The 269372-nt window shown below is 32.1% G+C and overlaps 4 protein-coding genes and 6 long non-coding RNA genes across 28 annotated transcripts in view; 8 read left to right on the top strand and 2 right to left on the bottom strand.

The window, feature by feature from the left end:
* Positions 1-16031: 16031 nt before the first annotated feature.
* LOC126265741 (uncharacterized) lies at positions 16032-18782 on the top strand. Its single transcript, XR_007548198.1, has 5 exons — positions 16032-16117; positions 16299-16638; positions 16840-16937; positions 17965-18039; positions 18264-18782. It is a non-coding gene; the product is annotated as an uncharacterized LOC126265741 (long non-coding RNA).
* A 22858-nt stretch (positions 18783-41640) lies between these two features.
* LOC126265736 (cytochrome c oxidase subunit 6A, mitochondrial-like) lies at positions 41641-42513 on the bottom strand. Of its 2 annotated transcripts, XM_049968197.1 has the most exons (3): positions 41960-42513; positions 41791-41900; positions 41641-41754 (listed from the first exon to the last, which is right to left on the bottom strand). In XM_049968197.1, exons 1-3 carry the CDS (start codon positions 42069-42071, stop codon positions 41671-41673), a joined length of 306 nt encoding a protein of 101 aa, XP_049824154.1. In that variant the 5' UTR covers positions 42072-42513; the 3' UTR covers positions 41641-41670. The 2 variants fall into 2 exon arrangements, with proteins under 2 accessions (XP_049824154.1, XP_049824153.1); XM_049968196.1 differs by having other exon boundaries at positions 41641-41900; positions 41960-42502.
* A 5488-nt stretch (positions 42514-48001) lies between these two features.
* LOC126265729 (uncharacterized) lies at positions 48002-225562 on the bottom strand. Of its 9 annotated transcripts, none has more exons than XM_049968185.1 (3): positions 225365-225562; positions 78539-78670; positions 48002-49762 (listed from the first exon to the last, which is right to left on the bottom strand). In XM_049968185.1, the coding sequence occupies exon 3, from the start codon at positions 49466-49468 to the stop codon at positions 48443-48445; it is 1026 nt and encodes a 341-aa protein (XP_049824142.1). In that variant the 5' UTR covers positions 49469-49762; positions 78539-78670; positions 225365-225562; the 3' UTR covers positions 48002-48442. The 9 variants fall into 9 exon arrangements, 4 of the variants coding, with proteins under 4 accessions (XP_049824142.1, XP_049824141.1, XP_049824144.1 ...); XM_049968184.1 differs by lacking the exon at positions 225365-225562 and adding an exon at positions 79092-79285; XM_049968187.1 differs by lacking the exon at positions 225365-225562 and adding an exon at positions 79184-79250.
* Positions 79474-84646, top strand: LOC126265739 (uncharacterized). 3 transcript variants are annotated; one of them, XR_007548195.1, is made up of 8 exons: positions 79474-79541; positions 79596-79776; positions 79846-79959; positions 80168-80294; positions 80505-80631; positions 81089-81184; positions 81633-81758; positions 84493-84646. It is a non-coding gene; the product is annotated as an uncharacterized LOC126265739 (long non-coding RNA). The 3 variants fall into 3 exon arrangements; XR_007548194.1 differs by having other exon boundaries at positions 79596-79959; XR_007548196.1 differs by lacking the exon at positions 80505-80631 and having other exon boundaries at positions 79596-79959.
* On the top strand, positions 87320-90113 carry LOC126265735 (intermembrane lipid transfer protein Vps13-like). Its single transcript, XM_049968195.1, has 2 exons — positions 87320-89376; positions 89440-90113. The coding sequence occupies exons 1-2, from the start codon at positions 89155-89157 to the stop codon at positions 89803-89805; spliced, it is 588 nt and encodes a 195-aa protein (XP_049824152.1). The 5' UTR covers positions 87320-89154; the 3' UTR covers positions 89806-90113.
* LOC126265737 (cytochrome c oxidase subunit 6A, mitochondrial-like) lies at positions 140235-140722 on the top strand. The gene is made up of 2 exons (XM_049968198.1): positions 140235-140389; positions 140448-140722. The coding sequence occupies exons 1-2, from the start codon at positions 140278-140280 to the stop codon at positions 140675-140677; spliced, it is 342 nt and encodes a 113-aa protein (XP_049824155.1). The 5' UTR covers positions 140235-140277; the 3' UTR covers positions 140678-140722.
* LOC126265746 (uncharacterized) lies at positions 145446-150142 on the top strand. Of its 7 annotated transcripts, none has more exons than XR_007548211.1 (6): positions 145446-145693; positions 145900-145987; positions 146238-146364; positions 146657-146739; positions 147203-147329; positions 149896-150142. It is a non-coding gene; the product is annotated as an uncharacterized LOC126265746 (long non-coding RNA). The 7 variants fall into 7 exon arrangements; XR_007548210.1 differs by having other exon boundaries at positions 146657-146752; XR_007548213.1 differs by lacking the exon at positions 146238-146364.
* LOC126265755 (uncharacterized) lies at positions 218436-219955 on the top strand. Its single transcript, XR_007548230.1, has 2 exons — positions 218436-218734; positions 218800-219955. It is a non-coding gene; the product is annotated as an uncharacterized LOC126265755 (long non-coding RNA).
* A 2015-nt stretch (positions 225563-227577) lies between the features above and the next one.
* LOC126265749 (uncharacterized) lies at positions 227578-230199 on the top strand. The gene is made up of 2 exons (XR_007548223.1): positions 227578-227886; positions 229887-230199. It is a non-coding gene; the product is annotated as an uncharacterized LOC126265749 (long non-coding RNA).
* A 32542-nt stretch (positions 230200-262741) lies between these two features.
* The window catches only part of LOC126265750 (uncharacterized), a 17625-nt gene continuing 10994 nt past the window's right edge, over positions 262742-269372 (top strand). Inside the window, exons 1-3 of one of the 2 annotated variants that reach the window (XR_007548224.1) lie at positions 262742-262905; positions 263358-263453; positions 263892-264467. This is a non-coding gene — a long non-coding RNA (uncharacterized LOC126265750). Of the gene's footprint in view, positions 262906-263357; positions 263454-263891; positions 264468-269372 lie in introns of those variants that run through there. The other variant, XR_007548225.1, reaches the window with a different exon arrangement.

Below are 269372 nucleotides of genomic sequence, written 5' to 3'. Positions count from 1 at the left end.
ATGTAGGTTTTCTATGTAGGTTTTCTATGTAGGTTTTCTATGACCAACACTTTGTTGTTGGCTCATTACCTCAGGGCCCAGGTCGGGCGCGGCTGCGCCTACGTAGTTTCGCTTGACCTGAAAAAGGCTTTCGACTCTGTCTCCCACATCTCCATAAAATGAGCAGTCAGACGCATCGGCATAGATCAACGGACATCTGATTACGTTATGTCTAGCCTATGCGGTGCCACCACTTCCATCAAGGTGGGCCGTGCTATGACCAGGCAAATACGGATATGCCGCGGTGTAAAGCAGGGAGATCCTCTTTCACCTTTCCTCTTTAACTTAGTGGTGGATGAGTTGTTATGTCACATAAACGCGAAGTATCGGGCAGGTACAATAAATACTCTTAACAATACACGGTTTGCCATCATGGGGTTTGCTGACGATCTCGTTGTCTTATCTGACAGGCAACTCGATGTTCCGTTAATGTTGGTCGTGAACCCCGCAAAGTGTGTGGCCCTATCAGCGACCACTTTCGCGGGTGATAAGCGGCCCCTCCCGGTGGAGAAGTCAATTTTTTCCATTTGAGGTCGAAAATTCCTGCCGTGAACGTGATCTCTACGTTCAAATATCTTGGGCATCAGTTTGGTGCCACTGGCATTCAGAAGCCGTCCGTACCTAACCTGAAAGTTTGATTGAGTCGTGTTGAACTTGCGCCTCTAAAACCGGACCAGAAGATGTGCATTATGCACATCTATCTAGTTCCGAAACTGTTATATGGGCTCCAAAACACTCGAACCACAGGTGCAACCCTTAAAGATGTGGACCGTCTTGTGCGCCCATTTATCCTTATTTAGTTTATTAACTTAGCAATTATTAATTATTAATTTTAGTTTATTTTACTTTATTTTATTTTACTGGCCAAGACCGACACGCCCCGATCCTCAGAGCCAGTCCTTAGTAACGACATACTAATACTATTGTTGCAACTAAAACGTCAGATTAATATTTCCTTTAATTGTCTACAAACTCCTTAAGAATCACTTCATACACAATACACAACCTGTATACATTTACAGTGTTTGTTTATATGAAATTAAAACTAAAACTTTATAAACATTTTCATTAGTGAACTAAATTTTAAGTCTACGCAGACAGAGGTGTTTTGTTAAACCAAAAATATATTTATTTAATATTATTTCATTTCATTTTCAAGTCCTCTAATATAAATTAATACAACATTAATTAAAAAGCAATTATTAATTGACGAGGGCATATAAATAATTTTTCTTTTAAAAAAATATAATAAAACCTGCCCTAACTTTGAATTTGATATGTAGTTCCATAACATTATAAAGTGCATAAAATCACTGCTTCTGGGGAATCCTTCATTCAATCTTCCTTGTGATTAAAATTTCATTAGTTGAGTCATCTAAAAATTAAAAAATACATTATATGACTGCAAAAAATTCAGATTGTTTCTAAAATAAGTTGTCAAAATTTGGGACCATGTAGAAGTCGCTCGATAATAAAGTAATTTTTTTTAAAGTAAATAGAGTCTCTCAAATTTACATTTTAAAAATTCTGACTTTTCTCAGTGACTGCCTTCGCCACACTTATTATTATAGTACAACTAAATGATAAATTTAAACCGGTTTAGATGAGGTAAATATGGAGGACGTCGTAGAAATAGTTCAAGAAACTGCAGTAAGTCTAATGATGAACTCAAGGAATTAACTGAGCAAGAAGAAAACAAAAATATCGATAGTAGTGATTTCGAAGAAGAGCAAGAAAGTAAAAACCATAAAACATTCGTTAATTTATATATAAATTATCTATTATACGTTATTAAAGATTAATTTATTTCGATGATAAAATGGTATATAAAGATTGTAATTATATTTTTATATCTTGAGTAAAATTTAAGTACTTATAATAATTATTTAATAAAACGCAGAAATTATACAAAGTTGTTTATTACTAACAATATTAATTAAAAGTAAAGTAAAACACAATAATATTACTATGTATCTTAATATTAGGATTAAAACTAAGTCTTACATGATATTTAATTTAATAATAAAACTATCTTAAGCCTAACTAGCACAACAAATGTAAAATTAAAAATTTATTATAAGTTTGTACACAAATGCAATATTCGGAATATTTATATTACAAATACAGCATTTAATATAAACAAAGTACAAATACTATTAAAGTATTGGACAAATATGATAGCTAAGACTGCCAGAAGATACATTTGGATGTTCGATCAGTTTCGAGATATACGTATATGAACAAATTTTAATTGTTTCTTGTTCTTCAAAATATTCTCCATGAAGATTGGCACAATTTTTTATGTGAACCAATTTTCAAAGCACTTTGCCATCTTACCCCAACATGGTACTTTCAAAACAAGCGTTTAAAAGCTTGCTAAATCAAGGGCTATACGGAGAATATTCCATCAGTAAAATAAAATATTATAATTTTACCTTTATGTATTCCATTTCCACTATAATAAAAGTAAATTATTTCAAGTTATAAAATGATTCTTTATTAAAACAGTCAAATAATTATATTTAATTATATTGTTTGGTTCAAATTAATTTAAAGTTTTCGTTTAATATTTAAATTAAATACAACATTTATTTTTAATCAACATATATTTTTAATAATAACATTTGAAATCAGTTGAATTAAACAAACTTAATAATTCAGTAAATAATTTGAAGTTCTTCAAATATAAAAGAAAATTTCTCTTTTGGTTTTCATTAATCTGAACTAAATTGTTATTATGATTATTATTGAACGAGTCATGCTGTGGAATTAAATCTATACCAAATTTATTTTAAAAAGTACCAATGTTTAAGATTTATCAGTAATTTTATAATTGAATATTATTTTCCACATTTTAGATATAAAATAAATGTTTGTCCTTTTTTATAGTCCTAAAAACGCAACATTAACTTATTCTGTAACTATATAAATATTTTTAATGGTGCACTACATTTCTATTAAATAATTTAGAATTCATCACAGTCTGAATGGTACGGTGAATAATATTAATATTAACAAAACGGGTAGGTAATTAATTAACACATTTGTGTTTGAAATCAAAATCATAGTATTTCTGTCAGAATTATTTTATTGTATAAGATTATTTTAATAATTATATAATATATTTTTACAATTAATTTAACAATAAATAAATATTGATTGTTTATTACATTATTATCATTGTTTATTTTATAATTGTAGTTGTATTATTAATTTCATAATTATATTGAAACAAAAATGTACTATATTCACACCGACTAAAAACAGCATGCATATCCACGGCAGTCACGTTTCGATTCGGAAACCGAACGTGGTGAACGAAAACGAGCACTCCAAAATCGTCTTAGACCCTTTTTTTTGTTTGGGGGACAAAGAGGGGAAAGTTTAAAAACCCCTCTCCGGGCACCGATCCGAAGATCATGGCCAAAGTGTTTACCATGTATGATAAACATGGGGGGAAAGGAACGTATATTTGCATATAGGTGGTATGCTGAACCAGAAGACGTGGAACTGACAAAGATGCCAGGCCCCTGTCAACTGGGTTCGGAAGAACAAGTCCAATCTGAGGAAGATCCGAAGATCTTCCTGGGGATGGATTGGACTTGCAGGTGTTGGATCCGTTAGCTCCCCACTACCACTGGCTTGTGGAACGGTACTGAGCCTCAGGACCACGACAAGGTGGATCCATCCTGGGGTTGAACCGTGACAATTCCCATGTTTGATATGACTGCAGAAACTATACCTGAAAAATTCTATACCGGCTGGATCAGCAGATTTGGTTGCTTTTCAAAGATCATAACAAGCCCATATCACCCACAGATAAATGGTAAAATAGAACGATGGCGTACATAGCAGCATTTAGAAAGTTTGACAACTGAGTCATATCTAGCGTGTTTTCAAAGATTTATATCACGAAGAGGAAAGCCTTCTGAAGTATTCTCTGATAACGTCACAAATTTTGTAGGGGCAAATTCGCAACTTTTAGAGTTAGGCAAACTTATAAAATCTAATGGAAGTCAGGTTGAGGCACTCTCAGTAAATCAAGGCATAAAGTGGCATTTCATCCGGTCAAACTCTCCTCATTTTGGGATACTCTGGGAGGCAGGGGTAAAATCTACGAAATTTCACCTAAAAATAATAGTAGGTAACACACTCTGAACACAACAACATTTTTAGTTAAAATCGAAGCAGTGCTAAACTCCCGACCTCTATTTCCCAATTCCTCAGATCCAAATGACCTTTCTTCCATCACTCCATCCCATTTTTTCATAAGAAGAGAACTAACCACAGTCACCAGTCCAAATTTACTAAAGATCGAAGTAAATCGTTTAACGCGATATCACCACATTGAGCAAATGAGACAACACTTTTGGAAACGCTGGAACAGGGAATATATCTCAGAGTTGCAACAGCGAGCGAAGCGGAAACGGAGTAGTAAATCCATCTTCATTGGACAGCTAGTCTTAGTAAAGGACGATAATCTACCACCATTAACATGGAAGGTAGGACGAGTAATACAACTTCATCAAGGAAACGACGGAGTCGTCACACTCAAAACGGCGTCAGAAGATACTAAAATGGCAGTGGGCTGTGATCAACGCGGAAACGTGAATGTGCAATAGTGAAAATTGAAGTGAAATTTGTAAAGTGTGGTTTGGATATAAACCCGACAAACTGACTTTAATTAAAATTTTTTTACTTTTATGTATTTTTGAATGTTGTAAACTATTTACTTGTTGAAAGACAAGCCTTTCAAAATGAGGGCTTGAACAGAAAGTAATTTATGGTTAATTAGAAAAATTGTGAACAATGGCAACATTGTGTATGGTAGGCGCATGCACGCGAGGAGACAGTAGTTGTGAATTTGTATATAAGCATGGCATAAAAAGCAAAATAAAAATCCTTAAAAATCAAAAGTTGAAATCCATAAGAAAAAATCAAATCCAACGTAAATTCTACACCATTACACTCTGTTTAAAAGATCAGATTTGTCTACACCATAAGTAGCTGGTGCCGTTATTTAAAAAATGTTTAAAAAACTTTCATGTGTTAATTGCAGAAAGTTAATGGTAACTGAAAAAAATCTTCCGCAAAATAGGTTCATTAGGCGAAAATGTTATCTTCGTGGATTGCTTTCTGAACCAAGTGAGTTTACGAATATTTTTCACAATATTTCTTCTATAGTTTTTAACATCCTTCCAAACATCATTCATAAAATTAATTTAAAGAAAATTATATTAAAATGTGTTCAAACCAGAAATTCCGAAGTTGAAACCTTATTTTGTAAAAAGCATAAAAATTTAATTTTTTTTATAGAATTGATAGTTGTCTATTTTATTATATAAATATAATAAATAATTTGTTAAAAGGAAAAGACAGTAGGCATAAAAATTTAGACAATTTACCAATTAAAGCGTTTATTAAATTTTTAAAAATGAAAAAATAAAAAATGTATATTAATAGTCTGTGTTTTTTTATTAAAAATATTGTTTTAATTTTATGTAATATTGCTAGATTTCGATTTGAAATAATATATCATTATCTACTACATTAGATGCCTTCTTGATAAAAAGGCAGAAAATTGGAAACACAGAATAGACTGAATGATCTGACTGACTTAGAATTTTATTTGTATATTCGTTTATATTGTTTTTAAAATAAACAGACACACCTTTTACCAAAACTGGACTACTCAAAGAACGTTTTCAGGAAATCAATATCGATATCATTGAACCTCTACCATCATCAAATGGTTACAGTTATTGTCTCACATGTTGGATATACTTGTTGCACCATGACAATCCCCATATTTAATATGGCTGCCGAAACTATTGCTGAAAAATTCTATGCTGACTGGATCAGCAGATTCAAGGTAGGCAATTTGAAATTCAGTTATTTCAAGCCCTAGCTTGTCTAATTGGATGAAAGATTCAGAACAAGCCCATATCACCCACAGACAAATGGTAAAATAGAAGGATGGCATAGAACGCTAAAAAATAATACACAAAAATGGACAGAAGTTTTGCCCACTATTTTACTAGGTTTGAGAGTTCTTATGCGAAAGGATCATCAGATATCACCGGCAGAACTAGTTTACGTATCAACAATGACACTACCAGGAGAATTTTTGAATCTAACACCTACTACAGTAGACCCTAAAACTTTTGTTACAAAGCGTAAAGAAAAAATGAGTATGTTAAGTCCAATGCAAACAGAACACGCACAAACCAAAATTATTGTTCCACAAGATTTGGAAAATTGCATATATATCCTTGTTACGAAAGATACTGTTCGAAAGCCACTAAAACCTTTCGATGGATCATTCCAGGTGTTAGAAAGACAAGAAAAATATTACACAGTGGATATCAAGTCGAAGCAGAGCAATATGTCAAAGGATCGTCTAAAACCCGCATATTTACTTCAAAATGACATCATATCCATGGAACACAGCTATACATAACACACATAAACCTACCAGAAAAGTGGAATTTAGACTATGAAAGATGTATTTAATATATTATATCATGGCTCCGCCATTAGAGGGGGGGGTAATATAGTGTATTAAGTTAAGTTAATTTTCTAAAGTTGGTAAGACAAAAAATAAGGTAATGTGTTTGTTACTGACTTTTGAGATTTTTCCTTGAAATTTTTATGAACAATTTTTTTTATATTGTCTGCCTATTTTTTTTCAATAAGTTCAACAAAAATAGAATATTTTCAAAAAAAAAAAATGAAATGGAAACCTAATCTAACCACCTAACCTGACCTATTTTTTTTAATTTCATTAAAAATAGAATATTTTCAAAAATTCAACAAAAATTGACAAATTACATTATTGACATTTTTTTCATATTCTATTTTTGATCTGTAACTTTCTGAAAAAAAATAGTTAAGTTTCTATTTCTTTTTTTTTAAATACTTTATTTTTAATGAGTTTTTTTGAAAAAAATAGGCTTATAGCATTTTTTCAAATTTAAAATTAATATTTCCTTAAGAAATATTTTTTTTTTACTCTATCAAAATATACTCCTCTTTAATATGTGCCGAAAAGTAGAATATTTTGATTATAAACAATTACCAAACTTTTAAATTATCCTTGGACTAATTTTACTCAAGTTTACAATAAATAATATTTTGAAATATAAAAATGATATTTTTTTGTTTTAGTATTGTTTTCTACTATGCCAGGACCAGCCCCCACTGTTATTATAGACCCTGCAGAAATTATAAATGAAGTCAACATGACAAATATTTATAATTTAGGCACCTTCGGATTCCAAAGCAATCTAAAAACCATACAGTGGATGGTTAGACATGGTTTGCTAAGGAATTCTAATCACTGTATTATCTGCAATATTTCCATGTCATTTACCAAAAGAAATGAAAGACAAGATGGGTATCAGTGGACCTGCAAGGGCTGCAGGAAAGCTCTATCTGTCAGGAAAGATTCTTTTTTTTGCCTTAAGCCATTTAACACTTTTGCAAATGCTTCGAATTTTATATTGCTGGGCAACTGATACGGCCCAAAGCAGGGTCTTGGGTGGCTAGGACGATGATGCCCAAGAACCCAAAATAGTCGAAATAGATGAGTCTAAGTTTTTCAACAGCAGTCAACACTGCTGTTTATTTATAAAAAAAAAAAACATCTGGACTTGACAAAACACCATATGAAATATGGTATAATAAGAAACCTGATGTTAGTCACCTAAGAGTTTTTGGCAGTGAAGCCATGGTTCATTTACCTAAAGAAAAGAGAGTCAAATGGGATAAGAAGGCTCTGAAAGCTTTTCTAGTTGGGTACGGTGGGCACATCAAAGGTTATCGTTTTTATGATGCAATTGAAAATAAAATATTTACCAGTCGAGATGCAGTAATAAATGAAAATATCCCAAAATCAGATCAAGTCATCGTAAGTGAATTTAAGTCAGAATCTAATTTAGACATAAAAGATTCAGTGGGGGATGACCCTGTTACCGATGAATCTTCATCAAGTTATAGTTTAGAGCAGGGGTAGACAACTTATGACCCGTGGGTCACAGAGTGTTAAACTTAAAGCCCCACCTCCGCCTGACTGGATATGGAATCGGCCGCATTTTACGGTCATCCTCCAGTACATCGAACTGAGATTATGTACACTTTCAGTTTATCATCTTTCATCCTGTTTATATATTGATTCGTATTACGTTTGCATTTTTACTTCTGTATTGTGTGAACTGTCAATTCAGCTTTTTGTAAATCTGTATTTGTTCATTTTATATAATATTGTACTCAGTGTTGATTTGGTCTTCAAACCAACAACTTGTATTTTGTCTTTATCAAATAAATTGATTTGGTGTCAAAAAAAATACTTGTTTTAATCCAACAACTTTAACTCGTGCGTCGTTATCTCAGTTGTAGTGAAATAAATATTATTATTTAAAAAAATTACAAGGAACAAACAAAAAGCGGAAAAGAGATTATTTCGAGATGTGTGGACAGAAAAGTATGGGTGTATCGAAAATGGTGACAAATTGATATGTACTGTATGTACAAATATAATTACCACCAGAATTTATAATATTGAGCTACACTTTTCCGATAAATCTGAATACATTGCTAAACGTGTATTACATTTTAGAAAACAAAATAAATTCTTAAAGAGTTTTATTACCAGCAACTATCACGCTACGTCTGCCGGCTTTGTTGCAGCTCTTAGCATTGGTACCAACGGAAAACCATTTACAGACGACGACTTTTTGAAAAACGCATTCATAAATTGTTCCGAACACTTATTTAATGACTTCGCAAATAAAAAACAAATAATTGAGAGAATCAAAGAAATGCCATTGTCAGCTAGAACAGTCCAGCGTTGCGTTGAAGATATGGCCAAGAATATTGATGAACAAGTCAAAATTGATTTGTTATCTTGTGACATAATTAGCATTGCAGTTGACAAAAGTACGAGGAAAGAAATAGTATTGGTAGGCTTGCAATAATTATTAGATTTGCATCAATAAATAGCTCGAATAACAATAAAGAACTATGCGTTCTTGCTTCAATGAATGACACCACCAAAGGCACTGATATTTTTCGTCAAGTACAAGAGTTTACAAATTTCAAAAATGAGCAAGTATTGGATTTAAAAAGTAAATTGTTTTCCATAACAACTGACGGTGCTCCAAGTATGAGATGAAAAACTGTTGGATTTGTAAAACTAATGGAAAATGAATTTGGCTGTTCACTTTTATCGTTTCATTGTATCATACATGAAGAAAATTTATTTGCAAAGGCATCTACACAACAACTTAAGGATGTAATGGTAAAAGTTGTTAAGATCTTAAACATGACAATAGCGTGAACAGCATTAATACACAGACGCTTTAAAGCTTTTTTGGAGGAAATTGAATCGAAATATGGAAACTTGTTATTACATTCTGAAATACGATGGTTAAGTCGGGGCAAAGTTCTTAATAGATTTGTAGTGTTTTGATGATACACAAATATTTCTTAACGAAAACGTAAACAATAGTTTCAATGTACGACTCCAAGGAAATAACCACACAATTTTGAAAATGTATGAGGAATGGAAGAGTTTTACTTCAAAATTGCTATTATTTGAAACTAACATAAAAACTAAAAAAAATCATTTCTATCCCTTGTTAAAAGGGGAACATGAAAGTTGGATTTCGGTCATTAAAAGTGAATATGAAAGTCGGTTTCAAAGTCTTAAGAAACATGGAGAAATGTTTACATATAAATGTAAACATTTCTTCATGTTATAAAATAAAGCCCGATAAAATAGAAGAAAATATTATAAATTTGCAGTATTTTGAATATCTAAGAATTGACAATTTTAGTTTAGAAATGATTGATTTTAAAAGTTCAACATTATGTACGGATAAATTCAAGAAATTGCGGAACGATTTGGAAAATACAGAAGATAATCATTTTCTCATGATATTAACATGTTGGGTATCACTTCCTACAAGGTTTTCAACATTAAAAAAAATTGGCTTTGCCATTTTGTCCACATTCGATTCCATTTATAAATGTGAGCAAATATTTTCACAAATGAAATTTATTTTAAGCAAAAACAGGAACAGGTTAACTATTGAAAATTCAGATGCTTGTGTTCGACTTAAAACGACTTAAACTATAAACCAGACTTGACTAAACTGACGTCACAAGTTCAACATTAGGGGAACCATTGATATCGTAGAGACAGTTTATAAATAAAGTTTATTCAACTATGTTTGTAATTATTTTCTTAATAAAATATATCTTATTATTTACTAAAATGCTGTTTTAATACGAAAATATCTCTGACAAAAACGTCTCTTTAATACTCGCATTTTGTTTGATTTTGACCCACGGCCAAAAAAAGTTGCAGACCCCTGATCTACACCATATGTAGCTAGTGTCGTTATTAAAAAAATGTTTAAAAAACTCATCATGTGTTGCATAATGTTAATGGTAACTGAAAAAAATCTTCCGCAATATATATTCATTAAGAGAAAACGTTATCTTCGTGGATTGATTTCCGAACCAACAAGTGAGTTTACGAATATTTTTCACAATATTTCTTCTATAGTTTTTAACATCCTTCCAAACATCATTCATAAAATTAATTTAATGAAAATTATATTAAAATGTGTTCAAACCAGAAGTTCCGAAGTTGAAACCTCATTTTGTGAAAAGCATAAAAATTTACAATTTTTTTTTTTATAGAATTGTAATAAATATTTGCCTATTTTATTATATAAAAATAATAAATAATTTATTACAAGGTAAAAATAGTAGGCATAAAAATTTAGACCCAATTAAAGCCTTTATTAAATTTTTAAAAATGAAAAAATAAAAAATGTATATTAATAGTCTGAGTTTTTTATTAAAAATATTGTTTTAATTTTATGTAATATTGCAAGATTTCGATTTGTGACGACCTAATCAAAGCAATAATCGATTCGGATCGTCACAGTACAACACGTGAGATTGCAGAGAAGCTTCAGGTATCACATACATGCATTGAAAATCACTTAAAACAACTTGGCTATGTTCAAAAACTCGATACATGGGTTCCTCACGAACTGAAAGAAACGCATTTAACGCAACGCATTAACAGCTGCGATTTGCTAAAGAAACGTAATGAAAATGATCCATTTTTAAAACGACTGATATCTGGCGATGAAAAATGGGTTGTTTACAACAATATCAAGCGGAAAAGATCGTGGAGCAAGCTGGTATTCACCAAAATAAAGTTTTGTTATCAGTTTGGTGGGATTATAAAGGAATTGTCTACTTTGAACTCTTACCACCCAAACGAAAGATCAATTCTGTTGTCTACATTGAACAACTAACGAAATTAAACAATGCAGTTGAAGAAAAGGGGCCCGAATTGTCAAATCGAAAAGGTGTTGTATTCCATCATGACAATACAAGGCCACACACATCTTTGGTCACTCGGCAAAAATTATTAGAGCTTGGTTGAGATGTTTTGCCACATCCACCATATAGTCCTGACCTTGCACCATCTGATTACTTTTTGTTTCGATCTTTACAAAACTCCTTGAATGCTAAAAATGTCAATAATGATGATGTCAAATCGTACCTAATTCAGTTTTTTGCTAATAAAAACCAGACGTTTTATGAACGTGGGATGCTGCCTGAAAGATGGCAAATAGTCAATACATTACAGAATAGTTATTCAGTTCCATGAAAAAATTGTCTTTGATTTTCTAAAAAAAAAATCCGCAATTACTTAGTTGCCAATCTAACTAGGTTTGAGAGCTCTTATACGAAAGGATTATGAGATATCCCCGGCAGAACTAGTTTACGGATCAACAATAACACTATCAGAATTTTTGAATCCGACACCTACTACAGTAGACCCTGAAACTTTTGTTACAAAGCTCAAAGAAAAAATAAGCATGTTAAGCCCAATGTAAACAGAACATGCTCAAATCAAAATTTTTGTTCCACAAGATTTGGAAAATTGCATACATGTCCTTGTTAGAAAGCCACTAGAACCTTTCGATGGACCATTTCAGTGTTAGAAAGACAAGAAAACTATTACACAGTGGATATCAAGTCGAAGCAGAACAATATTTCAAAGGATCGTCTAAAACCCGCATATTTACTTCAAGGTGGCATCATATCCATGGAACACAGCTATGCAGTAAGCCAAATAAACACCAAAGGTTGGCAATAATACCATTCAGATGTTTTAAAAAGCTCTACAATGGCCCACAGTGGCTCAATGAAGATATTAATCAGAATGGCTAGAATTCAGGGTGTCTGAGCTCAATATAATTCCAGAACAAAAAACTACTTGTTTGCAATAAATCAATATAGACAAATCCATTTTTATGCGATATTTGTCAATAACAACATTAAAACGCGTTATTGCATGTTGAGATTTATTTCAAATTGTAAAGGAGAAAATTATCTGGCCCTATGCGGTCTTCTGAATTAAACAATTCTATGGTCGTTTTGCTGCACGTCATGCAACAAACTACATTTGTGATCGAATACAATGAGCAGACTGTTGACTCTAAATCCATTTCTTGATAACGACAACTTATTACGTGTGAGTGGTCGAATAGTACACGGTAACAAGAGGTGTTAAAGTCAAAAAGGCCTATGTTTGTGTCTTTGTATTGTATGGCTTCAAAGGCTGTCAATTTGGAATTATTGACAAATTTGACCACAGAGACAGTTTTATAAATGTTAAAAGGATTCATCGCTAGACAAGGTTTGCCCTCAAACATATATTCATTACAATGCCACTACCTTTGTTGGTGCAGATTCCGCATTAACGTATAACTGGTGAAATTTAAAAACGTATCAAAAACTAGAAAAGCAGCAGCAAACTTGAATAGACGCTCCCAGAAGAAAACTCTAGGCTTTCACATAGACGCATAGATTTGTTTTCTGCTCTAAACACACCAACAAAAATGAATTTTAACTAGTAATGACTTTCTTAATCAGCCTAGATAAGAGAAATTATTTTCTATTTATTGAGTATTGGATCACTGATAACATTCTTTAGTCGAATTAGGTGACTAATAAAAAGACACTTTCATTGACATAAGTTATGAGAGCACAAAAAATTGTCAAATTAACAACCCCAATGTTCAAGGAGCAGCAGGTTATAAACCTTATCTTTGACAATGGCAACATAATTCATCTGAAGTATAATAAAATTAACACAACAGAATGATAAATCTAAGCATATACACAATATGTATACAGTTGTCTAATATCTGAAGTGATATTGGCATTACTGTGAAAATTAAAACATGTTGAATGTGTATGTTAATCCTCTCGTGACTGAAGAAAGTCGGTCTTGATGAGCCCTTTCCAGCAGATAGTCAAATACCTAAAACAATGAAATAAAGATATTAAAAATAAATTTGTGCCAAAAATGTATTAATTAAATCTTCTTTCTTATTAATACACTTTCTTTAATATATTTTTGTTTTAATTGTGGTGATTTAGGTAGTCTCAAATTGGTTGACTTTGTTGAGCTTTCCCAGCCCAAAGAATTCATAGCTTAATTATTTTAAATGATATTAATAGGAAGTGACGACATATTTAGAATATTGTTGCAACTAAAACTTCCAATTGATATTTCCTTTAATTATCTACAAACTTCTTATGAATCACTTCATACACAACTTACAACCTGTATACATTTACAGTGTTTCTTTATATGAAATTAAAATTAAACATTGTACTGTATAAACATTTTCATTAGTGAAATAAATTTTTAGTCTACGCAGGCAGACGTGTTTTGTTAAATACAATAATATATTTATTTGATATTATTTCATTTCATTTTCAAGTCTTTTAATATAATTATTTAACTTTCTCCCCATTAAATTAATATAACATTAATTAAAAAGCAATTGTTAATTGATGGGGGCATATAAATTATTTTCCTTTTAAAAAAATATAATAAAACCTGCCCTACCTTTCAATTTGATATGTAGTTCCATAAATTTCAAAAGTGCATGAAATCACTGCTTCTGGAAAATCCTTCACTCAATCTTCCTTGTGATTCAAATTTCATTAGTTGAAGTCATCTAAAAATTAAAAAATATATTATATGACTGGAAAAAAATTCAGATTGTTTCTAAAATAGGTTTCAAAATTTGGGATCAAGTGGAAGTGGCTCCATAATAAAGTAATTTTTCTTAAATTAAATAGAGTCTCTCAAATTTAAATTTTAAAAATTCTGTCTTTCCTCAGTGACTGCCTTCACCGCACTTATTTTTTATCTTTATTATTATAGTACAACTAAATGATAAATTTAAACTAAAGCAATGGTAACTTTATAAAAATATAATCTATTATCAATTGACGCATGTAATGATTTATATTAGTCAGGCAAACGTACACAACCCAAACTTTATAAAGACATTATAAAATCAAGAAAAACTATAAAATATTAAAAAAAATAATAATCAAATGCAAAGCAAGGCAAGAAGAGGAAAAAAATGCTTGACATTAAAATTAAACAAATATTATAACAAAACAGGTAACTAAATCTAAATGGTTATGGAAAATTGGTTAATATTTTAGACACTTTACTTCAATATCTTGGTTTCTGGTTCACTTAATAGACAGGACTGTATGAATTGCTTCTAAGAAGTATTGAATGTGGCTCTGTTTTGTCGATTTTTGCTTCCTACAAATAATGAAAAGAATTTTTAAAAATCTATTTTAAAAATGCAATAATATTTTGTTGTAGTGAAACATTGTAGCAAATGTTTAATTTTACAAGATGAAGTACACCATTTTCTTGCAAAATTTATTAGAAACAAAGCTTTTAAAATATTTATTAAAAAATATCAGTGAAGATATAACACATTGCAAATTATTATTAATTATTTTTTTGGGTTCCCTTATTTTCTTCCTTAATATGAATATTAAAATGCATTAAAATATGCTATAAAATTAAAAATTAAGTAAGAAAACTTTAAATTGTTTTTCAACATGGTACAAGAATAAAAGTGAAAATGAAACAAAATCAATTAATTATATAAATATAAATCAAATTTCATTGAATAATGTATAAAGCATAACAATTATAAGTAAATTCACTGAAAGAACCTTAAAAAAATTAAATTACTTGAAAAATATCTTTAATTTCATTTCAAACCTTAAAATTTGAATTTCAGTAAAAAAAATGATAAAATTGTTCAACTTACTAAGAAATAAGTGAAAGTAAAACAAAATTAATTAATTAATCATCATCATTATCAATAATCATCAAATTTCATCAAATAGAGTTTGAAACTTTGCTAATTTGAAATTTAATTGTAGAATTTTACAATTTTAAACAAAAATCACTCAGTTGGTAGGTGTTAAATTTAATAATATATAATTATTAAATTTAATATAATTTATAAAAATATAAATCTCTAATAGGATTATACATACATATTCCACAAGCTGGTCGATAACTGCCACAGCTGGAGCACCAAACTTTTTCACCTATCTTGAACTAATGTTGTCACATTCTTTACCAGAATACATAAGTGATTTAGAATAATCTAATCATGAAAATGCTTGTGCATATCAGTGTTTTCTTCATATGCACTGTATCACACATTGTCATTGTAGTGTTTCAATCGAACAACCAAGTCCTTGAAAACATTTTATTAATATTATTGTTAATGATGTTAATTTGGTTATTTGCATAATTATTTTTATAATAAAACTTTTTTACTCAAAGGAATGTCTGTTTTTTGACTTTAATAGCTTGGGCAGTAGAATTGCCTCCACTTTAAAACTTGTAACGGTCACATCTTGTCTCTTGGGCAGAAATTTCGTTTTGGTATTCGTCTTCAGTTTCACCTTCGACCCTTCCTCTCTCAATTTATTGTTGTGTTTACCCATTTTCTGTTTAGGTCAGTTTTAAATATAACCTATATAACCAATCCAAAGTTACGCACGTTTTACCTACTACCGGATCTTTCAAACTGGACCATAGACAAAGACGTATAAGATTACGGACCACCGACACAAAAGTACAAACAAATCACAGAGCAACAAACAGGTTAAAGAAATAAACATGTCGCATTTACTGTTTGTGGTGTGTATTGTTATTATTTATATTGTTATTAAATAATTGAATGCACAGTTGACACGATTTCAGTCTCATAAAATTATCGCAACGTTTCCATCGATAAGGTTGATAAAAGCAAATCCAAATTTTATGACTGAGATCGTGTTAACTTATTATTTTTTTAACATCCACTATTTATGATTTTTAGGTAATAGTGATTTAATAACAGTTCGTGAATTCTCGTACACCTTTAAATATTTACTAAATATGGCAACGTTGTACTGATTTACTAACCGCCCAATTCTCTTCGAGTGTCATGGTGCAAAAACTTTTTGCCAAAAATTTTTCGCTGAACATGAGGGGAATATATTTGAAGAAATCCGACTGGTGTGGTCAATGTAATATGATCTACTCAGACAATAAAGACCAGGAGAATTCACTTAACGATAAAAAGTGTAGTATACATTCAAACAAATCTATTGATAAGTGGTAAACTACCAAAGTTTCAATTAAAATTTTAATTGATGAAAATTTCCTGTATTATTCAGGTTGGTATATTTAATTTTAACAAGTTAATTAATGTATAATGTTTTATTGTTTAATTAACTATATTATGCACTGTTTAATAAATGCTATGTAAAATATTACAAATATTACAAACATAAAAAGTAAAGTGGTTTTAATCATACTACTATTTTTATTGTTTACTAATAGATTTGTTTGATTATGATTTTAACTTTATGTTTTAGATGGTGACAACTGAAATACTAAACTGATGGTTTACATTTGGTTGTCTGTAAACCAAGCCGTTTAATCATGTTTACCAATCATCAAATAAATGTGAGAGGTATGTGTATTTATCTTGTAACACTAGTGACATATTGATATTTTGCTTCAAAATATTAATGATAATATTTTAATATTCTAACAACAATTAATCTCCACTTTTGCTATCTTATATTAATATGGTCTCGAAAGGAAACTGGTAACTGTGACTACTTGATTTTTTCTTTTTATTTTATTTCTAAGATTCATATGTTTTTAATTAGCAGACAATAGTTAGAAGTATTCCAATTTAACACTGAATGTAAAATTATCATGAGTAGTTCTTTAGTAGTAGTGATTTCATTGTTTATGTTTAATTTACTTAATTTACACTGTTCTGTTTAATACAAGCTATGTGAAATATAACAAATAATGTTAAAAATGTTATGCATTAAATATTCTTTTGTTCTTGCAGTCTTCAAATATATTTGTGTCTATTTTGATCTTTCCTTTTTATATTTTAGATATTGACAACTAAAAAGCTAAATTGATGTACACCTTTACATCTATGCAGATGAGTTTATTAATATTCAAGTCCAAGTCAGGGTATATTTATTTAGCTTGTTATTCATGTGTTTTAATCGAATATATCCATATATAGAATATTCAACAAAAACAAAATGATAGTGAAATGTAATTCTCAATCAATATACTCATTAATATATTTATATTAATATCACTTTGTGTTATAAGGTCTGCTTATTTTTGTGTCAATATTGGAAAATATTAGCCAGAAATCAAATGAATTGATTTTGACCACTTCTGAGGGCAGTTGTTCTTTATAAGTTTCATTGTGTGTTTAATTATTATCAACAATATTTTATAAGAATACGGGGCTGGGCACAGACTAGTAAAATTATTGTGTATTTGCAATTCATTATATTGTTATTCACTATTTCGTTTAATTCAAAAACTTTTTGTTGTAATGTTTTCAATATTATCCAAATATTTTTTTTGTTTTAAAGTGGGGAAATCTAATAAATATTATAAATATTTTTATATGATATGTAAGTATTAAAAAGAAAATAAAACATCTTTTAATTTTTTAGAAATGACCAGTAAATGGAGTGAAGATTACATTGAGTACTGTTTGAAACAACATCTACATTTCTATTCAAACCAAGGTTAGTTTAACTGAGTTAATATGCAATTAAAAATGAATAAAATATACTGTTTTTATGGTTTAAGTCCTCAAAAGTGACATCGTGCAAGAGCAAATATTACTGTTATTTTATGAAGTAAATGATTATTTTGTGCTTTTCCATTTTCCATAATTAGTAACAGTTCAATCAAAATAAATTTTAAATTAAAGCATTCAATATAAATCAAATAAAAGGTAAACTTTTAGTTACAGATTCTACTACCATGTTTGAAGTCTAAAATATTGAAATTATAGTCAGTCTCCGTATAGTGAACTAATTGAGCAACGATTTTGTCACCCCACCGAGGTCGTTCACTATTTAGAAACCAGGAAAAAATACACAACACTGGTATTTAAAGTGTGCTTAATACATTAATAACTAATAATAAAATAAATATAATACAATTAGTTACTAGAATTAAAAAAAAATTGTTAATTTAGTTTGCTTTCTTTGTTTATTGTACATTTTTTTAACCAACTTAGTCCTCAAGTTATGAAGAAGTATCCCAGAATATTTTACTTTATTCGAGTTTTCTTTGACCCATTGAATAACATTGTTTAAAGATTTGAATGCTTCATCAGTGAATATTAAGTTGCCTGTCATAATTGAATCTTCAACATCATACTATTATAGAATGATACATTTGCCATTTTCTTTGCTATATTTGTTTTAATTTTATTATTTATGTTTAAAATGTTAATATTTAAATTTGCTATTTATAAAAATTGTCTGGCGTTCTCGTGGATTAAACACCTAGTTATAATATCTGCTGGAGTAAATGATAGGTGTACGAATACGTATGATACACAACAGAAATGCACTTGAGATTTGATAGGTTTATTAATCACTGTGGATTGAAAGGGAAGCCGATTCAGATGGAGGAGTACGGACGAGAGTTGACTGGGCAGTGATTGAGGCGAAATGACAAACTGAGAGAGCGAGTCAGGACGCTCAGGCTATTAACACACATCTGGTGGGCCTTCCTGAAACACGCACTTCCTAACGTCCTAACAAAGTTCAAAATATCATAAAATCTAATATACTCTAAAGAACTCAGTAGAATATAATGCGAGGAATTTCCGTGGGGCATGGGCCCTACAACAATTAATTGGAGCAAATAGGACGCACCAATCATGTAGTTAATAGCAAATTTACGTTTTCCAATTTCTTATGAGTATCAAGAATTAATTTGTATACAATAATATAAAAGATATACACGTAAATGAAAGAATTTGTTAAATTGGAATCCTACTCAGTAACTTATTTTCCCGTGCGTCAAAAACAAATAAAATTTAATAGTAATATGTGCATGTAAATCATGACAATGGGATTAAAGTAATCTGAACTATTTTATGATTATTTTGAGACTTTTATATGATGACTATTATAATAGGTTTTTCAATATTTGTTAATGTATTATTAAATTTTGTTCTAGGTATTAACATAATGATATGTGGTGGGACATCCAAGTATTCTTTCAATTGCCTCCATCTATGGTTAAATTTTAGTTAACTGAAGAATCTTTCTATAACAATGCACCATAAAATACGTCTGAAGAATGTTCAGTGGGAAAAAAGTTAAAATTGAATAGTAATGAATTTATTGTTGTCTATATGTAATTTACTGTTGTAATTGCTGGAGAGAATAAGTTGACAAAAGAACACTATATATCATAATTTAGGATGAAATACTTTTGAAGATATATAAAATTATAATTTACAATTGTATCAATTGAAGGTTTATAACCTGCTGCTCCACAAACATTGGAGTATGTTAAGTTGAATATTATTAGTATTGTTACACTGTTAATTGTTTTTGGTTTAATTTTTTTCAAAAGGTTGCAGCGACGGTTGTTAATTTCTTATAGCGTTCTCATCAGATTTTAAGTGGGTCGTTCAAATTGACAACATCTTAAGTCTGCTCTTGGGTCTAACACGGTCTTTAATGTGACAACTAGAGTTAATCCATCCTTGCCTGGGTGTACCTCTACAATCCCCATCAACGACCGTCTACTGGTGTTGACGTTATCTTCCTTTAGAAGTTTAGAAGTAACAATGTGTCGACCATCATATTTTCATTCTTTTGTGACCACTTAAACCTCTGCTGAAGATTGTGTAATTATTCCACACATCAACACATTTCAAAAGTTTCTTCATTTTCTGGATCATTTTCCAACGTCTCATATGATCCGTTTCAATTGTTTTCGACACAACACTCGGGTATGATTTCCTTCCCAATCAAAAAATGTCCTGATGTAAGTGTGTGGAAATCATTCACAAGTAAGAGTAGTTTTACCAATTACTCGACTAATATATTGCTTAGTCGATATGACGCCAGCTTCCCACATTCCATAAAAATGAGAAGTGGGTATGGATAAAGTGCCATTAAGTGCCCATGGCTACCATTTGGTCTTCAAATTTCTTATTTTGAAAAGTATTTGAAAGCAATATTGGGATCGAGAAAAGAATTCAAACTGTCAGTGTCTTTTAGTAGTTTTAAGTGTAATATGCTGATTTTTATAAATAGTAGTTTGTTATGATTAACAATGTGCAATTAAATTACGTCCATTCGATTATCGCTGTGACTTGTGAAAAATTTTCATTTTCGTTCTGAGAATCTGTAGTATTTTCTGGAATTAATTTTAACTCTTGAGTTTCTGTTTGGTCATTTTGGTAATCTTGTTCATTAGAGTCTAATTCAGTAGGGTCGTAATTATTGAATAATTCTGTATTATGCAATTCTTCAAAAACGAAGTTTTGATTCTCTTGATTCGGGGTTGGTTGATAATAATTTAATAGTCTATTTCGGTAGAAATAGACATAGGTGTTGGTTTAACAGAAGATATGTAAGTTCTTTTTGGTTGGAAAACATTTTTGGTTGTGGTGGATGTTTGAAAATTTGTTAATTTGTTAAAAATTTTTGTTGTACTGGTCTTGTCTGTAAATTAATTGGTTACGAGGGAAAAGTCTGTGTGAAATTTTACGTTGATTATTCCAATTTGTTTGATTTAATGGTTTTTGTTGGAAAATGGGTTTTTTCTTGTAAGGAATTCTGCGAAAAATTTTGTGTTTTTGGTTTCGATAAGGGTATATTATAATTCTTGAAATAATTTAAATTTTCTTTCACGTATCATTTTGCCTAATGGTTCACGAAAGCCTGCCAAAAAGGTTCTAATATTAATGTTTTATAGAAGTATCTCTTAACACATTTTGTTTCTGGTGTATTATAATTACGATTTAAATAAGCTTCATCTCTTTGGTCCGAGAAGTTAGTCCTAAGAATATCTTTCAATTCTTGGCAGGAATATTTTGAATGTTTGTTACTATTCTAGCTGTGTCGGTTAATTTATTTAAAATCGAGTTTAAGATAAACACATTTCTAATATTATTGACATCGTATTCAGGGATGCATTTTAAATAATCAGTTTTAAATTCAGTCATTTCTTCAGTTTTATTATTATTGTCAATATTACTTGTTTCGCTTTGTTTGCTTAAATTATTGAATTTATTAGAATTTAAGTTCAATTCTTCCAATTTCGAATTTAATTCTTCAATAGTTTTATTAATATTTATCACAAAAATTATTTTTTTTTTTAATAAAATTGTACTCACAATAAGCCAAACACAATATGAACTAACATATTATGGATTTCTCTGGCCGAATTTGGATTATTGAGTCTTCCTTCTGGTTCTCGGAGTCCACGAAGAACAATTATTGAGTTATCATTCCTTGGTTTCCCCATAGATATCGATCCAGGACAGGTCCACCGAAGTGTAGTCGGCTCCCAAAGATTATCGAATCTTTGCTGCTGGTACAGACGGACGTTATATTGATAAAGTCCATGGAACACCAACTTTACCGCCCTTTTCTTGTTTTTGCCGATTAATCGAGAGTTTCGAAAAGAAATAATATTGGTTATTTCTTCAGCAAATCGTACCGACTACGCCAATTACAGGGTTCTAGGCGGAACAACACTTTTTAAAAATACACAAAGGTTGAGTTTATTATGAGTACGACTACTCTACAATTACAAACTATGAACTATTCTAAAAACAACTGTCCTTAGGCAGCGTTACAAGTCTACGCTTTACTGGAAGGTTCGTGCTAATTCAACAAAACAGAAGAGCAACACATGCATAGAAGACAAGGAGGTTATTGTTTCGGTAATTAGCTATTCCATTATCATAATTATCATTAAAGAACCAGGAATATTATGTCATAAAATACACGTCTGTACTTTCTTTTTTATGGATGCAGCTCTGGACTGGCGTTCACAATTAATTGTACATTTTTAGTATATAAAAATTCTTTGCTAAGGACCAGCAGAGTATTGGGGATGATTATTTGGATAATTGAAACATGAGTGCAATCAATACTTCTAACAGCACCAGGAAAGCCAACTTTTCAAAATTCGCTTCTTGGTAACAAATTAATAAACAAATGTATAAAAAATAACTTTCATTTTAGTATAAAAATTTTTGAAATTGAAATGCTGATCAGTGAGTTTAGGACACATTCGAAAATTAATCTTGAATAAAAGCTTGAATAACGTATTCGAATTTTGCAAGTCTATTGTGTTTAAATAAGATATTTCCTCGTAAAAGAGCATTAACTAGTAAACATGTTTCAGAAGGGGAAGTTTGAGAAGATAGAGAACTTAAAGCAGATCTATTTGTGCTACCTTGGTCGCCAACTGTAGCCCTTATGTTTAAGCCTATACTTTCATTATCATTTCAATAATAATCAACTTTAAATTTATTGTGGGAACTGTATCTTTAGATAAATAGTATGAGACAACTTCTTTCCAGTTAGATGACAACTCACGAATCATAAAAACTAAAGCATGATCTGCTTTTTTGGAAGTTTTACCCTTCGAAACCACAAATAATAAACAACAATAATTCCTGAAAATAAAAAATTTATTTATTAAAATACACAATATAATTATAAAAATTTGATACAATCAGATGAAACTCCTAATTATCCATGAAGAACATCAACAAATAAACCGGCAGGCTTTACAATTTTTGTGTATTATTCTTCAAATTTTTTTATTGCTACCGATTCATTGATTTTCCCGTACTTCGTAGCTTCAGTAGAAAAATTATTTCTTAAATTTCTTTTAACCATACTCTCCAAAATTAAAAGCAGTAAACCGGTGCATTCTTTCCGTTAAATAATTTGGATTGTTAAATTGTCCAATTGTTTTTTTATTTATTTTAAATTGTTCTTTAGTAATTTTTTAGAAAGCTTTCACACATATTTTGTATTGTTGAGTTGATATCACTATTTGAAACATATGTTTCCGCTATGTTAGAACCACAGTTAGAATTTCCTGAAAATCTGATCCTTTTTTACAGATTCCCTATTATAAGGATTTTTGCGCTTCCGCTCTTTTTCATTACCCTGAGCACTTATAATTATTTTTTAGATTTTTACCTGGACTTTCATTAAAATATGGTTTCCAAGGTTTTGTATGCCAATCTGAACCACAATTGTAAGAGAGGACGCTTAAATGAGCTTGTATTTGAAATGAATTTCTTTGAATCAAGTTCAATCTTTTTCCCATATTGAAACGAGCCATTATATTCATAAAAATTTCTGCTCTATTGTTTGTTTCGTTATCAAGAAGTAAATCAGACTTCATTAATAATTGCTCAATAGCACCAAAAAGATGGCGACGCAGACCAGAAGATACAAGTTGAGTTGTTCGATCATTAGAAACGTCTCCAGTATTGGTGCACAAATATTGATTGAAAGCACTGTCATTACTGTAAATGTGATATATTGAATTTCTAATATCGGCTCTTAGATTTTCTGGATCCTGCGTATTTGCGTAAATTGCAGATTGAACTGATTTGTTTAGTTCATTAATAGTATCGCTTTTTAACATCTTTCTGGCATCAACAGGGACCCCTTGAGTATCTTTTTTAATTTTGTAAAGGTTTTTACTGACATTTTTTAATACATGGTTCATGCATTCAATTTAAACAACCTAAAAAGTATTGTGTAAATATTTGTAAATCTTTATTATTTTATATTACAAGTTCACCTCGTGTCCATACCGGTACCTTTTCTTTAATATTTTTATAAACTGAGAAATCAGTATGTGCAATAAATTTTAAGTTTTTCACCCCATGCATTTCTATGCTGTTATTAAATCCCTCTACTATTATATCCCGTTCCATTGAAGATGATGAACCGGACCAATTTTTAAAACAAATATGTGTTTTAGCAGCTTCATTATTGTTTTCAGCTCTGGCGCAAATACAACAGTATTTATTCCTTACATCCACGAATAATACTTTTCCTGTTGTTTTCCCTATTATAACACAAAACGTTATTTTTTACATATCCAATTATATTATGAACTTACAGCTCCAGAATTTGCATAATACGTATGTCCATAGATTCGTTTAGACCATCCTCCATCTAAATAAACATTATATATGGAATACCATGTGAATCTACATGTCTTTCCTTAATTGCAGCTTCACGTTCTAATTTACCAGCTTCTTCCAAAGCAAGTCACAATGATTCTTTCCATACCTATAATCATATTTTCATTAATAAAAACAATAAAAATTTCATTAATGGTACTATAATATACCTGATCCAATACATTTTGAATTTTATAATACAAGTTTTTAGATAAACATCCATTACATTCAGTAATTCCATTAAATGTGCGTAGGTACTTCCTACTAAAAATGTTCCCCATACAGCTGCTGTATTAATTTTGTTCCTCGTTTTCGGATTCTCTGTTGAAACTGATATTTCTTTGTCACAAATGTTGCATTTTAAAATAAATGTGCTTCTTAACCCACATCGCACTTATTTTAGATAAACTAATTGTCCACCAGTACACCACTTGTTGTGTTGTACTTGAATTTTAGTTGTTACATTTAGGAAGTATCAATTCGATACCCATTCAATGAATTGATTTCAGGAACAACTTCCATATCCAAAGGAACTTTTTCAATTCTAAAATAATACTAATTAAGTCGTAGCCGTCAGATATGGTTTCCAAAAAAGATGAATTTTGCCAATTTGAATAAAAACGTACCGTTCATATTCTTCATTTATTTCTGAAAAGGATTTTCTTTCACTTTTGCATGGGGTTAAATTAGACTTAGTTTTGTATTTTGTATGCTCACATTTACCAAAACGACATGGTCATTGTGAATTCAATATACATTTCCCTTATTTGAAATTGTAAATATTAGTTGAATGCACATTACCCAAACGAGGAGGCAAATGTGCACATTTACCGGAAAATGTGTACATTTGCCGCAATATTTACTTTTACGTAACAGGTGAGTCGGTGGGATAAATTAATTTATTAAAACTTGGATCGTATTCCTTAAAAGATATAAAAATATGTTTTTCAATTACATTTTCTGAGAAAAGGGTCCCATAGTATGAGTCGCAATTTGGGAATTGAATTTTATTTAATAAATACCCAGCAACATAAGAAGTAAGTTGAAGTGAACTAGATTCATTGAAGTACTTAATTTATTGACAACGATAGTTTTTAATGCTGCGATGAATTGGTGACATGTTGGATTGGTATTGAAAAAACCATGATGGCATATTTGACAAAATAAATTTTCTCAAAGACTATATACACTTATAGATTGCTAATTCTGTAGTAAATTTTGGTGACGAAATAAACGTGGACCATCTATTGGGACGGAACAGTACTAAAATAACCCGCCAAGTATTAGGGGAATCCCATAGGTCCAGGTTTATATCCATTTTATAATTTTTATTTATTAAAATAATATTTTTAATGAAAAACTCAGACTATTCATATACATTTTTTAATTTTTCATTTTTAAACATTTAGTAAAAGCTTTAATTGCTAAATTGTCTGAATTCTTATGCTTACTGCCTTTTCCTTTTAATAAATTATAGTGAAGTAACAGTTTATTAAACATTTTTTTAATAACAGAACCAGCTACATATGGTGTAGACAAATCTGATCTTTTATACAGAGTGTGATGGTATTCTGAAACAAAATCAATTTCGCTGTTTGACTCACTAGTGTCTTCTTCTGCAATGTGGTCTTTTAAACTATCCAATGCCTCGGTCGATAAATCCTCCTCACAGTTAAAACTTGGGGAATGTGATGACATAAAATTGTACACTATTAAAGTTTTGGTTGAGGAGATAGAGGTGAACGTTGGATTGACAATTCTCACTCCATGACTTCTTATTTGACCGAAGAAGTTTTCAAGAGGGTCTTGGTTAAAAGACCTGGGACTAACGAATTTAAATCTTATGTCTAATAACTTTTTCGATAAATATAAGAAGACACGAAGTGTAAAATGCCAGTTTTTTTAGTGATGGTGTGACAATTTGATGGGAAGAAGGTGGAATTAAAATACATTGATTTTAGAATTGGAAGGGATTGTTGCCAAAACATGAAATGTCTAGATTTGTATGTCGCCACACTTCTTAAATCTTTTCCTACAGGAGAATTTATCATACTGCCATTGACACTATCAAAGAGTTGGTTAAAAAATACTAAAAGATCTGCTGTTTCTTAGGGTCCACAAAATATGGAGAAGTTGGTGTTAGTTCCTTACTGATTTCAGTCCTAATTTTCAGAGCTGTAATAAGTGCTACTAAACACTTGTGTACAGTTTTTTACCCTCATTTTTCTTATTTTTTGAGGTAAGACATGTTCGTCTGTCAACTGAAAACTGACTAAAATTCCCCATTTTCTCTCATAACCTTCATTTATCAACTCGTGCCATAGTGAAGTAACAGACGTTACTCTTTCTGTGGTTGGATCATAAATTTTCCAATATCGAATTTTCGATAAAATTTCTCGCCAAAATTCTAAATGTCTGATGATTCAGTCACAGCGAATTTTAAATTGACATTATTATCTGGAATTTATATAGAAGTTGTCGTGCTTCTCTGGAATAGGCCCTAAGTCATCATCATCTTTAGTTTATATTACCAAATGTTCGAGAATTTTATTTTCAAACTGTATAAATTTAACAGTATAAGATGCATCGTTAGGTAATTGGTTTGTAGAGACAAAAGGAAGATTATATGCGGACATTGAAAAAGAAAGTTGATGAGCAGTGTACAGAACTTTCATTTTAGTATAAAAATTTTTGAAATTGAAGTGCTGATCAGTGAGTTTAGGAAAATTAATTCATCTTGAATAAAAGCTTGAATAATGTATTTGAATTTTGCAACTCTATTGTGTTCAAATAAGATATTGCCTCGTAAAAGAGCATTTCTTGAATTTTTGTATAGATGAGGTACATCGAAAATAATATGGGATGATTATTAACTAGAAAATATGTTTCAGAAGGGGAAGTTTGAGAAGATAGAGAATTTAAAACAGATCTATTTGTGCTACCTTAGTCGCAAAGTATAGCCCTTATGTTTAAGCCTATACCTTGAAAATTAAATATGATTTCGATAATAATTAACTTTAAATTTATTGTGGGAATTGTACCTTTGGATAAATAGTATGCGACAACTTCTTTCCATTTAGATGACAACCCACGAATCATAAAAACTAAAGCATGATCTGCTTTTTTAGAAGTTTTACCGAGATAACCATAATCCTCGAAACCACAAAATTCTTGTTTTTTTACATGGAAATGTATGCCAGAACTCAAAAATACTTCGTCAAATAATAAACAACAATTTTTATCATTTAATTGACTAGAAACAGATTTTAAATGTTCAAAATATAATTTATTTGTACCAGACTTAAATTCAATTTTACTAAGAAGACTTTTCAGACTTTTCTGAAGGGCAAAAATTAGAACTAGGAATTTCAGATACAAGAACATTATTAGCACTACTAGAAGTAGAAAGAACTGTAGAAATGTACAGAACATTTAATTTTGCAAATAAAACACCAACTTAAGTCTGAATTTGATGGTTTAAAAAAGACTTATTCTTAAAATTGGAATTTTTAACATTAATAAGATATTTACTAGAACATTCAGGATAACTACAATGTTTAGTATTATGAAAAAAGCTTGAGATTGCTAAGAAAAATCTATTGCAATATATAATTGAACAACAAAAACAAATAATAAATATTGAGACTCCGCAAATTTATTTATTGCTTCCACGATGTGTTCCAGTGCCTCGGCTTTTTTTTTTTTTTTGAGGTGGGGGAATGCTTCTCCAGCACACCCGATACCGTGTATCGGGTAGTGTGGGGCTGTTCTGAAGGAACACCCACTAAACCTAAAACCACCTACGCGATATCTTTGAGATATATTCTCTGAAGGGTCGGTTTTTCGGATTTTAGTAATCTTTTTAAAACCTTGATTCCTTCTTACTGTTTTTGTGTTCAGCTCTTGTACCGCCGCCGGTGGGTACAATTTGCATCTCACAACTCCTGTATCTTCGCATACAGATACAGGGCTTTATTGTCTTAAGAGAATTATTTGATTTTCTAATATAGCTTATGGTTAGATTATATTATGTTACCCTTACCTGTATACTTACTTGTTAGTTGAGGATGTCCTTTGGTCTCCTGTGGCGTGTCTGTCGGTTAATCCTTCCTTCCGCCTCCGGGTCCGGGTTTGCAGCTGTCCTGATTAGGATGTTGCCGTGTGTTTCTCCCAGTGTATAGAATTTCGTGGCCTTCTCTCTGATGTGGTCCTGGTATTTTGTCCATTTGATGTCCCTGAAAAGTTGGTCGTTTCTAACGAACCAGGGCACGTTTAGTGCCATTCTTATCAGAGAGTTCTCTACTCCTGACAGTCTGCTAATGTGGCTGTCTGCTGCATGCCCAAACCGATGAGCAGTAGGTCAGCTGCGATCTGGCTATCGCTCTGATGATTTTTATTTTTACAGCATGGCTGGTTTTGCTGTTTCTGCAGAGTAGAGGGTATAATTTTCCTGTGGCCACTTTTGTCTTCTTTCTCAGTTCTTCGGAGTTTTTCTTCCAGGTCAGTTTGGAATCCATATGGATTCCTAGATATTTGGCCTCTTTGGTCCACTCCACCTCGTTTCCGTCGATGTCTAGGTTATCGGGTGTTGGTAATCTTCTTTTTTGGAAGAGAACTGCCTGGCATTTTTCTGGATTTATCCTTATTTTCCATTTCTGGCACCATTTGCTTGTGTCTTCTATGGCTGCTTGCAGCCTTCTTTGAATGACACCGGTGTTTCGATGGCTTGTGAGGAGGGCAGTGTCGTCGGCGTATTGCGCGACAGTGACGTTGTTGGATGTTGGCATATCTGAGGCATATATACCGTACAGGGTTGGCGATAGTGCCGCTCCTTGCGAGACTCCTGCTTCAATGGTGCGGGTTGTGGATAGAGCTTTTCCTATTCTTACCGATACTTTGCGTTCCAGGAGGAAGCTTTGTATCAGTTTGATTAGGTTGTTGCTGTATCCCAACTCCGTCATTTTGTGGATTAGGCCTTGGTGCCAGACTCTGTCAAAAGCTCTTGTGATGTCGATGAATAATGCACCGGTGGCGTCTCTGTTGTTGAAGCCAGTTGTTATTTGGTCTACAACTCTCAGGACTTGGTGCTCCGTTGAATGTTTGGCTCGGAAACCAAATTGGTGGTCCGGTAAGACATTCAGGGCTGCAGTCTCATCATTCTGTTTAGGATCACTCTTTCCACTACTTTGCTCAAGCCTGGCAAGAGGCTGATTGGTCTGTAGTGTTGCGGAAAGGTGTGATTCTTCCCCGGTTTTGGGATCATTATAACCGTGGCTATCTTCCAGGGGTCCGGGAAAAGGGTGAATCTCATTATGCTGTTTGCGATTTTCAGCAGATGACATAACCCTTTTTTCGGGAGACTTCTGATCGCTTGGTTGGTGATGTTGTCGTAACCGGGGCTCTTTTTGACTTTGAGCTTTCTGACGATGTTTGTGATTTCTCTGAGCGAGGCTGGCCTCATACCGCCTGGGGCTGGCTCCGCGTTCTGGATCCGCTCGTACGTGCGTTCGGCCTCATTTGTATGATCTTCATCGTCTTCGCTGTCACTGTCCCTCACCCGAGTCGCTACCTTGGCGTGGTGTGGGGGCTTAAGTACCCATCGTGGGCTTGAAGTGGTCGTCTTGCCCTCCCGGACGGCTGCTGAAGCCTCGCGGTGGGGAAAACTAAAGGTGGCTCAAAACCGTCACTCGCGAGAGTGAAATGAAGGGATATAGAAAGACGAGGAGGGCTTGAAGTGGCCGTGGCGTGTGCAGAAAGCTGCGCGCGGTCGCTGAAGCCCAAATCGGAAAATGGAACACAGAAGATCATGTGGAATAATAATGAACCCGGCGAGGGCTTGAAGTGGTCGTGTCGCGTGGTGCGAGCGGCTGCTGAAGCCCGAGTCGGAAAATGGAACTACAAATAAGATCATGTGGACAATAAAGACTGCCGATCGTGATAAGCGACGGCGGGGACTTGTGGAGCAAAAATGAACCCGGCAAGGGCTTGAAGTGGTCGTGTCGCATACAGGAAGCAGCGAGCGGCTGCTGAAGCCCGAGTCGGGGATATGGAGAATAAATTAGAAAAGTGGGATAGACAGAGGAGAAGCCGGAGTATAGTTCGGGCATATGAGAAATCATATGGCTTTGGGAATATACTGGGTATGATAAATACCTGGTAAACGGTAGTGGGGAATGTCTGGTGCAGACCAGTGATAGATGGTGTGTCAGGGGGCTCCCGAACTGTGTAACGAGTGTCCCTGGCAGTAGCAAACGCTACAAATGTAGCTCTTTGGGAATTCTGTGGAATAATGGAGATAGAAAATGTGGGCATTGATAAGATGTCTGGCATATGGAAACAACAGTGGAAGTGGAACAGAGCATTTCGGGCGGGAAAAGGCGCCGTCTCGTCCGTTTTGGCAGAACGGAAAACAGAAGGAATTGACGGAAATGAAAAGGAACAGTGGGTTGATCCCCCGCTAGTTTTTGGGCGAGGTTTGGAGAAGTGGATTCTTTTGCCAGGAGGCTTTGTGTGGTGGTTGGTGCGTATGTGGACGTTTCTGACTTATGGCCGAAAGGCTAGGTGGTCTTGAGTACTTTGTGCTCGTAATCATGTCACTGTCGGCAAGTGTTTCGTTTATCCTGCACTCACTCTCCATAGTGTCTGCAAAGGCTTCCGCTTTCTCTTCGTCCTCATAAGCTATACCATTTAAGCCGTGGATCGGCGGGATCGTGGTTTTTTCTTTTCTGAGGGCTTTCTGCATTTGCCATGCGGTTTGGTCCAGCGTTTGCAGTTCCGCAAGTCTCTTTTCCCAGACGAGGTGTCTGCTGTGCTCATTGAGGTTCGCTCTGTCTTCTTCCCGGTGGCTTCGTGCATATCTTCTTCTCAGTCTCCGATTCTCGGTGATGAGGTTTCTGATGTGTTGCGGGGTGTCATAGAAGTTCCTTTGGATCTTTCTGTAAGGGACGGTGTTGTTTTCTGCGGCCTCAATGATTTGGTCCTGAAATTTTTCTACCGCCTGCTCTATTTCGTGCGGTTCGTCAATTTTTGGGACTCTAGTCAGAATCCTGTTTAGGTCTTGCTGGAAGCCAGTCCAGTTGGTTTTCTTTTTGTATGTGGTATTGTCCAGTCCTTCTCCGGTGCCTAATTTTACCAAGACCGGATTATGGTCGGAGGTGCCTTGGTTTAAGGTTTCCGTTTGAATCTCTTCTGCGAGGTTTTGCACGATAGCTATGTCCAGGACATCAGGTCGGCCTGTGGCATACGGAATGTGTGTTGGTTCCGCTGGTCCTATCACTCTTGCGCCCATAGCTTCAGTCCATTCAGCCAGTCTGAGTCCGTTTGCGTTGTTAGTGCGGCTATTCCAGTCGACGTTTTTGCAGTTTAGGTCGCCTACAATCAGTTGGGGGGTATCATGCTCCAGCAGCATCTGTAATTCCTCTCTGACGAGGGGGAGCTGTGGAGATTTGTACACACTGGTGACATTGATTGCCCCGTTTCTTGTATGGACTTTAACTGCAACGTTGTCAATGGAAATATTTTGGATGGATCCCTGGAAACTGTGAGGCATTTCTGGTTTGACTAGGATGGCAACTCCTCCTGAGGGCTGGTCCCGGTCGAACCTGTATGTGAGGTAACCTGGAACAGCTATTTTGTTGTTCGAGGTGCATTTGGTCTCTTGTAGGCAAAGGATGTCTGGAGAGTTTTCTTTGACTAGGTCCTCTAGGTCGGTCTTCCTTATCCTGAAACTGTTAATGTTCCAGTATATGATTTTTATACTTACCGGCCTATTTTCCATTTCGGAGTCTTATGGCCAGGGCTTGCCGGATTGCGTTCTGGATAACCGGTAGAATCTCTTCTGTTATTTCAGCTACGTTGGCTTCCATATCTAGCTGTTCGTTTACTTTAGGCTGGCTGGGCTGCCTGGTTTGTTTAGTCTTGAGAGGTTCTTGTCCTCTCTTTTGTGTGACTTTGGGGGATGAAGTTGAAGCTTTCCTGTTCCCCTTTTCTTTTGGGGTGGCTTTCCTCATATTGAGGGGGTATTTCGGGCAACCCCTGTAGCTTGCCGGGTGTCCGGTCTGGCCACAGTTAATGCATTTTGCATTTCTGCCCTCGGATTCTTTCTCCATCTTGCAGTTGCTAGATGGGTGGTCGCCTGCGCATTTCACGCATTTTTGCGGAAATGTGCATTTGGACTGGGTGTGTCCGAATTTTTGGCACCGGTAGCATTGGCTGGGTGCCGTGGTTTTGTTTTTAGCCTCGACCTTAACCACAAGGTCGAGGAGCCTGTTTACATTGAAGATTTGCGTGTTACTCGCTTTAACGAGGAACAGCGGCATTGGGGCTTGGGTTTTCTTATTTGTCATCCTTGTGACAGAGGTGGTTTCGACGTCTTGCTTGGCGAGGTCGTCTGTAATTTCTTCAGTGTTTGCGTTGGTCGGCAGTCCTCTGACGACTGCATAAATTTGTTTCTCCTCCGGGAGCCTGTAGGAGTAGAATGATTTGCCTTTGCTTTAGAGGACTTTTGTCAGTTTCCTGTAGTCCTCCGCGCTCTTGACATATATTTTTGTGGTTTGGCCAATGTTTTTGGCCTTCTCCACTGCGATTTGATTATCTTTAATTAGTGATCTGGTTTTATTCCAGTCTTCACTATTTTCTATGACAATTGGGGGAATTTTTGCCTGGTATGCAGGCGTGGCTGCCACTTTGGCGTACGAAGAGGTTGTCGCCTTTGGGGTGTCCTCATTTTGGGTTTCCACGTTTTCCCTGGTTGGTTTGGCTGGAGCTTTTTGCGCCTCCTGTTGCGCTGTTTGAAGCTCCTTGACCTTTTTAAGGAGTTCGTCGATTTGCTTCTGTTTATCGACGAGAGCCTCCTCATAATCTTTTCTCAGCTTGGCTATTTGTCGCTCAAGCTGTCTTTCCGCTTTTGTCTTTTCTGCTTGCGCAGAGAGTTTTTTGAGGCTGCTCATGTTTTAGAATGAGGTTAGCCTCGGTTTGACGTTTGAGGTTACCACGTGGTTGAACCACGTGGCGGACTTTTTTTGGGGTTATGAGCACTGTTTTTTCACTTTCACTGGGGTGTGGCTTGTGCCACACTGTTTCTTTCTGTGGCGACGTGTTGTCCTTGTGTCGTTTGTTGAGCTGTGAGGGAGAAAAGGGGGCACGAAGTACCGTTACCACAGATACGAGTTTTTTTGGGGTCGCGTGTGCAGGCCACGTGTTACGCGGAATGCGCTGACGCGTCCTTTTTGCTCTATCTGTGTGTCTATTCTGTGTAATTAGTTTGTGATGTTGCTTGTTAGTGGTTTTAGTTTAGGAATTATCTACTGGGTTAGTGTGTTTGTTAAGTAATTGCACAGTATGCGTTTTTTGTGCGCACGTGTGCTGATTACGTTTTTACTCACGGTTTTTCCCTTTGGTTTGCTATTTGGTATACCTGGGTAATCTGGGTGTTCTCTCTGGTGATACTCATGGCTTGGCCTCTCGGGATCGTGCCTCGACTGTCTGTGACAACGCCTCGGCCGTTTGGGTTAAGACCTGCTCAGGATGCATTTAGGAGCATCTTTCCCTGTGTTAAATTCCCTATACAAACGCCGTCGACGACTTGGAGCAAATCTCAAAAACCACGCAATCAATCTATTTCAAATTTTGGGTGTCGATTAATAAATGTCTGATCTATGTTTGTAACAAAGTTGTTAATGGTCAAACTTAGGTCTTTTTCTACCATATTTGTATGGATCACAGTTAGAATCTCCTGAAAATTTGATCCTTTTTTTACAGATTCCCTATTATAAGGATTTTTAAGCTTCCGCTCTTTTTCATTACCCTGAGCACCTAATTTTTTTAGATTTTTATCTGGACTTATCATTAAAATATGATTTCCAAGGTTTTATATGCCAATCTGAACCATAATTATAAGAGAGGACGCTTAAATGAGCTCGTATTTGAAATGAATTTCTTTGAATCAAGTTCAATCTTTTTCCCATATTGAAACGAGCCATTATATTCATAAAAATTTCTGCTCTATTGTTTGTAAATCAACCTTCATTAATAATTGCTCAATAGCACCAAAAAGATGGTGACGCAGACCAGAAGATATAAGTTGAGTTGTTCGATCATTAGAAACGTCTCCAGAATTGGTGCACAAATACTGTTTGCAACCACTGTGATTACCGTAAACGTGATATATTGAATTTCTAATATCGGCTCTTAGATTTTGTGGATCCTGCGTATTTGTGTAAATTGCAGATTGAACTGATTTGTTTAGTTCATTAATAATATCGCTTTTTAACATGTTTCTGGCATCAACAGGGACCCCTTAAGTACCTTTTTTAATTTTGTAAAGGTTTTTACTGAAATTTTTTAATACAAGGTTCATGCATTCAATTTTAACAACCTAAAAAGTATTGTGTAAATATTTCTAAAACTTTATTATTTTATATTACAAGTTTACCTCGTGTCCATATGTTATCTTTTCGTTAATATTTTTATAAATTGAGCAATCACTATCTGCAATAAATTTTAAGTATTTCACCCCATGCTGACATTAAATCCCTCTACTATTATATCCTGTTCCATTAAAGATGATGAACCGGACCAATTTTTAAAACAAATATGTGTTTTGGCAGCTTCATTATTGTTTTCAGCTCGGACGCAAATACAACAGTATTTATTTCTTACACCTACGAATAATACTTTTCCTGTTGTTTTCCCTATTATAACAGCTTACATATTGTAACATAAAATGTTATTTTTTACATATCCAATTATATTACGAACTTACAGCTCCAGAATTTGCATTATACATATGTCCATAGCTTCGTTTAAAAAATCTTCCATCTAAATAAACAGTTATATATGGAATGCCATGTGAATCTACATGACCTTCCTTAATTGCACCTTCACGTTCTAATTTACCAGCTTCTTCCAAAGGAAGTCATAATGATTCTTTCCATACCTATAATCATATTTTCATTAATAAAAACAATAAAAATTTCAGTAATGGTACTATAACACACCTGATCCAATTCATTTTGAAGTTTTTAGATAAACATGGAATATCCATTACTTTCAGTAATTCCATTAAATGTGCGTAGGTACTTCCTACTGAAAATATTGCCTATACAGCTGCTCAATTAATTTTGGACCTCGTTTCCGGATTTTCTGATGAAACTGATACTTCTCTGTCACAAATGTTGCATTTTAAAATAAATGTGCTTCTTAACCCACATCGCACTTCTTTTAGATAAACTAATTGTCCACCAGTGCACCTCTTGTTGTGTTGTACTTGACTTTTAGTTGTTACATTTAGGAAGTATCAATTCGATAACCATGCAATGAATTGATTTCAGGAGCAACTTCTATATCCAAAGGAAAATTTTCAATTCTAAAATAATACTAATTAAGTCGTCGCCGTCAGATATGGTTTCCAAAAAAGATGAATTTTGCCAATTTGAATAGAAGCGTACTGTTCATATTCTTCATTTATTACTGAAAACGATTTTCTTTCCTTTTTGCATAGGGTTAAATTAGACTTAGTTCTAACTGAACGTAACGGGGTTGTTGTACCACATGGACTAAGAGCTTCTTCGTTTGCACGTGAACATTGGGTAGATTCTTTATAATTCTCAATTCGTTCTAAAAGATTATCTACAATATATGTTACTATTTTCTCTAATTCCCTTTTTCTTTCTACATTCTTTTGATTTTTTTTCCACGTCTCTTAGTCCAAGAAGCAAATCTACTCGTTTTTGACATTTTCTAGAATTAATATTGCTTTTATTTTATTTTTGTATACTATAATATATAAATACACTATAATATATAATGTTGCATGCTTCTTTGATTTTAAATTTCATAATTATGTGTCACTTGATTTTCCAATTTTATACAGTTCATTTAATTACATAATACAAAATGGCTTAATCACTTAAATTTAACGCTTCAACAAAAGAAAAAAAAATTATACAAATAATTCAAGAATATTATTAATAATAATAATATGAACAAAAAAAAACTATATATGTATATGTAATAAAAAATCAAACTATGATATTTATATTAAATTCACTAAATTCGATTTGAAATGAATTTTTTTTCTGTGATTTTATTTTATAATTTTGTTTTCAGCCATGAGTTCTCGCCTCAATCTCTGTCTTGTTACTCTGTGAAAATGAGTTTCAATATATATTATATTATGTTTCAATACTTATAGTGATGTTCATAATCCTAATTTTAAAAATAAATTGTTTTTTAAGCCACCTTCCGGTTCTAAATTAAATTTATGGCGTTCAATTTGTCAATTTGTAATATTAATCCTTCTATCAAAACATGTCATGTCAGTGAAGACCATTTCTCTTCATCAGATTTCTCTATAACAAGAAAAATTCGTCGCCTTAAACCTAAAACAGTTCCTTTGCCACCATTACTTTTTCATTCTCATATTCCTTCCACTTCCACAGAGCTTAATTTTAATGTTTTTGAAAATTCAATGTTTAATTTGAATTCTAGTCAATCTATTCCTTCCACTTTTAATTTTTCTGAAAGTTTATTGTCTAATTTGAATTCTAATTCGAATTATTTATTTTTACGTTGTTTGTTATTATTGTTGAAGAAATTTATTGTGTTGTATTTGTATTTATATATTTATTTTTGTTATATCTAATATGTAGTATACAGAATACTGATGTATTTTTTATAATGTACAATAAATAATTTGTAATAAAAATGTTTTAATTCCATAGCTTGTTTTATTTCTCACAATTCACCCTATAATATACCAATTAATTTGAATTTGAAACTATTCCCACCAATTTTGTCAAATGTCAAATACAAAAAACTATAAAGGCGACTTCTATTGAATAATTTAAACACTACAAATCGTCCAGTGTTGTTTCTCATTTTTAGTAAGTAAGAGGTTGGTACTTCTTGGGTGTTCTGTGGTTATATCACTCGGGTTCGTGGTAAACCCCCTGATCTCTGAAGAAACATACATCACTGTCTTGATTATTCTTCTTACAATATTTGCAATTCTCTTTACCTGGAATGGATTTGTACCAACAACCACTTTCTTCATGACCTTGTCTTTCACAAAATTCACATTTCTTATTTTTATTTCCTTTCTTGTTATATTTCTTCTTATGGCCATGTTTGTTATCTTTGTTTTTTTTTCCGAATAGTGTGAAGCTGTATTCTCTTCACATTTCTTGACTATGGCATATTTATTCTCTTCCTTCGAAAGTCTTGCTAACAAGTTGTTCATGGATCTTTCGGAATCATTTGTTGAGTCCCATACAGGTTCGAAGTATTTGTATTCCTCAGGAAGGATAATCGTGATCTTACTGATAACTATCAAGTCACTGATTTGGTTTTCTTTTTTTTTCCTGTGTTTTATTTATTTCAATCGCAATGTTTTGGATATTACTTATGTTACTCAGAATATATTTTCCTTTTTCAAACTCGAAACTATACAACTCTTGCAAAAGATTCTGTACTTTGTCTCCTTTTGAAAATGCTTTGTAATTTTGCATACATTTCTTTTGAGGTGTCACTGCATATAACATGGCCTTAAACTTTCTTGTCCAAGATCCTCACCAAGTAGTATTTGTTGATTAATAAACATCATCCTCTATCTTGCAACTTCTTAAGATATCCCAAATTTTATATACTGAATTGTTTGATTGGAATAACTCATCATATCGTTTTAATAAGTCATTGCTAATGGAAACTAATATGGAGAAAAATTATTTTAATACATATGCAATGAAGAGCTAAATATTTTGTATCGAAGTATCCCTGATACAAAATGCCAGAGGGCATTCACAAAATGCTAATTCATGGTTCAGTCACCGTACACCATCGGCACCAACATCGGCACCTTTGCCGATAGGTCAGTTTTCAGAAGAGACCCAAGTGTCACGAAACAGAAATATAAAAGATAAAAAGAGATCCTTAATAACATGCTCGTTTCATCTGAACCCAAAATTAGCAGTTTGAGGGAAAATCTTTCAATTCAAGAAAGGAAATTTTGCTCGTTCAATAAATGATTGTTTTGACACCGATAATTAATCACAGTGATGAGTATATTCACAGATTTTTACTTTTTGTATTTAATAAAAAATCAATTTGGTCTGGAAAAAAGTATGGAACATATTATTAATATTTATAAAAAATTAACAATAACTCAAATATTTCAACATTTTGTGGTGTATCCTATGGCCTCCATCACTGATTGGCATCTTTTACGCATAGAATTTACCACTCTTTGTCGTTTGAAGAAGTTCTGTTGTTTGCTTTTGATATTTTTTATTCGGATGTGACGGAGGTGTTCAGTAAATTTGTGATCGGTGACTGGGACAACCATTCAAGCACAGTTAAGTTTTTCATTAGTAAATTTTAGACGTGCGTTTGGGATTCTTGTCTTGTTCAAGTATCAAACGAACTGGCATCTCTTCTTCGGCAAACTTAAACATGGTGTTTTTCAACAAAAGATCCTTTCCTGAGTTTCACCAAATAAAAGGTCTACTTAAGAGGCAACTTGACACTAGAGTTTAAATGATTGGAAGCGAGCGATCTAGAGTGATGAAATCAAGTTTAATCTGGTTAACAGTGATGGAATTTTACATATAATTTAATAATTTATATGTTCATGAAAAGTTTAACCCAAAGATCATCATACTCACTGTTAAACACGGCGACAGGTCGGTAATGGTATGGGACTGGTGATGTCAAATTAATTATTTTTCTTAATATCTTTTTCTTGAAAATTCGTTGTACGGCTTTAAGATATCACAATAAAACTGATTTTTAGAAAGTGGACAATATTTTGTCAGGTTAGGTCAGATAATGTTATATTATGTATCCAGAAGTTATTAAACAAAACCTAAATTAAAACTTAAACAAGAAGAGCGCATACCATGTTTAAAGGTTTTATTAATAGAATGGGAAAATATTTTAGCAATCTGGGTTATAATTTGAATATGACCGTTACGCCATGGACAGAAGGTAAAATTCAAACTTAAACATAAACTATTTTACTCATAGTTAATTATATATAATATAACTGTAACTGTAAACTGTAACTGTAACTGTAACTGTAAACTGTAACTGTAAACTGTAACTGTAAACTGTAACTGTAAACTGTAACTGTAAACTGTAACTGTAAACTGTAACTGTAAACTGTAACTGTAAACTGTAACTGTAAACTGTAACTGTAAACTGTAACTGTAAACTGTAACTGCAAACTGTAACTGTAAACTGTAACTGTAAACTGTAACTGTAAACTGTAACTGTAAACTGTAACTGTAAACTATAACTGTAAACTGTAACTGTAAACTGTAACTGTAAACTGTTAACTGTAAATTGTAAACTGTAACCGTAAACTGTAACTGTAAACTTTAACTGTCAACAGTAAACTGTAACTAACGGTAAACTGTAACTGTAAACTGTTACTGTAAACTGTAACTGTAAACTGTAACTGTAACCGTAAACTGTAACTATAAACTGTAACTGTCAACAGTAAACTGTAACTGTAACTGTAAACTGTAACTGTAAACTGTAACTGTAAACTGTTACTGTAAACTGTAACTGTAACTATAAACTGTAACTGTAAACTGTAACTGTAAACTGTAACTGTAACTGTAATCTGTAACTGTAAACTGTAACTGTAAATTGTAACTGTAAACTGTAAATTGTAACTGTAAACTGTAACTGTAAACTGTTACTGTAAACTGTAACTGTAACTATAAACTGTAACTGTAAACTGTAACTGTAAACTGTAACTGTAAACTATAACTATACACTTTAACTAAACTATAACTGTAAACTGAAACTTTAACTGCAAACTGTAAGTAAACTATAACTGTAAACTTTAACTATAAACTGTAACTCTAAACAGCATAATTTATTATAAATTAGATATTTCTGAATATAAATATAATATGCAAAATTACAAACTACGTATTACATAACACATTCTCTATTTATCTATTAATTTTATGTGTTCACATACTTATTATATTATATGCAATTTTATTTTGAATTAATATTAACAAACAGATATAAATAGTTGACTTACTTTAGAATTAGAGAAATATATGTATTCAGAACTTAACAATTAAATTATTCAAAGAAGAAAACAACTGTTCACTTTAAGACGTTGTTTCCATATTTATATTTGTTCGGGTTTATAGGACGACATTTATTGACTCTGAGAATCTTTATTCACCTGTTGACAAGGACACTATTATAAATTGAGGGAAAAAAATTACTAAAATATTTGATACACATGTAATAGTTGTAAGGAAGAAATTAGGAAGAGATGACATTTTTCTGTGATATAAATTCAGTAAGAAAGAGCTGGTTCTGATTGAAAGTAAAACTGTGTTTCTATAAGTTAGTCAAATTGTTGCAAATTCTATCTTAATGGGCATAAAAACAGAGTTTTATTATTTTACCTAATACAGAAGCTTGAACTACGTTTCTAATTTATTTTTAATAAAATTTCATTTCTGGTTTCACCGGAAAAGTCATGAACTTTGTTATTTTCAAACGAAAATTCTGTGTTATACCAAAATCCAATGGTTTTTGAGTTACTAATTTTGTCCAATGTCAAATATAACAATAATATACATTTTGTAATGCCTTACTGCCCATATGTGACAATATAGTTGCTATAAAACAAACAGACAAAAGGTATTTACACACATCAGATTTATATTAATTGTAATAGATAAAAGAGAAGATTGTTGGAACTTATTGGAAGGAGAAGAAGACTATATATTGTGATGATGCAATTTATAATATTCTGTGCAATATTAGATATCTTAGATTTTTTAAACGATATAATGTGTTCATGTATGCTTAGAGGCCTAAATAAATAATATATAAATTCAACAAGATGGAAAAGTCAAATTGACGTTGCCATTTAGCATATAATTTAATGACAGAGTCTAATTACTTAATTCAACGTATTGGAAGAAGAAAGTAAATCGTAACATCAGTGATGCAGTAATGATAAATTGAAAATTTTGATTATTTGATATAGACGTAACAGAGCTATTTTTGAATATATTGTCTAAGTATGAAGAAATCTTATATATATTGTACATGTGTATTGATTCTATTAAATAACAAGAATAAAAATTAAACTAATTTCAAATCAATTTTTTTATTTTGGTAATGTAAATATAATTTTTTAATGTTCATAACCGTCGGGCAAAGCGTTGGTATGAGGATTATGGAAGAGGGACTTATTACCGTCACCCCATGGGAATCGTTTGGTGCGAGTTCTCAGATGATCGTACTTGATGAAAGGCACCTGTTCACGACCCTGACTTTGGTGACCAAGCCAGATGTTAGCACCGCACAAAGCGATGGACGGGAATGCCACCAAGAATGTCAGCTTCTTCCAGATTTTAAACCCACCTTAAATGCGAATTATATTGTATAAGTAACCTAAAAATGACAGGTGAAGTGATGATTACCTTCGTGACTGCCGGAAATGGCGGATGGGCCAGCGACCCTAAATTTGTTCACAGTTTTGTAGACGGTGGTTTGAATGTATCTGCGAAATAAGTGGTTTATTATGGTAGTCATTTCAGCTAATCTTCAAGTAAAAAATGAATCAAGTTAATCAAAGAGATTGATGTGTTTAATTTTAGAATACGGTAATGAAGTATGCGAATAGTAACTATGACATTGGATATAACATATAGTCTCCATGGAAACGTACTGTAGAATTACGTAGAGGATACTATCGTGATATGGAAATGTGGACAAGAAAAACTATATCAGCTTCTAAAACACCTAAACTCTCAAAATAATAATGGAATTGGGTGAGTATACCATAGAGTATACAGGATACAAGGGCACCTAGTGAGCCCATAACATTTCTCCCATACATATCTAAAGTTACCGGTATAATTTTAATTTGTTGTTCGAACAAGACAGAAAACGAAGTGTTAAAAGTATTGCATAATAGCTAAATGTAAAATAAGTATATAATATGTATAACAAACAAAATTCATGAAAAACGTTATGAAAAGGATAATAAATAAATTTTTTATTTAAATTTGTTGTACTTATTTAACTCTATTCTATTTAACTAACAAACTAACTACTTTGTTAGTATTATATTGTGATATTCAATTTAAAAGTTAAGTAAAAGATAATTATAAATTGTTGCTATGTTCACTAAAAAGATACTTGTCAGAGACACAATGATCACTGATGACGTTAGCAGATACCATTCTGAAACTGTAACAATAGCAAAATCTGTGATTTTTAAACGTATGGATGTCAAATCAAGTTTGTTGATTTCAAAGGGTGTTTAAAATTGGGTTTCTAATAACACTAGAAAATAAAAAAAATTAAAACATTTGTAACTAAAAAAGAAATAAACCAGTTCCTTGAACGGTCATAATTGTAAGAAATATTTATAGTTTCAGTTTTACTATGAAATTGTTCATATAAGCAATAGTTTTGTGTTTTAGGATTCTGACAGTTGAGTTTTGTTAATTTAATCAACAATAAAGATTTTATTGAATTGCTTTTTTCTTAGCATCATGTAGTATATTAATTGAAATGTGAATAATATATAAATAAATATATATATTTATATATTTATATAAATATATAAAAAAAATTGACAAATTTTGTTTTTCTTATTTATATCGAAAATCTTGTTGGAAATGGTAAAAAAATACTGTGAAAGTTACAGTTCTTAATATTAATATTAAGAGGTGCATCGTAAATTTTAATTTCCATTTAAATAAGACGGGAACGGTGTTCTCTTGGATTTTGAAATTGTTTAACTCTTGTTAGAGATAATATTTCAAAATGATCAAAACAGATTTTTATAGAAAATTTAACCCTCTACAAAAAATGTCTCTTACAGTTTTTTGATATATTCATTTTTTCAAAACTTATTTAAGATTAAAGTTGGATTGATTCAAAATTTTGACATTTTTCTCATTTTCTGACGCAACCATCAACTTTATGGAAAAATGACACATTTTGTAGAGAATTCAATTTACTATAATCTCCGAAAAAGTTTTGAATATTTTTTACAGATCATAAGTTATCTGCAGAAAACTAATAATTTTATTAAATAAATGTTATTTTACTGCTTAAAAAGCAGCATTTTATTTAAATAAATAGAATTTTACTAAAAAAATTAATTGTTTATTATGATCAAAGTAGTGTATATCGTTACACTAACAGACTTTTACTACAATTTGGCAATTTTTTTTCTGTATTCACTTATAACTAGCAATAAGTGAATACAGAAAAAAATTGTATAATGTATGTAATGTATAATGTCTGAGTCTGAGCTAAGTGTCGATTCTGATGAAAATGAATGAAATTATCAAAAATTAAATATTATTTTATATATATTTTAACATACTATTTTTTCCTCTTCCAGTCTAAATTTTGTCTCCTCTACTCTTAATCTTTCCTCCTCCACTTTTAATTTTGCCTCCTCTACTTTTAATCTTGCCTCCTCCACTTTTAATCTTGCCTCCTCCACTTTTAATCTTGCCTCCTCCACTTTTAATTTTGTTTCCTCTACTTTTAATTTTGCCTCCGCTACTTTTAATCTTGTGGTTGATGCTGTTTCAGAATTATCTGTTGAAACCATCCTAGCAGCGCTAGAATTTGTTCCATCTTCTACCATGACAACTAAAATTATCACGATATAATTTGATGAAGATCATCAATTTCTGATTATCCCACAACCTCTTTAATTGAATTGTTGTTCTCTATGAATATTTTAATAATAACCAACGTTATATAATAATAAATTTCATATATATATATATATATATATATATATATATATTACCTTTTCATCAGCCGCTGCATTAAACTCTTGCACAATTTTTGCCCACGCTTTTTTTTTCCTTTCATTATTGTAAGAATCATTTGTTTTATTCTCAATAATGGGATGACTTGCCAAAATCTGAAGAAAGAGATCTTTGTCGTGAATTGAATAATTTGGTGACATTTTAGCTCGCTGTTCGTTCGTCCAAATCAAAATCAAACTGAGATAGCTCTGAAAGATGATCAGTCTTATACTGAAGTCATGGACATTTTTCCTTACATATGATACCTGAAATTCATATAATTATCTTTATGGTTTTATCTTATTCTATCGTAAATCCTAAATTAAAATACATTTTTAGTTATTAGTTATTTTACCTATGTATGCGTAATGCTGTAATAGTCGTTCCTGAAACGCCGACAAGCCTTGATAATAAAGAAAAGGTTCGAGGTGTTAATTTAACATAGACAATGTATTATTTTCTTTACGCAATGATTTGTAATAAAAATAAGTTCATTGATATTTGTAACAAATAAAATTTGATCAGTGTAGATTAATTAAACTTTTCAGGCGAATCACCTAAAAGTGTTACCTTGAATTTATAGTTAAGCATCATTTATTTAGAGTTTGCTTTAATCTTATGATTTGTAATAAAAATTATTTAGTTGATTTTTGTGATTTAAAAAAAAAAAATGAGTGGAGTTGAAGTTACAATTTTTAACGTTTTTATACGAATCATCTTAATTTATTGCCTTGAATCTAAAGTGAGGCATTATTTTTATAATAACAAGTTGATATTTGAATTTCACTATAATAATTTAAAAATATGTATATAATCATAAATATTGTATTAATCAAAGACAAGGTACCACAAATAGAAAATTAATAAGACCTACTGAAAATTTATTTAATTATCATTTTATTAGGATTATTAGTTGAAACTAAGTATTGTGACTAAAAATAGTATAATAAGTATAATATTACATAGAAAAAATGCTAATTAAACCAATGTTTCAATATGTTTTGAAAGGAGTATTTATTTTAAGTATTCTTATGTTTCCAGTGTACAAATACAAATTACTTTAAGAAAAAAAAATCATTGATTTATAAAGTTCTTTAAATTTTCTTGTGAAAAAAAAATATAGGGACAATTTCAGAATTGCCAAAAATGTATATGTTGCTAAGCCTCTGTTTTTAATAACGAGGCATTGGGTCTATCAACTTTCAGGCACGTTTCCTGAGAAATTGAATTTCACGCTTCCTCCACCAGGAACCAGAGGGCTTCTTTATTAGTGACGCTTTTACCCCTCAGAGCTACGTTCACAACGTGCCACAAGTTCTCGATAGGATTTAGATCAGGTGATTGGACAGACCAGCTTAAAAGCTGAACATTTTTGCCAGAAAACCATTTCTTTGCCACCTTCGATGTATGTTTCGGATCATTGTCTTGTTAAAACACCCATCGCAGTCGTATGTTGCCGTCAAAATGTGGCAACATAGTCCTACTTAACACATTACAGTAAGATACTTCTGTCATTATTTATTAATACGATATGTTGGACCGACACCTTGATAGGAGAAGCATCTCCATACCATAATAGACACGATCGTGTTTTGGAGTATCTACCTCTAAGCGAAATTGTACGCACTGTGACTTAAATATAAGTTGGATAACGGCAACATAATGTGAATAGAACGAGAAACTATTTCAATGTGTAAACAACACAACATCCACATCAGTAGCAATCACATGGAATCCAGCAAGTCGACCGTCACCCTACCAGAGAACAATAACAACAGCACCGACAAGAACAAAGAATGTGAAAATATTACAGCAATGGATTGTTGGCGGGATGTTAATGTTAATATCTAAATAAATAACTGCTTAGTGAGAAATCTAGCGTGTATGAAAAAGCTATTTGGAGAAATCAAAACAAGTTTTAACAAGTTGAAATGAATTGTAATGAATTCCTATAAATTAACTAAACATCTATGTTTAGTGTTTAATATCAAAATGTTATCGCTACCGATCTATTCGTCGTCGTCGTTGTCGTCGTCGTCGTCACCGTCACCATCGTCCATCAAGTACACCATAGAAAAAATTGAAGAATTTATTCAAACGTGTGTGGATAGAGAAAAAATCAATAGACTTGAACAGCTTAAAAATAAAATTGAGAAGGTTGTTAATGTGCGTGAGATTTACGGTGAATCTTCTGGTACACATTTTGAATCATGTGTTTCGGCTAATCCAGTGACAGTTGAGGGACCCGATACTTGTGAATGTTTTTACATATTCCATGCAGTGCACAAAAGCAATAAATTTATGAGTTTAGACACGGAGATTTTCTCACACGTGACCATATCTTCACCGTACTTATCATCGATGTCCGATTCTTCGACGGCCACAAATCCAGCGCCATGTCTACAATTTTTAAGTAAACCCAAGAGACTCGATAAACTTTTGACATGTACAATTGAAATATTGGGCTTTATAAGGGAAATTTTGCTCAAGAAATAGCAGTTCACAAGGTCAACAGCGCATTTCTGGCTACTCCATTCCGCTTGCCACATTTGAAATTGCTCCGAAATAATAATAAAAAAAATTATACATAACATGCATGAAAAGGAACTGTAATTTGTTGTGATATGAATAAAAACAAATAATTGTAATGTACATAGATTTTTTATTTATATGTGCAATCATCATACAGACAAAGGTCATAAACCAGTCCGAATATACCGTGTAGACAAAAGGTCATAAACCTGCCCAAACAGAGGGGCGGCGCCAATGTCGTGACGTCACAACTGTATGCCTATTCAGATGTGTATCTACTTACATACGTTCTATGATTATACATAAAACCAGTATATTTAGTAGAATCGGGATATAATGGAATCTGCCAATAAGATGCCACTAGATCTGTGGTATTCATGAACTTTAAATTTGAATTCGCTTTCCATGATTTCGGCCGCCTCCCGCATCAGCAGCCTTTAGCGGTATCGTTCCAGCCATGGCCGCCTCTCCGGATATCGTCCGGTACCTTCTACAAATTCTGAGGGCCCATCTCCTCTGTGCTCCATCCAACAACGCGCGATTTCTCCCTCATGATAGGCTGCCAGCCCACACAGGGGCTGCATACATCACCTGTCAAACAGCTACAGAGAAGAGGACCCTCCTCTGTTGTTCACAGGCCCTCCCATCCTTGGAATTATCTTGGCCAGTGCGCCGCCAGTCTCCACCGCCTTGTCCACCACACTCCGGATGTGTCCCGTGAAGGACATACATTTGCCAAAAACCACGCCCAAGTATCTCACCTGGCGGCGCGGCACTATTTCGGTCTCCTCTACACGGAACCTTATATCCCCTGTCCATTTTCTTCCGGAGAGCAGAACTGCTTCTGTTTTCTCAGGCGCAATCTGGAGGTCCACGCTCCGAAGCCACTCGCACACCATCCGGATGGTCTCGTTCACAGCTTCCACGACTCTGGCTCCATCTCGATTTATTCCTACCACCGCCAGCATACGCAATCATATAGATTCCATTCGGCACCCCCATCATGAACTCCCTGATTTCTCCACCTTCGTCCACTGTCCTCCTGTTCGAGAGGTAGTTCGCCACAACACGCACCAGGCTCTCAGAGATTTTTCTTCTCCTCAGTTCTCTGACTATTGCCCTGAAGGCATTTCTTATGTGTGACCAGCGCACAAAGCCCTCGGGTCTTCCCCATCTCTCCTAAGGTCAGCTCCTTCACCCTATTAATGGCCATCAATGTGGCTCCCCTAGGCTGTCAGCCTGCTCCTGCGCTATAAACTTCACAATCTCTGCAGGCACTCCATCGGGTCCAGGAGCTTTCCCCGTTTCCATCTTTGCTGAGGTTCTTCTTATTTCCTCCGCCGTCACGTCTATCCCCAACTCCATGTCTTCAGAATTCCGGATCCAGTTTATGGATGAGTTTCCTCAACATTTTTTTCGAATTTCGGTATTCATGCCGCTTTAGTAGTTGGTTTGGTCTTCCAGCCGCTCTGCTTGCATCCCTCCTTTTCCTTACGCAATCCCTTCTTGCCTCCGCTATTTCCTATTCCAATATTTAGGCTTGTATCTTCCCTGTATGCCCTTTCTTGGCATTACCTTATCGCAAGTTTCTCATACAAGCTGGATAAGCTGGCCATGCGTCAGGGTTTTATCTCCGAGGTCTTTTTCCACACATTCCCTCAACAGTACTTGGTTCAATTGTCGCACGTTCCACCCCTTTGTTGACCTTGGGGTTTCCTGTCTCCCGTTCATCACGTCAAATATTACGTATCGATGAAAGCTAAGTGATTTTTCCCCCTTCACCCGCCATTGTCTATTTGTATCTGCCAGATCACCTGAACTGGCCGTAACGTCAATCACCAAGTTCCTATCTACATGAACATAGGTAGGGACGCACCCCCTATTCTGCACCATCAGATCGTGCATGGCCAGCCACTCCGCCAACATGGGTCCCCTGCGGTCCTCTACCCTCGATCCCCACTCCTGGATTTGGCGTTCAGGTCTCCCGCCAGTACGACATTGATGTGATTGGTTACCTCCCCTTCGAGCCTTTCTGTCGTTCTTTTCCATTGTGATGAGGAGCCTGCCATGTCTTGTGCTCCTCATCGTTTGCACCGCCTTTCTCCCCTCGGTCGTACTTAGACTACTCTTTACCGCTTTTAAAGTTTCCTCATAGTCCGCATCTTTCTTCTGAACCACAAGGGCATACGTTTTATGTATTTTAGTAGTTTTCCCCAGATTCCTTAACGGTTCCCCCTCCTCTGCATTTGTGGTTACCATCTCAATTGATCTTTTTTGGCTAACATAAATTGTCGCCCTTATGTTTTTCTCGCCACATATATATTCTGTCGCTTTCCTAAGAATACCCCATTTATTACCTTTTGTGGGTATTTTTACTATACTTTGTCTCTCGCTGCAGACCACTGCAGGCGCAAGGTCCCTTAATGCTTCGAACCAACCTTTCCTGACTTCTACTTGTGGCATTGCAGATATGTATTGCTCACCCCTCTTAACTTCCATTATTGTAGTTGCTCTGGTGAGATAGGCTATTTTTTCTGTCTCTCCTGCCAATCCTGCAATATTCTTCAGGTCAGGACCGGTCAGTTCTGCTATTCTGCTAGACTCGCAGTCCTCCATCCCGGGATATAAACCTATATGGTTATACTCTTAGGCCATGATCTTCGGATCGGTGCCCGGAGAGGGGTTTTTAGTCGGTTAGTCCGATACTGCCTTCCACCAGAAGGCGTCTTGTAGATTTTCCCCACTTTGACCCAATAATAAAAAAAAATCCCGGGATATATAGCAATATAAAAATGAGACATTTCTGATTACAGGTCCATCATCATCCAATGGACAACCATATTCTCAATAAATTTAGGAACATCCAAATTGCAAAACTTTTCTCATACTTTTCTATATTATTACGTACTTCTATAATCATAGAAAATTACAAAAAATTATTGAATTATTACGAGTAAACAGAAATGTTGATCAATAATAGTACTAAATACAAAAATATACTCGAAAAATATACTAAAGTTTTAAGTTACCTTAGACGAAAAGATAATTCTATTTAGAAACTCAGACAGAACTAAAAGAGGTTTAATAAATGGACTAGGATCTATACTAAAACAAATTACTGGAAATATGAATGCAGAAGATAACCGAAGAATAACAAATATTGTCGATCACATAAAACAAAATCAAGAAAATATAGTACATCAAATTAATAACCAATTTTCAGTTAACATTGAAATCATTCGTAAGTTCAACCGGACTCTTGAAGATATTCAACATAATGAAAAATCTATTGTAAAAAATATATATTTAATACAAAAATTATTAAATGGTTCTCAGGAACATATAGATGTTTTATAGGCGGGAAATACACTAAATCAGCTTATTCACTTATTTAACATTGTTTTGAATATGTTTCAGGATATTGAGAATTCTTTATCTTTTTGTAATCTTAATTCTATTCACCCGAATATAATTTACAAAGTTGAACTAATTAAAGAACTCAACAATTTTCTCACGTTACCTCTTTTTAGTAGTACCCCAACTTTATTACTTTTTGCCTATTCCAAATTTAAAATTTCAAACAACCATTCGTCCTTCAAAATATATCTTAATTCCGACTTAATACCCCTTTCTAGCATCTGTGATCATATGGATAACCAGTATTTGTGCCATAAGCATTTTACGAGTGACATAAATACCACTTGTCAATCCGACAATTTAAAAAATAATTTTGGTAATTGCCCATATTCCCAGTTAAAGAAGCAAGAAACTCTGGAGTGTATTCCTGGGAATTTACATTGCTTAGAAAAATTGTCTCGAAGTAAAATACAAAAGACATTCCTTTTTAATCATCAGAACAATTGCGACCTCTTTGTTAATGAACAACCGTTGATATTCAATGACACCTATCTAGGAAAACCTTTATTATTGGAACACACTAACTTACAACCACTCATCACAGAGATGAAATAACCTCCCCAAATTAACTTAAAACAATCGGAATTAAACGACTTTATACAAAAACATAGACATAACAAAGAATTTATATGCATATTTAAAAGTAATATCCAAAGCTAATAAGAACCGTGAAGAAATAGAAAATATTCAAAATCAGCCGTTCAATGAAAACAACTTTCAAAGAAACAAAGGGTCTAATAAATTCAAACCATCTGACCAAGTTAAAGATTATGACCCTAATAATAAAATAGTAATTAACAAAGATAACAAACAAATATATATCTCCAAGATTAAATGTCTACCCAAAATAGTTAAAGTTAAACTTTAATTTCAGGTTTATTAACTGGTCACTAAGTTGGACGAAACCACCGGATTGTTTCTGAACAAATTCGGTCCGGCGAAACTGCAACAATATAACAAAAAAATACAAAGACCTTAATCCGTTATTATCCGAAACAAGAAAATTAAATTCACAAGTGCAAAACCTGTACAACAATATCTCTAAACAAAAAATTTATCCAATTTATATCAAAATCCTCAATATAATAAAACTAAATGTAGAAGACAAAATTTATGAAATTCTACCAATAGAAAATATTTACAATAATAGATCAAAACGAGGATTAGTCAATGCTATAGGTTCTCAATTAGAGAAAGTTATCAATGTAGAATCCTACATTTACAATAATCGTGTTACTTTTATTCTCTTCATACCAGTCACTCACGTGATAGAATTTATATTTTACCAAACAATACCCGTTCCTAAAATTAATTCCAGTTCACTAATGTTCTCTACAATTCTGCCAACTTCCAAAACGATTCTGTTTTCAAATTTGTACTTCGCATACGATCCTCAATGTGAAAATTTAAAAGAAACGTACTTCTGCAACAACGCAGCCATAAAACAGTTCCCTAAACTAGAAAACAATTGCGAAATCTCAATACTAACCATGAGATCCACAAACCAATATTGCAAATTAATTAATCAAGAAACTTCAATAAAACTTCAATATAACCTACAAAAATCTACCCAACTGGTCCAAGGAGCTTACTTAATGACGTTGCCAAAGAACTATTATATTTTCACGCCAAATGAAGTTGTCTCAACCGAAAAGAGGATATTTGGTGGAAACCACGAATTGTTGCAATTTCAAATAAATAGGCCGAAAGTCCTCCCCATGAAGGTCTATATTCATGCCGATTATTTTAAAACAAAAACCAAAGAACTACCTGCATTATCTGAAAAATTCGATTACATAGACACATTAGATTTTCAACGACCCATCAAGATTTGGACGATTGTTACATGGTTGCTGTGTGCCATCATAGGCTCTGATTGTTGTGTAAACTTTGTAAAGTGTTATGTACCCGAGTTTTCATGTGTCAACGATATACCACACAGAGGGAAGAAGCAATCTCGATGTCCACGGTTTTCATCCCTTGAGCATCGTTTTAAGGAGTGAGGAATTACCGAATATATAAACAATAACCTCCTTGTTTTTTATGCATGTGTTGCACTTCTGTGTTTTGTTCAATTAGCACGAACCTTCCAGTAAAGCGTAGGCTTGTAACGCTGCCTAATGCAGTACTAGAGTAGAGTACACATAATAACCTCAATCTTTGTGCATTTTTAAAAAGTGTTTTACCGCCTAGTACCTCATAATTCGCTTAAATTTTTGTCTTCTTAGATAATGCACCACAGACGAACTTTTGGAAATAAACTGAGAACTTAAAAAGGACAACTTACCTTTAGATAATACTAAAGACAATATTCCATAATAATATTACAACAATATTGTAATATTAATTATATTACAACAAAATAATCAAACTAGATGCATACTAATCAAATTCTAAAATAATATTTGTATTAAACATTCCGACAGTCCAAATTGATTCGTTTAAGCTATATCATTTATTTTCCCTTCCTTTAAAAGATTCCCGAACCAAACTCTTTCACACCATTCGGAATTCCCATAAATATTTAATCACCTCCGATTTTAATCGACAAATACGCAGTGGTAAACGACATAGACAAATGTCAAAATTTGGACAAAAAGACAAAAATATGCAAAGATATCGTTTTATATCCTGTGGATAACAATGCCATTTGTGAGGCTAAAATCCTAATGAACCCAACAAAAATCCCGGAAATGTGTGGAGTCTCAACATTCGATTGTCAAGATTACAACATTCAGCTAGAATTTCATCTAACTATGAAAGAGCATAATCTAATTACTCAGATATTATAACAACACCACAGATACCTTTTGAAGAACAACTTCCAAAACTAAAACCTTTAAAATTCAATAAATTCAACTTGGATGAACTTAAACTGGCAAAGACAAAATTAAATCAATACCAAGGTCCATGGTTTACTTACTTATCAGTAACTATTGTCATTACCATCATAGTTATTTATAGATGCTGCAAAATAAGAAGAAGGATCATCATCAACCGAATAACCTCTTCAAGTCAACCTCCACCACCGTCTGGACCAGCAGCGAGGATTCAACCCCTTCTTTTGAGATCACAACGAAGACGTCTCTCTATTTCGCAAGTGTGCGATCCTAATATCGAAGAAAATGAACTGTCAGAAGTGATATTTAATGACTGTTAAATTTGTGCCAGTTTAGACTATGAACTATTATAAACTTTATATTTTTTTTTATGATTTTTATTCTTTGTTAGAATAAGGCTCTTCTAAAACGGGGTTAAGCTAAGCAGTTATATTGTTTATTTACGCAGTAAAATATACTATACTCCTTTGTATATTGTTAAATATTTCTTAATTGCAATTTAGATGATTATTACAAGATCATACTCTAGAATTAGAACATCTTAGTCTGTAAAATATATTTTCCTTTGTTAAATTAAGTTATAAATAAGAGTAGCTTACTGTATTCATTTTAATTCATTCCAATATTAGACTTTATCAAAATTATAAATAAAAAAAATCTACGTTTTTTTGACCTCAATTCAAAGAAAAACCCTCGCATTAAATGGTTAATTAGCACCCCGAAATAAATCGACTTCCATGACCTCCACGATCCCCAGACCTCAATCCTATTGAAATTCTTTGGGGTTTGATGGTTCAAATGTGGGAGAACAGTGTGCAAATACGATTTTTTTTTCATATTAAAAAATAATTGTAAACTTCATATAATAATAAAAATATTTCTAAACTTTTGTATCTAATAATAACATAAAAAATATTTGTAAATTTTATTATATAATAACATGAAAAATATTTCTATTTCTTCGATAAGTTCTGTTGCCCTTGTTTATATAACTTATATCTTAAATGTATGTCGTTAAAGTTTAATTGGTCTGGTATCATGCTATGTAAAAAAATTAGATCAGATCTCCGCAGACGAGTCGGTGTATTGACAACAGAGGTAGGTTTTCTTTAAATAAGCTCATTTTCAATAATAAAAATGTATACGCTGCAAGAAAAAATTCAGTTTGTTACGTGGCACCTGAACTGGAAGTTCCAGTTATCGCATTCGCCATCAATTTTCGGAGATTTTTCAAAACATACCGATTCCTAACAGAAACTCTATTCAACGAGTTGTAAATAATTTTCTCACGCACGGTTGTATAAATCTCAGCAATCACAGGATCGAACGTCCGCCCAGACCTGAAATTTTGAACGTGAGGCACGGGGCACTTTGATTTGTGCAAGTATTGAAAACAAGCTAAATCAGCCGATTAGCCAGGTTGCACTGGACTTTAATCTTTCAAGTGCTCAAATACGAAATATACTGAAATCTAATGAATACCCTCCTACAAATTGAAATGTGGGAATGAAAATTTACCTGCCGATAAATACCGCCGCTTGGCATTTTGTGAGTCCATAACGGAAAAGGCAAATGGCGACAACAATTTTATCAGTAAAATACTTTTTACTGATGATTTGTAATTTCCTTTACACGGGCGGCACAATCCCATGGTTACGCGGTATTGGTCAAGGGTAAAATTACGAAAATTTTGTGCTGCCCGTTCCCAGTACCCCCAAAAACTAAATGTTTGGGCTGGTATTTTTGGAGATAACATAGTGGGTCCTTTTTTATAGAAGGTAATCTCACTGGGCAAAAATACCTCGATCTTCTGCAAAACCAAATTGTCCTGGTAGTCTGCCGTTTAGAATTAAACCTGGAAATGTATGGTTTCAACAGGATGGTTGCCCTGCTCACAATACGGTTCGTCTTAGAGAATATTTACGTACCATTTTTGACGAACGCGTCATTAGTGGTTACGGAAGTATTTTTTGGCCAGCTAGATCATCAGAACTTGCACCTTGCGATTTTTTTCTGTGGGGTTACCTGAAGTCCAAATTATACACTTTCCAGGGGAACAGGGCTAATATTATCAATGAATTAAGAGGCCGCATAATTAATTTATTGGAAAATATTACTTCTGACACTCTGGCAAACGTCCGTGAAAATTTTTATGACAGGTTGGGGTATTGTACCACTGCGTATGGAGACGTTTTTGAACACCTTATTTAATTGTTTTTAGTTTATTTTATTTTCCAATATCTCCTCACTGTCTTCCGATAGTGCGTCGGTGATGATTGGAAGCAAAAATTCATTTTTTTCACGACTTAGTAAGGCTTGTCCTAACGCGATTAAACTTCCTTGCCCATCTCATACATGCAATTTAATTGTAAAAACTGCTTGTAAACAAATGCCATCGTGGATTCATGAAGTAGTAACGTTCCTAATTAAATTTGTGCGTAATAGTCCGTGTTAAGGCCAAAATGCCTTATATACACAAAAATTGTATTTAGTTTAATGTAATGTAACCCATTTGTGTTTATGCGCACGGAAAAGGCGCAAGAGGTACCTCTGCCGGCGTGCAACAGCGAGTCTGCCTGTAGACATGCGTGCGAGGTGCACGAATGTTACATATAATTCCTTGTTTATGCAAATAAATCCATTAAATATCAACAAATCTGTGTGTGTCAGCAGCATCGACCTAAACAAAAAGAAATACAGTCCACTTAGATGCCAGAACACAACAGTCCGAAACGGGAGGCAGAATTTGAGTTTTTTTTGATAAGTTTGCAAAGGCTCGAGAGCAAATTAATAAAGATGGTTAACTCAACATCAAGCTATTGAACGTTTGTTGTTGTGCTGGCCAACCATAGTAGCTTATTTATCTGATATGACAAGCAAAAAAGGAGAAACAAAAATACAAATTACAAATAACATTGACCCTAGAGTAAAACAAAATTCTCAGAGAACATTGCAAGACTGGTTTACAATTATTATTTCTCACGACACTAAAGCCTATGTGTACTTTTTGAAATTTATTTTAAATTATTTTAATATGCACAATGCCTTTTTTCAGTCAACGTAACCAAGGATTCATTTACTGTACAGTTTCACAGAAATGTTGCTGATCTCAATCCTGCGACGTTTCCTCAAATCTGGTTTATTAAGGCATTTCGACTGTATAACACAAATAAAACTCGATGTTTTCACCAATCATTAAGAAAATATCGATTGTGGTGAAGAAAGTAACAACATCGTCAATAATTTGCTTATTAGTTCTGAAGAACAACGAAAATTAGGAAAAGAGATTCAGTCGAATTGTTTGAAATTTTACATTTCAGCTGCTATAGCGATTTTGTCACATTTAGACACACTAAGCGACAGTGATGACTTTTTGGCAAAATTAAAAATTTTTGATTCTGAGAAAATTATCGATGACGTTTCTATCGATAATTTTAATACGGTGTTAGCTGTATCTAAAATATTGAATGTAGACATCGACAGAGAAGAGATCTTAAAAAATTATGAGAGATTACTCATCTTCAAATATTCTAGATATTCTGCTGATGAATATGTACCATCAGATACCTCAAACGACTCACAAATCAAATATAAAAATGAAGAAACCTTGAAAAATATCTTATATATTATATGGAAGTTGGGCATTTTTCAAGACATTTATTTGAATTGAATAAAGAAGAAGAAATTCTGAAAATGAATATTATCCTTGTGTAACCTGTCTTTGCTATTTTAAAAAATCATATTTATGGGGCACAGAAAAAAATGTCGGGTGCTGAAGTGTGCAGACCCACATCCCACGCACACCTGCACCAAATCAAGGATCAAGGAGGATGTCCCAGGTGGAGAGGCGGACACAACAACAGCGCCCGACCGGAGTCCAACCACAGCCACAGGAGAACTACTGGCAGAAGAGGATGGCCTCCAAGACAACAGTACAAAACCAGGAGCACCAGGAGCAGCGACTCACACCCGAAAACTTCCCACCCTTGCCGACGAGGAGAGAGGAGAACGGAATCATCGAACCGGCTAAGCCAATCGCCCAACCTGGTGTGGTTCAAAATGATCTAATAAATATCTTTTCAGAGTTCCGCCAGCTGAGCGGAAAGGTCAAACTCGGGGGGTCTTCGACGTCTCCGCAAGGACCAGTCATCCGCAGAGAAGTTTATGGTCTTCATGGCAAATATAACATCCAAGATTACGCTCAAACACTCAGCGGCAAGTCTATTTTTTCAACCATTGATCTTGTGCGAGCGTTCAACCAGATACCAGTCGTGGAAGAAGATATTCCGAAGACCGCCATCACCACATCGTTTGGACTGTTTGAATTCAGATTTATGACGTTTGGACTACGTAATGGAGCTCAGACGTTTCAGCGTTTCATCGACGAAGTACTCCAAGGTCTCGAGTTTTGTTTCGCCTATATTGATGACATTCTTGTGGCGTCATCATCTCATGAGGAGAACCTACGACACCTGGTGATTTTATTCAAATGCCTAAAGAGTAGTGATAAATCCAGGAAAGTGTGTATTCGGTAAATCCGAGGTGAAATTCCTCGGCTACCTAGTATCAAACACGGGCACTCGTCCATTACCCGAAAAGGTTAGCGCAATTCGTAGCTTCCCGCAGCCACACACCGTGAAGCAACTTCGGCAGTTCAACGGCATGACAAACTTTTACAGAAGTGGCACATATTCAAGCACCGCTAAATCAACTTCTACAAAGGTATCGAAAGAGGAAAGACGCCTGTTAAGTGGACACCAGAGGCTGTCCAGGCTTTTGAAGCTACAAAGGGGTGCCTAGCGCAAGCTACACTCCTTGCTCATCCTACATTGGGTGCACTGTTGACAATATTCACTGATGCATCGGACTTTGCGATTGGTGCGTCCTTGCAACAAAAAATCGATGGTGACTGGCAACCGCTAGAATTCTTCTCGAAGAAGTTGAGCCCTGCTGAAATGAAATACGAAGCCTACAATCGAGAATTGCTACCAAGCCGTAAGCTATTTTCGCCACATGGTCGAAGGAAGAGAATTCTCAATCCATACTGACCACAAACCAATCACTTTCGCATTCAGAAAAAAGGATCACCAGTGCTCGCCACGTCAATTTCGTCACCTGGAGACTGGAGAATACAATGTTGTCGCGGATACGTTCTCGCGAGTAGAGGAAGTTCATAGTATCTTCGATTATGAACATTCCTAATTCAACGGCCACAGTATGTTGCGATGTGTCGACACGGACAGCAAGTTCCTTCATCACGAACAGTTCACCGATTGTCGCATCCCGGAATCAAGGCCACGGTTAAGCTGGTAACTCAACGATTCGCGGTCTTAAAGGTACTGCAGTCGCTTTAGTCTATGTACAGTCGTTACGTCTACCACGAGAGTTCCTAGGAAACTTCCAGAAGGGAAACACTGAAAACGCCGCCGTCTATATAAAGGAATTGTGCCAACATATGCGTAACCTTAGACCAACGAGTGGAAGCCGTCATGGTAATACGAAGATTTTCGTCTTTAAGGATCTCCACACGGCAGACCAAGTGTTCCTGCGCAATGATGATCCTAAAGCACCATTACAACCGCCATATGAGGGACCGTACAAGGTGATTGATCGGAACAAACAGACATTCACCTTGGACATCCGCGGACGTCATGTCACGGTGAATGTAGATCGTCTTAAACCAGCACATACTCTCTCAGAGAATATCCCAGAGGAATATTTGCATACCGATGTGGGAAATACGTATATTTTTGTACCAGATAGACCAGCAACATTGGACACTACGGTCCAACCAGGCCCGTCCAGTGACAATTCCAAGAGGAACAAGGATACAGTGATACAGCCCGATTCCAGTCAAGACACACGACAGGAACCAAATCAACAACATGCGTTACCAGTACCAACAGGAACAAGTTTACGCAGATCGAACAGAAGAGTTCGATTCGTAGATAGGTGCCAAGCCGGGCTTAAGAAATTATGGGAAAATTTCAGTAACCTAGAAGAAAAATTACTGGAGAGTATGAAAGAGAGACTAATGGAAGACACTAGTAATATAAAGACTGATCTAATGGGGAGAAATATACGAGAACGTTCTCAGCAAGTAAACGAGGATGTTCGATATTTGCAACAAAGGTTGGAGGAAATCACTCAACAGTTAGAACAACAACAAGGATAATAAAATTGAGGCACGACCATTACATGACAAACAACGTTGTCATCAGGAAACAACCTGAACACTTAAGAGAATTGATGTTGAGAAGAAACCTGTTGAACCACCAACATTTAAAGGTAAATTTCCATGGGCAACATTTCTTTTACAGTTTGAAGCGGCAGCCCTGGCAAATGGTTGGAATGACGTTGAAAAGACAACGCAGCTAATTCTGGCACTGCGGGGAGATGCTGCCGATGTGCTATTGCAAATGTCTGCCTTGGAAAGAACAAATTACGTACACTTGGTGAACCGGTTAGAAATGAGATTTGGGCAAACACATTTGGAGTATAGTATAGCATTCATCGATGGATTAAGAGACCGAGAAACTAGCAGGGCTAAACCGTCCTCGTCGGAGTGCTCAAGCATTAGCTTCAAATCCGATTCATCACAGGAGGTCGAACACAACACTATATAGGATAACGAATTTCAATTTTTTGTTTTCAGCATTTAATCAAGAAAAAACTTTCCACCAAATTTTAAACTGTCATGTTATTTTATGAGGAAAAGAAAATAAATATAAAAGGTCAGTTTCACATTTACTATAAACTAATTTTGCATGGTATCATACCGACTGTGTGTTTTTGGTACAATTACAACTGTTCAATTTTGTATTATAAAAATATAAATTGTCATTAATATGTGGGTAAGCAAATATTGAGCAAATGTTAAATTTTATTTTATCGTACTAAAATATATCTCACAAATCTTACTGGACAATTATTTTTGGGTATATTTTTACTTCCAAGGTACCTTTTCTGTTTAAATGTTGTCATAAATTGTATCAATCTACAATATTTGCCACTCACAATAAGTTAGAACATAATTTATATTATACTATATTTTTAACTTAACTATTATACAAAATTATTTTAATAAATTGAAAAACTAATATGTTTTCAGTACTTAACCAAGAAACTGAAGAACTGAAGAAAGAAAATGAATTGAATCAGAAATGTAAATATAAAAGGTCAGTCCCACATTTACTATAAACAAATTTTGCATAGTATGATACCGATTGTGTGTTTTTAAAGGCACAATTAAAACCATTTTGTTTTGTATTGTAAAAATATAAATTTTCATTAATATATGGTTAATATATTGATAACTAAATGGACATATAGACAGGAACTAATTCCAACAAACGTCGACCAATAAACCCGAACAACTATATATATGAAAACTATAATCACGACAGCTTCAACCTTTACAATCTACAATATTTTTCTCTAACAATAATTGTGTATGAATGTGACTGTGACGGATACAAGATTTGGCAAAAGTGCTTTCAAAATTGAGTCTCAATTTAAAGAAAAAAGAACAGTCAGAAAAAAACGAATGGTTCGATTATGAACATATTGATGAACCTATTCAGTCTTTTGAAATGCAGAGTTGACTTTTATAACACAATGATTGATGCTATTATTTTCGACACCGAATATCGATTTAAAGTGCTCAATGAATATTTTGAACAATTTGGTTTTATTTATGATATCAGTTATTTAAATTCTATATCAAAAGACCTTCTCAAGTATTGTAATGATTAGGTACAATAGACAACAGCCTTTCGAACTATATGAAGAACTCCAACTTTTAAAAACGAATTCACTAGACTCTATCAACGACGCGAAACAACTCATTCAGTACATTTTAGAAAATAATTTGAAAGAAATATATTCAAATGTTTATGTAACAATTAGAATCATACTCACAGATCCCGTCAGTACAGCTTCCGCTGAGAGAAGCTTCTCAATGTTAAAATTGATTAAGACATACTTGAGAAACACGATGAGTCAAGAGGGACTATCTGCGTTATCAGTTCTATCAATTGAAGCTGAAATAGCGGCTAGTGTTAGCTATGACATAATGGTGAAAAAGTTCAGTGAGGCCAAAAGTCGAAAAGTTCGTCTATTTTAATTTCTATTTGTGTAATTTTTGTCATCATTTGATTAGCAATAAATCTCGTTATTTCATACATTAGTTTAACTATAATTCGACTTATGTAAATTAACGTTTTCTTGACTGGGAAAAAAGGAGGCTTTCAAAGAACTGAAGAAGTCCACCCAGATCGAGGAACGAGAACGTAGCATGCGTTATAAATAACGTCAGTGTTTGTTTTCATGAAACAAATTGCCTAAATTATATGTCCAATCAGTAAACATCAATAGTTTAAGAAGATCAATTCATTTGGCAATTTTGAAATATGAAGGAAATGCTATAACAAATTAACAACCATCACTGCAACTGTTTGAATAAACTGAAACCAAAAACCATTGCACGTATATTAATGCACCCAGTAATAACATACTCCAATGTTTGAGGAGCAGCAGGTTATAAACCTTAAATTATCACTGTTGCAAATTATGCGATTTATGATTTAAAAAACAAAACTGACAACTTCTTATCTGCTTAGCAGATTTTTATGTTTTTAAGAAATGGTGTCCAAACTTTATAAAGTTTTATGGTTACTTATTTTCTATTCTGATGATATTATTTCTGTATTTGTAGATCTCAATTGCTGCAACGATATTCACTTGTTGAGGTTCATGGAATTTCATGTTTCCACAGGTCCAGAATGTTCAGTTTTAAATATTCATCTCATTGAACATTTTTCAGATGGATGCGAACTTTTTATCGTATATTATTGTACAAAAATTCTTCAGTTAACTAAAATTAGAACTATAGATGAAGAGAATTGAAAGAATCCTTGGATGTCAGACCACATGCCACACCACACCTGAGACAAAATTAAATAATCTTCAGTCAATATTTTGTGTGGGAGATATTTTGGTCCTCATTGAATATTTTGTTTAGTAATTCAGAAATCACAAAATAATAATAAAATAGTTTAGACTATTTTAATTTGATTTTCGTGATTTGCACGTGACCACTATTAGATTTTATTTTCTACTAGTGCAGGTTCACACAATAGGATTCAAATTTAACAAGTTCTACAGGGTTTCCCAGAATATGTGGGCAATCTTCTGGATTCAGATAGAACACACAAAAATAATAGGACAAGTTCCCACAATTTTTTCCTACGACCTTCCTTCCGTTTGTTTTTAAATAACTTGAAGTGTGATAATAGGTGGAATAGAATAATTTTTAATATGATTGTAACTAAGTAAGTCTCCTTAACATGGGCAGCCTAAATTACATTCGGCCTATTTAGTTTGACAGGGACGAATTAGACATAACACATTAATTCTATTTTTTACATCCTGTATGATAAAGGCACAATATTTTTAAACAGCATAATCCTTAAGTTAAAAATAGGTACGTTTACAAAAATATTATTGATATTGTGAAGCTAATTTAGAAATTAAGTTATTAATTTTGAAAAATATATGAATAAATTAAAAAATATTAGATTAATTGAAATTTATATATTTTTTAAATATGGTTAAATAAGTATTAAAATTTGAGACTTTCAAAATTCCATTAATTTGGAATCTTTGTTTAAAATTTTGAACATGTTGTTCAAAAATTATTGAAAAATATCTAAACTACCTGGTATTTTATAAATTAATTTTTAATTATAATTTGGTCGTGTTCTGATTTTCTGTAAAGCATTTGGATTATAATAAATTATTTAATAATTATTACCATAAACAATGAAATTAAAATAAAATAAAATAATATTTCATTAATTATGCTTTTTACTTTGACCTTTGTTTTGAAGAGACCTGTATGAGTTGCTTGTGATAAATATTCCTAAATAATATTCGTTTTAGTTAACCGTGAAGAAATCAGTATCAAAAATTTACTTTTAAACATGCTTAAAGTAACATAAAAGACCTATAAATAATTAAAAATTAATAATATTAAAGAAAGGAGGAAAATCAAATCACTAAATTGTCTTGAAAAGTATGGTACCACTTTTTAAATATGATTTTCATAATTTTACATAAGAAATTAGTGAACAAAAATCATGCATCACAAATAATATTAGGCAATTTAATTATTAATTAAACAAAATGTACTGAAGAGAAAAAGAAAAAGATTTGTTTATTGAAGTCACCAATACTATACACAATAAATTATCACATTAATATATTTAAGTCATAGTTTAATATGATGCATCGTATTTTATAAATATGAAATAATATATCACCCAGTTTAACACCAATAAATTCTTATAAATTGTTATTTATAGTGGTTACACATGGCATAAAACTAAATGATAACCTCTTGCAGTACTCACAAAAATTATTGTGGATCTAGTGTAAAGTTGGGACTAAACACAAGTTTAATACATTGTACCTTAAGAGCAGATTAATGAGAATTATTGATTGTATATTATATTTCACTTTTATATCATATATCCTATTTTGATGGTTGTTGTAAGTTACATCTTAATCAATAACTCCACATATTGTAAGATGAATTTATACTGACCTAATATTTTGATTTCAGACTCGTTGGAATATGGATAAACACAAATAGAGGTTCTAAGGAATCCTAAATTTAAGCACCAGCTTATTTTGTCAATTATTGCCACCAGTGTTTTAAATCTTACATATATATATATAATATATATGTTATATCTGATAGATAAGCATATTTTATTGTTTATCTACGCATTAGAAATATGATACTTCTTTATGCATTGTTGAATATTTCTGAGTTGCAGAATACACTCTAAAATTAGAATACCTTAGTTTGTAAGATATTGTTCTTTGTTAGTATAAGTTATATATAGGAGTACAATACTGTATCGCAATGATTATTATTCTTACTCTCATTCTGATTGTTATTCCAATTCCATCTTTAATAAGTAAAATGTATTTTAACTTTCTGTTCAACTAAATATAATAACAAATTGTATAATTAAAATAAAAGTTTTTAAAAAATTAAATAAGTGTCGTGATTCGCAACAAATTTGGCGACGAGGATGGGATATCTTCAACAATAACCAGAAGAAGATCATACGTAATCTACTCAAGCAGCTTTTGGTGGAAGAATCCTTTGAAGATAACGAATCTCGCACAAGATGTCCAGAATACTGTAAGTCGATTCCTTTTCTTACCATTCCTTATTTTTACTCATAATTGATATAGTTTATTCGTATTTAATTCGTTCTATTATAATTCTATAACAATGCCTGATTCAACTAGTGAAGAAATGCCTACATATAAATTGACTGAATTGTTTTCTCTTATACCTGAATATGATGGTGATCAAATTTTATTAAGTGCTTTCATAAATTCTTGTAATACTGCTTTGGAATTATGTGAAGGTAAACAAGATATTTTATTAACTGTCCATATCAAAAATAAATTACGTGGTCGTGCCTCTCAACTGATAAACTCTAGAAATATTAATATTGGCGAGAAATCAAAATTTTATTAAATACTCATTTTGGTGACAGTCGTGATTCAAACTCTTTAATTCATGATTTAAATAGGATTAGACAGGGACCAAATGAAAATCCATTAGGTTTTATTCACAGAATCAATGCACATAACGCAAAACTTCATAGTTGTATAAACACTCAAAATCTTTCGCGTGAGCAAAAGGAAAGTCAATGCACCATGATTGATAATATGTGCCTTGATACTCTCCTTACCGGTCTAGATAGTAAATTAGGGTCAATAATACGTGCAAGTAATCCGCAAGACCTTGTTGAAGCAGCAATTCGTAAAAAAGGCGAATGTCAACTAAACTACCTGGAAGCCTCTAAGTCACCTAACAAGAATCAAAATTATTTACAAAATAAAAATGCAAAATCTAAATTTTGTAATTATTGCAAAAAATCTGGTCATTCAATTAACGAATGTAGAAACAAAAATAATAATTCACAAACAAGCCAAATTAATAGAACGCATTCTAATTATAATTATAATAATAATAATAACAATTATCAAAAGAATCCCTATAACTCAAATAATCTGAATAATCAAGCTCGTTACAAACCAAACTATAATTCAAATCATTTTAATCCTAGTTATAAAAAAACTCAATTTAATCAATCTAATTCCAATAATCAGAGCAATAACTACTCAAGAAGTACAAATGCTTTAAACAGACAACAGGAGTGCACGATGGGCGATGTAACTCCTTCAACATCAAAAGCCCAACCAAATCAAATCAGAACAGAAAGAACAACGTTTTAAATACACTTTTCCAATATAATAATTCAAATAAACATAATAATTATAATATTAAAAATAATTCCCATGAACGTAATAATAAATATTGTCATAAAAAAACTCAACAAATAAAAAATTATCATCATCATGAACAAATAAATAAATCTTATGACCAAAAGTGTCAAATAAATAATAATGAATATGATAATGAATATAATAATAAAAATGTCGTAGTAGAAAATGAATACTTTGGTGAAAGATATTACAACGTTGAACCTGACTATTTTTATGAAAATTTTGAAGGTATCAATGAAAGCTGTAATAATGAGCCAAATAGCGACAACTTTTTAAATAACAATGATGATGCAACTTATGTTAATGCTTTGAATGAGAATGAAATACCCAATATTACGGTTTCCTTAAAGAAGGATTCGTATAATAAAATCATTAATAAACCTTACATTTACTATATAACATTTAAATATGGGAATAATATTAAATTAATTACGGGAATAGATTATAAAATAACAATTATGAAACCCAATTTTTATAAAAATGTTGAAATATATTCAACTAATGAAACTAAATACAATGAAGAAGAATTAATCGAACTATTAAAGAAAAGTGAAGATAAATATATTTCAGAATTAAAAATCGAATATAATGATAAAATCATAAATGATAATATAAATAAAATATACGCTGTTTTAAATATAAAAGAAAATAAAATAATTTTACCAAAACTCATAAAAAAGGCTACTATGATGAATCATAATAATGATCAAAATAATTTGAAATTTGTAATAGGAAAATTTTTAAATGGAAATTTTAAATTTTTAATTGACACCGGTTCAACAATTACAATTGTGAAACCTTATGTCATAAGCAAAGATACAACAATTCAAAAAACGCACACAATAGTTACAAGTGTGAATGGTGCTTTTACAGTTGATAAAAAATGTGAATTTGATATATTTAATGACACCTACGATGTTTACATTCATGATTTAAATTTAGAATTTGATGGAATTTTTGGAATAGATATCTTAAACTATTTTGGAGCAACAATTGATCTTAATGAAAATGAAATCTTCTTTAAGAAAGTTGATTATTCAATACCTTTATACAATAATGAATCGTACGAAAATTGTCAAAAATCAGTAAACGTAGTAATGTCTCCAAGAACGGAACAAATTATAAAATTAAAAACAAATTCAAAAGTTAAAGAAGGTCTATGTTTAAAACAAACCATAAATAAAAACCTATTATTAGCTGAAGCAATTGTTAAAGTAGAAAACGGACATTTTTTAACAACAATTTGTAATACAAGTGAAGATGAAATAGAAACAAAAATCAATCCGATAGAAATTATAGAATTACCAAATATTAATTACATTAATAACCTTATCAAAAAAATAAACAGTAACAATATTACAACATCTAAATCTAGAAACGATAAAATTCTTGATCAATTAAGACTAAAACATTTAAACGAAGAGGAACAAAATTTAATAGAAGACTTATGTTTAAAATATAACGACATATTCTATATAGATGGTGATAAATTATCATTTACTAATGAGATTAAACATTGCATTGACACAGGAAATGCAAAACCAATATACACAAAATCGTATCGATATCCACATATCCATAAAACCGAAGTAAAAACTCAAATTGACAAAATGTTAGACCAAAATATCATTCAACCCTCTATATCTCCCTGGTCCTCTCCAGTGTGGGTAGTTCCGAAAAAACCTGATGCTAGTGGAAAAATTAAATGGCGTGTAGTCATTGATTATAGAAAATTAAACGAAATTACCGTCTCAGATCGTTACCCTTTACCAAACATTTCTGATATTTTAGATCAACTAGGTAAATGTTCTTATTTTACAACTCTAGATCTTGCTAGTGGTTTTCATCAAATAGAATTAAATAAAGAAGATATTCCTAAAACAGAATTTACAGTTGAAAATGGTCACTATGAATATGTTCGTATGCCATTTGGATTAAAGAACGCTCCTTCTACTTTTCAAAGAGTGATGGATCATATAATGTCTGGTATTCAAAATGAAAAATGTTTAATTTATATGGATGATATTATTATTTACTCTCCTACTTTAGAAGAACATATACAAAGATTGAACGAAGTTTTTAAACGATTACAAAAGTATAATTTAAAATTGCAACCAGATAAATGTGAATTTCTTCGTAACGAAGTTTGTTATTTAGGTCACATTATTACTTCAGATGTTCAAAACTTCCCTCAACCTACTAATGTTAAAGAAATTCGAACATTCCTTGGTTTAACTGGTTATTACCGCAGATTTATTCCTAATTATGCTAAAATTATAAAACCTTTAACAAATCTCTTAAAAAAGGATATTAATTTTGATTTCGACAGAGAATGTATTGATTCATTTAATCAATGTAAGCAACTGCTTATCTCTTCTCCAATATTACGCTATCCAAACATTGAAGAAGAATTTATACTCACAACTGATGCTTCTGCATATGCTATAGGCTCAGTACTTTCTCAAGGTCCTATATCAAAAGATTTACCAATCGCTTACGCATCAAGAACGTTAAGTCCCGCAGAAATTAAATATTCTGTAATTGAAAGAGAACTCCTTGCAATAATTTGGTCAGTAAAACATTTCCGTCCATATCTCTATGGAAGAAAATTCAAACTTATCACAGATCACAGACCTTTAACATGGCTTTTCTCAATAAAAGATCCGGGTTCAAGACTAGCTCGTTGGCGTTTAAAATTAGAAGAATATGACTATGAAATTATTTATAAACCAGGAAAAATAAACCGAAACGCAGATGCTTTATCTCGTATTAAAATTGAAAATATTAACGCTATGGACAATAATGATGAAAATGATAATCTCAGTGAAACAACTGAAATAGCTCCTGAATCAACAAAAGAAGAATATAAACGATTTATTGAAATAACAAAAACTGAATCTATAATAGACTTTTCAAAAATTTCATATACCAACAATCAGATATTAGACAAACAACATAAAAATGTTGTAGTATTTTTTCAAAAAGGAAATATAAATAAACTTCAAGAACAAATAATGGATGATTTCTTAAATTATAATGAAGATTTCTCAACAACGAAACTAAATACCGTCTGTAGTTCGTCAGTACCTAATAGACGATATTTCATAATTGCAATTACAAATGAAAAAGAAGACATACAAAGACAAATTTTTAAAATTCTTTACGAAAACAAAGATATATTTTCTGAAGATAAAACGTACTATTTTGAAAACCTCAATGAAATTAATATGGCAGAAATACTCTCTTTTATATTTGCCGATGACGAAAGAAACTTTATAATCTGTAAAAATATAATTATAGAACCAAACGTCGATGAACGTAATACTATTTTAGACAACTTTCACAATGGAAAAAATAATCTTCATAGGGGAATTAATGAAACCTTGCGAAGAATCAAAGAAAAATATTATTGGAAAAACATCCAAAAAGACGTCGAGAATTACGTGAAATCTTGGGAAGTATGTAACAGAACTAAAAGTAACCGACAGAATACAGATCAACCTCTTGTGATAACTGAAACTCCTAAAACAGCTTTTGAAAGATTAAACATAGATATTTTGGAAATCCCAAAATCTAATTACATCTTAACTATCCGCGACGAATTAACAAAATTCACACAAGCATATCCTTTAATGAACAAGTCTGCAAAACAAGTTGCATTAACACTGTTACTATATTTTCAACACTATGGTATTCCTCTCCGAATTCATTGTGATGCTGGAAAAGAATTTAACAATAACACCATAAAAGATTTAGCCAAACTATACAATTTCAAATTAACTTTTAGCTCAGTGGCACATCCGCAAAGCAACGGATCACTAGAACGATTCCATTCAACTTTGATCGAAATGATAAGAATCTTTAAAATAGAAAATCCCGATGAACATATCTTAAATGCTCTACCTTATGCTGTAATCTCCTATAATAATACGAAAGTGAAAACAACTGGCTTTACACCATATGAATTAATTCTAGGACATACCAGTAGTCGAAACCCAGAAAATTATTACAATGAGTCACAACTAATAAGTAAATATGCGAATGAATTGAAAAATAAAGCTAGTTACCTTAATAAACAAGCCAGATTAAATATTGAGAGATCAAAGGAAAAAGCAAAAATTAGATTCGATAAACATGTAAACTATCCTAATACTTTCGAAGTAAATCAGAAAGTATGGTTAAAAGAGAGCCAGATAGGAAATAAACTAAAAGATAAATATCTAGGTCCATTTACAATAAAAAGAATTGTACTCCCAAACTCTGCTGTCATATCAAATGATCAATATGAAACCCAAGTCAATTTTGATAGATTAAAATTATATACTAAAAGAATTAAAGAAAATTAACAATGACCTTTGTTACAGGATTGCCCTAATACTCTTATCAAAATACCAAAATATAATAACGGAAAACTTCAAAATAATCCCATTAAATCATACTCTAGGAATATATTATCACTACGAACAAAATATTAAGATCTCGAATGATCAATGGAAATTAATTGTGTACAGAAATATTGACTTTATAAAAGATGCTTTTGATAGAAACGAAATAATTTTACAAACTTTAAAAGACTCCTTAGATACTCAGTATGCACGAATGTTATACTTTGTTGCTGAAATTAGACCTCACACTCTTGTATTGGATAGAATTATTAAACAAATTAAAGACAAATTTAACGAAATTAAATTAGACATAGAACATTATTCGAAAAGAAATAAAAGAGGATTAATTAATGGTATTGGTGCCGTTTGGAAAACCATCTCAGGAAACTTAGACGCATCAGATGGTGAATATTATGATAAATGCATTAACCAAATCGAAAAAGATGAAAAACATATCGAAAACTTAATGAAAAATCAAATACTAATTACTACTTCAACAATTAAAAATTTCAATTATACTATTCAAAAACTCCAAATTGACGAAGAAACGTTTAACAATGATATAAAAATTATTGATATTATGATCTCTAACATAACCGACAATATGAATCTACTTGAAGCGAAAATTAAAGTTTTCTATCTCTGCGAACAATTATTAGAATCTTTTATTTTTATCAATGGAGAACTTGACGATATTATAAATAGTATAACTTTCGCGAAAATAAATGTTGTGCATCCTTCTGTAATACAGCCTCTAAACCTTTTAGATGAACTCTCAAAGATAAATTCAGAATTAAGAAAAGATAGCTTACCTTTAGATAACACCAAAGAAAACATTCCAAAATTTTTAAACATTATTAAATTAGATACATATCAATCGAACTCTAAAGTAATTTTTGTACTAAATATCCCAACAGTCCAAATAGATTCGTTTAAGCTGTATCACTTATTTTCCCTTCCATTAAAAGATGATCGAACTAAACTTTTCCATACTATCCTAAATTCCCATAAATACCTAATCACATCCGATTTTAATCGACAGTATGCAGTAACAAATGACATAGATAAATGTCAAAATATAGACACAAAGACGAAAATATGTAAAAACATTGTCCTATATCCTGTAGATAATAATGCCATTTGTGAAGCTCAAATTTTGATGAATCCAAGAAAAATTCCAGAAACATGTGTAGTTTCAACCTTTGACTACCAAGACTACAATGTTCAACCTCTAAATACTAATAAATGGTTAATAGTGACTAGTAATCCTATATCTATCACTATTACATGTGCCAATACACCAACTGAAATTGAATACACCAAAACTAATGTCATTATCCAATTAAAACCAATGTGTACCGGATACATAGGCGAAGTCAAAATTTCGTCCAACTATGAAAAAGCAGAATCCAATTATACAGATGTCATAATAACTCCACAAATACCTTTTGAATGTTGCCTACATCTGCCGAAACAAGAAAAACTTCCGAAATTAAAACCTTTGAAAATTAACAAATTCAACCTAGATGAACTTAAAGTAACAGAAACAAAATTGAACCAATATCAAGACCAGCTTGATGACCTTATTAACGAAACCATCATCACCAAACATTGGCCATGGTTCACTTACCTGTCAGTAACCATTATTGTTACTATCATAATTATCTACATATTCTGTAAAATAAGAAGAAGAAGGACCATCATAAATCGAATCACCTCTTCAAATCAACCTCCACCACCACCGTCTGGACCAACAACAAGGATTCAACCCCTTCTTTCAAGATCGCAACGAAGACGTCCCTCCATTTCACGAGTGCGCGATCCTAACATTGAACAAAACGAACTTTCCGAAGTGATATTTAACGACAATAATAGTGTTAAATTTGTGCCAGTTTAAATTATGAACTTTTGAACTATTATAAAAAAACTCCTTTATAACTTTATAATTTTATTTTGATTTTTATTCTTCGATAGAATAAAACTCTTTTAAAACGGGGAGTTGTTATATCTGATAGATAAGCATATTCTATTATTTATCTACGCATTAGAAATATGATACTTCCTTGTGCATTGTTGAATATTTCTTAGTTGCAGAATACACTCTAGAATTAGAACACCTTAGTTTGTAAGATATTGTTCTTTGTTAGTATAAGTTATATATAGGAGTACAATACTGTATCGCAATGATTATTATTCTTACTTTCATTCTGATTGTTATTCCAATTCCATCTTTAATAAGTATTTTGTATTTTAACTTTCTGTTCAACTAAATATAATAACAAATTGTATAATTAAAATAAAAGTTTTTAAAAAAATAAATAAGTGTAGTGATTCGCAACATATATATATATATATATATATATATATATATATATATATATATATATATATGTATATATATATATATATACACATAAATAGTACTTTATTAAGCCCACTATACTTTTGGGGCGTTATTCCACCCATTATCTAAAGTGTGTATAAAGAAAAACATTTGCTTTTAAGTTGATTCTAAAAATTATTTTATTTCGAGCACCTTAAAAGGGGTAAGATAATTGATTCTATAAATGATTTATACATTTATCAGACGTTGTTTGGCCCGCAATATACATTCGCTACTTTATGCAGCCCTAGCGTATATTAAAATATATATTTCGTATCTTCTTCAGCCCGCTGTGTTGCCAATTTGTAAAGACAATTGTTTATGTTAAAGTCACGTTCAAGTTAAGCAGCTCGCCACAAACGTTTGGCGATTTTCTTTATATTTTATATTAGTGTTGGTTTATGTTTTACGATCGTTGTGTGTCCCTTTAGATGTGCCAAAAACTGGTAAGTAAAGTTTATTATATAATTGAATCGATAAATTATAAATAAAAATAATGCAGTGACTTAATATTAAATTAAAAATTATTAATATTTGAATGATACAAAATAAAGTTTTAAATTTTAATTGACAAGATAATGAAAGAATAAGAGTGGTAGGAGTTGAGAGGGAAAACTTCAGCTCTTTTATTATTTGTACATGAGTAACGGTAATTTAATTTAATTTTAGTGTAAATTATGAAACGATCACAATGAATATTATCTTTGGTATGTAGCAAAGACAAAAATTTACTGGACCTTCCGAAATACGAAACTACCAAAGGTACAACAGTAGAAGATAGAGATAAAATTTTAAACAATAATAAAATTTTAATTCATGATGTATGCATTATACAAAGTGAAAAAATAGATCCATGTGTTGAAGAAGATGTACAAATATTTGAAAAGAAATTGTTTCAGAAAGAAGCACACAATAATATTTCAAATCGTGTTTTTGAAGAACCATTATCTTCAACTTCGTTACAATTTGATGATGATAATCAAAATAATAATAAAGATAAAAAAAATATGATGTAAGTGATTTAGAAGAACCATGTTCTTCTGGAAGCGAGTATATTCCAGATACAACTGATTGCGAATCTGAGGAATATGAAAAACAAGAGGATTTTTATGAAACAGAAGAATTAGAACAGAGTATTAATTATGCAAAGTCTGGGCCATCAAATGTTCCTTCAACTTCGACTGGTATATTATATTTTTAAAGTTAGAAAAATAAATCGTTATTCCATTTATATTATAGCAAATAACAATTTACAACCCGAAAGTAATGTCGATGGAGTTGTGATATCTTTTGGAAAGTTTGTCCAAAAATCTTCTGAGAAAATAGAACAGTTTTCCAATTCTAGACCATGGACAAAACTAACTGCATGTCCATATTGTTTCCAAGAGGTAACTCACTTTCCACGCCACCTAAAGAGAAACCACAATCAAGCAGGCGCGGTTAAAGAATTGTTTGCTTTATCTTTAAAAAATCCAAAACGAAAAGGACTCTTAAATGCCATTCGTCGTCAAGGAAACTTCGTTTTAAATTCTAAATCGAATTGTATTCGGCCCGTACGAAGACCAAAAACAGGTGATGAAAATGATGAAAACATGCAAAATTTAAAAGAAAAGTATGTCGTATGCAAAGATTGTTTAGGCTACTTTAAACGAAATTATTTAAGACGCCATCGAAAGAGATGCTCATTGAGATCAGTTCAGAATCCTGAGTCGGATCGAGAACAGCACTTGTCAAGTGCTCAATTATTTTCTGTGTGCTCTGGGGCATATAATGATTTTTATTCCTCTTTAAGATTAAAAAATGAGGTATTTCCAATAATGAGAAACAACGAAATTGCTAAACTGGCAATGAACGACATACTTATTTGCTGTTATGCCGATAATTTGTTAAGAAGACATAAACGCCCTCAAATTAGAAATTCAATATCTAACAAAATGCGAGAATGTGGCCGATTATTATTGTGTTTAAAAAATATGACTGGTCTTCAAAAATTATTTGACTTTTTAAAACCTCAATTTTTTGACAATTTCATAGCTGCTACCAAAGTAATAAGTGGCTATGATCCAGAAACCTTCACTTTTAAAACAAGTAGTTTGCCTTTGCACATGGGAACTACCCTTAAACAAATTTGCGATTTAGCCACAAAAATGGTGATAAAAAAAAGTTCTCTATTTAGTTGTTCTAAACAAGAAGATACTTTAAAAGAAATCAAACAATTAAAAAAACTTATTGAAACTAATTGGAACTGGGAAATTTCTAGTTTGGCTTTGAAAAATCTAAATGAAAACAGACATATTAAAGCCAAATTATTACCTTTGACGCAAGATGTTATGAAATTTCAAAAATTTTTACGTGAAGAAGCACAAAAATCATGCAAAGCATTACAGGCAAACCTTCAAATAAAAGTCTCTTACAGAAGATTATCAGAATGCGTTTTGTCATTAACACTACTTTTAAATCGAAAACGTATTGGAGAAATTGAATATTTAAAACTTAACCGATATAATGAGACCGTTTTTCAAAACCAACATGATGAATTTTTAGATTCACTTTCAAACACAGAAAAAATTTTATTAAAGAAGTTTAGAAGAGTAATTACTGAAGGCAAAGGCAGTAAACCCGTCCCTATTTTATTTCCTATAGACTTACAAAAATTTATCGAGGTTTTAATTAATCAAAGGCAGTTTTGTGTAAAAGAGTCAAATGAATATTTATTTGCCAATCCCAATACAACAAATAAATCGCTAAGTGGTTATCATACTTTGAAAAAGTTAGCCCAAGAATCAAATGTTGAAAACGCAAGCCTATTTACATCCACAAGATTAAGAAAACAGATTGCCACAATTGTCCAAGTTTTAAATTTGAAGGAAGAATAAATGGAACAGTTGGCAGGGTTTATGGGTCATACACGTAAAACACATGAATCATTTTACAGGTGACCAAATTTATTTAAAAGAAGTACTAAAACATTTTAAATAAAGCATGCATGAATAATTATACAACATTTTTCTAGGTTACAAAATATTTACTTTAATTATACTTGCCTAATATATATTTTTAAGGCCCCCACAAGACATATATCAAACTGCCAAGGTTTCAAAATTATTGCTTGCAATTAATAGTGGCAAGGGTTCCTTATACAAGGGCAAACATTTGGACGAAATTAATTTGTCAGATATAGACATGGATTCAGATCCGGAAGAAGAAACTTTAGATAAAGAAGAGAATTCTACACAAGAGGATGTTACACAAGGATCAATTTCACTAACAGATTGTAACGTGATTAATAATAAAAGTAAGTTTTTAATATAATTAAAAGTTTTTTCTTAAATATTTTAATTTTAGGAAAAAATCATATTAACCAGTTGAGAAAGAAGAAGAGCATAATGAGGATAAGATGGACAGAAGACCAGAAAATTCTAATTAAAGATAATTTTAAAAATCATATTAAAAATAAAATTGCACCTAAAAAAGAAGAAACGGAGAATTTCTTAAAGAAACATAAAGGACTTTTTAATGAAAGAAATTGGGTAAAAATAAAAGCTTTTGTTTATAACTGTTATAAATGAGTAATACAGAAATTTATACTTTTATTAATTTTATCTGTTGCCTTTTTATCCTGTCAAAAAGTCTATTAAAAGCTATTATTATATAACTATAAGGTAAGTAAATAAATAATATTTATTTTAATAATATTCATTTTAATAATATTTATTTAATATTTATACGAATGATAATTTGATATTCCCGAACATGTGGATCTTTCTCTTACATATTGAATTGTTGATCTAGTACTTCTTCGGATAATCTTTCTGCAAGGGCAGTTCACTAGATACTGTACTAATATGGCTCTTTTCTGGGGGTCACGGCAAACTCCAATTTGGCTAATTTCAGATCCTAGGGGACACAATTGTCTGAATGCCGATCGCGCTGCACTCAGGTAATGACAATCAATATTGTAAACGTCATCTAGACGTTCAAAATGCCCTATCCATCGATGAGGGTTCCTGCCTGCATTAAATTAAAACAAGAACGAACTAAGATTTTATTAATTATTATAAGGCTAGAAATAGTTATATTTTTATAAATATTGTGAAAATCCAAATTTTCATAAAATTTCATTTTTATCAACCACTAGAATTAACTTAATAACTTAGAATAAATTAAAGTACATTTATGAAAAAAATATACATTAAAAAATATGTGTAAATATTATTAATACAATATAAGTACATGTTTGACTAATAGGTTCTACTTTGATTAATCTATATCCAGGTGGTGTAGATTGTTCTAGCAATCGCCGTGCCAACGCCATCTCGGCTGGGTTGACTTCATCCGTACATAGTAATAAATCAATTGTTAATACCGATTGGACTAACAAAATTAAAACTGTTAATATGTACCACATTTTTCGTTCAATTTTGATTCGCTTAACTGGGAGTTCACACTGACAACCGATTCTTTATATATGTAAATGCAGACAGGCAGTTCCCTTCAGTAGCGTAGTTAATAATGCATCAATCTGCAAACGTGTTAAATAGGCTCATAATTTTCATTCAATTAAAAATTTAAACTTTCACAATAAAGCAAAAGTGTATAATAATAAAACTTCAAGTAAATCTAGATCTTAAACATAAAGAATTTTAACAATTAAAATTGTAGTTAGTGTCCATTTTTTATTAAGCACATCAAACTTGATCAAATGTAGTACTTGAGTAGTACTATAATATGTATTACTTTTATTAAATTGTAAAATTTATACATTTAACTGAATGTTTTTTATTTATTTAAAGTTAATTATGTTGTTTCGTTAATAAAAAAATTCGTTCTTCTTTTAATTTATTGCAAGCAAAAACCTTCATCACTGAATTGGTAGTTTTAAACGAGAAGGTAACGTCTACAAGACTGATTACAGAAGTACGAAAGTATTTAGAAAATTATATCCTGCAGAGTCCGGAGTAAGCCAATTAGAAGTTCTCGACACTTCCAGTAGAATTTTAGAACAGTACCTGGTTAACTGCGCTTGCAAAAATGTTCGCCGAAGTAAATTTAAAAATTTGTTTGTATAGCTTAGATAAAAAAATAAATTCTATAAAAGCATTAAATGATATTTTAATAAATACAAATATCGTATTATGGTACTTTAAGCGAAACGAGCTATTTTTTCCATTATCTCAAAATCTGCCACTTTCTTTGACTTCTGTTATTGAATACTCTGGATCCATTTTATTTACGCCCCTGAGAAGAAAGTAGCAAGTTAAAAGACAGTAAATATGTAGCAAGTTCCTTACTCTTTGTTATTACTATGGTTGAGCTGTTGCCAAATATCGGGCTTCACAAGAACAGTAAAATACATAGAGTATCCGATCTATATACACTTACTACAGCGCGCCACCAACTGGTGACTTTAAAAAACTAATTTGTATAAAAACAGTACTATATATGTCCATATTAAGCCCACGAAAAATTTTGAGGGGGGGCATCTTGTATCGTTATTCATCGATTAGCGACAAAATACACGTAAAACGTTGTTTAGCCCGGTTCTGGGCTGAACAACGTCATTTTGGGCTACACAAAGTGCTATTTGTATATAGAACGGGCTACACAATGACCGCCTATACGTCTATATATATATATATATATATATATATATATATATATTATAAATCAATAACGTTTTCGCAAGTCTGATTGTACAAGATCTAATCGTTTGAAACATTGCCATTTCTCAACTAGAAACGAAAAAGGAAGTGTACAGTTAATATTTTGTATAAACAAAAAAAATTATTCATTTGTAATATCATGTTTCAGCTGATTGTAAGAACTAAATCAAAATATTTGTAAAAACTTTCTTATTTAAAATTTATTACAAAACAGTATAATTACTGATAATATAGTTCTTTTTCATGTATAAAAGTAAATAAATATTTAAAAACTATAAACAATTTGGAACAAGTGAGAACATTGGCGAATAGAATATTTAATTAAGATTTTATTTTAATTAGTTCAATTATAATAAATAGGAAATAAATTTTACCACTCAATTCACAGCAATAAATTATTATATATTGTTGAGACATATATAGGTTATTGTAGAACACCAAATTAACCACACATTATAGTGTAAGAGTAGTTTAGTGTGAATTATTATTATTATACTTTGATATAGTTGAGACATATATATGTTATTGTAGAACACCAATGTAACCACATATTGTTGTGTAAGAGTAGATTAGTGTGAATTATTAAGTATTATTATACTTTGATATAGTTTCCTATAACTTACCTCAAATATCCTGTTAAGTCACATATGTAGTAAAATCGATGTAGTTACTCATCTAATATTTTGACTCCTGACTCATTTGAATATCGAATAACAATTGCATTGATTGGTCCTAGGTTTCTCAAATATTGACATCTAAAACATAAAAATTAGGAATATAATCGAAATAAATCTATTTGACAACCCCAAAATTTAAAAAGTAAATCAATTTGATTTTTTATATGTTATATTTGTGATGTTTTACACAGTATACATTAAATAAAACACAATATGGAAGAGCAAACAATAATTAACGAACCTATAAATCATTCTACAAAAATTATCTTGTTACAAATTCGCAAATCATACAGCAGATGAATCATAAATTTTATCAACCTGGATAACGGAGTACATGTTCAGCAATTATAAAATGACGAATGGCCAGCACTTTCATTTACTGGCCATGGGTCAAAAAATTTGTCTGTACATATATTACACATTTCACGAATCTTCCAAAGGCTACACAGATTTTTATCTGGTGTCACAATTAAACTATTTTTACCAAGTAGTTACTTACTGATTTTTGTTACACTGAACAGGTCTCTCGTCTACCCTTTATTGAATATTCAGAAGAATATTTAGTAAACATTTTCTTGTTTGACTACATACAGATTTTAGTTTGAAATTTAGTGTTAACCAAGCATAATTATACCAATAACCATCTAGAATCCGCGATTTTAAGGAACATTTTCTGGCGCATGCGGTAATGGTTTCGCGCTTCTTGAATAGTTTACAGTGCAGTGTTGTCGCTTTGTAACGCTGAAAATATTCGATTTGTTCTTTGTAAAAGTTTTGTGTTCTTTGTGATTGAATAATTGTTAGAATAGTGTATTAATTTTTTTTGTTTTTTTTTTTTAGTAAGTATATTCCTTCTCCTAATTTAATGATTCATTAATTAAAATATTTTACATTACAGATTATATTCCCGTGGTGTTTCTAAAAACAATATATTATTCTTATTCTTCTGGTAATTATATTCTTAATTTATTGGTATGGTCATTTAATGTATTTTACTTTCCAGATTATTTTCATTTTTAAAAGATTAATTGTTAACAATATTATTGTCCATTCAGTTTGCAAGCGAAACACTTCGATGTCATACGGGTGGCGTGCTCATCAGGGAAGATATAAAATGGCGTTTTTGGTCGTCCGCTTGTGCTTTGTTCAGTTATACATAATAAACCATGTGTATAAAGTATAAGGTACTTTTAATGACACCAATATTATTATATTAAATAACCAGTACTGAATTTTTAATTATAACATAACAGAAAGGAAGAAGCTCTCGACTAATTGTAAGTTTCTTGGGACAAAGGAGAAATTAAACTGGCATGAATTTTTACGAAGAAAGGAAATGAAAATAATCAGAAACGTAAATATAAAAGGTCAGTCTCATATTTACTATAAACTAATTTTGCTTTGTATGATACTGATTGTGTGTTTTTATAAGTATAATTCCAACTGTTCAATTTTGTATTGTGAAAATATAAATTTTCATTAATATGTAGATAAGTAACTGATGAACATATAATCTAATGCATAATTAACTAATATTTAAAATTAAATTGAATAATATCAATTTTTGGTTTTTAGCATTTAACCGAGAAACTAAAAAGCTTCCTACCATGTTGAAAGTTCCTTAGTACAAATGAAAAACTAAACTGCCATATCATTTTATGAGGAAATTACATGGAATGTATCAGAAATGTAAATATATAAGGTGAGTCTCACATTTACTATAAACAAATTTTGCACAGTATCATACTGATTGTGTTTTTAAAAGCGCAATTACAATTGTTCAGTTTTGTATTGCAAAAACATAAATTTCCATTAATATGTAGATAAGTAAATGATGAACATATAATCTAATGTATAACTAACTAATATATAAAATTAAATTGAATAACTTATATCAATTTTTGGTTTTCAGCATTTAACCAAGAAACTAAAAAGCTTCCTACCAAGTTGGAAGTTCCTTAGTACAAATGAAAAACTAAACTAGCATACTATTTTATTAGGAAATGATATAAAATGAGTCAGAAATGTAAATATATAAGGTAGGCCTTACATTTGGTATAAACAAATTTTCCATAGTATCATACCAATTGTGTGTTTTTAAAAGCTCAATTACAATTGTTCAGTTTTGTATTATAAAAATATAAATTTTCATTAATATATGGTTAAGTAAGTGTTGGATATATAGTGTAAAAAAATTTTATCTTATTGTACTTAAGGTTATCTTACAAATTTTAATTGTTCAAAATTGTTGTGCATGTGTTTAATACAAATATGTATGCAGAGCAATTATTTTTGATTATTTAAATTTGATCAGTTATCACAAGTTACCTCCAAAGTGTTTTTTCTGTTTTAAATGTTGTCATAATTGGTATCTACAATATTTTTCACTCACAATAAGTTAGTATATAAATTATAATACACTATATCTTTTAACTTAACTATTATCTAATATTATTTTAATAAATTGGATAACTAATTTCAATATTTTGTTTTCAGCATTTAACCAAGAAAAAACTGTCCACCAAGTTTTAAACTGTCATGTTATTTTATGAGAAAAGGAAATGAAATGAATCAGAAAAGTAAATATAAAAGGTCAGTTTCATATTTTCTATAAACTAATTGCATATTATGATACTGATTATGTGTTTTTATAAGTACAATTACAACTGTTCAATTTTGTATTGTGGAAATATAAATTTTCATTAATATGTGGATAAGCAAATATTGAGCATATGCTCATATGCATGTTACACTATATAGTGTAATATAAATTTAAAAAATTAAATTTTATTGTATCGTACTAAAAGATACCTTACAAATTTTAATTGTTTGAAATTGTTGTGTACGTGTTTGGTATAAATATGTATGCAGGACAATTATTTTTGGCTATTTAAATAAGTTACTTCCAAGGTATCTTTTCTGTGTATATTGTTCAACAATATTTGTCACTCACAATAATTTAGAATATAAATTATATTATACTATATTTTTAACTTATACAAAATTATTTTAATAAATTGAATAACTAATATGTTTTCAGCATTTAACCAAGAAACTAAAAAGCTTCCCACCAAGTTGTAACTTCCTTAGGACAAATAAAAAATTGAACTGGCATGTTATTTTATGAAGATAGGAAATGAAATGAATCACAAATATAAGTTATAAGGTCAGTCCCACATTTACTATAAACTAATTTTACATAGTATCATACTGGTTGTGTGTTTTTAAAAGTACAATTATAACCATTCAGTTGTAAAAATATAAATTTTCATTAATATATGGATAAGATATAGATAAGTAAATGTTGGACATATAAACTAATAAATTTTAAATTTTACCTTATTGTACTTAAAGTTATCTTACAAATTTTATCTGTTCACAATTGTTGTGCAAGTGTTTAATTTAAATATGTATGGTGGGCAATTATTTTTGACTATTTAAATACGATCATTTATCACCAAGGTGTCTTGTCACAATTTGTATCAATCTACAGGAACTAATTTCAACAAACTTTGACCAATAAACCTGAACAACTATTATATATATGAAAACTATGGTCACAAAAGCCTCAACCTTTACAATTTAGAATATTAATATTCTGTATTTTTTAACTTAAATGTAACTTGAAATTTTAGCAAGAGAGAAAATTAAATGAATTAGAAACACAAATATAAAAGGTCAGTTTCACATTTACTATTAACTTCTTTTGTGTAATATTATATTCATCGTGTGTTTTAAGAAGCGCAATTACAATCGTCCAGATTCGTATTGTAGAAATAAATTTTGATTAATATATGAATAATATATGGATATAAAGATATTGGACATATAGCGCAACAATTTTAAAATTTTATCTTGTCATATTTAAGCCAATATTACAAATTTTTACCCTATATATAAATTATAATATATTTTTTCAATGTATCTATTATATAAATGATAGATTAGCGACTGTTAATCTGTCGTTTTGGTTTGATTAAAACAAATTCACAATAATACACTTTATTACAACAAACGTACATTAACTCTCGACATCTAAAGCTTAACTACCCTGTTTTTTCTTAAAAACTGCCCCGATTTTGCTCGTTATTATGCTGATTGTGTGTTTTTAAAATTACAATTTAACTGACCATTTTTAATTTTTTAAGCTTAATATTTTAAATTTTATAATTTTGTTTTAATTTTATTTTTTTAATATTTCAAATAACAATTTTAATTCTTTTAGAAAATTGATTATCTATAAGTTTAATGAAAAAAATTGTAATGACAATATGTAGAGCAACTGTTTTAGTAAATTTTTTAAGTATTTTAACTGTCACAATTATTTCCAGATTAAGTAGAGAAGAATTTACTCCGGGGTCAAGTTATTTAATAGTTTAATTGCCATATTTTGATATCCTTTTCTACAGACTTATTTCAAACGGAATAATTGAATTTCTTCATTTCAGCTTAAAATTCTCAAATTACGCTATATAATTTTCAAATTTGTCTAGTTTGATGATTTTTGTTTATATAATCAATTAAATTTCTTACATTTTCACTTTTATTATCGGATTATGTTGAAAAATTACACCAATTTAAAATTTTCATATTGAATATCTAATTTTAAAACATTTTAACAAACTTAAAGATATTTTCCAAGTAATTTAAATTTTTTCAATGTTCTTCTAGTTATTTTTGGCTTAAAATTGTAAATTTTCAAATTTGTTTAGTTTCAAACATTATTTGCTGAAATTTGATAATTTTTGTTTATATAATTAATTGATGTTGTTTCATTTTTATCTTTATTTTCGTAGTTGAAGTTGAAAATTTTACTAATTTAAAATTTTCTTATTGTATATCAAATTTTGTGTAATGTAGTTATGTTTTTAACAAATTTTAATATATTTTTCAAGTAATATGAATATTTTCAAAGATTTTTCAATGATTTTTGACTTTAAATTGTAAAATTACAAAGTAAAATTTGTCTTATTTTACTTTGTAATTTTACAAAATTTTACATTAATTTCTATTAATTGTTTAATTACTTCTAACATAAAAATATTAATTAACATTAAAATTTAATAAATTTATATTTTTAAATTTACCTTTAAAAATTATCTTTAAACATTTTGTATACTTTCTCAAATACATTTATTTAAAAAGATATATTAATTAATTTCTATGAATTGTTAAGTTGAGTTAATTTCAAAAATACTAAATAAGACTGAAAATGTCTAAATTAATATTTAGTTTATATCATAAAAAAATTATTTATACTTCTTTTAATACTACTGTTAACTATAATAATATATAATAAAAATTTTAGATTATGAAAATACATCCTGCGAAGAAAATATTTCATTGCGACTACCTTCGAGTAGTTCCCCATGACTTTTAAATAAGTCTTTTTATTTTCCCTTTTAAAAATTAGTATTGAAAATATAATTAAAATTAATCATCTTAAAATATTATAACAAATTATACTCAGTGACTAAGAACTAACTGGTTCTAAAGTTTTCAGTGTGTTATGATTTTATTTTTTATGTTTTTTAGTAAATTTGAAAACAATAATTCAGGTTTATTATTTTATTTTTAATATTAATTTTTGATACACCAATTTTGATTAAGATTAAGAATTAAGACATTCTCTCTACAGTGACTTCCTCTTTAAACATTTAGGAGTCATAATTGTAACTTGAAGAGAGTTTGTTATAGACTTGATATTTCAGGTTGTCTTTGACTCATGTTATCATTTCTCTCCAGAATCACAAAGAAATTTAAAATTGGTTTAAAAATGGTTATTTGTGTATCTATCCCAAAACGTTTTGTTAACTACTTAAAATTTTGAATTTTGACAATATATCAATAAGTATATAGTTAAAATATGTTCTAACGTTTGTGATCTTTTTGTGTTTTAGGTATTAGGATCATTTACTCGGAAACTACTCATCGATTTTACTTTCTTCAGCCACTCGAACCAATTGATTATGTCAATGTACTTGCACAGCAAAATAATTGGGAGATCTCGGGTTCGAACTCTTAGAACATTAATAAAGTCTATTTTAATTTGGATATTGACATAACGACAAGGTGCTGCCCCAGTTGTGTACTTTCATAAGTAATTTTATGTATTTAGTTTGCAAATTTGTAACAATGTAATTTATTCCTTCAATAGTACATATCCACTTACTTGTATACTTGTTCATTTGTCTCAACTAAGGTTTATAACCTGCTGCTCTTTGAACATTGGAGTTGATGAATTGACAATTATAACAAGTATCTAAAGGCTGATTTTAGTTTAAAATATAAAGGTTATCCATTACAGTTGTTATGGTTTATACATCTCTTATGTGTCTGTTGGATTTAAGATATTTTCTATTTACCTTAATAAGGATTCAAGAATTCCTCTTTAAAATGTTTTTGGTTTAACATATGAGACACTCATTATTCCCTTGTATTTTACTTCTTTTTTATCTTATTTACTATGTTTATTTCTAACTTCGAAATTTCCTCTTTTCGATTTCGCTTTGGAAACGTTGGTGCTGAGGTGGTTGTCCGATACCAAAACCAGGTGGTAGTCACCTGTGGCAAGGTCTGGTGAGTACGGAAGGTGATATAGAACTTCCCATTGTAGTCGCACAATAGTTTTCTGGGTGATTCTTGTTGTGTGTGGTTCTGCATTGTCCTGCTGACTACTTTCCTTAGTTATGTAAGTAACAATACATGACTCAGACATGCATCTGACCTCATTCACAAAATACCGCTATTAGTAATATTTTAAAAAATGTACACAAAAATAATATTTACTTGCTATAATTGTAATTGTTTTTTAAATTTATGTCCTATTTTTAATCTTTTGTTTTGTTTCTTTGGGTTGGAACATTCGTCATTACTTTGTTAATCACATTCTCTAATTTGTTTATTAATGAAACAGTTGCAGTATTAATAGCGGAGAGAGATGTAACTGGTGTATCTTCATCTTCAAGATCAAAATCTTCACTGTCTGGTTCATTACTTTTAACTCCTAGGCGTTTTTTAAGAGGAATCAATATTTTTGTAATAGAACCTTTTTTAAGCTTAGTTTGACAGTTCACGCATCTAGCCGGTAGGTCCCTCGACTTGGTACAGGTGTGCGTATTGTCTGTTGCAGTTGGAAGTGGCGTGGCCCCATGCCTGGCATCGATGGCATTGGATGACGCTTCGTTCCGATTTCCTTCTTTCCCAGAATATTCTGGTATTCAGGATGTGTCTAACGTTTTGGTTCGTCCATTTTAGTGTGATCTCGAGGTCGGAACTGGGTTTTCATTTTGTATATGTTGTGTATTTTAATACTGTGCTCTTCGGCGAATCCTTCCCCCATTTCTCTTGGTTCAAGTTCGGCGTCGAACCGTCGCATCAAGAACGCGTGGGTTTTGTTTGATGGTGTTGTGTATGTGTGGAAGGCCGTGTCGCTCTCCCTAAGTGCATCCACATATTTAGTGTATTCCGTTATGTCTCTGGCAAGGACATGGATGTTATTCTTTGTGTACTTTATGGTAAAACCCTTTGTGAAGTGCCTCTTCAGTTCTATCATTCCCTGGTCGTGGTTGCCTGGAGAATGATGGAAGAAATTCTCGTGGTTTTCTTTGTTGTGCTAGTTCCCCCAATTTTGTCATTGCCCTGTTGTTGTCATTGTCGTTGCCGATGCTTTCAGATACCGTGTCCACCTCAATAATGCCCGCCTTCAGCGAATCATACCTGTTTCGGGTTTTTACTGAATCGCATTGTGGAATTTGAATTTTTTTAAATAAATACCCAGCTACATAAGCAACACCTTGAAAGGAGCAACTACAATTAAATAATTTTCAACATTTATTAAATCTGACTCGAAAATACAAACATTCGGGTTCGAAACAGACTTTACGGAATCTGAAATAAATTTGGAAAATGCCCCTAAAGAATCACCACCATCATCTTTTGAATTATTATTAACTATTATAGGAAGACTTAATTTATTTAGAACTACTGTTTTTAGAGCTGCAATAAATTAGTGGCATGTTGGTTTAGTAATAAAGAAACCGTGTTGAGGAACTTGGCCAGAAGACTCAGTGACAGCAAATTTTAAATTACTATATTTATCATTATACGATTGAGAAGAATTTAGATCTGAATTTAAATAAAAATCATGGTGTTATGTTTATCAGGAATCGGACCCAAATCGTCTTCATCTGATTCTACTATCAAACGCTCTTGAAGTTTACTATTTTTATTACATTTGACACCCATGCCATTTAAAGAATCGAATAGAGAGTTCATCGTACATACAAATTCAGCAGTATAAGTAGTATATACCGGCAATTTATTATTAGGACCCATGGAAAAAATACAAGAAGAAACAGAATGACTAAGTTGATGGAGTGCAAAAGAGACTAAGTTTTTCCCAGCTCATATCTTCGTCTATGATTAATCTATAGTTGTTGTAAAATTCTTTGGCCATTCCGGTTTCGAAGAACTTCCTGAATTCTTCTACCCTGAACTGCTGGTCATATTCGGCAAATAGCTCTTCTAGTTCGAAGCAGTACGACTTGATGGACTGAGTTGGTTCTTGTTGTTTCTCGTATAATTTTCTCTCCTGGGATCGTTTCGTATCATGATTTCCATATTCTTAAAATCTTTTCAATATCAATGGAATGATCCATTGACAGCCCCAGCATTCTTCCAAATATAAGAAAGCTGTCATTAAAAAAATGAATAATATCTTTATGTTGCAAATTAATAATTATACCTGTTAGTATGCGAGAATTAAAGCATGTATTTAACATTTGCCAACAAACACGATTATCTTTTTTTTATCGCATCTCGTGGCATCATGTTGTTTAAATATCAATTGTTTTTTATGTTTTCATTAAGTTTATATTGGAATATAATTTTCGTTTTGTACCACTTAAATCTTCTTGTCTTATCGTTTGCAATATTAGTTTAATGTTGCCATCAATTATTTTTTTCCATTTTTCAATTTGTGATTTACTCATTATATTTACTGCATGATTAATTGTTTTAACTATTTCATCGCAAACATTACTAATTTCACAGATATTATTATTATTATTACAATTATTGGATATTATATTTTTACAATAAAATAAATTAATTTTCAATTATTTCAATGTCAACCGTATTGTGAGACAAGTCTGCTTTATATATAAGCGAATATTTGTCAGGTTTAAATTTGGAAATTTCAGCCTCTACAATGGGAACTAACCTTTTGGGCAGATATATTATTTCCTCATCCAATTCGACCTGTACTGTTTTTCCATATATACTGTCCACTATATGCATATCGCTTATGATATATTTTTATTGTTTTTCCAAACTTCTTATTGGTGAATATTTCTTCAACTGAACCTTCGAATTAATTGCGTTTATATTCATTGTTCACAAATATTTATTGAAACTAAAGAGACATATCAAACACAAAAAAAAATACATTTTTATGTTGATAACACAGACAGATATAAACTCAAACACAGACAATTGCAAAATTGTTGTCTATGGATATTTCTTTCTCTTCGAACTGATTAATTTCTAAAATATGGTCAATTTATATCTGCATCCCCCCAGATGATACCTACCATTAATTTTTTTTTTTTTTTTTGTATGTAAATTTAATTTTCTGTGAGTGGGAAAGTAGCATTCAAAGGTGGTGTCTGTGAAAAGACATATTTAAATAAAATAAATTATGGGCATCTGAGTGTAGTTAGTAGAATGGGTAGTTCAAAATGCTGCTTGAATGAGAAGAAAAAGCACAATAAAACACACAATTATAATTATTTAAATACATTTATTTCAATTATTATTAATTACACACAACCTTCAATGCTTCCTTTGACATAAAAAATCTGCATATTTATCCCAAATCCTATCACTTATGTCTATTAATTCTTTAAAATTAACTAATCCAACATTACTAATTGTAAGGTACATAATCATAATTATTGTTATTATTATTATATTTCTGGCAAGTATCTAATAATTGGCCACAACCATAAGAACAGTACAGTGCCAAATTTAAAAGATAATCTGTTGTTGTTGTCGCTGTGAATATTTGACTGCGAATGCAATTATTACTTTAGAACATACCGGTTTGCGTGTTTGTAATTTTTATCTTCTTATGCAAACCTGTTTATTAAGAGCAATGATCGAGAAAAGACACCAAGAACAAATTGACTTCAATATTATAAGTATACTTTTATTTCTTGTCCTTTTTTTTACTACTACTTCATTACATTTATAAGTTCATTGGCTTTTTGAATACATATCCTTATGTGAAAACAATTGCACGTGTCGGGACCGTCGGTGGCGTCTGGAGTGGACCAGCAACATCCAGTAAAGTGAATTGATTTAATTCCTTTATCTATCGAAACCCTGTCAAGGGAACCCATCCCATCTCCGCACTCCAAAAGTTAGCGTGTGCTGTGTTGACTCTAGTCATTGTTATCTGTATATTCATCTTCTATAACTTCTTCTGCCCACTCAATTGCTTTACTTATATCTTCCATGTTTGTTGTGTTATTGTTATTCCTTAGTTTAATATTGATGGGATGCAAAGGGTGCTGCTGTTCACCGGTGATAAGACTATAGCAGAGCAGGCCCAGTCGTCGAGCATGATGGAGCTCATCCAACAAGACATCAACGTACAGATCCAAGGCATTGGTGTGTCCCTGGTGAACAACACCATCAGACAGGAAATATTGTACGTGGCCATCGCCAGCTCGGGCATCATCTGGGAGAACGGCAAGCTCAAATCCAAACGATTCAAGTCGGTACTAATTAATTAAACCATCAAATCATTAATCAAACCTCTGACGTTAATTCTCTCTGTGCAGTTGCCCAGCAAGGACACCGAACACATCGAGGAGGCCTCCCAGTTGTACCAAAACCGTGTGATGGCTGGCGACAAGCCACCGCATCGAGTCTCGGTCGACGGCAGGACGGAAATCGACTTCGAAACCATGGAGTACTACAAGCCGGGCAGGAGGAGCATCAGACGTTGCTACCAAACCGGATTGTGGCTTAACCTGAAGACCAGTCCCAATCAGATGCAGCTGCACGTCAAAGTTAACAGGATTCAGATCGACAATCAGATGTTCGATTGTCTGTTTCCGGTTATCCTGGCCCCGGTACCGCTACCCAAGAGTGTTGCTGCTATTAACGACTGTTGCTGTTGCTCCGATGACTCCCCATCATCATAACAATGTTCCAGTTGTTTTTTAATATAAAGCAGTTTATTTTTAATACAGTAACACAATGATTTTTCTTTCTCCGTTAATAGTTGTTCTATTTTACGAATCGTTTCACTCACTGTTTCCATGATGTTGCTTCATCATTCAAATGTATTATTTTAAGTTTCTTAATTTCATCAACTACTTACGTTTCAGAGCATATAAATTAATGTCTTGTTGAAGTTTTCTTAATATTCCCTAATGTAGTAGTAGTAGTAGTAGGATACATCAAAAACACAATGAGAAAAAAATCAATAAAACATCATGTATTTATTGAATTCGTTGAACTTTTGTTTCCTCCCCACCACACACTGTAAATATAAAAATATTAAAAAAAATGTTTGCAATGAAATAGTTAAAACAATTAATCATGCAGTAAATATAATGAGTAAATCACTAATTGAAAAATGAAAAAAAATTAATTGATGGCAACATTAAACTAATATTGCAAACTATAAGACAAGAAGATTTAAGTATTGGCACAAAACGAAAATTATAATCCAATATAAACTTAACGAAAACATATAAAAAACAATTGATATTTAAACAACATGATACCACGAGATGCGATAAAAAAGAAAAAGAAAATCGTGTTTGTTGGCAAATGTTAAATACATGCTTTAATTCTCGCATACTAACAGGTATAATTATTAATGTGCAACATAAAGATATTATTCATTTTTTCAATGACAGCTTTCTTTTATTTAGACGTAATATTAAAAAATTGTTTAAAACACATAAAGTAATGAAATTAAATTCCTGTTTTAGCGGCGCATTTGTTAAATCTAATGGGGAAAGTGAAATTAAATTTTTCAATACTAAATATGAGATTTTGGATTTAGGGTCTGACTTAAAAAAATGGTTTGTTGAACATATTATAGATAAAATTTTGAATAAATTAGAAGAGTATCAAGAACGTGATAGTGGATGGGCTTTACAAAGGATTTTAAACCTTGAAATAAATGTGAATAAATATGAAATGGGAAATGGTGGTTCATCCTTTTTGCAACTACCTAAATTCATAAAAAATAGAAAAGCTTGTATTAATGTTCAAAATTCATATGAATTTTGTTTCGCATGGTCAACAGTTTCAGCTCTGTTTCAACCTCGAGGTAAACCATATAGAACATCCTCATATCCACATTTTAATGAAGTTTTAAATTTAACATTAAGTTTCCAATTTCAATGAGAGCCATTGGAAAATTTGAAAAAATGAATAAAATATCTATTAATGTATATACTTTAGAAGAAGATGGGGGTGGTAAAAACAAAAATAGTTCCATGATGGTGGTTCCGTGTCGTCTGACTGAAGAAAAATTATATAGACATGATAGATTAGCGACTGTTAATCTGTCTTTTTAGTTTGATTAAAACACTAAATTCACAATAATACGCTTTATTACAACAAACGTAGTTTAACCCTCGACATCTAAAGCTTGACTGCCCGGTTCTTTCTTAAAAACTGCCCCGATTATTAAATGTAAACAAATACTTCAGATTTGCTTATAAAACAAAACTAGTCTAAATAGATGTGAGCACGTCGCATCGGTCCATCGGTGAAGGTGATGACGTAAGCTAACAGACATGTTAATCTATTAATATTTCACAAAAAATACAATCAATCTGAAATTGATAATGATGATGATGATGATAATTTACGATAGCATTATCCAATAGTCACAATCAAGTGCACATTTGCGATTGATGTCTAAATTATTTTAGTAATACAAATAAATTAAAAGACCACATTGAATATTGTAATAAAAAAAACAAATATAAAATAAGTTTTCCAGATTATAAATATATAAGTTTTAGAAATTATATTAATAAGGAAAAAGTTCCATTCATTATTTATGCTGATTTCGAAACAATTCTGTCACCATTTAATGATGACGATGAAAATTTGATTAATACTAGACGTAATCAAAAGCATGAGTTGTTTAATGTAGGATTTTATGTTAAGTACTCATATGATGATAGTTTATCATTTTATAAAAGTTATCGTAGCAAGAGTGATTATTGTATGCTCTGGTTTAATAACCAACTGAAAACAATTTCTCAATTTGTAAAGGAAAAAATGATTCATATTGAACCCATGATCGATAATTATAATTTATCATCATCATCATCATCATCTTCTATTTGTCACATTTGTCAAGTTCCCTTTATGCAACATTCAATTGTTGTTCGAGGTCATTGTCATTTTACAGGAAAATTTCGCGGTGTGGCTCATCAACATTGTAATTTAAATTATAAAACCAAATTTATGATTCCAGTTGTCTTTCACAACTTATCCGGTTACAATGGGCATTTTATAATAAAAGAAATGACAAATTTTGATAAAATAACTGTGTTGATGAGAATACAAATATTAGATTTATATTTATCGATTCATTTAGATTTATGTTAACAAATTTGGTAAAGTTGGCATCAAATTTAAAAACGAAGCCCATTCGTGATACGAAATTTGCGAATGTATCTGGTGAAAATTTATATTTGTTATACAAAAAGGGTCATTTTCCATATGACTATTTGGATTCATATAATAAATTGTCGATGGAACATTTACCATCCATCGAACATTTTACAAACCACTTAAACGATTGTAGTAGACTTAGCAATGAGGATTTCTACATTGCCAAAACGTTTCGGGTGCATTTAACATTAAAAATTTAGGCAGATGTTTTTGAAGAGTTTCGCAATAATTGTCATAAAAATTATAAATTGGATCCTGCACACTATTATACATTACCAGGATATTCCTGGGATGCTATGTTATATTATACTAGATGTTCGTTGGAATTAATTCAAAATGTCGATACTGTGTTGTTTGTGGAGAGGGGGTTGAGAGGTGGAATCAGTCGATGTTCTCATAGGTATGCGACTGCTAATAATAAATTTTTTCATTTTCACCGATTTCGTGAAGAAATATATTATCATGTTACGCTCTCAACAACTTTTTCCATTACATCTTTAAGTTGTTGTGTAAATGTCTTGGCACTCTGAGGATTCTTGTTTTTCTCGTTATTTATCCTTTTCTTACAATCAATCTATTTGTGGCCTGGTTTTTTGAAGTAATTACAATTGTAAGGAAATCTTTGTGTTGTTTTTCCTTGACCTTTCTAAGAAGTAAATGCTGTTGAGGAGATAATTCACTATTACTTTACTTTTTATCGTCTATTTTTGATTCTTCGTCCAAGAGTCTGTTTTTCACAAAGGCAAGTGTTAAATTGTCACAAGTTAGTGTGTCAATTGCAGTTACAACATTATTGTATTTTGAAGACATGTTAAGTAACAGATGACAAACAATGTCCAATTCCCCTAATTTTTCACCACTTGAACACAAATTCCATTTCATAGATGTTAAACATATAGAAAAATAAATTAACCATAAAACATCAACCATAGATAGATTATGTTTTGTTTTGTTTGTTGCCTTATCTTAACGCAAAGTCTGATGTCTCCGTCCTTCTTGAGTACTATTATAATGGGACTGGCATAGTCTGATTCACTCTCCCGAATGATTCTATTCTCAGCTCATTGATCTTCTCCTTAACCTTTTCTCGTTTGGAGTGTGCCAGGCGGTACAGTCTTCTTACGACCGGCTTGTTTGTGGTAAGTGTTATCTCCATAGTCGCTAACGAAGTGGCTCCGACGTCGCTTGTACCTTCTGTGAAACAGTCTGCAAGTTCTACGAGAATGTCGCCCAGCTTTTTGCGGTCGACATCATCTAAACTACCATCACCCCTTCATCTACGCCCTCTACAACTACTCGATCTCTCACCTCAACTTCGTTGTTCTCGGGCACCTCTCTCCGGTGTACCTTGGTCAGAGTGGTTCCTTCGGTGATGGTCACCTCACTCTGCGATAAGTTAGTCAAGCGCACCGTAGCCTGGTCGCTGTCTGGGTGGAACTTGACATTGGACATAGCCAGTGGTTGATGTTGATCATCTAGGATCCTGACAGGAATTGTGGTTTCTCCTTGACTGCGTCCAAGCAAGCGAACTAACGCCATCTGTGTGGCACCTGGTCCGAGGTGAAGCCCCCTCTCTAGTTGGATGTCCATTTCTGCCTTCGTCTCCTGGTCTGTGGAACAAGACAAGGTCACTTCCTGGCCTTTCACCTCCATAAAGGTATGCCCAGCGATTAACAAATCCACATCTGGGAGGTGTATGGACACAATAACTGTAACCACCGTCAGTTGGCATCGGTTGACAGTCAGTCACCTGTCTGTCTGTTTGCGTCTGTCCTTCTGCCCCAAATCCTGACAATGTCGCTTGTATAGGTTTCGTTTGAAGGCCTATTCTCTTCACGCATTCCGACGACGTTACACTCGCTACCAGTGTCTAGGTACACGGATAGCCTTTCTTCTGGTGTAACGCCCCATTTGCGGTAGCCAGGCACAGACATTTGGAGAACGTTGATTCCTTGTACATCGAATCGCGGTTAAATGTCTCTCCTCTTGGGTCACCTCACACCATAATATCTCCGTTTCTTGCAAAGACGACAGACAGTGTTGGTCCTGGATCGTGGGCAGTTGCGTCCGATGTGACCTACCTCCTGGCAGTTAAAACACTGTTTCTTTATTATCAGCCCCTATCGACTGGCACAAGCTGACCACGTCACGGAAGTATTCCATATACGTCTCATCCGGTTTCTTCTTGCGTGCAGAGACAACAAGCAACTGTGAGTGGAACACCAAACTATATTATAAAAAAAAATAAATTAATGTTATCAACAGGTTTTTAAGAATTAAAATTATAGTTTATTTTTTATTATTAAACAAACTATAAGTAAAGTCAAGAAATTAAAAATAGTTTCTGTAAATTAAGTAGTGAATATAAAATCTAAAAAGGTTAAATGCCTATTAATTTCAGTATTTATTAATCGTATTAGTTATAAATAAAAGATTTAACATTTAAATACTAAATAATTTAGATTTGACAAGTACACTTGTGGAAATTTCTCTTCGCAGTAAAAAAGTTTATATTATCATTTAAGTTAAGGTGATTAATTTTTTTCTTTTAATGATAAACGTAAGTTACAGTAATTTGGAATTCTTTCTAGCTTTTTTTGATTTAACTTTTCTCGCCGTCGCACTTTTATTAAAACATTTTACAAGAAAGTGGCCCCGCATTATTAAGAAATTGTTAATTATTTTTTTCGTTAATTCTTTTTTATGCTCATCACAGCCAACAAAAATTGAGATATTTCTTTTAGATACGTCATCTAATATCTCAAACATTGTATCAATATACACTGTCTTTGTACCAAGTACCATTAGTACAGTTTCTTCTAAACTCGTGATTAATCAGGATCCACAAAATTTCTCTCTTGAATGATTATATCTTGAGTGTAGATCCCATCCCTAATTGAATCTACCCCATTGTATGCCCTCCATTTATCTGATATTATATGGGATCCGGGTAAAATATACCTATTAAATCATGACACTTTTAATTTTAAAAAGGAAGCTATAAATAAAAATAACTCAAAAGGTATTCTGTAAGATAATAATAAAATAAACTCAAAAGGTATTTTGTAAAATAATAATAAAACATAATTGTTAAAATCTTAATACTATTAACGTTTACCTGTCATCCTCCTGGCTTGGCATATATTTGTAAAACATCACTTATCATAAATTGTTTTGTTTTGTCTAAAAATAGTAACTACAGTGCAATTTTCCTTATAAATCGAGAAAGTTCCATGGAAAATCTGCGATTTATTTGGAAATGAGCATGCATTCATCAATTTTAAGCTATTTCCAAAGCCCTAATCAGAAATATATTCAAACCTCTGAATCATTTCGTGGAGGGTTGCAGTTGTCCTATCAGGAATTTCAACAAGGAAGCATTTCCCTGTCCCTCTTTCAATTCCTCCAAATACCCCCTCTCTTTCCGTCAATCCACCGACCTCTATTATATTTGCGGTGGAAAAACTTAGATTCATCAATCTCCACCGTTTTGGGCTCGAATGTTTCCTCATCAGAACCCCCAATAACATCCGGATTATTTATGAGGTCTACATCACAAATTTCCCGGCAAAACGAACACCAGTCCACTATCGTGTGGGTGGAATTTGATCCAAGGTGTGCCTCCCTCTTAATGTCTTCGTGTGGCATTTCTATGCTCCAACAATAAATGATAATCATTGATTGCAGCAAACTAAGTTTGCTGTTAGCAAAAAATGAGCCGTGTCTAAATAAAAATTATTAATAATTTACAATAAGATTCAGTAAAAAAAATCCAGTTTTACCTTATCGATTTTCGGGTTGTACATAATCGGCATTTCCACCGAAAACCGTCTATTCCACCTGAATATTTGTTAAGAGACAGGAATGTCACACACATCGCAAGTGAACTGTTTTTTTATTAAACCTCTTCTGGCCAACCACTCATTTCTTTTTTTGATTCGGGGTAATCTCTTAATTTATGATTTTCAATTTTAATTTCCTCAATAGTGAGGACTTCGTCAACAATTTCTGTTGGCGCCATTATATTCAAATCCTTAAAAAAACTAAACAATTTCATTTCAAAATTATTATTCATAGTTAATATTATAATTAACATAAAAATATGAATACTTAAAAATACTAAACTAAAGCTATAGCACAATCGGAAATAGTTGAAATAAAATTAATAATATAATATATAATTAAATTAATTTTTTACTTACCAACAAATTTAATATAATACCAAACACGAACACAGGTTAGAAATGAAATATTGAATGAAAATATAAAAATTCACAGCGGCAACGTTAAGTCCAATTTCGAGGTTCCAGAATTGCCAACTTAATCTTAGGCCGCTGTAATACATTTTTACCATATATTCTGTAACTAATAATTGTTATAATTAATACACACGAACAATTTAAATAAATTGTTACAACATGTGCTCACAACAACAGAGAAAAATATTATACGTTGTATACGAAGTACTGCCGGTACAGCTGTACAAGAGCACGTGACCAGCAGCCAATGAGAGCATAGACAATGACCCCGAAAAATGTGTCGGCCTTTTTGCAATTAAGACAGTTAAAATGGCTGCGTGAATCAAACACTTCAAATCATCAATAAAGAAAATCAACTTTGGGGTGGATTTATTAAATATAAACCCCCTTGAATCAGTCGGCCAAAATTAATTATATTCTGTCTCTCAATTTTTGAGAAATTAACATCTAAGCAGTGTAAATTAAGATTAAGACAAAGATCTGTTTCTCCAGATTTTGGCGAGTCATCCCATTATTGAGGATAAAAAAACGGATCAATTTAATATTGAAAGAAAAAAAAGGCATGGGCAAAAATTGAACAAGAGTTTATTGCGGCGGCCGATGAATAGTGTCACATAGGGACGATAGGACACATAAACAATCCTTAATCATCAACATACGAACATTGCCCCTAGTGCGATTATTGCTTTCGCATAATGTCTTGATTGGCATTGTCAGCACCAACACATTCCGCTGACTTGCCAAAACTCAGCGGTATATCTGGGTCACGCTGTACTGGTGTCAATAAACTATTGTAATGTTTTGTAATATCAGACTATAAATAAAAGCGCGACGAAGATCAAGGAACAGAACAGAAGTGTGTGAACTACAACAGAGGTCACGAGTCGCCCGGTGGATACCAGTGAACCCCAAGGGCAGCCCTGAAGATGGTCCCTTACTTATTACTGTAAGTTAGACAATTTGTAATGTGTTTTTTCTATATAAGCTATGAATAAAATTGTATTTATTCTGTACTGGTGTTTATCTGAGCTACTCCCCAACCCCCAATAAGTCACGGGTGTGACATGTGGTGGAGGCGCCTAAGGTTTCGGTTGGGGCTAATTCCTCATAATTAGCTCCCGGCCGGCACACTCGTAGGAAAATTGTGGTTGTGTTGTTTTTCTTACAGGAAAAATAGTAATTTAGGTTCCAGCAGGAGCAGCAGCGCTTCACAAACAATGCCAACTCGCACAATCTAACCTCCCTTTCCTGGTCTGTACTTAACATTTTTTTTTATGGCAAATAAAGTAGTAACCCGAGCCACCTCAGCAGCTTTGAAAATAACAGTGCAAACGGAAACGTACAAAGGAAAGTTCTCACCGAAATATCGCAGCACGGAAATTGGCGTACCCCAAAACCCCTTTGAAAGAAGTTCAAGGCTGTCCCGATCACCTAGTAGGGAAACCGTAAATACTCCAACAACGCGGGAGCGAATTCTCGAAACATGTGACGAATCAGCGGAGGAAGTAGTCCAGAAGGAGTTATCAAAAGCAGGAGAAGAAAGTAGACGAAGCAATATGGACGAAACAATCGCCGAGAATCTGAAAGTGGACAAAATCCCGGCGCTACCAAAATTCCTCTGCCCACCAATATTTAACCCATGTACTATCGCGTTCATAAGTGGTCTGCCACTTTCCGAAGCGCTTGACCTGGACCGTCAAATTCTGTTAGTCTATTATTTCGGTCCGCGTAAAAATTAAAAACTGAATCTGTATAAGTTTTGACACGGTAAAAGGGGTATCGATTTTACAAAACAACATGCTACACTATAAACAGGGTTGTAAGGATTGGATCACGGCAAATTATGAACTAATTTTGTAAACATTAGTTATTCAGAAAATATTTGATGTGTTTTGTTGAAATTGTAATGATAACTGCAATATTTAAAACGATTATTTAAATAACAAATATTAAATTAATCTTAATTAATATTATTTTGATTTTTTACTAAGTAAATATTTTTAAAAATGATTTAAATTAGTATTTGAGCTAATGTGATATATTTTAAAAATATTTAAAAGATTACATACAAGAAATAAAAATTAACTATTTTCATAACAAAACCAAGTATTTGCGATATGTAAAATAGTGCATATTAAAACATTTCAAATGTTATGAAATAATACACACAGTTATTTTTTAAAAACTTTATTTTATGGACAATTTTGTTTTTATGTAGATGTAGATTAAAATTAAAAGAATAAAATAACAATAGTTATTAACAATATAACATACATTAACAGAATTCGGATACATGAATTCAAGAATGACACTTTGGTTTGTTCAAAAAGATCCTCACTCTTGTTTTTCGTTTATTTGAACATTATTTGTTATTGTATCTTATAACTCATCCATGATTTGTAATCTGTTTCTATAAATGGTATTCTTTAAATGTCCAAACAAAATGTAGTCCAAAGGAGTTGAGGGGATCTCGGTGGCCAAATTTATCTACCAGTGGCTCATCAGAGTGTTCTTCAAGAAAACGTTTATTTAAATTGTTTGAGATTCTGTACGTAATATTATACAAATATATAGATATTTGAAAAAAAATAAATAAATGTAATTACTAAATTATATACTACTTAATTTTTATTATAATTATAATATTTATGTCTATATGTGCATTTTGTATTCGGAACGTTATTGCTGTATATATTAGACGCGAAGTAAACAAGTGTTTCTTTTTGTCTTTTTGAAATCACATTATTAAAATTTAATATAAGAAACTAACTACGAATCTACAACATTGTTGTTGATACATAATTTGAAATTAATATATGATATATAATTCACAAAATTCATGTCGCGTTTCGATTCGAAAACCAATACGTAGTTAAACTAAAACGAGCACTCGTTCCTAAATCTAAACTATCTCAGACCCCAGAAAGTCGGTTTGCAGAACGGCCATAATGTTTCCCAGTTCACAATTCATTTTATAATCACAAAATTGTATTTATTTTATTGTATGGAACATTCATTTGCAATATAAATTTTTATAATTAAAATACTTGATAACAAATGTTATATTATAATGAAAAACCTAAAACATTAAATTATATATAGAGATTCTCTTCCTTCGCTACATATAAAATTCACTAAACTCGAGATCTTTTTTAAAAATATCATGCAGTTTATCCCTGAACTATATGTAGAGGCTCTCTTTATCCGCTACATATACAGTTCCTTAAAAAATAAATAATAAAAATAAAATTGTTGTACCAAACCGAAAAACAAAAAAAAAACGCCCCCAAACTTTGATATCAACAAAGATATACAACACTGGGGACAGCAAAAAAATTACAAAATTACTTATAAACATATTCTCCCAATTTTAGTTCTTACCGAAATATTTAGCTCTCTAGCTATTTCAGAAATATTTTTTCCCTGTTCATTTAAAAAAACTATTCTAAGTCGTTTTTCCTCGTTTAAATTCATTGATGTGATCGTGATGTTTGTAGTACAAAGGTTCGCATTGAATTGACAACACATTTAGGAATCGCATCTTACGATGTGGTGGGGAGTCGGCACTCCCGAGACGGTAGTGCACGGTAATACAGAATGTGACCGTTTACGGCCCGACGTCGTTGAAGTGGCCACTTATGAACGCGATAGTACAGGGAACGCAACAGTATACATAAGAAGCTATGAAAGAATGGCGACGGCAAATGGGTGGTCGAACAGTCTAAAAATGACTTATTTTGGAACATTTCTAGAAGGAGCGGCTGACCACTGGTACCAACGGTACAAGATAGACGAGGACAACCAGAATAAAACATGGGAAGATGTAAAGATGGACTTCTTGAAAGAATATGGCAACCACGAGTCGAAACGTTCCCAGGAAAGACAACTATATGAGAAAAAACAGGGACCAACTCAGTCTATTAAATCCTACTACTTTGAACTACAAGAACTATTCGCCGAATACGACCAACAGTTCAGAGTAGAGGAATTCAGGAAATTCTTTGAAACAGGAATGGCCAGGGAATTCTACAACAGCTATAGGCTAATCATGGATGACGATATGAGCTGGGAAAGACTTAAAGTAATAGTCAACAAGTTAGACGATGTGGTACAACGCGAACCAACAAGAGAAGCCCGTCCGACTGGAAACACTGAACCGCAACAGTTTGGATGTAACCATTGCCAACATCACAGTGAACCACATTACGCACCACCTCGTTATAACCAAAGGGGCTCATATGGACCACCGCGGCAAGGGTACCACGCAAGCAGAAGTTATAATCAAGAACAGACAAGACTACAAGACAGACACTATGTACCAACGCCAAGAACACGGAACATCGATGGAAGACCACGCTGTTTCAGATGCAACAGGGTAGGGCACTATGCCGTCTCGTGTCCAGAAAACTATAACACGCACCAAAGAAATCAACACCCAAATGGAAGCGGACGACAAAACTAGAACCCTCCGTCGTCCTCGCAAATAGAGGGTGTGGCGACAGAAATCAATACAACATCTTAACAATACCTTGCATAATAAACAATAAAAAAATATCAGCAATCGTGGATACAGGAGCAGAAAGGAACGTGGTATCGGCAGAGGTAGTCAAAAGTTTCGACAGTAGCGGAAAAGGAGCATTGTTGGTAGCAGGCGGTAAGAGAATCCCAGTTTTAGAAAAAGCAGAAATCAAGATACAAATTGGAGGAAGAGATATGACCTGTGTAGCCAACGTAATTAAACAGCTGCCATACCCGCTTCTTTTAGGAATGGAGTTCCTGGTAGAAAACAATGTCGCCATCAATCTGAAGCAAGGTACTATAAACATAGGAACACTAGGCTTAACTATGAGTATAGGAGCACAGAAAAAAGAGACCGTCGAAGAAGATATTACGAGAATGGAAAAACTGGATACAAAAACAAAGGAAGAATCAAGTAAACAATATACAGACCGTTATAGTATTAGAGTAACGGTTAAGGAGGATATGTACTTGGAGGCTGGCAAGACGAAACGCATTAAACTAAACCTGGAGGGCAGAAGAAGGGTAAATATGAAAAAGTACAACTTCCAGGAAAACGATAAATTCTTCATAAAGAGACGACTTCGAAGAAAATATAAGATCCACCACCGTCGAGGCGACTACTGGATGCGCGTGGAGTGCATAAGACATCAGCGAGAAAAAATCCTGAAAGGAATGACAGTGGGCTTTTTACATACAAGAGGAAAAGTAGAATCTGAGGATGGCATAGTACTGCTCAGCAGGGACACGGACGACAGGGTGACGTCAGAAGATCACAACTTGGATCATTTGCAGGAAGAAGAATTCAAACATAAATTGGAGGACTTACTGGCTGCATACAATGATGTGTTTTCCAAAGCCACAAAACACATGGGAATGACAAATTTAACAAAGCATCGAATAGAAGTAGAAAACTCGGAGCCCATAAAAAGTCGCCCATATAGAGTATCCCCAAAGGAAAGACAGATCATAGACGAACAAATTAAGGAGATGTTGGATCACAATATAATCCGTCCGTGCCATTCCCCGTGGGCCAGCCCAGTAGTATTAGTAAAGAAGAAAGACGGTTCCACAAGATTTTGCGTGGATTACAGGAAATTGAACAACGTCACCAAAAAATCATCATACCCAATCCCAGTCATCGATGATATACTCACATACCTCGGAGACGCGCAGTATTTTACTACCTTGGACATGTTTAGTGGTTACTGGCAGGTGAAGCTGGAAGAAGAGTCAAAGCAATATACAGCATTCGTAGCGCAAGGACATGGTTCGTACGAGTTCAATGTCCTAAGCTTTGGACTGTGCAACGCACCGGCAACATTCCAACAACTAGCCGACAAAGTATTCGAGGGCATGAAGTGGAAGGACGTATTAATATACCTGGACGACATCGAAGTGTTTAGTAGAACATTGGAGGAACACCTACAGAAATTGGAAAAAGTTTTTCAGCGTTTAAGAAAAGCAGGACTCACCCTTAAGCCCAGTAAATGTTCTTATGCTAAAGAAGAGGTGGAACTATTAGGATACATAGTGAGCAGAGAAGGAATACTGCCAGACCCCGCAAAGCTCCAAGCAATACGAGAGTTTCCTAGGCCGAATAATGTCAAGAGGATCCAGAGCTTCCTTGGACTTTGCAACTTTTATCGGAAATTCATCCATAACTTCGCCACGACCGCAAGACCGCTACACGAGTTAACGAAAAAGGATGGCAAATTCAACTGGTTGGAGGAGCATGAACACGCTTTTCAAACCTTAAAAAAGAAACTCTTGTCTGCACCAGTCCTACAACACTTCAACCCAAACGAAGGTACGGAACTACATGTGGATGCTAGCAAGCTAGGAATAGGTGCTGTTCTACTACAAAAAGGAGAAGATCAGAACCAACATCCAATAGCATACATCAGCAGAAGTCTGTCCAAGGCGGAAAAGAATTACACAATCACGGAACTGGAAGGGCTAGCAGCGATATGGGCACTAGGATACCTGCGACATCTGATATACGGAAGACCAGTAAAGATAGTTAGTGATCACCACGCGCTATGTTGGATAAGGTCATTGAAGGATCCCACAGGAAGATTAGCGAGATGGTCACTGAAACTTTCCGAGTACGATTACACCATCGTACACAAAAGTGGCGCTAAACATCAAGATGCGGATTGCCTATCTAGAAACCCGGTCCTAACACCAGAAGAAGCAGAGGAAAACATCGACGACATCCCAACGTTTTTACTAATGCCTACGGACCTGGCACAAGAACAACGGAAGGATGTTGGACTGAAAGAGATCATATCAGCAATAGAGGACCCGTCAAACAGCCCTATAGGAACAGCAAAAAGAGCAAAAAACTTTCGGTTAGTGGATAACGTACTATACAAAATCAACCCCATGTCAACAGGCCAGGAAAATGTGCTGGTTATCCCGGAACACCTAGTGGGAGAAATATTGCATTCCCACCATTCGGAACCACTGTCAGGACATCTAGGAGTAGCAGAAACGCTACATAAAATAAGAAGTAGATACTACTGGGAAACCCTAAGCAAAGATGTAGAAAAGTTCGTCAAGGGATGTCCAGACTGTCAAGCGAGGAAGGGCCTAGAAGGAAAGAAACCCGCAGGACTTTTACAGCCCATACCGGTGGAAACACCATTCGTAAGAGTAGGGATCGACATATTGGGACCATTTCGAAAGAGCAAAAAAGGAAACACCGTAATAATCGTAGCAACGGATTACGCCACAAGATGGGCGGAGACACAGGCACTACCGGATGGTAAAGCAAGGAACGTAGCCAAATTTATAATGGAAAAAATTATAACCAGACACGGAGCGCCAAGATATCTTTTAAGCGACAGAGGGACCAATTTTAGGTCAGAACTGGTGAGGGAGGTAGTCAGCAGATTAGGAACGTACAATCAGTACACGACTGCTTACCACCCAAACTGTAATGGACTGACGGAAAGATTGAATAAAACCCTAGCGAATATGTTGTCGATGTATACAAACACACAGCAAACAGACTGGGACGAATACTTACCCCACGTGACATTTGCGTATAACACAGCGATACAGGATACAACAAGGTATTCACCGTTTATGTTAGTTTATGGCAGAGAAGCAATCCTACCGACCGAAGCGAACCTGATGGAACCCTGCAACTCAACTGATGCGGAACAAATTAGGGAGAAGGCTCTTGCGGTGAGGAGTGAAGCGGTGGAAAATATTAGGAAGAGACAGAACTTTGACAAAGGCAGGTACGACAAGGACCACCGACATGTGGAGTTCTCAATAGGAGATAAAGTTAAAGTTTTCACACCGGTTAGAAAAGTCGGACGGAGCGAAAAACTACTGCTGAGATGGTTTGGACCTTATTATATTACTAAGAAAGTGTCAGAAGTAGATTACGAGGTTAGGAAAGGTGAGGCTAGTAATGCCAAAAAAGAGGTGATACATGTAAGTAGAATTTTAAACTACCACGACCCATGGACGGCGAAACCGAAAGAAGGGGAAGAGGATAATGGAAAAGAGTAGTAGAAAAGAGTAAGTAGAAAACAACAACCTCGGTCGCTTTCATTTGTCAGGTTGTTGTTTTAACATACTTAATTCTATTTTATTGTTTATATTAACAAGACGTACCTATGCCCGTACCAAACGATGGTTTAGGTAATTTATTTAGACAAAATGTTGTAAATAATTACTTTAACTAGAACTTTTAATTCTAGTGAATTAAAATAATTTGTTCAATCAATTACTTAGAAAATAAAATACATATTAATTTTAAATTTTATTTTGTTAATTTACTAATTACTAATTTTTATCTAGCCTACGTTTTGCCTCCTCCAAAGTTAACCTCGTCTCCTCCATTCTAAACGTTGCCTCCTCTAGTAACATTTTTTTTTATATTTTTTGCTTCCTGAAAACTGTATGAGGCCTCCTCTGCTTTTGTCTTTGTCTCCTCCAACCTGTACTTGGCCTCGCTCAACCGTACTTTATTTAATTCTTGAAGTTCTTCATTCTCCAGTGCAATGATCTTCATTCATTCATTTGTTAAAAGTTGATAACATTTTGGGTTCTCCGCGTTTCAGGAACTGAAAAAACAATTTATTTAAAATTTACCCAAAAACAATGAATTTATTAATAAATTACCTCTATGTTTCCTACTGGATGCCACTGCCCGTTGATGTTTCACAGTCCTTGGAAACTTCTCTGCTGGTACTACAAGTTGTCCCATCTTCTAAAATTATTTTGATATAATTTAATGATTAAATATAAATAATTTACATACCGTACGAAATTTGACTTAAAACTAAGCCATCGGAATCATATGGATTTGAAATTTCGAAATCCATATGAGAGAGAAGATTGTCAATTTCTGGCTGAGGTTTCGGAGACAATGATGCTCCTCCACCGCTTGTAGCCATTAATTCCCTCCTTTCCTCCGCCAATTCACTCTTTCTTTTCCTGTTAACTTTATCCCACAACCTCTTCAATTGAATGATTGTTCTCTGTAAATATTTTAATTTAATAAGTTACCATCGATTTATAATAATAATATATATATTACTTACCTATTGTCACACCCGTCACTTATTGGGGGTTGGGGAGTAGCTCAGATAAACACCAGTACAGAATAAATACAATTTTATTCATAGCTTATATAGAAAAAACACATTACAAATTGTCTAACTTACAGTAATAAGTAAGGGACCATCTTCAGGGCTGCCCTTGGGGTTCACTGGTATCCACCGGGCGACTCGTGACCTCTGTTGTAGTTCACACACTTCTGTTCTGTTCCTTGATCTTCGTCGCGCTTTTATTTATAGTCTGATATTACAAAACATTACAATAGTTTATTGACACCAGTACAGCGTAACCCAGATATACCGCTGAGTCTTGGCAAGTCAGCGGAATGTGTTGGTGCTGACAATGCCAATCAAGACATTATGCGAAAGCAATAATCGTACTAGGGGCAATGTTCGTATGTTGATGATTAAGGATTATTTATGTGTCCTATCGTCCCTATGTGACATGTCCCCCCGGCATCCTAAAGTTGGCCCCCAACTTTAAATTTCTATTCTACGTTCACAAGGTCCATATCACGTGATCACAAGATTATAAGTCCTTCCACACTAATTCTTCCTGTGGGTTACCACCTGGCTTCCCGGATTGCGCGGGCAAACAATTGTTCTTCTACACTTTCACACCAAGTCACTCTATCCTGGCCTGTCTCGGTCTGTCCACCTTGATTTGTCCTTTCAACTGGCTGTGGTACTGTAGTGAGTGTATTAGATTAGCTTGGTTCCGCTTCCGTGTTATAGCCATACGATGGTGAACCCTAGGATTAGTGTGGATTGCTTACTAGAACAAAATATTTTTCACGCAGTATGTTGTTTATGATTGACTTTACATTGCTGTTTATTATACACTATTATTAAAACAAAACCTATTTAATTAATTATACTAATACTCTTTACGATCTTTACATTAATTTATATTTATCCGACACGTTCTTTGGTATTAGAACGTACAGAGTATTTAACTCGCGATATTCCATTATTGTTTTCTACTTACTCTTTTCCATTATCCTCTTCCCCTTCTTTCGGTTTCGCCGTCCATGGGTCGTGGTAGTTTAAAATTCTACTTACATGTATCACCTCTTTTTTGGCATTACTAGCCTCACCTTTCCTAACCTCGTAATCTACTTCTGACACTTTCTTAGTAATATAATAAGGTCCAAACCATCTCAGCAGTAGTTTTTCGCTCCGTCCGACTTTTCTAACCGGTGTGAAAACTTTAACTTTATCTCCTATTGAGAACTCCACATGTCGGTGGTCCTTGTCGTACCTGCCTTTGTCAAAGTTCTGTCTCTTCCTAATATTTTCCACCGCTTCACTCCTCACCGCAAGAGCCTTCTCCCTAATTTGTTCCGCATCAGTTGAGTTGCAGGGTTCCATCAGGTTCGCTTCGGTCGGTAGGATTGCTTCTCTGCCATAAACTAACATAAACGGTGAATACCTTGTTGTATCCTGTATCGCTGTGTTATACGCAAATGTCACGTGGGGTAAGTATTCGTCCCAGTCTGTTTGCTGTGTGTTTGTATACATCGACAACATATTCGCTAGGGTTTTATTCAATCTTTCCGTCAGTCCATTACAGTTTGGGTGGTAAGCAGTCGTGTACTGATTGTACGTTCCTAATCTGCTGACTACCTCCCTCACCAGTTCTGACCTAAAATTGGTCCCTCTGTCGCTTAAAAGATATCTTGGCGCTCCGTGTCTGGTTATAATTTTTTCCATTATAAATTTGGCTACGTTCCTTGCTTTACCATCCGGTAGTGCCTGTGTCTCCGCCCATCTTGTGGCGTAATCCGTTGCTACGATTATTACGGTGTTTCCTTTTTTGCTCTTTCGAAATGGTCCCAATATGTCGATCCCTACTCTTACGAATGGTGTTTCCACCGGTATGGGCTGTAAAAGTCCTGCGGGTTTCTTTCCTTCTAGGCCCTTCCTCGCTTGACAGTCTGGACATCCCTTGACGAACTTTTCTACATCTTTGCTTAGGGTTTCCCAGTAGTATCTACTTCTTATTTTATGTAGCGTTTCTGCTACTCCTAGTCCTGACAGTGGTTCCGAATGGTGGGAATGCAATATTTCTCCCACTAGGTGTTCCGGGATAACCAGCACATTTTCCTGGCCTGTTGACATGGGGTTGATTTTGTATAGTACGTTATCCACTAACCGAAAGTTTTTTGCTCTTTTTGCTGTTCCTATAGGGCTGTTTGACGGGTCCTCTATTGCTGATATGATCTCTTTCAGTCCAACATCCTTCCGTTGTTCTTGTGCCAGGTCCGTAGGCATTAGTAAAAACGTTGGGATGTCGTCGATGTTTTCCTCTGCTTCTTCTGGTGTTAGGACCGGGTTTCTAGATAGGCAATCCGCATCTTGATGTTTAGCGCCACTTTTGTGTACGATGGTGTAATCGTACTCGGAAAGTTTCAGTGACCATCTCGCTAATCTTCCTGTGGGATCCTTCAATGACCTTATCCAACATAGCGCGTGGTGATCACTAACTATCTTTACTGGTCTTCCGTATATCAGATGTCGCAGGTATCCTAGTGCCCATATCGCTGCTAGCCCTTCCAGTTCCGTGATTGTGTAATTCTTTTCCGCCTTGGACAGACTTCTGCTGATGTATGCTATTGGATGTTGGTTCTGATCTTCTCCTTTTTGTAGTAGAACAGCACCTATTCCTAGCTTGCTAGCATCCACATGTAGTTCCGTACCTTCGTTTGGGTTGAAGTGTTGTAGGACTGGTGCAGACAAGAGTTTCTTTTTTAAGGTTTGAAAAGCGTCCTCATGCTCTTCCAACCAGTTGAATTTGCCATCCTTTTTCGTTAACTCGTGTAGCGGTCTTGCGGTCGTGGCGAAGTTATGGATGAATTTCCGATAAAAGTTGCAAAGTCCAAGGAAGCTCTGGATCCTCTTGACATTATTCGGCCTAGGAAACTCTCGTATTGCTTGGAGCTTTGCGGGGTCTGGCAGTATTCCTTCTCTGCTCACTATGTATCCTAATAGTTCCACCTCTTCTTTAGCATAAGAACATTTACTGGGCTTAAGGGTGAGTCCTGCTTTTCTTAAACGCTGAAAAACTTTTTCCAATTTCTGTAGGTGTTCCTCCAATGTTCTACTAAACACTACGATGTCGTCCAGGTATATTAATACGTCCTTCCACTTCATGCCCTCGAATACTTTGTCGGCTAGTTGTTGGAATGTTGCCGGTGCGTTGCACAGTCCAAAGCTTAGGACATTGAACTCGTACGAACCATGTCCTTGCGCTACGAATGCTGTATATTGCTTTGACTCTTCTTCCAGCTTCACCTGCCAGTAACCACTAAACATGTCCAAGGTAGTAAAATACAGTTTCAGTGACCATCTCGCTAATCTTCCTGTGGGATCCTTCAATTAACATGATAGTTTTTTAAATATTTTTTAATAACGGCACCAGCTACATAATGGGGTATTTTAAACTATCCAATGCCCCAGTCGATAAGTCCTCCTCACAGTTAAAACTTGTGGAGTGTGATGACATAAAATTGATTACTATTAACGCTTTGGTTGAGGAGATAAAGGAGGTGCACGTTGGATTGACATTTCTCACTCCATGACTTCTTATTTTACCGAAGAAGTTTTCAAGAGGGTCTTGGTTAAAAGACCTGGGACTAACGAATTTAAATCCCATCTTTAATAACTTTTTCGACAAATATAAGAAGCCACGAAGTGTAAAATGCCAGTTTTTTAGTGATGGTATGACAATTTGATGGGAAGGAGAGGAACTAAAATACATTGAATTTAAAATTGAAAGGGATTGTTGCCAAAACATGAAATGTCTAGATTTGAATGTCACCACACTTCTTAAATCCTTTCCTACAGGTGAATTTATCGCACTGCCATTAACACTATCAAAGAGTTGGTCAAAAAATAGTAAAAGATCTGATGTTTCTGTTGCCTTAGGGTCCACAAAATATTGAGAAGTTGGTGTTAGTTCCTTACTGATTTCAGCTCTAATTTTTAAAGCTGTAGCAACACTTGTGAACAGTTTTTGACCCTCATTTTTTATTTTGTGAGGTAAGACATGTTCGTCTGTCATCTTTGAAAACTGACTAAAAATCCCCATTTTCTGGTCCATTTTATAAATATCTACAATATGTGACCAAGAAGCAACTTTATCCAACCCATCTTGCTTAAAATATAATAATTTCATAGTTATAAAATTAAAATAAACCGATAAATAAAACGGACGCTAACACAAACAACACAAATAACACAATAGAGAGGGGAAAATCCTTAAAAAACGCACTTCTGATGGAAGTAAGCAATGCTGAACAAAGATTGTCCAAACCCACTCTAACGACAGAGAGAAAAGAGAGTTGTTTTTGATTGGTGGAAATTTAAATGATTGTAATGGACACTCCCGATAGATGGCAGTAAAAATTCATGACCATTTTTCCCATTAGAATTTCCTAGCCCTGAGCATAGTTAGTCGTATACAGCCGACCAATCTTGTAAGATAGACAATATACCGTTTTACTGAGTACCTTGCATTTTCATTTCATGTCGCCTTATAAGCAGCCATATTATAATGGGTTATGGGTCCAGCACACATATAAGGTCGATTGTGGATGAAACAATCAGAACTCGATATGGCTATCTGTGGGACAAGAATTGAATTTCTATCCAAAGAAAATTTCTACATGCGGCGGATTCAGGTAGAGGCGTTACTTACTAAAAACGATGCTTGGGGTTTTGTTAATGGTTAAGTACCAAAGCCAGTTATATGTCAGGGTGACACAAAAAGCGAATCAGCACTCAAAACATGGATGTCCAACGATAAGAAGGTAAAGAATGGAGGAGACGAGGTTAACTTTGGAGGAGGCAAAACGTAGGCTAGATAAAAATTAGTAATTAGTAAATTAACAAAATAAAATTTAAAATTAATATGTATTTTATTTTCTAAGTAATTGATTGAACAAATTATTTTAATTCACTAGAATTAAAAGTTCTAGTTAAAGTAATTATTTACAACATTTTGTCTAAATAAATTACCTAAACCATCGTTTGGTACGGGCATAGGTACGTCTTGTTAATATAAACAATAAAATAGAATTAAGTATGTTAAAACAACTACCTGACAAATGAAGGCGACCGAGGTTACCTTGGTGATCAAAAACAGTGAGAGTTTAGTTTGAGAGAAACAGCTTAAGAACTCAGTAGTAGCTGTCTTTTTGTTGATTCATCTTTTGTGTTTCATATAATTGGTTGTATAAATTACTGCACTTCCTTGCATATTCTCTGACGTCTATATCATCATTATGTATATCATTCATGTCATCCAAATCGTCAATAACATCACGTTGATGAATAATTGCTATATTATACAACACTGCACATGCAACAATAATAGAGCAAAACGTCTATATTTTGTTACCTTTTTTGGGAGAGAGAGCGTCAACAGATACGGTAAACAAGGATATCCCCCCGTCTCCCAATAAATACCCAGGGTGTTCTCTTCTCTGAAACATACCTTTAACAGAACTCCTATTAAAAATGTGACTGTCGTGGTAACTTAATTGATACCGAGCGACAATATTGTAAACCTCCAAATTAGGTCCACCTACTATTTGGACGTTAATCGAAAAAGTGCGTTTTCTGTTGCTAAAGACTTCTGCATGGGGTCCCCCTGGGTTTTTTATAGGGACGTGGGTACAGTCAATGCATCCTGTTACGTTTGGAAATTTTGCAATTCTGTTTGTTGGACGTAAAGACAGCGTATCTCAACAGTGATATCGATGAAGAACTGTATGTGCAATGCTCGGAGAGGTTAGACGAATATATTAAAGAAGTTATAAAGTTTACTAAAGACTCCATTACCCGTCAAAAAGCAATGGAAATTCTTGAAGCATTAAAGGATGGAAACTGCGAATACAAAATTCAAAAGGCAATTTATGGGCTAAAACAATATGGGAGATTGAGGTACAAGAAATTAACAGAGGTTGTAGAAGAAATAGGATTATTACGGACAACCTCGGACGGATGCGTGTTCCAAGCAAAGGGGGATGGAAAGATAATTCTGATCACAGTGTAGGTAGACGACATACTCATCCTGTCAAACTCTGATAAACTGTTTAATCAAATTATGAGAGAATTAGCTGAGAAATTGAAGGTCAAAGATACTTAAAAACAACAGAAATTGACAGGTTATCTGGATGCAGATTGGAGAAGTGACTTGACAGACAGAAAATTCTACACTGGGTACGTATTCTTAGTGAATGGAACTGCCATTAGCTGGAAGGCAAAGAAACAAAGCTACTGTGGCAACGTCCAGCACCGAAACCGAATACATGGCAATGACAGAAGCAGTAAAGGAAAGCGTTTACTTAAGTCAATTCCTAAAGGAAATAGGTTTTGATAGCCTAAGTAACAAAACAATATTTTGCGATAATATTGGGACAAAATTGTTGTCAGAGAGTTTACGAGTTCATAATCGAACGAAACATATTGATATATCATATTGTTCGAGAATCGAGAATGGTAACTGAAAAAAATCTTCCGCAAAATAGGCTCATTAGGCGAAAACATTCATAAAATTAATTTAAAGAAAATTGTATTAAAATGTGTTCGAACAAGAAATTCAGAAGTTGAAACCTTATTTTGTGCGAAGCATAACAATTTAAAATTGTTTTTTATTTTGTTATATAAAAATTATAAATAATTTATTATACCGAAAAGACAGTAGGTATAAGAATTTAGACAATTTAGCAATTAAAGCTTTTACTAAATGTTTAAAAATGAAAAAATAAAAAATGTATATTAAATTGTCTGAGTTTTTTATTAAAAATATTATTTTAAAAATATTATTCTAATAAATAAATGGCACGAGTGACTTGGCCATATTAGTCTGACTGCCATGAGAGTGACAGCCAAACTGGGATTAATGAAAGACATCAAATTACCTGAGGGTCCAAGCGGCGACCATTTAAACGTCCGTTAAGATCCCATGCACATGAGAGTGTTTGAATCAGTAGCTTACGAACATGTTCCAGTTCTAAAACGCACGTGAAGTTTGATGCAAAAACCAAAAAGCGAATGTTTGTTGGATGTGAAGGATGGTACCAAATCGTTACGAGTTAGAGGCAAACATGGTTGATGTATTTGAAATGCATGAACCAATAACTTTTGAAGAAGTCAAGACTGCTTCTGATCCTGATAAATGGAAGATAGCTATAAAAGGAGAGCTAGCGCCACTTCAAAAAAATGATACTTGGCAGGTGGTAAAACCTGTAAGTGGCCAAAAACTAATTAAAAGTAAATGGTCAGTGGAATAAACGATTTAATGACTTTCTGACAAAGTATTCGTTTAAACCTAGTTTGGCCGACAGATGTGTTACCATGGTGAAATTCTCGAAAAGGAAGTTTTCTTAGCTCTATACGTAGATGATGGGTTGCTAATATTTCAGTCGAAGGAAGCAATTAATGATGTAATCAATTGTATGAAGGTCAGTTTGATATCACAATTGCCGATAATGGTTGCTTTGTTGGAATGGAAATTCGACGCAATCGCAAGAATCATGAAATATTTATTTCTCAAGAGGGCTATTTGAAGCGTTTGGCTATGAAGTTTGGTTTAGCTGATTCAAAACCTATTGGTGAGGGAAACCTGACGATGAACAAATTTGGATTTGTTAGTCCTTATTGACGGCGAAATGGACTAGGTGGATAAATGAGTGCTTATCATAACATGTTGCCTATTAATGGGATATGGCGTTTACTGAGTAATGACACGATTAATGAAGCAGCATAGTGACCAGCGGAAACAGGACGACGTAAAGGTGGATAAATGTTTGCATATCTTACTGTGCTTTCACAGGTTTCAGGTTTTATATTTTATCTATACTTATTTGTCAAACCTTTTGTTTTTACTTCTGTGGACTTTTATATTATGTTGAATGAGATTGAACATTTTAAAATAAAGAGCATGCATGAGATACAGACAGTATCTGGCCGCCGACTAATTATAGACTATAGCGGTACCAACCAACCATAATAGAAGAGAATTGTGGCATGAAATGTAGAATAATATGATGTTTAGAGATGAAAGCAGATTTGGAGTATTTACTGATAGGTCAATACGAATTTGGAGCCCCAGGATGGATCCTCCTTGTCGTAGTCCTGGAGCTCAGTATCACTCCACAAACTAGTGGCAGTGGCAAGTTAACTGATCCAACCGCAATTTCAATCCATTCCCAGGAAGATCTCCGATCTTCCCCGATTGGTCTTGTTCTTATTTTCATGTGTCTGACATGACATGATGTACAATCGAGTACGAATTGTGAGGGAGTATTTAATAATCTACGAGATATAGGAAAAAATATAGAACCTGATAATACCCTAGTCATACCTGTACTGATATCACAGCAAACAAACCACCTCGTTTTTGTTGGATACATGAAATAATTGTCAAATTAACAACCCTAATGTTTGTGTAGCAACAGGTTATAAACCTTATATTTGACAACAAATTATGTACCTATAATATACCCAATAATATAATAATTTTAATACAATTTACACAACAGAAATCGTCATTTACACTTGTTGTTTAAAGTATAAAGTGCTCTCCGTCTGCCTCGGGCCCGGCTCCCTAGTGACTCTCCTCAGGCTTCGCCAGCCCGGTCGACAAAGAAATCCCAGCTCAAAAGCAGGATCCGCGAGCTAGAAGATGCTTTTAGGGAGTAGGTGGCATTAGTCGTCAGTCTCCAGCGCCGTCTGGACTCCTTGGTTCCCGATGACACGGTAAGTGTTGCCCAACTATCCCTCCAAGAGACCTCCCCTTCAGGGATGGAGACTGTTACTATCTCAATGTTAATATGATGTATGCGTTAATTTTGCTCCGTTAAAATATTGCGTTTCTTATTGTTATAGGAGGCTTTTAATGTGTTGGAGCTGTGTATAGACTAGTTAACAGTTCAGAGAAGCTGAAAAACATAACCTATAAATGTCATTTAGTGTTATGGATGATAAAGATTCGATTTCGTGGGTAGAATTGAATTCGCAGGAAAGTGATATAGATTGGGATGAGGCGTTTTGTTTTAAAACTAAAAAGGTTAGTAATATTCCGATGGAAAAAATTGTTGTTGGCAACGTAGTCGGCAAAGATAAAAAGGATGTCAAAGTACATGATGTCAATTTGGAGCTTGGAGATGATAAGAAGAATAGTGATGTATGGTTGGATATCATTTTGGATTGTAAGGAGAAAATTGAATATGCTGTATCAAGGAAAAATAATGGTAAAATACAGTTCAATACTAGTGATCAATCGTGTGTTTTGAAAGCGGTAAAAAGTATTGGTGACAACGTTACAAAGTTAGCATTCAGAATTAGTAAATTGGAGGATAAATTAGAAGGGAAAGCTGAACAGAAAGAGGAATTGTTGAATATTTTGGATGTTTGGTAAGAAAAATTTGGATAAAATTAGTGGTAGAATAGAAAATAAGAAAGTAGTTGAAAAAGAAATCTGCCCAGGTAGATAAATCATCTACATTGAGAAGGGTGAGGGTAATTTTAAGAGGGAGGAATTGATTGTCAATAATGAGAAAATGAAGAAGATAGAAGATAGGAAAGTTATAAAGGAAGAGGTATTATTTAGTAATATGTCAAATAAGAAAGATGTTACTGTTAAAATTGTAGAAAGTAATTGGGTTGTACCGAAGAAGAAGTTTAATATTAATAGAGAGATTGTTTTAAAAGTTAATGATGTGGGTGAGAGAAAACTAGTAGTGAGGGAGGATGTTGATTTTGTAGTAGTTTGTAAGAAGCTTAGGGGGTTGATTGATATGAATGCGGCTGAGGAACTTGCTATTTTTTGGTGAGTTCGAGTTGGAATGGTGTTCTTCTTGGTATGGAGGCGCTATAGTAGTTGGTATGTTTAGAATATGGGTTTGTGGCCGTAAAGCTGGGCAACCACCGGTTCATTTGAACTAATAATGTTCCCACTCAATCGTTCTAAAAAGGAGATTGAAAAGATATCTTCAGAGGAGGTGAAGCTTGCCCTCCTCAACAAGGCTGACAGGAGAAGAGTCAAGGGTTCGCTGAGTCCGGCGGCACAACTCTCCTAATCAAGACAGAAGGGAGGAGGAAGAAAACAATGCCGAAGAAACACCCGGTCATCACCGTCCAGAAGAAGGCACAGTCGACAAATGACGGCAATAGAGGCGGCCCAAGAGGAGGCGGCGGTGGATGGCCATGTTTTTCTCGCCAACAGTCGAGGACCACTACTACTTCAGAGTCTACCATGATAGCGACTTCTGCTATGGTCGCGAGGGCGCCGTAAACAGGATGGGTTATAGATTCTGGTGTTCCCTGTGTGGTATCCTTAAAAGGCAAGCAAACGGTAGCTCCATTTCCAAAATTAGGCAAAAGGGCTGGAGAAGTGTTGCCATTAATCCACTCAGATGTTCAAGGTCCTATGGAAGTAACTTTACGAGAATAACTTTTGGTTATATACTGAAAACTAAAGATGAAGTTTTTGATAAATTTAAACTATTTAAAATCTTGGTAGAAAATCAAACCGGTAAGACCATAAAATATCTCAGGGGTCTGACAATAATGGCGAGTATGCGAGTAAACAATTTGAATAGATTCTATCAGATCATGGTGTATACGTCATCAGCTCACAGTTCCATTTACACCCCAACAAAATGGTGTGGCTGAGAGAACAAATAGAAGTTTGTCAGAGAGGGTGAAATGTATGCTTTTTGATTCTGGTCTGAGTAAAAAATATTTGGCAGAGGCTATATGACAGAGCAATTTACATGATAAATATCACTCCAACACTGTTAATACCACAGGAGACCCTATTAGTTATGAGGATGCATGCTCAAGATCAGATCATGGAACTCAGCCAATACAAATATTGTTAAATGTAAATGAGTATACAAAATTAGGAGACTCACGGTGTAAGGCCAGACTGGTCGCAAAAGAGTTTGATCAGATTTCGGGCAGGGACTTTACTCAAACTTATGCACCTGTAGTGAAATTAACCTCACTCAGAATTGTGTTTTTTCTGGCAGCTCAACTTGATCTGGAAATGGAGCACATCGATGTGACCACTGCGTTCCTCAATGGTGATTTGGATGAGGACATTTTTATGGAGCAGCCAGAGTATCATTTCACAAAACATTGCGCACCAACATCTCCAAGTTCATTTTGACTTCTAAAAGAAATCGAAATCTTTATTTTCTTCGCTGTCACTCGTTCTTTCTTCCCTCTCTTCATCTCGATTCCCTTAATTATCTCCTATTTCTTCTTTCAGAATCGGGATGAATTTAATTCTTTAATTATCTTAGTATTTTTTTAAAAAAATAGAGAAATACCTTTTTCGAATTGTCATCGATGAGTGTCAAAAAATACTTGGCACCTCCAATTGACGTTGTCTCCATCGGTCCACATAAATCGGTGTGGATAAGCTCCATGATGTCATCCTCTCGCTTTCCTGACGTTTTGAATGGCTGTCTCTGTTGTTTACCCTTGATGCAGTCATCACTCAGAGAATAAGGATGAAAGTATTCGTGTAGTGCAGTAGTTTATTCAAACTGATTAGAATACAACAGATGGATCAACAAAAAGATGTAGCTTGCTACTATTGTGCTTCTTCTCTGAAACTAAATTAAACTGTTTTAACAGAAAGGCTGATTCCAGTTGAAAAATTCCATTTTTCTCTGAAGCTGTTGCCACAAGTTTTCCTTCAGTGTTTGTTATCTTGCAGCCTCTTGACAATTCAACCTGATGCGCAGGAGTCCAGGTACCGTCATTCGTCTTTGACTTCGAATGTGAGACCGTTCAGTTTATGTGCATTAGTTATTATTGTGTTAACATATTGATCAACTGAATCGCAATTTTCAAGTTGAGTAGTGATTAAAGTACGGAAAAGTCTTACCTTACGGGTTAATCCTGAATCTTCGAATGCGCTCTGCAATTTGTCCCAGGCCTCTTTGGATGTAGTAGCATCTTGTATGTGCACATAATTTATCGGGTCGATTGACAAAATTATTTTCGCTTTGACCTTGGTATCATCAACTGTCCCAATCACACATCACTAAAGATTGTCATATTCCAACCAGGCTCGCATTGCAAATTTACAATTGCCGAAATTTTCCTTTACAATCAGTTTTTCTGTCGTTTGGATCGTACTTGTGGATATAGTTATGTTGCCACGATGAATACAAAAAAAAATGAGGTTATGTCTTGACTTTTTCTTACCTAAATTATTGAGAATAAATCGTCGAATTCCGGTTGACAATTTTACGATATCGGTCTCAATTAAATCTGAGCCTTGTCTGGGCCCATAACCTGTTGTGTGTTGAGATTTATTTGTTTAAACAACTTTTGGGTAACAGTAAAATAATCAAACGTCAAAATGCAGAGAACACCCAAGAAGTACCAACCTCTTACTAAAAATGAGAAACAACACTGGACTCCAGTGACTGGACGATAAATTGATTTGTAGTGTTTAAATTATTCAATAGATGTCGCCTTTATAGTTTTCTGTATTTGATTATTGACAAAATTGGCGGGAATAGTTTCAAATTTAAATTTATTGGTATATTATAGGGTGAATTGTGTGAAATAATACAAGCTATGGAATTAAAACATTTTTATTACAAATTATTTATTGTACATTGTAAAAAATACATCAGTCTTCCGTTTAGTACATATTATATATAGCAAAAATAAATAAATAAATACAAATACAACACAATAAATTTCTCCAACAACAATAACAAACAACATAAAAATAAATAATTCGAACTAGAATTCAAATTAGACAATAAACTTTCAAAAACATTAAAATCTAAAGATCTCTGGAAGTAGAAGGAATAGATTGACTAGAATTCAAATTAGACAATGAATTTTCAAAAACATTAAAATTAAGATCCCTGGAAGTGGAAGGAATATGAGAATGAAAAATTAGTGGTGGCAAAGGAACTGGTTTAGATTTAAGGCGACGAATTTTTCTTGTTATAGTGAAATCTGATGTAGAGAAATGGTCTTCACAGACATGACATGTTTTGATAGAAGGATTAATATTACAAATTGACAAATTGAACTCCATACTACATTTAATTTAGAATCGGAAGGTGGCTTAAAAAACGATTTATTTTTAAAATTAGGATTATGAACATCACTATAATATGTATTGAAATATAATATAATATATATTGAAACACATTTTGACACAGTAACCAGACAAAGATTGAGGCTGAGAACTCATGGCTGAATTTTATAAAATTATAAAATAAAATCACAGAAAAAAAATTCTATATTTGAATGAAACTACCTAATTCCCATTGATCAAACCTTCCCAATCTAGATGGAACCTAGATTACCCAATTTTATTAAAATATACAGTGCGAAAAATGCTCTTCGTGTATGGATGTTGTAAGAGATGGATGCACGACAAAGAGAAAAATTTTGTCCGGTCGTAGGAATCCCCACTCTCAGAGACAATGCGCCGTGCTAGTGCGCGCTTGCGCACAATATAAATTAATCTTTGCGGACGCATTTATTAACTCTCCATATGCGATATCAGAAACAAAAATAAGTATTCCAAAAATAAAGTTCTTTTTTCAAAATAAAAATGTATCCCAAAAATTAAATAAAATAAATAAATGCATAAGTAAAAAAAACTAAAAACAATTAAATAAAGTGTTCTAAAACATCGACTCGTCTCCGGAGACGAACCGCATGCTAAACGCAGCAAAATCAAATGATCCCCTCCAGTCAGTCCGGCCCGCCCACATAATTGCATGTATATCTTTCTTTTTTGTTTACAAAGGGGTATTCCCCAGGACGGATCCACCTTGTCGTGGTCTTGGGGCTCAGTACCGCTCCACAAGCCAGTGGTAGTGGGGAGCTAAGGGATCCAACACCTGCAAGTCCAATCCATCCCCAGGAAGATCTCCGATCTTCCTCAGATTGGACTTGTTCTTCTCGAACCAGTTGACAGTGGGCTGGCGTCTCCGTCAGCTTTAGTCTTCTGGTTCAGCTCACCCGCATACGTTTACACGTATGCGTTATCCATCTGGGTTGTGATCTTTAGGATCGGTACCCGGGGGGGGGGATCTGTCTCTGACTTTCCCCTTATATAAAAAAAAACAAAGAGGTATTGATGTTCCGTCTCAATATGCGAGTAGACACGTTCATCATTTTTGATACTATATAATAAGATTAACATACCTAAAAAGTGTCGAGTCTATTCTGGTTAAATCAATGGTCCGGCAGACTATTTAACCTGTAATTTAACATTAATTTATTCAACAGATAAGAAAAAGTATATTAATATATAAAGCATCTTATTCAAATTTGAGATTATTTTATTTCTAATATGATTGTAACGTAAAGTAAACATCTTAAGTACTAAATTATTGAATTACAAAGCATAGTATCCAAGTATGATTTTATGTATTAAAAAATGTAAGAAATAACTTACCTAAAACAAAAATTTTAAACCCTCGGATAGAAGCCCGCGCCATATTTAAATACTGCGTAGCTATTGGTCAAAAAATCAACGAACAAATCTAGTTAAATAGCCATTATCAATTGTCATACCAACATTATAAACAACATATCAATTTTAGAAGCTTGATTACAACTCAACTCAATCATCAATTTTTTTGGAAGAAATTAACTTTATTGAAATTAACACATCTATTTTCAAAAAATTTATTATCTTTTATAAAATACAAAATTTTATATTATAAATTAACAAGTTTTTATTTAGAAAAATAACACAACTAAATAATTATTAATTATTTTTATTTTCAGTTTCACAATTATGTTGTAAGCTAATTGTAAATTCGGACAAGGCTAAGTTAATAGAGAGGTTAGATCCACCAAAAAAAATCAGAGGATCGTCAATCAGAAGTGTCTCAATTGCCTGAGGGGAGAGTAGGTCGGTTTGTAGATTTTTTTCGTTCTACTTCCATTGAACCTGTTGAGCTTCATGTTACACGTGTTACGAATAAAAATTCAAAGGGGGGTCAGATTTCTTTTTCCGAAACCGACTGTCGAAGTATCGTCATGGCTTTGGCTAATCGTCCACTTTCTTTTTCACAATTTTTGAGATATTCAGAAATCAGAATTTTCTGATAGTAATAAAAACGAGTTGCCCTTGCAGTTTATTAAATCGTTCGAAAAATTCTGTAAAGTAAATACTGTAGATGTGGAACAGAGATTGTCAAGTTAAAAAGTGTTTAAAGGGTTCAGCTACTGATTGGGTTCTAATGCATAATGGACAAAACTGGTGGAAGAAAAAAATTGTCAGTCCAAATTTGTTCCGCATAAGAAATTAAGTATGTCACAGTATTTTGTTAGACATATTAGACTGTTAAAATCTTTAACTCCGCCTATGTCTGAGGATCAATTAGTTTATGAGATGATGTTGCACTATACCGCTAATATACAATAGTTTTGGATCACTTCCTGTGCTATGTATTTACAGGGAACATTAAATTTTTTAGAACGTTTTTCTAATTTAGAAAATAAAACCAGACCTATTTCAATTCGGAAAACAGCCGTTAAATCCTATAATCCAACTATACCTCCACCTAGGAGTTCGGGAAACGAGAGGTCAGGAAAGTAAATTGGGGCTTATTTTCCTACGCCTTAGAAGTCCCCTCTTCTTAGGCTTAGAAAGGCTAAGAAATTTTATATCCAAAAGCATGTTCTATCATGAAAAAATTTGTTTGGAGACCTGGAGTTTTGTTTAGGTAAACGTAAACATAATTATTATTACTCCTTTGGGGGTTACTCTAATTCTACATGATTTGTTAGTGTCGATTCCTTGTGAAATCAATCCGAATAATATTTCTTCCGACTCATGTCCTAAATCACCTACTTTACTACATATCTATTTAGAAATTCATTGTTTGATTCAGGTTGTGAGTTGTCGTGTTTAAATGAAGACATTTTTGTTAGTTTACAACAACGATCTATATTATCATTTCTACCAGTTTGTTCTATTAATTTGAAGGGTGCAGTAGGTCAACGTAGTATGCGTATTAAATGTCGAGTTTGTTGGGAGTTTTCCATTTCGACTTTTGCTTAAACTTTCTTAGTCAAACATTTAATTAGACCGGTAATTTTAGGGATTGAGTGGTTCTATGAAAATGAAGGTTGTATTAATTTCCAAAAGAATCTAATGTTATTCATTATCCTTTTCAAGTTATTCAACCGTCCTTATGTGAAGACGTTCCTGAAACATCTGTTGTATCTGTAAGCTTTTTGTTTAAAGATTTATCTTCCGTTAAATTTATTTCTGAACAAATAAATACTTTAAATCATCTTTCTACCGAGCAAAAAGAATAATTATATTCAACTCCTTGAGGATTATAAATTTTTATTCAACGACTCTCCAGGTAAAACTGATAAGTATATACATGAAATTAAGTTATATGATCAAACTCCTTTCCTAAGAAAAACGTATCCTGCTTCTGTCAATCATCGAGCCATTGTGGATTTAGAAATTCTATGTCCTGTGACGGTCGTAAAAAAACAGGATTAACTATGTACGTCACCGTGACGTTTTTGCTAGATGTGGGACTTTGAAAGAGGTTTACTTGGATCTTCGTCGTGGCCAACTTTCCAAAACATTGGTGCGGATTTCTTAGGCCTTTATGGACTCTTGGTGGATATAAGAAACGGGCAACTACTGGATCAAACCACCCACTTGACGTCTCGTCGCACAGAAACCAAGGCGACTCGCTCCAGGAAGGAAGCCAAGAAGGAATTCGAGATGATGGTGGAACTAGGTATTGCGCGCCCTTCCGAAAGCCCATGGACATCCCCATTACATATGGTCCCCAAGAACTCTGATGGATAGAGACCCTGTGGCGATTATCGTGCGTTGAACACACGAACTCCAGATCAATATCCTGATAAATATATAAAGGATTTTGCCCAGTCATTACATGGAAGAACTATTTTTTCAACAGTGGACCTCGTCAGAGCCTTCAACCAAATACCGATAGCGGAAGAAGACATACCAAAGACGGCGATATGTACTACTTTCGGCCTATTCGAGTTTACGGTGATGACATTTGGGTTACGGAATGCAGCACAGACCTTCCAGAGGTTCATCGACGAAGTACTCCAAGGGTTAGACTTTTGCTACGCCTATATCGATAATATATTGAAGAACACATGCAACATCTGGAGATGGGTATGCAAATAACTCGACTGCGTCAAAATATATCCATAAAATGCGCAGGGATATAAGAAGCCTGAAACCATGTGAGGATTCTAGACATGGAAATAGGTTATGTGTTTGTTCGACGAGACAACGTCAGGTATCCACTTTAGCACCCTTATGACGGCCCCTACGAAGTAATAGAAAGGGGAGATTAGACGTTTGTAGTCTGTGTGAAAGGCAACAACATCACAGTATCTCTAGATCGACTGAAACCAGCGTAAGTGATGGAAGAAAGGCCGGTGATGAATAACTTGTGTTTCCAAAAATGTACGTTCAATCAGACAGGGATGCAGGATCAACAATCAGCGACGTCCACGCTCAGGGAGGTCAACTATCTCAGAGAGCCGAAACCAGAACGGCAGGAACTCCGAAGACAAGAAGTGGTAGACGCGTACGATTTCCTGACCGTCTGCAGGTCAGATTCATTAAGAATTATAATGTTTTTTAATACCCACAATAAATTATTTTATAAAAATATTAAATGGTTTTGGGGATCTGAAAAAATCAAGTTTATAATGGAATTAAAGCGCTGTTTCTAAATACAGTTGTATAATTTTTGCATTAAAAAAGTTCAGGTCTATCTTATTAGACAATCAAGTGGTTATTCGAACATATTTAAACATCTAAAAAAACCGTTGTTTGATGGCTTAGTTAGGAGAATTTTAAACCACCACTTTGTTTGGATTGTCACGAATTTTTCAGATTTTAATGGGTTTTCCTAAAATCAGTCTTGCATATTTAATTATAAAAAAGTCATAAAATCATACTAACTTGTTTTTTTTACATAACGGATTTCCTTTCGAACCCTCATTAAATGCCAGGGTGTTGTCGCACCGTGGGTTCGAAGATTTTTATATGTCTTATGTAGAATTATTAAATAAAATATTCTTAAATTAAATTAAATTAATTAATTAAAAGACTTAATAAATTACCCCTACTTGAAATATTTGAGAATTGTAAATTTGTTCTTTTTATTTATGTTTTTCAATATTAGTAAATTCAGTTAATGAATTAATTTTTACATTAATGGAAATATTTGTAAGTACAATGATTTTTCCTTATGCAAACAATATCAGAATTGTAATTGTATTGTATTGTATTTTGAATTGCATTAAGGTTTTTTAAATCAAGTACGTGAAATTTAGAATAGGGTTACATAACAGGGAAACATGTCGATCAATTTGGCAAGGCTGAAAAGTGTGTTTTTGACGAACAACCCTATTGGTTGGAACAAAATCACTGTTGGGGAGATTTGAGTACTTCGGTACCACCTTTTTCTCACCCCACTTAATTCTGAAGTTATAAAACCTTAAGTTTCAGTAGATTTTATTCGAAACTTTCATTACGGTATTCTCTGTCCGTTTACGTACAATAATTACTTTATTCATTAATATTAAACTTTTATTTGTTATTTCCTTTCTTTTATCTTTCCTTGTTATTTTTCTTGTTTATAAATAGATAGTTTGTCGTTAATTTGAGTTTTAATTACTAAATTCTAAAAGTACCTAAACGAAACTTTGTTTTTTAAAGTAAATGACGATCCTTTAACAGTTTTAATTAGGAAATTGAATCCGGAAACTCCTTTGTTAGCCTTAGAAGACATCCAAGCATTGACCATGTTAAAACATGCGGAAAAACGACGTCCCAACGTTTATACTATGAAGTTTTGGGAAACTGGGAAAATTAAAGAAAACTACAATTGTTTCCAACCTGAAGTTTTATCATCGTTGCTGACGAATTCGAATTAATTATAATATAACATTTGTTAACATTTGTGATTATATTTTAATCTTATAATTTTTTTTATTTAAAAAAAAAATTAAATAATATTAAACAACGGAACGTTTTCTGGAAGAATACTCTGATGAGTAATTGGTAGAGGAAATTGTCTACCAAGATTCCCTAATACAAATCATGGAGTTATAAGGTACAATAACAAATAGTGTTCAAACAAATAATAAATGTAAAACAAGAGTGAGGACCTTTGTGAACAAACCAAAGTGGTATTTTTAAATTCATGGATCCGAATTCTGTTTTCGTCGGTTATTACAACGAAATGTATGTTATATTGTTAATAACTATTGTTATTTTGTTTTAATTTTAATCTACATAAAGAAATTAACAGCGAAATTGAACATAGTTGATTTTAATTTCTTGTATGTAATATTTTAAATTCTTTAAACATGTATTACATTAGTTTAAATATTAATTTAAATCATTTTTAAAAATATTTATTTAGTAAAAATTCAAAATAACATTAATTAAATTAACAATTTAGAATATTTTCTGTAGATGTCCAATTTATAGTGATAAAAGTAAAGTACGGCAACACGTCTGTTTAATCTCATCAAAAGATAGGACGTTAAATATATAAGGTGACGGTGGAAGGAATAAAAGAAGTCCCACATTATAAAGAATATCTTCAATTTCAGCTAATGCTAGTTAAGATTAATATTGTTGGGGACAAACACAAAATGAAACAGAAGTTGAACAAGAAAATTGTTGTAATTTTTAAATTATGAATGAATTATTTTCAGTTTAAGGAAAAATGAAGGGCTGGTAATAATAGACACATCTCAGCGAACAAATCACCTCGTTTTTGGTGGATACATGCAATAATTGTCAAATTAACAACCTTAATGTTTGTGGGGCAGTAGTTTATAAACCTTATTTTTGACAACAACAAATTATATACCTATAATATACCCAATAATATTTAAATTTTAATAGAAATTTAACAGATATAATAATTATATACTTATTGTTACTTAAAATATTACTTATTTTAAGTAACTCACATGATTTCTTATTATTTTAAATATCACATGTGAAATCATGGTGCGAAATTTTCAATATCTGATACACAGATTCTAATATATTCTTCCGGTCCGGTATTCGGCTGTTCTCAGTATTTCTTCAATTAATACAATGTATAAAAAGACTTCACACTTTAATCTTCTTGTGACAATAGTCCATTAAATTTCGGAGGAGCTTGTTATAGTACCTAAAATATAAAAATTATAAATACGTGCATAATGAAATTGTCACAAAAATATATTAGTTGAATCGTCTTTCTTTTAGATGTGGTTCTTTAACTGAAAATATTTTAAATCATAATAACACTTGTACAACACAAAGTACTTATAAATGAAATGTTCTTGATAGTTTTGTTACAATTATAAATAAAATAACTTAAGAGAAAATGGTACAAGAGAAAATGATACATACCTGAGATTATTGCAAATCTTAATCGATAAAAAATTCAGAATAAGTTCCATGTAGTCTACTACTGTTTCTTCAAACATGCTTGAAAAGTATTTTAAATTTTTCTTTTTAATATATAAATATAAATATTTTTATGCAGAATTCAATGTCCATCAAATTATTGAAAATTCATTCATTCCGACACATTTAAGTTTTGGTCAAACAACTATAATTAAAAGACGTTTATTATTGCAGATGTTTTCACATTCCAATTTTATCCCAATTTTATTACGTTATTTATGTTTTCAAAATTTCAAGAATGTGTTTGGATTTTGTCTATTCAAATTTTATGTAAATATGTGTAATAGTTTAATGTTTAGTTGTCCCATCAATTTGTTTTCAATAATTTCTTTAAACATGTGTACTTTTGTTTCTATACTTAAAATGTACGTTGTATTGAATAAGCTCAAAGTAAATGTTCTACTGACCTTTAGTTTCACTCCTTCATATCAGATTCACTTTGTATGTGACCGTTCATTCGTCATGAGAAAACTATAATATTCTGCGAATCTCCCTTGCTCCATCGTCCACGACTGAAACAGAAAATTATGTTGAACATATTGAAATTAATAAAGGAAAATACAGTTGATCTTTTTTATTTCAAAAATATGTATTTTTCTTTAATAAATAATTTTTTCAAATAACCATCCATAACCCCATATGGTATGGGGATGCTTCTATCAAGGTATCTGTCCAATATACAGTATTAACGAAATAATCACAACAGTGTCTTGTAGGACTATGTTGCCATATTTTGACGGCAATATACGACTGCGATGGGTGTTTCAATAAGACAACGATCCGAAACATACATCGAAGGTGGCAAAGAAATGATTTTCAGGCAATAATGTTTAAACTGGCCTGTCCTATCACCTGATCTAAATCCTATCGAGAACTTGTGGCACGTTGTGAAGATAGTACGATAGTACTTTTGGTACGTTTCTCTCAATGCCTTGTCGATGTTTGACAGTTATTAAAAATAGAAACTAGAAGTACTAAATACATTAAAAAAATACATTCAAACATATACATTTTTGGCAATTCTGAAATTATCCCTATTCTTTTTCACATGAAAATTTAAACTTTATAAATCAATGATTTTCTTTTTTTTTCTTTCCTGTATATCGACAAGTGTCCTTATTATAACTGTATGTATGTAATATTATACTTATATTTTTTCTGCCACTATACTTACTTTCAATTAATCTTTGAAATAAATGAATAATTAAATGAATTTTCAGTAGGTCATATTAATTTTCTATTTAGGGTACCTTGTCTTTGATTAATAAAATATTTATGATTATATATTTTTTAAATTATTATAATGAAATACAAATCTACGTTTCACATCATTAAAATTCGAAAATGCTGATCAAATTAGTTTGAGTTTAAATATGATTCTATAAATTAGTTGAACTGTTTTTTACTTAAAATATGATAACTAAACTAACATTCTTGCAGCTTCCATTGCTTCATTGTCCACCATTAAAATCTACTAAATATACAGTAGGAAAAGCGTTTGACCCGTCTGAATTTAGAGAAAGACATCATGCTTGACAGAGACAATGGGAGACTTCATATCTCTACTGCACATGATGATTCAGATAGATCAAACAATTTTTGTATTGTATAATGTTTACACAAATTTAACACACCATTGTGATGTATTGAGATCTACTTTTACAAACATTTCAATGTTAATTTTCTGTATTTTAAAAAAAGCTATAATAAGACCTAGTTATAATCACTTTGTTTTCAATGAAATTTGAAAAAGTGTTAAAACTTTTTAAAATGATTTAACTTTGTTGGCGATATGCATTTAAAATGAAATACTTTTGGAATACTTGAATTTAAAAATATATATAAATCAATATGTCCACTCTGCAATGAGATAAAAAATAGTACAATTAAATTCCTATATATAAACAAGTTATATTAAATTGAATTAATGCATTTGTTGAACACTATTTTGTAATTAGTAATTAAGACCAATTTTTAAATTAACATTTTATTATTAAATAAATGTTAAGAAATTTAATATTTAAAATATTGAAATGTAATTAGACCTTCACAGTAACTTCAAGAAAATGAAATTAACATTTGTACTGATTACATACCACTGGCAAACTAAATATAATCAATTGCATGAATACTAATTTACGGGTAACAAAATGAACATAAAATTTGTACAGTTACCTTAATCCCCAAAGAGAAATGTGTTTTGTTAAACTAAATAACTCTATCTGTTTATAATCATGTTTGTCATAATTTAAATATAATTATTACTAGTTGTTAAATTAAATACCATTAATAAAACAAAACAAAAAAATTAAATTAATTATTTTCTAATTTTGTTTCTTTGTTTAAAATACATTTTAAACATAAAATGTATTTTAAAGATCATACGAAGCATTTTCTCATCATAATCAAATAAAAAAATGGATACCAACCTTCAATAATTCACTTTGTAGTTTGCATAAATTGCAAGAACAGCATTAAGGCATCGCTTCTACAAATTCTTTTTTAAAACCTCCAGCTTGATACGTATGTTAATGACAGTCCCTCTGTATTTTTAATTTAGGGCGCCATGAGATTTTCAAATGGGGTGGATTCGATGGAAACATTACTCTTAGTCACTAAAGTCTTATGCACTAATACGTGGTCCTTGATTTTTTTGTTTTCTTTCAAACTACAACGTATAAATTAAAATACAAATGAAAAATACACAAACGGGAACACTCACTATGTCCAGGACAAATATAGCAGTCCCAGGGGATGACGAAGGAAAAAACTGATTAATTAACCAAATTCTCCGACTATCCACGTGGTTGCTCCGATGACGATTGACACAAGCTATATATACCGTGGGGTACATCAAAAGATAGTTACAGTATAATATTCAGGAAGGTATAAACGATTAATAAATTTCGTTTTACTACATTTGATTTTCCTCAACTCAGAAGCTTCACTATGGCGAGTGGTAACTTTCTAAAATATAGCTACACAGGATGATCCCTAACAATTCTTATAATGTTAAGGTTGAGGCATTCGTAACCATTGTTTCCATTTCTACAGTTGTTCGGGTTTATTGGTCGACGTTTGTTATTGTTTCAGAGGTCTGATTTGATTCGTGTGACTTTGATGACCAATAAACCCGAACAGCTATAGATGCGACAAGTACAAATGAAAAAAGCAGCGATGAAGATGAGGACGATACATCAGAACCTTTGGCAGAGGTGTCATTTAAGGAAGCAAGAGCCTAATTTGACACCTTACAAAGCTTCTGTCTACAAAACGAAAGAGACTTGTGCATTTCAGGCACTTCTTCTCTTAAAAAAAGTTATTGAGAAGTCTGAGCAGCAGCAATGTGCTTTGAAGAAAGACTAATTAATTCACATTATGAATATGTACATGTGTGTATGTACCTCTTAACTTTAATCATTCTTAAAGAATATCAGTTAATAAGTAATAAATTGATTATCAACTCTCAATAATTCGAAGTTTTATATATTTTCCCTCAAAAATGTCGTACCATTTGATATTTCAAACACTCGATAAGCCGTAATATTTTAAGAGTCCCTCGAGTTTCGAATTTAACGAGATAATAATATAACAACAATTAAAAATAAACAATGATAATAATATTTATTTATGGTTAAATTAATTGCATAAATATATAATTATTAAAATAATGTTATACAAAAAAAATTCTGAGAGAAATATTATGATTTTGATTTCAAACACAATTGTGTTAATTAACTAAGCGTCTTGTTAAAATCAGTATTGTACACAGTACAAATGTAGTGTGCATATTTCACATACATAATATATTTAATCTAACTTTTAGAAATAAATATGTAGTTACAGAATAAGTAAATGTTAAAAATTAGCAATATATACAGCGTTTGACCCGTCTGAATCTAGAAAGAGATATCATGCTCGACAGAGGCAGCAAAAGTCAGCCCCGTAGTGGGAGACTTATTGTCTCTATCATACGTGATGTCTCTCTCAAGATTCAGATGGATCAAACTCTTTTGGCACTGTATATAGGAACATTATTGCAGATATAATATTATGTATTTTGTGTGGACAATAAAATAAGAATAAACATTTATTCTATATCTAAAGTGTGGAAAATAATATTCAATTATAAAATTACTGGTGAATGTTAAACATTAGTTCTTTTTAAATTAAATTTGGTATAGATTCTATTAATTCCACAGCATGACTGGTTCAATATTATTATTAAATTAAATATTAAACGAAAACTTTAAATTAATTTTAACCAAACAATATAATTAAATTATTTGACTTTTTTAATAAAGAAACAATTTATAAATTTACTTTTAATTTTAATAGAAATGGAATACATGATAAATAAGTGAACAATTTCAGAATTTATATTTAATTTATTGATAAAATAGTAACAATTTTACATTTATTTATTTTATTTTTCAAATTATTTACGAAGTTATTAAGTATTTATTTGATAGAACTGATTTCAAACATTAATACACCCATACCTCGGTATTACGGCCTAGATACGTTCCACGAAACTTGGCCGCAAATCAACTATTCTATGTATGTACAAATTCATAGAAATTCGATGGGATTGTTTCCAATTTTGTTAAATATGTAACATGGTTTATCATTCAAAATACATTTTATGTTTTTATTTCATTTGAATCAAAAATACAACAATAATCTATAAACAAAAATTAAACAATTTCATGTAACATAAAATGTGTAAGTATATATACATATTTTTTTTAAATGGCTTTAATCTGAAGACGAAGGAATGGTATACTGCTGATCACTGTCATTATCATTTATCGCTGGTAAGGATGGGCCTTATCGTATCGCAAATATTTTTTCACTTCTGTACAAAAGTGATTTTTGAACCAGTCCTCAAAAGTAGCTTTAGTCATTCAAGCTTTCCTGTTGGATTTCCATATGATGGGTAATTGATTTTTATTTAGTCCTTTAATTGGCTTTGGATTTTCGGACAAATATATTAAAAGTGTTTTTAGCTTACAATCACCCGCGGAATTTGCATCAAGTGGCAGAGTTAATCGTTTTCTAGACATTTTATAACCAGGCGCAGGTTTTCCAAGAGAGCCCTGTTTCGTCTACGTTAAACACTTGTTCAGGTTTATAACCACTTCTTTCAATAACTCCCTTTAAAATGTTAGAATATTCCTTAGATGTGGCCTCATCGGCGCTAGCTGCTTCACCTTACATTTTCAAATTATACAAATTTATGAATTTACATATTTTTACAAGTATTTTTAGAGTAAACCTCTTGTAAGTTAAAGTACCCAATAATTTGTAGAACATAATATTCTTAGTTGGTTTTAAAAATTATATACGCATTTATATTACAAAATAATACATCATATATATTATATTTTTTACTTGTGAGTCTAACAAATATTATAAAATCGAATGAAAAAGAAACTATTACTCTTATTTTATTTATTTCACATTTCTAATAATAGTGTTTTTTCTTAATTCTTCTAAAATTAACAAATAACTAGTCCGTCACTGTATTAGTTAATATCCAAAATTAATATTATTGTATAAATGTTCTACAATTAAAGTTATAGTTAAAATAAATTCAAATTATTTTATTATTTGTAGTCACAAAATCAGTTAAAGAAATATTATTTTCTTTTTATTAAAGAGAAATTTTTGTAGTAACAAAACAAAATATAATAATACTGAACAAAAATGGCATTTTGTCTAAAAAATGAAATTAAAAAATAAAAAATAATAATGGAACATAAGCATAATAATTGCGGTAAATTATAAAATTTAAATAACCGAAACATCTATTAAAATGGATGTATAAAATATAAAAATATGGATATCTACTTTCCTTAGAATTTAAAGATTGTAATAATAATTGAGATTAAATATTATAAACAATTATATATTAATTAAAACAGAATTTTTGAAACCCTGTCTGATATAATTGGTGTAATCCAATTATAAAATTAGAAATGCAGAACAAATAACGAAATATAGTGTTTATTTTAATACTCAAATATAATACATTAGGTACTGATTGGAATTATTAATTATTTGTAAAATCTTACTCTTATAACGATTCTTGTATTCATTAATGATCAAATCATTGCACTGAGAAATTATATTTTCATTAGAATCACTGTTTAAGTTCAAAAATATAAATGAACATTAACATAGTCTAATTGTCTTTTGCACCATTCTAATACAACACTCACCAAAAATTTGTGAAAAAAACGCTTAAATCGTTAAATATAACATTTATAAAGTCAAATCAGTTGGAAACTTATTTGTACTACATTAATGTTTATTATTTGTTATAAAATAAATCTAAAACTATTAGACTAAGTTCACGTAATATCATCTTGGTGAATAATCTGAAATGTAAAGATAATTTAACAATGTATAGTTTTTTTTAATCATTTTTACCTTATATTGGGGTACAATTACCAATAATAGTAATCTGAAGCATATACTGTCATCTGTACAACAATCACAGCTTTGTAACATAAAATATCGTATTGTAAAGGCTAAAATATGAATTATAATATATTATATATTTAAATATACATAATATTATTATTATTATATGGAGCTGAAATGCTTATTCAAATTAGACATTTTAAAATTTTTTTTATATAATAAATTACCTTATTGTTATAGATTTTGCTTAGTAATTATACACAAATTTAGCTTTAAACTTAATCCTGTGCCAAATTTCAACAATATGGTTAATTAATTTTAATTCCCTCGAATTAAATGTCTTTTGTCACTGTACGAAGATGGATGGAGGAGAACCGATGCTAAAATACACATTCAACTTAGATTTTTCAACAATATATTTTGTTAATTTTAATTACCTTAAGTTAGCTTAGGTCAGATTAGGTTAGGTTAGACTAGGTTAGGTTAGAATTTGCTGTACAAACTTGGTAGAAAATGACACAAGTTTGACCATTAATATCTTTGTTATTAAAGAATATTACGACTTCAAAACTATGCCATGTCAAAGCTCAAACAAAAAATGTAAAAATGTAAAAATGTAAAAATGTAAAAATGTAAAAATGTAAAAATGTAAAAATGTAAAAATGTAAAAATGTAAAATGTAAAGGGTCCACAAAAAATTGAGAATTTGGTGAAAGCTCATTACTGATTTCAGCCCTAACTTTCTGAGCTGTAGTAATAGTGCTCCACTTGAGTACAGTTTTTCACACTCATATTTCGTAATTTATTAGATAGGTCTGTCAACTTTGAAAACTGACTAAAATTCCCAATTTTCTGGTTCATATTATAAATGTATGTATATGTGACCAAGAAGCAACTTTATCCAACCCATCCTACTTAAAATGTAATAATTTATTTAATAAAGAATTTCGGACATTTTTTACCAAGTGGGATGGATCAAACAAATAGACGATTTCTTTGCCATCAATTAAATAGCCTTGAAATTTGTATTCAATATTTTATTTTATACAATAAGTATTCGTTCTTTTTTAATAAAACATTAATGACGGCGTTATTTGTTGCTCCTTGATCACATACTGTAGTGACATTTTCCAAACCTGATTAACATGTCTTATCACTCCTTTTAATACCCGCACCAACTCTACTGTTGAAGTAGAATATTCACAAAAATAAAAACAAATAGGTTGTTTCCAATTTTTGTGAACACCTTTCAGCATAAAAACTAATGCGTGATTAGCAAAGTTTGTTCGCCTATCATTGGCTTCAAAATCGACAAAACCTACAAAATCTTTTTTAGGATTGTATGAAATGCCAGTACTCTAAACTAAAAATTCGTCGAACATTACGAGACAGTAAGTATCAATTTTTCTCATTCTACCCATCACACTCTTTAAATGTTTAAAAAACTTCTCTTTAATTCCACAATGGAATGGAATTTGGCTTAAAAGATTGGAGAGAGTCTTGCGGCTAGGGAAACCAGCCTTACTTCCAAAGTAAATCGCCTCCATCTAGGTTTCAATTTTTGGTTACGAACTTGATTCTCAATAAAACTCCAGTGGTGTTATTAACATCCTCCAAAATATTTGAGATTTTTGTTTGCCATTATATGTTTTAATTTTTGTTTTGTTTCTAAATGTTTTTTGGGTGCCCATTTAGCTGCTCTCGTAATTTTTTGTATTGTGCACTTCAACTCGATAAATTAATAAATAATTAATAAGAAATTTTTAAATGAAGCAAAAATATGTGATAATTATAGTTGATCAAGTTACAAATTTAACTAGTCTATGGCTTTAAATTTAATTTAATTGATTTTTATTTAAAATATAACTTTACTTAACATACCAATAATTTTAAGAATATAAACAAAAAAGTTGTTATGCAATCTGGTTTAACACTGCAAAAATGAAAATAAAAAAAAAATAAAAAATGAGACAAATCATAAAAACGTACTAGTATTTCCAATCTATCCCTGCCATTAATATACATTAATATATTTTATTGTGAATGACACCTACTTCTTTTGGGAAGGGTTCGTTAATATTCTGCTGCCATTATTCTATCATAATTCAGCATGGAGGATGACATTGAAATATTTGAAGTTGAAGGACTTTCAGGTTCTTGGATAACATTTAATTTTGTCATTTTCCATGACACTGAATATATATTTTTTAGCGTTCTATTGTGGATTGAACACTAAATTATATCTGCTGGAGTAAATAATAGGTGTTTCACCAAAATACAAAGTACATATACATTAGGTATCACTTTATTAGAAATATCATTTCAAAAGGAGATATTAAATTAGGATACATGCCGAGTGAAGAGATGCCCACAGACGTGCTAACCAAGGTACTTTTCGGGTCCAAGCATTATAATTGCTTATTTAAAATTGGAGTACGAAAGAGTTTGTAATGCACTCAGTGAGGGAGCGTGTGAGGAATGGAGACAATTCGTGCATAATAATGTACCATAATTTCAATAAGATCATGTGAGTTAAGGTGATCTAATTTTTTATGCCATATCTGAATGTCCGTCTTAGTTCCGTATGTTTCCGAAGTACTATTTTAAGTTTCTCTTTTGAGAAAATATCTACTCCTGGTTATTCGTTAAGGGGTCTGGGCCCATAATCTGTTGGAAATTGTAATTGACGGGATGGTTGAACGTTAATATTAAGAGATTTAATTCAGACACTTATATTTTGATGTATCACACACCAGGCTAATATATTTTCTGTAGATATAGAAAATATATTAACCTGGTGTGTGATACTTCAAAATAGTGTCTGAATTAAATCTCTTAATATTAACGTTCAACCATAATTTCCATAAGATCATGTGAGTTAAGGTGATCTAATTTTTTATGCCATATCTGAATGTCCGTCTTAGTTCCGTATGTTTCCGCAATCTGTGTTGCTTCCACTGGTTGTCTAAGGAAATAGAGATCCCCAATTCCATCGTCTACAAGCGACAATTTTTTATCTCGTACTATAGTTCTATTACGTATGAATATGACTTCACAATCCTTATCAACAATCTTCGCATTAGAAAGGAAGTTTACACGTAGATCTAAAACGTACAACGTTTTCTCAAGATCAACTGACGTTAGCACCAACGCTAACTTGAAGCATAACAGTTCTTTTAGCTTCTACCGCTGTAGATAAATTACTCGCTAAACTCAGACTTGTCCGTTCAGCTAGTGACCACGAACTAAAATCAGCTTCATCTTTACATAAATGAGATGTACATCCAGTGTCTAAGCACCAACGTGGATTACTAACATTCATCTTCAACGCAGTTTCGGGTCCATACGACGTGGCGTAATAGGCATTCTTAAACCGTTCTTTAGTCTGACTTTTAAAATAACAATCAGCAGTTTCTATCTATCTATCTTGTGACACTTGCTGCACTTAAATGGAAATTTTTTCTTTGTCTTTTTATCATCCCCATATTTAACAGCTTGAAATTTTTCACTCGACTTTCAAGAAATAGTCCTTGCCATTTTCCTTTAATTTTTGTTTTCGCGATCCAGCTTCTTCAAGTATTTTTACTTTTAACTTTTCAGCTTCAGGTAATATGTCTTGGGTCTCAATAGCACAACGAATATTTTCATCAGTTTTTGGGAGACTGTACAAAAGCATTATGCTTAGTAAATCGTTATAAATCTTCACATTCATTCTTTCGAGCTTCTCAACAGCTTCAAAGAATTTATTAATATATTCACGTACATCATCTCCTTCTATCATTTTCTGTAGTGTTAATTGTTTCAACAGACTTGTCTTTTTGGCTGGTCCAGACGATGCATAGATTTATTCCAGTTTCTTTCACATGTCATTTGAAGTTTGACATACTCTAACTTCAATTCAGAAGAGCTTATCGCTAATATTAAGTCAGCTTTTGCCTTTCTGTAGGCAGCTATCCACGATCTCAATGTCTTTTGCATCTGTTTTTGTTCGTTCTGATTTCCAATTGGAGCTGGTGGACTCTGAATATCACCACTGACATAACCCCAAGTGTCATATCTTACCAAAAGCGCTTCTACTTGCAAACACCAAGTATCGTAGTTATCTTTTGTAAGTATTTCAAGCCTAGTAGCGATTTGCGACATATTTTCTTTTTGTACTTACAATAAACGAAGTACTATTTTAAGTTTCTCTTTTGAGAAAATATCTACTCCTGGTTATTCGTTAAGGGGTCTGGGCCCATAATCTGTTGGAAATTGTAACTGATGGCATGGTTGAACGTTAATATTAAGAGATTTAATTCAGACACTTATATTTTGATGTATCACACACCAGGCTAATATATTTTCTGTAGATATAGAAAATATATTAACCTGGTGTGTGATACTTCAAAATAGTGTCTGAATTAATCTCTTAATATTAACGTTCAACCATAATTTCCATAAGATCATGTGAGTTAAAGTGATCTAACTTTTCATGCCATATCTGAATGACCGTCTTGGTTCCGTACGTTTCCGCAATCTGTGTTGCTTCCACTGGTTGTCTAAGGAAATAGAGATCCCCAATTCCATCGACTACAAACCTTGTACGACAATTTTTTATCCCCTCTATTACGTATGATTATGACTTCACAATCCTTATCAACAGTCTTCGCAATAGAAATAAGGTTTACACGTAGATCTGGAACATACAACGTATTCTCAAGATCAATTTACCTTGAGTTAGCACCAATACTAGTTTGAAGCATAACAGTTCCTTTAATTTCTACCGCTGTAGATGCGTTACTCGCTAAACTCAGACTTGCTCGTTCAGCTAGTGACCACGAACTAAAATCAAATTCATCTTTACATAAATGAGATGTACATCCACTGTCTAAGCACCAACGTGGATTACTAACATTCATCTTCAACGCAGTTTCGGATCCATACGACGTGACGTAATAGAAATTCTTAGACCGTCCTTTAGTCTGACTTTTAAAATAACAATCAGCAGTTCTGTGATCTATCTTGTGACACTTGCTGCACTTAAATGGAAATTTTTTCTTTACCTTTTTATCATCCCCATATTCAAAAGCTTGAAATTTTCCACTCGACTTTCAAGAAATATTCCTTGCAGCTACCATTGCCTCAGAATCATTTTACTTTAATTTTTGTTTTCCCAGCTCCAACTTCTTTAAGTATTTTTACTTTTAAATTTTCAGCTTCAGGTAATGTCTTGAGTTTCAATAGCGCAACGAAAATATTAATCGGTTTCTGAGAGACTGTACAAATGCATTATGCTTAGTAAATCGTTATAAATCTTCACATCCATTCTTTCGAGCTTGTCAACAGCATCAAAGAATTTACTGATGTGTTCACGTACATCATATTCTTCTATCACTTTATGTAGTGTTAGTTGTTTAAACATACTTGCTTTTGGGCTGGTCCGGACGATGCATAGATTGATTCCAGTTTCTTCCATATGTCATTTGAAGATTGACATCCCCTAACTTGCTTCAATTCAGAAGGGCTTTTCGCTAATATTAAATCAGCTTTTGCCTTTCTGTCAGCAACTCGATGTCTTTTGCATCTTTTTCTGTTCGTCCTGATTGCCTGAGCTCTCTGTATATCACCACTCACATAACCCCAAGTGTCATTTCTTACCAAAAGCGCTTCTACTTGCAAACACCAAGTATCGTAGTTATCTTTTGTAAGCATTTCAAGCCTAGTAGCGCTCTGCGACATTTTCTTTTAGTACTTACAATAAACGAAGAAATATTTTTGGTTTCTCTTTTGAGAAAATATCTACTCCTGGTTATTCCTTAAGGGGTGAGGGCGCATAACCTGTTGGAAATAGTAATTGATGGGATGGTTGAACGTTAATATTAAGAGATTTAATTCAGACACTTATATTTTGGTGTATGACACACCAGGCTAATATATTTTCTATATATACATTTCTATAGTTACAACATTAATTATATTTATTATATATATACAGAGTGCATGAATTGTCTCCAATCCTCACAAAGCTGATTTAGATCGAGCAGTACGGATGAGAACGTGAACTACTTCGTTTGTGACTGAGAGAATAATAAGAGATCGAGTCAGGGCGCAAAGGATATTTAAAGGGGGTTTAGAAACTCTTACATCTGGCGAGCCATCCCGGAATTTAAACTGCAAAACATTATAAAAGGGTACATCCAAATATTATGGGCATTTTCCCTAATAAGTTCTAAAATCCATAGTAAAATATAATTCAAGGAATTTCCGTGGGACATGTCCCCAACATCACGCCTCTACTAGTCTGAGAGAGTAATTTCGATTAATCTCCTTGTACGGTCCTTCATGTGGTGCATAAAGGAAAAGAGCAAAGTTAGTGTGGCTGCCCAAGGAAAACAGTGGACTGAGACCGATTTCGCTACTACTAGCGCTGAGCACTGTGTTAGACAAGCTCATTAATAATGGAGCAAGACGCAGTACGCATTCCGAGAAGGAAGTGGATGATTTATAAATTTGTTCACTTTTTCTTTGCAGTTTATTTTCCATACTTCTATATATAATAGAGTTTACTTTATTCCAATCTGAGGGGTGTAAAGTGTTATATTAAAATTGTTAAAAATCCTTCCTTTTGATATTGTTCGGTTATTTATTTATAAATGACAATTGAAAGTGACTACATATTAAAATAAATCTTTATTTTAAAATGAATTTTAATTTTTGATATTTAATAGGAAATGGAAATTGCTTTAAGGTTGGAAATTTGGAAGATCTTGAGGTAAAAAGGAGACTGGCAGTTCGATTGAATTAGCGATGCAGGTTTTTTTCACGAGAAATCTGATTGGGATCTGTAAAAGGAATAAATAATATCTTGGTTCATTTTGTCTGCAATATAATATTTATAAGCTATTTGATAGTAAACGTATACTCGAAGGATATTATTAAATAGAACATAAACATCAACCTAAAGACGTGAACAAATATATTCGAACAATGATCACGAAAGCATTAACCTTTACATTAGAATCAGGCAGTTTGACAAGAAACTTGCGGGACAAAAAACTATCTATATGAAAACAATGTGTTTATAGTACATATTTTACACATGATAGAAACAATTTTAATTATTGTCCAAAATTCCACCGTAAAACAGAAAAACAACCGGCTCGAACAAGAAATTCGTTATTAATAACGATTTTTATCAAATACTAAACACAAGTCATTAAACAATATGACCATGGTCCATAGAAGACACCACAGCAACATCAACTATTATTAATTAATTTCTAACATACATACTTGATAGCAAATGTTTTTACTTATTTATATAAAAATCAAATTACTTTGTGTTGATGTGAACAGATTGCCTGTTATTGTTGCTATAGTTTTAAGTAAGTTGGTACCGCATAAAAGGTACAGAGTCTGTTCCAAGTATCTCCGGAAAGATTCTTAAAACACTCTTTCTAGCACTAGTTAAAATTTTTGTACTCTGAACGATCTTTATTAACTCCAAAAAGAGTAGGGGTTTCCAAAAGAAGAGAGTGAAGAAAGTATATTCTACAGTACGTTTCCATGGAGACTATATGTTATATCCAATGTCATAGTTACAATTCGCATACTTCATTACCGTATTCTAAAATTAAACACATCAATCACTTTGATTAACTTGATTCATTTTTTACTTGAAGATTAGCTGAAATGACTACCATAATACACCACTTATGTCGCAGATACATTCAAACCACCGTCAACAAAACTGTGAACAAATTTAGGGTCGCTGGCCCATCCGCCATCTCCGGCAGTCGCGAAGGTAAGCATCACTTCACCGTCATTGTTAGGTTACTTGTACAATATAATTCGCATTTAAGGTGGCTTTAAAGTGTGGAAGAAGCTGACATTTTTAGTGGCATTCCCGTCCATCGCTTTGTGCGGTGCTAACATCTGGCTTGGTCACCAAAGTCAGGGTCGTGAACAGGTGCCTTTCATCAAGTACGATCATCTGAGAACTCGCACCAAACGATTCCCATGGGGTGACGGTAATAAGTCCCTCTTCCATAATCCTCATACCAACGCTTTGCCAGACGGTTATGAACATTAAAAAAATATATTTACGTTACCAAAATATAAAATTGATTTGAAATTAGTTTAATTTTTATTCTTGTTATTTAATAGAATCAATATACATGTACAATATATATAAGATTTCTTCATACGAAAATGACATTTTAAATTGTATAATGAATCCGGACATTGATAATAAAAAAGTGAAATTAGTAAACACATATTTGCTTGTTCGGAAAAGTAAGCATTAGTTCATTTTGTAAGTAAATATTTTGTAATGACCCAAGATTGGAGAAGTGGCAGATTGTGTGCGGAACTCGAAATTGAATATTTTGCGATACCTAAAACTCCATGTGGTTTAGACGAATTAAATTGGGGCATTGTGTCGAAAATAATTAAATATGTATTTAATCATACTAAAATCAAAAAAAATTGAAATTTGCGTTTCAGACAAAGATAAACTTTCAATAAATACTATTAGTATTAGTTGAAACAAGAAAACGATCACTTTTGTAGAGCAATTACAGGGCAAATTAATAATGAAGACAATAAAATTCTTCAATATTTTCTAAACGCGGATAATGTACTTTATAAAAGAGGAGAACGTGATAGATTAGTTATTCCTAAAAGTTTTGTGGAAAAAGTACTAAAAGATTATCATTTTATACCATTTTATCCTCATATGGGACAACAAAAAACATAGGAATTATTAAAAACAAAATTTTATTGGCTTAATATGCGGAATATGAATGAACATTCTACACTTAAACAATTAATAACTGATCAAGGAACAAATTGAAAAATTGCAAACAATTCCGTTTCATCCTAGTAATAATGCAACAGAACGTATTCATAGAGTTTTAAAAGACATGTTGTCACATTCTATACCTAAAGATTAACGTGACTGGGACACTTGGATTCCCTACGATCTTATGGCATATAGAACTTCTATCCCTTTTTGCTTTACGGCAGAGACCCGGTAATGCCATCTGATGATATAATTAAACCTCTAAGTTAAATACGATTATGCAGAAAATCTCCCAGAATTATTGGCCAGATTAAATTCTGTATATAAAGAGGTGAAATTATCGAAATAAAACGTATAAAGTCAGAAAAATAAATTCGAGAAAAGATGTGGTTCTTCAAATAAATAAATTAAAGCCGTATATGGTAACACAAGGCGGAGAAGAAAATAAAATTCAAAATAATATTTTAACCAGTGATATTAATGAGGACCAAGATCAAGATAAACCAAATTGTGAAGAAAACCATATTGATAACGAGGTTCTGAACAATACAATGAACATCTTACTATTTTTCAACCACCAAGATTGGTGCACGAAGAAGCTCCACCCGTAAATCCAGAAACGGTAGTATCAATACCGGTTAATATTCGACGTTCGACACGGGTAAAGAGACCCCCTGATAGATTAAATCTATGATATATTTCGAAGTAATAAATGTTAATCCTAAATTTCTCTCATTAAGATTGTTCTTAGATATAAGATACAGATATACGAAGAATTGTTCAAATGTAGTATTAAAAAGGTTAGTTGCTCTCGCCTCAAAAAAAAAGAAAATTATTTTAGTTTTAAGTTATTACTGTAAAACATCCAAATTTGTTGTAGAACTATAGTATCATTATCATTGTGATAAGTAGTTATGTATTAGCGTAAATTATACCTGATTATAAGATAGAGATGGTAAAAAGTCAGTTGATGTTTTCTAAAGTAGTAGTAGTGTAGTTCATAGCAGCCCTATATGGTGCAGGGAAAATACACATTACTCAGCAACAGGAAACAAGTATTTCTTAAGACCCGAAGAGCGTTTGGATACTTACGGTTCAAGACGGTCAAGTCACTTTCCGGACGGTTGTCTTCTGGAGGTATAATGCAAGATTGAGAAATTAAGAGACCTACAAACTCAACACTCTGAATCATTTGAAACTGTTTCATAGACCTACGTCTATTCTTCCCCGTTTCACTGACATCAATTTGTGTTCAACATCATCAATTAAATATATTGTGACAATGACATTAAGTGAACACGATAAAACTTTTCAAAATTCATAAAAATGCAAATGTGTTGAAACATAGTGACGGTACTAACCGGGACGATTTGCAATAAACTCATATCTACAATTGTAACCATGTAATTAGCACATATTGCTTATAAAATTGTATTACTCTACTTGATGTACTTACACATACAGGTTTTGTATAATTTCTTCTTCTTCTGTTAGGAACCATTCCAAGTTCGATCAATATTAATATTTTAGGCATAAATTCCCCAGCTTTGCTAATAGAAAATGGAATTTCCATAGAAACATTTACATTATTAGCTGATTGAAGAACATCTAAATGGAAGTGAAACAAGAAAACGGGAATCCGTTTCAATCTGAAACAAGTTTCAACAATTCAGTTCAACTGAGGACTCACAAGAAGAATATCACTCAACTACATCCAGGTCAAGTATAAGGAAAACCATACTGACGACACTACTGGTTTCCATGAAACGAACGAAATAAAGTTTATGCCCAGAAGAAATTCAAAATATAATCGTATATCGAAGGGAAACGACTAAGAAATAATGAATAAGAATGCCGAATGACATAACTGCATGTTCAGCTGCAGAATGTTCAGTTTTAAATATTCATCTCGTTGAACATTCTTCAGATTAATGCAAACTTTTTATGGTGTACTATTATACAAAAATGCTTCAGTTAACTAATGTTAGGACTATAAATGAAGAGAATTGAAAGAATCTTTGGATGTCAGATCACATGTTACACCACACCTGAAATAAAATTAAATAATAATTAAATAATATATTGAAAAATCAAGTTATTACAACAAGAGTAAAAATCTTCAGTCAATATTTCACATTTGTTTAATGTGAAGATATTTTTGAATATTTTGTTCAGTAATTTTGTCTCTTTTGAAATTTAGTATCATTAACTGATTCGAATTTTCTTTTAGTTTCTAGTATCATCATTTAATTCGAATTCGACACTTTTCCATTTTAATTTTTTTTTATTTTATTTTCTGCTAATGCAGGGTTACACCGCAGGATTCAAATTTAACAAGTTCTACAGAGTTTCCCAGAATATGTGGGCAATCTTCTGGATTCAGATACAACACAAAAATAATAAGACAACTTACCACATTTTTTTCGTACAACCTTCTTTTCGTTTGTTTTTAAATAACTTTTGAAGTAATAAGTGAAATAGAATATTTTTTTAATATAATGGTAACCAAGTAAGTCTTTAAAATGGGCATTAAATTACATTCGGCTTATTGAATTTTTCAGAGACGAATTACTCCTAACACATTAATGCTATTTTTCTCATCTTGCATAATAAAGGCTCAACAATAATATTTTTAAGCAGCATAAACCTTAAGCTAAAAAGTAGAAATTAAGCAATAAAACTATAAATCATTTTAATGTAATTGTTTGGCCATATTCAATTTCTTATTTCTTGAATATAATTAGTTTTTTTTTAATTTAAGTAATTTTTTATTAAAATGAGTTATTTTCTTTTTGAACTAAAACACCAAGAATATTGACTAAATAACTAATTTAGATTAGTAAAACAAATTTAAAAAAGTTTAAAAATGTTTAAGTGTTTTCAATCTTACTACAAGTTTACAAAAATGTTTAGTTGCTTAAAATTAAATGGTTTGGAATGAACAAAATAACAATGTTACAACATATTGATTATAGTAAATCTTAAACCAGTAACGCTTTCGCAAGTCTGATTCAAGATAATTATATCTATATAATTAATATATATCATTTAAAGTATTGCCGTTTCTCTACTGAAAACGAAAAAAAGTGTTCACTTAATATTTTGTATAAACAAATAAAATTATTCTTTTGTAATGTCACGTTTCAATTGATTGTTAAAACTAAATCAAAATATTTGTAAAAACATTCTTATTTAAAATTTATTACAAACCTAGTATAATTACTGATTTGTAATATAGTTCTTTCTCATGTATAAAAGTAAACAAATATTTAAAAACTATAAACAACAACAGAATTGACCTAAGCGGACACATTCGTGAAAATTATATTGATCTAAGATTTTATTTTAACTAGTTCAATTATAATAAATAGGAAATAAATTCTACCACTCAGTTCACAGCAATACATTCTTATAAATTGTTGAGACATATACATATTATCGTAGAACACCAATGTAACAAATTGTAGTGTAAGAGTAGATTATTGTGAATTAAGTATTATACTTTGATATAGTTTTGTATAACTTAATTCAAATATCCTGTGGTATATGTGTTTTCTAAGCCAGATGTTAACTGTTAAGTCATATATGTGACAAGATGGATGAAGTTACTTATCTAGTATTTTGACTCCTGTATATAGAATTTTTAACAACATTTTTCTCTACATATCTTATTAAAACTAAAATCTGTTAACTATGCAATTGAAAATCTCCAAGCAGATGATTTCAAATCAAGTTGATGAATGGGCTTAAAATATTTTTTATGGTAGCGGATTCTGCAATATTACAATTATTTTTAGTCATTTAAATAATATCAGTTATCACAAATTACTTTCAAGATGCCTTTTTTGTATCGAATGTCGTCATAATTGGCAATGTACAATATTTTCTACTCACAATTGGTTACTATATAAATTACACAAAACTGCAAAATTTAAATAATTTTTAAATTGTGTAAAGTGGTTAAAATTTTATTGTTAACAATATTATTGTCCACTCAGTTTGCAAGCGCAACACTTTGATGTCATAATGGTGGCGTGCTTAACAGGTAAGATATAAAATGGCGTTTTTGGTCGTCCGCTTGTGCTTTGTTCAGTTATTCGTAATAAACCATGTGTATAAACTATAAAGTGCTTTTAATGACAACAATATTATTATATTAAATAACCAATACTGAATTTATTAACATCGACGCAAGAAAAGAAGAAGCTTTCCACTAGTTGTTTCTTGGGACAAATGGGAAATTAAACTGGTATGAATTTTTACGAAGAAATGAAATGAAAATAATCAGAAACGTAAATATAAAAGGTCAGTCTCATATTTACTGTAAACTAATTTTGCTTTGTATGATACTGATTGTCTGTTTTTATCAGTATAATTACAACTGTCCATTTTTGTGTTGTAAAAATATAAATTTGCATTAATATGTAGATAAGTAATTGATGAACATATAATCTAATATGTAACTAATATTTCAAATTAAATTGAATAACATATCAATTTTTGGTTTTCAGCATTTAACCGAGAAACTAAAAAGCTTCCTACCACTTTGAAAGTTCCTTAGTACAAATAAAAAACTAAACTGGCATGTCATTTTATGAGGTAATGATATGAAATGATTCAGAAATGTAAATATATAAGGTCATTCTCACATTTACTATAAACAAATTTTGCAACAGTATCATACCGATTGTGTTTTTTAAAGCACCATTACAATTGTTCAGTTTTGTATTATAAAAACATAAATTTCCATTAATATGTAGATAAGTAAATAATGAACATATAATCTAATGTATAACTAACTAATGTATAAAATTAAATTGAATAACTTATATCAATTTTTGGTTTTTAGCATTTAACCAAGAAACTAAAATGCTTCCTACCAAGTTGAAGGTTCCTTAGTACAAATGAAAAACTAAATTAGCATATCATTTTATTAGGAAATTATATGAAATGAGTCAGAAATGTAATTATATATGGTAGGCTTTACATTTGCTATAAACAAATTTTCCATAGTATCAAACCGATTGTGCGTTTTAAAAGCACAATTACAATTGTTCAGTTTTGTATTGTAAAAATATAAATTTTCATTTATATATGGTTAAGTAAAGGTGTTTTTTCTGTTTTAAATGTTGTCATAATTGGTATCAATATACAATATTTTTCACTCACAATAAGTTAGTATATAAACTATAATACTATATTTTTTAACTTAACTATTATCTAATATTATTTTAATAAATTGGATAACTAATTTCAATTTGTTTTCAGCATTTAACCAAGAAAAAACTGTCCATCAAGTTTTAAACTGTCATGTTATTTTATGAGGAAAGGAAATGAAATGAATCAGAAAGGTAAATATAAAAGGTCAGTTTCATATTTTCTATAAACTAATTTTACATATTATCATACCGATTGTGTGTTTTTATAAGTACAATTACAACTGTTCAATCTTGTATTGTGAAAATATTAATTTTCATTAATATGTGGATAAACAAATATTCAGTATATAGTCTAATTTAAATTTAAAAAATTAAATTTTATTTTATCATGCTAAAAGATACCTTACAAATTTTAACTGTTCGAAATTGTTGTGTATGTGTTTAGTATAAATATGTATGCTGGACAATTATTTTTGGCTATTTAAATAAGTTACTTCCAAGGTATCTTTTCTGTGTAAATGTTGTCATAATTGGTATCAATCTACAATATTTGTCACACATAATAAGTTAGAATATAAATTATATTATACTATATTTTTAACTTAACTATTATACAAAATTATTTTAATAAATTGAATAACTAATATGTTTTCAGCATTTAACCAAAAAACTAAAAAACTTCCCACCAAGTTTTAACTTCCTTAGGACAAATAAAAAATTAAACTGACATTTTATTTTATGAAAAAAGGAAATGAAATGAATCAGAAATGTAAATATAAAAGGTCAGTCTCACATTTACTATAAACTAATTTTACATAGTACATACTGGTTGTGTGTTTTTAAAAGTACAATTACAACCATTTAGTTTTGTATTGTAAAAATATAAATTTTCATTAATATATGGATAATATAATATAATATAAATGTTGGACATATAGATAATAAATTTTATCTTATTGTACTTAAAGTTGTCTTACAAATTTAATCTGTTCACAATTGTTGTGCAAGTGTTTAATTTAAATATGCATGGTGGGTAATTATTTTTGGCTATTTAAATACGATCATTTATCACCTATCTTTTCTGTTTTAAATATTGTCACAATTGGTATCAATCTACAGGAACTAATTCCAACAAACGTTGACCAATAAGCCCGAACAACTAAATATATATATATATATATATATATATATGAAAACTATGGTCACAAATGCCTCAACCTTTACAATCTACAATATTTTTCTCTCACAATAATTTAGTGTATTATTCTGTATTTTTTAACCTAAATGTAACTTGAAATTTTAGCAAGAGAGAAAATTAAATGAATTAGAAACACAAATATAAAAGGTCAGTTTCACATTTACTATTAACTTATTTTGTCTATTATTATACTGATCGTGTGTTTTAAGAAGTGCAATTACGATCGTCCAGATTCGTATTGTAGAAATAAATTTTGATTAATATATGGATATTTAAACCAATATTACAAATTTTTACTCTAGATATAAATTATAATATATTTTTTCAATTTATCTATTATATAAATGATAGATTAGCGACAGCTAATCTGTTAGTTTGATTAAAAAAATTCACAATAATACGTTTTATTACAACAAACGTACATTAACTCTCGACATCTAAAGCTTTCTTAAAAACTGCCCTGATTATTAAATGAAAACAAATCTTTCAGATTTGTTTACGAAACAAAATAGTCTAAATAGATGTGAGCCCGTCGCATTGGTCCATCGGTGAAAACGATGACGTAAACTAACATAAATAATTAATATTGATTTTTGGTTTTAGCATTGGGCTAAGAAATTAAAAAGCTTTCCATCAAGTTGAAAGTTTCTGAAAACAAATGAAATGAATCAGAAACGCAACTTAGATTTTGCTCATTATTATGCTGATTGTGTGTTTTTAAAAATACAATTTAAATGACTATTTATAATTTTTTAAGCTTAATATTTTAAATTTTATAATTTCGTTTGAATTTTATTTTTTTTAATATTGTAATTTTAATTCGTTTAGAAAATTGATTATCTATAATTTTAATCGAAAAAAATTGTAATATGAAAATATGTAGAGCAACTGTTTTAGTAAAATTGTGTATCCCTTTTAAGTATTTTAACTGTCATAATAATTTCCATATTAATTAGAGTTGAACTTGCTCCGGGGTCAAGTTTTTTAAAAGGTTATTTGCCACAAACCATATTTTGATATCCCTTTTTACAGACTTCACTCAAAAATAGATATGTTCAACTTTTTTATTTCAAACTGAATAATTGAATTTAAAATTTTTCTGAAAAGTGCTTTCAGCTTAAAATTCTCAAACTACGCTACGAATATATATTTCAAATTTGTCTAGTTCAAACCATATTTGGTGATTTTTGTTTATATAATCAATTAAATTTGGCTTAAAATTATAAATTTTCAAATTTGTTTCAAACATTATTTGATGAAATTTGATGATTTTTGTTTATATAGTTAAATGATGTTGTTCCATTTTTATCTTTATTTTCGTAGTTGAAGTTGAAAATTTTACTCATTTAAAATTTTCTTACATTGGGTAATGCAGATATGTTTTTAACAAATTTTGATATATTTTTCAACTAATATGAATTTTTTCAAAGATTTTTCAATGATTTTTGACTTAAAATTGTAAAATTACAAAGTAAAATTTGTCTTATTTTACTTTGTAATTGTACAAAATTTTACATTAATTTCTATAAATTGTTTAGTTACTCAAGTACATTTATTTAAAGCGGTATATTAATTAATTTCTATGAATTGTTAAGTTAAAATACTAAATAAAACTGAAAATGTCTAAATTAATATTTAGTTTACCATAAAAAGTTTATTTATGCTTCTTTTAATATTACTAGTAACTATAATAATATATTTAATTAAAATTAATCATCTTAAAATATTGTAACAAATTATACTCAGCTACTAAGAACTAAACGGTTCTAAAGTTTTCAGTGTTTTTTTAGTAAATTTGAAAACAATAATTAAAATTTCTTTTTTTATTTTTAATATTAATTTTTGATACACCATTTTTGAATTAAGACATTCTCTCTACAGTCACTTTCTTTTTAAACATTTAGGAGTCATAATTGTAACTTGAAGAGAGTTTGTTATAGTCATGAGATTTCAGGTTGTCTTTAACTCATGTTATCACTCCTCTCCAGAATCACACAGAGATTTAAAATTGGTTAAAAATTGTTACTTGTGTATCTATTCCAAAACGTTTTGTTAACTACTTAAAATTTTGAAGATAATTTAGCAAATTGAAATATATCAATAAGTATATAGTTACAATATTCTCTAACTGTGATCTTTTTGTGTTTCAGATATTAGGATCACTTACTCGGAAACCACTCATCGAGTTTTACTTTCTTCAGCCACTCGAACCAATTGATTACGTCAATCTCCTAGCACAGCAAAATAATAGGAGATCTCGGGTTCGAACTCTTAGAACATTAATAAAGTCTGTATTAATTTGGATATTGACATAAGGACGAGTTGCTGCCCCAGTTGTGGACTTTCATAAGTAATTTTATATATTTAGTTTGCAAATTTGTAACAATGTAATTTATTTATTCAATAGTACATATCCACTTGTGTACTTGTTCATTTGTCTCAACTAAGGTTTATAACCTGCTGCTCTTTGAACATTGGAGTTGATGAATTGACAATTATAACAAGTATATAAAGGATGAATTTAATTTAAAATATAATTGATAAAGGTTATCTGACACAGTTGTTATGGTTTATATATCTCTTAAGTGTCAATTGGATTTAAGATATTTTCTATTTATCTTAATAAGGATTCAGGAGTTCCTTTTTAATATAATTTCGGTGTAACACTCATTATTGCCTTGTATGTAGTTATTTTACTTCTTTTTTATCCTATTTATTATGTTTATTACTGACTTCGAAATTTCCTCTTTTCGATTTCGCTTTGGAAACGTTAGTGTTGGGGTGTTTAATCGATCGTCTCTTGAGCATAGAGTTGTTACTTCCTCATGGGGTAATAATGTATGACCGATTGCACATAATTAGTTTTTGTTTCGTTCTTTGCTAAACAAAGTGTAATTGCTTTTGCTTTTCCTGCTATAGTATAGGCCCATTTGTTATCTCCTCCGGTCTGAATAAATTTGTTGACTTCTTCAGTTTTGTCCTCATACTCTTATTTCTAGTATATAATGACGTATCGACGTCATACTATTCTTAATTATTGTATTTTTGGTTTAATACCAGGCAACCAAAAAAGTTCGTGTAGTTTTGAAGGTTTAAAAATAACACAAAAATGGGTTAAACTTTATTCTGAAAAATAATCATCCTCGGAAAATGTTACATGTTCCCTTCTAGACACAAGATCATATATCATATTTTTGTAAAAATCTTGCTTTTGGAAATTGAAGAAGTGTATCATTCAAAACAACTCTATTTTCAAATCGCCGATTCCGCATGTGGTTGTCCGAGACCAAAACCAGGTGGTAGTCACCTGTGGCAAGGTCTGGTGAGTACGGAAGGTGATATAGAACTTCCCATGGTAGTCGCGCTATAATTTTGTGTGTGATTCTTGTTGTGTGTGGTCTTGCCTTGTCCTGTTGGAATATCTTAAGTCTATAGTATAATCGCCCTTTTTGTAGTGTTCGTCGCTAAGACTACTTTCCCTAGTTATGCAAGTAATAATACATGACTCAGACATACATCTGACCTCATTCACTGGGTAATCCCTTTCATCACTTCTAATTGATATGTGGTAATCACCTATCTGGCCTAAGACTGGCATATTGATCTTAGATGTCATTATAGGATAAACAGATTTATCGTAGTCTTTTAGTTTATGTACTGATTTGGATAAATCTTCAGTCATTAATCTGTTATTGTTATTGGTATTTCACCAATGATTAATTCTTATAGTTTATTGATTTTAATACTAGGATTATTCACATTAAACATTTGTAAATTTTCAAATTCCTTTGTAACATATTTTGATGTTTGTTTGCCGAATTTTAGAAACTGATATATAAACATTGACAGGCTTTCCCACATCAACCGTAGTCCATCTATACAATGTGCATTCAGTTTTATGCCAACACAATTCATCAGATCCAACAGTAGAAGCTTGACAGCCATAACCGGTGATTTGTGTGGTATTGTTAATTGTTATTTTTTTGTATAAAATTTGCTGCACTCGCCAGAACCTTTACAAGACCAAAATGACTATTGGCTGTTGAAATTTTGGTATTTACTAATTTACTATTTTCCATAGACCGTTTTTCACATCTTTTAGGTTGTTGGAGTTTCATTTTAATGTTTTACTTATTGAAACTCCAACAAAACTGGTTTCAAGTTTGAGTTTGAACAACTTCACCACTTTATATAACTTTACAAACTTTACAATAATAAAAATATTTGTTATTTGGGTCTTTCTCTATGCAAGATCCTACTTCTTACAGCCAATCGTTATTAAATTTAACGAACTTTTTATTAGAATTACTAGAATTAGAACTAATTTCGGTCATAATTCTTTCTAAAAATTTAAAAAATTAAACCTATTTTAAAATCTCAAGATATAAACAAATGGGAAGATCCAATACTATGTGAAATAAAATAATAAAAAAAAAATAGAAATGCAGAACAAATAACGAGAATTGTGTGACTACCCGGTGGAAGATTTGGTGCGGACGTCCACTGGAGTTTCAGCAATGTCACGGTTAGAATAGGCATTTCTACCTTCGTGATAAAGGCATTGGATTTTGTGTTTGGATCCACTAAGGGATTTGATGACTTTCCAAACACGTCGGGGGTGGGTTTCGGCATCGCCGAGGAATTCATCGTAGGAGCTACTTCAAATTTCAGTTAGGCGAGTTTTTAACTGCCTTTGGAGGTAGTTTAGATGTTTTGCCGCAGGGTCACGGGTTCGTTGCCACCTACGTCGGGCTTTATTTTTGCGCCGTAGAAGTTTTACAGCGTCTTGGGGAAGGTTTTTAGGGAATTGGGTGGGCTTCTTATAGAAAGTGGCCTGGTTCATTTTGGACAGAATATCATCCATAAGTTTTATGACCTCGCTATCGAGTTCTCGGGAGGAGCGAATAACGCTGCAGGAAATCTCTGATTCCTTGAGGAGAAAACAGAGTTTGAGCCAATCCATAGCACGAATACTCACTTCCTAGGTAATAAAATTACCAGATTTAGTGAGAATCGTTGGATTGTGATCGGAGGAGAGTTCAGGTGTTGTGGAAACTTCAACAACCTGAGTGAGGCCATTGCACAAGAAAATGCTAAGGATATCTGGCCTTTGGTTATGGGGGTGTGGGAAGTGATTGGGAGAGTCTGGGAGCTCGATAGCGAAGTCATGGTTCATGGAGAGTCGCTGGAGACGTCTGCCATTGGCGTTGGTATAGAGACAATTCCAAGCTTCGGGTTTCGAATTGAAATCACCAGCTGGAATGACTTCGTATCCCGGTTGGAATAACGAAGTAAGATTAAGGTTTTTAATGTTTACTTTCGGAGGAACGTAAACAGAAAATATACGGGTAGGGTTACCCGAATTGGGGGTTAGTTCTATACCAACTGCTTCACCCAGGAAGTCAGAAATATCTGCTTACCTCGAAGCACAGTGGAAATAAGAATGAGAGAGCGAGTCAGGGCGCTCAGGCTATTTAAAGGGTGCCCACGCACATCTGGTTACACGCACTTCTTAACATCATAAATGTCTGCCTCCAAAGAAAGTATTTCCACATCTGGTAAGCCTTCTCGGTATTAGAAAGCTAAACCAAAAAAAGAACATTTGTTGTGTGGAAATTCTCTCAGTAATCTAAACGGATTCGGTTCCATTTGGCGAGCCTTCCCGGAATACAAAGTTCAAAATATTATCATCAAAATATTACGGATATTAAATCAATCAAATAAACGCTAAAGAAGGCAGTAAACACTACAGTGGAATCTTTCAGTTTGTAACAAACAAACCCTGCCAAATTTTGTAAAGCGTCGTTTTCAAGCTTATTGAGCTCCGCGCTTAAAATAGCCCTTTCCTCAATAGAATCTGTTGATTCTTCTGATTACATTTTTAGTTTCTGAATTAGTGGTCCACTAAGAGGAATATCTGGGGTATCATCAGATTCTGCGTTAGAAAATTCCGAATATACTCCTTCTTTTTTTCCTAAAATAAAAGACCTCAATCTATATTTAAATTCTAGAGGACTTGGATGGTCATGAAGGCCACTTTTCGCTCTGATCACTCCAAAAAAGTTTTCTATAACGTCTTGATTATTCGCCTTGTTAACAAATACTCTACGTTAAAACGACGTTTTAACGATCTTTCAAGAACATTTGTAAAACTGAATTCGACAGCAAAATACCTAAAAAATACATGCTTGTTATTATAATAAAAATATATTGTAATTTAATTTTCTTTACCTTTTTGAAATGGAAATTTTGTTCTACTACCAATGATGTAGAGACTGCCGGATATGGAAAACTCCTTTTTAAATTAAGTCTATATGCTCTAGGGCCAGCAGCATACATCGATATAGCACTTGAAATTTCATTTACTGACTACTTTATTCTTTTTTGGCTATTCATTTTTTTAATTTGATTTTCACTAAAAACCCGTTTAATTGCAGCAAGTTGTTTTTTAAGTTGTTCATTTTCAAGTGCGGGGTCATCTAAGTTTTTCCATGTTTCGTTCGTTTGAACACTAAAATTTTTAACACATAAGCAAATGATAAAAAATATCGCAACATAGAAATTATACTTTATAGAAAAATCATTACCCCTTTTCAAAAGTATATTGGGCCCTACTTAACCGTCTGTCTGTTTCGAGGTGGTGTTGAAGCCTTTTGATCAACACTCGGTCAAATAGTTTTCCCAGGGTGGAAAGTATGCAGATAGGCCTTTGCTATCCATCCTGCAATGGCGACAGACATCGTTGGTCCTGGGTTGTGTGCAGTTGCGTCCGATGTGACTTACCTCCTGGCAGTTAAAGCATCGTCTGGGATTCGAGACGGTTAGTAGTCTTGGATCAGGATCATCGGTTGTCCTCCAAGTAGGATACGTCCTACTTGGTCTACGAACGCGGAGTCCCTTCGTTCTTGGCGCATTTCTGCGCTTAGGCTAGACAATCCGCTGTGATATATCTCGATTCGTACCTTGTATTGCATTCAGAATCCCCTCCTCAAGTTCCTCGAATCGATTCTCCTAGAGACCGATTTGGCTTTGGGTCTCCTCTCAAACTAGCTGCTCTATTTCGTTGTGGATCCGCCGATCCTCGACCTGGTTTAACAGTTCTCGCCTCATTTCAAGCTCTCCGACCTCTTCTACGTGGATGTCCAGCACGTTTGTTGATTCAGACAGGTTACTTTCGGCCGTACATCTGGTCTGTTTTCTCGACGCCATTTTGTCTTGGGTGGTTCGGTACAACTTTTCACACAACTCACTCACAAATAACGTTTCACAATTCTGCGGGTGTATCCCACTTCTGATATGTTAAACGAGGGTTTCATGAAATGATATGATAGTCCGGGTAAAAGTGGCATCCCTTTCGGCGTGTCTGCGTCAGTAGTATAACTAACGTGGTTCTGTGTCAATGGATGGACACATGACATTCGAAGTGATCACGAGTGACATTACAGACCGCAAAGAAGTGTGTTCTTTGGTGAAGAAGCTGAAGAGCAATTGTCAACAATGACCAGAAGGTTCGAAGGAAGACAAAGAGAAAGAAGGACTAAAATGTCCTTTGAGTCCTTGCGCAGCGTCCCTAAAGTCAATTAGTGCCTTTTTGGCAAAGCCGTTTGTACTCTCATCCCAAATCCCTAAATAGCGCCGTTTTGGCAACCCCGACATATAGTGGTACCCATTTGGCAAAGCCGTTTGACTTTTTCTTTTAATTAACCCAATTTCTGATATTTTTTTCATCATTTAATCACTCAAATTGTTAATGTTGAACCACGTAGCATTTAAATTCTTTCAAAAATTCTTAATTAAATGAATCAATTATGATAACCTGTATCGTTTAACGTTGAATTCACTCTAAAATAATAATCAAACCACTAACTTTGTCTTGTATAAGAGAATATTTTTCCGTTAATTGTGCAAATACTGCAAATTTTTTTTTGTTAATAGAGAATTTTTCGTCATCAATTAGGACATCATAGAGGCTCGTTATTATGAAGGCATTACACACGAGGATGATTTTATCCCCAGTGCAGGCTTCATTAAGAGAAGTTGCTTTGTATACTAAGACTTCATTGGTTTGCAGCTGGTACCTGATTGGTTGTTTGATGTATGCTGTTAGACAATCTTCTGGTTTGACGAGTGAACATTTGGAAAATATCTCTTCCTTGCAAATAAACTCTTTAGTTCCTTGGTAGCAATTCTTAAGCCATTTGTCGTTAAAATAATATTTTGTCGGTGTAATAATCATAACATAGTCAGCAGAAGGGAAGGATAGAAATTGGGATAATGTGTAACTTTATTTTGTGAGAATAGGAACTTTTAGAATTATTGAGATTGTCTGATCCGAAATAATTACAGTAGTTTTTGAATTTTCGATAATTTCATAAGGGTGTCGTTCAGAAACTGGAAGTTGTTCTTTTGAGTAAAGTGTCATCAATGACGATTCTATTGAAATAATTTCATCGAGTTCAAAAATTTCTACGTTACTGTATCCCAATCGTGAAAATGAAATAGTACGAAAAAACATTTCAATGAAATTTTGTAAATGATTATAATTTTGAATTAACAATTGAATTCTTGGCAATTCATCAAAATCGTCTCGGTATTCTGATCAAATATTTTTGTAAATATTATTAAATGTCTGAACAATTTTGTTATATCGATCAGTGGTTTCTTCAGCAAGGAGAACAAGACTGTTACCCTGATTTTTCAAGTTATTGTTGGTATTCTTCAATGTTTCAAATTTTGTGTTAATTAAATCCAGTTCTGATTGATCTAGGTTACCAGTAACAAATTTAATTGTGGAACCAAGTGCATTGATTAAACCTCTTTGATTTCTATTTTTTGATAATTTTTGAAACGAATTTCTTAGATTTTGGAGAACTTGATCGTCAAGTAAATTTAAAAATTGTGAATTGGTATTGGCAGCGGAAATATTAGAAATGCTGTCTTCGATAGTGGAAGTGTTGAACAGTGTAATAATCTTATAAAAATGTTTTATTTGTCTTTATTGTCCGATTTTTTCTTCATAGTAACCGTTACTTTAAAGACATTTGCTGTGTAGGGCTTGAGTTTGAAGAGCTACCAGTAGCAGAATCCTGTAACAAGGTGTTTTTGTTACGAATTTTTACATATTTTTTATCAGTTTCAGTATTTTTACCAATTAATTCAACGACAAGAGGAGAAAAAGGTGAGTTGCTTTGTTTCTGGCGTTGTTTTTATAATTTACGGTTAAAGGTTTATCAGAATTAATTTGGGAAGAATAATCTAAAGGAACATCGTTTCTACTTTTGTTAATTTTTTCAAGACGGTTTGTTGTCTTTTCTCGAGTCCAACCATATACGTTTTTCAACATAGTCCTCGTATATAGCAGAGTAGGTATCTATTTCAATTAATTTTTCATATGGGCCGTATAATAGTGTAAAAGGGGCGTAATTTGTGGAAGAGTGGATTGATTGGTTATAAATGGTTACTGCGGTGATGACAAGATCTTTCAACGATTCTCGTTGATTTATTTCGTGAAGGATATTTAATTTTTCGATGAGAGTACTATGAAATCTTTCAATAGGAGAATTTGAGGTGGAATTTCTAATAGTGGTAATGTGATGTTCAATTTTATGTAAATTTAAAAATTCGTTAAATAAGCGACTAGTAAGTTCGGTTCCTGCGTCAGATGTGATTTTTTAGGGATAGTTATGGTGGGAGAAAAAATGCCTTAGTTTTCGTAAAATTGCAAGTGATCTTGCAAAATATAACATTGTAAATATTTGGTGAAGGAATCAAATATTGTTAAATAAAATTTACTTTATAAAAGAAAATATCGATGTGTAAATTTTGGAATGGTTTATGTGAAATTAATGGACCTTGAAAGGGGTATTTAGGGTGTCTTCTCTCGTATTTATTTTTTAAACATACAGGACATGAATTGATAAATTTAGTTATTTCGTTCTTTAAATTTGGCCAGTAATAAGTTTGTGATAAGTGTGGGTATATTTCGTTTATACCATTATGCGAATTTTTATGATAATTTGATATTATAATTTCTTGATCTTCTAATTTGGTAATTGTCCATAATATAACTTGGCCGGAATCGATATATGTTTCGCATGAATCAGGTGCATTTCCCTTAAAGGTGTCGTCTTCGAAGCAATGACCGTGAGAATAGAAATAGTAATTTTCAATGTTGTAAGCATTTTGCCTATAATTATTATTGGGAACATTGATGGTTGGAGTGGACATTGGGGTTGGTCTAAAATTTGGATTAGAATATTTGGCAGTTTGGATTGACATTAGTGTCGAAAAATTAGATTTATTTTGGAAAGAATTTTTGTTTTGTGAAGGTCCGATTTGTCGGTAACTGTTTTTGAGGGATGGGTTTATTAATTTTTCTGAAAGGTTTGGGATTATTAAAATTTGAATGAAGAGGTTTTGAAGGTCCGGGTAGATTTAAATTATAATTTTGGAGTACATGGTTCTGAGACTGAACTGTGCCGTTTGTTTTATTCCTTTCCAAGTTTCGTAGAGTTCTACTAAACGCTTCTTCATTCTCGAATTCAGAACAACGCGACAGACATTCTTCTAAACTCTTACATGTACTATATTTTAATAAATCCCGATAGGGTTGAGAAATCCCTACTTTAAAAGTAAGCAGAGCTTTTTGTTGGAAAATAATTTTAATACGAATAACATTTGCAATACTGCAAGTTGTTAACTCTCTTTCTATAGTAGATTCAGATCTACGGTCGCCAAATTTTCTAAGAAGTTCGGTACGAATTTTTCTCCAAGTACCAAATGAATTTCGAATAGAGTTGTCGAGTTTGTTTGCAGTTATGAACAACTTTGGAGGTCCGCGAATTTTATTTAAAACATAAAGGATTGTAATTGGATATTTGAACACATTGCAAAGGTACCATGGAATAGTTCGACAATTTTGTCCACGGCGATAATAAAGTCACTAAGGGATGCTTCACCATCATAAATTGGAATAACTTTACAAAATTGTTCTAATTGGTTATCAGAAATTTAGGGAATTGCGGTATTTTCATGAGACATATTTAAATTAGTCGTTTCAACTTCACGATTGGTAATACGAGTATTTTGCAGTGAATTAATTAACTGTTCAATTTCTGAATCAGTTAATTCCGATAAAATAATTTCGTCTTAATTTTTTGACATAAAAAGGCGTAAATATAAAGATAAAAATTAAACAATTAGAAATAAAGAGGGTGCAAAAAGAACCACTTGATTAATAGTAGAACGTTGTTCATCCTCAATTGGCTCGGGGGACAAAAAAACGAATGAATTTCAGTCGAAATCGAAGTTGTCCAATGAATCTTCAGGTGGTCCAACGGCAGACTGACGACAGGTGACTTCCTCTTAGTTACGAATTGGTTCAGATTCACCACAAGTTGTAGAAACAAGCGGAAAATTTAGATGATTTCCGTTGATGAATCTTGTTCAGTAGATACTTTAACTGATTTATTACACTAATCGTTGATACAATTAGATTGTTACAGTTTAACAAATAAAAGTCAAGTGCTGGTGTTACTGCTGCCGTGTTTGACGTAAGTTCGGTACGTCCGGTTGTCTTGGGTAAAATGCCTAGTCAGCGGATGTAACTAGGTATATCATCCAGTTCATCTTCCATTATCGTCTTTTGCGATTTTCCTCTCACGTAAATCGTATTGTACGATTTCAATATGTTGCACAAAATTTCAGCAATTTATATTCAACATGCTCCTTGGAATAAATTAAACCCAGTCTCTTTTCCTGAGGGTTAATCCTTTTCTTATTGTTTGTCGATGACAAATTGTAAGCCACCGGCGGTTTTATCAAGTAATGATTCGTTTGATTACCGTTACTAACTGTTACTTCTTTCGGATAAAAAGTACAAACCCCACGATCACTCAACAAATTCAAACCGTGGAGATTAACTACGACAGTCGCATTTTGTATTTCTACTGAAAACAAACCGAATTGTTTTCAAAATTTAAGCTGAACCGTCTCTATCTACGACAAGTTGCGCACAATTTCACTGAATGGTATGTGCTCAACAATACAGTCATGACATTCAATGTCTATTTTCACCTCTACGGTGCTCGCCTGTAAAAGTTTCGCCGCGAACAATCTATTACGAATATAGCGTGATTTTTGAACGTTACATAATACAACAGGGGATGCTTAGGGAGCGAATAATCATTTTTAAAATTGTTTTTAAATTCTGTCTAGTTGTAATGTGCTTCGGTAAAATAATTTTTGGAAAAATCGAGTTGCATACGTTCCACCGGATAGTAATCACCGTTTAAGGTTATTCGAACATCGGACAAATCAATGTTATCAAAGTACCCAAAGGATCCTTCTTGGACACACCTCAAAGACAAAATACAAGTTGTCGATTTGAAGTATAAATCAACACTGAGTACAATATTATATAAAATGAACAAATACATAATTACAAAAAAGCTGAATTAACAGTTCACACAATACAGAAGTTAAAATGCAAACGTAATACGAATCAATATATAAACAGGATGAAAGATGATTGTACTGGACGATGACCCGACATCCGTAACACACTGTCGCCCAACTTGAATCCATTTGATTTGGGGCCATATAAAAGCTTTCATTTTATTTGTCCTCTAAAGCTCCTTGATAGCCGTATTTTTCTCTCCAGGCTCTGGTGTTCAGCCTTGATCAGATTTCCATCTGTAGTATGTTTTATTTCCGCAGTTAGTAAGTCCGTAGTTAAACAATTCAAACATCTTGACATTGTTAATTTGGTGTAAAAAAATAATTCAATTGTTTTTTTAGTTTGCAGACATATTTAAAACACAATACATATCTGTTAATGTTGGTACATTTATCTATCCAAGTAGTTATTCTGTATACAGATAATATTATAATCAACATTTTTCAGTTAATCTTGATGTTAAGAAGTATGATAGATTATTGTTGTTTTTGTGTTAATAGTTTTTCAGTTGATTCGCGTATTATTTATAAAATAAAACATTTTCTTGTTTTCTTTTTAATATTTAATTTTAACTGGCTAAATATATTTTGCGATGAAACTGAACTAGTTGTTTTTCCAGCCAGAGTAAATTCAAACAATTATGTGGATGTCCTTAACAACGGCGGAACTGCATCCTTTATATTTCGGTACAGTTTGTCACAAATATATATTAGTCAAATCATCTTTCTTTTGGATTTATTTAACTAAAAATATTTATTACAATAATAACATATATATATATATATATATATATATATATATATAAATACCTTAAATTATTGCAAAGCTCAAATATCTTTCAAATGTAACTTCAAAGATGCTCTGCTTTTTCTTTTTAATATATCAAACAACTATAATTAAAAGACGTTTACTATTGCTGTTTTTTATTTCAGGGCAAATTTAAATTCAATTTAAAATGAGAACAAATAATTAGAATAATGAAATTTTTATAATAAATAAGTTTTCTTAAATTGAAATAATGAATTTGTTTAAAACATTTTAGTTTTTTAAATAATTATTTCAATAAAATTATTTAACAGTTCTATTTTTAAATTAGTATGTAATATCAACTAAATTGAGAATTTCTTTGTTTAAAATGTTGAAATGTAAATTAAACATACATTTTAAAAATATATTTTAAAGAACATGTAAAGCATTTTCTTTCCACAATCAAATAAAGAATAGGTATTGACCTCCAACAATTCACGTTGTAGCTGACGTAAATTCCACGAGCGGCATTATGACATCACGTTCGGGAATTTGTCTTCCAGATATATCTCTGCCATTGTAGAGTAAACAACTTGTTTACGCCGAGTTTCTTTTGCTTTTTCGGAACATTACCGTTACTTTCTGCATGGTTACTGCCTTTTAGGCTAATTTGGCATTAATTTACTTTACCTAATCACCGATTAGTCATCCAATTTATTATTTCGTCTGTTCGTAAACAACTTGTTTTCGGGCAGTCTTTCAGCAACTCCAACCAATCTCCTGGTTCTTGGGCAACATGCCCAAGAAAAAGGAAATTATAAGTGCCCAAAGGGACACTATTGCGGCCCTTGAGGCCAAAATAGTGGCCCAAAATGCACAAATCCAGGCGCTTTTCGCCGAACTTCGTTCGGTGAAGGATTCCATCACCGGCCAACCATCGGCCGGTACCCAGGCGGCTGCCCACCCCCCAGCTGCCGCCCCCAAGCCTACCACCGCCCCCCAATCCCAAAAACAGCACTCCAGTAGTGGCACCCAAGCCCGCTGCTAACCCCAAGCCCGCCACCGCCCCCAAGGGCAACCAACCGCCTCCCAATCCTAAAATCACCAAACCAGCTGATTATTCCAAACCCGTTGCCCCCTCCAAGGCCAACCAACCCCTCCCAACCCCCAAACCTGGCGCATCCGCCAATTCCTCCAATTCTGCCGTTCCCCCAAGGAACACCAAACCGACGGCCAAGAAGGCGAAAGTTTTCAGGCCACTAACATCGTCGGACTCGGAATCCGAGATGTCGATCGATCCCCCAACTCCAGCGGCTCCTCGTGCCCCTCCCGTCCCCGTTCCCGCGCGTAAGCGCAAAAATCATGCATCCTCCGCCTCTTCGACGGAATTCTCTGATTCCAAGAGCAACAACTCTCGGAACGAGGTTTCCGTCGAGAAGACAGTCCCTATCCATGTGCGCGACCACTCTGTATGGCCCGCACTCCAAAAAAAGCTCACCGGTGGTGACTTCCGCTACCGGCAAGCTAAGAACACCTCCCTGGGCGTTCGGATCATCCCCGAACGCGTCCAGGACCACCGTGCCATTACCAAACTTCTCGAAAAGAGAAGCATCCCTTACAACACCCACCAATTGCCCGAAGATAAGCAACTCGTTGCTATCATTCGCGGCGTTAATCAGGCCGTGTCTGAGGACCAGGTTCGATCCGAACTGCATCGAATGCGCCGTGGCGAAAACATTTGGCCACTAATCTTCGACGTCCACGTCGTTGCGGGCCTCTCCGTAACGGTGGAAGCGAAGAGAAGGTCCACCGTCGTTCCACAGTGTGGCCGATGCTTAAAGTTTGGCCAAACAAACTACTACTGTTTCGCCGACTTCGTGTGCAGCTTCTGCGCACACGGACACATTTCTGCGGAATGCCGCAAGAAATCTGTGGACGGCGCCAAGCCGCGATGTGCCAACTGTAGCGGCGAACACCGTGCCACATATCGTGGGTGCTCGAAGGCACCCAAACCCAAAAACTCCCCGGCCCCCAAAAAGGCCACCCCAACCCCCCGAGCAGCCAAACCGGTGACACCTGGAGTCTCGTACGCCCAGGCGGCCACCGCCGCTCCGCAACCTGCTCCTCAGGTCGTGCCGGCTCCACCGGCCGCCCCCACGCCCCCGACCGCCCCATCCACTCCCAACAATGTTTCCCTTGATTCGATCCAGCACTTCGTGCTGGTCGTTCAGCCACTACTGGTGCAATTGGCAACGGCACTTCAGCCGTTTGACGCCCCCCCTCCGCCCAAGTGACTCGTAATGTCTAAGTCACTAAAGATTCTCTCCTGGAACGCTAGAAGCGTTAAAAAACACTCTTGAACTGATCGGGTTCATACAGTATCACGATGTAGATGTTGCGTGCATCCAGGAAATCTTCCTGAAACCCAACACCAACTTCTACATCCCCAACTTCCAAGTCCTCCGGAACGACCGTGTCGTTCAGGCGGGCGGTGGAGTCGCCATTCTAATCCGAGATTCTATTCGCCACAATAGAATCGATACTTCTTCTTTTCTGGGCGAGTCGGTAGGTATCGATCTCGGCTCAGAATACGATCGTGTCCGAATTATTTCGGCATACGTTCCCCCAAGCGAGAGTGTTTCCGAACTTAACTTGCCCTCCCTGTTCCAGTCCGATTCCCCGACGATAGTGGCAGGTGATTTCAACTCCAAACACACAGCGTGGAACTGTTCCTCCACCAACACCAACGGGCGATCGCTTCTCAGATCTGCCCTTGCACACGGCTTCGTCATCGAAACAACTGAAACTCCCAACCATTTTCCGGACAGTGAGGATCAAACTCCAGACATCCTAACTGTCTTTCTATGCAAAAACATCCCCTTCACGGTTGACATCGTCAACCACGCTGCCCTCTCCTCTGACCATAATCCGGTCATGATGGAAATCCGGTCCGATTTTGACCAATCCGACCCCCTCCGGAAGAAAACAAACTGGCTTCACTACCAGTTTCTTCTGGAGAAGTCAGACGTTCGCTGTAACGTTCTGAACACCCCCGCTGACATTGATGCGGAAGTTTCCAAACTTTCCGGCGACATCATTGCAGCAATCGACCGTGCGACCACGCTCGTACCCGCCCGTCGTGCCCGGTCCAGACTTCCACTGGACGCTGTGATCCTTATCAAAAGGAAAAATCGTTTTTGTAAACGATGGCAGCGTTCCAGGGACCCAGAACTTTAGGCGGAATATAACGCCTTAAACCGCCAACTTCAAGCTCGGCTGCGTGAAATCAGAAGCGCTTCGTTTCACGATTTCGTAGCCGAGGCCGAAACTAACCCTAGACGAGTGTGGAAAGTCGTAAAGTCCATTCGTGGTGCCCGCACGGGATACCCACCCATTTCACATAACGGAACGGAGTCTCTGGAAGCCCAGTGCTCCCCCAATCCCAGCGACCCCCAATTCGTGGTGGAACACCGCGACATCTCTGAGGCCATCGATGCCATGGTCCATCCCCTACCCAATCCGAACATCCGTCACACTTCCCCGAACGAAATCTCCGATTTCGTTCGTCTCCTAAAAAACCGTAAGAGTCCAGGACCTGATTCGATACCGAATCATGCCCTGAAACTCCTCCCACCCCTCCACATCACGATGTTGACTAACACATCCCGGCGGCTTGGAAACAAGCCACCGTGATCTCCATCCCCAAGGCTGGCAAACCTGCCAACCTTACCACCAGCTACCGACCCATCAGTCTCCTCTCCACCCTGAGCAATGTCGCCGAGAGCGTCATACGCTCTCGGATCGACGATCACGTGGCTGCACGCAACCTGATCCCGAACGATCAGTTCGGGTTCAGGCTTGCACGCGGCACCGGTCACCAGCTTCTGCGGGTGACCGAGACCATCGCCGACCTTCGCAACCAAGGTAAACATGTATCCATGCTCCTCCTTGATGTCCAACAAGCCTTCGACCGTGTCTGGCACGATGGCCTGATCCATAAACTTACCGACATGGAATTTCCTCCATATCTGGTAGGTACGATCCGTTCTTTCCTGTCCGGTCGTTCGTTTCGAACGCGGATCGGTAAGGAACTCTCCACCCCCAAACCCATCACGGCTGGCGTCCCGCAGGGTTCCCGTCTCTCTCCCGTCTTGTTCAATCTCTATTGTTGTGACATGCCCACCCGCCCTAGCGTCGTAAAGGCACTATACGCCGACGACGTCGCCCTCATCAGTTCTAACAGAACGATTCGTTCGTCTGCGGTGCAGATAAGGAACTTTCTCCCCGAACTTCTCTCCTGGTACACACAATGGAGATTGAACATCAACCCCGTGAAATCTGAGGCCGTTTTCTTTTCGAAACGTCTCAGAAAACCCCCCAAACTCCATATCTATGACCATCAGATAGAATAGAGTCCGTCGGCCAAATATCTGGGAGTAATCCTGGATAAAAAGCTGTCGTTCCTCCCCCAAAAGAAGCTGACCAGAGAAAAAGCCCTGGTAGCGTTCGTAGGTCTCAAACCTTTCTTTCATGCAAAGAAAGTCTCTCAAAGCACCAAACTTCGCGTCTTCAACGCGGTGGTGCACAGCATATTTACATATGCTTTGCCGATCTGGGGTACGATCAAGCCGTGCCATGTTCGTTCCTTGCAAGGAACTTACATGCGCCTGGTGAGATCTGCCCTGGGCATTCCTTACTATATTCGAAACGCACAAGTCCGCCTCGAATATAATATTCCAACCTTTACGGAAATCAGACATAGATACGCCGTAAATCTCCGGAATTCGCTTCCCGAACACCCCAACCCGGAGATCTCCAGTCTGTGCGACATACTCCCCCGAGGATCCGATAGGTACAAAAGGCCATGCCTTTTGGATATCGATCCCGATTTCTAAGCGTCCATTGTGACATCTTCCCCAAATTAGCGGTGAGTCCGCTAACAGTACCTTGTTTACCGCGACTTCGGTTCGCTCATTCCGCATGGTTATGATCTTCGGATCGGTGCCCGGAGAGTGGTTTTTAGTCCGTGTGAATCGGACACTTGCCTCCGCCGACCCAGTTTCTGGAGGTGTCTAGCAAGATTTTCCATTCTCTCGTCCCAAAACAAAAAAAAAAAAAAAGCCGGAATCCCACGGCGTGGGACTCGGCGAACCTGGCTCGTGACTTGGCGATCCACGAGTCGTGGGAATGGGTAGACTCGTCTAGGCTCGGCTCGGCTCGTCTTTCCCGTCCACTGTCGGTAAATGTAACACGAGTCAAAGGATAAATGAGCGTCGCAAATTCGGCTTGTACCCCTCTGAACTTGATATTTTCGTGAGACACGTTCGGCACCTTTGGACTCGGCACGGTTCGGTTCCTGAATCGGAACGGAACTGCTTGGACCCACATATTTATAATACATTAGCAGCGAAGTAAATAAGAATTTTGTCTGTTTCTTATAGCGTTACACAAACTTGAATATATGGAACTCGATGCGAATCTTCAACATTGTTGTTGATATATAATTTGAATTAATATATAATTCGTGATATTCACAGTCGTTGACATTTTTGTTGTTAAAAGCAGTTTCGTAATGTAATCTCTTTATTAATCAGGCCTAGTTTCAGACTGTGACAAATTGTTTGAATTGTTCTTAATAAAAACTATGTTTTAAGAAAGTAAAAACCATAAAACATTCGTTAATTTATACCTAAATTATCTATTTTACGTTACTAAAGATTAATTTACTTCAATGATCAAATGGTATATAAAGATTGTAATTATATTTTTATATCTTGACTAAAATTTAAGTACATTATAATAATTATTTAATAAAACGCAGGATTAAAACTAAGTCTTACATGATATTTAATTTAATAATAAATCTATCTTAGACCTAACTAGCATAACAAATGTAAAATTAAATATTTATTATAAGTTTGTACACAAATGTAATATTCGGAATATTTATATTACAAATACATCAAAGTACAAATATGATAGCTAAGACTGCCAGAAGATACATTTGGATGTTCGATCAGTTTCGAGATACACGTATATGAACAAATTTTAATTGTTTCTTGTTTTTCAAAATATTCTCCATGAAGATTGATACAATTTTTTATGTGAACCAATTTTCAAAGCACTTTGCCATCTTACCCCAACATGGTACTTTCAAAACAAGCGTTTAAAAGCTTGCTAAATCAAGGGCTATACGGAGAATATTCTATCAGTAAAATAAAATATTATAATTTTACCTTTATGTATTCCATTTCCACTATAATAAAAGTAAATTATTTCAAGTTATAAAATGATTCTTTATTAAAAGAGGCAAATAATTATATTTAATTATATTGTTTGGTTCAAATTAATTTAAAGTTTTGGTTTAATATTTAAATTAAATACAACATTTATTTTTAATCAACATACTTTTTTAATATTAACATTTGAAATCAGTTCAAGTTAAGTTTGTTTAACTTAATATTTCAGTAAATAATTTGAAGTTCTTCAAATATAACAGAAATTTTCTCTTTTGGTTTTCATTAATCTGAACTAGATTGTTATTATGATTATTATTGAACGAGTCGTGCTGTGGAATTAATAAAGTCTATACCAAATTTATTCTAAAAAGTACCAATGTTTAAGATTTATCAGTAATTTTATAATTGAATATTATTTTCCACACTTTAGATATAAAATAAATGTTTGTCATTTTTTATAGTCCTAAAAGCTCATAATATGATATCTGCAATAATGTTCCTACAAATATATTGTTAATTTTTAACCTTTACTCATTCTGTAACTATATAATTATTTTTAATAGTTAGATTAAATATACATTTGTATTAAATAATTTAGAATTTAATGAACAATTTGTACGGTGAACAATATCAATATTAACAAAACGGATAGTTAATTAACACATTTGTGTTTGAAATCAAAATCATAGTATTTCTCTCAGAATTATTTTATTGTATAAGATTATTTTATTAATTATATAATATATTTTTACAATTAATTTAACTATAAATAAATATTGATTGTTTATTACATTATTATCATTGTTTATTTTATAATTGTAGTTATATTATTAATTTCATAATTATATTGAAACAAAAATGTACTATATTCACACCGACTCCAAAATTGTATCCTAATAATGCAAGGTCGTCAAATAATGCCGACCGCAAATCTTATTTAAAACGCTTTGCAGGTAAATATAAAATTGGAAAAAACTAATACTAAAAACAGCATGCGTATCCACGGCAGTCGCGTTTCGATTCGGAAACCGAACGTGGTGAACGAAAACGAGCACTCCAAAATCGTCTTAGACCCGAAAAACCCGGTTTGCTGAATGGCCACACTGGTCCTAACAAGTTGACCCATTCCCACGGAAGGCTCGGATAAACAATATTATTTTATGGTTTTAGCCCAGTAACGTTCGTTCTACGAAAATGTAATAAATAAAATAATTTAAATAATTTTTGTATTTTATGTACATATAAATAAGTACTGACTGACGAGGGTTTCGGCTTAAACTTTCTTTTGGTTTAGTTTAGTAAAGAAGTTCGTACCGTGTGCGCCGTGTATTATTTTGTGGTTATCTATTTAATTATTTGGAAGTTATTTATTTTTTATTTCTTAAAATGGAGTGGTCGAATGAACTGGTCCAAGAGTTCTTAGAACTCTACGAAGGAGAACCAGCAATTTGGAATCCAAAGGACCTAAATCATAAAAACAGAAATTTTATCCACGAGAGTTGGAAAAGAATTCAAGCAAATTTAAGTGTGAAATTTACTGTGCCGGAACTTAAAAAGAAAAAAGATGGATTAATGGCAACTTTTAGGAAACTTTTGCAAAAAGTAAAAACAACAACTGGAACCGGCACATGAACTGCAGACGTTTTTAAACCAAACTGGTTTGCGTATGAGTACATGTACAAATTTTTACATGGGATTTACAAACCCAATGAAACAAAAAATTCGGAGGTATGTTAATATTATGTTATTAATATAGATACAAAATTTTATAATATAGAATGAAAGACTAACTAGTACACATTTTTTATTTATTTCAAGTGATATTTCTAATAAAATTTTATCGGTTTTATCTCAATTTTACTAAAATTAACAAATAATTAGTCTATAATTGTCTTTGTTAACAAAAAACATGGAATATTTAAAATTTTCTCCATTCCAACCTTATTATATTTCAGTTTCTTTAAATTAATACTATTGATTTAAACATTACAAAGACATTATTATCTAGTAGTAGTAGTAGTAAATATTTCGTTTGACAAATCTTATTTTAAACATATATTTCCAAATTTCTATAACCTCATCGGTTCAAATTTTTATTATTTATCACAATTATTATTCATCTCTTTCTTAATTATCTGTTTACTGAATACTTTTTTTTGGGGTAGAAGATGGTGCTTAGTGAAAGGCGATTGCAAATTTTCTTTATACTCTTTTGACGCTAATAATATCATATATTATATATAATTATTTTTAGATTTATTTTATGAGGAAATTAATGGTACAAGATAATTAATGGAAAAAATAAAACTTTAGTTTCGAAATATCTGTTCTATTGTTATATTTTATTCGAAAGCTCTTATCACATACAGTATAATACTGAATTTTGAGGCAATTTTATCAAGTCAAAATAAAACAAAAAGCATAAATAGGAAACAAAAACAGTTGGAAAAAATAAAACTGAATCGTACTATTCGATGTTTTTCTTTTAAATCAATATACACCATAATTTAACCCTTCTGTGTATTTTTGTTTATATAAACTGAATTGTTGAATATAAAATAAATTGTTTTACTTTTATTAATTTTCACTTAAGAAATGAAGGTCTTGAATAAAACACTATTCGAATAATGATAGGATTTTATTTAAACGTATTTCTGGACTTTTTTATAATATCAAACTTTATGTTGACATGGTACAGCGCCTTGCCCTGAAAAATAATTTGCAAAGCTGTCCCTTATATCTTTAAACTGTTGTCCAGGTCTTTTAGAAACTTGTTGAAGTGGTAAGAACGAAGTCATTTTTTCATATCCTTCCCTCCATGACCCAGGAATTAGCTGACCATTCATTTTTATGTAGTTTATGGTATAAAGTGGTATTTCGGAATACACCACCGTCACTAATTCTTCCCTGGCATCCAACATCAACGTATATAAATTCGTAATTAGCATTTATTAATGCCATAAGTACAAAGTTCCCTTATAGTTGAAAAACTCGGTCCCGGTGCTTATTGGTGTTATTATGTGTTTTCCGTCTATAGCATCCAAACAATGCGGAAAATGCCATTGTTTTTCAAACTCTTGGGCAACTTTACGCCATTCATCTGGTGTGTTAGGTAACTAAAAATATATCATTGAGTAAAAAATGTGAATTTAACACTTTTATTAATTTAATTTTAATTTCGATCTCAATAACAACTTTCATATTTTTACTGAAATGTAGTAGTTCGAAGTTACAAGAGAATTTAATACCATTGAATAGCTGTGTATAAAAACGTTTTCATAATAGACTTGTAGTGCCCTCAAATGATTTTAATGCTTCCAGTTTTTTTATATAGTCTAGCTCATTATTTGGTTTTTATGTCAGGTAGTAGAGGATATCGATAACCTAATAGAAAACAATGAACTATACGAAGAAAATAGTTCAACAACAGCTCCATCTTCCCCATCTACTTCAAAGAATGGAGATAGTAAAGACGAATTTGATACAGATGTTAAGAAAAAGGGAAAAAAGAGAAAGATGAGTACTAATGAAAGTAGAATGGAGAAAGCTTTGCTACTCTTAAAAAAAGTAGCCGAACCGGAATCATCTACTCCAGATGAATGTTCCTTATATGGCGAATTGCTTGCAACAAAACAGATCTTTTAGTTTCAGGACCCTCAATATAGTAATATGCATAACCCTTCGTTCGGTCAGTTCCCGAGATATCATCCGTCCACTTTAAATCAGTTTGTGGGATACCCATCCACATCTAATCAATCCATGGAATACTCATCCATGTCTCATGTAGTGGGTACTTCTGGTCCGCCTTCACTCTTTGGAAATTATACCCCTTTACAATCAAACCCTGAAGGGTCTCAGTGCAATACAATACAATCAAGCGAAGACCCCAATTTGTTAAATTTAGATATACAGATGTCTTAGATAATTAGATAACTATTATAAAAAAGGTTTCATTTATTTATATTTATAATGTTATCATTAATGTTTATTTCAGTTACAATTTATTAATAAAAAGTTGAACATACTTACCATTATTTTATTTTTGAGTTCTTCATTCAGCGCTCTACATACATCCTGTACACATCGAGATACTGTTTGTGGTGAAAATTTAAACAAGTACGACAGGCTTTGAAAGTTATCTCCAGTAGCTAAAAATCTTAGTGTTACAGCCAACCTCTCTTGAATAGGTATACTTTTTCTCATATTTGTATCCTTTTTGGCTATAACTGGGCCTATTTTACTTAGCAATAATTCAAAATCTGTGGCTGACATTCGACAAAAATTTTCAAAATAATTTGATGGCTCACGACGTAAATCGTCTAACATGTTTGTGACATTATATCTGCAAAAAGATATTTTTTAATGCTTTATTAATAGTTAATAGTTAATATTTACGTAATAAGTTAAGTGTTCCACTTATTTTCTACCGTTTCGCAAGTTGTTTTACTTGCCTATTTCGACTCTTATATATAGAGGACATCCACCATCGTCTTTTTCTTATTTCATTACATTCTTTTTTTTTAAAGTAGCACTCAGAAAAATAAAGGTCGCTGCACAGGCAGCAATCCGCCTTGTTTGTTGCAATTTCATTTTTGCATCCATTACGATACTACCTATTTAACAACACGAAGTACACTGCACTGCTTCCACCACGTATGCTGCTCGGCGAGTCTAAATCAACCTACTTCTCAAGCCTTGGCTCGCCGAGTCCCGCGCCGTGGGATTCCGGCTTAACCTAAAAGATTATTACAAACGTTTAATATTCAAATAGATAAACTAAAATGAACTAATACAATTTACGTATTAATTATATTAAGCACACAATATTCTAGTACGTTCCACACATAGATAAAATGTAATAAAACATGCATAAACTAGTTTCAAACTGTCCTAGATTCTCATCATTTGTATCATTGGAAAGATTCGTAAAGTGTGGCCTTTCAGCAAACCGACTTTTTCGAGTCTAAGACGATTTTGGAGTGCTCGTTTTCGTTTACCACGTTCGGTACGTATCGTTTTCCGAATCGAAACGCGACTGCAGTATTGAATAAGATTCCGGTCGGGATTATTTCACGACGTTGCATTATTAGGATAAAATTTTGGAGTTGGTCTGAATATAGTACATTTTTGTTTCAAAATAATTTTATGAAATTAATAATATAACTACAATTATAAAATAAACAATGATAATAATATTGTCACAGGTTGGGGAGTATCTCAGACAAACACAGAATCCAAATATACACCAAATACTTTATTAACAAATGCTACTAATAGGAAACAAACAATATACTTATTCTAACTTACGCTAAGGACCATCTTTAAGGATGGGGATGACACTAACCCCTACATGATTGTACTCCACCTTTTATATCACTATCCACTTATCCTCCGTCTCCTCAACTAGTCAATTATTTTACATTTATATTTTACTTAATTAAATAATACATTAATGTTTACTAACACATGACACCGATGATTTCCTTATTTAGCACGTAGTACAAATCAGAGTCAATGTCAAATATAATGTTACTATAAACAATAATAAACAGTCGGGAATACCTTGCTGCTCATATGTGACAATATAATAAAAAAAATATTTATTTATTGTTAAATTAATTGTAAAAATATATTATATAATTATTAAAATAATTCTGAGAGAAAAACTGTGATTTTGATTTCAAACACAATTGTTTTAATTAACTAAGTGTTTTGTTAATATTAATATTGTTCACCGTACAAATTGTTCATTAAATTCTAAAGTATTTAATCTATTAGAAATAATTATATAATTACTTATAGAATAAGTAAAGGTTAAAAATTGACAATATGTTTGTAGGAACATTATTGCAGATATCATCATATTAAGCATTTTGTTTGAATTATAAAATAAGAATCAACATTTGTTTTATATCTGAAGTGTGGAATAATAATAATATTCAATTATAAAATTACTGATAAATCTTAAACATTAAGATTAGTATTTTTAGAATAAATTTAGTATAGACTATTAATTCCACAACACGACTGGTTCAATAATAATCATAATAACAATTTAGTTCAGATTAATGAAAACCAAAAGAGAAATTTTCTTTAATATTTGAAGAACAAATTATTTACTGAATTATTAAGTTTGTTTAATTGAACTGATTTCAAATGTTAATATTAAAAAAGGATGTTGATTGAAAATAAATGTTGTGTTTAATTTAAATATTAAATGAAAACTTTAAATTAGATTTAAACCAAACAATATAATTAAATATAATTATTTGACTGTTTTAATAATGAAACATTTTATAACTTGAAATAACTTACTTTTATTATAGTAGAAATGGAATACATAAGAAATATTATTAAATAAAATATAAAATATATCAGTATATAAAATAAATATTAATAATAACAAAGTAATAATATTTCAGTATTAGTTTGATGTTTACATAAAACAAATGAAAAATTCAAAAATTTATTGATAAAATAGTTCAATAATAATAATAATAATTAATAATAACAATTTAGTTCAGATTAATAAGATTTCTGGTAAATGTTAACATTTAGAGGTTGCACATGTATTTGGTATAAAGTGTTTTAATTTTATATCAATTCTGGTTCAATAAAAATAGTAACAATAATAACAATTTAGCTCAGACTAATAAAGACCAAAAGAGAAAATTTCTTTTATAATAGAAGAATTATCTTATTTACAGCTTAAAGGCATATTTTACTTTAATTAAGTTTAATTAGTTTAAGTGTTTCCAACATTCCCTCTTTTATCCAGAAAAACATACACCAGGGTGCCACGAACCCGGTGAGTTAACTCACTTCTGAAATCAACGTGGCAGCAGCGCTTTTCGTCTTTGTACCTGGTAACATTTTAGGGGAATTAGAATATTTAGTAGGAGTTAGAATAGTTAGTATACGTTTCAAATTTGAATTTTTTTTTCAAAATGAAAGTCACTGCGATACAAAAAGAGCAATAGTGAAATTTATCACTGAAAATCCAATATTACTGTCAAAAAAATTTACTTCGGAATTTTCTTCCGTTAAATACGTCGAGCTGCGGCAGGAAGTCACAGCTATACTTAACGGGATGACGGGGCCCGAAAAGACTTGAAAGGGATGGAGGAAGGTTAGTATATAAATTGAACATTAAAACACAACTTTTACTATCAATTTATTTATTATGACAGACGTGGTCCGACATATCTGCCAGGACCAAATCGAAACTAGCCTTTCAAAAAAAAGAAATATCGAAAACTGGAGGGGGGCGGCCAAAAATTTGCGGCCTTAGCCGGATTGAGGCAAATATTGCCTGCCTCATTAAACCCTCATCTGTTGAAGGAGTTGCAAATGTCCCCGTACCTGTTAAATTTGAATTTCCTCCGGGTACGTCGGACCCTGTGTCGGGGCCTTCGTCAGCTCCGGACGTGCCGGGGCTTTCGTCAACTTCGAACGTGCCGGAGCCTTCATCAGCTTCGGATGTACCGGGCCATCGTCAGCTTCGGACGTGCCGGGGCCTAAGTCAGTTCCAGACGTGCCGTGCCAGCTCTTGCAACGTACATGGAGGCAAAAAACATATGATGCTTATGAAAAGCATGCCAAATATTTAAAAAGAAAATTGAGATGAAGGAAAGGCACCATAGACAGAAGAAGGAGGCTCTGGGCAATATTGTGAGTGCCTTAAATTCGTCATCAGCATCAGCATGATTGTGGAATTAATAAATTATACTTTGATCATTTAAAATCAGTAACAAGTAGTTTAAGAGATAAAAATTGTTCATTAATTTTTGATGAAATATCTTTAAGTTCAGGTTTACATTTTAATATTAAAAATCAAAATATTTGTGGTTTTGAAGATTTTGGTCACATTGGCAAAACTTCTAGAAAAGCTGACCATGCTCTAGTTTTCATGATTCGAGGATTGTCTGATAATTGGAAAGAAGTTGTGGCATACTATTTTTCTAAAGGTACTGTTCCAGCATTAAATTTAAAATCTCTTATCGTTCAAGTTATTGGTTTAAATGTTAGAGTTACAATTTGCGATCAAGGTAGTACAAATAGAGGTGCATTAAACTATTTATCTAATGAAAATTCTCAGAATTCAAATTCATTTTATTTTGAAGTAAATGGTTGTCGTATTTATAAAATTTTTGATGTTCCTCATTTATATAAGAATTCTAGAAACTCTCTTTTGCGTGGTGACATCGAATTCGAAAAAGATAAATTTGCTAAATTTGAATATATTATCCAATCTTATGTTCTAGATAAGTCTAATGGTAATTTTCGAATGTGTCCTAAATTAACTGATCAGCATTTCGATTTTAAGAATTCGTACACTAAAATGAAAGTCTCTTTTGCAGTCCATCAACTTAGCCATTCTGTTTCTTCTTGTATTTTTTCTATGGTTTCTAATAATAAATTGCCGGCAGATGCTACTTATACTGCTGAATTTGTACGTACGATGAACACTCTATTCGATTCATTAAATGGCATGGGTGTCAAATGTAATAAAAATAGTAAACTTCAAGAGCATTTGGTAGTAGAAACAGATGAAGACGAGTTGGGGCCGATTCCTGATAAACATGACATACATTTTTATTTAAATTCTGATCTAAATTGTTCTCAATCGCTTAATGATAAATATAGTAATTTAAAATTTGCTGTCACTGAGTCTTCTGGCCATTTGGAGTTTTGCAATGAAATTTTGCTTAAAATTCAATATTGCAAAATTTTCGATACTGTGACTAGAAAAAATATTACTAACCAGTATAATTTTATTAAAGGGTGGGAGGTCACAATAAGGGCTGTTATTTCTTTATGGCGCAATTTACGAAAGGAAGGCTATGAATCTTTGAACACTCGATTATTAAATCAAGATCCAATTGAAAATTTATTTTGTCAAGTTCGCCAACACGGTTTCTTTAATACTAAGCCAACATGCCACCAATTTATTGCAGCTCTAAAAACAGTAGTTCTAAATAAAATAAGCCTTCCTATAATAGTTAATAGTAATTCAAAAGATGATGGTGGCGATTCTTTAGGGGCATTTTCCAAATTTATTCTAAATAAAGTAAAGTCTGTTTCGAACCCGAATGTTTGTATTTTCGAGTCAGATTTCATAAATGTTGAAAATTATTTTAATGAAAGTAGTTCCTTTCAAGGGGCTGCTTATGTAGCTGGGTACACTGATACTTACAAATTTTGTTCTATTCATGATTGTAAAAGTAATATTTTGGATAATTGTATCAGATTAACCTTGTATAAATATCTTAAAGATAATAATAAAAAAGGGGGTCCCAAATCTCATAGAAAATTTTAATTATTTTGTCTTTAGAGTAAATTTTTTATTTATTTTGAGTTTTTCAGACTGTTCATCGTATGTATGAAATATATTTTTATCTGTATTTGGTGTATATGTTGATTTTGAAATTAGAATGTTGTATATTCATTTTTGAGAGTTAATATTTATTTGTTATTGTCTTATATATGTTTATTTGTTTGTTATTGTTATTTAAGATATTAATTTGGTGTACTTATAATATATATAAGACTGATGTATTTTTTATAATGTTTTATTTATTTGTTATTATATATTTATTTAGAATTGTTATTTATTTTTATGTTGTTTTTTGTTATTGTTGTTGAAGAAATGTATTGTGTTGTATTTGTATTTATTTATTTTTGTTATATATATATATATATATATATATATATATATATATATATATATAGAAGATGTATTTTTTTATAATGTACAATAAATAATTTGTAATAAAAATGTTTTAATTCCATAGCTTGTTTTATTTCTCATAATTCAATCAATAATTATATACCAATTAATTTGAATTTGAAACTCTTCCCACCATTTTTTCCAAATGTCAAATACAGAAAACTATAAAGGCGACATCTATTGAATAATATAATCACTACAAATCAATTTCTCGTCCAGTGTTGTTTCTCATATTTAGTAGGAGGTTGGTACTTCTTGGGTGTTCTGTGATCAGCATCAAATGCACAAGCCTTGACTCAAACTGCCCAGGCGTTATCGCAGACTGCTGTTGCTTTAGAACATATGGCGGAAGCTATAAACAAATTAGCAGAGTCTCTTTAATTATTTTTTAAAATTTATTTTCGGAATTTTCTTTTTTTTTTATTTTATTGATTGAAACTTTGTTATACAAGCATAGTTTATTATTTTATTTACATTTAATTTTTGTGAAATCCTTGGGGTGCAACTGAAAATTCAAGTTTCTTATAAACTTTTTTATTTTACCTTTTAGTTCAATACACTTAACCCATCGATGCTCTTTAATTTGTTAGAAATCGAGCTGTGATTAAGCGGTTACGGGTTGCTTTACCAGCTGCCAGTTCAGGATTTATTCCTCCTATTTCTAATAAATTGTCAAATAAGCCTGAAAATTAATTATTTAAAACTTGTTAAAAGTTCTTTTAAAAGATATATACCATCATCCGCATGATCATCTTCATTTTCATCTTCTGGCAAAATCAAATTATTTTTAATACAAATGTTGTGTAAAACAACACATGCATTTATAACTTTGCATGCCATTTCAGGTGCATAATGAAGGACTCGATCCTTCCGACAACATCTAAACCTTGCTTTAAATAATCCATTACATATTTCTATAATGCTACGAACCCTCTTATGGGCTTTATTATAGTGATATTCTGGAGTATTCATAACAGGTTCATGTTCCAAAGGAGTCATAAGCCAAGGCCTTAAAGGGTATCCAAAATCACCTACAATTTAATGTAATATTTAATTTTAGTTTATTTAATTTATTTTTCATCTTGCACATATTACCTAATAAATAATATCCATACATTCCAGCCTGATGGATATTTCTATGTACATTCTGAATATCACTGTTATTCCATATAAATGAATCATGTGAACTTCCAGGATACTTGGCAATAACATTTAAAATTTCTAGATTTGCCCCACATATCTGCAATTTTCTCATTAATTAATAATGCCTTTAATAATTATTATGTATAATTACTAATTGAACATTAATGGAATGATATCCTTTCCTATTGACAAAAACATATTCATCAATTTTTGGGGGGAAAATGGCTACATGAGTGCAATCAATGCATCCTATGACTCCTGGGAAATTATATTTTTCAGAAAAACAAGAATGAAAACATTGAAATATTGTTAATTACGATTAAATTTTTCTATTTACCTTGTTCTAATAATATTTAACTCCTCAACATTTTGGAGAAATCTTATAAATCTGTTAAGAACTTCAGCATGATTCAATGCATTTGTTACTTCTTGGAGGCATTTACTAATGCTTTGTTGAGAAACTCCGATAAACCAGTTGCATCCAATATCTGCTTGATTACTACCTGAGGCATAAAAACGTAAAGCTGCAAGTACCTACAATTTATGAATATAAATATATTATCACACAAATTTTAATTTACTTACACGAGTATTGACAGATAAACCTTTTGAATTAGAATGAGGATTCATAAAAGGATGGATTGTTTCAACAATATTATGAAAAATATTTTTTGATACCCGAAACAGCTTAATAAAATGAACCTCACTCAATTGGGTAATAGGGTCACCAACGTGGCGTAGAGGATCAATTAAATGTTGTTCACCAAGGTTTTCAATTATGTTAAACATAATCAAATCATCCATACATATTATACAATTTTTATTACTACTATCATTATTTTATACAAAACATTCAATCCAAACCCACGCCAAACTAATCTAAAGCACATTTATTTTATACACCACATGTATATTTTTTAACCTATAAATTCTTACTTTATATGCTCTTAATTGATGTAATTAAATGTAATACTGTCTATAAAACACTCAAGGTATCAATATATATCAACAAATCCACATAATCCGAACTCACGCAAAATGTGACAAATCTCACTCACTCAACACCAACCGTGTAAAGTCACCGGTTTTGAGTGAGATATCTCACCGGTAATACAAGTCACCGGCATTGTAAAAGGCGTTTGGACACCCCTACAAGAATAACGTCATTCGAACCGAATAAAATCATCTTCGGGCAGTCCCGCTCCACAAGCCAGTGGTGGCGGGAGGCCGACGGATCAACTGCAAGCCCAATCCTCACCCAGGGAGGTTCTAGGACCTTCCTCAGATTGGGCTTGTTCTTCCGGGAACCAGTTGACAGGGGGCTGGCATCTTTGTCAGTCCCGTCTTCTGGTTCAACTTCACCCGTGTATGTATATACACGCCCTTTCCCCCATATGTGGTAGCACATATGGTTTCCAATTGGTTATGATCTCCGGATCGGTGCCCGGAGGGGGGTTTACACTTTCCCCTCTCTGTCCCCAAAAAAAAAAAAAAACCGAATAAAATATCTCATAGATTTTCGTAGAAGTTCTCCTGGACTTTTTTTATTACCAAGTAATAACTTATTAATACAATGATTCAATTATTTTTATTATTTTGAACTTGTTGCATAGTGGTTTTTGCAGATAGTTGTAGTGAATTTGAAAGTGATTGAAAAAGACTAATTAAAGTGAAAACAATGATTCTAATGGAAATTTAATTTCACTTGCAGTGTTAATTTAATTATTAAACAGAGGAATTGGTGTAGAGGTAAGATTTTATAAATAATTAATAAATTTAATCTATGAGTTTATTGCTTTCGACAAAACAGAAAAATGTATTTATAAAAGAAATCCAAATTAGTAAAATGTGTTTAAGTATTATTATTAACAATGTCTCGCTATTTGTTACGTTTTAAATTATTATTATAGATCATCGGGGATTTTAATTTTATTTTTGTTTTGTTATTATCATTATTTTTAATTTAGTTTTTGTTAGTAAGAATTAGTTAGTTTTATTTGTAATTATCTTTATTAATTAAAATAACAGAATTTAACAAAAACTGGTTGAAACATGTAGGTCTTTGCATTTAGGAAGAGGAAGTGGTAAATCTATCTACAATTAAAAGACATATAAAAACTAAAACTCACGAAAATATTGCTTGTGGAATTCCTGCAAATAAAAGATGCGAAATTAAAAAAGTCAAGAGTTCAAATTTTTGAGCCACTTTTCAAACCAAATGATATTCATTTGTTTAAATGTAAATTAAGTGAATCGTCACTTTCATGTCTTGGGGGTATGATGAATATTGCACGACATCGACTTCGTAATAATAATGATTCAAACAGCAGCGATTTTGTCGACGAGAGTAATTTTGAATCACCTGAGGGTTATCCGGAAATGCGAAAAAGTTAAGAAAGAGTTAATCGAACCGGTACAACGACAAAAATGGATGACATTTCAAACACGATTTATTGATGAAGAGACGATGAATGTACACACAGATCCATTGACAGTATTAAAACTGGAGGTAACAGCGGAAGGTTTGTACAATCATTTTTCATCAGAAATAAGAAAAAAATGAAAAAAAGAAAAAATCCAAATCCGCAGCAAACCGGATTACCGCAAGGCAGCTGTCTAAGCCAATTACTGTTCAACTTATACATAAATGACATACCAAAACCGAGAGACCCAAGGACGAAACTCGCGCTATTTGCAGATGACATAGCAATAGTAACAACAGCGGGGAAAACACACACCACCATTAAAAGGATGGAAAACTATGTAAAAGAGATTGAAGAATTCACACAGTAGTGGAATATGAAAATCAACCCAAGAAAAACGGAGGCCATCCTTCTAGCTACCTCCAAAGGAGAGTGCCAAGACACAATTAAAGTGATGAACCAAAACGTGAGTATCTCGAACCGGGCAAAATGTCTCGGGATAACCTTAGATAAAAAGCTCAATTTCAAAGCGCACTTGGACATCATCAGAAGGAAAGGAATCGCGGTGTATAACATTATCAGACCGTACATACTCCCAAGTACACCTCTTAGTATAAAAACCAAAATCAGCTTATACAAAACATATGTGAGGTCGGTTCTGTTGTACGCAGCACCGGTGTGGAGCAACACAGGCAAAACCTACATCAAAAGACTCTAAACCCTCGAAAACAGGATACTAAGAACTATAGTAAACAAAACGACACGGGAAATCTCCAATGCCGAACTCTACCAATCAACGGAGACAACCCCACTGATCATAACAATCCAAATCATGGCAAAAAAGAACTTTAACGACAAAATACAAAGACACGAAATAACACAAAACATTACAATAAGAGACCATAAGCAGTACCGACGGATTGATAAGATAACAAATCCCATTTATGCCAAATAACTCAAAACCCCAATTCCCATCCCACTACTTGTTATTTATTTGTTAAGAATTGTTAATAATTTTGTTATTATTTTGTTTTTGCCTTAATCATCTTTCAAGGAAACCGGGACCGATGCCAAAAACAGGACCCGCCACAAGTTAAAGACTAAGAAATGTAAGGACATAAAGAAGCTAAAGCATGACCCACGAGGATACCACAACCCGATCGGAGGACATCATACATAATATTTATAACTTAGTTAAATATATAATGTATTGAAAATTAATGTAGACAATGAGAGGCAATAAGTAATTTGAATTTGAATTTAGAAATGAGAAAATACCAGATTCCACTTTCCAACATCTCCTCAGTGTCCGATAATGCGTCCGTGATGAATGGAAGCAAAAATTCATTTTTTACACGACTTAACAAGGCTTGTTCTAACGTGATTAAATACCCTTGCCCTTCTCATACATATCCAATTATGAAAAAGATTGGAAATAAATGTCACCGAGGGTTATAGAATTAATAACATTTATTATAAAATTTGTGCGTGATAGTCCAAAACGAAAAACTGCATTTGATTTTTGACAAGTTTACAAAATCTAGAATTCAAATTAATAAAAAATAACAGCACTCGTTGGTTGACCCAACATCAAACTGTTGAACGTTTGTTATTGTGTTGGTCGACCATTTCTTTAAACAAGAAAACAAGTCGTAGTAAGTAAAAACACAAGATACAATTGTTATTGACCCTAGAGTAAAACAAAATTCTGATAGAACATTGCAGGACTGGTTTACAATAATTATTGCTCAAGTTACCAAAGCCTAGCTGTGTTTTTTGAAATTTATTTTGAATTATTTTAAGACAATGCGTTTTTTCAGTCATCGGAAACAAGTACGTTAATCCCACGACATTTCCTAAAACCTGGTCTCTTGAAACATTTCGACATCGGGAATGTAGGAGGGCAGCAGATGAGGAGTTTTGTCATCCAGAAGACTATCCGTTTGACAAGAGGAGAGAGAAGAAGAAAATATGGAAAAGGGTGGAGCGGATGTGGCAGAATGAATGGAGGTCGACCTGACCCATGAAGCGACACAACTCGTGACAGGTCATGGGAATATGGCGAGTTACCCGCGTAGATTTTGTTTGAGTAATAGGGATGAGTGTGAGTGTGGAATGGGGTTGGAAACTGTTGAACACATTATAAATAAGTGTGAGGGAATGGACAGGAGGGTGATGAGAGAGAACATCTGAGAAAAGTACGGGGACGAAAACTTAAGATTGAGGGATGAAGGGGGGGGGTAAACGAGGTCCGTGAGTGGGCGGCCGGGGTAATATAGACTACTTAATCGCTGGGGGAATCCTCCTGGAAAATAGACATAGGCTCCAGTTTCTATTGATAACCTTAGTTAGTGATGGACAGGTATAGTTCGTAAAACATAATGTATAGGTATAGGTATAGTTATTAAGATTTAATGTATATTTCGTAAGATTTATAGCAATCGTTGTAGTTATAGAATAACATGTAGGAACCTGTAAGATTTATTGAGTAGGTATAGTTCGTAACAAATTTGGGATTCTGATTTCAGACCCGCCAAACATCAAAATGGACTAATTACCACAGGAAACTGCACAGAGTTTCGCTAAACGTGTAGTCCATGAGGACTACCGTAAAGGATATGCCAATGCTAGAAACGCTTTACCACCAAGCGATTTTTATGGCAGAGATAGAGGAAAATGGAATGCACCAAGACGCGGATACCGACAACAGCGTATGGAGACGTTCCATCATAAACAGTCTAAGATCACTGAGAATGACTTAGGCGAAGAGCTCAGACGTAAGCTCTTCCCAGAAGTGAAAGATAGGCAAAGTGCTGCCGACCGCTTAGAAGCAGTGAATACTTTCAAGGCCATAACCCTTTGCATTACAACTATTTTGCATTGCTAATGTATAGGTATAGGTATAGTTCGTAAGATTTATGGCAATCGTTGTAGTTATAAAATAATATGTAGGAGTTTATGTATGCAAATAGTCTGTAAGTTATGATGTATGACAATTGGGGTAATAAATATTATTGTATGGTGTTCCTCGCTAATTTTTGGAGACGTGGAGGATGGCGGGTTCTGTTGGCGATAGTTTTGCGAGATAGCAGGGAAAACATACCTGATGTCGAAAGGTGGGAAGTTGCGGTGAAAAGCCCGCAACACTTATTATTAATGTTTAAGACAAGTAAAACTCGATGTTTCGACTAACCATTTGGAAAATATCGATTGTGGTGAAGAGTCGGTAACGTGTAGAGCCCCCTTCTCTACACGGCCAAGAGCCAGGTTTAGTGTTGTCCCTAGATAACACAAGAGCGTTTTCGTTCGTCAGGATGTCGTCACCACCATCGACCCTGAACTCAAACACCATCAACGGGACGGCCGATAACCAAGGACCTTCCGTCCCGAACGTCGAACAAGGGTCATCGGCACCCCCTGCCCAGAACACCCAGGGCAAGACCACATCAGGGAGGAGCACCGCAAAACCTAGCATAAGAGGGACCAAGTCTCCAGTTCCTGGGACCTCTGCTCCTCCATGGACGTGTATCAGCTGCGGGCAGAGTTTTCCAACAGTTCCAGTTTTGTCACAGGGCGTTTGCCACTTACGCTCTGGTGAGGCAGCATGAGCGCAGAGCGCATCCCGAACTCTACACCTCAACCGAACAAGCTTCGCGACCTCCAGCCGAGAGCATCGTCCTACAACAGCTGGCCGGGTTAGAGGCGCGAAGCCTAGGAGGCGTCTCCATCAAGGAGATGTCAACCGTCACAGGTCTCACAGCCCACCAAGTGAGATCGCGGAGGGAGAAGCCGATATACAAAAGATATCTGGAGATTGCCCGGAAGGAGCTGGCCGAAAAGTCTAGGGCCCGTTTCTCCGCTTCATTTTTATTTTCTTCTGTTTCCTCGGCCCAGAAGTCATCGCAGGGTCCTTCCCACCTCCGCGCCGACGACGAACCGGGACCTCCATTGAGCTCTGCGCCCTGTGTTCCGAACGGCACAAACCTCGAGAGCCCTGCCCCGCCCCCCTGTCCCCCTGAAGGGAGGACACAAGCCCAGAAGCGAAGAAGACCACCCACGACGTCACCATCCCCATCGGCCACCTCGGCGAAGTCGCAGAGGACCGGATCCCCATTACCATCTACGAGACCAGGTCCCCATCAAGAAGCGTGCTCGCTCTGAAGAGGACGACAGCGAGGAAGGCACACCCATTCAGCCCCACGCCAAGATCCCCTCTTCTGCGGGAACCGCCACAGCGATGGACAACCCTATGACCCAGCCTGAACGGAAACCGATCGAGGACTCACCGCCACACCGACCATCCACCACCACCACCGGACCGCTGTCCGAGGCCTTCAACTCGTCCGAAGATTTCGAGATCATTCCTGAAGTCTTCGCGACCCACTTCGTGGACTGCCGCAGAAAACTGGACCCCGCCGACACCATCATGAGGCGAGTGATCAACCTTGTTCTGTTGGGCTCCAGTCAGGAACTCAGTCAGCTATTGACGTTTGGTCGCCGTCCAGTGAGAACACCACAGACTGCGGCGAGTTCATTTGTGGAGTTTGGCTGGTCGGCTCCGTGTTTACACAACTGAGAGTCGCTAATGTGTAGAACCCTCTTCTCTAGACGGCTAAGAGCCAGGTTACCAACACTCCGTGCCCGACCACCCAGGGCAAGGATACCACACGGAGGAGTACAGCGAAGACGTGCATCAGAGGGACCAAGACATCGTATTCTGGGACCTCAGCTCCTCCACTGACGTGCAGCAACTGCTGGCAGAGTTTCCTCACGAAAACCCGCCTGCATTCTTACATGTCATCCCGAGAGTGCTGCGATCGAGGTAAGTGCCAATTCTGTTCCAGGGCGTTTTCTACCTATGCTCATGTGAGACAGCACGAGCGCAGAGACCACCCTGACCTATATGCAGCGACTGAACAGGCATCGCAGCCCTCAGCCGAGAGTGTAATCCTCCAGCAGCTGGCTGGAATCGAGGCGTGAAGCCTGGGAGGCGACTCAAGGAGATGTCTACCGTTACCGGTCTCACGGTTCATCAAGTGAGATCGCGGAGGTAGAAGTCGATTTATAAGAAGTATCTGGAGATAGCGAAGAAGGAACTGGTCGAGAAATCACGCGTCCGTTTCTCCTCCCCTTCTTCTTTTTTGTGCCAACCCCGGTGAGCATTGCGCCCTGTGTATCGGATAGCACGACCCCATCTACGAGTGCGGCCCCCAGTCCACCATTGGAGCCAGTACACCCGGCCCCCAATAAAAATGTCGATCCTGTGGAAATTATCGATAATGTTATTTATAAACGGTAATTTTAACTCGGTGGTATCTGTATCTACAATATTGAATGTTGATATCGACATCGAGGAGTTAAATAAAGAATGGTGCGATCTTCCTAAACATGTTCCTCAAAAATGGTAGAACTGAAAGATGCAAATTTCGATGGGGGGTGGAAGAATATTTTGACCTTAGGTAATGAAAACAATCACTTTTATTTCAGTCATTTGTTTAACACCATTAACACGATTCAATCATTACCTAACTCGAATGCTGATACTGAAAGAACTTTTTCAGTTTTTCCCGACATAGTTACAAAAAAAAGAAATCGATTGGGTAAAGAGAAAATAGACGCATTGGTAGCGTGTAAAATTAAATGTCGTGGCAAACAAATAGAGAATTTGGATATTAATGACACCTCAGTCACTTTACAAAAATGTCTATATAAAGTTTGTAATGTTTATGCTCTCACCAATTTTGTATATCTTTGTTGTTATCAAAGTTTGGGGGTGTTCTACTAGGTTTTCTGTTGTTTGTCGGTTTGGTACAACAATTTTATTTTTCTTTAAGAAACTGTGTATGTAGCGGAGGAGGAGAGCCTCTACAAATATTTCGGGAGTACCCTGCATGATATTTTTAAAAAGATCTCTGGTTTAGTAAATTTTGTGTGTAGCGAAGGAAGAAAATCATTCATTAAAATATCAATATTTTTTCCGTTCTATCTTAGAGAGAAACTGCCAAGAGGTGGAGAAAAAATTGTGAGGCGGAACACAGGATAACCGCTCTGTCGCGGACGGGCCGGCCGCCTCAAATAGGGAAAGTCTATAGGAGGCAATTGGTAAATGCCGTTACTGCAAATCCGTTTACTTGCACGTCATTATTTTGCGTCAGTACCACAACGGTCAGGAGGGCATTACACCAAGAGGGGATACATAACCGTAGGCCAGCAATGAAAGTCCAACTTTCTGAAGGAAATAAACAAAAACGTGTAGAGTTTGCGGAACAGTATCGTTATTTTGAATTTAGTACAAACGTTTATTCGAATGAAAAATGTTTTAAATCGTCGGATTATGGGAGGTTGTAACTTGGAGAAGGAAGATGGTCTAGGGGGAACTTTCATTTCTTCCGCCTCGCGTCAGTTTCGACAATTACTTCGGGGTGTTGGATGAAGTAATGTTGCCTACAGTGCGTGTTGTGTATTCGGCAAAAGACATGCCTTACTTTGTTGATGATAACTACCCAATACACAGTGCGCACGTTTTGAGGGAATGGTTACTTCAGCTCCCTGAGGTAAATCGAATACCATGGCTTCTGAAGTCTCAGAATCTGAATCTTATTGCGAACCTTTGGGTGCACATGGTACAAAGATGGGACAACCGGAATGCGCGCACCTCCTAAGCCTTGCAAAACCATTGCATTGAGGTCTGGGAGGAAACTAGAAGGCGCAACTATTGCGAAAATCTTGTTGGCTCTATGGGCCAGCGTCTCCAAGCAGTCATTGATGCGAACGGACGGTATGCACAATATTAATATGATATATATCAATGTAAAGTTTTTAACACTCAAGATAAGATGGATATCTTCAAAATGTTGAAGGGTTAAACATTTATAGAAAAAAGATAAATAGAAAAAATTAATCGTAAATACATTCTATTGTTTACATTCTTGTTTTCCTGAAAAATATAATTTCCCAGAAATTGCAGGATGCATTGTTGGCACATATGTAGTCATTATTCTTCCAAAAACTGATGTACATATTTGTATGAATTGGAAAGGACATCAATCCATTGATATTCATCATTAATTATTGACAAAATTGCAAATATGTGGGGCAACTCTATATTTTAAATGTCACCATATATAATGGAAATTTAAATGATTCTTTTATATAGAATAATTGCAACATTGAAAATGTACTTGGGCATATACTTTGGACTGGAAGGAGAGATCAATGGCAAGAGGTCAGACGTTTCGAAAAGTGGCAGACCACTTATGCATGCGATAGTACGTGTTAATAGAATTTTCAAGTTACCTCAGACAGAACGGATTTACAACAGAATGGAGAGAGCTTTACTACGATCACGAAAGACCTCATAAGCCAGAAGAACAACGAACCTAAATGGTATCCCTAAAAAGTAGTAGATGCTATGCACCATTTGCTATCGCAGGAAACGCTTCTATCTTGTCAAACGCAGAAAAGTTATTTGGACGCTGTTAGTATTGTTCTTTGGTAAGTTAAATGTTAGGATCTTTGTGTCTCCAAAAAATTTCAGACTACTACAACTAATGAGAGCACAGAAATAATCATGGAATCTTATGCGGTAATAGAGTTACTTCGTAAAATTTCTATAAATTTATAAATTTGAAGTTTACGGTGGTCAGTGACTTGAATGTTTGTAGAATTATAAAAATGACAACTTATTTTCTGTAGATGCACAATTTATAGTGATACAAGTAAACTACGGCAACACGTCTGTTTAACCACATCAAAAGATGACGGAGGAAATAAAGGAAGTTGGACATTATGAAACATACTTTCAACTTCAACTAATGCTAGATAAGATTAGTATTGTTCGGGACAAACACAAAATGAAGCAGAAAAAGAAGTTGTAATTGGTAGTAAAAGCGTCTGAATTATTAATTTTCAGATTAGAGAATGATGAAGGACTGTTAGTAATAGACACATCTCAGCGAACAAATCAGATGAAATAATTGTCAAATTAACAACCCTAATGTTTGTGGAGCAGCAGGTTATAAACCTTATTTTTGACAACAACAAATTAAATACCTGTAATATACACAATAATATATAAATTTTAATAAAAATTTAACAGAAATAATAATTTATGCTTGTTACTTAAAACATTACCTATTTTAAGTAACATACATGATTCCTTATTATTTTAAATATTAGTTGTATTGCGAAATTTCCCATATCTAGTATAAAGATACTGATATATTCTTCGGGTCACTTATTGTCTTTAGTATTGCTTCAATTAATACAATGTATAAAGAGACTTCACACCTTAATCTTCTTGTGACAATAACCTATTAAATTTCGGAGGAATTTGTTATAATACCTAAAACATAAAAATTATAAACACGTGCATAATGAATTTGTCATAAATATATATTAGTTGAATCATCTTTCTCTTAGATGTGGTTCTTTAACTGAAAATATTTTAAATCATAATAACACTTGTACAACACAAAGTACTTAAAAATGAAATGTTCTTGATAGTTATAAATCTATGGCTGAGATTATTGCAAACCTTAATCGATAAGAAATTCAGAATAAGTTCCATATAGTCTACCACTGTATCTATAATTTCTTAAATTTTATCTAAGAAATGTCTTTCAATTGTTTCTTCAAACATGCTTGAAAAGCAAACTTTTTCTTTTAAATATATAAATATAAATATTTTTATACAGGATTCAATACAGATGTTTTTACATTCCAGGGTTATTTTATTACATTATGGGTCTGTAAACATGCTATCAAAATTTCCAGAATGTATTTGAATTTTATCTATTCGAATTTTATGTAAATATGTGTAATAGTTTAATGTTTAGCTGTTCCATCAATTTATTTGTTTTCAATAATTTCTTTAAACATGTGTATGCTTGTTTGTATACTTAAAATGTACGTTAGATTAAATAAGCTCAAAGTAAATGTTCTACTGACCTTTGGTTTCACTTCTTTCATATCAGATTCATTTTGTATGTCATTTAATTGTAATGAGAAAACTATAAGATTCTGGGAATCTCCCTTACTCCATCGTCCACGACTGAAATAAAAAATAATGTTGAATATATTGAACATAAACATTTCAATAGAATAGAATCACACTTGTACAACAAAGTTCTTATAAATGTTCTTGATAGTTAAAAATCTATTTTTGTTACAATTATAAATAAAATAACTGACGAGAATATATTATTTAGTCACAATAATTACTTTCAACTAATCTTTGAAATAAATGGATAATTAAATGAAATTTCAGTAGGTCTTATTAATTTTCTATTTGTGGTACCTTATACGTTTTACATCATTAAAATTCGAAAATGTTGATAAAATTAGTTTGAGTTTAATGATAATTCTGTAAATAAGTCCACTATTAAAATCTACTAAATATATAATGTTTAGACAAATTTAACACACCATTTTGATGTATTGAGAACTACTTTTATTAAACATCTCAATGTTAATTCTCTGTATTAAAAAAAACTATAGTAATAGTTAGTTAAAATTAAAATTTGATTTAACTTTGTTGGTGATATGCTTTTAAAATGAAATACTAATGAATTTAAAAATATATTATTTAACTAAAATATATATAAATCAATACGTATGTCCACTATACAGTTACTTTCAATGTAGAAGAGAAATTTTTAATCATATGGCATAAAATCAATATGTGTAAATTGTTTTTATTATAATAATTAAATCAAATCATATTATATTACAATATGTATATTAAAATATACATTTCTATTATTGATTTATCGGATAATACAATTAAGGTTTGTACAAATTGAACAGTGATCCGTGGACTAAATCTAATTGACTGCAGCTTGCACTACTTAAGAGGAAATAGTATAAGTTAATTATATATAAGCAAGGTGACATTTGTACTAACTGCACATCATAGACAAGCTAAATATCGGTGAACAAAATCTCATCAAATGTTTAAATATTAGCTTACGCGAAGTCAAAAAGAAATTGAATTAATGCATTTATTGAAAACTATTTTGTAACTTAATTAGTTCAATAATATTATTGAACAGACTAATTATTAAATTAACGTTTTATTATTAATTAAATGTTAAGTAATTTAATATTTAAAATATTGAAATGTAAATTAGAGATAGTAGTTAGTAAAGAGTATCTTCATGACAATGAAATTAACATTTCTTCTGATTACATGCCATTGGCTAACAAAATATAATCAATTGCATGAATACTAATTTACGGGTACCAAAATGAACATAACATTTATACAGTTACCTTAATCCCCAAAGAGAAATGTGTTGTGTGTGAAACTAAATAACTGTATGTGTTTATAATTATGTTTGTTACATATTTAAATATAATTATTACTAGTTGTTAAATTAAGTACCATTAATTAAACAAAACAAAAAAATTAAATTAATTATTTTCTAATTTTGTTTCTTTGTTTAAAATATATTCGAAAAACAAAAATTGTATTTTAAAGATCATACGAAACAGTAAAAAATGGATACTAACCTTTAATAATTCACTTTGTAGTTTTAATAAATTGCAAACACAACATTAAGGTATTGCTTCTAGAAATTCTTTTTTAAAATCCACAGCTCGATATTTTTAATTTAGGGCGCAATGAGATTTTCAAATGGGGTAGGTTCGATGAAAACACGACTCATAGTCACTAAAGTTTTATGCACTAACACGTGGTCCTTGAGTTTTTGTTTACTTTCAAACTACAACGTATAAATTAAAATTCTAACAAAAAATACGCAAACAGGAACACTCACCATGGCCAGGACAAATTTAGCACACAGTATACAATCAATATCCCACAGGATGAACAAGTAAAACTTGGAAAATTAACCAAATTCCACGACTATCCACATGGTTGCTCCGATGACGATTGACACAAGCTATATATACCGTGCGGTACAACAAAAGATAATTACAGTATAATATACAGGAAGGTATAAACGATTAATAAATTATATAAATTTGGAAAAATCTTATTAAAACATACTGTTTTTATACCAACAAGTCCCAGATCTGCTAAACATTGATGAAATTAAATATTTATTGTTTTGTATATTTAATTAATGTTTCATTTTCACTTATTTCCTTTTAGTATGTTGAACAATTTTACCAATTTCATTTTTTTTTACTGAAAATCAAATTTTAAGGCTTGTTCGTAATCAAATTAAAGATTCAAAAAATTTAATTTTTTAAGGTTCTTTCAGTGAATTTTACTTAAAATTGTTTAGTTTTATATATTATTCTATGAAATTTGATTTCTGTTTATATAATTAATTGATTCTGTTTCATTTTTACTGTTATTCTTGTACTATATTGAAAAAGTTAAAGAATTTAAAGTTTTCTTACTTAATTTTAAATTTTATGGCACATTTTAATGAATATAAAAAAAATATTTAATAATTGAGATTAAGTTTTTAATGTATATTAATAATAATAATGTGTTAAAAGAGAGTTCTTTAAGTGTACAAATTCAGCAGTGATGTAATTGATTTATAGTGACAAAAGAAAGAATATATGTGGACATTGAAAAAGAAATTTGACGAGCAGCGTACGAAACATTCATTTTAGTATAAGAATTTTTGAAATTGAAATACTGATCAGTGAGTTTAGGACACATTCGAAAATTAATATTGGATTTATCTTGAATAAAAGCTTGGATAATGTATTTGAATTTTGCAAGTCTATCGTAAAAGAGCATTTCTCGAATTTTTGTATAGATGAGGAACATCGAAAATTATATCAAGTTTGAGAAGATAAAAAACTTAAAGCAGATCTATTTGTGCTACCTTGGTGGCAAACTGTAGTCCTTATGTTTAAGCCTTTACTTTTAAGACTTCTTTTCAGTTAGATGATAACCCCTAAAAACTAAAGCATGATCTACTTTTTTAAAAGTTTCACCAAGATGATCATAATCCTCGAATCCTGTATTCTTGTTTTTTAGAGGAAATGTATGCCAGAACTCAAAGATACATCTTCAAATAATAAACAACAATTCACAACAACAACAATTTAATTCAGTTGAAACAAATTTTAACTGTTCAAAATATAATTTATTTATGCCAGACTCAAATTCAATTTTACTAACAAGACTTTTCAGAGTATAAATAGAAGGTAAAGAAAAATGAATTTGCTAATAACGATATAATTTACCATCTCGTTTATACATCGAGAGTGCGAAAGTTTTATCATCTAGAGACCAAATTTTACCATTAAATTTTCGAGAGGAATTTTTCAATTGGGAAGCAACAAAATTTCTTGTAACAAGATGTAAATCAGAACACATTTCTTCTAATTTTTCCACTTTTAAAGATAATACGAAGATTGAAATTTTAAAAATAGCATTTCGATGCATGTTATACAACAAGGAATTTTTCTCATCATTATTTTTAACATTTGTAGTCTTATCACAGATAGAAGATAGAGATTTACAATATGAATGATCTAAAAGAATATTGCTTTGCTTTGCTTACTAACAAAATCTTTGAAATTATCAATATGTGTACTTATCACAGAGAGAATTTTGAGTCTTTAGAGAGATATAAGAATTGGAATGAAAAATAGGATCAGTAGAAATATTTGAAATAGAAAGTGTATCAGAACTATTCAACAAGACATTGAAGTGGATAATAGTTTTATCAAGATTATTTAAATTATAAGATTCTGAAGGGCAAAAACTAGAACTAGGAATTTCAGATACTTGAACATTATTAGCACTAGTAGAAGTAGAAAGAACTATAGAAATTTTTTGTGGAGGAGGAATAGGTACAGTTCCCTTTTTCAGAAGAAGTCTTTGCCTATTATAAAAAAAACATCTGAAGGAAAAGAATTATCTTCACATATATAAAATAGGACTTTTAATTTTACAAATAGAACGTCAGGGTACATTTAAATATTTTTGATTTTGATGGTGGTTTAAAAAAAGTCTACGGGCCTGACGAAAGACCCGATACGTCCGGAGTAAACGAGGGGTCCAGTGTACCCGGAGAAATTTCGAATTTAACGTTTGGTAGGGGAACATTTGCGACTCCTTCTACCGAAGTGCGCTTGATGAGATAGGCAATATCTGCCTCAAGCCGGCTAAAGGCCGCAAATTTTCGCCTGCCCCCCTCCCGTTTTCGAAAGTTCTTTTCTCTGACTGACGAGTTTAGATTTTGTTCTAGCTGTTATGTCGGACCATGTCTGTCATAATAAATTGATAGTAGAAGTTGTGTATTAATGTTCAATTTACTAACTAACTTTCCTCCACCTCTGCCAAGTCTTTTCGGGTCTCGTCTTCCTGTTAAAAATAGTTATGGCTCTTGTCACAGCTCACCGTATTTCTTAGATGAACAACTTTTTTGAAATTATTATCGGATTTTCCGATATAAATTTCACTACAAATTCCTTTTGCACTTCGGTGACTTTCAATTTGAAAAAAAATTTCAAAGGCCTCAGAAAGAGATCGGACTCATAATTTCAGGGAATGTTAGTACTAATAGGGTACTTCGATAGCGCGAGTTTTAGGTCTTTATCTATAACCGTTTCTGAGTAAATCAAAAAATACTGAAAAGGAAATTTTCTCAGCGCTGTGTGAATCAATTGATCTAGATGCCGGATATCTTTTCGGAAAAAAATGAGAACTATATCGGTTCACAAGGACCTTAAAAAAAATGAGTTTATATTCTTGCTTAATTACTGAGTTGGTGAAAACAACAGAAAAAATCCAGTAAATATGTATAGTTGTTCATCAGGTATTCGAAAATCATCCATTTTATCAAGAAGTGTAGAGTCACATACAACAGCCAAACTTTCCATCATTTTAGATAACTCAGAAGATCTAAAATTACTCCAATTTTTTTCCGAAAAGCTACCATCGTCTCCCAAAACATATCCGGCATCTAGATCAATCGATTCACACAGCGCTGAGAAAATTAATTTTTTCTAATTTTCAGTATTTTCGATTTACTAAGAAACGGTTATAGATAAAGACCTGAAACTCGCATTATTCAAGTATTTTATTAGTACTAGGATTCCCTGAAATTATGAGCCCGATCACTTTCTGGGGCCGATTCGGTATATTTATCGTCTCATGGCCTTTGAAATGTATATTAACCTAAACATTCTAATTTCTCTAAAAAGTACAAAGATGAAATACGCTTTTGCCACGTTGATTTCATAAGTGAGTTGAGTCATCCCACAGAACATCCCAGAAGTACCAACCACCTACTTTTTTTTTATTGGAACAAAGAGGGGGAAATCTATAAGCCGTAGTGCCGGACTTTACCGACTAAAAACCCCTCTCCGGGCACCGATCCGAAGATCATGATCTAAGAGTAGTTAACCATAAAGGTTTAGGAAAATAGAAAGAAGGGAAAAATAAAGAGGTACGTAACAATCGCTACATAGTAAGGAAAAGATGACCCAAAGAGACGCAGAGGTCTAGACAGCCAAGAGACAAGGTCTCTTGTATCTGTTGGATTCACAGGGTTGGATATTATGCAAGCATGCAATCTCCGGATTAGAGTGTTAAAAGATAGATCTCCGGAGATTGGGGGCATGCTTGCGCCGCAGCTCCGAAAGAGAGGAAATGTTGTATTCGAAACAGACTTGTCTGTTACGAACATAGTATGGGACACCAATGGCCGACCTCACTAGCCTTATGTAGGTCCCTTGCAGGGACCCAATGAGCCAAGGAGCGGCGGTGTCCCATATAGGAAGAGCATAGGTGAAGAGAGAGCGGACTGCCGCGTTAAAAACGCGCAGCTTAAGAGAAGAGGAAAGGCGTTTAGAAAGGAAGAAAGATTTCAAAGCAACAAAGGCTGCTAGAGCTTTCCCCCTTACCAAAGCGACCTGGGGAGAGAAACTGAGTTTCTTGTCAAGTATGACACCCCACTCAACTTGATGATCATTGATATGGAATTTAGGTGGCAGCCTTCGTCGATTTGAGAAGAAGATAGCTTCAGATTTAGAAGGATTTATTTCCAATCTCCATCGAGAATACCAACAGAGCAGTTTAGGCAGGAAGTTCCTAATATGAACCCCCGCATAAACTATACATCTGTGGGAGCTAACTATGGCAACGTCATCGGCATACATTGCCATAGTAACTCTAGGACAAGATGGTATGTCACTACAATAGAGATTGAAGAGAGTAGGAGATAGTGTGGAGCCTTGCGGGACACCAGCGGTAATAGTTCTCGAAGAAGAGAACTCGCTTCCAACCCTAGAACGAAAGGAGCGGTTGGAAAGGAAAGAATGGATAGTGCCGATCAGATAAAAAGGAAAGTTTAGCAAAGTCAGTTTGTGTATTAGACCAGCGTGCCAGACCCTGTCAAACGCCTGCTTGACATCAAGGAGCAACATGGTACCATGTTGCCCCTTGTTACGTCTTCCAGCCATATCCTCAGTCACCCGCAAAAGCTGATGACCGGTAACCAACCACCACTGCACTGGACGAGAAATTGATTTGTAGTGATTAAATTATTCAATAGATGTCGCCTTTATAGTTTTCTGTATTTGACATTTGGAAAAAATGGCGGGAATAGTTTCAAATACAAATTAATTGGTATATAATTATTGGCTGAATTATGAGAAATAAAACAAGCTATGGAATTAAAAGATTTTTATTACAAATTATTTATTGTACATTGTAAAAAAATATATCTTCTATATAAATATAACAAAAATAAATACAAATACAACACAATAAATTTCTTCAACAACAATCAATTCTAAATAAATAAATATATATATATATATATATATATATATATATATATATATATATATATACATATATATATACATATATATATATATATAAAAGTCAATAACAAATAAATAAAACATTATAAAAAATACATCAGTCTTATATATACTATAAATACAACAAAATAAATATCTTCAATAACAATAACAGACAAATAAATATCTTCAATAACAATAACAGACAAATAAATATATATAAGACAATAACAAATAAATATTAACTCTCAAAAATGAATATAAAACATTCTTATTTCAAAATCAACATATACAGCAAGTACAGATAAAAATATATTTCATACATACGATGAACAGTCTGACAAATTCAAAATAAAAAATTTAAGATAAAATAATTAAAATTTTCTATGAAATTTAATATTTATACAAGGTTAATCTGATACAATTATCCAAAATATTACTTTTACAATCATGAATAGAACAAAATTTGTAAGTATCAGAAATTTTAGAAAAATAGATTTTAAAATTAATTTATAAAGAATTTTGATGAGCATGGATATCTAAAAATTTGTATAATTCAATACGAATGACTGAAACAAAATTAATCAACAAATCGCTGAGTAAATTTATTATTTTTTTCATCATACTCCTTAAAAGATATAAAAAGATGATTTAGTGTAACAAATTCAGATAAGAGAGCCTCATGGCATGAATCGCACTGTGGAATTTGAATTTTTTTCAATAAATACCCAGCTACATAAGCAGCCCCTTGAAAGTAACTACTTTCTCTAAAATAATTTTCAACATTTATTAAATCTGACTCGAAAAAACAAACATTCGGGTTCGAAACAGACTTGAATATAAATTTCAATCGCCACCATCATCTTTTGAATTACCATTAACTATTATAGAAGGGTTTAATTTATTTAGAACTACTGTTTTTAGAGCTGCATTAAATTGGTGGCATGTTGGCTTATATTAGTATTAAAGAACCGTGTTGGCGAACTTGACAAAATAAATTTTCAATTGGATCTTGATTTAATAATCAAGTGTTCAAAGATTCATCCCTTCCTTTCGTAAATCGCGCCATAAAGAAATAATAGCCCTTATTGTGACCTCCCACCCTTTAATAAAATTATACTGGTTAGTAATATTTTTTCTAGTCACAGTATCGAAAATTTTGCAATATTGAATTTTAAGCAAATTTTCATTCCAAAACTCCAAATGGCCAGAAGTCTCAGTTACAGCAAATTTTAAATTACTATATTTATCATTAAGCGATCCAACTCGTCTTCATCTGTTTCTACTACCAAAAGCTCTTGAAGTTTACTATTTTTATTACATTTGACATCCATGCCATTTAATAAATCGAATAAAGAGTTCATCGTACGTACAAATTCAGCAGTATAAGTAGCATCTGCCGGCAATTTATTATTAGAAACCATGGAAAAAATACAAGAAGCAGAATGATTAAGTTGATGGACTGCAAAAGAGACTTTCATTTTAGTGTACGAATTCTTAAAATCGAAATGCTGATCAGTTAATTTGGAACACATTCGAAAATTACCATTAGACTTATCTACAACATAAGATTGGATAATATATTCAAATTTAGCAAATTTATCTTTTTCGAATTCGATGTCACCACACAAAAGAGAGTTTCTAGAATTCTTATATAAATGAGGAACATCAAAAATTTTATAAATACGACAACCATTTACTTCAAAATAAAATGAACTTGAATTCTGAGAATTTTCATTAGATAAATAGTTTAATGCACCTCTATTTGTACTACCTTAATCGCTAACATTTAAACCAATTTCTTGAGGACTAGAGATAAAATTATTATTAAAATGTAAACCTGAACTTAAAGATATTTCATCAAAAATGAACAATTTTTATCTTTTAAACTACTTGTTACTGACTTTAAATGATCAAAGTATAATTTGTTAATTCCACAATTAAACTGAAGTGTAGAAATTGAGGGCAAAGAAAAATGAGTCGATAAATATCTATAAAGTTTACCACTATCTTTATACATACTAAGAGCAAACGATTTATCTTCCAAGAACCAGACTCTACCATGGACTTTATGAGAAGCATTTCGAAGTTGAGAAGATATGAATGTTTTGGTGACATCGTTTAAGTGATCACAAAGATTTTCTAAATTTCCTGTTTTAAAGATACTGTGGAGATTATCAATATCAGATTTTTGTTTATTACAACGATATTTTAATTTAGAAATTTTAGATACTGCCGATCGATGCAACTTATACGATCTACATGTGTTCTCAGCCTGTTTCGAAATTTTTTTAGTGATAAGTTCTCTAGAGCAATAATATGAATGATCATGTAGAAAATTTAACACATTGGAATTATTACAAGAATTCAAACTACTTTGAGAAGAAAGATTATGATATAAATCTTCTATCCGAAGGTGCCGGGAGGATGGAATGGAGCTAATGAATAAAATGGTTTAAAATTTTTGTTTTAGGTAAGTTATTTCTTATATTTCTTAATAAATAAAATCATACTTGGATACTATGCTTTGTACTTAAGATGTTTACTTTAGATTACAATCATATTAGAAATCAAATAATCTCAAATTTGAATAAGATGCTTTATATATTAATATACTTTTTCTTATCTGTTGAATAAATTATTGTTATTTTGTAGGTTAAATAGTCTGCCATGAGTTCTCAGCCTCAATCTCTGTCTGGTTACTGTGTCAAAATGTGTTTCAATATATATTATATTATGTTTCAATACATATTATAGTGATGTTCATAAACCTAATTTTATAAATAAATCGTTTTTTAAGCCACTTTCAGATTCTAAATTAAATTTATGGCGTTCAATTTGTCAATTTGTAATATTAATCCTTTTACCAAAACATGTCATATATATGAAGACCATTTTTCTAAATCAGATTTCTCTATAACAAGAAAAATTCGTCGCCTTAAAACTAAAACAGTTCCTTTGCCACCATTACTTTTTCATTTTCATATTCCTTCCACTTCGAGGGATCTTAATTTTAATGTTTTTGAAAATTCATTCTCTAATTTGAATTTTACTCAATTTATTCCTTCCACTTCCAGAGATCCTAATTTAAATGTTTTTGAAAGTTTATTGTCTGATTTGAATTCTAATTCAATTTATTTATTTTTATGTTGTTTGTTATTGTTGTTGAAGAAATTTATTGTCTTGTATTTGTATTTATTTATTTATTTTTTTGATATATATAATATGTAGTATACATAAAACTGATGTATTTTTTATAATGTACAATAAATAATTTGTAATCAAAATGTTTTAATTCCATAGCTTGTTATATTTCTCACAATTCACCCTATAATATACCAATTGATTTGAATTTGAAACTATTCCCGCCAATTTTGTCAAATGTCAAATACAGAAAATTATAAAGGCGACATCTATTGAATAATTTATACACTACAAATCAATTTATCATCCAGTGTTGTTTCTCATTATTAGTTAGAGATTTACTTCTTGGGTGTTCCTTGTATTTTTATATCTATCAGAAAAACCTAACCTATACTCACTTAAGATAAATTTTTAAATAGAAAGTGACAGATGGACAAAAAGATATCTGTAATCTATAAGAAATGGCAACAACGCGTTAAAAATGGCAACATGGTTGCATCCCGAGATCGTGCCCAGTAATGTTGTTTGTTTATAACATTGGGTTGGTACTTCTTAGGATTTCTATGGTTAAATACAGGGGGCCAAGCGAATAGGGACGGACGGGCAACAGCCGATGATAGACGTTCGGAATCGTCGAAAAGGCACGACCTTTATGTTGTAGGGATTTTTAATGTTTAATTTTATAAATTGGTATTACAAATTCCCCAAAAATTTCCGAGATGTTTAGGGAATATTTAGTGAAAAAGTATATTTCTGGTAAAAATCTTTTTATACAACTACTATACATAATTTAATTGTTTGTATTTGTTATTGTATATTATTTTACATAGCGTAATGTTAGAATTTTGTTAATTTTTATTTAAATTGTTCAATCATTGAATTTAATGTAAAGTTTTTCTTGTTTTAATTCATTTCATATTTGGTTATTTATTGTTTTTGCCAAAATTCATATAGTTCTTATACAGCAGTTGTAATAATTATGTTACAGTTTTAGGTTAGATGGCCTCTCGAAGAGATATATCTTTAAGAATCCCCATAGTAAAAAGTACTTTCAGGTATAATATTTTTTTATTTGTTTTTTGTTATTTAATTGTAACACGAATTTTCATGTTCGATCTTCTCCAACACGTAAGACTGTAAGCTGTGATATTTTTATATATATATATATATATATATATATATATATATATATATATATATATATATATATACAATATATATTGTAATAGATTTTTCTCAGCAATCTCTAGTTTCTGGTTATAGTAGTAATTATTGTTATCCCAATTGTTCTAATAAATATCTTATTATGTTAAAAATTTCAATTTTAAGAATAAGTCTTTTTTTAAACCACCATCAAATTCAGATATTAATCTATCTTGGCGTTCTATTTGTAATATTAAAAGTTCTGTAAAAACGTTTTATATATGTGAGGATCATTTTTTATCTTCAGATTTTATTTATAATAAGCAAAGGCCTCTCTTAAAAAAGGGAACTGTACCTGTTCCACTTCATCAAGAAATTTTTACAGTTCTTTCTACTTCTATAAGTACTGTAAATGTTCAAGTATCTGAAATTCCCAGTTCTAGTTTTTCCCATTCACATTCTAATAATTCAAATAATCTTAATAAAAGTATTAAGTAAAGTTGAATTTGAGTCTGGTATAAATAAATTATATTTTGAACAATTAAAATCTGTTTCCAGTGAATTAAATGATAAAAATTATTGTTTATTAGTAAACAAACAAGTAAAAAAACAAGAATTTTGTGGTATCGAGGATTATTGTCATCTAATTGGAAAGAGGTTGTCGCATATTATTTCTATAAAGGTATAGTTCCCACATTAAATATAAAGTTAATTATTACTGAAATTATCTCTAATCTTCAAAGTATAGGTTTAAACGTAAGGGCTACAGTTTGCGACCAAGGTAGCACAAATAGATCTGCTTTAAGTTTATTATCTTCTCAGACTTCTTCCTCTTCTGATACATATTTTCTAATTAATAATGGTCGAATTTATATTATTTTCGATGTTCCACATCTCTATAAAAATTCGAGAAATGTTCTTTTACGAGGCAATATCTTATTTGAGGAGAATAAACTTGCAAAATTTGAACACATTCACATAAATCCAATGTTAATTTTCGAATGTGTCCTAAACTCACTGATCAGCATTTCAATTTCATAAATTCTTATACTAAAATGAAGGTTTCATACGCTGCTCATCAACTTTCTTTTTCAATGTTTTCCTGTATTCTATCTTTAGTCTCTTCTACTCAATTACCTAATGATGCATCTTATACAGCAGAATTTGTACACATGATGAACTCTCTCTTCGATTCTTTAAATGGCATGGGTATTCAAAGTAAATCTGAAAATAAAATTCCGGAACATTTGGTCATGTCAATTTAAAATTCGCTGTGACTGAATCATCCGGACATTTAGAATTTTGGAAAGAAATGTTATCGAAAATTCGATATTGGAAAATTCTTGATTCAAGCACAGGTAGAGATGTCACAAGTCAATATTCCTTTTTAAAAGGCTGGATAATTACTTTAACGTCTGTTGGTTCACTATGGCACGAGTTGAAAAATGAAAAATAAGGCTATGTCTCTGAATATCAGGTTTCTTAATCAAGACCCCATAAAAAATTTATTTTGTCAAATACGCTAGCATGGTTTTTTCAATACCAATCCAACATGTCACCAATTCATCGCAGCATTGAAAACTGTTGTTGTTAATAAATTAAGTGTTTCTCCATTTGTTAAAAGTAATTCAAAAAGATGATGGTGGCAAATCTTTAGGGGCACTTTAAAAATTTCTTTCCAATTCCGTCAATTCGGCGACTATACCAGATGTTACCATTTTCGAGTCTGATTTGAATTTAGTTCAAAAATATATTAAAGATTCTAGTTCACTTCAAGGTGCCTCTTATGTTGCTGGGTATTTATTAAATAAAATTCAAATTCCAAATTGCGACTCATGCCATGGGATCCTTTTCTCAGAAAATGTAACTGAAAAACATATTTTTATATCTTTTAAGGAATATGATCAAAGTTTGAATAAATTAATTTATCCCAGCGATTCACTTATATATGTTTTTAAATGATAATACGCATAAAAGTTCATTAGAAATTAATTTCAAAGAATATTTTTCTAAAATTTCCGAACAATTTCTCTTTTGTCAAATTCATGATTGTAAAAATAAAATTTTAGATAAATGTATTAGACTCACACTTTATAAATATATGAGAGATAATAATAAAAAATAAAAAAGGGTCCTAAATTTCATAGAAAGTATTAATTTTTTTATAATGTTCATGATCTTACTTATTTTTTAAAGAGAGTTTATTTTGTGTATTTATTGTTTCTTGTGATATGTAATGTTATGTTTAAAATATTTTCTTATTTATATATATATATATATATATATATATATATATATATATATATATATATATGCATGTTAGTTGTAGGTGTTATTTTGTTTATTGTTGAATATTTTTTAATTTGTTGTTGAATTGTTTTTAATTGCTTTATTTTTGAATGTTTTTTATTTTAGCATTGTGCAATATTTTTTTATTTCATTCTGGGAGAGAATTAAAATACTTTCATGAATTATATTAACAATACATTTCTGTCCATTAGACTAAAATAGTAATTTGATCCCCTTTTTATTCATTTATTATTTTCAAAAAGGTGCTTGGTATAGTTCATGTTCGGGTTACAATGTACACTATGGTCATGATCTTCGGATCGGTGCCCGGAGAGGGGTTTTTAAACTTTCTCCTCCCCAAATTACTGATAACCATTTAAAACAATTTTGTAAAGTTATTCCAAATTACGGTGATGGTGAAGCATCCCTCAGCCACTTTATTATCGCCATGTACAAAATTATCGAACTTTTCCATGGTACCAGTTACCCAGTTACATTTATTCAACCTTTATGTTTTAAATAAAATTTGCGGACCTCCAAAGTCATTCATATTTGCAAACAAACTCGACAACTTTATTCCAAATTCATTTGATACTTGGAGAAAAAATCGTACCGAACTTCTTAGAAAATTTGGCGACCGTATATCTGAATTCACTATAGAAAGATGGTTAACAACTTGTGTTCAAAATTTCAATGAAAATTATTCTGATTACTATTTACGGTTAGACAAAAAATTAAATGAACTTATCGACCATATTAATATACATAATAGTGATGCAAATGTTATTCGTTTTAAAACCGAACTTTTCCAACAAAAAGCTCTACTTATTTTTAAAGTAGAGGGGATTTCTCAACCCTACCGGGATTTATTAAAATATAGTACATATAAAAGTTTAGAAGAATGCCCGTCGCGTTGTTCTGAATTCAAGAATGAAGAAGCGTTTAGTAGAACCCTACGAAACTCTAAATTAGGTAGGAATAAAACATATGGCATATGGTTCAGTCTCACAGATTCTTTAACCATGTACCCCAAAATTATAATTTAAATCAAAACCTCTTCAGTCAAATTTTAATAATTCCAGACCTCTCAGAAATATTATTAAACCCATCCCCCCTTACCTTCACAAAACAAAAACTCCAAAATAAATCCAATTTTTCCACACCAATGTCCACTCCAACCATCAATGTTCCCAATAATAATTATAGACAAAATGCTTACAACATAGAAAATTATGATTTCTATTCTCACGGTCATTGCTTTGAAGACGACGCTTTTGACGGAAATGCACCTGATCCATGCGAATCATATAACGATTCCGGCCAAGAGACAGAACAGGTAACATTGTGTTCAGATAACACAGATGTTGATGAAATGATGTGTGAAATTGTTACAAAGTCAGCATAAACTCGAATGTGACATAGGCTTAAACAATATTGGCAATCTACCTAAATTAGCGTTCATTAAACTTTCCCTCTTTAACCTAGAAGTTTTAATAGACACCGGAGTGACCAATTCTATAATTACCCCTAAAGCTGACATATTTGACACTAAACATTATTATCAAAAAACATTTACTATACAGTCTCTTAATAATGCATTTACCAATAATCAAAATTTAAAATATCCAATTTTTGCTCCTAAATAAATTACCGCCTATCCCTTGCATTTATTTAATATCCAAACTAAATTTCCTATCATCAAATTAGACATTTCACAATTACGTCTTTCTCATTTAAATTTTGAAGAAAAACCAAAATTCTTGATCTTTGTCAAAAATATAGAAATATTTTTTATAAAGAATCGTCACTACTTTCATCTTCAATCACAACTAAACATCATATTGCAACTAAAGATGAAAATGCAATTTATACTCGCTCATTTAGGCATCCTCCGCTTATGCCATTTCTAAACAAATTAGGAAACTTTTAGATCAAAAAATAATTCGCCCTTCTACAAGTCCCTACAGTGTGCCGATGAAAATCAGACGCCTCAGGAATGAAAAAAATTCGAGTGGTAATTGATTACAGAAAATTAAATGAAAACACGATTGAAGACAAATAGCACCGCCCTAGAATAGACGAAAATTTAGATAATTTAGATCATTGTAGATATTTTACATGCCTTGATCTTGTCCAAGGATTTCATCAAATTAGAATGTCTGACAGTTCAATTTCCAACGTCGCCTTTACCGTTAATCAAGGGCACTATGAATGATGGATGAAGTTCTTGGACCATATTTATATAATAATTGCTTCGTATACATGGATGATGTTATTATATTTTCAAAATCACATCAGGATCATATTCACGACATAAAACTTATATTTTCTGCACTTGACAAAGCCAATCTTAAAGTACAAGTGGACAAATCAGAATTTCTCAAAAAACGCGTTGAATTTTTAGGTCACATTGTAACAGAAAATGGTTTAGAACCGAACCCAAACAAAATAAAAGTCATACAAAATTTCCCTATCACAAAAACTATTAAAGAGATCAAGTCATTTTTAGGATTCATTGGTTATTATCGAAGATTCATACCAAATTTTGCCAAATTAACCGATCCAATTAATAAGTAAAAAAGAGTTTTTTGCTATTGTCGATTCTGTACAACATTTTCATTCGTATTTATTTGGCCGTCCTTTTAAAATTGAAACAGACCGCAATCCTTTAATTTGACTTTCAAAGTTGAAAACACCCAACCTCGGTTAATTACATGGAAGATAAAATTGGAAGAATACGACTATAGTATTACTTATAAAAAAGGAAAAAATATTGTAGCCGACGCTCTTTCTAGAATTGAAATTAACAATAACGAAACTGATTCGATTCTCCCAAATATAGACAAGACTCCCACAGTACATTCACAGACAGATAACATTTCTTTTGAACTACCCATAACCGATAAACCAATAAATTATTTAAAAATCAAATATTTATAACAACTGAGAATACAGAAAGTAATTTTCTTATAATAAAATTCAAAGTCCGCCAAGTTATCCATATCGTATTGCAAGATAACAATACACTCGACCAACAAATAGTACGTCAACTTAAAGAAGTCATTGATCTATCACAAACTTATTATATTTTTCTTCACCAACCAAATTTGCTTCGTACTATCATTGAAGAATATTTAAAAAAACAAATTTTCTTAAAATTATACTATGTACAACTTGTTTGAAAGATATTACCAAAATAGAAGATCAAGAAATTATAATATCAAATTATCACAAAAATTCCCATAATAGTATAAACGAAACATACGCACACTTAAGGCATTTTTTCTCCAAACCATAACTATCCCGAAAAAATCACATCTGACGGAAGAACCGAACTTACTAGTCGCCTATTTAATGCATTTTTAAATTTACATAAAATTGAACATCGCGTTACTACTATTAGAAACTCCTCCTCAAACTCTCATATCGAAAGATTTCATAGTACTCTCATCGAATAATTAAATATCCATCACGAAATAAATCCGCGAGAACCGTTGGAAGATCTTATCATCACTGCAGTAACCAATAAATTCACTCTTCCACAATTACGCCCCTTTTACACTATTATACGGCCCATATTAAAAATTAATTGAAATAGATACGGATTCTGCTATATACGAGGACTATGTTGAAAAACATAAAAAGGAACTTTTACCATTTTTTGACCAAGTATATTGTTGGACTCGAGAAAAAGCAACAAACCGTCCTGAAAAAATTTACAAAAGTAGAAACGATGTACCTTTTGATTGTTCTTCCCAAATTAATTCTGATAAACCTTTAACCGTATATTATAAAAACAAAGCCAGAAACAAAGCAAGATTCTGCTACTGGTAGCTTTTCAAACTCAAGCCCTAGACAGCAAATGCCTTCAAAGTAACGGTTACAATGAAGAAATAATCGGACAACAAAGACAAATAAAATATTTACAAAAGATCATTACACAATTTAACACTTCCACTATCGAAGTCAGCATTTCGAATATTTCCCCTGCAAATACCAGTTCACAATTTTTAAATTTACTTCATGATCATGCTCTCCAAAATCTAAGAAATTCGTTTCAAAAATTATCAAAAAATAGATATAGAAGAGGTTTAATCAACAATTAAATTTGTTACTGGTAATCTAAATCAATCAGATCTGGATATAATTAACACACAATTTAAAACAAACCTATAATTCAACTGTTAATTCAAAATTATAATCATTTACAAAATTTCATTGAAATGCTTTTTTGTACTATTTCATTTTCACAATTGGGATACAGTAACGTAGAAATTTTTGAACTTGAAATTATTTCAATAGAATCGTCATTGATGTCACTTTATTCAAAGGAACAACTTCAAGCTTCTGAACGACGCCCTTATGAAATTATCGAAAATTCAAAAACAACTGTAATTATGTCGAATCAGACAATGTCAATAATTCTAAAAGTTCCTATTCTCACAAAAGAAAGTTACTCATTATCCCAAATTCTACTTTTCCTTCTACCGACGATATTATGATTATCCACCGACAAAATATTACTCTAATACAAAATGGTTTAAGAATTGCTAACCAAGGGACTAAAGAGTCCATACGGAACTTGAACTCAAACAATCTAATTGTAACTGTAACAATCTAATTATAACCTACCAATGATTAGTGTAATACATTAGTTAAAATATTCACTGAATTTTATTCACTCAAAACCAACATCCAAAACGTGGCTTAATAGAGAGATTTTATTCCACCTTTCTTGATCATCTGAACATCAAACAATAGACCATAGCATATAATAGTTCAATTCATAGTACCACAAAGTTAAACCATTTGAAATCCTAAATTACGATATGCAAAAATCTTTAGATATTAATTTAGAAATCACTATTCTCAAGAATTTCGTTCAAAGCCATAAAGAAAAATTGGTTGCTCTACATGAAATCATATACGAACGACTTTTAGCGAATAAAACTACAATTAGTAATAAATTAAATGAGACTTGTGAAGATCCACCTGAAATCTTCGAAACGGTCTTTGTAAAAAGTAATTTCAGATCTAAACAATGAAATAAATATAAAAAAGAAAAGGTCTTGAAAATCAATGAAAAAAGGAAAACATTTAAACCGGAAATTCCAATAAACAAAACGGATAGGAAATTTAACAAAATGCATTTAGAAAAATGAAACATTTCCGATTACAGGCCCATCATTGTCTAATGGACAACCATAATGGCAGAAATAGATATCAGTGATAACCCCGGTATACTCTCAATAAATTTAGGACCAGCCAAGTTGCAAAACTTTTCTCATACTTTTCTACATTATTATAATACTTCCATAATCATATTACAAAAAATTAATGAATTATTACGAGGAAACAGAAATGTTGATCAATAATAGTACTAAATACAAAAATACACTCAAAAACTACCCTAAAGTCTTAAGTTATCTTATTAGCATTATAGACGACAAAATAATCCTATTTAAAAACTCAGACAGAACTAAAAGAGGTCTAATAAACGGACTAGGATCTATAGTATCAAAATACTGGAAATATGGATGCAGAAGATATGTTAAATATGTTTTTAAACATTTGATTCCTACAAAATTTACAAAATTTTCTTTTAAATTAGTTTATCAATTTACACTTCTTTATTTTGAGAAACGTTTTTCCAGAGGAATATTTTGGCATTTTAACACTTCAACCCCTCTGTGGGACGAAGACAATAAATTCAAAGAATTAATTAAAAAATATATTTTTGATTTTTCTAATAGATTTTGTAATCAATGTATATGTAAATATTAATTAAAAATACAAATTTTATTACTTAAATATGTTTTTAAACATTTTAATTAATCTTTTTAATATATTTATTTTTTTATTTAATTTTTGAATTCTAACAATTTTTTTTTTAAATTAGTTTATCAATTTAAGCTTCTTTATTTAAATTTAGTGGCCCTTAACTCTTCAGCCCCACAAATTCGAAGAATTAAATAAAAATATATATTTCTGATTTTTTTATGTATTAATTAAAAATACAAATTTTATTATTAATATATGTTTTAAAACATTTTAATTAAGAAAATCTTTTTAATATATATATTATTTTTTTTAATTTTTGAATTCTAACAAAATGTTCTATTAAATTAATTTATCAATTTAATATTCTTTATTTTGGAAATCGTTTTTACAAAGGTCTCCTGTGGCCTTTAATACTTCAGCCCCACTGTGGGGCTAACACCATAAATTCCAAGAAATAATTAAAAAATATATTTTTGATTTTTCTAATGGATTTTGTAATCAGTGCTCATATAAATAATAATTAAAAATACAAATTTTATTATTAAAACATGTTTCAATCACTCGAATCAGAAAGTATTCAAACACTGGACATTTACCACCTATCCGGAACCACCATCTTAGACGTTTTACAGCTGTATGTAGGACTTTTCATCATAATAAGATATTTCAAAAGAAGATCAATCAATCCAGTGGAAACCAGTTTGTCGTGTCATTGTTAAATGAAGCATTTTAAAAAGTCAATCGTGTTTTTTTAAAATAAAGGTTGCATGCAATAAATGACAAAATCATCAGAACAAATCAACTTTACTTGGATTAAATAGAGTATCGATCAGTTAAGAATAAATAAAAGCATTCGTTGGTTCGAGCGAGTTGGTCGAAAATCTGTCGAGCGTAAATCGACCATCCAATTGATTATAATCAGTGCGACGAAACCTTTGGCAGTTTCCAAGAACAAGACAATAATTCCCAATTTGAAAATTTTCCTATAGAGAGCCATCCGCAATTCCAAACATAGATTTAAACAGCTTAGTAAATTTACCTCGACTACCCCATTGTGACATTCCCGATCACAATTTATGAGTTTTAATTGATACTGGAGCATCAAACTTTATTATAACTCTTCAAGCTGCCGCAAAATTTTCAGATAAAAGCACGAAAAATCGTACAGAAAAGAGATTGTCAAAAACCAAGACTCAAAAAATAAAGATTTTATCATTACAAAAAACACGAGAACAAATAAATATGTAAGAAAAATCAAACGTCCTCGTAAGTAAATTTAATTTATTTTTATAGATTAGACCTCTCTTACATTTGCATCTCCAATAATGGATTTTATCCATACGATTCTGGTATCCAACAGGAATTTTCACTCTTTCACAGATTTACAATTTCCATCAATATATTTAAAATTGATCAGAGTCTAAAATCACTGCATTTTTTAAATAATGAGACACCTTTATCCCGAATTTACAATATAAAACTCAAAGAATCCATCAATAATTTTCATAAATTGACTTTTATTCGTAAAAAACGCGGATTAGCAAGTTTCTTAGGATCTACTATTAAATTTATTTCTGGTAATCCAGACAACGATGACCTCGAAACGATTAACAAAAACATTGAAACAATTTCCGATTAAACAGATGAACAATCCATCAAAATTATCAAACTTATTTCAAATGCTCAACATATTCAAGATAGATTCCATTCAATAGTTGATAATTTTAATAAAAACAACCAACATCTAGAAAAATACTTACAAGTAATACAAGATGATTTAGGCACTCATGAAGCTCAAATTGGAATTGCCAATATCGAGCACATAAATGATTTCTTATTAATGCTTTTGCGAACACTAACTTTTTCAAAATTAAACTTAACTAATTTAGAACTATTCTCAGCTGAAGAAATTGATAGATTAGAAACTCAGTTACACAAATTTTATACACCCAGTCAAATTATTTCAACTAATCTACTTGAACATAGTCAGACAATTTTAATTCACACAAATTTTAAAGTTATATTGATTTTGAAAATTCCCATCCTAAATGCTAAATCTTACCCATTGATCAAAATTCTCCCAATATCCAATGAAGATCAAATTCTCATTTTGCCACCCACATCATGGATGTCCCACAGCCATTGGTTCGAGACCTGCCACCAGATATCCATAAAACATTTTTTCTGTCAGAAGAAAATACTCAGCAATTGCTCATAAATCAATCCATATCGATGCCCATCAGCCAGAGCCGAGTCCGAAATTGTATACGATCTGCCAGACGGAATAATTGTATACTCTCCAACAAAGACATTCCGGTGTAATGAATCTATAACTGCTGATTGTTTTACAATCCGATGCACCGATACAGAAGAAGATGTCACCTCAGATATTTTCATTCATAATTTTCCCCCGATAAAACACAAAATTGTTTTACAGAAAATGGACATTCCAACTGGGTACGATATATCTCCAATCCAGCCACTTCATCTGCACCCTGCTGTCACCTACATCAATGGTACGCCTTGTTTCACTCTTGACCTTCGCCTATATCGTGTTGAAGAAAAGGGAAAGGATCCAACACTTCCTGAATCGTCTAAGGGTCACAAAGGACTCCCTGGCACTCTTTCTTAAGGAGGGAGGTGTTACGGATGTCGGGTCATCCTCCAGTACATCGAACTGAGATTATGCACACTTTCATTTTATATATTTGTGACAATTTAATTATGCACATTTTTATAATTTTTATGTTTTAGGTATGGTGACAAACTGTACCGAAATATAAAGGATGAAGTTCCGCCATTGTTAAGGACATCCAAATAATTGTTTGAATTCTGGCTGGAAAAACAACTAGTTCAGTTGCATCGCAAAATATAATATTTAGCCAGTTAAAATTAAATATTCCAATCAAAGAGAAAACAAGAAAATGTTTTATTTTATAAATAATGTGTGAACCAAGTGAAAAACTATTAACACAAAAACAACAATAATCTATCATACTTCTTAATATTAAAATTAAAAGAATAATGTTGATTATAATATTATCTGTATATAGAATAACGACTTAGATAAATATAAAAAATTAAAAAAAAATTGAATTATTTTTTTACACCAAATTAACAATATCAAGATGTTTGAATTGTTTAACTACAGACGTACTAACTGCGGAAATAAAACACTGATACTTTTCAAAGACATCATGGTTCTGCAAAAGAAATCCAAAGCATAATAAAACTACCTAATAAGAGTAAGACAAGGCGAGATGCATTAATATTGCTCAGAAAAGACAAGGGTGGAACAAGTAAAGTTGCAGGCGCTTTGTGGGCAAGAGGTCCCAGGAAACCGCAAAGTAACACGAAGCAGAACAACTTCAAATGACACAGATGGAGGCAAGTAGGTCACATGGCCAAGAATTGTCCTGATAGAACACAAGCACGGAAACCTCCAAGGCATGTTTTCAAGTTAGCGCATGCATGAACGAACAATGGTGTCTTGATAGTGGAGCCATTTCTCACTTATGTAAAGACATCGAACGATTCGTGAAGATAGACAAAGAACATGCTGGGAAGCTAAGCTTAGCGAACGGGGATAAAACCGTCATATCGGCCACTGGAAAGGTTACGTTTGAAATTGTGAACGGGAGAAGCGTGACAAACCTAACATTACACGCCCGCACTTGCAACGAACCTGATGTCCGTGAGCAAAATTACAGATAAAGGGAATATTGTATTTTTCACGCGAGATGAGGAGAAAGTTTTGAATCAAGAAAACCAAACCGTTATGACCGCAATTCGTATACGAAATATTTTGAACATGACAACGTCCCAAAATCGTATGATATCGTATGACAGTTGAAAGTTATCGTGGAAGTTTTCGTATTTTTCATTATTCGTAAGCTGATTATTGAACAAAATATAGTACAAGGTACGGTATGTGTAAATGTCATTTCAATTATTGTAATAAGTTTATTTTAAATAGGTTATTTGAAAATTAATAATGGATAAAAAAGAGAAAAAGCTCAAAAAAAAAACGAGTGGGAAATGTCTCACCAGACCAAAAAAACATAATTATTAACTTTATGGAAGAAAATCGACCTACAAAGCGGTAAATTTAGTAATACATTTACGTATAAGAAGGCACAAAGTTTGTGGCAAAATCTTACTGACACTTTAAGCTCTATTCCGGGTGCCGAAATTTGTTGATGTTGTTGTGGTGCGATCTATGGACCACCGTCATTGTTGTTTAATGACTTGTGTTTAGTATTTTAATGAAAATCATTATTAATAAACCGTTGTTTATTGTGTAATTGATTAATTATTATTGATTATTGATAAATCGTTGTTTATTATGCAATTGATTATATATTGATTATACACCGCCACCTCTCGGTGAACGGACACAGCACTGAATGACAGGAATCTGTAACTTCAGCGAATATTACAGAATGGCGATAGAAAATGAACAGTTCGTGTCGGTTGTTTTAGTGTTTTACGGTGGAGTTTTGAATAATAATATTATTTCTAACATATATATATAACATAACATAATTCGTTTGTAGCAGACATGGCAGGATATGAAGATAAAGAAGAAAAACAAGTATGACAAAAACTGGTGGAGGTCCTCCAACTGACATCACTCTTTCAAATAAGGACTGCAAAGTTTTAAACATCATTGGGCCAACAATTACTTCTGGACATCCTAACATTATCGAGCCCACCTGTTCGTTTGCATTAGAAGATACTAATGTAAAAGAAAATAATATTATAATTGAATGTGTCGATAATGTAACAGCTGTTTTTAGTAGTTCTTCAGATGTCGACGATGAGCGACAACTCTCTTTACCAGCAGAAGTTTCCAAAGATATAAGTGAACGTAAGAGGAAAAACAATATGGACACGAAGGTGCCAAACCTAAAATTTCCAAGGCGTCTGGAACAGCTTGAAAAATCATCGGCCAATGCCGAGTTAATTCAATTAACAAAAGAAAAAGCAATGGCAAGAGAGAAGTAGTCTAGCAGCTAATTCCGGATTGAATCGATTGCCAGGATTTTCCTCTTCAATATTATTTACATCGTCATAAATGCCAGTCAATCGCGAGTAATTCATCTTCGAACAAAACGCCCAACTCGACTGGAAGTAGATTATTAGCTATACGCAAATTATGTAGCACCACGCAACTAATAATTTTGGATGCAACATCCAGAGTATCATGTAACATGCGATTATTTAAGAGACACGTGAGAATTCGTCAATTCGATGTGTCAACGGCATATCTAAACGAAAATTTGGTCGAAGAAATATACATGAAAGCTCCAAAGAATCTTATCGAACTTCTTCAAGCTATCGTGGAACACAGAACTAAGTCAAATGGGCGCAATCATGCTTGACAAACACATTAAAAACGATCGAGTGTGTCTCTAAAAAGAAGCTTGAAGGGTCTTAAACAGGCCGGAAGGAAATGGTACGAAAAGTTAAGTACGAAATTGCGACAGATGGGTGCTGAACCTACCCAAGCGGACCCATGTCTCTACTAGCTGAAGCGAGGGGACGAAGTCGCAGCATACATCGTCATTTATGTAGACGACATTCTTGTAGTGTCAAATAGCAACGAAACTGCAACACAGGTGCTATAAACACTAAGAGAAGAATTTGATCTGAAAGATTTAGGCGAAGCCAAATATTATCTGAGAATTGAATTTATCACCATCTATGTTGGATAAATCGATGTCCTGAGCTGCAGATCCTATATGAATTGTGGGGTGTCTTATAGGAAATTTGCCGTGGTTGCTCACAAACGGGTACAACGAGCATTCGTCAATGAATTTGATGCGCTCACCCTCGTTACATTTGTAGTATGTAACAGTGTTTCCGGTTAGTCCTCCATAAAAACCGTCACGAGCATTCAATGATGATGTGGCAATATCACGGCAAACACGGGATGGTTTTCCACAAAATCACGCACTTCGTAACTCCGTTTTAATAATGCGCGGAAGTTACATTCCCACATTTCGAAGACTTCAAATCCTAGGTTGCGAAGTCGAGTCGTTTTAACGGTGGTGGCCTCGTAACGATTTCGCATGGTATCCGTTTTACCTCCCCCAATCGATGTGTCTCGGTGAACTTTATTCGCCTTATTCAAAATATTTCAGCAATCGAACAGCCTGAGGAGATAACCAGTTTATCAGTTACATTTCGAATTGTGTCCAAAGAAATTTGTTTATCCTACGATACGATATTTAATTGCGTAAATTTATATCGAGCAAACAGTTGTATACTTTTACACATGTGCGACAGAGACTGTCCACCAGGAGTTAGAATAGTGAACACCTGTGAAGACGAAATCAACGTGTCCTTTGACATTGAAGAATGGACAAACTTTATTCGCTTTATTCAAAATATTTCAAGCGAGCAGCCGGAGGAGATAACCAGTCTTCAGGAAGGAGGCCATACACGACATGGAATGGAAAGTGTCTTGGTCGAATTGGAAAAAACTGTTGTGTTTCTGTTGATTCGACTGACTCGTGTACTGGAGGCAAACATCGAGAGGTTTGAACCAGAAAAGTACTTGCTCATATTCACAGGTCCACAGCACATTGCTGGGTACCCTAAGCCACTTGCTACATATCAAATTGTTCCGAAATAATAATAAAAAATTATAAATTATACATTACATACATTATATAAATGCACACAAATTAAATGTATTGTTAACTTATTGATTTCAATACGTTTTTCTTTTTAATATGTTGTTAAGGCCAAAATGCCTCATTGTTCTAAGAAACGTATTTTAATTTATGGTTTTCGTAACTGGTTATCTCTTTGTTCATGCGCATGTAAAAAGGCGCACTAAAGATCACAACATTATTCGTTGCGATAACGGACTGGAATCCAGGCGGAAGCTCAATTTCAAGTGCACCGCGTCACTACGGACAATTCGCGCTACAATGCACTGTTAATCGCCCTGGAAGTTGAAAGCATCCAGAAGGTGTCGGACTTAATTCGCGCACCACCCAAGTCCGGTAAGTATGAGGCTCTGAAGGAGGCTGTGCAGACACGCAACTCCAGTAACTCCTCACGAGTGTCGAGCTTGGAAACCGCCTGGGGAACCGGCCACCCTCCAAGACATGCCAGTTCAGCATCACATCGTGACGCACGCCAACCAATTTTTACTTGCCCTCGCCGGCTTATCTGCGGGTCTACCAGGGGTACGATTTTCTAACTCACACGAACGCAATTCGTATACGAATATTTTCAGGTGAGTATTTTCGAATACGAATAGAAAGTGGTATTTTGTAACGCATTCGAATATAAATTCGTATACGAAATATTTTGAACATGACAACGTCGCAAAATCGTATGATATCGTATGACAGTTGAAAGTTATCGTGGAAGTTTTCGTATTTTTCAATATTCGTAAGCTGATTATTGAATAAAATATAGTACAAGGTACGGTATGTGTAAAATGTCATTTCAATTATATTTATGTAATAATTTTATTTTAAATAGGTTATTTGAAAATTAATAATGGACAAAAAAGATAAAAAAACTCAAAAAAAAAACGAGTGGGAAATGTCTCACCAGACCAGAAAAACATAATCATTAACTTTATGGAAGAAAATCCATGCTTACAAAGCGGTAAATTTAGCAATAAATTTTCATATAAGAAGGCAGAATCTTACCGTCACTTTAAATTCTATTCCGGGTGCCGAAAAAGGATGGCAGCAGTGGCACAGGGTTTGTATAATATATATATATATATATATATAACATAACATAATTCATTTGTGGCAGACGTGGCAAGATATGAAGAGCAATGCGAAAAAGAAAGGTTGTGCGATAAAAACAAGCATCACAAAAACTGGTGGAGGTCCCCCAACTAACATCGTTCTTTCAAGTGAGGACAGCAAGGTTTTGAACATAATTGGGCCAACAATCACTTCTGGGCATCCTAACATTATCGAGCCCACCTGTTCGATTACATTAGATACTAATGTAAATGAAATTAATATTATAATTTAATGTGTCGATACTGATAAGACGGTTGTTCCTAATAGTTTTTCAGATGTCGACGATGAGCAACAACTCTCTCCAGCAGAAGTTTCAAAAAATGTACATGAACTTAAGAGGAAAAACAATTCAGACACGAAGGTGCCAAACCTCAAATTTCCAAGACGTGTGGAACGTCTGGAAAAATCATTATCGGCAAATACTGAATTAATTCAGATAACAAAAGAAAAAGCAATGACAAAAGAAAAATATCAAAACGCCAAGTTGGCCTTACTTGAATGGGAAGTGATCGCCAAAGAGCGCATTGTTCAACAACTTGAAACTCTCTGCAGTTATTGAACATCTAAAAAGGATTCTAGTTAATAGTGTAGTGGTAGTGTAGTGTTTTACGTATAATTCGTTTGTTATGAGGCAGGATTTTGTTTCTTTTTTTGTAGGTTTATTTTTGTTACTTAGAGTTTAACTGTTAGTATTTAATTTGATCTCTTCATTATTATTTAGTTAGTAGATTAGTTCCTTAAGGGGTTACATGGGTTTCGTGGGTTCAAAAAATCGATTTTTTTTTGCTTATTAATTTCTCAAGAATATTATCCTAAATTTTTTTAAAGTCGATCCGAATAATAGTTTCGGAGATACAGCCTTTGGAAGGTGTGCGCTCCAAGTCAGATATAGAAGGGTCAGTGCGCTTCAGGTATAGTGAGCAGCTGCTCGTCTATTGTTTGTCTGTCATTGTTGTATATTACTTTCACTTCGCACAACCGTTTGTGTGCAGCCGAAAAAAATCTGCGAGCGAGACTCGCGAAGCCTGAATCCGTCATCGACAGTAGCAAAAGGATTCCCATGTCATTGCAACTGCGTCAGATCTGTAGTTACACTTCGAATTCTGAATCGCTTGCGGTGCATGGTTGCCCCCCCCCCACCACATACTTCCCACTCACTCCGCGTTTTTATGATAACTGATTAAAAACAATTAATCTACCTTGCACTGTCGAAAGGCAGAAATAGATGCCTCGCAACATTTCTGATGAAATGCGCCTTATTCAAAATAGTTCAACCGAACAGCTGGAGGAGATAACCAGTTTATCAGTTACTTTTCGAAATGTGTCCGAAGAAATTTTTTTATCCTTCGATACGATATTTAATTGCGTAAATTTATATCGAGCAGACAGTTGTGTACTTTTACACATGTGCGACAGAGACTGTACACCAGGAGTTAGAACAGTGAACACCTGTGAAGATGTAATCAACGTGTCCTTTGACACTGAAGAATGGACAAACTTTATTCGCCTTATTCAAAATAGTTCAATCGAACAGCCGGAGGAGATAACCAGTTTATCAGTTACTTTTCGAAATGTATCCGAAGGAATTTGTTTATCCTTCGATACGATATTTAATTGAGTAAATTTATATCGAGCAGACAGTTGTGTACTTTTACACATGTGCGACAGAGACTGTACACCAGGAGTTAGAACAGTGAACACCTGTGAAGATGAAACCAACGTGTCCTTTGACATTGAAGAATTGACAAACTTTATTCGTCTTATTCAAAATATTTCAATCGAGCAGTTGGAGGAGATAACCAATTTACCAGTTACATTTCGAATTGTGTCCGAAGGAATTTGTTTATCCTTCGATACGATATTTAATTGAGTAAATTTATATCGAGCAGACAGTTGTGTACACATGTGCGGCATTGAAAATATTATTTTGTTAAATGGCATAATATGTAATATAATGGAAATCTTGACAATGGCTTTTCCCTCTCCTTTTCTTCTTCATACCGATATTTGTTTGAAATTATTGTACGAATATTACATTAATAATAATAATAATTAAATTTATTTTGTAATTGTTGTAGGTTTATTAGTTTCATATTTATATTTGTAAAAAAAATATTATATATTTTGTGAAATAAACACTGTAAACTTATACATTTTAATTTTACAAGCCTGGATTCTTTTTGTACAAGTCACGCCTAACAAAATCACCACACCACAATTTTGTGATTTTGGTCGGACAGGGGAGGATGAACTTTCCTTTTACATCTTATTCTCATCGATACCATTCCAGCAGTAGCAGCATTCGTTTTACAACACCATCGACGTCATCATCATTAAGCAGTGACTTTATTTTTTAATCAGGGTAAGTTTAAATAATTAATAATCTTTGTATAAATATGTATGTTATGTGAATATTTGTCTAAGCAGTGAACAGAAACATGGATTTGCAACAAATCAACGCTGTATCCGATCAGTACAGAAAACTTGTATCCGAGCTGACCAGTCTACAGGAAGGAGAAGGCCATTTGATACACGACATGAAGAGAGTGAATGGCACATTCGGAAGTATTTAAACAAATGATGAATGCGGACTCCGACTCGGTACTCTCTATCCTGCCAAAGAAGTATTTCCCGCTGGCAACAACCAAGCAGGAGATGGAGCTGAAGGTGGCCAACGGCACGTCCATCGCCACCTTCGGCACACGTCGCCTTAGGTTGGACCTCGGCCTGCGTCGCCCACTCCAATAGCCTTTTGTCATGGCGGACACGCAGTCTGCCATCCTCGGCGCCGATGCGATAAGGTACTACGATCTGGTCATCAACCTTCGCAATCGCTGCCTGCATGACCGCCTTACTATCCTTAAAGTGTGCACCGTCGGCCCAGAACCAGGTGCACATTCGATCAGTTTGATTTCGCACATTGTTATCCCCGAGCGACCACCGACTCCAAGACGAATTTATGAAAATTGTGCCACCGCCTGGGGAAACGGCCACCCTCCAAGACATGCCAGTTCAGCATCACATCGTGACGCACGGCCAACCAGTTTTCACTCGTCCACGCTGGCTTATCCTGCGGCCCTACCAGGACGATATCCTCGTCATCTCGCCAAGACACGACGAGCACCTCCATTACATGCGCCTGTTGTTCGAAACCCTTTGTGACGCACGTCTCCGACCTAATTGGGACAAGTGCTTCACCGGTTACCTCGTCTCTGCCACGCCGTCATGCCGCTGCCCCGCACGCCCCCTTGTCGCAGCAGCTCAAGGGACTCACGAAGAAAAAGTCGCAGTTGAGTTGGACCAGCGAAACCGACCAAGCTTTCGACAGATGCAAGAGCAGAATAGCCGATGCAGCGACGTCTGCTTTCCTCGGCCACCAAACGCCTCTCGCTCTCCGCACCGACGCGTCCAACACCGCTATAGGCGCAACCCTGGACCAACAAAGCGAGGACGGCACATGCATTCCTGTTGGTTTCTTTTCGCGGAAGCTTTCCTATTCTGAGCAACGCTACTCCACAAGAGTTTCGCATCACGCGCCATCTGCTCGCACTTTGTAATAATATAGTAAACAATTAGTGTTCTTGTAACTTCGACTATTATTCTCATCACACTCGCACTTCAATTTTCAAAAATTAGCAAAGACCAACGAGATGCCTCAAGTTGGTCATCTTCGTGTGTTTGTATACACTGTGTTTGTGCATACTCCAAAGTACTTTCGCAAGAAATTCGATGCGAAAACGGATAAGCGAATCTTGGTTGGCTACCAAATAAACTCGAGCAATTTTAGAGTCTTTTTAGAGGTTACGGGTGCGCAACCGGAACATCGATATCAAGCGAACACGGTGGAATACCCATTACTCTTACTTTTTTTTACAAACTCAAATCTAATAAATTCGAAAACCTTAAATGTATGTTAGGAAATTATTTATTAATACCTTTTATATTACTATGAAGGTTAACTGATGCAAAATATTTAGCCTTTTTGCAAATCAGATTTGCTAGATTAAGTGTCTCTTCAAAATGGAGTCAATGACCTATAGAATTTGAAAACTAGAAGGGAAAAAAGAGATGGTACAAGAAAGCAGAGGAACAGAATTCACACTGTCCGTAATCTACTGGTAAAATTACAGGAAATTGATCAGGAGAATGTGAAAACTGAGGCGGCTGAAAGACAAGAACAGGTATTTGAATGGACAAATTTGACAAAAGTACCTACTTAGGAAGAAATTGGTATGTACCAAAGATAAAAATTTAAACTTAGACAATAATAAAATTTTAATTCATGACGTATGCATTATACAAAGTGAAAAAATTGATCAATGTGTTGAAGAGAACGTATACATATTTGAAAAGAAATCGTTTCAGATAGAAGCTAACAATAACATTTCAAATCGTATTTTTGACGAACCTCGTTACAATTTGATGATGATAACCAAAACAATAATAAAAATACAAAAAAAATATGATGAAAGTAATTTTGAAGAACCTTTTTGTTCTTCTGGAAGAGAATATATCCCAGATGCAACTGATTATAAATCTGAGGAATATGAAAAATCAGAGGATTTTTATGAAACACAAAAATTAGAACAGAATATTAATATGCAAAGCCTTCGACTTCGACTAGTATATTATAGCAAATAACAGTAACCCGAAAGTAATGTCAATGGAGTGTGATATCTTTTTGGAAAGTTTGTTTAAAAATCTTCTGAAAAAATAGAACAGTTTTCCAATTCTAGACCATGGACAAAAATAACTGCATGTCCATATTGTTTTCAAGAGGGAACTCCTCAATTTTTTAACAATTTTATAGCTGTTGCCAAATTAATAAGTGTCTATGATCCAGAAAAGTACACTTTTATATCAAGAACCTTGTGAGAGAATTTCAGGTAGAGAGATAATTATGTACAAAAATGTTATGATTTATTAATATTATTAGTAAATGGATTCTTCTTCTATTAGGAACCATTCCATGTTCAATTAATATTAATAATATAGGCATAAATTCCCCAGTTTTGCTAAGAAAAAATGGAATTTCCAAAGAAATATTTACATTATTAAAAAAAGCTGATTGAAGAACATCTAAATGGAAGAGCAGCAAGAAAACGGGGATCCGCTTCAATCTAAAACTCGCAAGAAGAATATCATTCAACTACAACCAGGTCAAATAAAAGAGAAACCATGCTGACGACGTATTGGTTTCCATGAAATGAAGTTTATGACGAGAAGAAATTCAAAATATATCAAAGTATATTGAAGGGAAACAACAAAGGAATGAATGCAATTTAGAAAATGACAACATATCTTCATTCGTCACAAACAATTCAGAAAGATCAATTTATTTGGTAAATTTCAAAGAACTGAAGAAGTCCAACCACATCGAGGAACTAGAACGAAGCAAGCGTCGTAACTAACAACAGTGTTTGTTTCCATGAAACATGTCCAATGAACGTCAATTAGGAAGTGACGGCATATCTTCAGTGATCATCAAGAGTTTAAGAAGAACAATTCATTTGACAATTTTGAAATATGAAGAAAATGCTATAAGAAATTAAAAACCATCACTGCAACTGTTTAAATAAACTGAAACCAAAAACCATTACACGTATATTAATGCATCCAGTAATAACATACTCCAATGTTTGTGGAGCAGCAGGTTATAAACCTTAAATTGACACTGTTGCAAATTATACGATTTATGATTAAAAAAACAAAAATGACAACTTTTTATCTGCTTAGCAGATTTTTATGTTTTTTTGAAATGGTGCCCAAGCTTTATAAAGTTTTATGGTTTCTTATGTTTGTAGATCTCAATGGCTACTCAAACCATTTTGGTATGATATCCACTTGTCAAGGCAAGAAGTTTTGTTTCATGGAATTTCATGTTTCCACATAACAGTGTATGTTCAGATCCAGAATGTTCAGTTTTAAATATTCATCTCGTTGAACATTCTTCAGATGGATTCAAACTTTTTATCATGTATTATTGTACAAAAATTCTACAAAACTACAGTTCGGACTAAAGATGAAGGGGTTTAAAAGAAACCTTGGATGTCAGACCACATGTCACACCACACCTGAAACAAAATTAAATAATAAATAATATATTATTACAACAAAAGTAAAAATCTTCAGTCAATATTTCACGTTTGTTTAGTGTGGGAGATATTTTGGTCCTCATTGAATATTTTGGTCAATAATTTTGTATTAGTATCAATTTTCTTTTAGTTTCTAGTATCATCATTTAATTCGAGTTCGATATTTTCCTATTTTAATTTTAAACAAAGTGAGTCAGTGTATATATTGTATATAATTATATATTGTGTAATATATATATATATATATATATATATATATATAGAATCAGAAATCACAACATAATAGGAAAATAATTTAGATTATTTTAATTTGATTCTTGTGATTACTATTAAATTTTATTTTCACCTAATGCAGGCTCATACATTAGGATTCAAATTTCTACAGGGTTTCTCAGAATATGTGGGCAATCTTCTGGATTCACATAGATCACATAAAAATAATAGGACAAGTTCCCACATTTTTTTCCCACGACCTCCTTTTCGTTTGTTTTTAAATAACTTTTGAAGTACGTGGAAGAGAATAATCTTTCAATATGATGGTAACTAAGAAAATTTCGTTAAAAATGGCAGCTTGAATTACATTCAGCTTATTTAGTTGGACTGGGACAAATTAGTCCTAACACATTAATGCTATTTTGCTGTATGATAAAGGCACAACAATAATATTTTTAAACAGCATAAACCTTAAGTTAAAAATAGGTATCTTGATGTCTTGAATATTATCGATAATGTGACGCTAGTTGTCGAAATTAAGTTATTAATTTTGAAAAATATATGATTAAATTAAAATATATTAGTTTATTTAAAATTTATATATTTTTTAAATATGGTTAAAGAAGTATTAAAATTTATTATTAATTATACAAAATGTTCTGAAGAGAAAAAGAAAATTATTTATTTATTGAAGTCACCATTACTATACATTATAAATTGTCACATTGATATAGTCATAGTGTAATATGACAAATAAATGCATCGTATTTTACGTCAAAAATAAATATGAAATAATATCACAGCAATAAATTTTTATAAATTGTTATTTATGGTGGTTACACATGACATAAATCTAAAGGACAATAACCTCTCAAAGTACTTACAAAAATTATTATGGGTCTAGTGTAATATTGGCCCTAAACATAAGTTTAATACATTGTACCTTAAGAGCAGATTAATGAGAATTATTGATTGAATATTATATTTCACTTTTATTTCATATAGTCTATTTTGATGGTTGTTATAAGCTACATCTCAATCAATAACTCCACATGTTGTAAAATGAATTTATACTGACCTAATATTTTGATTTCAGACTTATTTGATTATGGATATACACAACTGGAGAGGTTCTGAGGAACCCTAAATGTAAGCATCAGCTTAATTTGTCAATTATTGCCACCTAAAATATAAAAAATAAAATAGATTAAATCTAATAGTTACATTTGTAATATTTTACAACACTTGTATTAAAAAACGCAGAATGTGAAATTAAGCAACAAAACTATAAATTATTTTAAAGTAATTGTTTGGCCATATTCAATTTCTTATTTCTTGAATATAATTAGATTATTTTTTTATTAAAATGAGTTATTTTCTTTTTGACCTAAGAATATTGACTAAATAACTAATTTAGATTAGTAAAACAATTTTTTAGAAAAAAATTATTCACTTTATATTTATATTAGAAAAACGTGGTAACAAACCCTATTTTTTATATTTCAATAAATGTATCAATTTTACTACAAGTTTACAAAAACGTTTAGTTGCTTAAAATTAAATGATTTAGAATGAACAAAGTAACAATGTTACAATATATTGATAATAGTAAATCTTAAACCAGTAACATTTTCGCAAGTTTGATTGTATAAGATATAATATATATCATTTGAAACATTGTCATTTTTCTACAAGAAACGAAAAAGGATGTATTCATTTAATATTTTGTATAAACAAATAAAATTATTCATTTGTAATATCATGATTCAACTGATTGTAAGAACCAAATCAAAATATTTGTAAAAACTTTCTTATTTAAAATTTATTACAAACCTAGCTTACTTACTGATTTGTAATGTAGTTCTTTTTCATGAATAAACAAATATTTAAAAACTGTAAACAATTTGGAATTGACCTAAGCGAACACATTGGTGGTATATTCATTTAAGATTTTACTTTAACTAGTTCAATTATAATAAATAGGAAACCACAGTTCACAGCAATACATTCTTATAGATTGTTGAGACATATACATGTTATCGTAGAACACCAATGTAACAAATTGTAGTGTAAGAGTGGATTAGTGTGAATTACTAAGTATTATACTTTGATATAGTTCTGTATAACTTACTTCAAATATCCTGTGGTATGTGTTTTCTAAGCCACATGTTAACTGTTAAGTCACATCTAATATTTTGCCTCTTGACTCATTTGAATATCGAAACACCATTGCATTGATTGGTCCTAGGTTTCTCAGATACTGACATCTAAAACATAAAAATTAGAAATATAATAGAAATAAATCTATTTGACAACCCCAAAATTAAAAATGTAAGTAAATCAATTTGATTTTTTTAGTTATATTTGTGATGTTTTACATAGCATGCATTAAATAAAACACAATATGGAAAAGTAAACAATAATTAACCAACCTATAAATCATTCTACAAAAATTATATTGTTACAAATTTGCAAATCATACAGTAAATGAATTTTAAATTTTACCAACCTGAATAACGGAGTACATCTTCATCTATTATAAAATGACGAATGCATTTTCATTTACTGGCCATGAGTCAAAAAATTGGTCTGTACATATATTACACATTTCACGAATCTTCCAAGGGCTGCACGGATTTCGTCTGGTGTCACAATTAAACTATTTTTACCAAGTAGTTACTTACTGATTTTTGTTACACTGAACCGGTCTGTCGTCTACTCTTTATTGAATATTCAGAAGAATATTGCATACAAACTTGCCATACTTAGTAAACATTTTCTTGTTTGACTACACATTTTAGTTTGAAATTTAGTATTAACCAAGCATAATTATGCCAATAACCTTGCAGAATTCTCGACTTTAAGGAACGTTTTCTGACGCATGGTTTTGCGCTTCTTAAAGAGTTTACAGTGTTGTCGCTTCGAAACGGTGAAAATATTCGAATTGTTCTTTGTAAAAGTTTTGTGTTTTGTGTTCTTTTTTGTTTTTTAGTAAGTATATTCCTTCTTCTAATTTAATGATTAGTGTTCATTAATTAAAATATTTTACATTACAGTTTATATTCCTGTGGTATTTCTAAAAACAATGTATTATTCTTATTCTTCTGGTAATTACATTCTTAATTTATTGGTATGCCCATTTTGTATATTTTACTTTACAGATTAATTTTATTTTTAAAAGATTATATTTTTATTCCTTTGGTATGATCGTTTTTAATTTATTGGTAATAAAAATGTAATGTTTTAGAAATACAGCACCCAAGTAAATCTATAAAGTAAAATAACGGTAATGTTGTGTTTGCGGTTGATAAGTATGGGTATATCATTACCCCATTATTTTTAGGTAAGTACAATTTTATCAATATTATTGTTAATTCAGTTTGCAACCATTAACACTTCGATGTCATGCTGGTGGCGTGCTTATCAGGTAAGTTATAAAAAGGTGTTTTTTGTCGTCTGCCTACGCATTGTTCAGTTATTCATAATAAACCATGTGTATAAACTATAAGATGCCTTTAATGACAACAATATTATGTATTAAATAACCAACACTGTATTTTTAATTATAACATCGGCGCAAGAAAGGAAGAAGCTTTCCACTAGTTGTAAGTTTCTTGGGACAAATGAGATATTAAACTGAAAAAATTTTTACAAAGAAAGGAAATGAAAAGAATGAGAAACGTAAATATAAAAGGTCAGTCTCATATTTACTGTAAACTAATTTTGCTTTGTATGATACAGATTGTGAATTTTTATAAATATAATTACAACTGTCCATTTTTGTGTTGTAAAAATATAAATTTTCATTAATATGTAGATAAAAAAATGATGAACATATAATCTAATGTATAACTAACTAATATTTAAAATTAAATTGAATAACATGTATCAATTTTTGGTTTTTAGCATTTAACCAAGAAACTAAAAAGCTTCTTACCACGTTGAAAGTTCCTTAGGACAAATAAAAAATTAAACTGGCATGTTATTTTATGAAGAAAGGAAATGAAATGAATCAGAAATGTAAATGTATAAGGTCAGTCTCACATTTACTATAAACAAATTTTGCATAGAATCATATTGATTGTGTGTTTTTAAAAGCACAATTACAATTGTTCAGTTTTGTATGGTAAAAATATAAATTTTCAATAATATATGGTTAAATAAATGTTGGGCATATAGTCTAATAAACTTTAAATTTTATCTTATTGTACTTAAGCTTATCTCACAAATTTTAACTGTTCACAATTATTGTGCAAAAGTTTAATTTAAATATGTATGATGAGCAATTATTTTTGGCTATTTAAATATGATCAGTTATCACCAAAGTGTCTTTTCTGTTTTTAATATTGTCACAATTGGTATCAATCTTCAGGAACTAATTCCAACAAACGTCAACCAATAAACCTGAACAACTATGGTCACAAAAGCCTCTACCCTTAGAATCTACAATATTTTTCTCTCATAATAATTTAGTGTATGAGTTGTATTATTCTCTATTTTTTAACTTAAATGTAACTTGAAATTTTAGCAAAAGAGAAAATTAAATGAATTAGAAACACAAATAGAAGTTTCACATTTACTATTAACTTATTTTGTCTATTATTATACTGATCGTGTGTTTTAAGAAGCGCAATTACAATCCAGATTCGTATTGTAGAAATAAATTTTGATTAATATATGAATAATAGGATATAAAGATATTGGACATATAGCCTAACAATTTTAAAATTTTATATTGTCATATTTAAGCCAATATGACAAATTTTAACTGTATATATAAATTATAATATATACTTTCAATTTATCTATTATGTAAATGATAGATTAGCGACTGTTAATCTGTCGTTTTAGTTTGATTAAAACAGATTCATACTAATACGCTTTATTACAACGAACGTACATTAACCCTCGACATCTAATGCTTAATTACCCGGTTCTTTCTTAAAATCTGTCCCGATTATCAAATGTAAACAAATCCTTCAGATTTGCTTACGAAATAAAATAGTCTAAATAGATGTGAGCCCGTCACAAGTTAAATAAGTGTATTTAACAATTTAAATAAAACTTTATTTTCTACAATTTACGCCGTCAAGTATAGATGCTTTAAGCACAAAAGTTTCTGCAAGACTATGGTTCACCCTTATGTATGGGCCTATTTAAGATAGGGAATGTTTACATAAACCCTATTAAGAGGTACTCTTAACTGGTAAGCGAAAACATTCGCATGCCTAAACAAACCACTTAGAGATTAGATAACTATATATAAACTATTTCTAACATAAACACTAATACATTTAACTCGCATCGGTACATTGGTGAAGATGATGACGTAAGCTAACATAAATAATTAATATTGATTTTTGCTTTTAGCATTGGACTAAGAAATTAAAAAGCTATCCATCAAGTTTGTTAGAACAAATGAAACGAATCAGAAACGCAACTCAGATTTTGCTCATTATTACATTATAAAAATACAATTTAATTGATTATTTTTAATTTTAATAGCTTAGTATTTTAAATTTTGTTCTAATTTTATTTTTTTAACATTTAAAATAATTTTAATTTTGTCAGAAAATTGATTATCTAATTTTAATCGAAATAAATTGTAATGAAAATATGTAAAGCAACTGTTTTATTAAAATTGTGTATCTCTTTTAAGTATTTTAACTGTCATAATTATTTTTAGATTAATTAGAGGAGAATTTGCTCCGAGGGTCAAGTTTTTTAAGGGGTTAATTACCACAAACCATATTTTGATATCCTTTTCTTCAGACTTCACTCAAAAAAATATGTTCAATATTTTTATTTCAAACGGAATAATTAAATTTAAACTTTTTCTAAAAAGTTGTTTCAGCTTAAAATTCTTATATTCTTATTATATATAATTTTCAAATTTGTTTAGTTCACACCATATTTGATGATGTTTGTTTATATAATCAATTAAATTTATTATATTTACATTTATCCTTTATGTTGAAAAATTTCACCAATTTAAAATTTTCATAGAGAATATCAAATTTTAAAGCATTTTAACAAACTTAAAGATATTCTTTAAGTAATTTGAATTTTTTCAATATTCTTCTAGTGATTAAATTTGATGATTTTTGTTTATATAATTAATTGATGTTGTTTCATTTTTATTTTTATTTTCGTAGTTGAAGTTGAAAATTTTTCTAATTTAAAATTTTCTTACTGAATTTCAACTATATTAGTGTAATATAGATATGTTTTTAACAAATTTTAATATATTTTTCAAGTAATATGATTTTTTTTAATGATTTTTGAAATTGTGAAATTACAAAGTAAAATTTGTCTTATTTTACTTTGTAATTTTACAAAATTTTACATTAATTTCTGTTAATTGTTTAGTTACTTCAAATAAAAAAATATTAAGTAACACTAAAATTTAATAAAATTATATTTTTCTATTTATGTCTTTTAAATTTTACCTTTGAAAATAATTTTTAAATATTTTCTATAAATTCTCAAGTACATTTATTTAAAAAGGTATATTAATTAATTTCTATGAATTGTTAAGTTGAGTTAGTTTCAAAAATGCTAAATAAAACTGAAAATGTCTAAATTAATATTTAGTTTACCATAAAAAGTTTATTTATGCATCTTTTAATATTACTATTAACTATAATAATATATATTAAAAATTTTAGATTATGAAAATATATCCTGCGACGAAAATATTTCATTGTGACTACCTTCGAGTAGTTCCCCATGACTTTTGAATAGGTTGTGTAGACTTGTCATACATTATTTAGGTCTTTTTATTTTCTCTTTTAAAAATTAGTATTCGAAATATAATTAAAATTAATCATCTTAAAATATTGTAACAAATTATACTCAGTTACTAAGAACTAACTGGTTCTAAAGTTTTCAGTGTGTTTTGATTTTATTTTTTATGTTTTTTAGTAAATTTGAAAACAATAATTCAGGTTTATTATTTTATTTTTAATATTAATTTTTGATACACAATTTTTAAATTGAGAATTAAGACATTCTCTCTACAGTCACTTCCTCTTGAAACATCTAGGAGTTATTTCAGGTTGTCTTTGACTCATGTTATCATTCTTTTCCAGAATCGCAAAGAAATTTAAAATTTGTTAACTACTTAAAATTTTAAAGATAATTTAGCAAATTAATAAGTATATAGTTACAATATTTTCTAACGTTTGTGATCTTTTTGTGTTTTAGGTATTAGGATCATTTACTCGGAAACCACTAATCGAGTTTTATTTTCTTCCATCACTCGAAACAATTGATTGTGTCAATCTACTAGCACACCAAAAGAATTGGGAGATCTCGGGTTCGAACTCTTAGAATAGAATATATTAATTTGGATAAGCACGAGTTGCTGCCCCAGTTGTGGACTTTCATAAGTAATTTGATGTACTCTAGTTTGCAAATTTGTAACAATGTAATTTATTCCTTCAATAGTACGTATCCACTTGTGTACATGTTCATTTGTCTCAACTAAGGTTTATAACCTGATCCTCTTTAAACATTGGAGTTGATAAATTGACAATTATAACAAGAATCTAAAGGTTGAATTTATTTTAAAATATAATTGTTAAAGGTTATCCGTTACAGTTGTTATGGTTTATTTATCTCTTATGTATTAGTTTTATATAAGATATTTTCTATTTACCTTAACGAAGATTCAGGAGTTCCTTTTTAATGTGTTTTTGGTTTAACATACGACACTCATTATTCCCTTGTACGTAGTTTTACCTCTTTTATTAACCTATTTACTATGTTTATTATTGACTTCGAAATTTCCTCTTTTCGATTTCGCTTTGAAAACGTTAGTGCTGGGGTTTTTAAACGATCGTCTCTTAAGAATAGAGTAGTTACTTCTTCTTGGGGTAATAATGTATGACCTATTATTCTAGCGTAGAAGTTGTTGGTTAACGATAGGAATCCATTTCAATGATTCCCGACTGCATATAATTAAATTTTGTTCCGTTCTTTGCTAAACAAAGTGTAATTGCTTTTTCTTTTCCTGCTGTAGTATCCGGTCCGAATAAATTTGTTGACTTCTTCTGTTTTGCCCTCATACTCTTGTTTATAGTATCGACGTCATACAATTTTTGATTGTTGTATTTTTGGTTTAATACCAGGCAACCAAAAAAGTTCGTGCGGTTTTGAAGATTAAGAAATAACACAAAAAATGGGTTAAAATATTATACGTTCCCATCTAGACACAAGAGCATATATCACAATTTTGTAAAAATCTTGCTTTTGAAAATTGAAGAAGTGTATCACCCCGTTTTCCAAAACATCTCTATTTTCAAATCGCCGATTCCGCATGTGGTTGTCCAAGGCCAAAAACAGGTGGTAGTCTGGATTTTTCTTGTTGTGTGTGGTCTTGCATTGTCCTGCTGGAATATCTTAACCATTTAATGCGAGAGTTTTTCTTTGAAATGAGCTCAAAAGAAGCAGTTTTTTTTTAATTATAGTATTGACAAAGTAGAAGACATAATTAAACTTAAAAAACAATAAAAAATTGAAAAACGTTAATTTTATAAAAAAATAAAAATTGTGTGATAAATCTTAAAACAAGGTGTTGTGTATGAATGAAAATATCGGTTTTCTTAATGTTTATTAACGTAATTAAATTTCTTTGTTATGGCACAAAACAATATAATAAGACACCATTCGTACAAAAGTGACATTATGCTGTTTTTTACTAATAATAACTAAAATTAAGTGATAGTCAGAGACCTCTGTCAGGTAACATTGTACATTAAATAAAATTCAGTAGATATTTTAACTGATTTATTACACTAATTGTTGGTAGCTTACAATTAGATTGTTTCAGTTTAACAACTAAAAGGCAAGTGCCAATGTTACAGCTGCCGGATTCGACGTAAGTCGGTACGTCCGGTTGTCCAGGGTAAAATGCCTAGTCAGCTGACGTAACTCCTCCCTTCTCCTTAAGCGCATATTCCAGATCCTTAAGAGTAAACCTCTGCTTAAAAAGGAGATGGTTGCGCCTTCTTTTCTTAATTAATATAATTGTAACAATTACTATTAGAAATATAATTATTATTAGGGTGGCCCAAAAAGAGTAATGAATTTCTTTTTGTAAGTGGATGTCTTCTAACGGTTTGAGTTCTAGTTCTGCAGGGATGTGGATCTCATTCAGGTCGGCTATTCTTCGAGCACTCAACGGGACGGGACGAATCAACGGTGTCCTCGTCAATATATTTGTGTTGTTAATATAGAAAAAGACATCACAGGGGCTCGTTACTATGAAGGCATTACACACGGGAATGATTTTATCTCCAGTGCAGGCTTCATTAAGAAACGTAGCTTTGTATACTAAGACTTCATTGGTTTGCAGTTGGAACCTGATTGGGTGTTTGTCTTCTGGTTTGACGATTGAACATTTGGAAAATATCATCTCTTCCTTGCAAATAAACTCTTTAGTTCCTTGGTAACAATTCTTAAACCATTTGTCGCTAAAATAATATTTTGTCGGTGGAATAATCATAATATCGTCAGTAGAAGGAAAGGATAGAATTTGGGATAATGTGTAACTTTCTTTTGTGAGAATAGGAAATTTTAGAATTATTGAGATTGTCTGATCCGAAATAATTACAGTAGTTTTTGAATTTTCGATAATAAGGGTGTCGTTCAGAAACTGGAAGTTGTTCCTTTGAGTAAAGTGACATCAATGACGATTCTATTGAAATAATTTCATGGAGTTCAAAAATTTCTACGTTACTGTATCTCAATCGTGAAAATGAAGTAGTACGAAAAAGCATTTCAATGAAATTTTGTAAATGATTATAATTTTGAATTAACAATTGAATTTTGTGTTAATTAAATCCAGATTTGATTGATCTAGATTGCCAGTAACAAATTTAATTGTGGATCCAAGTGCATTGATTAAACCTCTTTTATTTCTATTTTTTGATAATTTCTGAAACGAAGTTCTTAGATTTTGGAGACCATGATCGTGAAGCAAATCTAAAAATTGTGTACTGGTATTGGCAGGGGAAATATTAGAAATGCTGTCTTCGACAGTGGAAGTGTTGAACTGTGTAATGATCTTATGAAAATGTTTTATTTGTCTTTGTTGTCCGATTTTTTCTTCATAGAACCGTTACTTTGAAGACATTTGCTATGTAGGGCTTGAGTTTGAAGAGCTACTAGTTTCAGAATCCTGTTGACAGCGGCAGTTTTGGATGTTGGTTTTGAGTGAATAAAATTCAGTAGATATTTTAACTGATTTATTACACTAATCGTTGGTAGGTTACAATTAGATTGTTACAGTTTAACACCTAAAAGGCAAGTGCCGGTGTTACTGCTGCCGGGTTCGACGTAAGTTCGGTACGTTCGGTTGTCCAGGGTAAAATGCCTAGTCAGCAGACGTAACTTGCGGTGTCTCTTGGAATTTCCTATTTAGCTGAAAATATACTGGCTACATTTTGTTGAGTTTTGGCTCTGGATATATAGTGGGGTCATATGTTGCGTTATTTGCAAAATGTAAGTATTTTTTTATGAAAATAAATTTACTCATAGCAATGGTAACGACAAAAAAATCCTCATTTCTGAAATGTTGGTGAACTATGTATTTTTGTTGTTGTTGTTGAAGGTCTTTCTCTTATAGTTTGTACATAGTACAAATTTGTTTGGTCTACAATATTTTGTGCTAATTCGTCACCCAAAATGAAAAATTCACTCGGTTTTGTAAACGATGAAATTTCCTCATTTATCTGCGAATTACTGTTGATACTGCGGGTATATCGGTTTCAATATTAATTTCCGTCCATTCATCAGATACATCGTTTTGCGATTGATTTGAATTTGTTTCAGGAACTAGAACTGAGAGTGGAACATGTTGAATCTGTTTCAGAATGTTCAATATCGAAATCCTTCATTGCCTAATTAAGTCTGTCACTTGGTTTGTGGGTGGGTTGTAGATGAAGGTGATGTGTATATCGTTGTGCAGTTTTATTGTTATGTTGTGAATGGGGCTGGTAATGTTGTCGATTTTTCTTTATGAAAATTGCAACTCCCCCGATTCTCTGTTACAGAGTGGTTACCGCGTCTGTGTCTGTGGTCGTGGTAACCTTGTATTAACACGATGTCAATGTCTTAAGGAAATGGGTGAGGGAAGGAATTTTGTTTCTGAGGGTCTAACTATTTTTATACTCCCCTGCCAACTAGATGTCATATTTGCCCAGCTCAGTGTTGCAGTCCATGAAGACCATAAACTTCTCTAGGGAAGACTGGTCCTTGCGGAGACGTCGATTTAGCTCACGGACTGCCCTCGAAGGTTGATCTTTCCGCTCAGCTGGCCGAACTCTGAAAAGATATTAATTAGTTTATTATGGTCGACACCAGGTTGGGTGATTGGCTTAGCGAGTTCATTGGGTTTGTTCTCTCCTCTCCTCGTCGGTAGGGATGGGAAGTTATCTGTTGTGAGGCGCTGTTTCTGGTGCTCCTGAATTTATGATGAGGTGTTGGAGGCAATCTTTTTTTGCCAGTAGTTCTCCTGTGACTGAACTCCGATCGGGTGCTATTTTGTGCGCTTCTTCACCTGGGATACTCTTGTTTTAAAGACCACACATTTAGTGCCACCCGACCAACAGGTGGTTTTCTTGGCAGTTCACACACGTAGCCGGTATGTCCCTTGACTTGGTGTAGGTGTGCGTGGGACGTGGCTCTGCACACTTCAGGCACCTGTACTGCCTATTACTGTTGAATATTGCGTAACCCCATTCCTGGCATCGGTGGCATTGGATAACGCTTCGCTCCGATTTGCTCCTCTCCCAGAAAACTTGTGTATTGAGGACATGCCTCACTTTAGTGCAAGAGTCCTTAATAACCATATATAGGGATCGGAACTGAGTTTAAATTTTGTCGATATTGTGTATCTTTATATTATACTCTTCAGTCAGTCCTTTCAGTATATCTTTTGGTCCGAGTGCGGAGTCGAATGAACGAAGGCTAAACTAAAAAACTAAACTTATACTAAAATATGCTTTATTCGTCTTTTGATAAAATACATATCATTGTTTCATACACCTCGAGTCTCCTGTGGGCATTATGTATCGTATGTTCCGTTCTTGGGGAGGTGGGTCCTTAGTTTGAATTTTTGTATTTAACTTGGTTGGTGAAAGATAATTTGGAGTTTTCGTTGTAAAGTATATCTGAGTATGACTCTAAACGTTTTAGAATTTCTTTGTGTTCTTATTTGTTCAGATGGTCAAGTTGTAATTTTGAAAAATCTAGTTTTTGTTTAATAACATTCTTTTTGCTTCTTATTTGGTTTTATTCTATGTTAAATAGTTGAGTGGTTTCCAACTTATCGATTTTTTCTGCTCTGATTTATAATTTTTTAGTCTTGTTTTTGTTGTGCTTGAAAACTTGTTGATTTGTCAAAAATCTTTGTTGTACTGGTTTTGTCGGTAAATTAATTGGTTGTGAAGGAAAAGTCTGTCGTGGTGAGTTGGAAAATTTAGATTGATTATTCCAATTTGTTTGATTTAATGGTTTTTGTTGGAAAACTGGTTTTTCTTGTAAAGAATTCTGCGAAAAATTTTGTGTTTTAAGTTTCGATAAGGTGTGTTGTAATTCTTGAAACAATTTAAATTTTCTTCTTTAATGATAAACTGTGATGTTTCGTTTAAATCATTCGGTCGCATATCGCGTATGATTGTGCCTAATGGTTCACGAAGGCCTGCTAAAAAGGTTCTTAATGTTAATGTTTTATAGAAGTCTCTCTTAACATGTTTTGTTTCTGGTGTATTATTATGGATATCTATATATGTATTCAAAATTTCGAGGCATCTATCATAAAAGTGACTCGTTATAATTTTGTTTCATTAGAATTAAATCACGTTGGTCCGAGAAGTTAGTGCTAAGAATATCTTTCAATTCTTGCCATGTTTTAACATTTTGAATATTTGTTACTATTCTAGCTGTATTGGTTAATTTATTTAAAATCGAGTTTAAGATAAACACATTTCTAAAGTTTACTGCATGTGATAAATCTTTGCAATTTAGTTGGAGTGCTATCGTATTCGGGAATGCATTTTAAATGTCATTTATTCAGTTTTATTATGATTGTTAATATTACTTGTTTCGTTTAGTTTACTTAAATTATTGGATTTATTAGAATTTAAATTCAATACTTCCAATTTTGAATTTAATTCTTCAACAGTTTTATTAATATTAGTCATAAAAAATTATGTTTTAAATAAAATTGTACTCACAATAACCCAAACGCAATGTGAACTAACATACTATGGATTTCTCTGGTCGAAGTCGGATTATTTTGTCCTCCTTCCGGTTCCCGGAGTCTGCGAAGAACAATTATTGAGTTGTCCTTCCTTGGTTTTCCTCTAGTTATCCATCCAGGACAGGTCCACTGAAGTGTAGTCGGATCTCTAACATTATCGAATCTTTGCTGCTGGTACAGACGGACGTTATATGGATAAAGTTCACGGAACACCAACTTTGCCGCACTTTTCTTGTTTTTGCCGATTAATCGAAAGTTACGAAAAGAAATAATATTGGTTATTTATTCAGCAAATCCTACTACGACTGCGCCAATTACAAAGTTCTAGGCGGTAAAACACTTTTTTAAAAAAATGAACAAAGGTTTAGTTTATTGAAGTACAACTACTCTCTACTGAACACAAAAATTGTCTTTATTTCAATTGCTAGCGTTTAAAATTTTATTTCTAACAAGTATTTATTACAATTATAGTATTTGAAAATTTTTGAAAAAGTATATTTAATTTGCACATCCTCATTGCTGCTATCCTCTGATTCTTCTTCTGTCGAATTATCGGTTGAGAACATGTCTTCATCGTAAGAAATCCGTTCATCAGCTGAAAAAAATTAAAAATGATTAACGATATGACTAGATGTATGAGAAAAGAACATAATTAGCAAATATATACATTCGACATTAGGATTATTTTCGGTGGGTGAGCCGGTTTTAATAGCATCCAAAACAGTTTGTGGCATACAATCTCCCTCAAACCATTTAAATTCATAGCTGTCATTTTGTCCAACGATGTCTTCCAGGCAACAAAAATGTAGGAGTAGACAGATGAGCGTCGTTTATTAGCTGCTCCATACTCCATGAAAATATTCAAGCACTTTTTAAGTTTTCCATATTGTCAAGCATAATGATTAGAACATCAGTACCACATGATTTAATTAGAACGTTGGTAGTTGATTCAGTTTCTAGTTGACAAGCATGGTAAACTAATTTGGTATCGACTTCTTCGTGATTTTCACAGTTTAAATTATGATCAATTGTCTGAACAATATTATTATTCTCCAGTCTGCATGTGTAACAAAAGTCGTAGTTTACATTTATTGTCGTTTGACCAATGAAGGTTGACGCCAATGTTCAATTAAAAAAGTTACCAAAGCTTGTTTAAATTTTATATTTTTTTATTCCTTATTAAAATCGGTTGGTCGAACTTGCATTGGTCCACTGATGCTGAAATCAATAGAATTTACTTCGTTTCTTAGGTTACGTTCGTAATCTTTTATTGACGGAGTCTTGTATTGATCGAAAACGACAACTCGAGGAGCTTTAGTAGCTGTTAAACATGACATAACTTCTTTTGATATGTTACCAAACGTTGCTGAAACATCACGTAATGTATGTAGAAGAAAAAAACCCGTCAACTAATACAACATCAAAACTAGTTGGTATGTTTCCTGGGTGGTGATTCTTTTTAAAAACTGCAACAATTGCCGATTTCTCATTGGTATTGGTATAATAGGATAACATAAAATCTTTTCAATATCAATATCCATTGACAGCCCCAGCATTCTTCCAAATAAATTTCGCTGAATGCTGACTTCTTTAACTTTTCCACAGCTTTTGATATTTTTCTTAGCTACCTCCCATGAAAAATTCAATATTTTTAATCGTGCAACCGGTTTCTCAAATCGTTCTTCTGACTCAGTACATTCTTCGATACATTTTTTACGCAATTCATCACCCTTAACGTCAGCATTTCATAAGAACTCTTCAACTTGAACTGAAGCAGCTTTTCCAGTAGAAATATTGAAGAGTTCATTGTCATCAAGACCAGAATCGAATGGATTCACGAACTTGGAGAATCCATTAATAAATTTTTTAAGTTGTTTAGCATCTTTTTGAATATGATTATTTTCTAAATCAGCTGTAACATATTGACGTTTCCGTAAACCGGTTGTCTCATAGGTGTATGAATTAATTGCTGATCTCATCTGATGACTTGAACTCCATCGCTGTCGAGCTGAAAGTGAGTTTGTAAAATTGATTATTCCATTATCAATCGTTTGGCAGCATCCGCGTTAATCGTTTTTTCGAGTGTAAGATCAATCGGTTGCCTTGAGAATGACTTTTCTGTGCGCTGTATACCAAAGTATCCTTTCTTCAATTCTTCCAGTATGATTGCATCAGCATTGGCTAAGTTGTTATTACCGAAAATTCATAATTTCTAAACCAAGTGCCATGAGAGGGTGTAGTCTTTTGCATCTGTTGAAATGTTTACCATCCAAAAATGAATTGACCGATCCAGAAGCTAATAATTCAGTGTCTACAGCAACATTCATCAATCCACAACCTGCAATAAATTTGCCAACAGATTTAAAATAGGCAAACATTATGTGAAATGCACCTAAATGAATGAGTAGATTATCAAACTTTGGCTTTTCCGTTGCTTGTATTTGCATCGCCATTTTTGCGATTGCTAAATCATAAGTGACGCTAATACAATTTTCACCTAACTCTTCTGCAATTTTTCGACTTTCTTTCATAGTCTGAACAACTACGTCTTTTCCTGTAGGTGACTCGTTTATAGGTAGTAAATAATATCAATAACTAATTCTAATGTATTTGGAACTGATGAAGAATCTTCATCGATATTCAAAATTAAAGTCTGAGACATTTTTATTTTTTTAGTATATGGCTCAATGTTCGGAGTTATAATGTCAATCCATCTTCTTCTTTCTTTACCATCTTTTGCCGACATTTGACGACTAAATCTAATAATAGTTCTTCATCAAATACTGCTGCATCTTCTTCCAAAATACGGTCTACATTTTGGTAAATGATCCCAACACTATCATGGAGAATATCTTTACCCGACGAAGTATCAACAAATCGATCAAAATTGTCGAAAGCAAGACCAGTATGCAGTCCTTTCATTCTTACGATACCTTCCGGACATCTAATCGAGCGTAGGCAAGAAGTTGAGGTCATTTCTGTTTCTATTTCTTCGGCCACATGATAAGAACTACAATGACCATATCTGTTGATTATCTCAGCAACTTTACGGCTGCTCGTTAAACTTTTTAAACTCAAACCTAAAGTTAAATGTTTTTTTGTCTTAACTCTTCCATTTGTTACATTGAATATCGCATCTTCAGGTAATGAGTTACTAATTCTATTGGTCCGAATGTGTTTTCTCCGTTTACTCTGGAGATTGAATTATTATTATTAACTAGAGTTCTGAATGCATCTTGGAACTCTAACCATTGACAACATTTTCCCCCAAAATTAGGCAATTCAATAATCGGCAATTTTACCCTCTGCAGTCTCCCCGCTAGATACTGGCATCTGAGAATTTATTGATGTGATAGTAGAATTGTTGTAACTAGGTACAACCTGTTCTATTTTTAAAGAAATATAAAACGTGTTTTCAAAAACCAAAACTTCAGTTTCATCACTTGTATCGTCAAGAAACGCTATTTCAGAATTTACACTATAAAATTCGTCCAAACTATTATTAAGTCGCTCTAATCTAAACCTTAATTGGGATGCAATTTTCCCTGTTACATTTTGTAAATCAATCGAATCATAAAAAATTATCAAACGCGATAACCTCCCTTTAATATTCCCACGCTTAATTTATAATTTCTTAAGCTCTTGAGTTTCCGACATCGTAGCAATTCAAAAAAAAAAAGTATTCAAAGAATAGGAAAGGTAAACTCACATACAGTTGCCGCCTTTCAAATTTGGCACGCGTTCAGAGTGTGATGTACTTCACAATGCCCGTTTCTACTGCTTTCCCGGGACGCTTGCCAGTGACGTGACGACTTCTTCTGAAATTCTGGAGTCGCCTATTCCATGCACAAAATCCGAAATCGTCGAGACCACGTGGCATGTAAGACCAAATCTGGACTCGAATGGACCAAAATGTTGTATTCTGAATTCTTTGTGGACTGTATTTCTTTTTGTCGAGCCATTGATAATGACACACACAGATTTGTTGATAACTTGATGATTTATTTTCATGAAACAAATAATTACAAGAAACATACGTGCACCACGCTTGCAGAGGTACCTACTTGAGACTTTTCCATGCGCATAAACAAAAAGGGTGACCAGTTACACAAACCATAACCGAAATATATTTTCTGGAAAAATAAGGCACTTTGCCCTTAACAGTTAGTCTTGCTCATTATTTCATTTTTATGTCAGGTAATAGAAGATATCTATAATCTAATAGGAGACAAGGAACTAGACGAAGAAAATAGTTCAACAACAGCTCCATCTACCCCATCTATTTCAAGGAATAGAGCTAGTAAAGATGAATTTGATATTGAAGTTAAGAAAAAGGGAAAAAAGAGAAAGCTGTAAGCTATGAGTACTAATGAAACTAGAATGGAAGAAGCTTTGCCACTCTTAAAAGTAGCCGAACCGGAATCATCTACTCCAAATGAATATTTATTATATGGCGAAACTGAGATCATTAGATCCATTTAGCAGAGGAATGCAATGTTGGAAATCGACCAGTTAATGTTTCGGCATGTGCATAAGCAAAATTATACGTTTCAGAACCCTCAGTGTAGTAATGTACGTAAAACTTGATTCGGTCAGCCCCGGGATATCTTACATCCACGTTTGATCAATTTTTGGAACACCCTTCTACATCTAACCAACCCATGATATGCTCATCCATGTTTCATGCAGTACCATCACATTATTCAGACTCTCGTCCGATATCTGCAGCTAGTCAGTTTTCCCATTCGTCAGTGTATACTTCTGGTCCGCCTTCACTCTTGGGAAATTATACCCCGTTACAATCAAATGAGGACCCTTAAGGATCGCATCACAATCCATGTGAAGCGAGCCAGGACCCCAATTTGTTAAATTTAGATGTACAGATATCTTAAGATAATTACACAACTATTATAAAAAAGGTTATTATCATCATTTGTATTAATAATGTTTGTTTCAGTTACCATTTATTAATAAAAAGTTGAACATACCATTATTCTATTTTTGAGTTCTTTATTCAGCGCTCTGCATACATCCTGCACACGTCGAAATACTGTTTGAGATGAAAATTTAAATAAATAAATAAATACAAATGCAACACAATAAATTTCTTTAACAACAATAAAAAACAACATAAAAATAAATAATTCGAATTAGAATTCAAATTAGACAATGAACTTTAAAAAACATTAAAATTAAGATCTCTGGAAGTGGAAGGAATAGATTGACTAGATTTCAAATTAGACAATGAATTTTCAAAAACTTTAAAATTAAGATCCCTGGAAGTGGAAGGAATATGAGAATGAAAAAGTAATGATGGCAAAGGAACTGTTTTAGGTTTAAGGCGACGAATTTTTCTTGTTATAGTGAAATCTGATGGAGAGAAATGGTCTTCACAGACATGCCATGTTTTGATAGAAGGATTAATATTACAAATTGACAAATTGAACGACATACTAATTTTAATTTCGAATCGGAAGGTGGCTTAAAAAATTAAGATTATGAACATCACTATAAATGTATTGAAACATCATATAATATATATTGAAACACATTTTGACACAGTAACCAGATAGAGATTGAGGCTGAGAACTCATGGCTGAATTTTATAAAATTATAAAATAAAATCACAGAAAAATATCACAGAAAAAATTCTATATTTTAATAAAACTACCTAATTCCCATTGACATCTAATTCTCATTGATATCCAATCTAGTTGGAACCTAAAATACCCACTTTTAATAATATATATAATATGATTAATATACCTAAAAAGTGCCTAGTCTACTCTGGTTAAATCAATGGTCCGGTAGACTATTTAACCTACAAATATATAAAGTATCTTATTCAAATTTCAGGTTATTTTATTTCTAATATAATTGTAATGTAAAGTAAACATCTTAATTACTAAATTATTGAATTACAAAGCATAGTGCCCAAGTATGATTTTATTTATTAAGAAATATAAGAAATAACTTACCTAAAACAAAAATTCTAAGCCATTTTATTCATTAGCTCCATTCCATCCCCCCGGCACATTCGGACAGAATCCCGCGCCATATTTAAATATTGTGTAGCTATTGGTCAAAAAATTAACGAACAAATCTAGTTAAATAGCCATTACCAATTGTCATACCAACATTATAAACAACATACCAATTTTAGAAAACGAGTGTAACTTCGGGGACATTCGGCTGTTTAAATTTGATAAAACATTTTTTTATTATTTTTACTCAACATGATTTTTACTTATTTACTAGTATCTAAATTTATATATATATTTTTTTTTTTTTTTTTTTTTTCTGGGGACAGAGAGGGGAAAGTGTAAACCCCCCTCCGGGCACCGATCCGGAGATCATAACCAATTGGAGACCATATGTGCTAGCACATATGGGGGAAAGGGCGTGTATATACCATACACGGGTGAAGTTGAACCAGAAGACGGGACTGACAAAGATGCCAGCCCCCTGTCAACTGGTTCCCGGAAGAACAAGCCCAATCTGAGGAAGGTCCTAGAAACCTCCCTGGGTGAGGATTGGGCTTGCAGTTGATCCGTCGGCCTCCCGCCACCACTGGCTTGTGGAGCGGGACTGCCCGAGAGATGATGATATATATTATAAAATCCTTTCCTATTATAGTAAGAAATAATTACAACATGAGTGATAACCTAACCTAACCCAATGCTTCCAACAACATCGGGAAAACCAAACCTTTCAAAATTCGTTTGTATATTTTGGTTTCTCTCAGCTTAACCAATGGGAAAGTTTATTCAATCATGCAATAAATTATTGTTTATTGTATTGTACACCTGGGATATTCATCAGCTAATTGGAGGTTGACTCATACAAAAATGTAGTTGTCTGAAAGCACCCATGATACAAAAAATTGAGGGTGCATAATATTTTTGTATAATTTGGGATGGCGGTCATTCTATTAGGATTATCCATGTGGTACCCTGGTAATCGCAGTAAATAATACTCTGGTACTATAGTAATCAAACTTGTTTATTCAAATCACAATAATACAGATTAATAATATAATAATTAAATAATAACACTAATTGTAACACGGTCTTCACTATGCGGGTGTTGCCGTCTGAATGACTCGTCTTCAGCATATTAGTCATCATTCATTATCGATAGGTCTCCACATGGTGCAATAACCCCGTTACGTTCAGTTAAAACTAAGTCTAATTTAACCTCATGCAAAAATGAAAGAAAATTGTTTTCAGAACTAAATGGAGAATATGAACGGTACGTTTTTATTCAAATTGATAATAAAATATAACAAAGCTAGATAACCCTTTATTAATAGCTTAGTTCGGAGAATTTTTAATCCACCACTTCGTTTAGGTTGTCACAAATATTTCTCAGATTTTAAAGGGTTTTCTTAAAATTAATCTTGCATGTTTAATTATAAAAAAAAAAAAAAAAAAAAAAAAAAAAAATCGTAAAACCACACAAAATTTATTTAAAAATATTCTTAACGTAATCTATACGATACTTCTCTTTAACATAACTGATTTCCTTTCGAACCATCATCAAGTGTTGTCGCACAGTTGATTCGTAATTTAAATGGCTGGATTTCTACATGTCTTTATGTAGAACTATTTAATAAAATATTCTAAAATTAATTAATTAATTAAAAGGTTTAATAAATTACCCCTACGTGAAATCTTAGAGAATTGTAACTCCGTTCTTTTTATTTATGTTTTTACAATATTGGTAAACTTAAGTTAATGAATTAATTTTTAAATTATTGAAAATATTTGAGAGTACAATGGTTTTTCCTTATGCAAATAACATCAGAATTGTAATTTTATTGAAACAATTAATTGTATTGTATTTTGAATTGCATTAAGGTTTTTTAGACCAAGTACATTATTATTATTTAGATTAGGGTTTCATATAGAAAAACTCTTAAATTAGTTTGGCAACTATGTTGAGAAAAGGAACATTTGTTTAGGTCATCTGATTGGTTGAAGTAGGATCGTTGTTGGAGACATTCAGATTCTTAAGGTCTTAAGTCGCCACCTACTTCACCCCTTTCCTAGAATTCGAGTTTATAAAAAGTCTGGAATTCATTTATTTCGCATCGAGACCGAAGTTCTTTTAGTTATTTTCTTTACTTACTGTTTATCAAATCAATGGTTATAAATATTCGTTGAATTCAACCTTTTTGCCAAGTATTTAAATAATTCTAAATCATTTTGTTTTGTTTTTGTTTTTCTTATATTTATTTGTTAATATAGTTGGTTGTTTTAACCAGAGTTTTAATTAGTTCCGAACTATCATCGATATTCATCGATATCTTGTGTAAAATAAATCGCTCCCTTTAACCTGTTGCAACAAGTTTTTCAAAAACACTTTGGTTTTACCGATTTAACATCTCTTTAATTGAATTATCATTGGTAACCCGTTACAAAAATAGACATAAAAGTTGTATTTATTAAATTTATAAGACAACTGTTTAATTATATTTATTGTACACGTATAAATGTATTAAAAAATTAAAACACTGAATATGGGTAAAAAACAATAATATAATTAAAAATATATGTATAAAATTTTTGATTTTGATTACAATATTACTGGAAAAAATTAAACTAAAATTATTATTTAAATTTATATATTTCTGTATAATATCACAAGAACAATCACAATTTGAAAAATATACCGAATGGAACAACCAAGAACAAAAAAAAGTGTGTAAATGTGTTTATATTTACCATATATTTTACGAGTCCGGAGGGTTCTGACTGTAATTTTCCGCATTTGACTGTGTGAACGCAGAATTTGATGAAATTTAAGGCAAAAAGAAATTAATTTCATTTTGAGACATTTAGTACTAAACTATTAGTTTCTATTCTTCAAACCCAATGATTAACTGTAAAAAAATACAAATTTTAAACCATATATTTTTATAGTTGGCTAGGTATTTGTTGGCCAAAAAATTATATTTAATTAAATAATAAAAATGTGGTGTACAACAAATATGAAGTACCGGATTGTATACTTCATATTTGTTGTACAGGATATTAATTTTTTGACGGGTTCTACACTTCACAGCATAATATATGTGGAAAATGAGTAGAAATGATTTAGTAATTACATTAATTTCTCCTAAAAAAGTGTTATTGAAAATTATTTTTTATTTTAAATTACATAAATTTGAACATAACTTACTTTGTTCAACATCTCCCACTCGGACCTTAAAAATCATAAAATATAAACAAAGATAAAAAGCTCCATTTTTTCTTAATCTGAAATAATTACCAAAACTAATATTAGATAGTTTAACAAATAACCCCAAGTTAAAATATATTAAATAAATTCTTAATTAAATTAAATGTGTATTTAAATAATTAGTAGGTATTAAATAAGGATTAGAAGAAAAACACATGTGTATCTAATTAAAACTGTATATATTTATTGTTCAATATTAAATTAATATTAGTAATAAAATAAACATAAATATAAATAATTTTGATTACAATTATTTTGTAAGATATTACCTAGTTATTATTATGAGTAAATGAATGACTACACATCTACATTGAAAAGCAGCTTATTTACAAATTTTTGTAATTTTTACAATATTTACTCGACTTAAACGGATTTGGCTGTTTTTACAAACTTAGAGTAGCATTAATACATCTGTATATATATTTTGGAACATACTTTTAATAAATTCGTTTGTATATTTTATTCTATTGCTTTATATTTATTTAAGTAAATCTCTGTTTTCTTTAAATTTCCCAAAAAAATATGTAGCTACATATATTTCTTCTCATGTGGATGCGTTTTCTACTCATAAATGGTTACATTTCAGAAGGTAAACAGAAAAAAATACATAATAATATAAGTATATATGTATAAAACAATAACGCTTACAAACTAATTAAGTAAATTGTTAATGTTAACAGTAGAAAATTGTCTAATTAACGTTAATTAAATAGTGCCTATTTAATTGACAAATTGAATACTCAAAGTAAACCTAAGTTAATAAACAATAAAGTACTTAAAATACACGTTATTGCTTACTTTTTAAAATATTTTTAACACATTTTATGTTTTCGTCATTTAAATATGTGTTAAAACGTAAATAATACCAAATATTTCGCCGCCATTTTATCTTTTCGTTTAATATGGGCTCCTTGTTCAATGAAACATTTAATTAAATACAGAAACTCATTATTAGCTTTTAAGATGGAAGATGTTTTTAATGGAGTTATACCATTTTTATCCTCTTCATCGTTTCCATTTTGTTCATTATTATCAAAGTGAGACATCACAAGTGAACCAATTTGTTTCATAATTTCCAAATATTTCGTCCTAATTTATTTTTATCTTTCTTTTTGTATATATGTATGTATATATATGTATATTTGGATAAACAAATCTTCACCGATTCTATTTATCTTATTAACATAAAAACGGCAACATCTATTTTTCACCGTAGCTTAAATTAACAGTCATACATGCCAAAAGTTTTTCCCTAATTTGTTTTTTTGTTAATTAATGTTAAGTATTTTATTAAGTATGTTGAATTATTACTTTGAGTGGAAATCATTAACGGTGTATTTCCATCTTTATCTCTTTCATCAATTATATTTACATTACTATTGTTGCAGTAGGACATTAACATTTCGACAACATTTTTCATTTTTTCGTTATTTAGATTTTTATTAAAACATAAATGATGCCAAATATTTTGTCCAAATTTATTTTTTTTGTGAATTTGTGCTCCGTGATCGATGAAATATTTTATTATCTCTATTGATTCATTTCTGGCAAATTGAATAGCTGTCATCAATGGTGTATCTTCATCTTCATCTCCTTCATTGATTCTATTAATGCTATTAACATTGAAACAAGACATTAACATTTCGGCAACATTTTTAATTCCTTCATTATTTAAATTTTTATTAAAACATAAATAATGCCAAATATTTCGTCCGAATTTATTTATTTTATGGATTTGTGCTCCGTGATCGATTAAATATTTTATTAAATTTATTGAATCGTTTCTGGCAAATTGAATAGCATTCATTAACGGTGTCATCTCTTCTTTATCTCCTTTATCGACTGTATTTATATCATCACTATCAAAAGAGGACATTAAGATTTCGAAAACATTTTTCATTCCTTCGTTGTTTAGATTTTTATTAAAACATAAATGATGCCAAATATTTTGTCCAAATTTATTTATTTTGTGAATTTGTGCTCCGTGTTCAATGAAATATTCTATTAATTCAATTGAGTCATTTCTGGCAAATTGAATAGCAATCATCAATGGTGTATCTTCGTCTTCATCTCCTTCATCAATTCTATTAATATTATTAATATTGAAACGTGACATTAACATTCCTGCAACAATTTTCATTCCTTCGTTGTTTAGATTTTTATTACTACCTAAATAATGCCAAATATTCCATCCGAATTTATTTGTTTTATTAATTTGTGCTCCGTGATCGATGAAATATTTTATTACATCTGTTGACTCATTTCTGGCAAATTGAATAGCAGTCATTAACGGTGTCCTCTCTTCTTTATCTCCTTCATCGATTCCATTTATATTACTATCGCCAAAAGAAGACATTAAGATTTCGGAAACATTTTTCATTCCTTCGTTGTTTAGATCTTTATTTAAACATAAATTATGCCAAATATTTTCTCCACGTTTATTTATTTTGTGAATTTGCGCACCGTGTTCAATGAAATATTTTATTAAATCTATTGACTCATTTCTGGCAAATTGAATAGCAGCCATTAACGGTGTACTCTCTTCTTTATCTCCTTCATCCATTCCATTTATATTACTGTCATCAAAAGAGGGCATTAAGATTTCGCAAACATTTTTCATTCCTTCGTTGTTTAGATTTTTATTAAAACATAAATGATGCCAAATATTTTGGCCAAATTTATTTATTTTGTGAATTTGTGCTCCGTGTTCAATGAAATATTTTATTAAACCAGTTGAGTCATTTCTGGCAAATTGAATAGCAATCATCAATGGTGTATCTTCATCTTTATCTCCTTCATCGATTCTATTAATATTATTAACACTGAAGCAGGGCATTAACATTCTTGCAACAGTTTTCAGTCCTTCGCTGTTTAGATTTTTATTAATACCTAAATAATGCCAAATATTTTGTCCGACTCTATTTATTTTGTGAACTTGTGCTCCGTGATCGATGAAATATTTTATTAAATCGATTGACTCATTTCTGGCAAATTGAATAGCAATCATCAATGGTGTATCTTCATCTTCATCTCCTTCATCGATTCTATTAATATTGTTAACATTGAAACAGGTCATTAACGCTTTTGCAACAGTTTTCATTTCTTCGCTGTTTAGATTTTTATTAATACCTAAATAATGCCAAATATTTTGTCCGACTCTATTTATTTTGTGAACTTGTGCTCCGCGTTCAATGAAATATTTTATTAAATCTATTGACTCATTTCTGGCAAATTGAATAGCAGCCATTAACGGTGTCATCTCTTCTTTATCTCCTTCATCGATTCCATTTATATGATTATCATCAAAAGAGGACATTAAGATTTCGGAAACATTTTTCATGCTTTCGATGTTTAAATTTGTATTAAAACATAAATGATGCCAAATATTTTGTCCAAATTTATTTATTTTGTGAATGTGTGCTCCGTGATCGATGAAATATTTTATTAAATCTGTTGATTCATTTCTGACAAATTGAATAGCAGTCATCAATGGTGTAACTTCATCTTCATCTCCTTCGTCGATTCTATTAATATTATTATCATTGAAACAGGTCATTAACATTTTTGCAATAGTTTTCATTCCTTCACTGTTTAGATTTTTATTAATACCTAAATAATGCCAAATATTTTGTCCGACTGTATTTATTTTGTGAACTTGTGCTCCGTGATTGATGAAATATTTTATTAAATCTATTGACTCATTTCTGGCAAATTTAATAGAAGCCATTAACGGTGTACTCCCTTTTTTATCTCCATCATCGATTCCATTTATATGACCATCATCAAAAGAGGACATTAAGATTTCGAAAACATTTTTCATGCCTTCGTTGTTTAAATTTTTATTAAAACATAAATGATGCCAAATATTTTGTCCAAATGTATTCATTTTGTGAATGTGTGCTCCATGCTCGATGAAATATTTTATTATGTCTGTTGACTCATTTCTGGCGAATTGAATAGCAACCATTAACGGTGTCCTCTTTTCTTTATCTTCTTCATTGATTCCATCCATATTTATATTTCCATCGTCAAAAGAGGACATTAAAATTTCGGCAACATTTTTCATTCCTTTGTTGTTTAGATTTTTATTAAAACTTAAATAATGCCAAATATTCCATCCGAATTTATTTGTTTTATTAAATTGTGCCCCGTGATCAATGAAATATTTTATTAAATGTATTGACTCATTTCTGGCAAATTGAATAGCAACCATTAACGGTGTCCTCTTTTCTTTATCTTCTTCATCAATTAGATTTATATTTCCATCATCAAAAGAGGACATTAAGAGTTCCGAAACATTTTTCATTCCTTCGCTATTTAGATTTTTATTAAAACACAAATGGTGCCAAATATTTTTTCCTAATTTATTTACTTTGTGAATTTGTGCTCCGTGGTCGATGAAATATTTTATTAAATCTATTGAGTCATTTCTGGCAAATTGAATAGCAATCATCAATGGAGTATCTCCATCTTCATCTCCTTCATCGATTCCATTATTATTATTATCATTGAAGCAGGACATTAATATTTCGGCAACACTTTTCATTCCTTCGTTGTTTAGGTTTTTATTAAATCCTAAATAATGCCAAATATTCCATCCGAATTTATTTCTTTTATTAATTTGTGCTCCATGATTGATCAAGTATTTTATTAAATCTAACGATTTGTCATTTCTGATGTAACGAATAGTATACATCAATGGGGTCATGTTATAATCATCTTCTTCATTAATTTTTAAATTGTTTTCGTCGTCACCAAAATGGTATTTAATAAGTGAAGTTATTGTATTTAATTCTATATTGTATTGATGTGATGTCCAAACCAAATATTGCCAGATATTCTGTTTATTTGAAAAATGGGTATCTGCTCCATTTTCTATAAAAGTATTCAATAATTGTTGAACATTCTTTCCCTGTTTAAAATTATTGTCTAATGATTTTAAGTTATTATAATCATCATTGGCAATAGGATTATGAAAGTCATTCACAAATTCTGATATAAACAAATCTGTTACAATTTTATTTGATATATTTTTATTAATATCTTTTAAAGTAGGTTCGTGTTTAATATAGATGCTTTTTATTTTTTGAATTTGTTCACTTCTTTCGAGGAATAAGATGTGTTCCAACGGTTTTCTATTATTATAATCACATTGATTTATTAAATCTTTAACATTTGTTAGATATTTACTAATATATGAAAGAATAAGTTGATCGTTTACAAAAATATTATTAGCAAAATAATGCCAGATGTTGCAGCCATTTTTATCTACAAAACGAATACTAACTTGATGTTTGACAAGAATTTCTATAAATTGAATGGATGGTTTTGAATGTGCATATTTTACTGCCAGCATGAAACAAGTCGCTCCATCAGCATTTAAAATATTAACATAACTTAGATCGTGAAACGATAAAAATTTCGGTAGTACTGAATTTATTAAATTGTTGAAATCGTAACCGATTTTTACAGCTAATTTGTGTAGGATAGTTTCTTCACCATTTTCTTGATGAATATCTTTAGCTCCATTCTTAATCAACATTGAAATTAACGAAGGGTATTTCGCATGATCTTTTTCAAACGGATTCCATTCTTCGACAGCAGTTTCCAAAAGAGTTAATTCAGATTTTCCCATGTTGTAACGTTCATTTACGTTAAACTGTCCCATTTGCAAAAGTCTTTTCAACATCTTGTGACTTCCATTTCGTGCACAGATATGTAAAAGAGAATATTTTTCTTCTATAGTTTTAACAAACTTATTAAATCTCCTGTTTTTAAAAATTTTTACAAATCTAGTTGATTTATATTCAAATAAAATATTAAATATAGTTGGATAATCACAAGTCGCAGTAACAATCATCAATTCAGTTATAATTTCTTCATCTTTCCAAGGAAAACTTTGAGGAAAGTATGAAAAAAGCTGTTCAAGGAAGTCAAAACATTTGGAATTAAGTGCGTAATCTAAAGGGGATTGTTTCCAGTTGTCTTCGGAAAATTTAATGTTTTTACGTCGCATGGTATTTAACAATTGCTTAAATATTTTTTCCGGAATAGAGAATTCTGAGTAAAATTTATTTACGTATAACTGTGATGAGTTATTTCGAAAATTGTGTATTTGGGAATGGCGGTGTCCATATGATGATGCAATATGCAAAGCGGTTCGACCAAATTTATCTTTTTCCCGTAAACATTTTTCGTCACTTAAATAAGCCACTGTATGTTTATTGTTCTTTAATAGTAATGCCGAATGTAGTTTTAATTTTTTACAAATAATAACGTCAAAAAAATATCTCACTTTTAATAAATCTTCTTGTTTGTACAATTCGTTAAGTATATCCGGTGATAATTTTTCTACTTCTGTTAAATATTTAGCACAGAGGAATTCGGCATATGTTTTATGAACAAATTGGGGATTATCGAGGTTATCGAATCCCGTGATAATGAAATTTATTTTATTATTTCCTACAAAGCCAAATTTTACTTCTTCTAATTCAAATTGGCGGAATTCTGGTATATGTTTTAATAAAGAGCCCAATAAAAATTTACATGCAAATTTTTTTAAAAATATTTCACTTCCACAAAAAGAAGAAGATGTGTGTTTTTCCAAAAATTTCTCATACAGAAATAAAATGTTGATATTGTCTTTACTTTCAAGAAAATCATCAATATTTGAAAAAATATCGACAACATGTTTAACTTGCAATGGGATGCCCATTAAAGATTCTTCCACGTTGTCTTCTAGTACTTGAATTAGTTCATTTAATTTTTTATTTTCTCCACTTTTATAAGACTGCTTGAAAAAGTATCTTCTATCTTTATAGGTAAAATTTTGTAAAGAAAAATGCAAACAGTCACAATTCTCTACAAGTGTTTGTAACTTGTGTGTTCTTGTTGATATTATAATTTGCATATTCAAGGATGAAATGTAATTAATAACTCTGCAATCCAATTTGGCTTCATCAAAACCATCCAACAGTAATACGACCTTTTGCTCATTTATATTGTGTTGTAACACACATTTAAGAAATTTTAATCTTTCTTCATCATTCTCGCCATTTCCCAAATGTTTAGTTAAATATTTTATGTAAGCATCTTCGTTTTGATCAAGTTGATTCATTTCTTCATAAATAGAATCTAACTTGAAGTAAATTGGTAACTTTCCATTTTCCAAAAGTTTCCTTTGAAATTCGTCCATTAAATAACTTTTTCCCATTCCTGCATCCCCAGAAACTACCTTTATCATTATATTTGGATCATTAATCATTGTTTCTTCATCTAAAATCATTTCCTCCAAAAATCTTCCCAAATGATTTCTTGAGCATTTTTGAGCATAAATCAAATATTTCCCATTAAATTTTAACAAACAACAGTAATTTCTGTTAATATTCGAAATTTTTTCTTTGGTTATTTTTATTGACCATTTTGAATTAACAATGTTAATCTTTGTGTATTCTGATTGCTGTTTAAGAAATTGATCTAGATCTAATTTTGAATCGTCGTCGTGTATTACAAATAATATGTCAGGTATTTCAAATATCGAATCAGTGTATAAATTTGTTTTTAAACTTCGAGGTATATAAATATCATGTTTATTTATCGAGTTGTTGATCGTCAATGAGCCATTTAATAGTGCTAGTAAAATGTTTGGTGTTATAGATTTCATTGCCAGATCTTTATCCCCAATTAACGCGTTCAATGTTCGATGTCCGTTACCAACTTTTATTTTTAATCCATTCAAAAACTTAATTTTCGTTGCTTTGTCAACATTTTCAAATAATAATAAATTGCGAAAGATTGTGGCGTCTTTGGATATAACTGGGTGATTGTTGTCAACTATCAAAACCATTGATCTACTGTTGGGAAAATATTCCAAGAAGAAATCGATATTATTTTTGTATTCTGTATAATTTGCAATACTTAAACATCTTCCAATTTGCCATAAGACGATTAAAAGATCTTCGTATGTTAAAGGCTTCTGTTTCTGTGACAAATATTTTTTAATTTGACTATCTTGAAACAATGTTTTGATATTTTTTTGAGGAATTTCTTCACAATAATTACTAAACTCGCATTTATATTTTCTTAGTTGAGCCATAAAACATTGGTTAATCAAACTTGTAAATAATTCCTGATATTTTTTTTCGATAGTTATTAGTGTTTTATTTTTCAAAGCAGTTTTAAATAAATTTATTATGGTATCGTTTAAAATGATGCTGGTGTTGTTATCAAAAATAAAAGCAGGTTTTAAAATACATTCGTTAAGAACTGAACGAATTTCATCTGCGGTAAATGGTTCAGTTCTTCCTACAACACTCTCACAGAAATATGAATAAAGAACTTGAATTTGATTAACGTTAACAACATATTTTAAATCGTTCGCTAACATGTTCTTGCATTGAAAATAAGCAGACTGCTTGGAGAATAAGTATAAGTTTTTGTAAAATTCCGGAGTCTCATCAGCACCGTTTACATGTTCGAGTTGGAATACTTCTCCGTTTCCGGTACTAAACTTGTTCTCCAAACGTTCTCCTTCCCCATTTCTTACAATTTTTTTCATGTTTTCTGGAAGTCTAACATTTGAATTGGACAAAATTATAATGTTTAATTTCAAACCGTTTTGAATATGACTCTGATATTTAGGGACAAGTACATCGTTATAAGTTTTTTCATATTTTTTGAATTCCAACGAAATGTTGCTTCTTTCTGCTTTATGTTTGAGTTGAACACAAGTCATAAAGCGATTATCTTCGTTGATAACGATGTCGTCCAAATCACCGTGGTCCTTCGCATTGAAAACAATTTGAAAGTTTTGAATCGTTTTATCTAATGCGCATCGTATTGCGAAATGAGTCAAGATTGATGTTTCGTACCGATCTCCCAATTTGGCAGCTTTCTAAAATATTTATAGAAATGTCACCCAAAAGTGTCACACCGAATTTTGAAAGAGAAAAATAAGCAAACATTTGTATGGCGTATTTGAAAGAAATTAAAGTTTTAAAACAAAAATACTCACCGGATCGCCTCTTAATCCTAAATTTTCAATCCCGCTATTATTCACCTAAAAAATTAATTAATTTTACTATTAGGATATATTATATTATTGATCGTTTAATTAATTAAATTATATTAGTAACATTACATAGGAATTTGGGTAAGATGATCATATGTTCGTATACTACCCATACTATATAGATTTAACAGCAAATTTATATACTACTTTATCCTATTGATGAAATATTTTAATTTTAATTCGATTTTACTCTATTACAAGACATCAGTCGCTTTTGTCCGAGTGCGCAATTAAAGACTCAAGATATCATTTTGAAAATATAAATATTGTATATAAAGAGTGTTTGTTGTTGTTGTTTCCACATTATTAATTTTGTATCAATTTCTTTATATTCATTACTGGTTATCATTAACCGTTATACTGTGACATCTTTTGAAATTTTGATACCAAATAATATAATTTACATCAAAGCTTGCAATGAGGATGTCTAGAATGAATTATCTAACTAAATTGGTCTCCTCGTTAGAACAATTCCAGTGTGAATCATTGAGCGCTATATGCAATATTTTAAAATATCTATATTTGTTAGGTTTTATAGGTCGACGTTTGTTGAAATTATTTCCTGACGTTTCTGCTAGTACGAGTGGATTACATCTTGATATAAATGAGAGTCTGGTCAGTTTCGACGTATTGTCACGTTTCACTAAAGTTCCTGTCAATGAATTCTTAAACATGATATCAGATATAATTCATCTTTTTCGTACGTGTTTTACTGAAAGCTAATTCAGAACAATATATTCTATGAATAGATTGAAGGATTAGCAATAGACAGTCCTCTTAGTTTAGTGGTCGTCAATTTCTTTATGAAAAAACCTTCTATTTGGTATCGTTATATGGATGATACTTTCTTGATATAGAAACATGGACAAAAAATCTAGATCAGTTTCTAAAACACTCAATATAAAATTTACAATGGAATTGGAGAAGGAGAACCAAACACCTTTCTTGGATGTCCTAGTAAAAAGGATGGGTGAACATATAGACCACACAGTATTCCGAAAACATGCACACACTAATTGGTATCTATATAAACTATCTAACCATCATCCTAATCAAAAATAAGGGATCAAGGGGTCATCGAAACATAACCGAACGAGCCAAAAAGATATGTGTCACACACCATCTTGCCGAGTTGGCGATATAATTAGAAAAATCTTATTAAAACATAACATCCATACTGTTTTATACAAACAAGGAAAATTCAAAACAATTTCAGATCAAAATAAGAACATTGAATCTTGATAAAATATAGACACCAGTGCTTGAAAACACCAAAATCCTTAGCATATACGAATAGGACGAAATTTTTCCAACATCAGTTTCATTTAGATGTCAAAGAGACCGACCCCTGAAGATGCTAGTCACCCATGCTAGCGAAACGCCTGGAAATAATTCCAAAGAACGTCGACCTATGAAACCGAAAAATATAGATATGGAAACAGTGGGCATGAAAGCCTTAACCTTTACATGTAATTCTTATTTATGTACACAACTGTACATCAAACATAATAAACTTGTGAAACCTGACCATGTTTTATTTTTTATGAAACTGAATACGTTAAAAATATTTGTAAGTCAGTTTATATATTATAATTGAAAACCAGTGTAATAAAATAATATGTAAATCAATTTACCATAAATGAATCGGAATCCTGATTGCAATTCTCCAGGGAACCACTGTTTAAACCATGGGACTGAAGTTGATTAGATGGTGGCAGCATATTTTCATTATTGGGCGACAACGTTGACTGTACAATCATTGGATTGTAAACCTCGCAGATGTCGGTCTAGAAAATAAAATGGTATTCAGATTAATAAATAAATTCCAATTAATATTATAAAAACTTACCGAAATATTTTCATCTGACATTTTTAGTCCACACCTTAAACATTTTAAAAATATTTTTATAAAGCATTTAAATTTATTTATTATTATATAAGTTATTACAAAACAAACATGGACATAGTGGAATGAATCCTAATTAGAGAATCTCAATAATGAGCAAAGAAAATTGTAACACATAAAGAGCAAGTGGAAACACCTTTATTCATAAATTATGTTGAATTATACAACAGATCAATATCACTATTGACGAGTTTGAAATAAGAATTGTGGTAAACGAAAAGTAAGATATCATTTTATTATTAACAGACCTGAAATGGAATATAACTGTATGTATTAAAATATTAGTTTTAATAACAATTACAACATATTCAATACTGTTCTTAGATGTCAGGAGTGATAACAATCAGTTCACAACATTTAAATATGGAAATATATATAACTCAAATCACCAAGTCACACCTAAGACAGGGATAGTATAGTCACCAGTGGACAAATCATGCAATACAAACTAAAATGTTAACAAAGAAATTAATTATATAAAAGAACTATATTATGCACACATTCGACAAAATGTGGAAAATTCTTAAAACAAAGGTCAAAATAGCTTCGTACAGAGGAACATAAGATGTCGACAGGTTCTAGAGAACTTTTGAATATTTTTCAAATAATCAAAAACATCATAAAATGACATTTAATTTTATGATGTTGCCCCATTGGGCATAACAGAGATAGTAGGAGAAGAGAATTTAGTATAATTCAAAGCATCCTTAACTCACTTTCTTTCAAATGAGTGTTTGGAAGCGATTAGAGAATGATAACTAATGGAAACGTCACTATATTAATCATATTCTTAATGGAAGGTTTATAACATAATATAAAAATTATTTTTTTTTTTAAAGAAAGGCTGTCTCTAATATTTGTTATCACAAGTTTCAATAGAATATCCAGAATTAATTGGACATTTATCGTTAAGCCATAGATAGGAGTAGTATCACTAACTGCTCAAATCTTATCTGACATTGTGCCTGACAAAAATTCTCAGTGTGTCGTTAAACAGATAACTAAATTGGGAGTGAATACCTTGAAGGTTATCTTCTGTAATTTTTAATTGTGTTAAAAAATGACCAGATATAAAAAATGGAGTAAAGAAAGTTACTTCAGCACACAAACAGACACTCGTCCAAATTTTGCTTGGTAACATCGTTTCTTTTATCGATGGTTGGAGTTTTCTCACTGACATAGCCGTTATATACATATTAACGTCATGTCAGTGCAATAATTATCATTTTTTATAATGGAAAATATACATATTATAGTATAAATAACAATAGACATGATCATATTGGAAAACATTGGTCTATATATATTACGATATGATATGATATTACCACTCCAAGAAAACATTTATTCCAAAAGTAACAATTACCTGTTGTGTTATTGATAAAATCACAAAATGAAATCACCATGGGCAGAACTAACAAACAATTGTTACAATAGTAATATATAATGTAACAGAATAATATTTTTTTAATAGATACGAATGGGCGACTGAACTTCTGATACTAGATCAAAAAGCACAATTCATTTTTATTTATCAATTGATAAAATATGATTAGACACAAATAGAATGTTGATTCTTAAACATGATGAAAAATGGATGCTACGTAATTTTAATTTCTAATTGTTTTATAATTTTAAATAAAATATAAAATATTTTTATTGGATGTAATTAGAGGTATGTATTTTCTAATTTACTTAAATAATAATGTTTATTATGTCTCCATCCATTCACATAATTGCAATATATTTATCATATTTCAAATTAAAAATATTGCGCCTTTCAAAAATTCTTTGTGTGTCATTAAGCAGATAACTCAACTGAATGTTGAAGGTTATCTTACGTAATTTTTAATTGTGTTAAAAAATGATCAGATGTAAAAAAATGAAGTTTAGGAAGATGTTACTGAAGCACATAAGCAGACATGCTTCCAAATTTGGCTTGGTAACATCGTTTCTTTCCCCGATAGTTGGAACTTCCTTATTGACTTAGCGGGGTGTCCTTTAAATAAATATCAACGTCCTGTCTGTGATATAATTATTATAGATGAGGCTGCCATTTAAGTAGATTTTTTTAAATAGGAAAATATTCATAAATATAATAAACAATGAAGATGATCATAATGGAACAAATAGAATATGAGTACATGAAACGATGTCACCACTCCAACAAAATATTTTTTTCATAAGTAACACCTACCTGTTACCGTAGTACCGTATGCAAAACTAACAAGCAATGGGGTAATTATTAAGGAGTGGTACACATGTGACGCCATTTTTGTTGTACTTTGAAATCGACTTATTACCCTTTATTAAACACATTCTTCAACATTTTAAATGTTTTAACATTTTTTTCAAATGGGACAGGGCGTAACTTAAGAGCATATTAATCCCCAATTTGTAGTGCTGAAGGTCCACACATTCTTTAAGGAGCAACATTACGTACAGTAAACTTTTGTGTTTGATTCTGCAATATGAAGAATACGGTTAATTGGACTCGTTTTTTAATGACACTGTATATGTTGAATGATATGAAAACAAAAACTAATTTTTATTAGCCGACTTCACTTCTACTCATTCTACAAAAACAAAGGAGCATTCCGTGGAAAAGACTATGATAACAGAGTGATTAGTAGAGGAATTTAGCCAATAATATCCCCAGATTGAACTGCTTTAGACTACTTTTTTTTACTATTATTAACTGAGATATTTTTAGTGGAGCCTTTTTGAGAAATTTAAAATAGTCCTGAGATCCAAGATTCTAATTACCCTTCCCCTCTAATCTGGAGTTGATTCATATCTGTTTCACAGATTTTGCGTTGAGTGTAATAAAATTATCACAGCTTACGTTTACAATCATGTACAAGTGTATTTAAAAACATTGATTTTATGTTTAATTTTAATATAATATTGATATAGTTTAAATTTATTAGACAAATTCCCACATTTTTTCCCTGCGACCTTCTTTTCGTTTGTTTTTAAATAACTTTTGATGGTAATCAAGTAAGTCTCCTTAAAATGGGCAGCTTAAATTACATTCGGTTTATTTAGTATGCCAGCGACGAATTAGTCCTGCTATTTTTTACACTATGTATGATAAACGCACAAGAATAAAATTTTTAAACATAAACCTTAAGCTAAAAATAGGTTCTCTTGATCGATATCGATAAAATGGACCATTTACAAAAAATATTATAGATATGTGAATAAATTAAAATATATTTAGTTTATTTAAAATTTATTTTAAATATGGTTAAACTACTATAAAAATTTATTTGAGATTTTCAGAATTCCATTAATTTGGAATCTTTGTTTAAAATTATTTAAAAAAATATAAACTACCTGCTGCTTTATAAATTAATTTTTCATTATAATTTGATTGTGTTCTGATTTACTCTAAAGCATTGGGTTAAAATAAATTATTTATTAATTATTACCATAAACAATGAAACTAAAATAAAACAAAATAATATTTCGTCCATTATGGCTTTTATTCTAACCTTTGTCTTGAAAAGAACTGCAGGTGTTACATGTGATAAATATTCAATTAAAAGAAAGTTTAATACATTATATCTTAAGAGCAGATTAATGAGAATTATTGATTGAATACAATAGTTTTTATTATTTTTTTCATATAGTGTATTTTGATGGTCATTGTAAGCTACATCTCAATCAATAATTCCACATGTTGTAAAATGAATTTATACTGACCAAATATTTTGACAACTGGAGAGGTTCTAAGGAATCCTAAATGTAGGCACCTACTTATTTTGACAATTATTGACGCCTAAAATATAAAAGAGAATAAAATAGATCAAATCTATTTCAAAAATCAAAAAACAGATGTAAATAAAACAAATCTACTTTTGTTACATTTGTAATATTTCACAAAACTTGTATTAAACAAAACGCAGTATGAGAAATTAAACAAAACAATAAATTATTTTAAAGTAATTGTTTGGCCATATTCAATTTCTTATTTCTTGAATATAATTAGATTTTTTTTTTAATTTTTTATTAAACTGAGTAATTTTTTTTTAGCTTAAAACACTAAGTATATTGACTAAATAACAAATTTACATTAGTAAAACAAGTTTTTTTTAAACAATTATTTACTATATTTCAATAAATGTTTAAGTGTTTTAAATCTTACTACAAGTTTACAAAAGCGTTTATTTGCTTTAACAGAATATATTTTTATAAATATTTTTTGAAAATTTAAATGACTTGGAATGAACAAAGAACAATGTTACACTACACATGATTATACTAAATCTTAAACCAATAACGTAAGTCTGATTGTATAAGTTATATATCTAATCATTTGAAACATTACCATTTTTCAACTAGAAATGAAAAAGAAAGTGTACAGTTAATATTTTGTATAAACAAATAAAATTATTCATTTGTAATATCATGTTTCAACTGATTGTAAGAATTAAATATTTGTAAAAGCTTTCTTATTTAAAATTTATTACAAACCAAGTATAATTACTGATTTGTAATATAGTTCTTTTTCATGTATAACAGTAAACAAATATTTAAAAACTATAAACAATTTGAAATTGATCTAAGCGAACACATTGGTGAAAAGTATATTCTTTTAAGATTTTATTTTAACTAGTTCAATTATAATAAATAGGAAATAAATTTTACCACTCAGTTCACAACAATACATTCTTATAGATTGTTGAGTCATATACATGTTATCATAGAACACCAACGTTACATATTATAGTTTAAGAGTAGATTAGTGTGAATTATTAAGTATTATACTTTGATATAGTTTTGTATAACTTACTTCAAATATCCTGTGGTATATGTATTTTCAAAGCCACATGTTAACTGCTAAGTCCCATATGTGGCAAGAGAGATGAAATTACTAGTCTAATATTTTGACTCCTGACTCGTTTGAATATTAAAAAACAACCCCAAAAATATAAATGTAAGTAAATCAATGTGATTTTTTAGTTATATTTGTGATGTTTTACACATCATGCATCAAATAAAACACAATATGGAAAAGTAAACAATAATTAACCAACCATATCTTGTTACAAATTTGGAAATCATACAGTAAATGAATTTTAAATTTTACCAACCTGGATAACGGTGTACATGTTCATCAATTATAAAATGACCAATGGCCAGCATTTACATTAACTAGCCATGAGTCAAAAAATTTGTACATATATTACACATTTTTCCAATCTTCCAAAGGCTGAACGTATTTCATCTGATGCCAGAATTAAATTATTAATTATTAAGTTGTTACTTATTGATTTTTGTAAAAGTTTTATGTTCTTTGTAATTCAATTATTGTTAAAATAGTGTATTAATTTTTTTTGTTTTTGTTAGTAAGTATATTCCTTCTTGTAATTTAATGTTCATTAGTTAAAATACTTTACATTACAGTTTATATTCCCGTGGTGTTTCTAAAAACAATGTATTATTCTAATTCTTCTAGTAATTACATTCTTAATTTATTGGTATGCTTATTTAATATATTTTACAGATTATTTTAATTTTTAAAAGATTACATTTTTATTCGTTTGGTAAGATCATTTTTAATTTATTACCATTATTTTTTGATAAGTACAATCTTAATTTATTTTATTTTATAGATAATCGTATTGTATTTATATATATATATATATATATATATAATTTAAAAACGTATTTTTAATCTTTTTTTACTTACTACCAATTTATTGATAAATTTTATTTATATGGAGAAATAAATATAAAAATCGCAATGAACATTTTAAATTGTAAAAGAAAGAAACATCCACAAAAATAGATTTGTTTTAATTGTGTTGTTTTTTATTATAAAATATTTAATGTATGTTATAGTAATATATTATTTTAATATACTTATTTGACTTTTATTTTTTATAACAATTATTCCCCTTTATAAAATTACCTCATTATTAAATATTATATACATTTATTTATTTAATACTGAAATTTTATTTAGATATTAAACTATCAAAGAAATATAGAATATATAAAAATTAATTAATAAAGTAGGATTAGCTAAATTTTATCTTTTCTAGAATTCGACCACCTAAATGGCAAACGTTATACATGAAAAACAAAATAAATTACATATAGATTTTTTAGTAACATATTTTATTAAAACTGAAATCTGGTAACTATGCGATATAAAATCTTCTAAGAGGATGATTTCAAATCAAGTTGACGAATGCGCTAAAAATATTCCTTATAGTAGCGGATTCTGCAATATTACCATTATTTTTTATTCATTTAAATAATATCAGTTATCACAATTTATTTTCAAGACGTCTTTTTTTATCGAATATCGTCATAATTGGCAATGTACAATATTTTCCACTCACAATAGGTTACTATATAAATTATACAAAATTGGAAAATTTAAATAATTTTTAAATTTTGTACAGTGGTTAAAATTATATTGTTAACAATATTATTGCCCATTGAGTTTGCAACCAAGAACACTTCGATGTCATACGATGGCGTGCTCATCAGGTAAGATATAAAATGGCGTTATTCATAATAAACCATGTGTATAAACTATAAGGTGCTTTTAATGAAAACAATATTATTATATTAAATAACCAATACTGTGTTTTTAATTATAACATAGGCGCAAGAAAGCTTTCCACTAGTTGTAAGTTTCTTGGGATAAAAGAGAAATTAAACTGGCATGAGTTTTTACGAAGAAAGGAAAAGAAAAGAATCAAAAACTTAAATATAAAAGGTCAGTCTCACATTTACTATAAACAAATTTTGCATAGTATCATACCGATTGTGTGTTTTTAAAAGCACAATTACAATTGTTCAGTTTTGTTTTGTATTGTAAAAATATGAATTTTCATTAATATATGGTTAAGTAAATGTTGGACATCTAATAAATTTTAAATTTTATTGTACTTAAGGTTATCTTACACATTTTAACTGTTCAAAATTGTTGTGCATCTGCTTAATATAAATATGTTGCTGGGCAATTATTTTTGGTTATTTAAATAGGATCAGTTATCACAAGTTACTTTCACGGTGTTTTAAATGTTGTCATAAGTGGTATCAATCTTCAATATTTTTCACTCACAATAAGTTAGTATATAAATTATAATAATCTATATTTTTTAACTTAACTGTTGTCTAATATTATTTTAATAAATTAGGTAACTAATTTCAATTTTTTGTTTTCAGCATTTCACCAAGAAAAAACTTTCCCCCAAGTATTAAACTGCCATGTTATTTTATGAGGAAAGGAAGTGAAATGAACCAGGAAAGTAAATATAAAAGGTTAATTTCACATTTACTATAAACTAATTTTGCATATTGTCATACTGGTTGTGTGTTTTTAGTACAATTACAACTGTTCAATTTTGTATTGTAAAAATATAAATTTTCATTAATATGTGGATAAGCAAATATTGAGCATATAGTCTAATAAATTTTAAATTTTATTTTATCATACTAAAAGATATCTTACAAATTTTAACTGTTCAAAATTGTTGTGTATGTGTTTAGTATAAATATGTATGCTGGTCAATTATTTTTGGGTATTTAAATAAGTTACTTCCGAAGTATCTTTTTTGTGTAAATGTTGTCATAATTGGTATCAACCTACAATATTTGTCACTCGCAATAAGTTAGAGTATAAATTATATTATACTATATTTTTAACTTAACTATTATACAAAATTATTTTAATAAATTGAATGACTAATATGTTTTCAGCATTTAACGAAAAAACTAAAAAACTTCCCAGCAAGTTGTAATTTCCTTAGAACAAATAAAAAATTAAACTGGCATGTTATTTTATGAAGAAATGAAATGAAATGAATCAGAAATGTAAATATAAAAGTCAGTCCCACATTTACTATAAACTAATTTTACGTAGTATCATACTGGTTGTGTATTTTTAAAAGTACAATTACAACCATTCAGTTTTGTATTGTAAAAATATAATTTGTCATTAATATATGGATAATATATAGATAAGTAAATGTTGGACATATAGATTATCTGTTCACAATTGTTGTGCAAGTGTTTAATTTAAATATATTTTTGGCTATTTAAATATGATCATTTATCACCAAGGTGTCTTTTCTGTTTTAAATGTTGTCACAATTGGTATCAATCTACAAGAACCAATTCCAACAAACGTTGACCAATAAACCCAAACAACTATACAACAACTATGGACAACTATGGTCGCAAAAGCCTCAACCTTCACAATCTACAATATTTTTCTCTCACAATAATTTAATGTATGAGTTGTATTATTCTGTATTTTTTAACTAGAAACACAAATATAAAAGGTCAGTTTCACATTTACTATTAACTTATTTTGTCTGTTATTATACTGATCGTATGTTTTAAGAAACGCAATTTCAACCGTCCAGACTTGTAGAAATAAATTTGGATTAATAAATGAATAATATATAGATATAAAGATATTGGACATATATCCAACAATTTTAAAATTTTATCTTGTCATATTTAAGCAAATATTACAAATATTTAACTGTACATATAATATATTCTTTCACTTTATCTATTATATAAATGATAGATTAGCGACTGTTAATCTGTCGTTTTAGTTTGATTAAAACAGATTCACAATATTACGCTTTATTACAACGAACGTACAATAACCCTCGGCATCTAAAACTTAATTGGCCGGTTCTTTCTTAATAACTGCCCCGATTATCAAATGTAAACAAATCCTTCAGATTTATTTACATTACAAAATAGTCTAAATATATGAGCCCGTCGCAAGTTAAATAAGTATATTTAACAGTTTAAATAAAACTTTATTTTCTACAATTACACCGTCTAGTATAGATGCTTTAAGTAAAAAAGTTTCTACAAGACTCTGGTCCACCCTTATGGATGGGCCTATTTAAGATATGGAATGTTTACACCATTAAGAGGTATTCTTAATTGGTGGGCGAAAACATTCCCATGCCTAAACCACATAGAGATTAGACAACTATATATAAACTATTTCTAACATAAACACTAACACATTTAACTCGCATCGGTCCAACGGAGAACATGATGATGCGAGCTAACATAAATAATTAATATTGATTTTTGCTTTTAGTATTGGACTAAGAATTTAAAAAGCTTCCCATCAACTTGTAAGTTTGTGAGAACAAATGAAATGAATCAGAAACACAACTCAAATTTTGTTCATTATTATGCTGATTGTGTGTTTTTAAAAATACAATTTAACTGAGTATATTTTAATTTTTTAAGTTTAATATTTTAAATTTTATAATTTTGTTTTAATTTTATTTTTTTAATATTTAAAATAACAATTTTAATTCTTTTAGAAAATTGATTATCTATAATTTTAATGAAAATATATAGAGCAACTGTTTTAGTAAAATTGTGTATCCCTTTTAAGTATTTTAACTGACATAATTATTTCCATATTAATTAGAGGTAAACTTGCTCCGGGGTCAAGTTTTTTAAAACCACAAACCATATTTTGATATCTTTTTCTACAGACTCTAATCAAAAATATATATGTTCAACTTTTTTATTTCAAACGGAAAAATTTTTCTAAAAAGTTCTTTCAGCTTAAAATTTTCAAATTACGCAATATAATTTTCAAATTTGTCTAGTTCAAACCATATTTGATGATTTTTGTTTATATAATCAATTAAATTTGTTATACTCTCACTTTCATTCTCGGGTTATGTTGAAAAATTTCACCAATTTAAAATTTTCATATTGAATATCAAATTTTAAAACATTTTTATAAACTTAAAGATATTTTTCAAGAATTTCAAATTTTGTGTAAGTAAAATTTGTCTTATTTTACTTTGTAATTTTACAAATTTTTACATAAAAATATTAAGTAACATTAAAATTTAATAAATTTAAATTTTATCTTTAAAAATAAGTTTTAAACATTTTCTATAAATTCTCAAGTATATTTATTTAAAAAGGTATATTAATTAATTTATATGAATTGTTAAGTTGAGTTAATTTCAAAAATACTAAATAAATCTGAAAATGTCTAAATTAATATTTAGTTTACCTTAAAAAGTTTATTTATGCTTCTTTTAATATTACTGTTAACTATAATAATATATAATAAAAATTTTATATACTGAAAATACATCCTGCGACGAAAATATTTCATTGTAATAAGAGCAAGAACGCCGTTAATAAATGACTTCGTGGGAGAATTTTTAGACCACCACTTTTATTTTTATGGCTTTTCTTGAAATTAATCTTACATTTGGTAATCATAAAATAGTCGTAAAATCGTACAAAATTTATTTTAAAGTACACTTATCTTAACCTATACGTTCGTTGATTTTTAACAACCCTTATCGAGTGTCAGGGTGTCGTCGCACTGTGGGGTCGAAGTTTAAATGGTTGTATTTCTACACAGAACTAATTCATAAAATATTCAGAATTTAATAATTTACCCCGACATGAAATTTTAGAGATTTGTAACTCTGTTCTTTTATTTTTATCTTTCAAAATTAGTAAACTTAAGTTAATGAATTGATTTTTAAAGGATTGAAAATATTTGTAAGTATAATGGTTTGTCCTTATGCAAATAACATCAGAATTGTAATTATACTGAAATAATGTATTGTATTGTATTATGAATTGCATTAAGGTTTTTTAGACCAAGTACATGAAAGTTATAAAACCTTAAGTTTCAGCAGGTTTTATTCGAAACTTTCATTACGGTATATTCTGTCCGTTTACGAACAGTGATTACTCGTTATTGTACTACTTACTTGCGTAAGTCTTACTGTTTTATTTTACGTGTTAAAATTTAACTTCAGATCAAACAGCCTTTTTGCAAGATTTTGATAATTAAATTTTATTCATTAATATCAAACTTTTATTTGTTTTTTCTTTTCTTTTATATTTTTCCTTGTTATTTTTCTTGTTTATAAGTAGATAGTTTATTTTCGTTAATTTGAGTTTTAATTACTATATTCTAAAAGTACCTAAACAGTAAGGCAAGTATAAATTATCCGTGTTCGGTACGCGAACCCCAGTTTGAGAGTGTATATCATTCTACACAGTTTCCAGATCTACGTTTAAGATCACCAAACCCAGAAGCTAAGACATCGAAGTACAACAATATCAAAGGTTAGTGACACTATAATTAATAGACTACTAATATAGAAATGTGTAGTCAGTAAAGTACGGAAAAATATTGGATAAAATCGCTCCCTTTAATCTGACGTAACGAGTCTTTCAAAAAGACTTCAGGTACTATCGCTTGAGTAGTAATTAAATTACCTTCGTACCCGTTACAACATTGCGTCTACTTTCGATTAGTTCCCCATGACTTTTTGTTAGAGCATTTGACAACATTGGCAACGTCTAATGCGCTACCCCCTCCCTTTAGTTAGGGTGAATTAGCTTTAAGACACTTACTTTTAAGTCAGCTCGAGAGCAACACACAACGCTCAGATGCTCCGAGCAAAATAAACAGAAAAATCACAAACTTGGCAGTTTTACTAGTCCAGCACATACAAAACATTGGTCCTTCGAGCAGAAACTATTACACATACAAAACACTTTTAAATAGGTTGTGTAGACTTGTCATACATTATTTATGTCTATTTATTTTCTCTTTTAAAAATTAATATTGAACATATAATCAAAGATCATCTTAAAATATTGTAACAAATTACTCAGTTACTAAGAACTAAACGGTTGTAAAGTTTTCAGTGTGTTGTATTATGATTTTATTTTTTATGTTTTTAGTAAATTTGAAAATATTAATTCAAATTTATTTTTTTATTGTTAATATTAATTTTTGATACGCCATTTTTGAATTGAGAATTAAGACAATCTCTCTATAGTCACTTCCTCTTTAAACATTTAGGAGTCATAATAATAACTTGAAGAGGCTTTGTTATAGTCACGACATTTCAGGTTGTCATTGACTCGTGTTATCATTCCTTTCCAGAATCACAAAGAAATTTAAAATTGGTAAAAAATGGTTACTTGTGTATCTATCCCAAAACGTTTTGTTAACTACTTAAAATTTTGAAGATAATTTAGCAAATTGAAATATATCAATAAATATATAGTTACTGTTGACTTTACTTATTATGAACGGGATTAAAGGCATGTCCGGTTGAGTGACAGAATCTTTATTAAACGAAAATAATATATAAAATGTTTTACAGTAACTAAATTGAAAAATAAAATGACATCGTAAAAAAGTTGTAAAAAATCGAATTGATCTCAGTCTTGCCAACAACACTCCGGTCGACAAACCGCGCGGAATTCAAACTTCCAACACACTTATTCAAGCGTTTTTTTTTTAATTGAAGGATTCCAACCCTGTTTGTCAAATTTGAGAACAGCGGTGCTGGCAGTGATTTTGTTAGGAAATCCGCACATTGGCCTTGGATCTGATATATTCGATTGACATTGCGCCATCCTGGAGTGATAACGTATGTCGATGTGCTTAGTCCTCTTATGGAATTCGGGATTCTTTATCAGTCTAATTGTGCCCTGAATGTCGATTTGCAGTGAGGTCTGCCCAATACACTGGCATTTTAGGTCCTTGAACAGTTGCTTTAGCCAGATCAGCCCCTTCGCTCCTTCAGCAGCTGCCACGTATTCCGCTTCTGTGGTGCTCAACGAAACCATGGCTTGTCTTCTCGAGCACCATGATATAGGACCGTTAGCAAACATGAATACGTACCCTGTGGTAGACCGCCGTGTTTCTGTGTCTCCTGCGTAATCTGAATCGCAAAATCCATATAGTTTTGCATCGTCGACTTCTCTGCAATACAGAAATTCGTAGTTCCTCTTAAGTATCTGAGGACTCTTTTTGCAGCTCTGAAATGTATTTTGTGTGGCAGTTCAAGTATCTGCTTAGAAATGTCACCGAGAATGCTAGGTCTGGGTGTGTGGTCTGGGCTAGGAACATCAGGCATTCTACGTCCTCTCTAAACGGAAAATCTGATTTTTGATCGTTGGTCTTGGTTAGAGTTTTGAATGAGTGCATGTCTATTGGTACAATCACATTTTTTGCTCATACCAAATCTGGCAAGGACTTGTTCAGAGTAACCTGTTTGATACATGAAGGTTGTACTGGTCTTTCGATTGCATTTCCCTTAGTAATTTCAAATTATTTTTGCAACAAATTCATCACTTCGTCAAGGGCGTTCTTACTTTCAGCCAAAATTAAACCATCATCAACAAAAATTG

The sequence above is a fragment of the Aethina tumida genome, chromosome 5, assembly GCF_024364675.1.
Source record: "Aethina tumida isolate Nest 87 chromosome 5, icAetTumi1.1, whole genome shotgun sequence".
In the NCBI taxonomy this organism is placed as follows: Eukaryota; Metazoa; Arthropoda; class Insecta; order Coleoptera; family Nitidulidae; genus Aethina; species Aethina tumida.
The sequence above is the reverse complement of the archived record's forward strand: the minus strand, read 5'-3'. Positions and strand labels throughout refer to the sequence as shown.

Bases quoted from the DNA above. Each gene is read 5' to 3' on its own strand.
- LOC126265729 (XM_049968185.1), bottom strand. From the start codon at position 49,468: ATGGAGGACTGCGAGTCTAGCAGAATAGCAGAACTGACCGGTCCTGAC.
- LOC126265735 (XM_049968195.1), top strand. From the start codon at position 89,155: ATGCAAAGGGTGCTGCTGTTCACCGGTGATAAGACTATAGCAGAGCAG. The intron at 89,377-89,439 runs GTACTAATTAAT...CTCTCTGTGCAG, and splicing joins AATCCAAACGATTCAAGTCG to TTGCCCAGCAAGGACACCGA.
- LOC126265736 (XM_049968196.1), bottom strand. From the start codon at position 42,071: ATGACTACCATAATAAACCACTTATTTCGCAGATACATTCAAACCACC. The intron at 41,901-41,959 runs GTAATCATCACT...TTCGCATTTAAG, and splicing joins CATTTCCGGCAGTCACGAAG to GTGGGTTTAAAATCTGGAAG.
- LOC126265737 (XM_049968198.1), top strand. From the start codon at position 140,278: ATGACTACCATAATACACCACTTATGTCGCAGATACATTCAAACCACC. The intron at 140,390-140,447 runs GTAAGCATCACT...TTCGCATTTAAG, and splicing joins CATCTCCGGCAGTCGCGAAG to GTGGCTTTAAAGTGTGGAAG.